Source organism: Leguminivora glycinivorella, chromosome Z, assembly GCF_023078275.1.
Source record: "Leguminivora glycinivorella isolate SPB_JAAS2020 chromosome Z, LegGlyc_1.1, whole genome shotgun sequence".
Classification (NCBI taxonomy): Eukaryota; Metazoa; Arthropoda; class Insecta; order Lepidoptera; family Tortricidae; genus Leguminivora; species Leguminivora glycinivorella.
In genome coordinates, this window is record NC_062998.1 from 11,330,473 (window position 1) to 11,612,251 (window position 281,779).

General features: G+C 36.8%; 4 protein-coding genes across 5 annotated transcripts in view; all 4 read right to left on the minus strand.

Moving 5' to 3' along the window:
• Window positions 1-24,631, minus strand: part of LOC125241853 (collagen alpha-1(I) chain-like) — a 74,981-nt gene extending 50,350 nt beyond the window's left edge. Inside the window, 5 exon segments of the mRNA XM_048150532.1 lie at window positions 4,600-4,930; window positions 7,464-7,626; window positions 10,113-10,272; window positions 21,291-21,503; window positions 24,430-24,631. Of these exon segments, the coding sequence (XP_048006489.1) occupies window positions 4,600-4,930; window positions 7,464-7,626; window positions 10,113-10,272; window positions 21,291-21,503; window positions 24,430-24,496 (934 nt within the window). The 5' untranslated portion in view covers window positions 24,497-24,631.
• A 52,912-nt stretch (window positions 24,632-77,543) lies between these two features.
• Window positions 77,544-119,508, minus strand: LOC125241218 (probable maleylacetoacetate isomerase 1). The gene is made up of 5 exons (XM_048149583.1): window positions 119,399-119,508; window positions 114,932-115,115; window positions 87,072-87,190; window positions 78,504-78,727; window positions 77,544-77,983 (listed from the first exon to the last, which is right to left on the minus strand). Exons 1-5 carry the CDS (start codon window positions 119,408-119,410, stop codon window positions 77,869-77,871), a joined length of 654 nt encoding a protein of 217 aa, XP_048005540.1. The 5' UTR covers window positions 119,411-119,508; the 3' UTR covers window positions 77,544-77,868.
• A 2,989-nt stretch (window positions 119,509-122,497) lies between these two features.
• Window positions 122,498-243,113, minus strand: LOC125241233. The gene is made up of 3 exons (XM_048149600.1): window positions 242,923-243,113; window positions 129,833-130,475; window positions 122,498-122,896 (listed from the first exon to the last, which is right to left on the minus strand). Exons 2-3 carry the CDS (start codon window positions 130,473-130,475, stop codon window positions 122,679-122,681), a joined length of 861 nt encoding a protein of 286 aa, XP_048005557.1. The 5' UTR covers window positions 242,923-243,113; the 3' UTR covers window positions 122,498-122,678.
• Window positions 243,114-253,569: 10,456 nt separating this feature from the next.
• On the minus strand, window positions 253,570-278,667 carry LOC125241247 (kynurenine formamidase). Of its 2 annotated transcripts, none has more exons than XM_048149620.1 (5): window positions 278,525-278,667; window positions 264,036-264,166; window positions 262,486-262,587; window positions 258,745-258,958; window positions 253,570-255,841 (listed from the first exon to the last, which is right to left on the minus strand). In XM_048149620.1, exons 2-5 carry the CDS (start codon window positions 264,151-264,153, stop codon window positions 255,382-255,384), a joined length of 894 nt encoding a protein of 297 aa, XP_048005577.1. In that variant the 5' UTR covers window positions 264,154-264,166; window positions 278,525-278,667; the 3' UTR covers window positions 253,570-255,381. The 2 variants fall into 2 exon arrangements, with proteins under 2 accessions (XP_048005577.1, XP_048005576.1); XM_048149619.1 differs by having other exon boundaries at window positions 264,036-264,169.
• Window positions 278,668-281,779: the final 3,112 nt, after the last annotated feature.

A 281,779-nucleotide genomic window follows, 5' to 3' on the forward strand; every position in this document is an offset into this window, starting at 1 on the left:
TATCATTTTCGTATAAAATAGGGACGAGTTAATCATTTCTGAAAAAATCGTTGCACGTTGTTCATTATGAAAGTTATGGCTTTTACAGTTACATCGCGGGAATTATCAACAAATAAAAAATAGGACAGATTAGCCAATAACCCAGTTCTGATGATGGAATCCTGAAGAAGTCGAGGGAACTCCTCAAATCTTAAAGCTATAGGTATAGTGATAGTTGTGTTTCTATAAGAACAGCATGCATTTACGTTCAAAACAATTTCGTGCAGTGGAACTGCTTATGATCATGAGAACCGAACTCCTCAAATCTGAACGGCACACTTATAATGACTTTGTTATTTTTATAAGAACATCAGGCATTTACGTTCAGAACAGTGACATTTTGTGCAGTTGAACTGCTGATGATGATCAGAACCGAACTCCTCCAATCTGAACGGCAGACTTATAATAACTTTGGTATTTTTATTTATTTATTTATTTATTTTATTTATTAGTAAAAACATGTTTACATGACATTACAGTAAAACCAATGCGTCACGAAACTTAGATAACATAAAAGAAAAAAACAGTTTGTAAGAACCTGAAAAAAAAAAAAAAACAATAAAGTTTAAAACTAAACAATTGATTTGGGCGATGACGTAACTGCGTGGCTCCGTTGCGTCGTTTGCCCCGGTGTAGGATTCGGCAAATTGCCCCGGAACCGCCGAAAAACCACACCTTTCGTGTGGAAGCGGAGGCAAACGGCGAACAAAAAATAAATATTAAAATGTCATATAGGTAAAAATAAGAATAATAACAGGTAATACTACATAGTACAAATCAAAAATAACCAATGTCAATAATACAATATAAAATAATGAAGAAAAAAAAAATATTTAGATTTGAGGAGTTCGGTTCTGATCATCATCAGCAGTTCAACTACACCAAATGTCACTGTTCTGAACGTAAATGCCTGATGTTCTTATATAAATACCAAAGTCATTATAAGTGTGCCGTTCAGATTTGAGGAGTTCCGTTCTCATGATCATAAGCAGTTCCACTGCACGAAACTGTTTTGAACGTAAATGCATGTTGTTCTTATAGAAACAGAAAAATTACTATACCTATGCCTTTAAGATTTGAGGAGTTCTCTCGACTTCTTCAGGATTCCATCATCAGCAAAATATGAGGACATGGGATGATGATGATGATGGTGATAGTTATTCGTGAATAGCGAACATTCGTACAAATCGTACTTATTTTAGAATTAATGTCGCCAATTAAGGCCGAATTAAGATTGTCTTTTAATTTTTTCCCAACTCTCTCGCTTCTTAAATTAGGATGGCCACCCAAAACTGAATAGGTATATGTGGTGTTCCTCATCTGAGAGGTACCATACTACGAGTACTATATTATCAGAATTTCTGTTGGGATTTCGAACAGAAAAGATCTAGGCCAGTAAAGCAAGGAACGTCATGTAATTGAGCCGAGGTCAACAAACATGTGATCTGAGGATTCTTATTTACCTACTAGCCAAGGTGTGTATACTATTTTTCTGTTCGAGGAAGCCGGAAAGCGGTAACTTCGTTTAGCGCAGCGGCCTGAAATTTGATGCTTTCCGGCCAGAGGACAGTAAAAGCATATATTCTCACTTTAAATTGCGTACAAAGAGCCCGCAGGCATGCGCTGAGCATGACAACAATTTGTTTTGCATGTACTTGGTTTATTTTTCGGTTCGTAAATGATTCTCGTACATTGTTTTGCCTTGGCTAAGGGGATTTAGTCACTAAGCGAATGCCCTAAGAAGTAATGGAAGGCGATAAATTACTAGGAAGAACATTAATCAAACTGCTATGTGAAAGGAATTGCAATTTTCTATGCTAGTAGAGTAAACAGCGATTGAAATGAGGGTACTTATTTTAGTACACACAAAAATCTTCAAACCATCTAAAAACAAAACTTCAAGCCAAGTTAATAGGTAAATTAATTATGTAACAACAACTTATCAAGTATTTCTAGAAAACATGTTTGTCGGAAAAACAATCAAATAATAACAGATCAAGTGTTTATTTATAAAAGAAGCTAAAGTATTATATAATTTTCAATCATGGCTGTAAGGTGAATGGATGTTTGTCCTTGTCGAAAATTAACATATTGTGTATTAAAATGGGCGCCAGGACAGGGACCTACCGACCCGAGACGCTATAAGTACATATTTTCGTCCATGGAACGTGACATTATAAACATTTTTTATTTTTATTTTTTTTTATTATAAATGGGCTTACTCTTGACCACAGACTAGCCAAAGGCAAAGACGTGGCCTACGATGGAGTGAGCTCGCCCAGAAGATGCCTGGGTGGCTAGCCGAATGGCACAATCGCTCACGAAACGCTCACGAAACGAAGCGCTAGTAGATATCTATCTCTATCGCGCTTGCGTATTGGCGCGACAGAGCCAGCGGCGTATCGCTTTCGTTTGGCGTCGGAGAAATGCCATTCGGCTACAGGGCCTGTTCACTCTTGATTTGAAGGTTGCCGGGTTATATGAGCTCGGAAATATAGCCGCCGGCAAGGAATTCCACTCCTTGGCAGTGCGCATAAGAAAAGAAGAAGCAAAGCGCTTCGTGCGGATTCGTGGAATATCCACCAAGTAAGTTTACACTATTTGAGGGATTTAAATACTAGCTGTGCCCGTACATATTGTAAAAGTTGGACGATAATAATTAAAAAATTCTAAAAAAATAAATACATAAAGTACATAGAATTGTGCGATAGTGCGTTACGATACAAATGCGGAAAAAAGATGTTCGAAACGAGTGGCGTTAAATTAAAACTCGACAGTAGGCACATGTGGCCGCGAGAGTATGTCGCCGCGAGATAGACTACCCGTCCTTATGTCATTAATACGGTTAGAAGAAGACGTGGCATCTATCTCGCGGCGACATACTCCCGCGGCACTTATTAGCTAAAACAATTGAGAGCAAAACCAGAAAGTGACAATGGTATAATATTAGCGGGTTAAAACTACACTATCTAACTAGCCCTAGAGCTGATATTAGGCCTACTGTAGGCACATGTCCGGCCGCGCGAGTATGTCGCCGCGAGACAGATTGACACGTCTTCTTCTAACTGTATTAATGACATAAGGACGGGTAGTCTATCTCGCGGCGACATACTCTCGCGGCAATCATGTGCTAACCCTGCAGAAGGGAGGCCCTACTTCTTTGCACACTAGAGCACTGTAGCTACTGATTTTTTTTCCTAACGGTCAATATAAGGGGAAAAATGAGGGTAATGTTTGGATGGCGAATCGATAATCCCATGTGCTTTTAAAATTGTTAAGTCTGCCATTTGATTCTCGTTAAACATTTTGTCACGTTGTGCCCCTGAATGTTACAAGTTCACTCGTTATATTAAATGCCTCTTTGATAGTGGAGCGACCGCCAGGTTAATGCTACTTATTAACCCCTGTGTCATTGACGAACCGCATCGCAGCCTCACAAGGCCATTGTTCCATTGCGAGCTAAATAGGTATATACATATAAACTTCGAAAATTGTTACAACAGTAAAGGCAACTTTTTTTAAATACTAAATCGGTGGTAAACAAGTATACGGTCCGCCTGATGGAAAGCGGTCCCGGTAACCTCAATGACTGTCACATGCGGGTTGCTAATCCATTAGACACTTGTACACTCCCTTTTGCTGTGTTAAGTAATATCCGCTATTATCAAGCCTCTATTCTAAATATTAGAGGGAAATAAGCGGAGCCTAGCGGTAAGAGCGTGCGACTTTCATTCCGAAGGTCGTGGGTTAAAACCCGGCTCGTACCAATAAGTTTTTTGGAACTTATGGTAAAGTGGTGAAGGAAAACATCGTGAGGATATCGAAATAATCCCAATAAGGCCCATGTACCCTTCGGGTCGACAGTCGCTTTCGTAAAAGCTACTGTCTACGCCAAGTCTTGGGATTAGTTATCAAAGCGGACCCGAAGCTCTCTTAAGCTGTGGAAAATGCCGGGATAGCGCAAGGAGGATGGGATGGTGATCAAACCTTTATCTAAATATTAGGGGGAGCTCGGAAAACTTCATTAGTGGGACGATTGAACCACCTTGAACCAACATATAAGTGTCAAAATTAAATAGATCAATAAAATTCACAAGAGCTGGCACGAATGGAACGAATGATTGAATGAAAATATGCATGCGGGTGACAGGTTAACTAATATGATGTAACTAATGTAAGCTCTTGACAGTTACGCCTTGTGTAATGAATGATACAGATGTCTCATACAATCAAAGTATTGTTTATTCGTGAATTGAACTGTATTTATTTGCATGCATGACTGCATGTGTCATGTTCAGGTCGAGATTATATCTCGTTCATAAAATAAATTATGTATTTGATTTTGGACAAATAATTGGTACATTTACCATTTCTATGTTAGTCGATTAGGCCCTTTGCACCAACCACTTAACTCAGGGATAACAGTGGGCTGTCATCTGTCAAATTCCATATAATCTGTTCGGAAAATAAGTCGTGGAATGTATTGGATCCCCTACATTTCACGACTGTTCTCTTTCGAGACAGGCTCTACCTAATATGTTTATTATAAATTGTACCAACCTGAATCCGTAGATGTCGGGTACGGCCTAGTGTAACCGTAAGAAGTCGACCAATGAGGTGTCGCTGTGCTGCCCCTCCACGGGTCCCCAGAACCATTCCTCTCATCTCTATCCCTCCCGAAGTGCCCATACACTCTAGGCCCATTCTCATCGACATCCAGTGTGTTCTCTGGGTTATTCACTTCATATACTTCATTGGCGTTGGCATTATTGATCACGGGCGCAGAGCCGTACGCGTATGGAGCATCGCTTTGGCAATTGGGTGCAGTGGATTGGCACAAATCGTACGCTGAGTCTGGCTTGTTGGTGAATTGCAATAACTCGATGTCACCCTGTGAGCGAAAAATTATTTTTGTGGATGGATAAACCATTTAAGTCTGGTACCTGTATTGAGTATACTGGGATAGATTGAAGGCCGTCCTCAAAGCAAAAATAGTACATTACGATACAAGTGCGTAAAAAAGGAAGTTCGAAACGAGTGGTGATAAATTTGTTTTAAATCGACACGAGTTACGAATTTCCTTTTCGCACGTGTATCGTACGACGTTTTTCAGTACAGATGAGCCTCTGAAGTTTTGAACTGGCATATAATGAACTGAAATAGTACATTACATTCTCGCACTAGTGCGTACGAGGCCGGGAAAAACACCATCTGTAAAAAATGCTCTGACAATATTTTATAAAAAAAAGTTACTTTGCAGGCCTAGGCCTGAAAAAAAAGAATTTTACAACAATATACGCTCTGTCAGTACCAACAATATACGCTCTGTCAGTACCAAAAGTGGCGTTTCTTAAACTAAAAACGCTATTGGTATATCGATGTCGTATTTTTTGGACACTATCCGAATAAATCTTAGGATATCAGCACAATAAAATAGCATTTATGTACTTAGAATAGATGTGGCGCAATCAGTACTTTTCATACGTTCCTGTTTTTAAACCCCGACGCAAAAACGACGGGGTGTTATAAGTTTGACGTGTCTGTCTGTCTGTCTGTTTGTCTGTCTGTCTGTGTGTGTATGTCTGTCTGTGGCATCGTAGCTCCCGAACGGATGAACCGATTTAGATTTAGATTTTTTTGTCTGAAAGCTGACTTAGTCGGGAGTGTTCTTAGCCATGTTTCATGAAAATCGGTCTACTCTGACGCAGTCGGGGAATTTTTCAAAATTTTAATTTTGTGGTTAGGTTATTATTTGGTAATCATTATTATTTGTGTCTCTTTTAAAATTAGTAAGTATTTTCCGACCGAATGTTTGTTACTGAAGATTCCCGTTTAATAGGTAATTGTTTATTATACACAGAGAGACCTTTGTCGTTTTTTAAATTTAATTTAGTATCTTCCCAACGAATGTATTTTTAAGTGAAAGTGTGTTGTTGGGCCCACAAACAAGACTAATACAAGATAGATTACTCCCCCAACAAAGGGAAATGAAAGCCTTAATGCCACGACACGCGTACGCAAAACCACTAAGTTAAATGGGTTTCGGCTGTAAAATATTAAGATGGAGTAAACAGACTAACAAGCTATTTTTACAGCCGAATGAAATAAAAACAGCATCCCTGCGGGAAGGAAATATTTTGTCAATTGAAAATTGCGCATATTTTTATTTCATTATCATCATAATTCATTTATTTAACTAGTATTCTTTTCTTACTAAATAAACCAAGAATAAAATTAAGCATAATAAAATGAGCCAAATATAGCTTGTCTATATTTGTGAGTATGCACGGGATAACGTCCCACTTTGTCGATTGCTATAAAGCCGCTTTGTCAGTTTATTCATATCAAGATACGAGTAAATCTCGCCTTAATGGTAACCGACAAAGTGGGACGTTTTACTAAACACACTCGTATTTCTTTTTACTTAGAACCACTAGAGACATGATTCATGGAAAAACTTAGCCGTAACAAAGCATTTCGGTACCATTTGTTAGTTATCGATTGCAGTTAACCACGGGTTAAACGTCGATCAATCAAATCAGTCCACCTTCATCCACCCACCGTAGTGAGCGTCGGTGCTTGCCCTTTGGCGCCATCTGGTGTTTCTACGATTAGTTACTTTCATAGAAAAAGTAATATCCTCAGTACAGAAACAGATATAATAATTAATTAAAGATATTCCATACACCGTGATATATTTTATTTCCGTTTAGTTTGATAAAATATTACTAGGTTCATTGACAGAAACATGAATGTCAGTGAGAAAACTTTATGATTTTATGAATAACAAAAAGTTAGTATCAAATAATATTCTTCGTCGTTAATAGAGCCGGAATCACTTATTTTGTATTACGTCATTGAAACATCCTGTATAACGGTGCTTTTTATTTCAAATAATTTCCGATAACGTTATCGCTATCGAGTAGCGAGTAGCGTACCTATTCCAAATCATCAAAAAGTCATGGTATCTAGTTTTTTTCTCTTAAGTCCCAGCGCAGCGTACCCGGGGGCCGATTTTTGAGTCTCACTGTCACTAAAATACCGGTTGAAAACGGTGAATTGCCTATTATTTTCAGTGACAATTTTCTGAATTTGAACGCCGTGAGACTCAAAAATCGGCCCCCTGCTCGTACAACTACCAATTTTATTCGACTTAAAAGGGGAATAAAAGAAAGTTCCAAATTAAAAATGGGGAGGCACACTGATAATTTATCCCGCCAGGCGGCGCCAGTGCATGTGTCTAGGCATGTCACTGTCATTCACATGTGTGAGAGAGAAAAAACATATATTTTCGCTGTCACGTATGAAATTATTTATCTGTGCAGTGGACTAATAGTGGCGCCATCTTTGTGTGCCTCCTCATTGGAAAATGTTGCCTGAGTTTACTTGATGTTTCGCTTTGCCTATTAAATATAAGTACTTACATCATAGTATTGATCTGTGGAGTACTGAGTTCCAACCACTAGTACGCCGGCCAGGTTAAAGGTGCTGCCAGGCTGACGTTGAAGGGCAATCGTGCCCCTTACTTCACAGTCCACGAGCAGCGTTACAGAGTTTCCCTTTACGCTTATACCTAGACGATGCCATCTGTGGAATCGAGAAAAACATTATAGTTATAGCATTTGAATATTTATGGTCCTTCGTCGATTTTAATTCTTGACAAGTTGTATGGTGGAGTGGCGCTGATTGTAACGTACCTAACTACCTAATCTTATGGAATGCCAAACAATAGTGCGAGCGGTAGCCGTTGGAACAAATTTTTTACTTCTAGCTGGAGTTGCTCGTCGCCCGCGTCGGAGTATAGCAGGAAGAGGGTGTTCTGATCTCTGTCTATGTACATCCTACAATATGTAGTACCTTCCATCCGCGACACCCGCATGGAACGTGAGCATCTCATGGTCCGGCGGGTCGCCCCTGGTGTCCTCGTAGTACAACTCCACCATAGGCCCGACTAGTAGCTGTAGTTGCTCGTCGCCCGCGTCGGAGTATAGCAGGAAGAGGGTGTTATGATGTCGGTCTATGTATATCCTACAATATGTACCTTCCATCCGCGACATCCGCATGGAACGTGAGCATCTCATGGTCCGGCGGGTCGCCCCTGGTGTCCTCGTAGTACAACTCCACCATAGGCCCGACTAGTAGCTGTAGTTGCTTGTCGCCCGCGTCGGAGTATAGCAAGAAGAGGGTGTTATGATGTCTGTCTATGTATATCCTACAATATGTACCTTCCATCCGCGACATCCGCATGGAACGTGAGCATCTCATGGTCCGGCGGGTCGCCCCTGGTGTCCTCGTAGTACAACTCCACCATAGGCCCGACTAGTAGCTGTAGTTGCTCGTCGCCCGCGTCGGAGTATAGCAAGAAGAGGGTGTTATGATGTCTGTCTATGTATATCCTACAATATGTACCTTCCATCCGCGACATCTGCATGGAACGTGAACATCTCATGGTCCGGCGGGTCGCCCCTGGTGTCCTCGTAGTACAACTCCACCATAGGCCCGACTAGTAGCTGTAGTTGCTCGTCGCCCGCGTCGGAGTATAGCAAGAAGAGGGTGTTATGATGTCTGTCTATGTATATCCTACAATATGTACCTTCCATCCGCGACATCCGCATGGAACGTGAGCATCTCATGGTCCGGCGGGTCGCCCCTGGTGTCCTCGTAGTACAACTCCACCATAGGCCCGACTAGTAGCTGTAGTTGCTCGTCGCCCGCGTCGGAGTATAGCAAGAAGAGGGTGTTATGATGTCTGTCTATGTATATCCTACAATATGTACCTTCCATCCGCGACATCTGCATGGAACGTGAACATCTCATGGTCCGGCGGGTCGCCCCTGGTGTCCTCGTAGTACAACTCCACCATAGGCCCGACTAGTAGCTGTAGTTGCTCGTCGCCCGCGTCGGAGTATAGCAAGAAGAGGGTGTTATGATGTCTGTCTATGTATATCCTACAATATGTACCTTCCATCCGCGACATCCGCATGGAACGTGAGCATCTCATGGTCCGGCGGGTCGCCCCTGGTGTCCTCGTAGTACAACTCCACCATAGGCCCGACTAGTAGCTGTAGTTGCTCGTCGCCCGCGTCGGAGTATAGCAAGAAGAGGGTGTTATGATGTCTATGTATTTGTATATCCTACAATATGTACCTTCCATCCGCGACATCCGCATGGAACGTGAGCATCTCATGGTCCGGCGGGTCGCCCCTGGTGTCCTCGTAGTACAACTCCACCATAGGCCCGACTAGTAGCTGTAGTTGCTCGTCGCCCGCGTCGGAGTATAGCAAGAAGAGGGTGTTATGATGTCTATGTATTTGTATATCCTACAATATGTACCTTCCATCCGCGACATCCGCATGGAACGTGAGCATCTCATGGTCCGGCGGGTCGCCCCTGGTGTCCTCGTAGTACAACTCCACCATAGGCCCGACTAGTAGCTGTAGTTGCTCGTCGCCCGCGTCGGAGTATAGCAAGAAGAGGGTGTTATGATGTCTGTCTATGTATATCCTACAATATGTACCTTCCATCCGCGACATCCGCATGGAACGTGAGCATCTCATGGTCCGGCGGGTCGCCCCTGGTGTCCTCGTAGTACAACTCCACCATAGGCCCGACTAGTAGCTGTAGTTGCTCGTCGCCCGCGTCGGAGTATAGCAAGAAGAGGGTGTTATGATGTCTATGTATTTGTATATCCTACAATATGTACCTTCCATCCGCGACATCCGCATGGAACGTGAGCATCTCATGGTCCGGCGGGTCGCCCCTGGTGTCCTCGTAGTACAACTCCACCATAGGCCCGACTAGTAGCTGTAGTTGCTCGTCGCCCGCGTCGGAGTATAGCAAGAAGAGGGTGTTATGATGTCTATGTATTTGTATATCCTACAATATGTACCTTCCATCCGCGACATCCGCATGGAACGTGAGCATCTCATGGTCCGGCGGGTCGCCCCTGGTGTCCTCGTAGTACAACTCCACCATAGGCCCGACTAGTAGCTGTAGTTGCTTGTCGCCCGCGTCGGAGTATAGCAAGAAGAGGGTGTTATGATGTCGGTCTATGTATATCCTACAATATGTACCTTCCATCCGCGACATCCGCATGGAACGTGAGCATCTCATGGTCCGGCGGGTCGCCCCTGGTGTCCTCGTAGTACAACTCCACCACAGGCCCGACTAGTAGCTGTAGTTGCTCGTCGCCCGCGTCGGAGTATAGCAGGAAGAGGGTGTTCTGATCTCGGTCTGTTAAAAAATAGGCAGTTTGTTATCGGTCGAAACAGAAAAACCTAAGGATTATTATAATAAATGGAAAAGTGTGTGTGTCTGTTTGTTTGTCCGTCTTTCACGGCATCACGGAGCGTCGAATTGACGTGATTTTTTAAGTGGAGATAGTTGAAGAGATGGAGAGTGACATAGGCTACTTTTTGTCTCTTTATAACGCAAGCGAAGCCGCGAGCAAAAGCTAGTTTTACCTAATTCACTAATTACGTAAGTTTTATGTTGTGACAGTAAAAATAAATGGCAATGTATGTATAAGAGCATCATCAGTGATGGATAATATTCATGAGACTTCTCAAAATAGTAGGTTTACTTACTTACTCACTACTTAAAGTAGCAAGCGGAGCTCGTTACGTCGTCGTCGACCTAAGTACGTTAAATCGCAACATTTCATAATATCGCCTATATATCTAATCCCTATGTCGAGGGCCATCATAAAAACAATTGGAATTTCCTCCTAATCTTACCTGCATAATGAGTGTCTGTGGATGTCATATATCCGTACTCACGACATCTTAATAGAAATAGTAGGGATTAAGATCTACTTATTGTACTTGAATCCCTGCAACTTAAGGGTCCTGACATGGATTGGATTAGTCATGAAGATTGAAAAAATACCTCCTCCATGCCAAATTTCATCTAAATTGGTTCACATACATACATAATAACATAGAAGAAATTCCGCATTCATAATATATAATCCCATTATGGTCGGATTTATATGAGTACAATTTGCGACCTTTAAATTTATTGTGGATACATTTCACGAATTGAATTCATATTTTCCTGCAAATTCATTATGTTGTAATTTGAAAATACGGGCTGCGATATTAGAGGCATAGGCAACATATTTGTGTTGATCTTCCATTTTGAATGGTGGCTGCCTGCCCAGGGACAAACTGTAAATTGTAAAATAGCGTAGGAGTGGAATGTAAATAAGTTAGAGCACTCGTTCTCTAGCATAATATTATCTAGTGTTGAAATGTTTTGTAGTTCTGAGCTTGTCTCCAGTATAATGAGCCCTCTGTTCAAGTGTTCATAAGTATGAATTTGTGGGAAAATTTTTACTTTTGGCGCATTTCATCTACCCTAACTACGCATTATTAAAGTTTTGTGACGGATAGCTTTGCCTGAATGTGTAGGTTCTAATCAAATGTTATTCCTGATTCTATACTCATACTCTACTTTGACACAAAATGACAGATACATTCTAGTGCTTGCTTCTGTAATTCTGTTAGACATAGTCGTACGTATCATATCCTGAGATTCCTGCGTGTGTAGGCGAATGCACAAACGCTCACGAAACGAAACCCTCGTAGATATCTATCTCTATCGCTCTTGCGTAGAGGCGTGACAGAGCCAGAAATGCCATTCGGCTACGGGGCATGAGGTATTTTTATACTGGTCCGCTTAGAGATGATTCTCTCAGAGTCGCGTGTGTACTGCCTACGGGCCTGCTACTCCTACCATGATCGCAAAATTTTATGATAATCCAGTAGAAATGAAAGTACTTATACCTACTACTTATACACTGAAATAAACTTATTTTAATTTTCATTAAATTTGTTTTCATTCATAATAAATGAATAAATACGTGTGAGAGGACCTTAAGAATAACATGTGTAATAGTTAATGTCAAATATCTGAATCAATATAAATAACATTGAGTACTAACTTCAGGAAGTACCTGTAGTAATGGTTGTGCAAACGAAATTCACTTTTTCAGTCATTAAATATGTTTTTGAACACTGATTTCTTACATAAATTATGTAATTGTATTTAATCTAAAAATTCTCACGTTACTTAAAGTGAACGGAAATCAATAAAAAGAGATTGTATATGCCTTCAATGCTTCAAGTTAAAGAAAGGCTTGTGAGATAAAGATGGGTATAGAAGACTAGCTTTTGCCCGCAGCTTCGTTGGTGTTAAATTCCAAAATTGCGGAATGCTCTATACAAACTTCCACCCCCCAGTTTAGGGAAATGGGGAGTTAGAAAGAGACAAAAAGTATCCTATGTCACTCTCCATCCTTCAACTACATATCTCCAATTAAAAAAAATCACATCAATTCATCGCTCCGTTTTGCCGTGAACGACGGACAAACAAAAAGACACATACTTTCCCATTTACATATAATATTAATATGGATTCATGATGTTCGCGATGGCCCTTCCCTTCGGGCACGCTTGCTGGCGAAATGAAAGTGTCACATACAGCCTTCGAATTTTACATGTTTATTTCCGTCTGTGTGGTCATTTGCTGCATTGTGACTGAATAGTCACAAAGGAGCTAATCTGGTCTGGGTCCGAGGGCGATTCGTTTTCAGTTATTGTTCTTAGTACGCGGAATGGATTGCTCTGAGCCATGTGTCGTGAATGTCGTGATTGACCGTTTTGATTAGAAATGGAAGTCGATTAGTTGCCTACTTTTGAGTAAGAGTGTGTTCTTATTAATTGGCCAAGTGTGTGCCGTGACGGACCACTCATAAAAAGTGTGTCATGACATTGTATATGGAGACATTAAAAAATATTGAGAATCTTAGGAGGTTTCGTCAAATTGTAACTTCTGACGCGACGATCTAAGATTTCAAATAATATTGTCAATCTTTGTGTATAATTTGCGCTTGTTAAGTAATTTTTCCCGGAGTTCATAATTCTTTATCTGCGATAGATATGGTTCTTTAATAACTCTTTGACAAAATCTGATCATGGAATCCCTTGACGTATTCAATCATTTGGCGATGATACCTTTAATTAAGAGCGTCATTGCATCCTGTGTCCACTCCGTCCATCCATAACACTGATGAAAACGTCGGCCTCCAAATTCACGAAATCTGCCAGATAGCTCTCTCCAGTGTAACTTGGTCTTAAAATCCTTACTACCGACATATTTTCGTCGATCGGGCTTTAAATGACTGAACAAAGCGAGCACCCGCTTGGCTATAGGAATGGCAACTCTAATGGGATGCTATTTCAATCGCATTCACGAGTCTCTTGATCAGTTGTGGGCATGTGGGCAAGGGTTTTCCATCGGGGGCGGTCAACATTTGATGAAATTTCAGAGGAGAGCCACATTTACATCAAAATTGACTCTTACTACAGTGCTGGGCATATCACGCACCACATTAAAGAACCGGTGGAGAGCCGGATAACATCCTTTTGGCGGGCTGGATTTGGCCCGCCATCCGTACTTTGCCAAATAAGGCAAGTCACGATAAAAACCTATAAAATTTCTTTCATTACAAATGGGACTAATTTGGTCTTGGTAAGCTAAACAGTTTCGAAGAGTACTCGAGTCGATGTAAAACATTCCCTTCGGACGTGTTTTAATTTATCGCCACTCCGGTCTTGTATCGTTATTTAGGCTGGTTTTAGTGTCACGCGGACCGTCTGCGTGGAGCGATCCTCGCAACCAAATTGTATGAAAGTTTATGTTGTCGTCCACGCGGTCGGTCCGCGTGACACTTAAACCAGCCTTATTTTAAGTTTGGTACCAGACAGCCATCCCTATTCGCCCCCGATGACAGTAATTTCATTTTTAAATTAGGCTCTCTGAAGTCACTACGACCGCGTAGGCCTTTAAGAATACGCGGCCCGGCCGCCGCATGCACTTAATCTGACGTTCCGAGTGATTAGACTTCTGACTGCGGGGCCGAATATTCGATTGCAAAACCATCTCCATCGGTCGGACGCTTAATCGAATTCGTTTTATGTTCGATACAATCGACAAATCGATGGCCAAGTGCCGTTGGGCCAGTAGGAGATACAGTTTGAAGCAGAATAAATGTGCGGCGAGTCCAATTTTGAAGTAACATTTTACAAAAAAAAAATGTAAAATCTGACAATATTATACCTAAATCCTAAAAATAAAATAAAAAGTTTTTTCTTACCTATATATGTTATGTTATTATATTGAACCGCAAAACGATAGAGTTTGACGTTTTACAGTTAATATTTCTCTCTAATAAATTACTATGACATGTAAATATATAGTATTTAGGTAAGAAAGATAAATTTGGACAATTTCACACCATAACCCCTATTCTCTTCTTTTTCCCCATTTGCCCTTTGATCTAAAGGTCGCCGAACTAATACATGTATATAATAGTTATTTGTTTTACAAGGGGGCAAAGTAGTTGTTTAACCGCACGTGCCAATATTGATACCCGAGCAAGCGAAAGATTCCAAGATTGAACCGCGAGCGTAGCGAGTGGTTCAAAAAGTGGAATCTTGAGCGTTGCGAGGGTATCAAGGCACGAAGGTTAAACAAACTTTACCACCGAGTGAAACACAAAATTTTTCACCACACCAACACGAATAAAATACTGACTGTAAAACATCAAAATAAATGAAATCCATCAATTTATTCAATATTTATGATTCAAAATCATCATTTATAGGTAAAATCTAGCAGCCAGATTAAGACATCGAGTTAAAATTTGTATGAAATTACTTTGCCCCCTTGTGGATAAAATGCAATTTTGCTATCTCGAATAGCAAAGAAAGCCTTTACCAGTTGGTGTGGTGAAAATCTATTTGTGGCATGCGTATTAGGGTTACCCTTTAGGGTTTGGTCTGGATTATTATTTAAACAAGTAGGTAATAAGAAGGATGTAATAGGGAATATACCTACGGTCATGATTTTCCGACAGAGTGCAGCACTATCGCATCACTATCATACACACTAAACTAAACCATACAGTGAGTACAGTCGAGTTCATAAATATGTGTACATTTTTTCACCTTATTGCATAGAGTTAAGGAGAAGAAATGTACACATATTTATGAACTCAACTGTACATAATTAGTTCGCGCAGATTTTTGTGTAATATCTGCTAAAAAATAATTGGTCTAGCCAAAACTCGAACCTAATGCTTTGGTTTGTAAATAACAGGCAATAACAATAACTTATAATATAAATGAATGCACTACTTAAATAATATTTTCTCTAATTATTAGTTGTATCCTAAAGGAAGTCTGTCTCCCGCTCAGAACACCTAATCAAAGAATGGGAGTGAACACTATTCATGGAAGCTAAACCTTTACTTATAATAACTGCATTTTTTAAATTAAAGGAAAAATGGAAAAATTCACACCTCCGGCAGGACTCGAACCTGCGACCTTTGACCTTGCCGGGGCCATCGCATTTCAACTGCGCCACGGAGGCCTGCTGGATGTGTGCGAATTTATCCATGCCTTCCCTCAATTCTCAACCGCCTTAGAGTGGCGTTATAGCAAACATCACCCGTAAGAATAGATCTTATCCCGTAAGAATAGGTCGCTCGCAGACGTTTCTGCATGATAAAAAAACAAATTTATAATAACTGATTAAAATACTTTCACAACGTAGGTAGTTAATACTATTAACAACGAACAAAAGAATATTGTTACCGCACATATGTTTGAGAAAATTACTTTTTCTCAAACATGCAATGAAATATTGTCTTTACGTTCCTTAAAATGGGCTGGGAAGTATCGCTTTTTGGGCGCAACAACTCGAGAGGACTGTAAAGGGATTTCATATTATTGTTTAGGCCTAGGCCTGCAAAGTAACCTTTTTTATAAAATATTGTCCTTTAGAGCATTTTTTTTTATTTCATTGTATGTTTGAGAAAAGCACTATACATGCCTCGGCGTGAAAACGGATTCCCGGCCTCGTATCCCTATCCGTTTCATAAAATATTGTCCTTTAGAGCATTTTTTTTTATTTCATTGTATGTTTGAGAAAAGCACTATACATGCCTCGGCGTGAAAACGGATTCCCGGCCTCGTATCCCTATCCGGCCTCGCTCGCACGCTCGCTCGACCGTATATACCCACTTGGCCGGAAATCCTCATTTTCCCGGCCTCTGATGTAATGTACTATTATTACAACGTAAACCAAGGAAAGAAAGGATAAAAATAAACATGGGAAACAATTTGTGCAAAACAAAATTATTTATAATAAGCTGTGCGAGTGAGTTGTTTTTCATTTTTACTTTGTCTGCTAAGTAGTTATTCCGAGCCTATTACGAGTGCACAAGATAATTGAGTGAGTCTGTATGGCTTGAAATGATTAGTTACGCTTTAAGGTGGGTCCACACTTGTGAAAATTTACCGAACATTATCCCCGTGACCGTATCACGAACACGTGTCAGTACCGTCACCTCGGAGCCTCGGACACTGCATGGCAATCAAATATATGAAAGAGGCGCGTTCCTAGCACATAGTCTAAGCTCGTGCAGGTGAACGCGTACTATGCCTGTATGAGTGATATATGACAGGTTGACTGTTCGCGTTTTTAACAGGAGGTAGCTGTGAGGTAACCGAGAGGGGGTGGGCGGAACTTTCAGCGGGGAGCGAGAGTGGCCATACTGTGCGATAGTACTCTTTATTATAGGTACTGTGGTACAGTGGGCCAAGGAAGTGGTCTACCAATTTTGACAAAAGTTTCTGTGAGCTCTAACGATCGCTAAGGTTAACTTGACACATGGCATGACGTAAATATCAAATATAAACAGAGCAATTGTCACTGAAATAATATTATTGCAAGCTGAAATCGCCCTTGTTGTCTCATGACGTTCAAACGAACTTCAAGCGTAGGGTGGTAAACCACATTTTTGGTCGACTGTACCGTAATATGGACGTCTTTTGTTACGCGAACAATTTGTTACAAGCTGCAGTACGGCACAATCCATTCCGAACACTGGAAGAAACTCCCGGACACAGGATAACTGTCAGGACAATGTATGAGGTTACGATCTACTAACCAGTCCCAATGTGGACGCTGACCTGTGTACTGTCACGCATTAATGTTACGTGTTTCAAGCCGATCCATCGGAAGTCGGTTTTTTTCAAAGGATGTTCGCTATTGTCCGCGTGACCAGGACACGTCCACACTTGCATTTTTGACACCTGTCGAATTACGCTACATGACACAGATACAGACATGGGACAGACACGAGTCAAGACGTGTCCTGGCGGTACGTACACTACGTCTCTCGCAATTATTACAAGGAAGAATAACAATCGCGCGAGCCACGCCACGCAGTCTAGTTCGCCACCATGCGTCTACACTTGTAACATTTCGTCGTACTCATGGATTGTGACCGTGTCAGCACAACCTACATCGTCCACATTTAGCATAACATGTTCTGTTCGATGCCACGCCATGTCACAACACAAGTGTGGACCCACCTTAATTTTGAACGTATATAAGGATTGGCAGGACGTTCAAACAAATAAATTAACTTTTTAACAAAAAAATAAAACCGCCTTCAAAAAAAGCGTGTTACAAAACCTGTTCGTCGCCTTGCTATTTCCTGTTTGCCCCACCCAACCATACGCAGGCTGGCCCCGACTCCAAAAATAATTGATTTGTTTATAATTTGGATGTTTAGATTATTGCAATCCGATAAGAAATCTGAATTCGAAGGTTTATTATTTTTGGCTTTTTAGTTTCTCCGTGTTTTGTAACACGCTTTTTTTGAAGGCGGTTTTATTTTTTTGTTAAAAAGTTAATTTATTTGTTGATTTTTAGTGGTTCCTAGTGATATTATATGTATCAGTCCGAATATATGTACAGTAGTGAAAGAATTGTCCTTTAACTCCTAACCGTTGAGGAGTTGACCTTCCATCATCAGCTCAGCCACATAAAATTATTACCATCAGGCGCAAATACTGGTGTACCTTTGAAAAATACACAAAAAACATTACATGTGCCTATAACATTTGAAGGGTTCCCTCGATTTCTCCAAGATCCCATCATCAGACCCCGACTTGGTGCCAATGGGACCATCTCGGGGTTATACCCGTTCGATCAAAAAAAAAAAATAATTGAAAATCGGTCCACGATTCTCGGAGATATCGAGTAACATACATACAAAAAAAAAAAAATCAGTCGAATTGAGAACCTCCTCCTTTTTTGAAGTCGGTTAAAAAGCGGAAACATTCTTGAGAATGTTCGCAGAACATTCCTGCAACATGAAATTTATTGTTTAAATGAGAGAATATACTTGAAATAAATCGGTTAAGGCATTCAGAAGTTATGGTGGAACAAAGAAACTCACATACATACATACAAACATGAACCCTGAAAACAATACACTCTTTTTTTGGGGCAGTCGTATAATAAAGTTTAAATGGGCATAATATAAAACTATATGTTATTATTATACATATAATATTGTCTATTACAGTTATCTATTTTTTGTTGATAAGTGATAAATTACCAATAAGTTGCTTAAATTCTCACTATACTTCAGGGAACATTTCGACTTTCAGACTTCACAGTTTTAGTCCTGACTTTTTTAAATTAGGTACCGAACGATTATTTCTTGATACCTACCTGTCTTTGGTTATGTCAAAATATAAAAAAAAACAAAAACAAAAAGATCGCTGTCAGGATCGAACCTGAGAACATCGGCATACGAAGCCAGCGCACTACCACGGGACTACGTCTTGACTTGCTGATTCCGACGAAATCATGGTATAAACTACGAAGTAACTAAGTATTCTAATAAATTCTCGTTCTCGAGAACATTCTCAGAAGTTACCGAAAATTCTCATGAGGAAAGTTCTGCAACTTTGGAAACTTCTCGTCCGTGCATTGCTACTCAGAACTCAGACGTCTGATCACAAGCCATTGTCGATGGAGGAGGCGAGATCAAGAAATATGTGATCTGAGGCGTTGTTATGGCCAAGGTATTTTTATGTTTCACGGAGCCGGGAAACGTTAATTAACTTCGTTTAGCGCAGCGGTCTAAAAGTTGATGAATTTCGGCCGGAGGACAGAAAATTCATTTCATTTCATTTATTTGCCATAAATTGTAAGTTTACATAAGATGGTACATGTACATGTTTAATAAGTTTCAATACAATTTTACCAGATTGGTGTAGCATTATTTAAACAATGTTTACAAAAGTAAAACTTCCCCTCACTAGCTCGGAAACACGTGTTTTGTCCTTTAATACCAGCGGGTAAAAACGCATTTTATCCACTAGTGGGTAAAGTAATTTGACCTTGAATAAAGTAAAATTAACTGCTTTGAAATTGATAAAGTAGGTGAAGGTAGTAATAAAGATGATTTACCACCTGTGGAACTACTGGAAGCAGTGATAAACGCATTTTTTGCGTTGTAGTTTCCTCGCTATAGTGAGAGGAAAAGTTTTGTGTTACACTCGGGTGCAAATGTATTTTACTTCTCGTGTGTTAAAAAACTCGCAAGTTCAGGATTCTATTCTCGAACCACTCGCTTCGCTCGTGGTTCAACTATAGAATCCTTTCACTTGCTCGTTTTTCAATTCCACACTCGGCGTTAAAATACAACTTTGCCCCCTTGTATAACAAATAACTATTACAAGCTGAAAGTACTCTTTAAGACTATATGGACACAGTTCGATAAGATATTTTTTTAGACGATTGAAGAATTTAGTGGATGAAAGAGACTTTATTTCTATCGGTAAGGCATTTATTTATTTATTTCTTTCTTTATTTATTTATTCCTTAAATTAACATGTAAACCCCTGCCGCTACCTGCCTGTGGCATCTCATGTGGATTTTTCTACCAAACATTTTGTAAATTGTATTTGTATTTGTAAATAAGTTCTAATATTTGTTTATTCTTGCAATTTAAACCGTAAGTATGAGGAGGTACGTCCTACGGTATAATAAGCTTATCCTATATATTTTTTATGAATAATTGAGTATTAATATATTTATTATTTTAATGTTTGTACATACTTACAACAATAAATGTCGTCAAGACCTTCGTCTTAGTGCGTTTTCACATTATCCGATCCGATATCGGATGTAGGACCGATATCCCATACATTTAAGCCGCCGTCTTTGATTTTTGCTGTTGAAATCCTTCCGACATCCGATTTCAGATCGGATAATGTGAAAATGCACTAAGGCGATTGCTCGTAGACGAATCGTCTATACAAGTAATCGTCATTTTTACAAACGTATAGCGCATAGTTCTCATTTTCTTTACTTACTGAAAATTAAAAGCATTGAAATAAAATTTACACTATTGTATTCATATTGATCATACTGTGACCCTATGTGTGATTTTAATCGGAGTTTTAAATATTTTACAACCAACAATGTCATTAGGAGTAGGAAAAGTAGTTGTATTAAGATAACAAGTTGTTATCTCAATAATATAATAAACAACATAGGTCTACTTATGATAATAAGGCTATAGGCTAATAATAGCGGTACTTTCTTTTTGTGTTGTTTTCCATCTCGCAAAAGCCGCCTTAATGTAGATACGATAATAGAGAGCCTAGAGTATTTTTCTGCGCTTAAATATAGTTTGAGCTTTAGTGAAAAAATAATCTCTTAATATTAAGAATTTTCCTCACTAATTGTTTTCGCAGACTTATTAAAATTTCAAGGTGATAACAAAAAAACTAACTGTTATAATATATTTTTCAAGACACAATATATTTAAAATAAATCTTAAAAAATTTTATATTTCACCTAATACGTAAATTATGACTGTAAAATGTTTAAATTGAAATATTCCTAGACTAGGTGATATTAACATTGATTATGAATCTGAACTCTCTGAGCAAATAGGTCGCGAGTAATTGAAACGACACGGTTCAATTTAGTTGCGATCGTTGAACTCAATAAAATTGATTTATTCTGATTATTTATCAAGTCTGTGATGTTGAAACAACTAATAAGTGGAATTAAAACGTTTAATAGATTTCGTGTGTACTTGTGTATACACGGTGTAACATAAAGAAACCGAATCATTTTAACAGCGTGATCCTCATCATATTAGAAGAGTAAAATGTCATATAAACTTTTCTGGATTTCGCCTACTTTCAGAGTTACAAGCATTTAAAAAGAAAATTTCAGAACAAAAAGCGTATTGTGGAACACACCATTGTCGGTATGTGGAATACGTATTTAAGCGTGCATTGCTGTGCCGCAAGGCTGAACTTAATATAAGGTTCTTATATTCATTTTAAATTTGTTATTCGTCTTACCTGGTAGCCGTGTCACGGCTAATATAGAGAAGTCCTCAGGAAAGGTATTGTAGAACATGCCAGTAGCCTGCTGCAGGATGGTAGCGTTCTCGTTCAGTCGATAGGCGGAATAGTGTGTCGCTCCGGCGCCCTGGCAGCGCCCGGGTACCCGGGACACCCCTGCTGGCAGCTCTTCGCGAAGCGTAGACAGCACATCGAATACTTCTACATTGTCTGTAAACAAAGTCACACATAAGGTAGGATGAGCTCTGTAGGTAGCCAAATGCACAAACGCGTACGATAATATCGTTATAGTTATCTCTATCACTTTTAACTACGTGACCGCATCATCACTTACCATCAGGCCCCGTAGCCAAATGGCACGAACGCTCACGAAACGCTCACGAAACGAAACGCTCGTAGATATGTATCTCTATCGCTCTTGCGTATTGGCGCGACAGAACCAGACTAACTTTCGCGGCGTTTCGTTTTCGTTTCGCGTCGCAGAAATGCCATTGCGCTACGGCACCAGGTGTGATCGTGGTCAAACGTCTACCTATTCATACTAAAAAAAACCTTTCGTCAACGACTAACGAAACTAAACGACAGACCAAAGAGGTCGATCGCCGAACCCCCGTAACCGAATTTTCATACAAACGTCAAATCCAAGAGAAAGTGAAGACTGAAGAGTAATTTTCAATTTTTTTCCCTTACACACACAAACATTATAATTATTATAACATAACATTATTATTATTAATTATTTTCAATTAATATCAAATTATTATAAGCAAGGACGATATAATACGGGACAGACAAAGCCCATACAAAAAAGCGTACCCCTGAAATGTATGGTCTTTTAGGCTTAAAACTAGATGACGCTTTTTCGCAGCCTGGAAGTGGTCAAAATCATATTTTCGACAAACATTTTTGGGTATTTTTATTTTTTATAAGAACAGATTACATGCTTCTTTATTTTAATATCATGATATCTCGTCAATTTATACACATTTTGAAAAATAAATAAATTTGTAGGCATCATCAGTGTAGTTATGATCGAGGTACGAATCTTAGTATGAAGATTGTAAATCCTATATATATTATCCTTGATTATAAGAAATAAAAATAAATAAGTACCTAATATAAGTTCAACCGGGATATTTATTATATATATATATATATATCTCTTGTAACGGCTAAAAATAAATAAATCTGCGGTGATTGAAATACAACGAATTATGTAAAATATATTCCGGTGTGTAAAAAATATGCGGAATAAAGAAGGAGCAGAATTAAAACTTAAGTACGAGGGGCGTTCAATAAGTAATGATAATGAGTATTAAAACATAAGAATGTAAGTATCCTTATATTTTTATAATTAAAAGTAACTCTTTTGTGATTTATTTACATATTTAATTTTTTCAATTATTATTTTTTTGCCCCCTTTAAAAATTAAAATCTTAACGATAGTCTAAATACCATGTCAGTAAGCACTTCACTTCATTATACTTCAGAGTAGCGATTATATTACAATTTTATTTAAAGCTCGGATATAAAATATTAATGATCCTTATATTGCCTTCAATATTAGGTATGTCACTTGTAGCTTTAAATTCACTAACTTGAGCAGCACCCTCGGCAATTTGAGGGTTCGGCCCTGTCGACTGTCATTTTGAAGGACAAAAACATTATTATTTGTTTGTTTAAAATGTTCTTATTGTAACTAATTATTTTTTTAATATTAAAATGATTGTATGTTCTTCTTTAATACTAACGTAATTTTGTTTCCAATCTATATTCTCAATTTTCGTGATAATCTGTAAAAATCGTGAACATGACCCAAAACAGCACCTATATTTTTTTTGGATACCATACCGTTTGAATATGTATCTATACGAACTTTTTTTATTGCTGTTACTAACAAAGGATAAACCCAGCTTTAATTTAAAGTATGATTATTTTAGATATTCATGTCAGAAATGAACTCACGACATGTCAAATATTCATGAAAACATGCTCTTATTTTAGTGAAAATTTTCATCCCCTACCTTGTGTCAATTATTTACATATCAAAGAAAAACAAATGAAAGTAGTAAAAATTTGAATTATGCAATTTCACTTTAATGAGTACTGCTACATGGACAAGTTAAGAAAAATTAAATCAAGCTACAGGAACATATTCATTCTCATTATTTTTTGAACGTCCCTCGTATGTATGGAAAATTAATCGTCCTCTACCCTCTTAAATTTCTATCAACACTGCCGTAGTTATGAGTACAGTGACATGCCGAGCGTTTTCATTTTCTCATGATTCACCTTTTTCTTGCCTGTTATTGCCATGGTTACGGTCTCCTGAGTCAGGCTGGTTTTATGCAAAATTATGCTACTTAAACTATGCAAACATGCATTTTTCTGGTGTTAACAAGCCCTTTCCTTAATTTGCCACCTACAAACATGGACTACATGCATGGTAGCATAATTTTGCATTAAACCAGCGTGACTCAGGGGACCGTAACCATGGCAATAATAACAGGCAAGAAAAAGTTGATTCACCCATGTGATAATTTACTCTAAAGTTCTAAGTAACATTATGGTAGAATGATCATAAATATTCCAAATTTCACATCGATAGCATAAGTAGTTCTCGAGATATTTCGGAATGTGACAGACAGACAGACAGATGGGCAGAGCGGCACCATGAGTGCGTTTTCACATTATACGATCCGACATCGGATGTCCGAAGGATTTCTATGGAAAAAATCCAAGATGGCGCCTGGGATTTCGGTACGACATCCGATATCGGATATCGGATCGGATAATGTGAAAACGCACTAAGGGTTCCTTTTGTACCTTTTTGGTACGGAACCTTAAAAAGGTTAAATAAACATAAATACAATAAGATAAGTATCAGTAATAATTATCGCATTGCTTGACAAGTAAGAGTGTCCTAGCTTCGCCAGAGACCAGTCCAAATAATTAATGCTACGGAACGTTCGCACTGGAACCGTTTAGGCAATCAAACAATACGATCGAGAGCTTTTTCACCAAACAAGATTAAAAATACCTATGCTTTTAAAACCTACTAATGTATGCCCAGACATGCGTCTACAAAAATAACGAAATAAAACAGTATTTCACAATACAAACAATATTTACTTACCATTCCCTTTTACCGCGAACGCGCAAAACAATAGAAAGAAGAGTCGTCCTCTCATCTGTAGAGCCATTTCGGCCCGAATAAATATGTTGGCAGGATGATGTTTACATTATGTCCCATCCCGCTTAACACATGGGAGGAATGTAGGTGGGCCCAGCGCCGACAGTGAGCTGCGGCGGGCTCGCTCAGCCACACTGCCTCTGGCGCTGCCCAGCTCGCCTTATCACTTCGCACGAGCCTGTTAAACGCATTTGTGTCAATATAATGAACATCACTTAGATTAATCAGGGGTACACAACCTACCTTTTCGCTTGTTCCCATACAAAGCGCCGAAACCGCAAAAATAATTTAGAACCCATATTTAGGAGTCGAATTTTTCGTACGCGTCTAGAATCTTTATATGGCTCATGGGAGCCTGGGGTCCGCTTTGACAACTAATCCCAAGATTTGGCTTTGGCACTAATTTTTACGAAAGCGACTGCCCTCTGACCTTCCAACCCGAAGGGTAACTAGGCCTTATTGGAATTAGTCCGGTTTCCTCACGATGTTTTCCTTCACCGAAAAGCGACTGACAAATATCAAATGACATTTCGCACATGTTTCGAAAAACTCATTAGTACGAGCCGGGGTTCGGACCCGCGACCTCCGGATTGTAAGTCGCACGCTCTTACCGCTAGCTTGACATAATATGATAGGTAAATGGGAGAAGGTATATGTTGTATGCAACACGGTTAAATTTTCTAAATGCCAGGCGCTTTTCCGAGCCTCGGTAATGATTTTCGGGACTCATCATATTTAAACTGAACAAAAGTAAGCAAGAAGTTCGTAAGCTGCCGTAACTGGCATGCGTGTTCCGGTACGTATCGTTGACAGTGATGTATCGTGTGTACCCTCCAAATATTGGGTGACGGGTGAGACTATTCGATTGTCGATTACCTGTGGGCCAATTTACAATAGTGACATTGACACTTAATAACTAAATACATAAAATAAATAAATAAATATTATAAGGACATTCTTACACAGATTGACTGATGCCCACGGTAAGCTCAAGAAGGCTTGTGTGTGGGTACTCAGACAACGATATATATAATATATAAATGCTTATATACATAGAAAACATCCATGATTCAGGAACAAATATCTGTGCTCATCTCATCACACAAATAAATGCCCTTACCGGGATTCGAACCCGGGACTGCGCAGCAGGCAGGGTCACTACCGACTGCGCCAGACCGGTCGTCACTTAACACTGACAATTCTGTGCCTATTTCTGGGTTGAAAAGTAACATTGATTCTCAGCGTCAATATTTCCTTGTTGAACAGGAAATGAACGTTGAAGTGTCACTGTCAGGCGACAATTGTCACTATTAGGGTGTGCAAACCGGTTAACCGAGACTTTTTGGCCTCTGTTAAAAACCGGTTTTTATAGTCGCTAACCGGTTAATAACCGAAACTGTACTTCTTTCTCAAAATTTGGAAAATTTGGCATTAAAAGGTTAAAAAATACGTAATTATTTAATGTTTTGTAATAATAAAGATTTATTCATTACTTTTCAACGACAACATTATTATCTGTAATGATTTTATTTTAAAAATTAGTCCCGAATCTACTCAATTATACATTTTATACAATACAGTAGAGTCCGGTTAGTATATTACGACTCCGCATAGACCTAACGTCCAACCTCTTACAACGACATAAGCACAGGTATTTATTTGGTTTTCGTATGTGATAGTATGAAAGTACATCTGTTTATTACGACCCCGATTTTAACGACCTGCCGCTTTTTACGACACATTTTACACAGAATCCGTCCGTCAAGTCCGGTTGCAACGACGAGCGACAACGTTTTTAGTTTTACTAGTAAATTGAGGAAACAAAGCTACTTCCACCCGAGCACGGCCCCCTGTCTTGCCTACAACAAGTAGCAAGATTACATTGTGGCCATGTAACTTTTTGAAGTATTGCTTATAAGCTAAATAGAACCCAATTTGTATTTTTCGATTGCGTATAAATAAACTAGCTTTACTTACAAATGATGAGCAAGCACGCATACTAAAAAGGAATTTTCTAACTAAACAAGTCACAATAAAATAAGGTATTAATACTATGATAATAATATTATAATACCCTTTAATAAACCTATTGATTGAAATGTTTTAGTAATAGAGATGAAGATATTACTTTTAATTAAAAGAAATTAAATTCGTTTTGTACGACATCCGGTTAGTACGACGTAATATCAGCGGTCCCTTGAGCGTCGTTGTAACTGGAGTCTACCGTATATTTCCAATATTTTAGAAAAGAAAGGTAAAATGGAGATCTTGGTTTTCTTACATCAATTGCTTGTATTACTAGGGGGTCTGGGAGCGGTAGACCTTCGCGACATGCCTAGAAAACGCAAAACTGATGAATCACATTCAAACCACACAAGCCTTTTTTAGTAATTTCCGCATTTACCAAATTTCCAAAAACTGGATAAAAATGATCTTCATCGTGCAAGTAATACCTCCTACGATATCATCAACATCAGAATTCTTACAGGTAATGGTAATTATTGCGTAGTACGGCCATTTACTAAAAATCCTCAAAACCGGTTAATAACCGGTTAACCGGTTTTGAAGGAAAAGTCTCGGTTATTAACCGGTTTTTTAAGTTAACCGGTTTTTGCATACCCTAGTCACTATTGTGAAATAGGCCGCAGCAGTTCAAATCGATAATATATTTGGATCAGTGTTTACTGTTTATAATTATGATTATTTCGTTTTTAACCCCCGACGCAAAAACGACGGGGTGTTATAAGTTTGACGTGACTGTCTGTGTGTGTGTCTGTCTGTCTCTTTGTCTGTGTGTGTGTCTGTCTGTGGCAAACTTATAATACCCCGCCCGACGCAAAAACGACGGGGTGTTATAAGTTTGACGTGACTGTCTGTGTGTGTGTCTGTCTATGGCAAACTTATAATACCCCGCCCGACGCAAAAACGACGGGGTGTTATAAGTTTGACGTGTCTGTCTGTGTGTGTGTGTCTGTCTGTTTGTCTGTTTGTCTGTGTGTGTGTCTGTCTGTGGCATCGTAGCTCCCGAACGGATGAACCGATTTAGATTTTGTTTTTTTTTTGTCTAAAAGCTGAGTTAATCGGGAGTGTTCTTAGCCATGTTTCATGAAAATCGGTCTACTATGACACGGTCGGGAGTTTTTCCAAATTTTAATTGATAAAGTATTTTAAACTTCCTTACTTTCTTGAGAAGGTTGACGACGCCTTCGTAGTTTGAATTGATTAAATCTAATTTGAGTTCGTCGCGATCCATTTCACCCGTCCGATGTAGGAAATAAGGACAATAGTGTCTGTAGCGGTTTGCTTGGAGTGTGTAGGTACAATAACTTTTTCTAAAGCGCTCCAACAAATTTAATTATAGTATGTACATTACGATACAAGTGGCAAAAAAAGGAACTTCGAAGCGAGTGGTGATAAATTAAAACACGACCGGAGGGAGTAACTCGTGTCGATTTAAAACACTCCCTTTGGTCGTGTTTTAATTTATCGCCACTCGTTTCGAGCTTCCTTTTTTACGCACTTGTATCGTAATGTACTATTTCAGTACAGATGGTGTTTTTTTTTACGAACTAGTGCGAGAAGTGGATATCATTATATGTAGGGTCGAAACTTCGGATGGCCATCTGTACTGAAAAACGTCGTACGATACACGTACGAAAAGGACATTCGTAACTCGTGTTGATTTGAAACACTCTCTTCGGTCGTGTTTTAATTTATCGCCACTCGTTTCGAACTTCCTTTTTTACGCATTTGTATCGTAATGTACTAATTTCGACTTGCTGAAATAAATCGAATAGTTTTTCTACCTGCCAGAAACTTCAGCAGTGGGAACACGAATGCTGATAGGCATACACTCTACATAATAGCCACTAGAAACTATTCCAAATTTCAAATCAATAGCATTAAGTAGTTCTCGAGATATTAAAAATGTGACAGACAGACAGATAGACGGACAGAGTCACACCATAAGTGCGTTTTCACATTATCCGATCCAATATCGGATGTCGGACCGATATCCCATACATTACGGATCTTTTCTATTCAAATCCTTCCGACATCCGATATCGGATCGGATAATGTGAAAACGGGCTAAGGGGAACCACTTTGTACCTTTTTGGTACGGAACCCGGTTTACTTGAAAGTTGGTGCTTGACATTTATTAAGTTTTGCATAAGCGTTCTCTAAGTACACGCGCACACACATTACACGTGCTAAAGCTAAAATACTCGTATATGTCACGTAATTTAAGTATTTGAATATAATCCCGAATGTTTATTTACCATATTTCCTTTAAATCAACGGTACTTAAATAAATACTAATCTTCCCGATTCTTGATAGTAAAAACTTGAAAGGTGAGTAATTACACTAATTACTATACATACTTACTTAATATTATAAATGGGAAAGTGTGTGTGTCTGTTTGTTTGTCCATCTTTCACGGCAAAACGGAGCGACGAACATGATTTTTGAAGTGGAGATAGTTAAAGGGATATAAAGTGACATAGGCTACTTTTTGTCTCTTTCTAACCCCCCACTACTCTAAAATGGGGGGTGGAAGTTTGTATGGAGCATTCCGTAGTTTTAGAATTTAATGCAGGCGAAGCAGCGGGCAAAAGCTAGTACCTTATAAACGAGAACCGTGTGTTTTACATTAATCTATACAGTGAAACCTGGTTAAGTGGGACCTGGATAAGTGAGAAACCTCTTTAGCTGGGACCCAAGGTGCGGTCCCGACACTTTCGCACCGATTTACCTCTGTTAGTGAGACAAAACAGACCTCTATAACTGAGATTAGCCTTTTCGATTTTTTAGTCACATTTCCCTCTGTTAGTGAGACAGAGTGTGTATTTTACCTCTATTACTGAGACTATATTTGAAATGTATATTCACTTAATTGTTTGTTAAGAATTTTATAGAAATTTACCTCTGTATCTGAGATACAGTCAATCTATGACCTCTGTAACTTGGACTTTAATCATATCATCAATTTAAAAATCTATTTCCATATTTTTAATAATTCTTAGCCCATTTGTAAATTATGCGATTGATTCTTTGTGTTTCGGTGAGTTTAAGGGCTTTCTTGGTTATTTTAAGTAATTAAAACTAAAATTTCGATTTGTAACATAAAACTTATAAAAAAATATAATAATATAAAATGTCTATGACACAATGACATTAAAAGTCTTATATTTTAGTTAAAGACAAGGCTTATTTACCTTTTCTTTTAGTATGCAACTAATAATAACTGTATGAAAAACACCTTATCACCTCTATAACTGACACATCAACCTATTCTGGCCTCTATTAGTGATACCCTCTATAAGTGAGACAAACATTGTATTATACCTATCTAACTGAGACCCTGAATAAGTGGAATACCTCTTTAAGTGAGATAAATTTTGTCGTCCCTTGAAGTCTCACTTATCCAGGTTTCACTGTATATACTATTAAAACATTTAAAACCATCTAATCAAATTTACTTACATCCCTAACTCTAAGCGCAAGCAGTAGGTGCTTGTCAAAGACGCCTAGTCTTACAAAGATGGCATATAGAAGAGAAATTTCGACGGCTTTCGCTGTGACGGAGTGGCATAGGGGTTCATGGCGTTAGCCCGGATTGCTAAAGACGCCGGTTCGAATCCGGCCTTCGCCGCTGGTGGTGTCCGTCTTTTTTTCTTTAATATATGACACCTTATTTCGATTTTTAAATTATATATTATATAATTTATATATAAGTAGTAGTGTGATGTGACTATTTACTTAAAAAACACAAATCAAAATATTTGTTAAAAAATATTTGATTTGTTTCCATAGTTGCGTTTCTTACATCCTGTTTTAACATGGAATTCGTTCTTTACTAGATCTAGAACCCTTATAGGTGAATCCATATTTACACCTGATATCAAAGCAATATTGAATTGGTATTGGAAACACATCAACTAGCTGTCTTTTGATGTCATGTGTACGGCCCAATTCACCTGTAAGGCACGTGTGTATCTATAAATACCTATTAAATATAATCAAACAATGCATAAGGTACAGCGAGGCAAATCTATAGGGGGGGGGGGGGGGCAATTGTAACTGATCCATTTGACCCCCATGACCCCCTGGATCCGTGCATGATTTAAGTGGTAGGTTTACGAGTATAATATCCGTGCGAAGTAGGGCTGGTCGATAGTGATCATCAGACATCGTTACGGTCCAGCATTTTCGGTGCTACATGGTAGAAATAAAGAGTTTCTAAGTAGATGATCAATTAAGAATCATTTTACTGTTAATTAATAACATTCCAGCTGGCTTCGGACATACATATCGTCACTACTTTGAAAAAATCTCGTATCTCACGCTGTTCCTCAAAGTTAAAACGCAGTAAGTCTATATGCATACTACAAATTTCTTTTCATTGACAGACGAAGATACAAGTTTTTTTCAAAGTAGTGACGATATATTGTTATATTCCGCAACAATGCTGCAACAAAATTGATGTTAAAATTAGTCCATTTTCACATTATCCGATCCGATATCGGATGTCGGAAGGACTTCAATATAAAAAATCCAAGATGGCGCCTGTAATGTATGGGATATCGGTCCGACATCCGATATCGGATTGGATAATGTCAAAACGCACTTACGGTGATCATTGTAATGGTAAATATTTTGAGAAATATGTGAAGTTAATAATTTGCGTAAGATTGTTGCTAGTGTATATCGATTAGCTCATCACACATAGCTAGTGTTACATTAATAAGTAAGTACTAACAGCAACACTCTTAACTAACCATCGGTAGATTTTGTGCCCTTGTAATAAGGATTACAAATGTACAGCTAACAGTGTTGGCGATGGTACCTATACTTACTTAACCTTATCACACAGAGTTCTCTAGCGAATCTCCCAAACGCTTCAGCGACGTAGAAAAATCGGGAATTTTCCGAGACAGTGGCCGCCCCGTGCGAAACGTCGCGTCTCCGGGGAAAAGTGCGTCAGATAGGATTTTGCGTGTGGCCGGTGAGGATCTAGCCTCTTAATTTGCAGTTAGTTCGAGCCCTCGTTTCCGATGCCCGATGGAGCGTCAAAGGTAGGACTAGGGATGGGATTTCTGCTATAAAAATAGATTGTGTTGCTTTACATTCGAATTAATGTACCTACATATCTTAAAAAGAAAAAAAAGAAAATAAATACCTAATAATTAATAGAAGTTGTTTATATTACTTTGTACTTTATTCAGTCGAAGCAGTTGTTGCTCTGTCAAGTAGCGGTAAATAGGTAAATATCTCATTTAGGATAGATTGTAATACAGAATCGACTAAAATCGATATATGTATTTAATTAGGCTAAATGGATGCTGGTACGCAATAATGTGTTATCACTATTATCCCACATGAATTTTGCAATAAGATGTCAACTTAAAAATTTGACGATTAAAGTTGACATTTTATTGCAAAATTCATGTGGAATGACACATTATTGCGTATTCACCATTCAAATTTTCTTTAATCTTTTACGATTGCAACACAGGACATAGGTAATTGCGTAACGCCGTGTCTTGCGTGGGCGACGGTCGCGCGACCGTCGCCGTCGCGTCTCATACTTCCATATCGATAAGGTTTGATTTCATATGCGTCGCATCGCCGTCGCGCGACCATCGCGCGACCGTCGCCCACGCAAGCCACGGCGTAAGTGCGTTTTCACATTATCCGATCCGATATCGGATGTCGGGCCGATATCCCATACATTACAGACGCCATCTTGGGTTCTATTGAAATCCTTCCGACATCCGATATCGGATCGGATAATGTGAAAACGGACTAATAACGTTTGAGAACTATCTTCTAACCAACCTGTTCCTGTACTTGACTGTTATCACTCCAAGAGTGCATCTGGCCGTTGTCAAATTACACCAGCTTGACAGCACTGGCTTCCTTCGAGTTTCGGAGTTAAGAGGATACGGTAGCGAAAATGCTAAAATGGAAAGGAGACCCCCTTTCAACTTGGGAATTTTAGTTAAATATACAAGTGTTATTAACTAGATTTATCGAAAAAAAATTGTCCATTAAGAACAACTCAGTCAAAAGATATTTCAAAAAAATCTTATAGTCGAGGTTCCGCTCTGGACTCTTTCCTCCTTCAAAACTCAATCGAAACGAAATTTGATAATCTGAATAACAATGAAATAATCTATGTCGGACCGATTAGCTTTTTTAGGGTTCCGTAGTCAACTAGGAACCCTTATAGTTTCGCCATGTCTGTCTGTCCGTCCGTCCGTCCGTCCGTCCGTCCGAAGATAATCTCAGTAACCATTAGCACTAGAAAGCTGAAATTTGGTACCAATATGTATATCAATCACGCCAACAAAGTGCAAAAATAAAAAATTGAAAAATGTTTTATTAGGGTACCCCCCCTACATGTAAAGTGGGGGCTGAAATTTTTTTTCATTCCAACCCCAACGTGTGATATATTGTTGGATAGGTATTAAAAAATGAATAAGGGTTTGCTAATATTGTTTTTTGATAATATTAATATTTTCGGAAATAATCGCTCCCTAAAGGAAAAAAAAGTGCGTCCCCCCCCCCTCTAACTTTTGAACCATATGTTTAAAAAATATGAAAAAAATTAAGAAAGTAGAACTTTATAAATACTTTCTAGAAAAATTATTTTGAATTTGATAGTTTCAGTAGTTTTTGAGAAAAATACGAAAAACTACGGAACCCTACACTGAGCGTGGCCCGACACGCTCTTGGCCGGTTTTTGGTTAATTGTTACCAATCTTGAGTATCACACCTTTTTTTGCGCCACAATGAAAAAGGTCGTTTTTGGAATTTTTTGATTGGCTCTAGAATCTTTAAAAAGCAGAATATCAAAAAAATCAAAACGGTCTGACACAGATAAAAATAATAACAATCTGTGTTGAAAAAATCATTGCTCTATCTTCAAAAACCAGGGAGGAAATAGTCGAGAGCGTTTGTATGGAGAATTGACCCCTACCGTATCGTCTTAATATCGATTTTACACGATTCTGTAGGTACAGTAGATTCTATCTGTAAACACTCACAGCTGCTCAGTCTATTACATTTTACATTTATATATTTTTTTATCGATTATAATCACAATCAATTATTTAGTCCCACCCCTAGTTAAGGGCTGGCCTTCGACTCTGTTTACCCTACCCGGGATAACCTATAAGACACAATGCAATTAAATTAGACGCGGTCCTGAGTGCCTTTGAATCCCATCTTAAGGTACGTATTTAGGTATATTCAATTCCTTTTAGTGGGTTTGGTCGCTTTGACCGCTATAAAGAGTGGTCATTTTGAATTCATTGATGTGCTGGATAGTTAGGCACGGTCGGTACTCTAGGCTAAGAGTGCCTTCAAGCATAGAATAAGCTGTAGTTACGTACAGAAAGGACATCTCCTACGAAACCGATATTTGACAGCAGTTAAGGGTCGAATCGTGTTGACCCTTGCTAATGCTTGGCACTATACCTTTTGACTATTTAGTATTGTCAAAAATCTGTTTTCGTCACTAAGAAAAACCCCAAAAACAGCATTTTTTTTACGTCTCAGAAAAAAAATGGAAATTCACGCTTTTTTCGTGTGGTTGAATCGGCTTATTCTAATATGTGATTCGAAGGGACGTCAAGTAACGCCAACCCTAATAGACGGAGAGCTGGCAGGATTTTGGAGTAGGTCCTTGAGGCAACCTGGAAAGGTGCTCAGATGCTTCTCTGATCATAGCCAACATCAGGTCTGCAAGTCTGGCAGCTGGGGAGCGGGGCTTTATCGAGCTATGAATTTTTAAAGATTTAATTTTTTGAGGCCCAAAAAAGGTGTTTGAGGCAACCTGGAATTATTAAAAAGTGAAAATAGAGTTCCTCAGAAGCCGCATAGTATTTATGCCAGATCATTTGGCCGGGTCCTTCACCGTGCCAGAACGGTACAAAGTGGTAAAAAAAAAAATTCCAAAAAAGGTTCTTGAGGCAGTCTGTCATTTTTACCAGTGAAAGATGAGGGTCTAAATAGCCATGGAAAAATAATGCCATGACATGAGGTGGGGTCCGTACCCTGCCATTCGATCTTGAAAGTCAATTTTTTAGTTTTTCGTAAATAACTCGTAAATGGTGGCCCACAGCAAAAAAATATGTTAAACAGAAAATATCTACATAAAATTTCCTACAAGAAAGGTTATGTATGTTTTTTCGATAGGATCAATATATAAATGGATAATTTAGTAAGAAATTTTTTTTAATCGATTACATGCTCCGTTTTTCGTCAATACCTCGTAAACGGTGGCCCACAGCAAAATATTATGTTAAACAAAAAATATCTACATAAAATTTCCTATAAGAAAGGTTATATAAGTTTTTTCGCTAGGATCAATTTTTTAGTTGGAAAGTATTTTTAAATAGATATTTGGGCCGTTTTTTGTTGATAACTCAAAAACGGTGGCTCACAGCCAAAAATAATGTTAGACAGAATTAATCTACATAATATTTCCTACAAGAAAGGTTCTATAAGATTTTTCGCTAGGATCAATATTTTAGTTGGAAAGTATTTTTAAATAGATTTCATGGGCAGTTTTTTGTTAATAACTCGAAATCGGTGGCTCACAGCCAAAAATAATGTTATACAGAATTAATCTACATAATATTTCCTACAAAAAAGGTTCTATAATATTTTTCGCTAGAATCAATATTTTAGTTAGAAAGTATTTTTGAATAGATTTCATGGGCCGTTTTTTGTTTATAACTCGAAATCGGTGGCTCACAGCCAAAACTAATGTTTCACAGAATTAATCTTCTTAATATTTCCTACAAGAAAGGTTCTATAATATTTTTCGCTAGGATCAATATTTTAGTTGGAAAGTATTTTTAAATAGATTTCATGGGCCGTTTTTTGTAAATACCTCGTAAACGGTGGCCCACAGCTAAATAAAATGTTCAGGAGAAAAAATCTACATAAGATTTCCTACAAGAAAGGTTCTATACGTTTTTTCGCTAGAATCAATATTTTAGTTGGAAAGTATTTTTAAATAGATTACATGGGCCGCTTTTTGTTGATAACTCAAAAACGGTGGCTCACAGCCAAAAGTAATGTGATACAGAAGTAATCTACATAATATTTCCTACAAGAATGGTTCTATAAGATTTTTCGCTAGGAGCAATATTTTAGTTAAAAAGTATTTTTAAATAGATTTCATGGGCCGTTTTTGTAAATACCTCGTAAACGGTGGACCACAGCTAAATAAAATGTCCACGACGAAAAATTTACACAAAATTTCCTATAAGAAAGGTTACTGCAGTTATAGGTTACTACAGTTTAAATCCACATCCACATCACTTTTGTCTGAACTCATTTTGAAATTTGAAAAGTATAGGTATTTGATAAATCCGAGCAAACATAGGTATATTTTTTTAAATTTCCGCGCTTAAACTTTTTTTGAAATCTTTTTGAGGCAAAGTTTTAACCGGTGACATTTACCGCATTAATAGTCTGGCAAAAAAGAGTAGAAATTAATAGGGGCGCCACAGTCTATGTAAACCGTTTTGCGAGGGGCGACCGTCGCGCGGCCGTCGCCGTCGCGTCTCATCGCATCGTCTACTTCCATATCGATAAGGTTTGATTTCGTATGCGTCGCATCTCCGTCGCGCGACCATCGCGCGACCGTCGCCCCGCAAGCCACGGCGTGAGCATTTCTTTTTTTGCCACTTTTATGAAGTGATATTTTTGAAAAAAAAATAATGCTATTTCTACTCAGAATTACTAGCTTTTTCAATCCTAGTAGTTAAAAAAATTGTCCCATACAATTTTTTCTTATTTTGTTACCATTTTCCGTACATGTTGTATGTAGACCAGGAAAAATAGCTTGACCTGGACATAATTCGATAACCGTAATTTTCTTTTTCTGTCGTATAAAGTATCATTAGTGATAGTTAAAATACAAATTATTAATCAAATTAGGGTTCTGATTCAAATTAAAAAAAAATAAAAACGAACTTTGAATATTTTTTGATTTTATAACTAAAGTATTAAATGTAATCCGGAAAAAGTGCTTGTATTATGTTGTGACACCTGCATTTCATATAAAAACATCTAATTTTTATAAATAATTCATACAGAACTATCATTTATAAAGAAGGTTTAGTAAGTTACACATTTTCAGGCGTATTTCACTAGAAAATATTGTTAACCGTAATCCTGCAATTTATTATGAATATAATATTACGTGTGTTGATAAATTATTAAAACTTATACCAATACTTTTGGCGCTTGTTCAAAATCTTAAATATTGATAATTTTAGGAAAGGAAAAATACCTAACTAAATTGAAAGATGGTAAATTTTGCCGTTAATATATTCTTAGTACTATACGAAATCAATTAAACAACAAATATGTAAGATTCATTACTTAATTGATATTTTCTTACTTGCGCTTTAATATGAACGTTATTACCTGCAGAATAAGGTCGTGCACAGAGTAGGTATAGCTAGTATAGTAGTAGCGGGAACGGGCGGCGAGTCGTCAACACGTGTTTCATATCAAGGGCGCCGCGTTTTCAAAACGCTTCGATAACAAATATTTCACCGTCCAGTATAAGAGAGCTCCCTTATTACAAGTGACAAAAGTCATACAAATCAATTAGTCCGATAGGTCACGTTAAACTGGTCAAGTCGTTAGCTCAATAATAGTACCTATCGAGCTTGACGAGATGCTTGGATCACAACAACGTAATATGTATGAAAGCTTGCGGCGCTTAAGACTGTATTCTTTCGAGTCGTGTGTAACGTATTTTGGCGAGGCAAATTTGAAGCACAGTGCGTGTCTGTCTCACTCACTCTTACGGTAAACCTAATGAACTGTTTCACTTTCAGAGGATTTTTGAAGTAATTTGGGTAATATGACATTGTCGCGGTGAGGTCTTTCCGGTACAAATTTATCGGTGGATCTTTTCGGATTTGTGGATGATGAGCCGATGCGATGTCGCTTCATTTTGAAGTGTCGACTCTCGCGAGGAGTTCTTAGAGGACCGCGAGGAGCGCGTGTGACTGTTGAGTTTTTGAATGATTTGAAGTTTGTGAATGATTTTATTTTGTGTGTATTTGTGTGGGCATGAGGTGTTTGTGTTGCGAGAGTCAAATCAATAATATGAGTGGTACAAATTTTATTAGGGGGCCTCATGTGTGAGAAACTCAACACTCGAATGCTGCGTAACAATGCGAGCCGAAATCGCCTAATCGGAAGTGTCCGACTTGGTATCGACTAATCTATACACGTTGTAACATGAGAAACCAGAAATCAAAACCTGGTTTCTGGTATCTAGTACCCGGTAACCGGTAACCGGTAACCGGTAACCGGTATCCGGTATCCTGTATCCTGTATCCGGTATCCGGTAACCGGTATCCGGTATCCGGTAACCGGTATCCGGTAACCGGATACCGGATACCGGTTACCGGATACCGGATACAGGATACAGGATACCGGATACCGGTTACCGGTTACCGGTTACCGGTTACCGGGGTACTAGATACCAGAAACCAGGTTTTGATTTCTGGTTTCTCATGTTACAACGTGTATAGATTAGTCGATACCAAGTCGGACACTTCCGATTAGGCGATTTCGGCTCGCATTGTTACGCAGCATTCGAGTGTTGAGTTTCTCACACATGAGGCCCCCTAATAAAATTTGTACCACTCATATTATTGATTTGACTCTCGCAACACAAACACCTCATGCCCACACAAATACACACAAAATAAAATCATTCACAAACTTCAAATCATTCAAAAACTCAACAGTCACACGCGCTCCTCGCGGTCCTCTAAGAACTCCCTCGCGAGAGTCGACACTTCAAAATGAAGCGACATCGCATCGGCTCATCATCCACAAATCCGAAAAGATCCACCGATAAATTTGTACCGGAAAGACCTCACCGCGACAATGTCATATTACCCAAATTACTTCAAAAATCCTCTGAAAGTGAAACAGTTCATTAGGTTTACCGTAAGAGTGAGTGAGACAGACACGCACTGTGCTTCAAATTTGCCTCGCCAAAATACGTTACACACGACTCGAAAGAATACAGTCTTAAGCGCCGCAAGCTTTCATACATATTACGTTGTTGTGATCCAAGCATCTCGTCAAGCTCGATAGGTACTATTATTGAGCTAACGACTTGACCAGTTTAACGTGACCTATCGGACTAATTGATTTGTATGACTTTTGTCACTTGTAATAAGGGAGCTCTCTTATACTGGACGGTGAAATATTTGTTATCGAAGCGTTTTGAAAACGCGGCGCCCTTGATATGAAACACGTGTTGACGACTCGCCGCCCGTTCCCGCTACTACTATACTAGCTATACCTACTCTGTGCACGACCTTATTCTGCAGGTAATAACGTTCATATTAAAGCGCAAGTAAGAAAAATATCAATTAAGTAATGAATCTTACATATTTGTTGTTTAATTGATTTCGTATAGTACTAAGAATATATTAACGGCAAAATTTACCATCTTTCAATTTAGTTAGGTATTTTTCCTTTCCTAAAATTATCAATATTTAAGATTTTGAACAAGCGCCAAAAGTATTGGTATAAGTTTTAATAATTTATCAACACACGTAATATTATATTCATAATAAATTGCAGGATTACGGTTAACAATATTTTCTAGTGAAATACGCCTGAAAATGTGTAACTTACTAAACCTTCTTTATAAATGATAGTTCTGTATGAATTATTTATAAAAATTAGATGTTTTTATATGAAATGCAGGTGTCACAACATAATACAAGCACTTTTTCCGGATTACATTTAATACTTTAGTTATAAAATCAAAAAATATTCAAAGTTCGTTTTTATTTTTTTTTAATTTGAATCAGAACCCTAATTTGATTAATAATTTGTATTTTAACTATCACTAATGATACTTTATACGACAGAAAAAGAAAATTACGGTTATCGAATTATGTCCAGGTCAAGCTATTTTTCCTGGTCTACATACAACATGTACGGAAAATGGTAACAAAATAAGAAAAAATTGTATGGGACAATTTTTTTAACTACTAGGATTGAAAAAGCTAGTAATTCTGAGTAGAAATAGCATTATTTTTTTTTCAAAAATATCACTTCATAAAAGTGGCAAAAAAAAGAAATGCTCACGCCGTGGCTTGCGGGGGCGACGGTCGCGCGATGGTCGCGCGACGGAGATGCGACGCATACGAAATCAAACCTTATCGATATGGAAGTAGACGATGCGATGAGACGCGACGGCGACGGCCGCGCGACGGTCGCCCCTCGCAAAACGGTTTACATAGACTGTGGCGCCCCTATTAATTTCTACTCTTTTTTGCCAGACTATTAATGCGGTAAATGTCACCGGTTAAAACTTTGCCTCAAAAAGATTTCAAAAAAGTTTAAGCGCGGAAATTTAAAAAATATACCTATGTTTGCTCGGATTTATCAAATACCTATACTTTTCAAATTTCAAAATGAGTTCAGACAAAAGTGATGTGGATGTGGATTTAAACTGTAGTAACCTATAACTGCAGTAACCTTTCTTATAGGAAATTTTGTGTAAATTTTTCGTCGTGGACATTTTATTTAGCTGTGGTCCACCGTTTACGAGGTATTTACAAAAACGGCCCATGAAATCTATTTAAAAATACTTTTTAACTAAAATATTGCTCCTAGCGAAAAATCTTATAGAACCATTCTTGTAGGAAATATTATGTAGATTACTTCTGTATCACATTACTTTTGGCTGTGAGCCACCGTTTTTGAGTTATCAACAAAAAGCGGCCCATGTAATCTATTTAAAAATACTTTCCAACTAAAATATTGATTCTAGCGAAAAAACGTATAGAACCTTTCTTGTAGGAAATCTTATGTAGATTTTTTCTCCTGAACATTTTATTTAGCTGTGGGCCACCGTTTACGAGGTATTTACAAAAAACGGCCCATGAAATCTATTTAAAAATACTTTCCAACTAAAATATTGATCCTAGCGAAAAATATTATAGAACCTTTCTTGTAGGAAATATTAAGAAGATTAATTCTGTGAAACATTAGTTTTGGCTGTGAGCCACCGATTTCGAGTTATAAACAAAAAACGGCCCATGAAATCTATTCAAAAATACTTTCTAACTAAAATATTGATTCTAGCGAAAAATATTATAGAACCTTTTTTGTAGGAAATATTATGTAGATTAATTCTGTATAACATTATTTTTGGCTGTGAGCCACCGATTTCGAGTTATTAACAAAAAACTGCCCATGAAATCTATTTAAAAATACTTTCCAACTAAAATATTGATCCTAGCGAAAAATCTTATAGAACCTTTCTTGTAGGAAATATTATGTAGATTAATTCTGTCTAACATTATTTTTGGCTGTGAGCCACCGTTTTTGAGTTATCAACAAAAAACGGCCCAAATATCTATTTAAAAATACTTTCCAACTAAAAAATTGATCCTAGCGAAAAAACTTATATAACCTTTCTTATAGGAAATTTTATGTAGATATTTTTTGTTTAACATAATATTTTGCTGTGGGCCACCGTTTACGAGGTATTGACGAAAAACGGAGCATGTAATCGATTAAAAAAAATTTCTTACTAAATTATCCATTTATATATTGATCCTATCGAAAAAACATACATAACCTTTCTTGTAGGAAATTTTATGTAGAGGTATTTTCTGTTTAACATATTTTTTTGCTGTGGGCCACCATTTACGAGTTATTTACGAAAAACTAAAAAATTGACTTTCAAGATCGAATGGCAGGGTACGGACCCCACCTCATGTCATGGCATTATTTTTCCATGGCTATTTAGACCCTCATCTTTCACTGGTAAAAATGACAGACTGCCTCAAGAACCTTTTTTGGAATTTTTTTTTTACCACTTTGTACCGTTCTGGCACGGTGAAGGACCCGGCCAAATGATCTGGCATAAATACTATGCGGCTTCTGAGGAACTCTATTTTCACTTTTTAATAATTCCAGGTTGCCTCAAACACCTTTTTTGGGCCTCAAAAAATTAAATCTTTAAAAATTCATAGCTCGATAAAGCCCCGCTCCCCAGCTGCCAGACTTGCAGACCTGATGTTGGCTATGATCAGAGAAGCATCTGAGCACCTTTCCAGGTTGCCTCAAGGACCTACTCCAAAATCCTGCCAGCTCTCCGTCTATTAGGGTTGGCGTTACTTGACGTCCCTTCGAATCACATATTAGAATAAGCCGATTCAACCACACGAAAAAAGCGTGAATTTCCATTTTTTTCTGAGACGTAAAAAAAATGCTGTTTTTAGGGTTTTTCTTAGTGACGAAAACAGATTTTTGACAATACTAAATAGTCAAAAGGTATAGTGCCAAGCATTAGCAAGGGTCAACACGATTCGACCCTTAACTGCTGTCAAATATCGGTTTCGTAGGAGATGTCCTTTCTGTACGTAACTACAGCTTATTCTATGCTTGAAGGCACTCTTAGCCTAGAGTACCGACCGTGCCTAACTATCCAGCACATCAATGAATTCAAAATGACCACTCTTTATAGCGGTCAAAGCGACCAAACCCACTAAAAGGAATTGAATATACCTAAATACGTACCTTAAGATGGGATTCAAAGGCACTCAGGACCGCGTCTAATTTAATTGCATTGTGTCTTATAGGTTATCCCGGGTAGGGTAAACAGAGTCGAAGGCCAGCCCTTAACTAGGGGTGGCCTTCGACTCTGTTTACCGCGGGGCGGTATCCGGTAACCGGTATCCGGTATCCGGTAACCGGTATCCGGTAACCGGTATCCGGTAACCGGTATCCGGTAACCGGTATCCGGTATCCGGTAACCGGTATCCAGTAACCGGTATCCGGTAACCGGTATCCGGTAACCGGTATCCGGTAACCGGTATCCGGTAACCGGTAACCGGTAACCGGTAACCGGTAACCGGTAACCGGTAACCGGTGACGGGTCTCCGGTATTCGGTGACCGGTAACCGGTAACCAGTAACCAATGACCGTTAACCGGTATCCGGTAAACGGTGACCGGTAACCGGTAGACGGTAACCGGTATCCGGTAAACGGTAGACAGTAACCGGTAACCAGCATCCGATATACGGTATCCGATATCCGGTTTCCCGTGTTCGGTTTCCCGTTTCTGGTTTGGTTTTGGTTTTAGTTTTAGTTCTGTTAGTTTAAACAAAAACAAAACTGAAAACGAAAACGGAAACCGAAACGGGAATGGAAACGAAAACCGAAATCGAAACCGAAACCGACACCGAAACCTACACCAAAACCGACACCGAAACCAAGACCAAAACCGAAACCGAAAAAAATATTTAAGTTCCTAGAAGTAAAGAGTGACAGAGATAGCACTATAATCATTTAAGTTCCTGGTAGTAAAGAGTGACAGAGATAGCACTGTAATAATAAAATTTATGTTCCTGGTAGTAAAGAGTGACAGAGATAGCACTATCATAATTAAAGTTCCTGGTAGTAAAGAGTGATAGAGATAGCACTCATGTTAGTCAAACTCGTGGTATGTGCACTTCCCGCACACAGTAAAGAGTGACAGAGATAGCACTATAATAATTTAAGGTCCTGGTAGTAAAGAGTGACAGAGATAGCACTATAACAATTTAAGTTCCTGATAGTAAAGAGTGACAGAGAATAGAGATAGTACTATAATAATTTAAGTTCCTGGTAGTAAAGAGTGACAGAGATAGCATTTTTGTTATTTAAATTTCTGTTAGTAAAGAGTGACAGAGATAGCACTATTGTTATTTAAATTTCTGTTAGTAAAGACGTAAAGAGTGACAGAGATATCACTCACGTTGGTCAAAGACGTGGTTTATGGACTACTATTTGGACCCCCCAATGTCACGCTTTTTTAATCCTTTAACATGGACTGTCACATTTAGTATGACGTAATATATGAATGACGCCTAAAGATTGAGAGAGACAGCAATATTGTTCTTCAAATTCGTGGTAGTGAGAACAGGATGCGTAGCCGAATGGCACAAACGCTCACGAAACGAAACGCTAGTAGATATCTATCTCTATCGCTCTTGCGTATTGGCGCGACAGAGCCAGACTGCGTTTCGTTTTCGTTTCGCGTCGGAGAAATAGCATTCGGCTACGGGGCCTGAACAGAGACAGCACTATGTATCGCGCGGCCGCCGACTACGCAAGTCGCCGCGTAATTATAATAACCGTTCGGCTCCTTTTTAGATCGTGTACAGTCAACAACACAGCTGGCAAGACAAAGTGCCAAAAATATGTATAGAGTATTTTATTTCCTGTACAAGTGTTGGTACTTGGTACATTAAGGTATGTGTATACATATATTTGGCACTTTATCTGTATTCACAGCTGAGTTGCTGACTGTACCAATAACGATCAACTATGAACTTTTGTGGTTTGTTTTAAATAGTTCTATGCAGATATAGATTAGAATACCTATTCTATCGGTACTTTTTGTATAGGTTATTATAATAACTGGACAAAATAATTATAATCAGTGCCGGCGCACTCCGCGATCACGATTCTTTCGCCGAGCTACAAGGCCTTGATATATAGGATGTATTATTTTATCAGCAACAAAAATATGTGATGATATTGAATTAAGGCAAAACAAGACATATAAACGCTCTCCATTATTTCCTCCCTGGTTTATGAAGCTAGAACAATGATTTTTAACACATACGAAATTCGTACACTGAAATAAAGTGATGATACTATAAATATACTCGACATTCAAAGTCGATAATCTAGTGACGTGAGAAGTTATTGATATAACAGAATTTTGCACAAAATAGGCTCACCCTTTGATGTTGAAAATGCCGCCACTCTATAAAACAAACAGACCGCACACGAGCAGCCGACATTAAATTCTATTGCACGGCGCGAAGGTCGAAAGCCGCGCCCGCACCTGGGCGTAGGTAGCGAGATCGGGTGCACGTGCGCTTACCTTTGAAATCGCCGACACACAGGTGTCGCTGTTCGCCCTCTCTTTTCATTTATGTTTCTGTTTCAATCGGTTAGCCGTTTGCCGGCCGGCAATAAAGGTTGTTTTTTTAACCGACTTCAAAAAAAGTAGGAGGTTCTCAATTCGACTGAATGTTTTTTAGGGTTCCGTAGTCAACTAGGAATCCTTATAGTTTCCCCCTGTCTGTCTGTCTGTCCGTCCGTCCGCGGATAATCTCAGTAACCGTAAGCACTAGAAAGCTGCCTTAATTCAATATCATCACATATTTTTGTTACTGATAAAATAATACATCCTATATATCAAGGCCTTGTAGCTCGGCGAAAGAATCGTGATCGCGGAGTGCGCCGGCACTGATTATAATTATTTTGTCCAGTTATTATAATAACCTATACAAAAAGTACCGATAGAATAGGTATTCTAATCTATATCTGCATAGAACTATTTAAAACAAACCACAAAAGTTCATAGTTGATCGTTATTGGTACAGTCAGCAACTCAGCTGTGAATACAGATAAAGTGCCAAATATATGTATACACACACCTTAATGTACCAAGTACCAACACTTGTACAGGAAATAAAATACTCTATACATATTTTTGGCACTTTGTCTTGCCAGCTGTGTTGTTGACTGTACACGATCTAAAAAGGAGCCGAACGGTTATTATAATTACGCGGTGACTTGCGTAGTCGGCGGCCGCGCGATACATAGTGCTGTCTCTGTTCAGGCCCCGTAGCCGAATGCCATTTCTCCGACGCGAAACGAAAACGAAACGCAGTCTAGCTCTGTTGCGCCAATACGCAAGAGCGATAGAGATAGATATCTACTAGTGGTCCAAGAGCTGGCAGGATTTTGGAGTAGGTCCTTGAGGCAACCTGGAAAGGTGCTCAGATGCTTCTCTGATCATAGCCAACATCAGGTCTGCAAGTCTGGCAGCTGGGGAGCGGGGCTTTATCGAGCTATGAATTTTTAAAGATTTAATTTTTTGAGGCCCAAAAAAGGTGTTTGAGGCAACCTGGAATTATTAAAAAGTGAAAATAGAGTTCCTCAGAAGTCGCATAGTATTTATGCCAGATCATTTGGCCAGGTCCTTCACCGTGCCAGAACGGTACAAAGTGGTAAAAACAAAATTCCAAAAAAGGTTCTTGAGGCAGTCTGTCATTTTTACCAGTGAAAGATGAGGGTCTAAATAGCCATGGAAAAATAATGCCATGACATGAGGTGGGGTCCGTACCCTGCCATTCGATCTTGAAAGTCAATTTTTTAGTTTTTCGTAAATAACTCGTAAACGGTGGCCCATAGCAAAAAAATATGTTAAACAGAAAATATCTACATAAAATTTCCTACAAGAAAGGTTATGTACATTTTTTCGATAGGATCAATATATAAATGGATAATTTAGTAAGAAATTTTTTTTAATCGATTACATGCTCCGTTTTTCGTCAATACCTCGTAAACGGTGGCCCACAGCAAAAAAATATGTTTAACAGAAAATATCTACATAAAATTTCCTATAAGAAAGGTTATATAACTTTTTTCGCTAGGATCAATTTTTTAGTTGGAAAGTATTTTTAAATAGATATTTGGGCCGTTTTTTGTTGATAACTCAAAAACGGTGGATCACAGCCAAAAATAATGTTAGACAGAATTAATCTACATAATATTTCCTACAAGAAAGGTTCTATACGTTTTTTCGCTAGAATCAATATTTTAGTTGAAAAGTATTTTTAAATACATTTCATGGGCAGTTTTTTGTTAATAACTCGAAATCGGTGGCCCACAGCCAAAAATATTGTTATACAGAATTAATCTACATAATATTTCTCACAAGAAACGTTCTATAACATTTTTCGCTAGAATCAATATTTTAGTTGGAAAGTATTTTTAAATAGATTACATGGGCCGTTTTTTGTTAATAACTCGAAATCGGTGGCTCACAGCCAAAACTAATGTTACACAAAATTAATCTACATAATATTTCATACAAGAAGGGTTCTATAACATTTTTCGCTAGAATCAATATTTTAGTTGGAAATTATTTTTAAATAAATTTCATGGGCCGTTTTTTGTTAATAACTCGAAATCGGTGGCTCACAGCCAAAACTAATGTTACACAGAATTAATCTTCATAATATTTCCTACAAGAAAGGTTCTATAATATTTTTCGCTAGGATCAATATTTTAGTTGGGAAGTATTTTTAAATAGATTTCATGGACCGTTTTTTGTAAATACCTCGTAAAAGGTGGCCTACAGCTAAATAAAATGTTCACGAGAAAAAAATCTACATAAGATTTCCTACAAGAAAGGTTCTAAGTATACGTTTTTTCGCTAGAATCAATATTTTAGTTGGAAAGTATTTTAAAATGGGCCGCTTTTTGTTGATAACTCAAAAACGGTGGCTCACAGCAAAAAATAACGATATACAGAATTAATCGTCATAATATTTCCTACAAGAAAGGTTCTATAAGATTTTTCGCTGGGATCAATATTTTAGTTGGAAAATATTTTTAAATAGATTTCATTAGCCGTTTTTTGTAAATACCTCGTAAACGGTGGCCCACAGCTAAATAAAATGTTCACGAGAATAAAATCTACATAAAATTTCCTTTAAGAAAGGTTCTATACGTTTTTTCGCTAGGATCAATATTTTAGTTGGAAAGTACATATTTTGAAATAGATTACATGGGCCGCTTTTTGTTAATAATATCAAAAACGGTGCCCCATTACCGGAAATAATATTAAACAGAAATAATCTATATAATATTTGCTACAAGAAACGTTATGTAAGAAACGTTAGGATCAATATTTTAGTAGGACAGTATTTTAAATAGATTACACGAGCCGTTTTTTGCAAATAACTCGAAAACGGTGGTCCACAGCTAAATCAATCTTCAACGGGAATAACAAACATAAAATTTTCTACAATAAAAGTTTTGTACGTTTTTTCGCTAGGATCAATAATATTTAAATAGATTTATTTATTTATTTACACAAAGAAAATTACACAGTATGACAGTATACAAAACTAAAGCACCGTGAATTTTAAATAAACATTACAACAAGTAACACAAAATTAAATATTAAATAAACAGCAAAATCAAAACATGACGCTCGTATAGCCCGGTCTACTGCCACGAACCATATCTGTTTTTTTGATTACATGTTGGAAAAGATGGACTCGCACCACCAAGTAGATGCAATATACTTCGATTTCAAAAAGGCATTCGACTTGGTCGACAATGACGTACTACTGCAGAAATTTGCAGCACTCGGTTTCACCCCAAAGCTCTTGTCGTTTTTTGCTAATTACTTGAAAGATCGTAGCCAATACGTGCAAATGTCGAACTTCCGGTCTAGAGAATATTATACGCGTTCGGGAGTTAGCCAGGGGAGCAACTTGGGTCCGACACAGTTTCTTATTATGGTAAACGACCTTTGCAGTAGTATTGTTGGGGCGCATTTTCTCCTCTTTGCTGACGATCTCAAGTTAATGTTGCCAATAGATAGTTCCTTGGACTGCGACTTTCTCCAGCAGATGGTGGATACAGTGTCACGGTGGAGCGCTAAGAACAAGCTGGAGCTTAACGCTAAGAAATGTAAAGCCATCACATTTACTAGGTCAAAAAACCCGATCACAGCGAGCTACCATCTTTCTGGCGTTCCGCTGGAGCACGTTTCCGCCATCCAAGATCTTGGTATTGGGTTGGATACTAAGCTCAACATGCACGATCACATCATAAGCATTTGCAAGAAGGCTAACAAGACGTTAGATTTTATCATGAGAACAGCCGCACAATTCAGTGACGTGAAAATTGCCCTACTATTGTATAATGCGTATGTCAGAAGCAAATTAGAGTATAATGCGATATAAACGCGTATAAACGCCCATCTGCTCGCAAGAATATCAACATTAGGTGCCACGTCTAAAAACTAATTCACTATTTGCAGTGCACGAACTAGCGGTTACTTGCGGCAAAACACGGTTCGAGCAGCCGGCACCGCCAGTAGGGGTGCCTACATTCACGAAAAGCATATTTCGTCACAGAGAGAACAAATAGACGGACCAGCTGGGATACTAAAACCGGGCAATCTGACTCCCCCTTCAAAATACCACATCACAGAGAACCAACTAGGGGTTGGTCTGTGTACCACATGCAACAGACATCAGCACGACATTACGCCTAACTTCTAACGAGAAGAAACCCAACGTCCCCAAAAGGAATTTTGTTGGGTACAAGAATCGGTAATACCCGTACATTTTTTTATAAAAGAAACGCAAAAATGTTTTTTGGACCTTTTCGACCAGCAGGATGTAGGGCGCTTCATGGGGATTCCAAACGGCTGAGGCTGTCTCAAGCTTACTTCTCACCAGGGCAGTATAAAGAAGCTTTATGTCCCTGGGATTGTCAAATTCTTTGGCGTTGCGGACAACAAACCCAAGCCTGCGGTAACAGTCTGCGCAAGCATTGTCATGTGCTCATGAAAGTTAAGGTGGGAATCTAAAACATAACCGCACAGTTGTCAACACTGAACTGAAGTTTCAGAAGTTTGTTTACAAGACTCAATTCATAAACCCGATCAATATCACTTTGTAAAGATTGTAAGTCAGAATCTTCCTGGACCCTGTAAATTAGTTTCAGGTCGTCAGCATAGAGTAGGCATTGCGCATGCTTAGGCACCAAGGCCAGATCATTGACCATAACACCAAAGAGCAGAGGACCCAGAATAGAGCCCTGACTGACCCCGGAACGGGTGGGGTAGGCACTCGACACAAAGCATCCGTGCTGCACATATTGCCGTCTATCACGTAGATAACTAGCAAAAAGGCAAAGCAGTTTAGGCGAGAAACCAATGCTGCATAATTTGCTTAAGAGTACGTCGTTATCTACGCGATCAGAGGCTTTTTTGAAATCAAAGTACAGCACGTCCACCTGCATCCCTCTATCTAAGTAGCGCGAAACGGAATCAACCAAGGTTAAGAGGCCTTATTCCTAAAAAAGAGCGTTTTTTGCAAAATGTAACATTTTTCATTCAAAACTATAATGAAACTATACTTAAGTGATTATTAAAAAACTGATAATGTTTCTAAAAGAACATATCTTAAGCTAGTTAATCATAATATAATATTTTAAAATATGTCTTTTTATACTTAAAACAAATCAGTTTTTTCGGTAGACGTTTTCAAATTTCGTAGTGGGATCACTCGTTTAGAATCGTGATTGTGCTGTTAAATATGTTATTTGGGGTAATCAATGATCACAAACCACAATCCTATTTGTTATATCCAGCACGGGAAGCATGGTCGCGCGATAGACGAAAAAATATCAGGCCGTCCGGATATCGCACTTACAAATAGTGCGATGGACGGCCTGCTATTTTATCGTCTATCGCGCGACCATGCTCCCGTGCTGTACGAGGTAATCATAGTTTGACATTTTAAGATTTATTTGAAATGGTGGATAAATAACCTTCCGTATCTTCCCCATTTTTTTCGATAAAAAGAGGTTTACATTATGTATTTTTCCTGCGATTCCTGCATTTATTGTAACTTAAATAATATTATCCTAAACTAGAACTTCTTGTTGACATATAAGAAAAAAATTATACATATAGGACATACCTTTCTGTCGACAGACATTTTTTTAAAGCACCTAAAATTCGAATAAAATACACTGTTGATGCGGGCCCGCTCAGTCTGCGCCGAGCGCTCGTAGACAACGGACTTGCGTTCGATCGTCCGGCGCTCCTTGCTTTCGTAAGTAGCTAGATAGTTCCGAGAAATGCTGTATACTGCGACTTAACAAATCTTGATCCCGTGGGTGGCAAACAGGCATACGGTCTTATATATAGCTGCAACCCCACTGATTTCTAACCTCTCCCTATATCTGGAGAACGGCTAAACCGATTTCGACGATCGAAGTGTCTTTGTATAGAGGAAGCGAGGAGACGTGTGGAAAAAATATGGAATCTGGTCTGCGACTCTTGGGTCAAAAAATGTTGGACGGCCTGGCTGAACGGGGGGAGATATTGGGGGGGGGGGTGCTCGACCAAATGTCATAGAGGACCCTGGGTAGTTTTTGAAGCTGCCATTTTTTTTTTCAAAATGGCCGACTTTTTTTTTGTTGATTTTTCAAGTTTATCCTAGAGTGCTCAGATTTTGGTCATAGAATCTCTCTAGGGTCTAGATTAAAATGATATAATTTTTTTTTTAAAATGCTACAAATGTGAAAAAAAATTCCACTTTTTTGTATGGCAACTTTTAAACCGTAAGAGATAGCCGGGGGGTGCTCGATCAAATGTCATACAGGAGCCCGAGTAGAAAAAAGTTGCATCAAAAAAATTCAAAATGGCCGACTTTTTTTTTTCAAGTTGGTCCGAGCGCGCTGAAATTTTGCATGCGGAGAGGTATGGGCCCCTAGAATACAAATGTCAAAAAAATTTTATCGAAAATCCAAGATGGCCACCGTTATGGCAAAATAATTTTTTCTAGTATTTTCGCGAGCCCGAAGGGCGAGCTTCAGGGTGGGAGGCCGAAGGCCGACCCTGCGGAGGGCCGCAAAAACGGAGCTCACCTTTAGGCTCCTCGGGCCAAATCCAAGTAATTTCACTGCGGGCATAAAGTGCTCCCATACAATTTCCTTACAAAAGTGTCTTAAACAAGCGTAACCGGCGGGCCGAAGGCCCGACGGTGGAACTTCGGAGCCGAGCGAAGGCCGAAGGCCGAGCTCCGCGTAGGGCCTAAGGCCCGGAGCGTCCCTGATCGACTCGCCGGCGGTCCGGGAAGTTGGAAAAATACTTTCCAACTAAAATATTGATCCTAGCGAAAAATATTATAGAATCTTTCTTGTAGGAAATATTATGAAGATTAATTCTGTGAAACATTAGTTTTGGCTGTAAGCCACCGATTTCGAGTTATTAACAAAAAACGGCCCATGAAATCTATTCAAAAATACTTTCCAACTAAAATATTGATCCTAGCGAAAAATCTTATAGAACCTTTCTTGTAGAAAATATTATGTAGATTAATTCTGTCTAACATTATTTTTGACTGTGAGCCAAAGTTTTTGAGTTATCAACAAAAAATGGCTTAAATATTTATTTAAAAATACTTTCCAACTAAAAAATTGATCCTAGCGAAAAAAGTTATATAACCTTTCTTATAGGAAATTTTATGTAGATATTTTCTGTTTAACATAATTTTTTGCTGTGGGCCACCTTTTACGAGGTATTGACGAAAAACGGAGCATGTAATCGATTAAAAAAAACTTTCTTACTAAATTATCCGTTTATATATTGATCCTATCGAAAAAACGTACATAACCTTTCTTGTAGGAAATTTTATGTAGATATTTTCTGTTTAACATATTTTTTTGCTGTGGGCCACCGTTTACGAGTTATTTACGAAAAACTAAAAAAATGACTTTCAAGATCGAATGGCAGGTACGGACCCCACCTCATGTCATGGCATTATTTTTCCATGGCTATTTAGACCCTCATCTTTCACTGGTAAAAATGACAGACTGCCTCAAGAACCTTTTTTGGATTTTTTTTTTACCACTTTGTACCGTTCTGGCACGGTGAAGGACCCGGCCAAATGATCTGGCATAAATACTATGCGACTTCTGAGGAACTCTATTTTCACTTTTTAATAATTCCAGGTTGCCTCAAACACCTTTTTTGGGCCTCAAAAATTAAATCTTTAAAAATTCATAGCTCGATAAAGCCCCGCTCCCCAGCTGCCAGACTTGCAGACCTGATGTTGGCTATGATCAGAGAAGCATCTGAGCACCTTTCCAGGTTGCCTCAAGGACCTACTCCAAAATCCTGCCAGCTCTCCGTCTATAGCGTTTCGTTTCGTGAGCGTTTGTGCCATTCGGCTACGCACCCTGTTCTCACTACCACGAATTTGAAGAACAATATTGCTGTCTCTCTCAATCTTTAGGCGTCATTCATATATTACGTCATACTAAATGTGACAATCCATGTTAAAGGATTAAAAAAGCGTGACATTGGGGGGTCCAAATAGTAGTCCATAAACCACGTCTTTGACCAACGTGAGTGATATCTCTGTCACTCTTTACGTCTTTACTAACAGAAATTTAAATAACAATAGTGCTATCTCTGTCACTCTTTACTAACAGAAATTTAAATAACAAAAATGCTATCTCTGTCACTCTTTACTACCAGGAACTTAAATTATTATAGTGCTATCTCTATTCTCTGTCACTCTTTACTATCAGGAACTTAAATTGTTATAGTGCTATCTCTGTCACTCTTTACTACCAGGACCTTAAATTATTATAGTGCTATCTCTGTCACTCTTTACTGTGTGCGGGAAGTGCACATACCACGAGTTTGACTAACATGAGTGCTATCTCTATCACTCTTTACTACCAGGAACTTTAATTATGATAGTGCTATCTCTGTCACTCTTTACTACCAGGAACATAAATTTTATTATTACAGTGCTATCTCTGTCACTCTTTACTACCAGGAACTTAAATGATTATAGTGCTATCTCTGTCACTCTTTACTGTGTGCGGGAAGTGCACATACCACGAGTTTGACTAACATGAGTGCTATCTCTGTCACTCTTTACTACCAGGAACTTAAATGATTATAGTGCTATCTCTGTCACTCTTTACTTCTAGGAACTTAAATATTTTTTTCGGTTTCGGTTTTGGTCTTGGTTTCGGTGTCGGTTTTGGTGTAGGTTTCGGTGTCGGTTTCGGTTTCGATTTCGGTTTTCGTTTCCATTCCCGTTTCGGTTTCCGTTTTCGTTTTCAGTTTTGTTTTTGTTTAAACTAACAGAACTAAAACTAAAACCAAAACCAAAACCAAACCAGAAACGGGAAACCGAACACGGGAAACCGGATATCGGATACCGTATATCGGATACTGGTTACCGGTTACTGTCTACCGTTTACCGGATACCGGTTACCGTCTACCGGTTACCGGTCACCGTTTACCGGATACCGGTTAACGGTCATTGGTTACTGGTTACCGGTTACCGGTCACCGAATACCGGAGACCTGTCACCGGTTACCGGTTAACGGTTACCGGATACCGGTTACCGGTTACCGGATACCGGTTACCGGATACCGGATACAGGATACAGGATACAGGATACAGGATACCGGATACCGGATACCGGTTACCGGGTACCAGATACCAGAAACCAGGTTTTGATTTAGAATAGAATAGAATATTCATTTATTTAACGTCACAACATGGTACACACAAAAAGAAGAAGGCATGCAAACAAAACATACAATGGACGCTAAATAGGACCCTCACTCAGCATGGTGCCACGGCAACACGGCAACGGCGGTGGTGGTGGCACGGCGGATTTCTGGTTTCTCATGTTACAACGTGTATAGATTAGTCGATACCAAGTCGGACACTTCCGATTAGGCGATTTCGGCTCGCATTGTTACGCAGCATTCGAGTGTTGAGTTTCTCACACATGAGGCCCCCTAATAAAATTTGTACCACTCATATTATTGATTTGACTCTCGCAACACAAACACCTCATGCCCACACAAATACACACAAAATAAAATCATTCACAAACTTCAAATCATTCAAAAACTCAACAGTCACACGCGCTCCTCGCGGTCCTCTAAGAACTCCCTCGCGAGAGTCGACACTTCAAAATGAAGCGACATCGCATCGGCTCATCATCCACAAATCCGAAAAGATCCACCGATAAATTTGTACCGGAAAGACCTCACCGCGACAATGTCATATTACCCAAATTACTTCAAAAATCCTCTGAAAGTGAAACAGTTCATTAGGTTTACCGTAAGAGTGAGTGAGACAGACACGCACTGTGCTTCAAATTTGCCTCGCCAAAATACGTTACACACGACTCGAAAGAATACAGTCTTAAGCGCCGCAAGCTTTCATACATATTACGTTGTTGTGATCCAAGCATCTCGTCAAGCTCGATAGGTACTATTATTGAGCTAACGACTTGACCAGTTTAACGTGACCTATCGGACTAATTGATTTGTATGACTTTTGTCACTTGTAATAAGGGAGCTCTCTTATACTGGACGGTGAAATATTTGTTATCGAAGCGTTTTGAAAACGCGGCGCCCTTGATATCGCTGAGCGAAACACGTGTTGACGACTCGCCGCCCGTTCCCGCTACTACTATACTAGCTATACCTACTCTGTGCACGACCTTATTCTGCAGGTAATAACGTTCATATTAAAGCGCAAGTAAGAAAAATATCAATTAAGTAATGAATCTTACATATTTGTTGTTTAATTGATTTCGTATAGTACTAAGAATATATTAACGGCAAAATTTACCATCTTTCAATTTAGTTAGGTATTTTTCCTTTCCTAAAATTATCAATATTTAAGATTTTGAACAAGCGCCAAAAGTATTGGTATAAGTTTTAATAATTTATCAACACACGTAATATTATATTCATAATAAATTGCAGGATTACGGTTAACAATATTTTCTAGTGAAATACGCCTGAAAATGTGTAACTTACTAAACCTTCTTTATAAATGATAGTTCTGTATGAATTATTTATAAAAATTAGATGTTTTTATATGAAATGCAGGTGTCACAACATAATACAAGCACTTTTTCCGGATTACATTTAATACTTTAGTTATAAAATCAAAAAATATTCAAAGTTCGTTTTTATTTTTTTTTAAATTGAATCAGAACCCTAATTTGATTAATAATTTGTATTTTAACTATCACTAATGATACTTTATACGACAGAAAAAGAAAATTACGGTTATCGAATTATGTCCAGGTCAAGCTATTTTTCCTGGTCTATATACAAAATGTACTGAGGAGACGATTTTTGAATTACACTCAGGTGGCGTGGCGCGGACGTCCGTCCGCGCCCCGAGACACGCGACGCTCTGGTGTGGCCGGTACCTTACGTCCCTAACCTATTAACCGATCCGCCGCGGTGACGCGGCCGGTGCGCGGCGCGCTCTCCCAGGCCCGCGCCCCGCGCGCTCCCCCCGCCCCGCGACAGCCGCTCTACGACAACTTTGCACCCTTTTAAATTACTGACATTTACAGTTTCTTAAGCGCGACCTTCACAGTATTAATTTTGATAAAATCATGATTATAGTACACAAAAACCTGGTCTTAAGCAAAAAAAATACAATGCAAATTGATATATATATCATGGTCACCATTTTTACCTACCTAGATATTCACATTAAATGAAAACGGTAAAAAAAAGTACACAATCAGATTTATTTTCTGTGTAATATCGCTAATAACTGATCGCATCTGAGTGCACCACAAAGTTAATCTAACAAAGTTTTCGGTTAACTATTTTGCTGTTAGCGAAAAGTGGGATAATGTACTTTATCTCATGATTTTTATAAGATATGAATACGATCGTCTTTTTTTTTATCTATGTACATAATTACTATTTGATGCTTAATAATAATACCCAATAAAATATCAAAAAGGACGAGTTATTGAATTATGTCCAGGGTACCTTACTTTTACTCCACTAATGGGGTAACAAAAGAAAGTAACAAAAATGTATGGAAATTCTGGGACACTTTTTGTCTCCCAGTGAGATTGAAAGTACTCGTGTTTCTGAGTACAATTGACCTAAAATTTCCTAAAACAATAAAAATTTTTTTGTTGTCAATAAAAAAAGAAATGCTCGCGTAAGGTCTGCAATGTACAGTCAACTACAAAGAGATGTGTCCATGTTAGTCTTACAAAATGAAGCAAATTTTCATTTGCATTAATGAATTACCCTTGGTTCGTGACATTTCTAGTAGCCATCAAACCTTACATTATCATCGACTCGTTTAATATGCAACAATGATATGTATCCCACTACGTTTCCTCTTAATTTACACATACAAAACTTTTATATTACCTATCTCTGTGTATTGACAAATAAAGGTAAACTCCTAATGTTACAAAGAAATTTATCCAATATCTTTAAATTCAGAACAGAATCCAAACAAAAGATCTTCAAATTTGAATATAAAAATTTCTTCTTTAAACTAAAATCCATAATCCTACGGACCAAATTGACAAGTAAGTGTGAACGAACAAACGTTTGACGGCCGGTATGGCTCAGTTGGTAGTGACCCTGCCTGGCTATGCCGCGGTCCCGGGTTCGAATCCCGGTAAGGGCATTTATTTGTGTGATGAGCACAGATATATTTTGTTCCAGAGTCATGGATGTTTTCTATGTATATAAGTATGTATTTATGTATTCAAGTACGTATATCGTCGCTCAGCACCCATAGTACAAGCTTTGCTTAGTTTGGGGCTAAGTTGATCTGTGTAAGATGTCCCCAATATTTATTTATTTTTTATTATTTATTTAAATGTTGCCACAGTTTGGCTAGTGTCGTTCTTTATCGATATTAAAATTATTTTTCTCAAACATGCAATGAAATATTGTCTTTACGTTCCTTAAAATGGGCTGGGAAGTATCGCTTTTTGGGCGCAACAACTCGAGAGGACTGTAAAGGGATTTCATATTATTTTTTAGGCCTAGGCCTGCAAAGTAACTTTTTTTTATAAAATATTGTCCTTTAGAGCTTTTTTTTTATTTCATTGTATGTTTGAGAAAAGCACTATACATGCTTCGGCGTGAAAACGGATTCCCGGCCTCGTATCCCTATCCGGCCTCGCTCGCACGCTCGCTCGGCCGTATATACCCACTTGGCCGGAAATCCTCATTTTCCCGGCCTCTGATGTAATGTACTAATTACACCGTAAATTTAAGGTGCACCCAGACGGTACAATCAAATTGGCAATTTGATCTTTTAATCAATATACCAACTTTTTCTGTGATTTCGACAGATCAAAAGGTCTGTAGACCCCTAATTAGATATAAAATGTTAATTTCAAACCAGCAATAATGTAAATGAAATTTATATATTTATTATGATAGTTTATTGAATCTTTACAAATGAATTATTACAATTATTGTGTTACAGCCGAAAGATGGAAAGATTGTGTAAATCACATAATAAAAACCGAGGACAAAGTGTTACAACTCGACCATTTAGTTGATTTAGTGGACAATGTCTCGGATCGTTTTATTATAAATGTAACTGATGATGATGATGATGATGAAGATGATGAAATAACGGAGCCTGGGAATGAATAATATTTTATAATAAAGACTAGTTCTGTTATCGTCGGACAACATATTTTTTTTTTACCTACTGGTTCGGATACCTTTTTATGCTATAAAACTAGTGGGTAAAAACGCATTTTATCCATCCACTACCTCGAAAACCGAACAAACCAAAATGTTTGACCTTTTATTTAAAAGTAACATACGTATTTTTGATTTGAACTAGTCTGTTATTTATACTTTACAACTTGTCGATATATTGTTATCGACATATACCCTTCACTATTTTTATTTCACTGTTCCTGGTAACATTTCATCTGTCAGTCGTTTGTCAATTTAGTCCGCAGGATTGTGAATTTTAGTTTACGTAGTTTGTTAAGAGACAACAGGAGCGAAAATGCTAAAATGGAAATGTCCCCCTTTCAAATAGGGAATATTTGTTAAATATACTCTTGTTATTTATTAACTAGGTTTATAGAAAACAATCGAGGTGCCACTCTCGACTATTTCGTCCTCTAAAACTTAATCAATCGGAACGAAATTTGAAAATCTGAATTTTTTTTATGCTTCCCGTGCTGGATATAACAAATAGGATTGTGATCATTTATTACCCCAAATAACATATTTAACAGCACAATCACGATTCTAAACGAGTTATCCCACTACGAAATTTAAAAACGTCTTCCGAAGAAACTGATTTGTTTTAAGTACTTATAAAAAGACATATTTTAAAATATTATCTTATGATAAACTAGCTTAAGATATGTTCTTTTAGGAACATTATCAGTTTTTTAATAATCACTTAAGTATAGTTTCTTTATAGTTTTGAATGAAAAATGTTACATTTTGCAAAAAACGCTCTTCTTTAGGAATAAGGCCTCTTAACCTTGGTTGATTCCGTTTCGCGCTACTTAGATAGAGGGATGCAGGTGGACGTACTTTGATTTCAAAAAAGCCTTTGATCGCGTAGATAACGACGTACTCTTAAGCAAATTATGCAGCATTGGTTTCTCGCCTGAACTGCTTTGCCTTTTTGCTAGTTATCTACGTGATAGACGGCAATATGTGCAGCACGGATGCTTTGGTGTTATGGTCAATGATCTGGCCTTGGTGCCTAAGCATGCGCAATGCCTACTCTATGCTGACGACCTGAAACTAATTTACAGGGTCCAGGAAGATTTTGACTTACAATCTTTACAAAGTGATATTGATCGGGTTTATGAATTGAGTCTTGTAAACAAACTTCTGAAACTTCAGTTCAATGTTGACAACTGTGCGGTTATTACTTTTTGTAAAGCGCGTAGTCCCCTGTGTAGGCAGTATCTCCTGGGGTGGAAACCCATCGCCCATGTCACATCGATACGGGACTTGGGGGTAGTTTTAGATTCCCACCTTAACTTTCATGAGCACATGACAATGCTTGCTGCAGACTGTTACCGCAGGCTTGGGTTTGTTGTCCGCAACGCCAAAGAATTAGACGATCCCAGGGACATAAAGCTTTTTTATACTGCCCTCGTGAGAAGTAAGCTTGAGACAGCCTCAGCCGTTTGGAATCCCCATGAAGCGCCCTACATCCTGCTGCTCGAAAAGGTCCAAAAAACATTTTTGCGTTTCTTTTATAAAAAAATGTACGGGTATTACCGATTCTTGTACCTAACAAAATTCCTTTTGGGGACGTTGGGTTTCTTCTCGTTAGAAGTTAGGCGTAATGTCGTGCATGTCTGTTGCATGTGGTATTTTGAAGGGGGAGTCAGATTTCCCGGTTTTATTAGTATCCCAGCTGGTACGTCTATTTGTTCCCCCTGTGACGAAATATGCTTTTCGTGAATGTAGGCACCCCCTACTGGCGGTGCCGGCCGCTCGAACCGTGTTTTGCCGCAAGTCACCGCTAGTTTGTGCACTGCAAATAGTGAATGAGTTTTTAGACGTGGCACCTAATGTTGATATTCTAGCGAGCAGATGGGCGTTTATACGTTACGAATGCATGAGGTTTTGTGTGTGATTGGATGCTAGGCCTTCATCTGTTATTTATTAGTTATGTTATGGTATGTAATGTTTTGATTTTGCTGTTTATTTAATATTTAATTTTGTGTTACTTGTTGTAATGTTTATTTAAAATTCACGGTGCTTTAGTTTTGTACACTGTCATACTGTGTAATTTTCTTTGTGTAAATAAATAAATAAATCTATTTCAATATTATTGATCCTAGCGAAAAAACGTACAAAACTTTTACTGTAGCAAATTTTATGTTTGAAGATTGATTTAGCTGTGGACCACCGTTTTCGAGTTATTTGCAAAAAACGGCTCGTGTAATCTATTTAAAATACTGTCCTACTAAAATATTGATCCTAACGAAAAATCTTACATAACGTTTCTTGTAGCAAATATTATATAGATTATTTCTGTTTAATATTATTTCCGGTAATGGGGCACCGTTTTTGATGTTATTAACAAAAAGCGGCCCATGTAATCTATTTCAAAACTTTTTCCAACTAAAATATTGATCCTAGCGAAAAAACGTATAGAACCTTGCTTACAGGAAATTTTATGTAGATTTTATTCTCGTGAACATTTTATTTAGCTGTGGGCCACCGTTTACGAGGTATTTACAAAAAACGGCCCATGAAATCTATTTAAAAATATTTTCCAACTAAAATATTGATCCTAGCGAAAAATCATATAGAACCTTTCTTGTAGGAAATATTATGAAGATTAATTCTGTGTAACATTAGTTTTGACTGTGAGCCACCGATTTCGAGTTATTAACAAAAAACGGCCCATGTAATCTATTTAAAAATACTTTCCAACTAAAATATTTATTCTAGCGAAAAATGTTATAGAACCTTTCTTGTGGGAAATATTATGTAGATTAATTCTGTGTAACATTAGTTTTGGCTGTGAGCCACCGATTTCGAGTTATTAACAAATCTATTTAAAAATACTTTCCAACTAAAATATTGATCCTAGCGAAAAATCTTATAGAACCTTTCTTGTAGGAAATATTATGTAGATTAATTCTGTCTAACATTATTTTTGGCTGTGAGCCACCGTTTTTGAGTTATCAACAAAAAACGGCCCAAATATCTATTTAAAAATACTTTCCAACTAAAAAATTGATCCTAGCGAAAAAACTTATTTAACCTTTCTTATAGGAAATTTTATGTAGATATTTTCTGTTTAACATAATTTTTTGCTGTGGGCCACCGTTTACGAGATATTGACGAAAAACGGAGCATGTAATCGATAAAAAAAAACTTTCTTACTAAATTATCCATTTATATATTGATCCTATCGAAAAAACATACATAACCTTTCTTGTAGGAAATTTTATGTAGATATTTTCTGTTTAACATATTTTTTTTTTCTGTGGGCCACCGTTTACGAGTTATTTACGAAAAACTAAAAAATTGACTTTCAAGATCGAATGGCAGGGTACGGACCCCACCTCATGTCATGGCATTATTTTTCCATGGCTATTTAGACCCTCATCTTTCACTGGTAAAAATGACAGACTGCCTCAAGAACCTTTTTTGGAATTTTTTTTTTTACCACTTTGTACCGTTCTGGCACGGTGAAGGACCCGGCCAAATGATCTGGCATAAATACTATGCGACTTCTGAGGAACTCTATTTTCACTTTTTAATAATTCCAGGTTGCCTCAAACACCTTTTTTGGGCCTCAAAAAATTTAATCTTTAAAAATTCATAGCTCGATAAAGCCCCGCTCCCCAGCTGCCAGACTTGCAGACCTGATGTTGGCTATGATCAGAGAAGCATCTGAGCACCTTTCCAGGTTGCCTCAAGGACCTACTCCAAAATCCTGCCAGCTCTTGGACCATAAGCCGGGTACTCACTAGCGAGCTGTAGGTAACTGTAACCGTTGCATGACCTGTTACCAAAAAACATAGTGTGTACGTGGTTCGCAAACCTCCTGCGAGCGGTACGCGTTGCTGCTCGCAGCGAGCCGATTTTACAACGTACTCATTTCCGAACCTGTAACGTTACAGGTAACCGTAACCGTTATTGTAACCAAAACCATAGTGTGTACATGGTTTGCGAACCTCCTGCGAGCGGTGCGCGTTGCTGCTCGCAGCGAACCAATGTTTACAACGTACTCATTTCAGAACCTGTAACATTGCATGTAACCGTAACCGTTACAGTAACCAAAAACATAGTGTGTACGTGGTTCACGAGCCTGCAACGAACGCAACGCCGATGCAGCGAGCCGATAATTGTCGGTTTTTGCCGCGAATCAAAGGGCGCTTGCAGTGCGCTCGTGGACGTCGAGAAGAGAGGTTGTAACAATCCGCTGCGAACGTCAAACTTTTCATCATGAGTGAATGGTCAGAGGAGAAATTTAATAGCTTCTATAGATAGACTCCTACAGGGAGAAATGGAGAATAGTGTCCTGTAGACTCCTAAATTTATTAAATATTCAAAATCGGTTGCACTCATTCGAGTGATTTTTTATAATGGTTACAATTTTTTTTATTTTTCATTATTTACAGTAGATCACTTCTTTTCCGGTACATTATCTGAATCCACCTTCTTCGTGGCCGATAGGTATCATAAAGTAATGCATCTATAAATATAAATATACATAAATATATGCTGCACAAGCGAGAGACACCTTCGTCCGACATTGTGGAGTTACAATCCAAAAATGCAGATACATCCGGCTCATTTTACAGTGATGTGGCCTTCTCGTACACACTAGAACCTGGTTACTGTATCTTTTTGGTTACAGTTACTGCTCACAAATGAGTACGCTCCAGGAAATGGATCCGGCGACGTCACGAGCCTGAACTGTAACACGCGTACACACTAGACCTCATTACTGTATCTGTTCGGTTACAGTTACGGCTCGCTAAATGAGTACGCTCGGGGTAATGGATCCGGCGACGTCGCGAGCCCGAACTGTAACATGCGTACACACTAGAACCTCGTTACAGTATCAGGCTCCGTAGCCGAATGGCATTTCTCCGACGCCAAACGAAAGCGATACGCCGCTGGCTCTGTCGCGCCAATACGCAAGCGCGATAGAGATAGATATCTACTAGCGCTTCGTTTCGTGAGCGTTTCGTGAGCGATTGTGCCATTCGGCTAGCCACCCTGTTCGGTAACAGTTACAGCTCGCTAGTGAGTACCCGGCTTAATAATTGCTTCGCAGCAATGCGAGCCGAACGTTGGCGGAATCTCCCGATCGGGGGAGTTCGAGCACTGCTTCAAGGGTTTTGTTCGAGCACGAGTAGTACTTAGTAGATTGAGAGCAAATCCGACTATTGAATTCATAACGGTATGTATTACCTGCGTTCGCAATAGTAAGGCTTTTGAAAGCTCAGTCAGCTTTCCTAAAGCTTAAATAGTTGTGCAGCCCACTTCAGAAACCTCTTTACAGACCAACATTCCAAATACATGTATACACGACTTTATTGCATTGTCTTAGAGACATGTATACATATATTTGGAATGTTGGTTTGTAAAGATGTTTGGGAACTCTACTGCAAGGAATTACGTAGGAAGTTTGAGGTTCCGAAGTGTAGAACGTTGAAATAATCATTTATTTAAATATCAATACTATACATATAAATAGTAATATAATTAGATAAAGGCTTCGTGTCTATGTCGCAGTTCAATACTGTCGCACAATCATGTGCTGGGGCCTCAGGTAAACGGTATGCATAGCTGGGCATTAACTCGTTAATCCGTTAATCGTTAATTAACGAAGTTAACATTTCGATTAACGGATTAACTTTTAAGTTAACTTTAAAAAATATTAACGGATTCGTTAACTTCCGTTAAATTTCATCGGGTCCGTTAATCGTTAATCCAGCACCCCAAGCGGCTCGCTGCGCCGCGAAAACCACGTTCTTACTGCTACTGTAAAAGCCCGTAGTACGGCAAAACCTAGAATTTATTGGTAAAAGCAGATCCGTCGGTTATAAACAGTCTAAAGACCAATTGGCGACTTTGGATCACTTGTTTGAGATCTTCTAAATCTTATTAGGCGTGCTAGATCGATCACTAACCTGGGAATAGGGTGCAATCATCAGGCATGACAGACAAATCGCGCAACCGACGCATCGAGTTAGAGTCCGGCGCGGGCCTTAGATTACTCTACTAAGTTATCGTGTCCCACAGTATCGAGTTGTCATCTCAAATCTCAATCTGAAGAACCGACGCATCACGATCGCGACCGCATGAATGACCCAATAATTACCAACCCGAAGTAAAACCTAGGATTTAGCCAACCAACGGCGGTAAAAATGGTTTTTGGTGGATACTTAGTAAATACAAATACATAACACTTACAGTGAAGTCCTACTTTTATGACGTGTTAACGGATTATCGATTAACTTTAACTTCCGTTAAATCTACCGAAATGTATCGCTTTAACGATTAACGAAGTTAACTTTTTAAGTAACGGATTAACGATTATCGAAGTTAACTATTTGATTAACGGTGCCCAGCTATGACGGTATGGTAGTATTAGGCACCTTACTTTTGTTCATGTTTGGTGTTGTTGCAATTGAGAGTTTCAATAAGTTTAATTTGTTATAACTAATACTCAGTGACTTACTATTGATAACCCTGTAAGTAGATAATTTCATGTTTTGGTCTCACAGACCGTATTTGAAATTGTTAATAATAAAAAAACATACATATATAACTTTAAGTAAAATGTTGAGTGTTTCAATAAAGCAAGATTTATAATTTTGTTTATGTTACCTGTGATTGTTTTTCACCGAATGGTTTTTAACCGGAAGATCAGCGCTGGAAGTCGCCAGCAATATGCTGAGGTTAAACCATTTCGTGGCACCTTCTCGTTTTTATGTGTTCCTATTTGTAATATTTTTTTCTTTTGTGTGTTTACGAATAAAATTTATTCTATTCCTATTCTATTCTATTCTATTCTATTCTATTCTATTCTATTCTATTCTATTCTATTCTATTCTATTCTATTCTATTCTATTCTATTCTATTCTATTCTATTCTATTCTATTCTATTCTATTCTATTCTATTCTATTCTATTCTATTCTATTCTATTCTATTCTATTCTATTCTATTCTATTCTATTCTATTCTATTCTATTCTATTCTATTCTATTCTATTCTATTCTATTCTATTCTATTCTATTCTATTCTATTCTATTCTATTCTATTCTATTCTATTCTATTCTATTCTATTCTATTCTATTCTATTCTATCTAAGAATACTGGTACGTGAGCCACAGTGGGTTTCATGCAAGGAGTTCTTTAACAAACTAGAAATTCTTACTGTGCCAAGTCTATACATTTTAATACTTTGTACTGATTTAGTCAAATCTCTGATAACCAGAGGGCGGAATTGCTCATGGCCAAAATCAAACGTCAATAGAGTTGGAACGTTAAATTCTATCGACTATCGATTACACTGAAATTATCAGTATATTGTTGAGTTGTTTTCGACGTAAGTACGACAAGGATACTTCTTTATCCATTTGTTGACTGTTTTTCGTTTTGGATTAACCATTTTTTTCAAACGTGAATTAGTTTCAAAAGGACTAGTGACAGAAATGGTAATTGTAATTATATGTCATACAATTTACTTTTAATCTAATCAAAGAGGTCAAAATCAAATGGTCGAATAGCTAATCAAAGAGGTTTAAAGTCAGAAATGTAAAAGGAGACTGAATTTATCGATAGCTGAAAATGTCGATAAAATTTAACATTCCAACTCTATTGACGTTTGATTTTTGCCATGAGCAATTCCGCCCTCTGCTGATAACAACTGAAACAGAGGATGATAGGATGCGCAGATTGGCAACAAGAACAAAGAACTTAAATCGCCCTTTTACACCCAAGATTAAGTTAGCTGAATACTGTGCTTGCTACCAAAGTGTTAAAGTTTATAATAAATTACCCGTTGAGCTCAAATCTATTTGTGATCCCGATGCCTTTAAAATTAAGTTGCGTTCATTTTTGCTTCAAAAATGTTATTATTCTATTGATGAATTCTTTTATTGTGACATTGGAAATTAATAATAATTCTTAATACATTGTAGATTACTTTTGTTTGTATTTGTTACGTAATGTCTTTGGCAATATCTGTCTATTAAATTGGTTTCTATCTTTATCTTTTCAATATTATTTTAACCTATTAATAACATAATGTTAATTACGAGTAGTAATTTTCTTGTGGACATTTATTTTACCTACATATATATATATTTTTAATGTATCTTTGAATGAATTATTATTCTTTAAATTCTGTTATGTAATTGTATTTTTTCTTCCTCCTCACTATTTTGACAAATGAATTATTGAATGTTATGTTTCTCTAAATATTATGTTTTGTTATTGCATGCATGTGAATATTATGTTTTGATCTTGTGTGCCTAGATTTAAGATTCAAACACAATGTAATATTGTTAATGAATAAATCACTATGAACTATGAACTATTCTATTCTATTCTATTCTACTCTACTCTACTCTACTCTACTCTACTCTACTCTACTCTACTCTACTCTACTCTACTCTACTCTACTCTACTCTACTCTACTACTCTACTCTACTCTACTCTACTACTACTCTACTCTACTCTACTCTACTCTACTCTACTCTACTCTACTCTACTCTACTCTCTCTACTCTACTCTACTCTACTTACTCTACTCTACTCTACTCTACTCTATCTCTATCTACTCTACTCTACTCTATTCTATTCTATTCTATTCTATTCTATTCTATTCTATTCTATTCTATTCTATTCTATTCTATTCTATTCTATAACTCTGGTGCCAAATTAATTATATTTTCTTCAAAGTGCACCGTGAACTAATAGGTACGTTAGTGTCAGGAAATTAATAAGTGTAGTAATTAACTGATCCCTAATTAAATATATGACCACTGTATGGTACTGACAACTTTTTTAGGGTTCCGTAGTCAACTAGGAACCCTTATAGTTTCGCCATGTCTGTCCGTCCGTCCGTCCGTCCGTCCGTCCGTCCGTCCGTCCGTCCGCGATAATCTCAGTAACTGTAAGCACTAGAAAGCTGAAATTTGGTACCAATATGTATATCAATCACGCGAACAAAGTGCAAAAATAAAAAATGGAAAAAAATGTTTTATTAGGGTAGCCGCCCTACATGTAAAGTGGGGGCTGATTTTTTTTTTCATTTCAACCCTAACGTGTGATATATTGTTGGATAGGTATTTAAAAATGAATTAGGGTTTACTAAGATCGTTTTTTGATAATACTAATATTTTCGAAAATAATCGCTCCTAAAGGAAAAAAAAGTGCGTCCCCCCCCTCTAACTTTTGAACCATATGTTTAAAAAATATGAAAAAAATCACAAAAGTAGAACTTTATAAAGACTTTCTAGGAAAATTGTTTTGAACTTGATAGGTTCAGTAGTTTTTGAGAAAAATACGGAAAACTACGGAACCCTACACTGAGCGTGGCCCGACACGCTCTTGCCCGGTTTTTTTAAATTTCGTTTTCTGGCTCAATATTGACCTTAAATTCTAGCTTTTATACACCTGTCCTCCCGAAACAGTCACATAGGTAAGAATCATTTACATATGAAACATACAACATTAATTTTCAAGTCGTTGGTATTATGAACATAAAATTAGTAGCACCATTGTGCCAGCTGCGACCTAAATATGACTTAATTCAACAATTTATGGGTTTGCCTCATTCCTCGTCGGGTTTCGACGCCATTTGCAACTGCATAATGTTTACGCCTAATAAATAACCAGGCAGTGGACTATTCATTTACCCATGGACGGAAAAAATATAGACGGATTTATGCTGAATCTAGATAACGCCGTGGCTCGCGTGGGCGACGGTCGCGCGATGGTCGCGCGACGGCGATGCAACCCATACGAAATCAAACCTTATCGATATGGAAGTAGACGATGCGATGAGACGCGACGGCGACAGTCACGCGATGGTCGCGTGACCGTCGCCCACGCAAGACACGGCGTTACTTTGCTTTGTCTACTGATGTGTTACACATTAAAGTTTCCAAAATTCTGAAATTACGTGAAAATGTAAATTTTCTTTTGGGAAATATCGTTCTTTAAACACAAATTTTCTTCAAAAACTTTCCATACCTTGTATGGACAATTGTATGGATGGGAACTTTCCACTTCATAAATTTCAATTCCTTTTAGTTTTCGTGAAAGTTTCGTGAATTTTTCAAGACATATAAGATTTTTTTGGAAAGTTTCCGCAATTTGCACATCACTAACTTTGTCATTCTGCGGGTCTGGTGTGATACGCTAGTGTGATATAAGTGATCATAACTGATGCCTATCGCGTCAGTGCGTCCTTACAGAAATGTAAAAAAGTCGCAGCGATGCGATAAGCTATATCAAGCTACCGTACTTGCTCGTCTCTCCATACCTTATATACTAAAAGAGACAAATATACGAGTGATACATACTCGTATATGTAGCGCACTCTCGATCTTTAGAGTACCTACTGTGGAACCGATTATTACTCCACTATTAAGTACCTCAATATTGTTATGTAAATTGATTTTTTGTTAATATAACCAGTTGGTCATCAGTAATATTGTCGTAATGGAAAAGCGGTGCCATGATGACGCCACATATCCGACATCTAAGAGTTTCTACAATCTATGTATTCACCTGATGCCAGTCGATTTCAAAATATGTACCTAATAGCGTCTGAGCCAATATCTGGAAGAAAGTCGCCTTGTAGTCCCCAGGGGTTTAGCCAAGGTGACAATCAAACATCGACAAACGCTACCTATACGAAATATAGTATATTAGATGTTAAGAAAAGTCACTTTTCATCAATTGTAACAACATACCGAAACTTGGCAGTCTTTCTAAAGAGTGGTTATGTGTGATTTTAAATTTGATACGATTTTCATTTTTAACCCCCGACGCAAAAACGACGGGGTGTTATAAGTTTGACGTGTCTGTCTGTCTGTCTGTCTGTCTGTTTGTCTGTGTGTGTGTGTCTGTCTGTGGCACCGTAGCTCCCGAACGGGTGAACCGATTTCGATTTAGTTTTTTTTGTTTGAAAGCTGAGTTAGTCGGGAGTGTTCTTAGCCATGTTTCATGAAAATCGGTCCACTATGTCGCGGTCGGGGGTTTTTTCAAAATTTTAATTTTGTGGTTAGGTTATTATGATTGAATATTAACTTTCATAGGTAAAATTTAAATTTAGTAAAAACCCCCGTCATAGTGGACCGATTTCCATCAAATATATAGCTTAGAACACTCTCGACTAATTCAGCTTTCAAACATGAACAACTAAATCTAAATCGGTTCGTCCGTTCGGGAGCTACGATGCCACAGACAGACAAACACACATACACATACAGATATATCACACAGACACGTCAAACTTATAACACCCCGTTGTTTTTGCGTCGGATGAACCGATTTAGATTTAGTTTTTTTTGTCTGAAAGCTGAGTTAGTCGGGAGTGCTTAGCCATGTTTCATGAAAATCGGTCTACTAGGTCGCGGTCGAGGGGTTTTTTCAAAATTTTAATTTTATGGTTAGGTTAGGTTATTATCCAGGAATCCGACTGGAATATACCGAACGAAAAGTAACGAACGAACCTTTTTAGCCTCGCTAAGAGCTCGCATGACACATTGTCATCTCACTGGGGACCATATTGGAATCTCTATTTATGCGGTAACGAAACTTTATTATGTGTTTATACTTCATTCAAATTATTCTCTACTAGTCAACCACTGGGACAAAAAGAAACATTTGTTAGGTGCAGGAATCATGATAGTAGGGTAAACTCGCCTCATTCGGCGACACGCCTAATTCGGTGAAACAACCAAAAATCGTCTTTCGGAATAGTGCTTCAAAGCTTGTATTACCGAATTAGGCGTGTCTCCGAATGAGGCGAGTTTACCCTAAACCATTATTATCAGTGGCCTATTTCACAATTTTTATTTATTTATGGACAATAGTGACAATTGTCGCCCGATAGTAACACTTCACCATTCATTGCCTGTTCAACAAGGAAATATTGACTGAGTAACTAATCAATCCAGAAATGAGAACAGAACTGACAGTGTCAAGTTTCAATGTCGCTTCTCTTTATTATGGAATCTCTTAAAAATAGTCAAATACTACTTCTGCCAAAGGTTTCAAGAAAGGCCGGCAACGCACCTCCAACACCTCTGGTGTTTCGGGTGTCCATGGGCGGCGGTTTGTTTAATCACTTTGACCCCTTGTTAAACGATTATTTTTTTCTGTTTGAATTTCCAGACGTTGCATAAAGTTAATGGATTATCCTGATGGTACTTTAAAGTCTTTAAACAGTTAATTTGAACGTCGCGTGAACTCCTATACGCCTGAAGAGGGGCCTCCGATTGGCCCGAAACATGTCGCAGCAATAGCGATATAATAACGTGAGTACAACTGTATCTCAATTAATTAGTTAATTTGAATTTGCATATGAAAAGATGTGGTTCAAAATGAAGCTAAAAGAACCAAATGTTTTATTTAAATACGCACTAAATTGCTACAATTACTAGATTATTCCAACTACGTATCTCGTTGAACGGGCTAGGTGGTGCTCATTGGGCATGATCTCATGCGTATGTCAACGCTTAGAATTTCACTCGACTTTGCTCAACGGCTGATACTGAAGCTCCTTACAGCACTGGTCCCACCGCGAGCTAGTAAGCTATGTGCTATCGGCTATAAAAAGGAACTAAAGATAAGCACTCCCGTGCAAATAAAAGAGACACGGCGATATTGATAGTTCACTGCTGGGCGAGTAACTTTAAACATCGCCGTGTCTCTTCTTTTTACACGGGAGTGATTATCTTTTGTTCGTTTTTATAGCCGATAACTCATAGTTTACTGGTGGGACCAGTACCTAAAACACGCTTATTTAGAGCGTTGTCACTGTAATTATAGAGATTCAGAAACAGTTTGTTTAATTCACATTTTGAAAGTTTAGCTTGTGAGAAATACATGTGTGCATTTATGCACAAGTTGGCAATGCATGTACAGTCAACCAATTAGAACCGTAGGCTACTGTAGAACTATGTCATTTTGACATGGTTGTAGAGTGGCCTAGGGTTCCAATAGGTTGACTGTACATAGTTGTTGTATTATGTACCTACCGGGTGTCCCTACTTAAAACCAGCGCTAAAACGAAAAAGGGGTGATAGAACATCTTTTTTTCTTTACGTTTAAATTATTCGGCCAGGCCAATATCTCAAGAACCATGACATTTTCGTTAAGGTCAAATTCGCTGTAATATAGGCAATATATCTAATGAGATGTCCGTTGCTTGCCAGACCCACGCCCGTTTTAGGGACAGCCTGGTACTGTAGCAGAAAGGTAAAGTCTGTCATTTCGATTCAAATGACATTTCAGTTAGTTGATAGAAATCGTATATTTGTTTAAACGCCTCCTTGTACATAGGGCCTAATCGATTCAACTAATTCGTAATTAATTGCTATTTGGCAAACGATACATCTTAGCCACATCGCAACATACTTCAAAACAAATGTGTCAAAAATGTGAACTAACAGATCTGGGACAATAGACAGCTTAACGATGTTACCTTTTTAACCCAACATTCAGTTTTTGGGCAACACCATCAACATTCACAGGCATACCTAGTGGAAATGATGAAAAAGGGCTGTGGATACAAAGGAAGGTTCTATTCGATTCAGGCTTGTTTTTCGGTTCAACTGTACTATTATATATTCTGTGGTTCAACTTACCTGTATTAAAAATTTCCTATAGATTTCGACATCGTTTAGGACTTGTAAATACTTGCTACAACTTCCTAAGAATCAGCATAGAACTTTTACGTTATGAAATTTAAAAGTATTTAATTGACTGGAGTTAGCCAAGTATTTTAACTGCGTCGCTGATTTGTCGCAATATGCCGTCCGAGGAAATTGATTCTTTAGCAGTTAACGATTCACTTTACATTTGATAGCTTTTAGCATAAATGTGATAACCAAATGTACTTGAACCGGTATTTGCTAGAGAATCAATTTTCTCGATCGTACCTTCCTCCACCTCAACTTATTTCAATCCTAGGCCATTCTTGAAACCTGTCTCATTGACACCGTGTTTTATTTGCCATAGAAGTCACTTTAACATTTACTGAGAAAAAGTTCTACAGCGCCAAACTGTCGCATTTTAATACCCCTTACCATAAAAATAAAGATGTGTTCCAGAACAGATGCGGTAGCCGCCGCAGTACAGCAGTGGCAGTATTTCTCAGACGTGTTGCAAATAATCATCTAAGTAAGTACATTTACTTGAGACTCACAAGTGTCTTAAACCTAAAATGTATGTAGTGAAGCACTGTCTAGATTCGGGCTTAACGCCCGGCAGCCAATCCTTGGACAGCAGAGATCACGTAGCTCCTCAAAGAGAACGTCCATTGTTGGAATACACTTGGCTTTATATGAACCGTCCGTATTCTACAATAGAATAAAATGGAAATGCAAAAATTTACGTACCTTTCTGCCGTCTAAATATAGCGATTCCTGTGAAAAGTGGGATGTGGACTTTAAGAGTTTTTTCTAAAATATATGTATATACCTGTATGTATAGAACCTGTATGTATTGAACCGCTCATTTGGAAGGGTTACGTAGCCATAGCCGAGCCCCGGATACTTAGTTACATACTACCTTAATTTTTTTAACCGCCGCCCCAAATCTCAAGCAAGGTGGTTCTCAAATCGTCCGGATGTTTTTTTTTAATGTTTGTTCCACGATATCTCCGTCGTTACTGGATCAATTTTGAATTGTTTTTTAAATTGAATGTATATGTATACGGATTGGTCCCATTTTTATCATTTATCAGAACCCAGTTATGATGATGAGATCCTGGAGAATTCAAGGGAACTCCTCAAATTTGAAAAGCATACATATGGTGACTTTTGTGTTTTTAAAAGAACAGCATGCATTTACGTACGGAACAGTGCCATTTGGTGCAGTGGAACAGCTGATGATGGTCAGAACGGAACTCCTCAAATCTGAACGGCACACTTATAGTGACTTTGGTATTTTTATAAGAACAGCATGCACTTACGTCCAGAACAGTGACATTTGATGCAGTGGAACTGCTGATGAAGATCAGAACGGAACTCCTTAAATCTGAACGGCACGCTTAACATGACTTTGGTATTTTTATGAGAACAGCTTTCGTTTACGTTCAGAACAGTGACATTTGGTGCAGTGGAATTTCTGATGATGATCAGAACGGAACTCCTCAAATATGAACGGCACACTTATAGTGACTTTCGTATTTTTATAGGAACAGCATGCATTTAAGTTCAGAACAGTCACATTTATTTTTTAGGAGATTTGTTCTCTTTGTGTTGCTGAGTTTTCAAACATATTGTTGAGTTTTCAAATTTTGTGAAGCTCGATTTCTTATAATCGGATTCATGAGGATTTGAGGAAACTCTTCAAACCTTAACGGTATACGTATATTCATTTGTGTTTCCATCAGATAATAAAAGATTTACATATATTAAAAGCAGTTTTAAAAAATACCTGCACATTTCTACATAATCCAACATTCGCAAGTACCTTTCACCAGGGTGCGTAGCCGAATGGCACTAACGATCACGAAACGCTCACGAAACGAAACGCTAGTAGATATCTATCTCTATCGCTCGTGCGTATTGGCGTGACAGAGCCAGACTAACTGGCGCGGCGTTTCGTTTTCGTTTGGCGTCGGAGAAATGCCATTCGGCTACGCACGCAGAACCCCTAAAGCCCGGTTTTTTTTCTTAAAAATTATTTATTTACTCATTAACAGCACCGGCGATTGTCTTTACAATAATTAAATATACCTTATAATTTTCGCGTAAAACGACTGCAGCATGCGGACGGACAGACAAATAGTCGGACGCGCTCAACGAAACTATTAAAGGGTTCCAGTTTTGCCACAGGGGCTTTTCTTTCTCATAGAAAAGTTTTACTTTGATCCGCATTAGAAAGAAGAAAAGTGTGTCACTTTGAACTCTCCTAGCAGAGAAGAATCGCTTTGATCTATCCTAGCAGGGAAAAATGCAACAAAATATGTAAATATGATAAAACAGATAAAAAAATGCCAATGCCCAGTGTGATATGATTTCCAAAATACACCCAACAATAATTTAGTTAGCTAACAGCTGGATGGGGTGTTTTTTTATGATTGAGTTTCTATAGTTTTTTTTAGTGTGTAAGTACTTTAAGTTAGTTTTAGTTTATTATTTATTATGTTTTAGTGTACTATCATTATCAAAACTATGAATATATTGACCTTCGTAGAGTAAAATATTATCAGAAGTACAAAGCTTTTATCGACTTGAGTTAGCTAAAAATATGCGGAAATAAAACTAAAACTGTGAGGCCTCATAAATACTGACCGCACAGCTAATGTGCGCGCTAAAATGGAGAAACGTCATAAAAAATAACTCTGACCTTTTCTCTTACACATTCAATACACAATATTATTATTATTACGATTTATTAAGACATCAAGAAAATACCAAGACATTAATATATTGCGAGCTTCATAGATGAATTCCTATACGAAATCAAAATTCATTATGCGTAGGTACTGGAATTGCGTAATGGGAAAACTTAGTCTGAAAGCATTGTACCACTAACGTAAGTTTAGTGGAATCGGGCCCAGTTTTTGATTTATTTGCGCAAACTGAGGTCGCTGGCTGCCTATTCCGTTCAGAATGTAGGGCAACCTTGACATGTATCAATACAATACATATTCGTTCGTATCGTACGTCCGTATAAGATCGTACTTATACCATTTAGTTGAACGTGGCCATATTGAAAATTGAACACTGTCATAGCGTAGCGTACAAGCACTTACTATGTAGGTAGGTATTATATTTTTTTATTAAGTATTTATGATGCTGAACCCTGGCTTTACCTACTTATATATAGGAGAAGGTGGGTTTGGTGCACCATGGGAAACAATTTCGTCATTAGACTCGTCTTGATTTTCAATAAGATGTAGAGAACAAACACTTTAATAATTATGTTTTTTTATTATTTACCTAACAGTTTTGACTACTGAAATTGCGCTTTCACCACAGTGTTAAGGAAAAGTAACTAAGGTGCATTAGGGTAATTTAGAAAGTCGCTTAAAAATCACCATTATTTCCATCATATCAAGATTCCCTTTCGAAATTACCCGAGCATTTCTGTCATTCGAAATTACCCTAATGCACTTTATTTAGTTTTGACAAGGGAAAATTGGTTTATACGGTAACACATATCGAAACAAAATTATCCGTTCATCTAGGAGATAAGTAGAAGTATTCCTTGTGGACCTTTATAGCCCTGAATTATATTTTACTTAAGTTAATAAGTTAAATGTCATGAACGTAGGCCTACATGTCATACTTAATATTTTGAGATATAAAGGAAATTAATAATGTATCCCGTTATAGTATCTGATCATACGAATCTTATGGGATAAGGTCAGTGCGGGCAAGACCGGCATAGTTTATTTGAAATAAAGTTTGAGTGGATAAAACTCTATAATTAATGTAGTCTGGCGTAATGCGCATGGTCCTATGAGATAGCAAATATTATATTTTACAAAGCTTTTATAATATTTTGGTGAAATAAGGTACTTTTAAGTCATAAAAATCACATTTTATAAGGCTCGGCGGGTTGACCGTCCTCCCGCGATGAGTACAGAAAGACCGTCTAGTGCTTGTTGTCGCGTAATTTCATATGAGACTAGTGTCAAAACCGTTTTAAAGGGTACCCATACGGTCCCTGTTGGGTAATGCTGATTATAAAAATAATAACCAACTTGAAACCCTACTCTCTTTTGAAATATTTGTCACCGCATCTTGCACAATCTAAATATACTTAAACAAAAATAATAAAAAACGGTTAGAGCTTACGATAATTCTACCAACTTAAATATGATGATGAATAATGCAGTGTAGGCTTACTTCTGTTCACCTCTTATCATTCTTCACAACCATGTCACATATATTTTATTTTTACTTAATACTTTCGAATGATTTTAGTAACACCATACGAATCATTATCAAAACTGTATTTCGAAGTTGAAATCAAAAACGGTACAACTATCATAAGCCAAAAACGTACCTATACACCGTGTTTCACTTAATACTAAAAACCTGAAAACAGTTTGTTCAGAATCGAGAGTAGAATCGATTGAGCTATATCTTGATGGGGGTAATATTTTTATTATTGGTTATTTAATTGGTAAATTAGTATTATTGGTTATTTTTTACGTGCCTATTCTATTGTACTCGTAAGACAACATTGTGTATATCGCATTGCTAGAGGTTGTTTACCTTTTTCAGTATTTAGGGGTATTAATACTGGCTGGTTACTTGGACGATTATTTTTCCGCTACGAGTTTGACGTTGTTTGTCAGTTTAATCTTAATGTTTATCATAAGTCATAACAAATTGAACTCGTACCTAATTACAACCTTGTCATTTTGAATATTGGGTTTAAATTTGCTTACTGCGATTACCTGTCCAATTTGAAGTTTACTGTGACAAAGCTTTAAAGTGTTTTACAGTGACATCTTAGCTGTCTATTAGTAAACCTTATGTCGTTGCAGTAACGTACACAAATAAATAGTTTTATGCTTTATGGTGGAAGTTAGCAATTATTTTATTGAGTGTAGAACTAAAAGTCAAGTAGAACTGTACAGAAAATTAAAAATTCAATTTAAAAAAAAGTAACCATCAGATTAAAAGATGAATTTGATTACAACTTTATTTATGCGGGTGACCAAAATCGGAACTAATTTTACTGTACTTAATTACGCGATTCTGGCGGCACCGCCACCCGTAAAGATAAATTTGTAATTTGTCGTCCTAACTCAGCGGTTAGTGCGATAGTTCGTACCTACCTACATACACTTCGCTCATTATCACTACTGTGGTGTTGAGTTTCTGAATTCTTTGTCCCATCTTTGATTCAGTGATATCGAAAATGAGAAGAAAAGCATTATCGCTCCTAGAAAAAGTAACCATATTAAAAGTTTACGATTAAAAATTACAATTTTGTCACGTTTAATACGATTTCCCGTATAATACGCTTTTTTGGCTGGGTCCCCTCAGAATCGCTTTAAGCGGGTTCTACTGTATTTTATTTTAATTTTTTGCGGAACCATGTTGAACTCGATGCTCGAGTTCGAAACACGAATCAAGTTTATTGTTAACTAGTGACTCGCGACCTGAATGCTGGAATGGAAATGGAAAATGCTGGAATGATATCCCTCCACCTGTAAGACAACTAAAAAGTAAGAAATCTTTCAAATTGCAATTTAAAAAGATATTACTGGAGAAACAAAAAACAGGGATACCATACGGATTTTTGGTCGCGGATTTTAGGATATAATTATTTTTACGGTACATTTTTAACGGCACGTTTGCGCACTTTATAACACTTCATAACACAAGTATTACTTACACATTTTCTATATTCTTGTTGGTCATTAATTGTATATGTATGTATTATTTCCACTTTAACTTGTATTTCATTTCACAGCAATGTATATAATTATATTTATAATCATAAATTGTTTTCTCACCTTACTTTAAAATTACCTTAACCTATTTCTTCATTTATACACATTTCTTTATTTATTTAACTGTAACGTGATCTGGGTGCCGGCAGAATATCAGTGCCTCGCTCGAAAGGGTGAAGCGTATAGCTGAGTCGGAACCCTTTTGTTTTTGCTGCAATGCACACAGTGTTGGTAAGCATTTTTTTTATGTTGTGTACGTAATTTTAAGTCAATTGTGTTTTTTTTCTCTCTTTTTGTTGTTCTGTGTTGCATTTGTAATTGTGTGTTATTGCAGCATTCAAATAAAGCTTTTATCTATCTATCTATCTATCTAGTGTTCGTCCTAGGGATATGTATTCAAGACCAATGGCTTAAGGATGAAAAACTGGTATACCTTCGGAGGTGTGAGAGGCGTAGATATATAAACACAAAAGTTATTGTCAATAGACGGTCTTTCCGGGTAGACGGTCTTCTCCACACTGACCTTATATAAGAAACTAAGGCAAAACTTAAAAGTTAGCTAATATATGACCACATTGACCCTTTTTTAAAAGTTACTACTTAGGTACATGTTTATAAGTTCCGATATACACTGATCATTAGTTTAAACAGCTAAGCTCAAATGTGCGGGCCAAACACACTTCTCCTTATGGCACACTTACCCGTATTGACCTTACCAAATTTAACTTTTTTATACATAAGAATTTCGTCATGTACATAATTATGTAAATGCAAAGAGTGCATCGGTTTTACTGGGTTCCGCCCTTTACTTTTTCGGGGTGCGTGGCCGCAAAGACGTTGTCTTTGAGAAGAGCTTCGTACAGCTTCGAGACCGTCGGAAATGTGTTGATGTTTATTTTGTGCCTGAAAACAATATCACCTTAACCATAGTATAAAATCAAGAGTACTATCGTACGGTATGGCCACTCTCGCTCCCCACTGAGAAGTGTCGCCCACCCGCTTTCGGTTACCTCACAGTTATCGCTTGTCAAAAACACGACCAGTCGACCTGGTCACACATACAAGCTTGGTACGCGTTCACTGACGCGAGCTGTGTGCGTAGGAACGCGCCTCTTTCATATACTTGATGGGTTTGATCGCCATTGTCCGAAGTATGCCTTAACACAAACCTCGCTAGCAGATGTTTTAATCCAGAGGGGAAAAGGCTATGTTCGGTTTCCTCACGTAGTACATGCGGTACCGCGCAGTTCTCGACAGCAAGTCTTCCAGCGTCTCGAGACTCGAGCTCGCGCATACTCCAGGACCGGGCGAACCTCGTATATTTGCTCTTCGTGCTCGAATGAACCGCGCAGACCGGCGTTTTGCAGCTGCTAGAATACCATTAGAGCTAACGTGGTTCTGCTGGAGAGCATGACATACTCACCTAGAGACGGCGTTGAAGACTTGCGGCACGAGACAAAGATCGGCGTAAGAGAGCTGATCACCGACGCAGTACATGCGGTCCCGCGCAGTTCTCGACAGCAGGTCTTCCAGCGTTTCCAGCCCGCGCACAGTCCAGGATCGGACAAACTTCGTGTATTCCTCCTCATGCTCGAACGAACCGCGCAGACCGACGTTTTGCAGCGGCTGAATGCCGGCAACTATTGTCTGTAAAGTAATCAATGATGTGATAACAAAGAGGATCAAGTTACCTTACTCTCAAAGTAAAACATGAAATCACAGTGCATAGACTGCCATATCTCGACACAGGCTTAAAACTTTTAAAAATCAGTTTTGACAATTTGGTCCATATTCTTAGCTTGATGTGTGTTAAAATGTCAAATATTAATATTAGCGCTATCTAGCCGAGCGTCCCCCAAAGGTGTCCATCTAGGCCACCGTACCTTTTTCTATATGGTTCTGAGGTACGTTTTTTTTCTTAGACTGTAGCTGTCTATACGGAGTTACATATGTCTTTGGAAATACATAATAAGTAGGTACTTTAGGTACCTATCGAACATAGTACAAAATACTTATGTGACATTCTCTGTAAATATGTCTGCAGTTCCGTCTAATAGACACGACTCTTTTCATAGTTATTATATTATGGGACTGATTTGAGAAAGAATTATAGATTGTTTCGTAAAAATACCATGTTTCATTTATTACATACAAATCAAGGCCAAAATAAGTAGAAAGTTGCTTTATTGCGTTTCAAAGTTGCTTTATTCTACCCGCAAACAATACAAGGGAAAGCTGATACGCACATAAGTTGGTACATGGACTAAGATGGAAACACAATAAAGGTACTTATAATGCTTTCTTAAGCCGTCTGAAAGAAAAGATTATTTTTGAGCCAATTAAAGAGATTAAACGAAATATTATAATCGTTCTGGAAAAAATGTGTTGTCTAATTACTTACAAAAAATATTTATACGGATTATTTAAAAAATCCATGATTTTCATTAAGGTCAGTGCGGGCAAGACCGGCATAGTTTATTTGAAATAAAGTTTGAGTGGATAAAACTCTATAATTAATGTAGTCTGGCGTAATGCGCATGGTCCTATGAGATAGCAAATATTATATTTTACAAAGCTTTTTTAATAATATTGGTGAAATAAGGTACTTTTAAGTCATAAAAATCACATTTTATAAGGCTCGGCGGGTTGACCGTCCTCCCGCGATGAGTACAGAAAGACCGTCTAGTGCTTGTTGTCGCGTAATTTCATATGAGACTAGGTTCCAAAATCATGATCATTGTTATTTTACGTAATAACAGGGCAGAATGTGCTAGATAATTAATAAAATAATGTTAAAATTTTGAACATATAAGCATTTTTCTATTTATAAGGCAAGACCGGCATAAGTCCCGTAGATGGGGTTCATAACCTTTTCTTTTCAGGTCCAGATATTGCATAATACTATATTTACAACGAACACCTGCGATACAATTTAGTCACGATATTACAGACTCATATAAATCCAACTACTTATCTGTTTTTGAAACTTTTTTATTAAGAAAAGGTAATAGGATATTAAGATGTCGTGAATTGGTTTGGTAACATTTCTTAGCAATGCTTGGTTTTTCTATAGTTACTACCAGAGTTACCAACTACCTGAGCTACCACCCCCGAAAACCTATTGACGACACCCATGACGCCTTTTTGTCAAAGTGACAGCCAGCAATGTCAATTAACGGTCGGGTAGCCATAAAATAGTCGGTCAAAAGTGTCAAAACCGTTTTAAAGGGTACCCATACGGTCCCTGTTGGGTAATGCTGATTATAAAAATAATAACCAACTTGAAACCCTACTCTCTTTTGAAATATTTGTCACCGCATCTTGCACAATCTAAATATACTTAAACAAAAATAATAAAAAACGGTTAGAGCTTACGATAATTCTACCAACTTAAATATGATGATGAATAATGCAGTGTAGGCTTACTTCTGTTCACCTCTTATCATTCTTCACAACCATGTCACATATATTTTATTTTTACTTAATACTTTCGAATGATTTTAGTAACACCATACGAATCATTATCAAAACTGTATTTCGAAGTTGAAATCAAAAACGGTACAACTATCATAAGCCAAAAACGTACCTATACACCGTGTTTCACTTAATACTAAAAACCTGAAAACAGTTTGTTCAGAATCGAGAGTAGAATCGATTGAGCTATATCTTGATGGGGGTAATATTTTTATTATTGGTTATTTAATTGGTAAATTAGTATTATTGGTTATTTTTTACGTGCCTATTCTATTGTACTCGTAAGACAACATTGTGTATATCGCATTGCTAGAGGTTGTTTACCTTTTTCAGTATTTAGGGGTATTAATACTGGCTGGTTACTTGGACGATTATTTTTTCCGCTACGAGTTTGACGTTGTTTGTCAGTTTAATCTTAATGTTTATCATAAGTCATAACAAATTGAACTCGTACCTAATTACAACCTTGTCATTTTGAATATTGGGTTTAAATTTGCTTACTGCGATTACCTGTCCAATTTGAAGTTTACTGTGACAAAGCTTTAAAGTGTTTTACAGTGACATCTTAGCAAACCTTATGTCGTTGCAGTAACGTACACAAATAAATAGTTTTATGCTTTATGGTGGAAGTTAGCAATTATTTTATTGAGTGTAGAACTAAAAGTCAAGTAGAACTGTACAGAAAATTAAAAATTCAATTTAAAAAAAAGTTACCATCAGATTAAAAGATGAATACTCTCGATGAGTTTAAAAAAATAAAAATCAGTTGGGGTGTCTGAGGTTTTGAGTGTTACCGGAAACACGTTGTATATTGATATTGTTTAGACTCGACTTATTTCCAATAAAGCCTAAAAAAGGTTGGCAACTCCTTGTTTATCATATGCCGGTCTTGCCTTTCTCTTTTATCGGACTTTCTGACTAGGCACAATTTCTAAGTTACATATTTCAGAACATAAAACTAGAAATTGAGCGCGTTTTGAGTAGAATAATAGTACTAGTCAGAAATAACGGTTATTAAATGACTGCGTTACATACATGATATACAAATATTCCGACTGCTTCTATTTTATTTTATTTTTTTGCGGAACCTTGCCGAACTTGATGTTCGAGTTCGAAACGAGAAACAAGTTTATTGTTAACTAGTGTTCGTCCTAGGAATATGTATTGAAGACCAATGGATTAAGGATGAAAAACTGCTATACCTCCAGAGGTGTGAGAGGCGTAGATATGTAAACAAAAAAGTTATAGTCAATAGACGGTCTTTCCGGGTAGACGGTCTTCCCCACACTGACCTTACTAGTATATTTGCAACATGTTTATTTAGTAAGTCTTTCCCGCGACGAAACAAAGGTGTTTAGTACCTTTAGTGCGTTTTCACATTATCCGATCCGATATCGGATGTCGGACCGATATCCCATACATTACAGGCGCCATCTTGAATTTTTTTCCATTGAAATCCTTATATATGATAATGTGAAAACTAGGGCTTGCATTCCGGAATCTCGAAATTCCGGAATTTCGGACAATTTTTCCGATATTACAGTTCCGGAATTGAGACACATAATCTCGAAAATTCCGGAATTGAAAAAAGATATATTTTTGGACGAAAACGTGTAATATCAGCCTGGTTATTTTACAAAACTACCACCGCGTCTATAAAAGATATGTAAATTCATTAAGTTAGACACTGCTCAGGTAGTGCCTATTTTATGACCAAAGGGTTGCATCCAGGGCTAGTTAGAGCGAGATAGTGTAGTTTTAACCCGCTAATATTATACCATTGTCACTTTATGGTTTTGCTCTCAATTGTTTTAGCTAATAAGTGAAATATATAATCACTTTAAAGTAAATATTTGTTGTAGAAAGTTGTGTTTTGTGATAATTTAAAATTACTAGCCGGGAGTTGAGTGTTATATGCTCGAATACTGAAGGACAATTAAATATAAATAAATAACATTAGGTGCATTATTATTTTATTAGCGTTATTTATGTTTATTAGATCGAACTTAAATTTCAGTAATAATCTAAATTAATAAAGCGGCATAAACTCAAAATTTTACTTCTTTTCTCATAGTACTGAACATTTTAGGCATAAAGTCTTAAGTTCAGACGCAAATCGTATTATTTGGTATTACATTCATTCACAAGCATAACGTCGTAGTTACTTTATACACTTTTCACAAAGACGTGTGCATATTTTACTAAACTCTATCTAAGTCTAAGTCTATTACCACTTACCACAAAATCAAAAGATATGATAAGCAAATGTATGGAAAATTATGAATATAAAAAGAATGATTTATTTTTTTACAAAAAAATTAAGGTGTACAATGTATATGTAGGTACCTAGGAATAAATCATAAAATCTGTCTCTTTGGGCTAGCTTGGATATCTTTTGTCCCTACTCGAGTCTGATAAAGGTAATTCAATATTTCTTTTATTACAGTTATGTGAACAAGACATTATGACATTCTTGTAAATTATTACTTTTATATTATTTCGATGGTCAATGGATAAAAAATGACTTTAACGTTGACCACTATCAGAAAACTGGCACTAAAACCTCGTTTGTATCGTTAACTGTAGTTCGAAATACCTTGCAAGACCGATTTTGACACAAAATGGGCTTTCCTGTAAAATTACTAAAATGAAAATTTCAGTGTTACATGCCTTTCAGGTACGGAGTTATTGTCTTAAACGTCGATTTATAATAAATTTCAATTTAAAATTGTATTATTTCATCAAAAACCCACCAGAAAACCAAACCAAAAAAAAATTGTTCAATTCCGGAACTAGTTCCGGAATTCCGGAATTGAAGTCCAATCTCGAAAACCAGTTCCGGAATTGAAAATCGTCCGATATTGCAAGCCCTAGTGAAAACGGACTTACGAAGCGTGCATGACGCCGAAGCCAACAAGTAGGTTGATGCTCTTCAACATCACTTGAATAAAATCACTTGAACACACCGAGCGACTGCTGCCCGGTCTTATTACCATAGGACCTGATAGCCCAATGGTTAGTCTATAATTTTCACCGAAGAACCTTGCTCATTTTTAGGGTTCCGCACCAAAAAGGTACAAAAGGAACCCTTATGGTGTCGCTCTGTCCGTCTGTCTGCCTATCTTTCTGTCACATTACTAAATATTGACGACCGGTCTGGCTCAGTCGGTAGTGACTCAGACGGTAGTGACCCTGCCTGCTAAGCCGCGGTCCTGGGTTCGAATCCCGGTAAAGGCATTTATTTGTGCGATGAGCACAGATATTTGTTCCTGAGTCATAGATGTTTTCTATGTATATAAGTATGTATTTATTTATTTAAGTATGTATATATTATCGTCGCTTAGCACCCATAGTACAAGCTTTGCTTAGTTTGGGGCTGAGTTGATCTGTGTAAGGTGTCCCCAATAATAAAAAAAAAATCTCAAGAACTACTTATGCTACCGCTTTGAAATTAGGAATAGGTACTTATGAGTATCGTTGATCTCTAGATTGAAAGTATTAATTTTTTAAATTTATTAATATTGGGGGCAAACTGTAAATGTCAAGTTACTAGTTAAAAGATAGATCCCGATACACTTCCAATAGCCAGTTTCCGCTCAAACTCTTAACATTTTATCAAAGTTTTAAAAAGCTACGTGTTGGATTCGGCACGTCTAACAAGTGTCCGGAACATTAAAATTGTTCTTTAATAGAAAATATCTTTCAAAATTATTAAAACAATTATACCTAAACCCAAAACCTCTTTCTTTTACAACTTACTTTCAGTCACTGATAAAACGTTTCACAAAGTCCATTTCCTAAAAATAGTTATTTGTTATACAAGGGGGCAAAGTTGTATTTTAACGCCGAGTGTGGAATTGAAAAACGAGCAAGTGAAAGGATTCTATAGTTGAACCACGAGCGAAGCGAGTCGGGTATCCGAGAATAGAATCCTGAACTTGCGCAAAGTATTTTCAATACACGAGAAGTAAAATAGAATCCTGAACTTGCGAGTTTTTTAACACGAGAAGTAAAATACATTTGCCTCCGAGAGTAACACAAAACTTTTCCCCTCGCTACAGCAAGGAAACTAAAACGCAAAAAATGCGTTTATCACTGTTTCCAGTAGTTCCACAGGTGGTAATTCATCTTAGATCTTACTGGATTTACCTACTTTTATCAATTTTAAAGCAGTTAATTTGACGTTATTCAAGGTCAAATTACTTTACCCACTAGTGCATAAAATGCGTTTTTACCCGCTGGTATTAAAGGACAAAACACGTGTTTCCGAGCTAGTGAGGGGAAAAAGTTTTTAATTCAAATCTTAACGCGCTGTGTTACATACCTCCTACAATTCGTGCCGAAATTTGAATTGATCCCCTAAATGGCGTAAGCGATCACTAAGAAGGGATTATTGGCAAATCGGTCCTTAGCCGGCCTAGCCAAAGTGACTATCGTTGACGCTACGCGGCGATCGAAACGCAGTCTGGCTCTGTCGGACCTCTATAGAGAGCGACAAGGAGGGCTAGCTACTAAACGCTTACGAAGCAAAAGCGGTTGTTATGTTGGCTGCATCCACGAGGGTCAGGGCCGTCAAGGGGATAAATGAATTACGATAAAAAATGTGAACTGGATTAATTTGAATCGTTCTTTATTAACCAGACGATTTCCTAAAGATATTGTGAACGAAGTCTCCTGATTTAAATTTAGGTTGCGACATAAGTATATTATATGAGATAGGTACGTATTGGTGTGATAGAAAGGGACAAACGAACTTTATCGGCTTGATAACTTTAGTGAACTTTTATGAATAAGGGCCACTTGCACCAACAAAAATGGAGGGTTAACCCGAGAGTTAACCAATCAATTTGTATAGAATTTGACAGATGACAGCCCACTAACCCCGAGTTAAATGTTTGGTGCAAGTGGGCCTAAGGGGGTTAATGTACATAGTTTAATACTTTACGAATGTATATGATTATGTATTAAAATTACATGATTAAATAATAACTTAATAATACAATTTACGCTGACGATTTAACCACAGAATATGTAATAGGGTGCATTGGGGTAAAAATTACTTGTATTTTGAGAAAGTTTTTTCTAAGAGGTAATGTATTGCGAATTCTGTTAAGTCTAAAGTGTGACAGACAACGTCAATGACAACAATAATGGCGTACATTGAAGCTAATATTTATTGTGTATGAAAAATTAAAAATTTTAAGACTTCATAATTTTTAAAAGTCACTGAACAAATGTTGATCAGTATAAGGAGAATAGCCTACAGTTCAATTCTTCGCCTTTGTTACATGCCCCACTCTGTATAGGAATGTCACAATCACCAGTGGTGACGGACCCACCGTCTTCTGACCTTTCTTTCCAGCGGGCCTAGCCGAAAAGATAATTTATGACGCTAGACGCCGCGCCGATCGCAACGTAGTCTGGCTGGACTGGCCCCGTAGCCGAAAGGCATTTCTGCGACGCGAAACGCCACCGAAACGCCGCAGAAATGAAGTCTGGCTTTGTCGCGCCAATACGCAAGAGCGATAGAGGTAGATAGCTACGAAAGAGATATTATACTGAGCGCAGCGCCAACAAACTGGTTATTCCCGTTTGGCGCATTAATTGTACAGCATAAGTGTAATTGTTTATTATGAATAAATAAATAATAATAATAATAATAATCGTGAGCGTTTGTGCATTCGGGTATGCACACTGGTCGGACAGTTTCAATAGTCCAGTGACTAGTCGGTCTCTATAGAGCCGCCAAGCTTCCGCATGATTAGCGCGACATGATGTCTTCGCGAGATCGACTACCCGTCCTTGCCCCGTAGCCAAATGGCATTTCTGCGACGCGAAACGCCAACGAAATGCCGCGAAAGGTAGTCTGGCTTTGTCGCGCCAATCCGCAAGAGCGATAGAGATAGATATCTTTTAGAGCGTTTCGTTTCGTGAGCGTTTGTGCATTCCGCTACGCACGCTTATGTGTTATGTATTTGTAAAGTAGGTATAAGGAGGGACGCGCCGACGCGATAGGCCATATCACACTAGTGTCACAGTATAATAAAGAGTACTATCTATTGTTAGTGTAAGTTATAATTTATTATTACCTAGAATCCGTTTCCTGCGCCGTTTGTACTGTATGCCTACCATCTCCAATTCTCCCTCAATTGCTCAAAGGTTAACTGGAAGAGATCCCTTAAAGGGATAAGTTCGCCTTTGTACTTATAATAAGCTCTTTTTCCTGTGTGTTGTATTATTTTCTGGTACAATAAAGTGTTTTACTACTACTACTACTATCGTACAGTATGGCCACTCTTGCTCCCCGCTGAAAGTGCCGCCCACCCCCTCTCGGTTACCTCACAGTTACCGCCTGTCAAAAACGTGAAGAGTCGACCTGTCATACTCATACAAGCATAATACGCGTTCACTTACTCGAGCTTAGACTGTGTGGTAGGAACGCGCCTCTTTCATATATTTGAGCGCCAGTGTCCGAGGTGTGCTATGTGCTGTGACCGCTGAATACTTAAGGGTTTACCTCGACAATCTCCCTCATCCGGGCTCTGAGCAGTGGAGTAGCAGGTGACAGGCTCGGCTGCGGCCGGGTCTCCTCCAAGTACTGAAGAATGGCCATGGATTCTACTAGCGTCTCACCATCTGAAAGGGATTCCAGCATTCAAGACACAGATGTTATATATACCATAGATCAAGCAAACGTATCTACTTAGCGTGTCAAGTGAACTCAGTGAAATCCACTGAGTTGTCCGTCTTTAATCGCAGCTTGCAGCTTTCGGGCGTCAATTTTTGTAAGTTGAAATCAATCAAAACATAAAAAATGCCTCGTTACGTGATATTCAATTGCAACAACACAAAAATTATGAACAATCAAGAGCCTGAGACATATATAAAATTACAGGCAAGAAACAACTTCAGTACAAAATTTGACACGCTCGGCCCCTATACAAATAGATGAACTTGTTTCTTCTATCTAAATTTAGTTCTGTGATTCAAGACTATCTCACTGATACAAATTTTAGATGATATGCCTTCGTGAGGCATATTCAAATATTTAAATACCTATTCGGATGTGCTTGTGGATGTCACCAATCCATACTTCCTTACAGATGTATTACGAAAAGATTTGCCTTCGTATTGTTACGGAAACGTATGAACGTGTCATGCTATTTCAATCAGTCTCAGTACAAGATGTACTGACATTGACTGAACTAGCATGACAAAAACGAACGTTTCCGGAGAACTACGAAGGAAACCCTTTTCGCACTACATCTGTACTATTATAAATGGGAAAGTGTGTGTGTGTCTGTTCGTTTGTCCCGTCTTTCACGGCAAAACGGAGCGACGAATTGACGTGATTTTTTTTAAAGGAGATAGTTGAAGGGATGGAGACTGACATAGACTACATTTTGTCTCTTTCTAACGCGAGCGAAGCAATTCATTTATTAAAACACGTTTAGGACTTAACCTTCTGGATCCTTCAGTACAATTTTATGTAGGTATGTGCCTGTACAATCCAAAGTCTATTTCGGTCCTTTATCGAATAATAAAGAGATTTAAACAACAAAACAATACTTCTGCGTCTCAGGAGGATCACAGTATCGACATTGACATGCATTAAAAATGAAATGTTTTGTGGCTCAGATATAAATCAAAAGCTTTCTATAACACTGTAAAAGCCATCACGAAACTAACTCCGTCATTTGTTTGGAAACTGTCAAACGTTTGCATAGATGGCGCCATTATAACTTACTCCTGTCTCAAGTTTTGTTCTATGAAATTGGACTTAACTCATTAGTTTCATTAGTACGTTCGTAGCACTACGTCGTAGTCGATAACATGGATTTCCCCTAGTGTAGAGAAAATGCGTCGTAGAGGTAAAACAAACTCCTCGTGTTTAGCGCAAAAGCCGGAGCACAGGAAGAAAATGACAAAAGAAAAAGTCCTAGTCCTAGAATTTTAGGTAAGAATAGCGCCGGGTCCTGCGGAAAATATTTCTATAGGACAACGCGATTACCACTTACTTCCGATTACAGTGCACTTGCGTGATCCATTTAGACATATGTCTGTGCCGTGGCGTTATTGCTGCCTGGCGTGTCAGCAGGTGTGTAATCGTAAATGCAAAGAGCAACTTTATTGGACGTTTCAGTACGCGACTCAATCGATCTCCTGATGTTTTATGTCATACGGTTCTTTTAACTTATTTACATGTGGCGAAGAAGGGTTCGGGGATATATGCAGACATTTTCTACTCACTTACCGTTTATTAGTTAACTAGCTTTTGCCCGCGGCTTTGCTCGCGTTAGAAAGAGACAAAAAGTAGCCTATGTCACTCTCCATCCCTTCAACTATCTCCACCTAAAAAATCACGTCGCTTCGTCGCTCCGTTTTGCCGTGAAAGACGGACAAACAAACACACACACTTTCCCATTTATAATATTAGTATAGATTAGTATGGACTAGAGAGACTAATAAAACATAAAATTCTGTAAGGTACGGGCAAATATCGACTGGGGTCTGAGAGACAATTATAATATAACTGATCCATTTAATATTACACTATTAAGTTGAGTTCCACATGTATCCACTAAACACGCGTGCCATATATGACCAGTGGACACACAATTTGATAATGCAAAAATTGTAAAAACATGGAAAAAGAAATGGATCAGTTGCATTTGTCCCCAGTCGAAATTAACCCGCTGTACCTTATGATGTCCTCCCAGACGTATCCGTCGACGGCGACATCCTGGCAAGCTTTATTTTTTTTTATTATTTACTATTATTTATGAAAAAATAAGCGCGTTACATTACAAAACACGGAGAAACTAAAAAGCAAAAAATAATAAACCTTTGAAATCAGATTTCTTATCGGATTGCAATAATCTAAACATCCAAATTATAAACAAATCAATTATTTTTGTAGTCGGTACCAGACCCCAGACCTGTTCGTCGCCTTGCTATTTCCTGTTTGCTCCACCCAACCATACGCAGGCTGTCCCCGACTCCAAAAATAATTGATTTGTTTATAATTTGGATGTTTAGATTATTGCAACCCGATAAGAAATCTGAATTCAAAGGTTTATTATTTTTTGCTTTTTAGTTTCTCCGTGTTTTGTAACGCGCTTATTTTTGAAGGCGGTTTTATTTTTTGTTAAAAAAGTTTATTTATTTGTTGATTTTTAGTGGTTCCTATTGATATTATATGTATCAGTCCGAATATATGTACAGTAGTGAAAGAATTATCCTTTAACTCCTAACCATTGATGAGTTGACCTTCCATCATCAGCTCAGCCACATAAAGTTATTACCATCAGGCGTAAATACTGGTTTACCTTTGAAAAATACACTAAAAACATTACATGTGCCTATAACATTTGAAGAGTTCCTGGATTTCTCCAAGATCCCATCATCAGACCCCGACTTGGTACCAATGGGACCATCTCGAGGTTATACCTGATCGATTGAAAAAAAAAATATTTGAAAATCGGTCCATGATTCTCGGAGATATCGAGTAACATACATACAAAAAAAAAAACTAACCGATTAAAAAAAAAAAATTTGAAAATCGGTCCATGATTCTCGGAGATATCGAGTAACATAAATACAAAAAAAAATTCGGTCGAATTGAGAACCTCCTCCTTTTTTTGAAGTCGGTTAAAAAAAACATTCAGTCGAATTGAGAACCTCCTCAAAAAAAAAAATAGAAAAAAATGTTTTATTAGGGTACCCCCTACATGTAAAGTGGGGGCTGATTTTTTTTTTTTTCATTCAAACCCCAACGTGTGATATATTTTTGAAGTCGGTTATTAAAAGTCCCTCCCCCTCTAACTTTTGAACCATAAGGAAAAAAATCACAAAAGTTGTTTAAACTAGGAAAATCGTTTTGCGATAGGTTCAGTAGTTTTTTCACTCACGCACTGAGCGTGGCCCGACACACTCTTGGCCGGTTTTTTTTTTGTTTAAACTAAATCGTTGCGTGCTTTTCAGTCACGCATTTTTTGTACAGAATTGGCCACACGAAAGCCGACGTAGGTGTCGTAGGTACTGTAGTCAATCATATCATTTAATTTTCATGATATTGTGTCTACAAATAAAATGATTGCTTAATTGACCCGTCTGCCGACCGCGCTCGACTGCGATAGCTGCTGTGTTTATCATCATTTCGAACATCTATAAGGTAAAATACCCCATAATGGACGGTGATGCCATTATGGACAAAAAAACACAAATCTTTAAAAATAAGTATCTAAAATTAGTTTCTAAAAACTGACGGCTATGTACCATAAACTAGAGTTTCATTTTGAAGTTTCAATTAATTCGGTTATTTCTGAAGGATTTGGCGACAAAATAAAATTCACCAGTTTACTGAAAAAAATATCAAGACGAATTCTTATTTTTTTTTTTACTTTTTTTTCCTTTAGGAGCGATTATTTCAGAAAATATTAATATTATCAAAAAACGATCGTAGTAAACCCTTATTTATTTTTAAATATCTATCCAACAATATATCACACGTTGGGGTTGGAATGAAAAAAAATATCAGCCCCACTTTACATGTGTCATGTGGCGTACCCTAATGAAACATTTTTTTCCATTTTTTTTATTTTTGCACTTTGTTGCGTGATTGATGTACATATTGGTACCAAATTTCAGCTTTCTAGTGCTAACGGTTACCGAGATTATCCGCGGACGGACGGACGGACAGACAGACAGACATGGCGAAACTATAAGGGTTCCTAGTTGACTATGGAACCCTAAAAATGGGCAAGTATTATGTCTATTTGTTTGTCCGTCCTTCACGGCAAAACGGAACGACAAATAAGATGTGATATTTTTAAGTGGAGATAGTTCAACGGACCGAGAGTAACATAGGCTACATCCTGTCTCTTTCTAACTCCCATTTCCCTTAAATGGGGGTGGGAGTTTGTATGGAGCATTTCGCAATTTTCGAAGTTAACGCGAGCGAAGCCGCGGGCAAAAGCTAATTAAAAAAAAAGTGTTACCTCCTTACTCGTGAAAAGCTTAGGTACGGTCCTGATTATTTCAATTGTTATTTACCCCTTTCTCACAAATACATAAAGTTATAAGACAGATAAAGACATACGATGAGTAGCTAATTCAGGTTTATTATGAATCGTTTATGATTAAGGCTATAAGTTTTTTACCAAAGCGTACTGAAAATATTGTGCGTAGACAACCTAAGGATAGGGTTGCCAGATGGTGGAGATTTGACGGGATTTTCCCTATTTTTCGCATGTCGATCCGACTTCCGACAAAATGAACCTAACCTAAATAACTGAATTCCATTTGGTTGATCATTATTAATTTATCATATTTAAAAATATAAGTAACTATTTCTATTTTGGGTACGCTTTAAGACATACAGTTGACAAGATCTTCATTTATTTTACATTTTCTGACATAGGTACAGTCTGCAAAAAAGTGGTTTACTTACCACTTTTCAACCTTATGTGTTTAGTAATAGAGTCGAAAAGTGGTAAACCACTTTCTTGGCTGACCGTACCTAAGTCTCAAAGTCCGGAAGAATTAATTATCTTTTGTCCCGATATTGGGGTCATTCGATCTGGCATCCTTATCCCTACCTAAGGTGGGTGGGTGTTTCATTCGATCTCACGAAACGAAGCGCTAGTAGATATCCTTATCGCGCTTGCGTATTGGCGCGACCCAAGGTATCGCTTTCGTTTGGCGTCGGAGAAATGCCATTCGGCTACAAGTTTTGCTTACACCGGCCGACAAGGTCACGTATATGAGTGCACGCGGCGCCCTTCCTTTGATCACCGTCCCGCCCGAGTGCGCATCGCCATACACACGCAACTTTGCTGCCAACTATTTGCGTCTTTCCGGACAGCTATCCTAGCTGACGAGACGAACTTTCACGCTTCGTAAATTTTATCTCTCTACCGCTCTTTCGTATTGGTGCGACAGGGTCAAATGCGTTTCGTCCGCTATTCGCCATGGAGCGTTGATGATTGTCACTTCGGCTAGGCCGTCAGACCTCCGGCTCCTGCGGACGAAAGCGAACCACGTTTGACTTGTTGAGTCGCTGTAGTGCTTATAAATTTCGTACGTAAGTATGTTCGACAGAGGCAAAACGCTAAACATGGTTCGCGGTAGACTCTCAGTTCTTGTTTACTTAATTATTGAACTTCGCATTAGCTAATTGTAAGTAATCCGTAGATTTAAAAAAAAACATCGCGTTTTCAAATCTTTTTGTTGAATATGTATAAGGTACAATCAATCTCGGGAAAAATACTAAAAATAAAGAGAGTCTAGTTAGAGTTATATTCTTGTTATATCACAAATCGGAGGTTCATAGAAGTTTATAAAATTAGGTACTTGTAGGTATTGTTTTCGTAATCGTATTTCTACAGCAAACCCTAAAGTAACCACACGTATGTTTTCCCGTACGTAGTGTGAAGCTTGGACACTGACACAGAAAGAAGAGAACAAGCTCTTAGTGGCGGAAAGGAAAATCTGGCGGAAGATTCTAGGGCCAATCAAAAGGGAGATGGAACCTGGAGGCGCAGGAGAAATAGAGAGCTGAAAGAGCTAATGGCGGTGCCTAATATAATTGGCGAGATTAAAGCCACACGACTCCGCTGGCTTGGCCACCTGGAAAGGATGGGAGAGGATCGTGGTGTGAGAAGAGCATATGTGGGACGCCCGGGTGGAAAACGTCCGCGTGGGCGTCCCAGATATCGCTGGTGCGAGAAAGCCCTGAAAGACCTGTCCGCACTCGGTGTACCCAACTGGCGTGAAGTGGCGCAGGATAGGGCAGAGTGGCGATCTCTTGTGTCGGAGACCAAGATCCTTTTTGGGTCGCTGAGCCAGTGAAGTAAGTGTTTTAGTACTAAAAAGTAATCGGTAGCTCCACTAATCACTTCCCATCAGGTGTGACTAGGGTCAATCGCCGATCAGTCCATAATAAAAAAAAAAAAAAAAAAAAAGCAACCACCATTTGTTTACAACCATGGGGCCCATTTCTCAAAACTGAAAGTTACAAGTTACAAGCGGAAGTCTCTTTTTCTCGAAGCTACAAGTTACAATTTACAAGTTGTTGTCAATGTTAATATGACAAGTTGGAAAGATACTTCCGCTTGTAACTTGTAACTTTCAGTTTTGAGAAATGGGCCCCAGCACCCGCGTACAATTTAAAAAAAATGTAAGTTCATTATGTCGGCTTCAAGTCAGTGACTGGCAAGAGGCTGCGCAGGATCGGGACAGGTGGCGATCTCTCCTTTCGGAGGCCAAGATTCACTTTGGATCACCGAGACAAAATAGTTAGTTATAGTTTTAGTTAAGTAGGTATATTAGTGTAATGGTGTAAGATGCTACTCAGATGGTTTGCCCAAATAGTGGTATTTTATCCGTAAAATTGTATACGGCTGGTTTTAGTGTCACGCGGACCGTCCGCGCGGAGTGAGCGTTTTAGAGTGGCGCGGACCGTCCGCGCAGGGCGAGCGTTTTGGAGTAGCGCGGACGAAAACATCACCTTCATAAAAATTGGTCCCGTGGATCGCTCCGCGCGGACGGTCCGCGTGACACTAAAACCAGCCTATATGTCTGGTTACCACGCGCTCTTTGTAATGTAGTTTTTGTATCTACTTTACCACGAATAATTTCACAACACTGGCGCAGAATCGTATTATAGCCAGGGTCAGGACCGTGGATATAATGCGCTTCGTTTCCGATAGAACAAGCAATTGTTCAATAAGTTCTAACTAGTTAATGCGAATGCAGAATCTCTCATACTCACTTTGACTGAACTAAGTGTAGCGTGCCATTTTCAGCTTTGTACTATCGGAAAAGTTTAAGCATTTCTCATTGCTAAATCTGTAAGTACCGTTAATAACCATGTAGGCAATTATGGTCACGCGATAAATGATAAAACATCTGGCCGCCCCTATCGCACTTACTAATAGTGCGATAGGGACGGCCTGATATTTTATCGTCTATCGCGCGACCATGCTACCCGTGCATATTTAGAAATGACTAAGGGCCGGATTTTCAGTCGCCAGATAATTATATCTACCAGATAAAGTTATTACTATCCTTTTCATTACACATATAAATGACAATGACAGCTAACATTTATCTGACAGATATTATTTATCTGGCGATTGAAAAACCAGCCCTTAGTATACTTATTAGTTAAACGGTAAAGTCTACAGTGATATTTTGTGATATTATTAATTACAATTTAAGCAATTTTAGCGTCATCTGGTACTTAAGCTTTGCGCTTCACCACAGCCAAAGACATATTATAACTATAGACAGATAAAGTCTAAGAAAAAAACGTACCTCAGTACCATACAGAAAAAGGTACGGTGGCCTAGATGGCATTACACCTTTGGGGTACGCTCAGCTAGATGGCGCTAATATTAATTTGACATTTTAACACATATCAAGCTAAGAATATGGGTCAATTTGTCAAAACTGAGGTTCAAAAGTTTTAAGCTTGTGTCAAGAAATGGCAGTCTATGCACTGCGATTACACATTTTACTTCGACAGTTTTAGTTCGACTCTCTATACTTAATACTCGATCCTCTTTGACCACAGCGAACGCCGCTAATTAAATTTGTAAATGTGCTAAAATTGTTAAGTAAACTAACCCGGTGATCGATATCTAATCAAAGTTTCTCGTACCTATTTACTTCCCGTATTGCATTACAACTTAAGCTGGATAGCTTCCAAACTCAAAGTTCAAAAAAATCATTTTGTGTTTACAAATGAGAATCCTTTTTTCGAAACTCATGAAATAATATGCCGTCAGGACACCAACGCAGATGACAGTTTTGTATTTTGTTCTAAGAATAAAACAATAATAAATCTCACTATCATCTAAGTGCCTAGCAAAATTTAAAAGAAAGACACTTACTCGTGACCAAATAGAATCTATTGCTTCTAATAAAACGATACAATGACCCAAATACCAATTCAGACATAGTTTTTCTATATGTACAGTTACACTAAGGCAATGGCTTCCATTGGTATAAATTGAGATGTTATTGACCGCTCAATTTATACACGGGCCCAATTTGACTCGAGAAAGAGATAAAATGTGACTGTCAAATCATTGCTTTCATAATTTGGGGATGAAAATAATTTATATTTTTCCAAAGAATGTTTACAGTGTGTCAAAGTCATTAACGGTACAGATTTGTGTAAGAAACACACAAATTTTCATTTGAAGTTTCTGGTAAATAGATGAAGCTTAAGGTCTCTTTAGATATAGAATGCCACAGATGGTGGTTTCCACTGACTTAATATCGAATTAGAGAATTCCCTAATGATCAATTGATCACCTATAAGGGCCGGTTGAACGTTCTTCAGCTAATATTTTAATATAGTAAAAGTATACCTAATTTTTTTTTTGGAAATTGGGAAAAAATCCAGCTAAACTTTAATGTACCCTAGGGTTTGATGCTTTGCGCACACTAGCGTCCCTAGCGCTAGTGAGCGCAAAACACCTTACCCTAAGGTATCGAACCGCATTTCTTTTTCATTTGGATTTAATTTGAATACCTTTCAAGAACGAATACCTTTCAAGAACGTAGGCTAATTAATGACGAATCAATTTATTTATTTTACTGTGACATTGAGAATTATGATTGGAATTTTGTATTTAATAATAACATTGACATTAGCAATAAGTTTAGCAAATTAATACGCGTATTAACATATTTTATAGATATTCATTTCCCCATAAAACGGATACGAATAAAAAGTAAACCAAGTATCCCATGGATGACTGACGAAATCTCAAAATATATGGAAAATTTAAATGACCTTTCGCATTTCCGACAACAATATCCAGATGACATTAGTATATCCACAAGTATTAAGTACTACTCAGACCTGATTAAACGAAAAGTTTTAGAAGCCAGGCAAACTTACACCACCAAAAGGATAACAGACAGTCAAAATCCTTCAAAAGAAATCTGGAAAATAATCAAGGACGAAACCTCTCAATCACAGGACAGGAAAGAGATTACTTTAAAAAAAGGTAATTCAATTCCTGTGAAAAAATTAGAAGTTCCTGACCACCTTAATAGTCATTTTTTGAGTGTCGCTTCAACTTACAACATAGGCGTAAATGAACAACTCGCGATAAATTATCTGCACGCCCACTTACAAACCGCTCAGATAAATGCCTATAGTTTTCCCACTGTCACACGTGCTGACCTCGATCGCACTCTCAGAACATTATTAAAAAGTCGAAACACACTTGATATATATGACATATCAGTCAACATTCTATTGTCAATTTGGCCATTAATTTCGGATAATCTGGTCTCCCTCATCAATGAGATGTTCAATAAAGACGTTTACCCCGATATACTTAAAAGCACACGAGTGTGTCCTGTTTACAAAAGTAAGGGTGATAAAACATCCGTTGATAATTACAGACCGATCTCAATAGTACCCAACATATCCAAAATCATAGAGTCCATCCTGTCCCAACACCTAATGAAACATTTCGAGAACGACCTACTGACTGACAGACAATTTGCTTACCGTAAGAACATGTCCACTACTACTGCAGCGTATAACATGATTGACAGCATCACCACCGCTATCGATGACAGGCAGAAAGTAGCTGGTATCTATTGTGACTTGTCGAAAGCATTCGACGTTATAAGTCACGACCTGCTTATAAAAAAACTCTCCTGTTATGGGCTGCATGGTAACCTACTGAAATCTTTTTTAGAAAACCGAACACAGACAGTAGAAGTGATGGCGGGAGGGAAAATAATACGATCAGAAACTGGCCACGTGACAGTGGGAATTCCTCAAGGTTCGGCTCTGGGAAATACTCTATTTCTCGCGTTCATAAATGACCTGCCCTCAGCTGTTAAAGACGGTCGAGTCATTTTGTTTGCCGATGACACAACTGTAGTTGTCAGCGCTGAAACATATGAGCATCTCAACTACAAAGTCACCACCGTGTGCGATCATCTTAATAAATGGTTTTCGGCGAACGGACTGATTCTAAACGTTAACAAATCGAACGTCATGCTGTTCGCAGGTAGGTGCGTCCCTAACGTGAATATTCAGTCTCCTATCCCGACAAGCGATTCATGTAGGTTTTTAGGATTCACAATAGATCCCACTTTGAGTTGGAAGCAGCACATAAACGTACTATGTGGAAGGCTGGGTGGTGCAATCTTCGCATTGCAAAAGGTGAAGCCAATGATTTCATGTGCTGCGTTGAGGCAGGCTTACTTCGCATACTTCCACTCGCTTATGACATACGGCGTGATCTTGTGGGGTAACTCGACCGATGCAAATAGGGTGTTACTCATGCAAAAAAGAGCGATAAGGACAATACTCAATTTAAAACCGAGGCAATCCTGTAAAGAATTGTTTGCTGAACATCAAATCATGACTCACTATTCGCAGTACGTTTTCGAGGTAGTTAACTAGTTATGTTGACGCGTAAACACTTGTCTCAATTTAAGCGAGTGGAGGTTGCGGGTAAATGCCTCCGGAGTTCGGGAAAACTACGAACCGTCCCGCGCCGTACAGCATTACACGCAAGAAACCCACGTGTAATAGGCCCGACTTTCTACGAGCACCTACCAACTGAAATAAAAAACGAGATGTGCGATGTGACATTCAGACGCAAACTAAGAATCTTTTTAGTAAATAAATCTCTTTACTCAGTACAGGAATATCTCTCAATGTGAACTGACGATGACCAAGATTTTTAGCATTTAATTTATTTTATTATGTAGTAACTAATTCATTTGACATATTTTTATTAGACACTTTCTGTCTTTATTTATTTAATTTGACATTATTTAATAGTACAATTATTTTTTATTCATTGTGAAACCATTTTATTTAAATAATTAATGATAAAACTGATTTATAACGTAACCAATGGTTCTTAAAATGTTTTATGAATTGAATTGTTTACATTATGTACATTACGACGATCGCTATACAATAAGTAATTGCTATTGTACTCTTTTACTTTAAATATGAAAATTGTATTGAGAGATCAATAAACTAAACTAAACTAAACTTTGTTTTTCAAAAATCACAATTTGACCGAATCAAAATGCAACAAACCACTCATCGAAAAAAAAGTAAGTACCTAACTAATACAATTAAGTTCCTTTTTTGTAAACATAGTTTTTTTTCGTCACATCCGCAACCTGTACGTCGTGTCATTGAAACCGTTCGAGGACACTATAATTTTATATTGATTTGTCAAATAATTTACATAATATCATGGGTCTTAATATAATACTTACATACGTCAAATACAATTTCTTAGTAAAAATCATAAAAAATGTATTTCTATTATTATTCCAGGCTTATTGGCATTGTTTACTTTAATGAGACAACGTTGCAGCTTTAGGCAAAGCAATGTTATTAGAGTAAGTAGTGACTTAATGTATGTTTTAGATACACACTAGAGATGGGCGAATACGGACTTTGCCGAATACGAATATTCGGCCGAACATTCGGTTCAGCTGGTACCGAACCGAACATTCGGCCGAATATTCGGTTTCACTATATTTTAAATCCTGGCTTAGAGTTAAAAACTTTTCAATGATTGGTAATGGGTACTAACTAAGGCTCTTAATGTTCCTATAATTTAGTGTATAAGAAAATTTAGATTTTTGTTTCTTAAGCTACGTTATTTTTACTTTTTTACATAATTATTGTAGATACTTATATTTAACGCATTTTTAACCCCCTTTGGTCCTTATAATCCTGAAAACGATGTCATTATCCCAAGAATTACGAAACAATTTACGCTATTTATTTACTTTGTTTATTCCCTAAATATTCGGCAATATAACCGAACTATTCGGCCAAATACGAAAATTGAAAAACTTGCCGAATATGCCGAATACCGAATATTTACCGAATATTCGGCCCATCTCTAATACACACAATAATATATTGCGAAATTCGTTTTTTGTATTTTATTCGTGCCTACTTATAATTCTTTTGTAGATTATGATTGAAATCCATTGTACATCACCGGCCTAAATAAGTGATGACTTCTGTACCTTGTCGCTTTTAATCATTTGACAACTTCGTATGACATTTCAAACAAAATGTTAATGTGACAAGGTACAGAAATCATCACTTATTTAGGCCAGTGACTGTACTCCATTAATACATTTTTAAAGCATTTTTATTGCTTAGGTAATGTTCAATAAGTAATTATCTAAGCGCCAGATTTTGATTCTTATTTTTGACCTTTGTGTTAATTTAATACCACATTGAATCAGGAAAATCAAGATATAAGTAAGTAAATTAAACGTTCATAAAATCTCGCCTACTGTATTCCCAAAAGTCAGACAGACCGCATAAAATGCCGAAGAAAAAGAATCGATTAAAATTATTTACAAATAACTGACAAGTAGCAAATGTAAAATGTCTTCCTCTGCATCTACTCGAGTGCTCGGGTACTCGAGTGAAGACTCGGGCTGCCGTGTTATCAACCTACTTGAATCTCTCCCAAATCGATTCAATCTAGTTACAATGGTTTCTCATTTTCATCCACACAGGTATCAATTTTCTTTAAAGGTATTTTTAGAGACCTTTACATATTCTGAGCGCTGCGACAGTTTTGTAAGTCTTACCTAATATTTTATCGTGCAGGTGCGTTATACACGGTGTAACATGAGGAAACCGAAAGATTTTAACTACACATTTCTGTAGGCCTAGCACATGATGAAAGTAAATGTTATTCGTAAACCTGGCACTTAAAATAAAAATTTCCATTTTATTTTTAAATACTTTTTTGCAATGAGTTACTAGTTATTTTTTGACATCTATCAACGAGGATAGATCATGTCCGATAACGGCATCGTCGCCATCAAAACAGCGTCATCAACTCGGAAAGTAGGCGAAACCAGAAAAGTTCATATGAGATTTTTAATCTTCGAATATGATGAGGAACACGCTGTTAAAATTATTCGGTTTCCTCATGTTACACCGTGTATAGATTGTAAAATAAATTAGGTACCCACTATAGATCTAATTATGAAAAATTAAACTGTTATTATTATTATTTGTATGTCCTTTCTAGTTCTCGGGACTATTATTGAGAGCCTGCGATGTCCCACTGCTGGGCAAAGGCCTCCCCCCGCTTTTTCCATTCCTCCCGGTTTTGTGCAGTCCTCGGCCATTCTTTCGTAAGACAGACTGTTATGACGCAAAAATGCCTTTGTGTGCAGGGTTGGCCAATTGGTTCGATTTTCTTCAATTTAAGGTTTTTTATGAGAGTCAAAATTGTTATTATCCTACTTTTCCTAAAACATGATAGGAACTTACCAAATAACTAAACGAATAATGTCCTAATTAGAACATCATACCTAATATCATAATATGGGTAACCAATGCCGAAATATTTTTAGACTTCATTTTTAAACAACGGACGAATAGGTACGATTAGGAAGCTGTTAGGAAGAGAATTGGTTGTAATTTTTCTCCTTTACTTTTTTATACATGACCTGCAGCTTTATGAAATGTCATTGATAGCTAAATTTTAAAAACCGGTTTCTAGTGAAATCACGTTTTTTCCAAGATAATAGTACATTACGATACAAGTGCGTAAAAAAGGAAGTTCGAAACGAGTGGCGATAAATTAAAACACGACCGAAGGGAGTGTTTTAAATCGACACGAGTTACGAATTTCCTTTTCGCACGTGTATCGTACGACGTGTATTCGTAACTCGTGTCGATTTAAAACACTCCCTTCGGTCGTGTTTTGATTTATCGCCACTCGTTTCGAACTTCCTTTTTTACGCTCTTGTATCGTAATGTACTATTTCCTTATCGCCTAATTATTAAAATTAAATTAAAATTAAAATCTTCTGCATAAAGGATTATCAGTTTTCTGTGAATTTGGAGGTAACCACCTCCAAATTCACTGAAAACTGTTAATTCTGATAACATTTTTAGTCTGAATTTTTAATTTAAACCAAGTACAGTGATGTATATTTGTGACTTTGCATAATGTACGAGTACCTATATACAATAGGTATGACAGTGTTACCTAATGCACAAGCTAGGTATTTGAATTATAGGCTGCTATTCAGGACGCCTACCGATCCCATCTTGACAAAGAAACATATTTTTCATCACACCAACTGGTAAAGATCAATTTTGCTATTCGAAAATAGATAGTAAAATTGCATTTTATCCACAAGAGTGCAAAGTAATTTCATACAAATTTTAACTTGATGCCTTGAGCTGGCTGGTAGAATTTACCTACAAATAATTATTTTGAATCATAAATATTGAATAGTTTGCTGGATTTGATTTAGTTTGATGCTTTGTAGTCAGCATTTTCTTCGTGTTGGTGTCATGAAAAATTATGTGTTTCACTCGGTGGCAAAGTTTGTTTAACCTACGTGCCTTGAAACCCTCGCAACGCTCAAGATTCCACTTTTTGCTAATATAGTAATCTTTCGCTTGTTCGGGTATCAATATTGGCACGTGCGGTTAAAAACGACTTTGCCCCCTTGTAAAACAAATAACTATTGTTTTTCGCAATAGGCCCTCAGATAATAGGCTATAGTTTCCTACTAGTCAAATCAGCTTCTTTTTAAGGACTGTCAAAACGATTTGATAATATAGAATTACTATGAAATACTAAGGAGTGACGTCACGGTCGTTTCATTTTCTTTCTCTTTGACTTATTAAGAGGATACGATACCGAAGCACGAATTCAAATTTGAGATTTTTAGGTCTTTATCGCCGTCGCGCTGACGGGGGTGGAACCCACAGAGAGGCCCTGTGTGCGTGCGCGTGGCGCACGCACACACCCGCGTCCGCCGCCGGCACAAGTACTTACTCGCGCTCAAGCGCTCACTAATCTCTCTATATTTGTCTAGTTTCGGACTTCTGATGCATAATGTTTTGGACTCCATGAAGATATTAAGTGTACTGATTTGCCTAAAATGCAAATTTGTAATGTTTTAAGGAATGGTAGAAACAATTCCTTATCTTATACATAATGTAATTATCTTAAAAGATGATTTCTTTTAAGATAGTCACATTGTTAGCGAAATAAAGTTATTCGGTATGTAAAAAGCTAAAACATTTTCGATTTCAAAGAGAAGTCATATTATAGGAGTAGGTACGTACAATCAACCAATTAATCTGAATTCTGAATCCTAGGTCATAGGCCAATCTAGACCCTTTCACAGTAAAAATAAAACTGATTTCTGTAGCAAATAAAGGACGGTGTCAATACGACAGGGTTCTAGAGTGGCCTAGGATTCTACATAATTGGTTGACAGTGTCTACCTACCAAAAATGTATGTAAATCTTATTCTTTTTTTTGCACATGTTTGACAGAAGTGACAGCGTAGGAAAATTTAACTAGGTAACAATTTGGTACCTATTATACTTACCAGACACCGGATTATGTTCCAAGGTAATTAGAACTTTTTAGCAGAATTCTAACAAAAAATCTGCCAAACAAAATCTTATTGCATATGAAGCATAAGGACCTTTTTCAGATGGAAAGCTACATATGCATCTTATATTTCAAATTTTCTAGGGTTGTGTATACATATTACCTACCTAGCATTAGAAATACAAGGCTTAGCACAGAACAAGACCAACCATAAAAATGCTTAACTAATTTGCCAGCTGAATTTAAACCTAGGTATCGGTACTTAAACGTATAGATACTTTTGATATTTTTATTATTTAAAACTTATTTATACTTACATATCAGCATTTCTGTTACCATAGAATTAAAACGTATATAACACTCACTTCATCTACCAACTAAGGGCATCTGTAATCTACATACAAATAAGGCCCGGTTAAAAGTCTCGAAATGTTATGTACATTTTATAATTAGATAAGTGTAAATGGGTCAAAAAATTGGGTCCATGTGCAATTGTGCATTAACTAGGTGCACTTTTCCCAAATTGCTGCATGTATGAAATAAGGCCCATCAGTAACTTAACAAAAAATAAGGTATTTCTTACATACCGAATTAAGCGTAATTGTGTCGCTTAACTTCAAACCTGGATAAATCCATTCTGCTACAAGGTTAATATATATTTTTTATATATTCAATCTTAAAGCAGAATGGATTTAAGTACCCAAGTTTGAAACTAAGCGACACAATTGATAGTATGTATCTAGGAGATAATTTATTTACAAAATCGTATTATTCAAGAGCGCTATGATAAACGCACGTCGAAATAAAGTAAAATTGATAATATTTACCGATGAGATTGTGCTCTGTGTGTAATGGTAAACATTAATAATATGAAAAGTAATTGTTTCAGTCAGATCATCTTCACTCGTCAATTTCGTCTTACTCTTTAGTTGTGAAACATGGGTGACAAAGGACGGTCGCCGGAAGGAAAAGAATAAAAATATATGGATACCTACCTATATATATTATAATATTTATCCCGTAGGACAGCAGGTTACTTCAAAGTACTTTAATTAACTACCTAATTTTAATGTTGTCTTCGGTTCCCGTCGTCGTTCGTCGTTAGTCGAATCCCAGTAAGGGTATTTATTTGTGTGATGAGCACAGATATTTGTTCCTGAGTCATGGATGTTTTCTATGTATATAAGTATGTATTTATCTATTTAAGTATGGTTTTGTATTTATCTATGGGATATGGGTTAAATTGTGGCGTAGGCGAGAGGCTGGCAACCTGTCACTGCAATGTCACAGTTTCGTTTTCTTTCAACCCCTTATTTGCCAAGAGTGGCACTGAAGCTTTAGTAGTTTCATGTGTTCTGCCTACCCCTTTATGGGATACAGGCGTGATTGTATGTATGTATGTATGTTATCTATTTAAGTATGTATTATTTATTTATTTATTAGTAAAACATGTTTACATGACATTACAGTAAAACCAATGCGTCACGAAACTTAGATAACAAAAAAAAAAAAAAAAAAACAGTAAGTAAGAAGGCGTCATCCATATATTACGTCACAGTGTAAGGGGGAGGGGGGGGTCATACTAAATGTGACAATCCCTGTTAAAGGGATACAAAAAAGCGTGACATAGGAGGGGGGGAGGGGTCCAAAAACCTGAAATTTGGTGTGACGTAATATGTGGATGATCCCGAACATGAAAAAAAAAAACAATAAAGTTTAAAACTAAACAATTTATTTGGGCGATGACGTAACAGCGTGGCTCCGTTGCGTCGTTTGCCCCGGTGTAGGATTCGGCAAGTTGCCCCGGAATCGCCGAAAAACCACACCTTTCGGCCAGAAGTCTGCGCTCGCGATGGTGTCCTGCGCTATATCGTCGCCTAGCACCCATAGTACAAGCTTTGCTTAGTTTGGGCTAAGTTGATCTGTGTAAGGTGTTCCCAATATTTATTTAATTATTTAATTACTTACCATAATCATAATGTAATAAAATGTGCATTTTTTCGTGGTTACCAACATGCATACCAACCATAAAAATGCTTAACTAATTTGCCAGCTAAATTTAAACCTAGGCTATTTAAACGTATAGATACTTTATATACTTTTATTATTTAGATCTTATTTATACTTTTCGGCAAAGCATTTTTGTTACCGCAGAATTAAAACGTTGGTAATACTCATTTTATCTACCTACTAAGGGCATATGTAATGTCAATGCAAACAAGGCCCGGCTATTAAGTTTCGAAATGTTATTTACATTTTATAACTTGATAAGTGTAAATGGTTCAAAAATTTCGTGCAGTAAGTAAAAAAGTAAAAAGTAAGTATTATTAAACAGAAAAACTATGGGTCTTATTTGATGCAGGTATGAAATAAGGCCCATGCCGCCCATGTGTCCACATGTTCACAACCTTCGATACCCAAGAAGTAGCGCTGCGGAAATAGAGATGGATCGGATATAATCTTCAAAGATGAGCTATCAACAGCGCCAGTATTTGAGTGGTGGCCTCAGAGTGGAAGGCGACCCCGCAAACGCCCAGTACTTATGATACACAATACACATAAACACAATACATTATAATATTTATTGCCCCGTAGGACAGCAGGCTACCGCACACTACTTTAATTAAGTACCTAATTTTGTCCGTTTAAACTTAATATGAAATAGAGTCTGCCTATCTTGACCACATTGACCTTGACGCACTGCTTGTTAAGACTTGAACCCCTCTAATTTAGAGTACCATATCCTAAATGCATAGATGTGTTTTAGACGACAGACCGTAGTATAAATACTTATCACAAAAATTGATGATTGAATTCATGAACACAATGTTTACACAAAGTTATAAAACTTAAGAAGCGAGCGATGGGCCTTATTTAGAGAAGTAACTATTTAGGGCATTTTTTGATTCTATGTCTGCGAAGAAAATATACAAAACGGCATGATTGATAAAACTTAGAAGAAATATAAGCACTGGGCCTTATTAAGGGCAGGTACTGGTACCAACCTGAACAAACTATGTATTACTAAATAAGGCCCATCGTTTTTTTTTATATTTTAAAACATGACTTAAATTATTAATATTATGTCTGTTTTTATTGTGTGTAAATAAGTACATATAATATGACTAATATAACTACTTACCTAATTGGTGTTCGGCAGAATAGTAATAAATAAACAATGATGACCGAATACCAAATTTTCGGCAAAATGGCTGAAAAGACCGAATACCAAATAGTTGCCTAATATTCGTGGAATCTATCGTAAAATACAGCATAACTTTATAATTGTTACTAGTAAACCAATGACGAGAAAAGTTATGCATGTATAAAATAAACCTATACCTGTATGCAATTGTTACGTACCTATACTTATAAAATATGGACTTAGTATTTCCACAGAATATTTTGTTTCAAGGACGGCATTGTCCCCGTGGTCTCGGAGCAGACTGGTCTTTTTTGGACCACCAATTTTAAATATGAACATATAATAGTACGTATTTCTAACTAAAAAGTTCGTCAAACACGGTATGTCGATATTTCGACGTAGTATATCGATAACTTTTCACATCACTAGATTATCGACATTAGATGTCGAGTATTTCCCATCACTTTATTTCAGTGTACGTATATAAAAACTTAGCCCCGCCCCTAAATTTGGTGCGATAGGGACAACTGCAGCTCAGGCGCGAAATCCCGCGTAAAAACTGCAAAAATCGAGGTTCCGCTCTCGACTGTTTCCTCCTCCAAAACTTAACCAATCGTTACGAAATTTGGAAATCAGAATGACAAGGAAATTATCTGTGTCGGACCGTTTCGTTTTTTTGGATAATTGATCTCAGTTTTGAATACCACGCCTTTCTTTCTGGCAAATTCAATTAAGCCGTTTTTGCCAACTTTGAGAGGCTCTAATTCCTTTTAAAACGAAAATATCAAAAAAAGCAAAACGGTCCGACACAGATATTGATAATAAAAGTCTGTGTTGAAAAAACCATTGATCTAGCTTCAAAAACCAGAGAGGAAACAGGCGAGAGCGTTTGTATGGAGAAATGAGGGGTATCGTAGCGTCTTAAATAGAAATTATGTTTAAACATAAATACTGTCCATATTTTTCTTCGAATTATGTGGTGCTTTATTTCGTGCACTGCATGAAATATATTTTATTTTAAGTAGGTATAGGAAACTCGCCTATTATTATGTTGCAACTAAAATATATCATGAAGGACAGAAGGCGGCGGTTTTTAGCGCCACCTATTAAAAACACTATCATAAAGTGAACTACACTGATGATGCCTATAAATTTCTTTATTTCAAAATGTGTATTGACGTGATATCATGATATTAAAATAAAGAAATATGTCAGTTGTGCTTATAAAAAAAACGCAAAAATATTTATTTTGAGGAAAATATGATTTTTCACTTACAGGCGGCGAAACAGCACCATCTAGTTTTATCCCTAAAGGGCCCATATATTTCAGAGGTACACTTTTTTGTATGGGCTTTGTTAGTCCCGGTATATATATCGTCTTTGATACTGAAATTCACGGCCCAAGCAGAATGTTCGCGAATATATATGTGCGTTTAGTATGGACTCACTCAGGCCTGGAGTATTGTAATGCGGAGAGCTATTGTGGTCGATGACACAATGACGCCATTGCGCCACCGATACCTAATTAAGGCAATGATTCGCGTGCCTCTATTATTGACTGTAGTATATTATGCACATGCAGTCCAGCCGTGCAGTATTAAGACAAGTGGGGCTCAAATGCAAATGTAATAATGTGTGTAATTGAACGGAAATCACTCACTTAAACTCAAATCGCGAAAAAATTGTATCTCTAAAGAGGCTACAGGATCGAAAATGCGAAAATGGAAAGGAGGCTTCTCAATTTGTAGGTTTTAATAACTAGATTTATCGAAAAAAATGGTCCCTTGACTGTTTCCTCCTTCAAAACTTAATCAATCGTAACTAAATTTGAGAATCTGAATAACAATGAAATAGTCTGTGTCGGACCGTTTAGTTTAGTTTTTTTGGCTAATTGTTACCAATATTGAATACCACACCTATTTTTTGCGCCATAACCAATAAAGCCGTTTTTGGGAATTTTTGATGGGCTCTAGCGTCTTTAAAAATAAGAATATCAAAAAAATCAAAACGGTCCGACATAGGCGACATAGGTAAAAATTATAGTAATCTGTGTCATTGCTCTATTGTCAAAAACCAGGGAGGAAATAGTCGAGAGCGTTTGTATGGATAATTGACCCCTCCCGTATCGTTTTAAAGACATATTTTTACTTAAAACTGAAATCTGCGGGGGCCCTTACGGATACACTTCGACCCATCGGGATCTTTTGTGCAATATATTGTTACTTAATTATAATTATAATCGTTTATTGCACATATATAAATAAATACAAGCTGTTATAAAAAAATAATACATAGGTCCTCATGGACCCTAGTAGGGTATGGCGAACATTTCCATAAATTAACTACATATTAAAGAATAAGAAATCTACTAATTACTAACTTTAATATTAAACTACGAATGTTGTTATTATTTACAAAAAACTATCTGTAAGAAATTCGGTTACGGAATATTATGCTTTTCCCCTCACTAGCTCGGAAACACGTGTTTTGTCCTTTAATACCAGCGGGTAAAAACGCATTTTATCCACTAGTGGATAAAGTAATTTGACCTTGAATAGAGGCAAATTTTCTGCTTTAAAATTGATAAAAATGGATTAATCTATTGATGAAGATGTTTTACCACCTGTGGATGAACTACTGGAAGGAGTGATAAACGCGTTTTTTGCGTTGTCCTCGCTATAGTGAGGGGAAAAGTTTTGTGTTACACACGAGTGCAAATGTATTTTACTTCTCGTGTATTGAAAAACTCCCAAGCTCAGGATTCTATTCTAGAACCACTCGCTTCGCTCGTGGTTCAACTATAGTATCCTTTCGCTTGCTCGTTTTTCAATTCCACACTCGGCGTTAAAATACAACTTTGCACTCTTGTATAACAAATAACTATTCTCGGCTTACCAGCCTAGGTACTGGCTGAACCTACCGCGCCTTCACTTATTATGAGCGGTTTATACTCATTATCTCTTTTTGAAATGTATTCCTTTGCAACTTCTGTCAGTGTACATACACTAAATACTCATAAAATTGGATATGCCACTTGATTATTATCCGCTACAGTGCATTTCTCACGCACTGACGCGCACCGCTGGAGACACTTGAAGTCATTACACTTGGTGTCCTTAGTGTAATGACTTCGAGTAGAAGGTACGCTTCAAATGAAGTCATAATTCTCAATCAGTGCAACCTTGTTGAAACCTATTGGACTAAGAGCCCAGATCCGCCAGACCTTCCTCAAATTCTCAAGGATGAAACTTTGGGATAATGTAGAGTTCGTATCGACGTTTAATGTCTGCATATTACCTACTAATAGTTCGTCCAGTGGGCTATTTTTTTGCTATAAGGTTTTTCTATACACTAATTTTCCTTAAATTCTCAAGGTAGATTTTTGTATATGTAATAGAAAAGACTAACGATTTGATAATCATCATTTCGAGAACATTTCCGCCGGCATAACTTTTACCAGACGCTTGAAAGTCTCTCTAACTTATTAATTTCTCAAGCTACGGCCGCCGGCGCAAATGGTCTGGAAATGATGATTATTAAATCCTTACAGTCTTTTCTATTACATATATAAAAATCAGTTTTGAGAATTTAAGGAAAGTTAGTATTTTGAAAAAAAAAAAAAAAAAACTTATAGCAAAAAAATGGCCGACGGGCCCAACTAGGTTATATGCAGACATTAAACGTCGATACGAACTCTATATTATCCCTAAGTTTTTCATCCTTGAGAATTTGAGGAAGGTCTGGCGGCTCTGGGCTCTTAGACAGACATGGCGAAACTATAAGGGTTCCTAGTTGACTACGGAACCCTAAAAATGTGCAAAAGCTACCCACATACAAGAAATATTAACGAACCATGACCACAAATAATATAGATTTCTAAGGCAGGTTCACACACTATAAATAATAAAGCTAGTTATACAATATTCAAAAAATTTACCATTAAGTACTATGTTAAAAATAATTAACCAATTAATCTACACAAAATTTACAAAGAACAAACTGCAAATGTCCAACACCATACAACACAAATGCCTCACAGCCTTCGTCGTGCTTGTTCCATTATCAGATGTACTACTGGATCCCAAGCCGGTGGTAAGTAAAGCCATCCTTTCTATTAAAGTTTGGATATTTTTTGATCTCAATGGCCTCTCGCAACATTCTGGGTTGTATGATGTTGGACATTTGCAGTTTGTTCTTTGTCAATTTTGTGTAAATGGTAAATTTTTTGAATATTGTATAACTAGCTTTATTAATAGTGTGTGAACCTGCCTTAGAAATCTATATTATTTGTGGTCATGGTTCGTTAATATTTCTTGTATGTGGGTAGCTTTTGCACATTTTAATTTTTCCTCAGTCACCCGTTGACCACGAACGCTGTAAAGAGTTCGAAACGTCGGGATGTATTTTAAATTCATTATACGCGATTTAATCCGTTTCCATAGTTTTATTTCATGAGTAACTATCGCGGTAACCGAAGACAATATTTTGTTTTCAACTTGATAGGTTTAGTAGTTTTTGAGAAAAATACGGAAAACTACGGAACCCTACACTGAGCGTGGCCCGACACGCTCTTGGCCGGTTTTTACTCATGTTCTAGGGTGGAGCGAAAAAACAAGTTTCTGGAATTAGCAAAACTTAATAGTTATTAATCAATGACCCTTAGTCTATGAAGCCTTTGTGCAAATTTTCAGCTTAACATAACAAATAAACATATATCAAATCAAAATAATAATAACAGTAGTTACATTTGGACAATTGACGAAAATGCGACATAAAGTTGGTTTGCTTTGATTACAAGTATGATCCTTGTTTTTTTGCGTGAATTTAGCTTCGCGTATAAGTAAAGTGTGGAATAAGTTAATTGAGTTCTTTATGCGTCAGGCGCGAACTGCACTGAAATTGCAGTTAAGGTAGGTACAGCGGGCCAAATCTTGACTGGGGGCAACTGTAACTAATCCATTTTTTCCATTATTACACTATGATATATGTTGAGTTTTACATGTATCCACTGAACACGCCTACCATATATATAACCGGTGGAAACTCTATTTAATAATGCAAACAATGTAAAACATGAAAAAAATGGACCAGTTACATTTGTCCCCCAGACCCCCCAGTTGAGATTTGCCCCGCTGTACCTTATATAAATATCTCTTCATCATTATTTTTCACTACGTGGTAAGTACATGCTCTAAGGAAAATTTCATTTTATCTTGCTACGGTGGATTTTAACATTTGCAATTCATACCTACTGACCGTTACTTAAGGTTTAAGGTTTATTCGGACGTTCCATAAAGGGAAACACGTACACATTTTCTCTTATCACGATACAGTAAAACTTTGTCAACCGCGCTATTGAAAAGTTAGGGTTAGAACGTTGTCTACATATTTCTCACGTACGCCTTACTCAATGAGTATAAGGATCAAAGCTAGCATGAGGTGTATTTTTTTTCGTATTTCCTTTCGTGCAAATTGAACGGATATTGGCGTTAGGTTCTTATCTCGAGAAGGTGTACATCGGTACAATAAGCAATTTCTTTTGCCACTGTAGGGACATGATATTGAAAAATATTCTTGACGTCATCTTAGGTAAAAAGTAATGTATCAAACATTACTTCAGAAGTAAATACAGGTAGTGCGAAAAATTTTGTGGGTTTCCTTCGTATTTTTCCGGAAACGTTCGTATTTGTCATGCTAGTTTAGTCAATGTCAGTACATCTTGTACTGAGACTGACTGAAATAGCATGACACGTTCGTACGTTTCCGCAACAATACGAAGGCAAATCTTTTCGCACTACATCTGCAGGTAGTTACCATTCTATAACCGTTAAATAATAAGAGATGTGTTTTACAAAAATAATATCTCAACTTTGACATTTTCTGAGCACGAACTGTACAAGTGTACCTACATCCATACTAATATTATAAATGGGAAAGTGTGCACTGAGAGAAAATACAACCGGTTTTCATGTTCGTTCAACAAGTTTTTTGGTTAAAATAGCGCCTACGTGCTCTTTGGTTCAAACAACAAGCTACTTGTCATTTGAATCGGCAATATATTTGAATCACCAAGTCGATTTTATAAAAACAACCTGACACATATTGTTTTAAACATACGTTTGGCTGATTCAAACGGATAAACCGCAACAAGTCGAACTTGTTAAATTCACAATGCAAATTTCTCTCAGTGTGTGTCTGTTTGTTTGTCTGTCTTTCACGGCAAAACGGAGCGATGAATTGACGTGATTTTGAAGTGGAGATAGTTGAAGGACCGGAGGGTGACATACTCTACTACTCATTTTAAATAATTCTAATGTGTTTTTTTTATAAAATCTGTAGAAATCAACAACTGACGGTGTACTGGAACTATCTTGACGTGAACTGTTGCAGCTGCTCCCCGTCCCCAGCAAAATTACACCCTGTATACAAACAAAGTGTGAACTATGAATATTGTTTACTAATCGGTTTAACGAACTCGTACATTTCGCAAGAATATAAGATCACTAATGGCTTCTAGTTCTTAGTTTATTTGATTACTAGCTTTTGCCCGCGGCTTCGCTCGCGTTAGAAAGAGACAAAAAGTAGCCTATAGCACACTTCATCCCTTCTACTATCTCCACTTAAAAAATCACGTCAATTCGTCGCTCCGTTTTGCCGTGAAAGACGGACAAACAAACAGACACACACACTTTCCCCTTTATAATATTAAGTATGGAGTATGGATTATCGTCTGAATGGTATTTGAACACATATGTCAAGCACTTTGTAGCTGTATACGTTGTGTAGATGTAGGTACCTGCTACAAAGGATACGATTAAAATTCATTTATTTATCTTTTCTCTTAGGCTAGGTTTTTTTCAATATGAGTATAAAAGTAAAATAAAAAAAACACTTACAAAACAATATAAAACATATAAACACACTAATCACATTATAAAAAACCTAACTTAGGTAAGCTACTCACGGGTCGAACGCGATACAATATCATTATTCATTTTACCTTTTTTCCGACGTTTCTGAATCTTGATTCAAATTGTTTACAATATTTACAATATAGGTACCTAAGGAAAAATGGACAACAATGAAAAAAAAAATACTTGCCTAAAATGCCATCAATGGATTCTTTTACAATTTTCCTTAAATGTATAATTAAGATGCAATTTTCTTCGGAGATATTGAATCCTTATCAACGGTGATATCTAATGCCGTCGTGAATATTGCGACTAAGTTTTGTGGGCGAGCATTCTCATACCTGGCAGGCAAGTATGGTCGCGCGATAAATGATAAAACATCAGGCCGTCCCTATCGCACTTACTAATAGTGCGATAGGGACGGCCTGATATTTTATCGTCTATTGCACGACCATGCTACCCGTGCTGGTGTAACAAATTATGAAGAATTCGAATATTTTCACTGGTTTTCCGTCTACTATCTAACTATTGGTTAAAATAGCCCTGGGATCGAAACTCTAGGTATAGCTGTTAAGGGTTGAGTAAATGTAATAATTATAAGGATTTTTTCCTGTTTCATCGGAATTATCTATGTACAGTCGACTACAAAGAGATGTATCCATCCACTTCCTCACCTCATTGCATTGTAATAAGGTGAAAAAGTGGATACATCTCTTTCTAGTCGACTGTACCCATATGTATAATTAAAATTAAATTTACTATATAAATAATTGGAAACGGAATATTTACCATTTAGGTACCATGTATGAAATCCATACTAATACTAACATGTCTGTTTGTTAGCCCGTCTTTCACGGCAAAACGGAGCGACAAATTGACGTATTTTTTTAGGCGGAGATAGTTGAAGGGATGGAGAGTGACATAGGCTACTTTGTCTCTTTCTAACGCGAGCGAAGCCGCGGGCATAAGCTAATCAATTATAATTATAAAGGTTCATCCGACGAAACAATTGCGTCGAAACTGGAATCCGATGAAACTGGAATACGACGAACCAGGAACAATTCCATAAAAGTTTAGCTTGGTATGACTTTACTAATTACTCATTATCAACACTCAGGCCGTGTTGCACGTTTATGCGTCCGTGGCACACAAATGGTCTCGCCGGAAGATCAGCGCTGACCCTGTGGTTAGCATTACGCTGAGGCGGGACCATTTCGTGGTAAACAATTATATGAATGTGTTTTATTTTTCTTTGTTTTTTAATTATTATTTTTTCTTTTAACTTTTGAATGTGCTTTTATTGTTTTATATGTGTTGTATGTTGTTTATCACGAATAAATGATTGATTTATGATTTATGATTCATTAGTTAAACTGCCGTTTCTCTTACTAATGCTCAAGGATTATTTATATAGGATTTACATACTTCATACTATAAGAATCGTACCTCGATTTTTTAGCGCCACCTACCTCTATTAAATACTATCATAAATACACTGATGATGTCTACAATTTTTTTTTTCAAAATGTGTATTGACGTGATATCATGATTTTAAAATAAATAAATATGTCATTTGTTCTTATAAAAATAAAAATATTTGGGGAAAATATGATTTTGGCAACTTTCAGGCTGCGAAACAGCGCTATCTAGTTTTAAGCCTAAAAGGCTCATACATTTCAGGGGTACGCTTTTTTGTAAGGGCTTTGTCAGTCCGGTATTAAATCGTCCTTGCTAATGCCTAACGGCCCAGCCACGACATCGGTCTAAGCGCGACAGCGGTGAGCGCCTGAGCGGCGACCATATATTGGAGCGAGACACCTCGATAGGACTTTTCATTCGCACGTATGGCTGCCGCTCACCGCTGTCGCGCTTAGACAAATGTCGTGGCCGGGCCGTAAAGACTTACCAATGACAAGGGCCGGCACCTTCTGTGACGGGCAGATGGCGCGGTAGCTCTCAGTCTTGTGGTGTTTCTTCTTCACGATGTCGATGGGCCGCTCCTCGAAGGCCAGCCGCTTGGCCACCAGCGCCGCGCGGACGCGCCACGAGCACGAGGATGCCCAGAACGCGTACAGTATCGCCTTCTCGCCCTTGGCAATCAGCAAATCGAGGGTTGTGAAACGCAAACACGTGTGGTTAACCTTTTGACCGCCATGAACGACTAAAGGCGTCGTGTGCTCTCGCGTTATTTACTAGTAGAGGCATTGGGGTGAAGGCCACATTTTGACGCGAAAGGCAAAACGTTCAAAAGGTTAAGACGATACAGGAGGGGTCAATTCTCCATACAAACGCTCTCGACTATTTCCTCCCTGGTTTTTGAAGATAGAGCAATGAAATTTTTCAACACAGATTATTATTATTTTTATCTGTGTCGGGCCGTTTTGATTTTTTTGATATTCTTATTTTTAAAGGCTCTAGGCTCATCAAAATATTCCAAAAACGGCCTTATTGATTACGGCGCAAAAAAAGGTGTGATATTAGAAATTGGTAACAATTAGCCAAAAAAAACTAAACGGTCCGACACAGATTATTCATATTGTTGTTTGTTGTTGTTCATTATTATTCAGATCCTCAAATTTCGTTCCGATTGATAGTTTTGAAGGAGGAAACAGTCGAGAGCGGAACCTCGATTTAAAAAAAAACGCAATATCTTTTAACTGTGTTGTTCTTAATGGACAATTTTTTTTCGATAAATCTATAACACTAGTATATTAAACTAGAGTTTCCAAATTGAAAGGGGGGCTCCTTTCCATTTTAACATTTTCGCTCCTGTAGCGTCTTAAAACCCTTTGACCGTCAAGAACGACTAAAGGCGTCGTGTGCTTCGCGTTATTTACTAGTAGAGGCATTGGCGTGTAGGCCACATTTTGACGCGAAAGGCAAGGCGTTCAAAAGGTTAAGTAAAAACGTATGACTCAACCCCGTTTTCCAGATCAATCTGCTCAACTTAAATATATTATTAAACGAGTTTGAGTGGTAGTGGTAGTGGTCAAACGTAATAGGTTGGTCTAAGGAAATAAAACCTATATTTGCATGGAGACACTTGAAGTAGAACAGTTGAGTGGACATAAATACCTACTTATCTAAAATTTGAAGTACATAAAACAGTTGAGTGGACATAATATCGATACCTCTGGGTTCAATTGGCGTAAAGGACATTTTGGCGAAAATGAGTTATATATACAGTTTTGTTCAGAATTTCAAGCGCTATCGATCTGTGTAGTTAAAATTTCGATATCTCTTAAAAAGTTGCCTTTACGACCAAGATTTTCTACTATGGACTTGCAAAAATAGCTTTTCTGAAGGGGCGTAAATATCAAGTCATTAATTATAAATTATTATTTGTGTCGTAAAGGAAATCTACAAATAAAAATATAGTCGTAAGTCACCTTGATATATATTGTTGCCCTTTAAGCCCTTACTTTTTAAGGATCACTTTCTATAGTAGTGTGGTAAAGTTGGGCGTAAAAGACAAGTTTTTTTGTTCTTCGTCCTTTACGACCAGCACTAAAAATATTTTATCCGCAACTGTAATCGATATCTTTGGGTTCAATTGTCGTAAAGGACATATAATGCAGGTTTCCAAGAGAAAGATAAACCCACTTGCTTTGTTTTTTTGACCTATATTTGTGACGTGTATAAGAAAAATATGCAGATTACGAGTATCTCTAACCTAGTGTAGCAACCGTAGTGATAAACTAAACGATTTAGAAGATAGATGGTTGTAAAGGACACGTCAAAATGCTATAACGTCCTTTACACCCATGATTTGATAGGGTCGTAAATGACAGTCTTAGATGATTTTTATACAAAGTCGGGGCGTAATTGTAACCGAAATGGTACAAATGTTGTGCTAAGTTTACAATTAAAAACTGGAAAAATGTATCAAAACGTACTTAATATGGCATAGAATAGCTACATTAGTTTAATGCAGTGTATTATTTATCTAAGCTATCTTAGCAACAAAAAAGAACAAGACTATTTTATATCCAGTTTTGTAACAAAGAAACAATATTTGCTTAAAAACTATACTTTGGCAACAAATTCAAAGTATTTTTTTTAGTATTCGCCGCTGTCTGAATAGTCAGTAGGTTACGCATTCAGCCTTTAATTCTAGCAGGGAAACGCTTTCGTAGTATTATTATACTGCGGCGAGATGTAGGTAATAAAAAAAACACTATGGTAATCAGGGTACGTACCCAAATGCACAAACGCTCACGATAATATCTATTTCGTAGCTATATATCTTTATCGCTCTTGCGTATTGCACCAAACTGCATTTTTGTCGGCGTCTGGCGTCGACGATTGCCATTCAGCTACGCCGGCAGTAAACTTTAACAGTAGACTATACTAACATTTAGTGCGACAATAACAGGTGCGTTTCGCTAGCGAATGAGCGTTAGCGTTTGGTGACTTGGCTATGTACCCAGGTACTTAAAGCATTGACTATAATATTTCTAGGATTGAACTCATAATTAAGATTATTCTTATTTAACAGGTTTTAGACTAAATAACAATCTTCTGTTTTAAAATTATCAAAAATATGAATCAACATAGTAGGTAGTCTTGACTACAGTTACTATTATTTATTAGTTGGTCACAGTTTGTATACGCGTCCTAACTTGCGTTTATAAATAGGTACTTAACTCTTTAGTTATTCTTAGAACTTCTTTCTACTTTAGACTTAAAATTACTGTCGTATTAATATAGTCTACTGTTCACAGTTGCTGATTAAAGTTTACGTGATTACCATTAGTGTTTTTATATTTACTTAAACTACGAAAGCGTTCCCTGGTAGAATTAAATACTGAATGCGTAACTTATTGAGACAGCGGCGAGTACTAAAATAATAACTTTCCAAAATATTAGATAGTTTTTAAGCAAATGTTGTTTCTTTATTGCAAAACTGGATATAAAATAGTTTTGTTCTTTGTCTTTGCTAAATATTTAGATAAATATACACTGTAACACTATTGTGGCTATTCTATGCCATATTAACTACGTTTTGATACATTTTTCAAGTTTCTCAATTGTAAACTTAGCTAAAAACAGTTGCCATTTGTACCATTCCGGTTACATTTACGCCCCGAATTTGTATAAAAATCATCTAAGACCGTCATTTACGACCCTATCGACTCTAATTGTTCAAAAAAATCGTGGGTGTAAAGGACGTTCATAGCATTTTGACGTGTCCTTTACAACCATCTAACTTCTAAACCGTTTAGATTATCACTACGGTTGCTACACTAGGTTAAGGATACTAAAAATCTACATATTTTTCTATATACGTCACAAATATAGGTCAAAAAACAAAAAAGATATAAACATTTTTCTAAAAAAAAAGTTGTTTTTTGCTTCTCCTGAAAACCTGCATTTTGTCCTTTACGCCAATTGAACCCAAAGGTATCGATATGATACATATAGGTATCTAATACTCTTCTCATCCCTGATTATCTTGATTTTGTTACTGTATGTAAGCCATGTAAGGTGTGGAAATTTCCAGTTTACTTTTCGCGGTGATTTCAAACCTATGTTTAGGTTCATTTGTAAATAACTACAGTAATTAGTAGAAGCATATCGACCTTAGAAATTACCTATCATATCACTTGTTAATTTGTCTGTAAATGGCTGCTTAACCCTTAAATGCATGGTGATGTATATATGCATCATATATTTGATGGCCTGTGGCTCAATATGTAGCTATCCAAAATCACATTTGTAGCTTAATTATTATTCAGTATTTATTATTATTTAATAAATAATTAAATAAATTAAATAATATTATGATTTACTATTTATTATTTAAGCATAAAGATGAAAAGGCGGAAAAGTGTGAAAAACAGGATGATGGCGATTTTTAGTATGTGATTTAGGCAGATTTTTTCGGAGTTAGTAATTAGTTTATGATTAAACATTTTATCATGGGGGTTTCACAAATAGTGTACCTTTCTAATAGTAGTCAAACTTTACAAATATAACTTACCAATAATTATATATTTATATAAATATGTTTTGGCCTATTTAACTTCTAACACTGATTTATATTAAAATCGGTATTAAATATTTTTTTTATTATTTTTCCCAGAGTCAGAAAACCATTGTCTATCACATATATTGATATCTCGTTAAAAGAAAAATTCATGCATTTAAGGGTTAAGAGCATAATTACTCTGCACTCGATATACCTAACCAATGCACAAAAATTATGTAGGTCTGCTACCTGTTTCTCATGTTACAAGCCTTAATTTCCTCAAGAAATATAGTTCTTTATCCTTTCAAAACAATATTAGTTTAACAAAATCTGAACGACCTTCATTTGATTCAAACACAAACTCCTCATAAAATTGTTGTTCTACGTTATTTATTTACTTACCGGTTTCGCCATGGTCGTCTCTGTATGTGCAACAATGCGTTATTAACTGATACAAGATTACATTGATATTGCACTGATTAAAAATTACAGTATTCGAATGATAAGTGAGGTTAGTTTGTTTTGTTTTATAATAGACATTCGGATACTCACCACAAATGTTGTCTGACTGCACCGAGATAACTCAGTAGTCTCAGTACTTGTTATGATAAGAAGTTCTACAATCGAAAACTCGAAACTACAAGCTGCATTGTATTTTATAAACTCTATTTTAGTTAGCCAGTTATTTGTAACTTTACGAATTTATTAAATTTAAAACTCACATTTGCTGGCATTTCGTTTCATGCTTTCACTTAGGGTGACGAAGTTAGTTAGGGTATTCACTACACGATAGGTGCTGGTGCTGCCTCATTACGTGTGTTCCATTATGAAACTGTATGGTGTCAAATTAGTTCCAAACTTTAATATTTCACAATTACAAATGTAGATTCGTTTCTATTATATGTTTAGAATGATGATATTTAATTATCAGACGGGCAAGCACGGTCGCGTGTCAAAGCCTATCACGTCATCGTCAGACCGTCCTTTTTGCACTATTTGTAAGTGCGATAGGGACGCACTGATGCGATAACGTTTATCACACGAGTGTGATACGCCCGCAGATACTGTATTAAATTACTATAGATGATTTGGAGGGCGACACATGGTGCTAAAAAAACATACATTACTGCTAATTTGGAATGTGTGTACTGTGTATTCAAACGCACCGTAGTATATCATATGTTCAGCTTAATCATCGTAGTTCTCGGTGGGCCAGAGAGATGGCGTTAAACACAAGAAAATCACAGTGGATGACGTTATCTTATCAATATTACTGCATTTATTTTATGCATTTATTTATATCTACCTATATCAAATACATATGTAATTCCGTATAGACGGATAAAGTCTAAAAAAAAGCGTACCTCAAAGCCCTAGAGAAAAAGGTACGGGGGCCTAGATGGCGTTACACCTTTGGGGAACGCTCGGCTAGATAGCGCTAATATTAATATTTGACATTTTAACACATATCGAGCCAACAATATGGGTCAAATTGACAAAATTGAGGTTCAAAAGTTTTAAGCTTCTGTCGAGAGATGGCAGTCAATGCACTGTCATTACACATTTTACTTTGACAGTATCTCTCTATAATACTCGATCCTCTTTAACCTATATACAGGCCCGTGCGAATACAAATAAGTCAGTAAAGTCAAGTGCGTCATTACAGTAGGAACTCAAACTCCTACTAAGGTAAAATACCCTATAATGGACGGTGATGCCATTATGGACAAAAAAACACAAATCCTTAAAAATAAGTATCTAAAATAAGTTTCTAAAAACTGACGGCTATGTACCATAAACTAGAGTTGTAGAGCTGTTTCATTTTGAAGTTTCAATTAATTCGGTTATTTCTGAAGGATTTGGCGACAAGATAAAATTCACCAGTTTACTGAAAAAAATATCAAGACGAATTCTTAGTAATGTTGCTAAGAGAGTTGAGTTCATGTATAAAATAATAAAAAAATAACGCACGGTTTAATCTTGAATGCGTTTTACTTACTGCATTAAGCATGAGATAAGGTATAAAACATACTAGTTTGTTGCTCCAAAGATATAAAGAAATGACGTTATTTTGCGAGTGTCCATTACTGGACCCGAAAAACTGCGTACCTCCTATGATGGACAAGGAACAATTTACAAAACCAAAATTTACAAGAAACAATCCTATGTTAAAATAACCCAAACTAATTGTATTTATGGTGTATAAAATTGACTCATTGCGTATCAGTTGGCTTTAAAAGTAAAATTTTAAACTTATTTCACTGTCCATAATGGGGGATCCATTACTGGAGAACTGCCGTCCATAATTGGAGAAAAAACACCTAGTTTTAATTTGTTAACTATGAAGAAACCAATAGGAGTATCTATTCTGCAATACGCTTGAAATGTAAAAGAAGGATAGGACATTCAAGATTTAACACGCTTAGCCGTAGAATTGTTACATTTATCAGTGAAATATCAAAAACAGGCGAATTTTTTTCTTAAACTGTCCATGATTGGGTCTGTCACCTTATTTACCATGGATTCTAATGTTTTAAATGAAACGCAAATACAAGCTGATTAACATGTTATTTATTGATTTTTCAAGGTCTGAAAAGTAACGTTTCACACTATTTTATTTAATGTTATCGATCAAGTGTAAATTCTGTTCAGTTAGTGTTGCAAAAGTCGTATTGGCATACTTAACAAGGAGGCTTAAAAACATGTACAATTTTAAAGTTTTCCTTATTCCTATATAATTTTTAATACCCTACACTAAGTAAACAAAAAAAGGAATATACTTATCTTCGAATTTCTACATACTAAACAATATTTTTTTGTATTTTTTATTTTAACATATTTTGGTATTAAAATACCTGGTATATAAAATTATTTGATTACATTTATTGTACTAATCGGCTCCAGAAACCGCTAACACAATGTAAAATAAATGTTTGTAAGTCAATGATGAGATCTTTGGCGTGATGCCCCTTAAATTGCTGCCCGTGTAAGTAGATGTAAGATAACCTGACCCATGTAAGGCCCGGAGCAAAGCCCATCATTTTTTTTACAAAAACCGTGTCAATTATGTACTCGTATCATTAAACATTGTTTTATAAGCCAAGTTGGTATATAGGTAATATACTATCGATGGTTTAAATAATTTTTCACCACCAACTGGTAAAGGCTGTCTTTGCTATTCGAAAACAGATAGCAAAATTGCATTTTATCCACAAGAGTGAAAAGTAATTACATATAAATTTTAACTTTATGTGTTAAGCTGGCTGGTAGATTTTACCTATAAATGATGATTTTGAATCATAGGTACATATTGAATAAATTGTTGGATTTTATTTAGTTTGATGTTTTATAGTCAGTAGGTACCTATTTTGTTCGTGTTGGTGTGGAGAACATTTTTGTGGTTCACTCGGCGGCAAAGTTTGTTTAACCTTCGTGCTTTAAAACCGCTCCAACTCGCTGCGCTCGCGGTTCAATATTTGAATCTTTTCGCTTGCTCGTGTATCAATATTGGCACGTACGGTTAAATAACAACTTTGCCCCCTTGTAAAAGAAATAAATATTGTTGTAGTTTTCTAAAAATACCTAGCTTTTTGTGTTTAAAATAAATAAGGTGGGCCTTATATGGGTCAGGTACTTTGTGTTGGTTGGCCGATGGATGTGAACACTGAATCGTTTGGGGTGTTTAGCCCCACCGGAGAGGCTGGCCGGGCGGGCGCAGGTGCGAGGCGCGCGTCTCGGCGGTGAGGGGCCCGTCCCGCGTGTCGTCGGGCCCGTAGAAGGCGAAGGTGTGCCGGCGAGTGGGCAGCTGCCGCCCCTTGTGCGACAGCGCCTGCAGCCGGCTCCAGAACGAGAACAACTTCTTTTGGACCTCCCCTGTTTCACCTGCGTTTAATACCATGTCTGTAACAAAGAGAATCGGATATATCGTCCCCTTACTGCAAATACCGACTATGTGCAAAAAAGTGATTTTGAGATATTGCGATTTTAATATTTGAAGGTACGATTTCATATGATAACATGAAAAAAAATACTATTTGTATACAGCATTCTACAGCCCGTATTGTCTTGTTTAATACTTAATCGTAAAAAATATCCAGGCTGTATTTGATTGCCGATAAAACAACGATTTAAAAAAAATAGTAGCAAACTTAGTTGGTTTTTCCTGTAGAAATAAAAATGTGTATATTTATCTTATTTATACATATAAAGCAGTGTTTCCCATTGATTAAGCTTTGCTTTTCATATATTTTACTTATGATTTGTAAAAAAATAAAAAATATACAAAAGTTTTGAACTTATTTCAAAATATATTAAATATTCTCACAAACATAGGCGGTTTTAGCTGCAGGAAATATAGCTGCTCTAATTTTATGTTACAAAACTTCACTTATCATTGTTAATTAAAGTGGTACATTTGTAATAAAAAGTTTTTTAACATTACTAACCATTAATAATACTTTATTTGAGGTTTTGAAGGGTTATTCTCAAAAAAAAATTTTTGAAAAAAATCCTCTTCAACCGGTTTTAGGAGATTTTTCACAAAATACTTTAACCGATTTCAGTAAAATTTAACAAAAAGTAACGCAATACCATTCTCTTGAAATCACAAAGAGAATTTTACAAATCGGTTAATGCGTTTTTGGGTAATAGCATAATATGCATAGGTACTTACTACATACTAGTTCACTGTCTCAGCAATCCGAAGTCCGCCATAATTTATGTTCAAAATTTCACTATCTACACTGTTACATTTAATATAGGTAAATAGTTTTTGTACGCTCAATAACCTGAAGTAATAGTTTATTTAAAGTTTTGTAGTAATCAAAGTCACTAAAATGTAGGCGTAGATGAGGTAATAAGTTAGAAAAAGTAATGTGTAACGGTAATTACATAGGTTTCTGGGGCGATTTAAAGCAATCAAGTTTGCAATATTCTTACGCCCCCAGTTACACGCAGTGTTTTTCATCACACTAGCAATAAAAAGAATAAAAAGTATTCACGGTAGTCCAAAATACAAATTTGAACACTCCCTTGGGAAAAATACGCCTCCTGATACGCCTGCGTGCGATTGCACACTTACTGCGCAAGAGTGATAAAGAGTTATTAAACGACATGTTCATCGCTGGTGGAATTAGATACAAACACATCTGTAACACGGCTGACAATGCTAGATAAACTATAACTGAACTTAAGCCTGGTGCCCACTAAGCTCGCCGAGTCGAATCTCATTAATTCGCCTTTTGCATTTCTTATGAAACTACGTCCATTAGCGACGCGTCGAATCGGTTTGATCGTTCATTGTAAATGTATGCAAGGCTAGATTCGACGCGGCTCGACTCCACCTAAGTGTCCTGAAGGCTTTATGCAGCCTTTGTGACAGAGATTTCATACCTAAAGAGTACCATGGGTGGTTTCAATCACTTAATACTGCAGTTGGTGAAGTGGTACACAGTTGTGACATCTGAAGTCTACTCGTACCGTAGGTATGCTAGTAAGTAAAGTAAAGTTTATTCTATGTTAACTGTGTACATAAGATGGTATGATATACAGAAAATACAGTATCAACAGTTGCCCATTTCATATCATCTACAATATCAATATCATCTAATTACGTCTACAATACAGTTACTTTGGCGCAGTGAATTTAGTTTCGTAGGCCAAAATATTCCACTTCGAGTTGTTAACAATGATACATGTTATGCGATTACTCACAGACGTCTGAACCGATTTGTATTATTTATCGTAATTCAAAGATTAATTTAAGGTTATTTGCCAACCAGCTTAGGTTACCAAATTTAAATTAGTATAAATTAACTTTGCACTAATGCAATCCACAAGATTTTGTGGATAAAATGCAACTCTCTCGTCCGTTTTTGAAGAACTAAGAGAGCCTTTACCAGTCGGTGAAGTGGCAAAAAAAGATTTGATTTAAATGTAACACTGTAATTAGTAACGGTCATCGAAGTTATGAAACATAAATTTAAACTAAATTCGATTCCTGTAGCTTAAACCGTTTGTGTTATTGTATTTTTAACCGACTTCAAAAAAAAGGAAGAGGTTCTGAGCGCACGCTAATCACGAGAACATCATGCGAAAAACGAAGCTTAATTTAATAAAGAAGAGAAATATACAAACATTTATTTCTACAGGAAAAACCAACTAAGTAGGTATTCGACTGTTTCATTAAATCGTATTTGATTGTCAACTAAATACATTCTGAATATATATACGACAAAGTAGTAAACAAAAAAATACAGGTTCTAAAATGCCATACACATAACGTACATTTCTTCATGTTTTCATATAAAACTTGCCTTCTAACTTTAAAACCGCATTATCTCAAAATCGCCTATTTACACATAGTCGGTATTTGCAGTAATAGACCGTTATCCTTTCCTTCGTCACATTACATGCAAAACCAATTATAGTCCCTATAGAACTTTTTGGTAGAATGATATTGCTGATGTTTGTAAACAAACATCTTCTGGAAAAACATCTTAAAGACATTTGGTGTGTTTAGCCTGGCTTAAAATAAAGAATTTTGTTGATAGTTTTATTTGCAAAAATCAAATATGTACATATTAAACTTTTTTGTAGAACATAATATGGCTACTTTAACAAAATGTTTAAATGCAAAAAAACACTATACACCATTAAAAGGTTCTACTTGGCGGATAAAGCATAAAAGTTTATATTAAATATTCATATCACATTCTGACAGTTTATAATGCAACAAATTGACCATTAAGTAACTTTATGCGACAGCTATCTTTTGAATGCAGCGTCGTATCAATACATGGGTTTTAACATATTGTAGCCCTTGAAAACCTTATTCTATAGGTGCTAAAAACTCGATTTCGTCAAAAAGTCACTTAGTCGGTATTTGCATTAATGGGACGATATACAAACCGTAAAGCAGCCTTCGCGGGCACTATGCCAAAGTGTCAAAATGTCCATGGGGACAAAATGCCCAAAGGTCAAATTGTCTATGTGGTCAATACGTCCAAGGGTCAACATGTCCAAAGGTCAAAACGTCCTAGGAGGCAATATGCCCAAAGAGACAAAATGTCCTCAGGGTAAATATGTCTAAGAGCCAAAATGTCCAATGAGTGAATGTGCCCAAGTGTCAGAATGTCCAAGTTTCAAAACGTCCAAGGAATCAAAACGTCAAAGGAGTCAATATGTCTAAGGGTCATAACGTCCAAGGAATCAAAATGTCAAGAGTCAATATGTCCAAGTGTCATAACGTCCAAGGAATCAAAATGTCAAAAGAGTCAATATGTCCAAGGGTCATAACGTCCAAGGAATCAAAACGTCAAAATAGTCAATATGTCCAAGGGTCAAAACTTTCAATTATCTACATGCCAAAGGAGTCAAAAAGTCTAATATGTCCAAGTTGTAATAAAAACTTACAAATCCGGGAATATAGTACTTATTTCTAACTAAAAAGTCGGTATCTTCATTACCTACTTCTTACATAATATGTTTATTTGGGTTTACTGAAGATTCGCCAAAAAACGTTTCTCAAAGTTTCACATCCCAAACTATTATTCCCAAATTATCATTTCCCAAATAAACGTTTGGCAAAACAACTTATTGCAAATTGACATTTAGCAAACTTTTTTTGGCAAGTATTTGTTTCCCAAATTATTTACTTGGTCAAATTTCATTTTACCAAATATTATTTAGCCAAAGGTATTGTTAGGCAAATTTCCATTTCTCAATATATTGTAATTAAATGGCGAACTAGAAATTTGTTAGTTGATTTTATACTTTGTGTGAAATAATGTGTATGTCGTACTTTCTTCCTCCTGTTGCAAATTTCATGTTTGTAATAAGGGAGCTCTCTTATACTGGACGGTGAAATATTTGTTATCGAAGCGTTTTGAATACCAAGTACGAGTAAGGCACGCCACAGACAGTTTAAAAAAATTATAATCTTAAAAAAGATTTGTATGTAATCTATCAGTTCAAACTGACAGAATTTTCAGATTGAACTGACAGGTTGCATACAAATCTTTATTTAGATTATGAATTTTTAAGACTGTCTATGGCATGCCTAAGATACAGTTAATTCGCAGCAATTATTAGAGCACAAACACACGACCTCACCGGACGAAGGACATCCACATACTTTAAAGTTTTTCTCGCTTTAACCCTTAATCAAATAACGGGAAATTATTTCCCACTTCATCATTCACCACAAAATGTTTTTTATCTTTTTAATGGCACCACTGAGCGATACCAATCATACAGATTTAAAATCTTAGTAACATTTTGAGTTTGAAAAAAGGCAAGACTTTTCTGAGGACAACCATTTGTGACCACACGTCAAAGTCAAAGTCAGTTGTCATGATTTTTCACGTAATAACAAGAGTTTTTTTAGTGTTTTGAGGCTAAGTACGAAAAAATCTGGTAAGTGCATATAGTGAACAGTCTCATTACCTAGACTTATTTCCCCTGCGTTCTGCTTAAACAGAATTGTCATAACGACATTATTTAGCCAAGATTTTAAGGTTTTAGTAAGTGGGAAATTATTTCCCAGTGTTCTGAACTCACGATTTTGGTAGGTTTTCATCAAGTGGGAATATATTTCCAAGTGTTGAAGACAAAATGAATAAGAAAACAATACGAACACAACTTACAAAAAAGTACCTACCTAGAAGAAACTCTTGAGAACTTAGCTGATTTGTCTGATTTATCCGATCATGAATATCATAAAAATGCTTAGAATCGTTAGCAGACGTTTCTGCGAGTTAAAAAAAATTAATGAATATCATGGTTCTGATAATGATCCTTGCTATGTTGACAGAATATATTCTCTAAGTTTCTAGATTTATAATCAACTAAAATTGACTAGTAAAAAGTTCGCTACCTTATCGAACAATGGGAAACTACAATATTTCCCACTTCATTCATAATTTGGTTATCCTGAACCGGATAGCGGGAAATTATTTCCCACCGCGAACCCCCCCCCCCCCCATATCAGTTAAGGAATGAAAAGTACATATTTGTTGCTTAATTGGTTTCGTATAGTACTAAGAATATATTAACGGCAAAATTTACCATCTTTCACTTTAGTTAAGTATTTGGCTTTTCCTAAAATTATCAATATTTATTTAGAAAAAGTATTGGTATAAGTTTTATAATTTATCAACTCACGTATTCATAATAAATTGAAATTATTTGCCAGGAGTGGTAGTGAAACTTGAGTTGTTTTATGTCCCCTTCATGGGATACAGGCGTGACTGTATGTATGTATGTATGTAATATATTGAAGGACTACGGTTATTAATATTTCCTAGTGAAATACGCCTGAAAATGTGTAACTTACTGAACCTTCTTTATAAATGATAGTTTCGTATGAATTATTTATATAAATTAGATGTTTTTGTATGAAATGCAGGTGTCACAAGATAATACAAGCACTTTTCCCGGACTATATTTAATTCTTTAGTAATAAAATCAAAAATGAATTAAATTTAGATTTTTTTTTAATTGAATCAGAACCCTAATTTGCTTAATAATTTGTATTTTAACTATCACTAATGATACTTTACACGACAGAAAAAGAAAATTACGGTTACCGAATTATGTCCAGGTCGAGCTACTTTTCTTGGTCTATATAGCGCGTTTACCATTCTTGATATTTTATCACGCGAACGATTACCAGGCGGTTTAGTAAAAATATCGACGACATCCTGCCGGCCGGACGCGGTGCTAGCGTACCGCACGTGTGACAGGGACTTCCTATTTTTCAATATTCACTCCTTGGACGTTTTGACCCTTGGACATAAAGACTCTTCGAGCATATTGTCTTCTTGGACGTTTCGACTCTTAGACATGTTGACTCTATGGACATATTGACTATTTGGACATTTTGACCTTTGGACATATTGACTCCCTGGGCATATTGACTTCTTGGACGTTTCGACCACTAGACATGTTGACTATATTAACATATTGACTTCTTGGTCATTTTGACCCTTGGACGTATTGACTACTTGGACGTTTTGACCGTTGGACATTTTGTCTCTTTGGGCACATTGACTCCTTGGACGTTTTGACCCTTGGACATATTGACCCTTTGGACGTATTGACTCCATAGACATTTTGACCATTGGGCATTTTGTCCCCATGGACATTTTGACACTTCGGCATAGTGCCCGCGAAGGTAAAGCAGTACCCCGGTAGCCTGACTCGAATCTCATAGTGTTTATTATTTGAGTTTGTAATATTTCTACCCTGCAAGATTCCCCACCAACTACTACAAAGAATAAAAAAATACTGAACTGAATAACTCTAAATTTAGTTCAACTAAGATCAATGTGGCTGAGGTGTGTAGACCACACCTCAGCCACATCACCACCATCGCTACTCTCGCCAGGCAGAGCAGACCACCCTTGCCGAGCCCTCGGACAGCCCTGAGTACCTACGGTCGGCTGCATTTCCAGAGGAGCGTCCCCAACCGACGGCACAAACCAGGCGAGAGTACCTAACCGCAGTGTAGACAGGATTTTGTGTGAATTTATAAAAACTAGAACCTACGACCTAAATTAGCTCAAAATTTAATCATTAAATTTCTCGTTTCCGAACTTCGTCTCCGTTTCCGACATTTAAATAAATTAATATTTTTTTTGCACGGATTTGGATTACTCATTTATCTCTTTTAGCTAGTAATTCAGACCCTAATCGTGACAATATAAACATTTAAATTTCAAAAATCGACCGCTAGTACTTAATAGGTTACTTATCAGTATATGTTATTCAAGTATTTAGGTACACTTAGGAAATTAAGGTCGATTATTAATAGTAGATAACATTAGGGAAACTTACCAGGGATTTCTTTTTCACCCGTTTCTTCTGAGTCGAATCTTTTACCCACTTGTTCTACTAAGGGCATAACTTCCTGCGTATTCAGTTTTTGTTCAGCTGGCCATTCTAAAATACTTGTATCTAGGTCATGTGATGAAGGCCTTGCCATAGCTTTATACAGGCAGTTCTGATGATTTTGGACATAATCAAAAGGACTCGTCGTTGCCATATACGTATCGTACATATAGTAAGCTTGATCGTCCCGTATGATTACGTCTTTGTTTCGCAAATACAACGTTTTTATAGTTGGTAGAGGTAATTCATAGTGGAGGGGTTCCTCATCAGGGTTTTGCTCGTGTAAATAGTTCTGATCCAAAGCTTGGGGTTGAAGTTGATATGTGTCTTTATAATTATCATGGTGGAGATTAGCCGCCCCCTTGGTGACATAGTCGTTGTACTGTTTATTGTCAGTGTCGAACATCCAGTTGGCCTCACTGTTGAATAGCCTCCTGAGGACGTCGCATTCGGTTAGTGTGCTATGTGTATCAATAGGGGAGTCGGCGGCGGGGTCGGGGCCCGGCTGCAGCGGCGGCAGTCGCGGCAGCAGCACGCCTGTCGACAGGGTCACGGCGGCAAGCAAGAGCATGGGGATCAGTCGCCACATCTGGAACAAAAGAACGTTATGAAAATAATGTTTGATGACGATGATGAAAGGGATAATCTGGAAAAAATGGGAAAATTTCGCACTAAAGCTACCATTTAGATCTATCCAACCTCCCCAGCAGTTCCAGAGAACACAGTCACAACACTTTTCGGTAAGAAAAATGTGATGTGCTGCTTGGTGCCGTAGCCGAATGGCATTTCTGCGACGTGAAATGAAAACGAAACGCCGCGAGAGGTTTGGCTCCTGTCGCGCCAATACGCAAGAGCGATAGAGATATATATTTATATCTACGAGCGTTTCGTTTCGTGAGCGTTTGTGCCATTCGGCTATGTACCCAGCTCGGCCTGCTGCTCAGCCTGAAGAGGCTGGAAAGGTAATAAATAAATTAAGGGATGATATCCAAAAACTTTGTCTTTCCTCAGGACGGAACTATCTCTGTAAGTGCTAAATTTTAACTAAATTACTTCTGCGATGTAACTGTATACTTAGAGCGTGAGCCTGCTCATAACTTGATTATTAAAAAAAAAAAATCAACAACATTAATTTGAAGCTATGTCGGAGTTAAAGGAAATGCATAATTTTCCTTCTTACTAGTTATCGCCCGACATCGCCAACTGACTAATTTAAATTCAAATGTCAGAAATTAATTTGCCCCTGACTTGGGAATATTCATAAACAGGTTGTCCTGTAGGCGAAGGGGTTAGTCATCAGCCGATAATTTGCATATCTATTCGCTTTGTTTGCACCAGATAAAACTTCAGGGTACCTAGCCAACAAGCGCTTACACTTCGTAAGGGTATATACTCTTGGGTCGACTCGACACGTTCGTTTTTCGTCAAGTTCTTAAATTTGTCCGATTCTGCTTTCGTTAGCCATTCTTTATTCGTATACATAGTCATTATCGTCTTTGACCATAATGAGTTGTTGGCCTTTTTCTTATTTCGACTCAATCGTTTTTCGTCATTTCGTATTTCGTCATATTCTAAGTTGGTACCGACCTAAGACTACGAAAAAACACGAAAATTAACAGCGAACATGCCGAAAGAAGGCAGAGCCTGGGGTCCGCTTTGAAAACGAATCCCAAGATTATTTAACTAAAATTCCCAAATTCCATTTTTAACCTCCGATGCAAAAACGACGCGGTACGTGTTATAAGTTTGACGTGTCTGTCTGGTTGTCTGTGTGTGTGTCTGTCAGTGGCATCATAGCTCTCAAACGGATGAGCCGATTTAGTTTTTTTTATGTTTGAAAGCTGAATAAAATTAGCCATGTTTGATTGCAATGCGTCCACTATATGTCAAAGGTTTTTTCAAAATTGAAATTTTGTGTCGTGCTTATAGTATTTTCGCTCCTGTTGCCTCTTAGCGATTGTCAGTTTTGCTAGGCCCGCTGGCCCATGGCTGAAGTGACTGAGACGTGATTAAACCCTTTGAGATGAGGTGCCTGCGGAAAAACGTTTTATATTAAACGTTCGCTGAGTCGATGGCGAAAGACGGTTGGACAAAAGAGACATCTGAAAGTAAAGACTCACTTGTGCCACTAATATACTGTAGTACTATAATATTTTGAAGAATGTATGATGTAGATTTTTAGTTGGCAAATACAGGAAAGTTGAACGGTGTTTGGCATATGTACGTTTACAAAGCGCGAGTAGTACCTAAGTATAAGTTACTCGTGTGAAGTAATTCCCAGTATTAAAAAAAGGAGTTTACAAAAATGGGAATACCATTTTGGAGAACAATCGCTGTCAAAGGGTGTAGGAATCTGGTACAGAACTATTCAAGCTAGACCCTTATGGATTCCCTGGTTTGACTCTGCCAATCTCGCTAGAAAAGTGTTAGTCTCAGCTTTCCGAGTCCGGTCTGGGCACATTCCTACAAACAAGTTTCTGTGTATGATGGGTGTTAAGCCATCCTCACTGTGTTTAGACTGCCAGAAGACTGATGACCTGTCTCATGTGTTGTTGGACTGTGTCCGGAACTTGGACTTGAGGAATAGAATTTTTGGTGGCTCGGGCTCCATGCACAATGGACAGATCAATTGCTGGTTGGCAGAGCCAATGTCAGACAAGGCAATCAGTGTATACCACTTTATAGATCTCTCCCTTTAGTAGGGAGATTTGTAAGCACCCATGAGGCTGACATGTTCACCCAGAGTGTCCAAAGCCTCGACAAAAATAAGATTAAAAAAAAAAAAAAAAAAAAAAAAAAAAAAAACACCTGCAACAAGGGGTAAAAACACCAGAACCTCAGCCGTTTTAACCTTAGGGATATTATTAGTGCTATTCACAATTATCATTCTATTACAAAAAATGTAAACGATAAAAATAAACGCCCGTCTGAACTTGGAAACTTCCAGTTTACCGAATGCTTCAGAAAACAAATCGGTAGCAATTGTTATCGCTTTCTTTAAATGTATATTTCACACGTACGATAAAAAGTACAACAGTCTAACCGTGCAATTTACAAATTCCTAGCGCGTCGATGACGAATTAATGCATTGAAGGTGATAAATGTGGCTATCTAATGATTCTCTGACAAGTTATTAGCCGATTATTGATTCGCCGAATGCCATTTAGCAGAATAATCAAATTATCGCTGTCACGTTTGGTCGAATAACGTTACGTAAAATCTTGGTTCGCATACAGTCCAGTTCGCTTCTGTGCAAATTATCCGAACTATTATTGGACATTTTTCATTTAGCAAAGTAATATTTTCGTTTAGGCCACGATTAGTCGAATAACGTTTCACATTTTATACATTGTTAAAATATGAATATCGAATGAATGAATTATCACTGTTGTAAAAAAATTACGCACTTAATAGACACTTTTTTTTCTTAAACAATGTATAATGTGAAATCCTTTTCGTTGCGGTAATAATTTACATATTCTGGCAATTAACATTAAGTTCTTGAACATAAAAGTGCCAATTTCCGAATGGGAGAACTAAAAATTTTAAAAGTAAAAAATTGGTGAGTTGAAAACAACAATACATAATTTACTAAAATGAATCCTTAGAAACAGAAAATTTTGACACGTTGTAATAAATGTGACTTTCTTATAAACGATCTAACAACTAGATTTTTGAATCCGCAGAACAGTTTGTACGCAAGTTCCAGCCAACTCACCAAAAAAAAAACTAAATGATCAGTCGACCTATTTGCTTCGAGTTTCGACCAATTTTTTGTCAGCCAATTTTTACAATTACTAAATGATTATTCGACGAAAAGTCAATCGGCGTATCAAATTTCTGCTTACCGACTCCGTTTACGAACGAATATTATGCGTTATATCCAATCGTTATTCGGCCAAAAAAAACGTCGGCGAATCGTTGTCGGCGTACCGAAAATCGGCGTATTTTGTTTCGGAATATCAATCGGGCACCGATAAATGTAGTCTGAGAGCATTCTGCACTAATGAGAATAGCTTTTGATATGTGAGAATACGTTGGTTACTTAGACTAAATATATACCTACTATGATACATCAATGGTTGGTTATAGTTTTATATGATGTTTATTATTCCATAAACATGGGTAGACACAAATACAGATCTCTAAAGAGTCTGCAACACGTAAGTGACACGCGACACAGACTACGGGGACTGCTTGCCATTAGGCGCGCCGCATGCTTGTTTGCCACCATGTGGTATAAAAAAATATGGTATAACGAAAACGAAACGCCGCGAAAGCTAGTCTGGCTCTGTCGCGCCAATACGCAAGAGCAATATAGAGATAGATATCTACTATAGCGTTTCGTTTCGTGAGCGTTTGTGCCATTCGGCTACGCACCCTGGCCCCGTAGCCGAATGGCATTTCTCCGACGCCAAACGAAAACGAAACGCCGCGCCAGTTAGTCCGGCTTTATCGCGCCAATATGCAAGAGCGATAGAGATAGATATCTACTAGCGTTTCGTTTCGTGAACGTTTGTGCCATTCGGCTACGCACCCTGATCACGTCAACACATAATTGATCAGGATAAGAAAAATTGTAAAGAGATGAAAGTATTTACCTAAAAGCTAAGTATCTATCTATATCGCTCCGCAATCCGCAAATACGCAAGTATTGGCGCGACAGAGCCAGACCGCATTTCTGTCGGCGTCGTACGTCGACGATTGTCATTCGGCTACGCCGGCAGGGTAGGTACCGCAAACGCCTCAATACGCTTCCTCATAGTATCATAACTAGCTTTCCTCGCTAGATTAGATAGCTATAGGGATCTATTGCTCTCCAGCGTGCGTAGCCGAATGCACAAACGCTCACGAAACGAAACGGTCGTAGATATCTATCTCTATCGCTCTTGGGTATTGGCGCGACAGAGCCAGACTACCTTTCGCGGCGTTTCGTGTTTGTATCGCGTCGTAGAAATGCCATTCGGCTACGGGACCTGGGTGGCTAGCCGAATGGCACAAACGCTCACGAAACGCTCACGAAACGAAGCGCTAGTAGATATCTATCTCTATCGCGCTTGCGTATTGGCGCGACAGAGCCAGCGGCGTATCGCTTTCGTTTGGCGTCGGAGAAATGCCATTCGGCTACGGGGCCTGTAGACGGCGCGACAGAGCCATACTGCGTTTCGTTCGCCATTTGCGTGAAAGATTGTCATTTCGGCTGGGCTGGCTGTGACTGATATTTTGCATTGCTGTGGGCTGGCTTTAACTAACGGCAAGGGCGGCTCACTCCGCGATTCTATCGCCGCGCTACAAGTACATCCTGGCGGCCGCGAGTTCGCGGCCTACTCAGGGGTTGCGCGCGTTCTCACGGAATGCACGTTCGCACTTTCTATTGTTACTTTACGTCGCGAGGTTTTTAAAGCGATTTCCGCGTGTGGAATGGCTAATAATACTTAGTTAAATAGACATATTGAATAAAATAAATACCATAAGACATTCTCACTCAGATCTACTACTGATTAAGTCCCACGGAAAAGTTCAATAAGGCTTGTGATGTTGGAACTTGAACAAAAATATATAAATACAGTATATATACCTAGAAAGTACACAAGACTTGAATGTAATAGTATTAATAGTATAACATTTTATGTGAGTATTAATTCGTTTGGATCCATTGGTAACCCTATCACCGGACGCCGCGCACGTGCGGCTCGTTTCTTTGTAAGAATTTTGTAGGTATTTAAAAAGGCGGCATTTCGTGAACATCAAAGCAGTGGGCCTTCTGTACTTGTACTATTATATATTCTGTGCTAACGGCCGTGTTCTAATTTGCTGCCATCGTGGTGAAAAAATAAATTATCTTTCGCCGAGTTTTCGCTCCTATCAAGTCCATCTACCGGTCTATACTAAATTAAGTCCCTTTCCTCCCACATAAGTAATAGTTTAGATATCACTTGATACGTCGCCGTCGTGGGAATTGGACGTAAGGTAAAAGGTAGACGCGGTTTACATAACAATTTGGCTCAAAAATTGCGAAACACTCCAAAGGGGTAGCCGATGAAACAGAATGAGGAGGCACACTGTCATTTTATCCCGCCAGGCGGCGCCTGTGCAAGTGTCTAGGCATGTTACTGCCATTCATATGTGAGAGAGAGAAAAATATATTTGTGGTCATGGTTCGTTAATATTTCTTGTAAGTGGGTAGCTTTTGCACATTTTAATTTTTCCTCAGTCACCCGTTGACCACGAACGTTGTAAAGAGTTCGAAACGTCGGGATGTATTTTAAATTCATTATACGCGATTTAATCCGTTTCCATAGTTTTATTTCATAAAAACTTAATAGTTAAATTCTATAATCATAATAATTAAAGATATAAAGTGTTAAATTTTTCAACAGAAATATCACAAAAATATATGAAGGTAGTCAAAAATGATGGAATCATTCGATTTCTAAATTTCATTAATTTTGCCTACTTTTTTAACCGCCGCCTCAAATCTCTCAAGGAAGGACGGTTCTCAATTCGTCTGTATGTTTTTTTTTTTATGTTTGTTCCACGATATCTCCGTCGTTACTGGACCGATTTTGAAATTTTTTATTTTGATTGAATGTATATGTATACAGATTGGTCCCATTTTTCTCAGGATCCAGTTCTGATGATGGGATCCCGGAGAAATCGAGGGAACTCCTCAAATCTGAAAGGCACACATATGGTGATATTTGTGTTTTTTAAGGAACAGCATGTATTTACGTACGGAACAGTGACATTTGGTGCAGTGGAACTGCTGATGATGGTCAGAACGGAACTCCTCAAATCTGAACGGCACGCTTATAGTGACTTTGGTATTTTTATAAGAACAGCATGCCCTTACGTCCAGAACAGTGACATTTGGTGCAGTGGAACTCCTGATGATGATCAGAACGGGACTCCTCAAATCTGAACGGCACGCCTATAGTGACTTCGGTATTTTTATAAGAACAGCATGCACTTACGTCCAGAACAGTGACATTTGGTGCAGTGGAAGTGCTGATGATGGTCAGAACCAAACTCCTCAAATCTGAACGGCACACTTATAGTGACTTTGGTATTTTTATAAGAACAGCGTGCACTTACGTCCAGAACAGTGACATTTGGTGCAGTGGAACTGCTGATGATGGTCAGAACCGAATCAGAACAGTAACATTTATTTAGTTATGTTTGTTAAGCATATTGAGTTATCAAGTCAAATTTTGTCAAGCTTCGATTTCTTATAATCGGATTCATGAGGAATTGAGGAAACTCCTCAAACCTTAACGGTATACGTATATTGATTTTTGTTGCCATCAAATAATTAAAGCATTAAAAGCAGTTACAAAAAATACCTACACATTTCTACATAATCCAACATTCGCAATTAGCTTTCACCAGAACCCCAAAGGCCGCGGTTTTTTTTCTTAAAAATTATGTTGTACAAAATCAAAATGCTTAATGCTTTAAAAATTGCTTTCAAGCCTTAATACGATACAGGAGGGGTAAATTCTCCATCCAAACGCTCTCGACTATTTCCTCCCTGGTTTTTGAAGATCGAGCAATGATTTTTTTCAAGACAGATTATTATTTTTATCTGTGTCGGAATGTTTTGATTTTTTTGATATTCTTATTTTTAAAAACGCTAAGAGCCCGTCAAAAAATTCCAAAATCGGCGTTATCGATAATGGCGCGCGTAAAAAAAGGTGTGGTAATTCGCCAAAAAAAAAACTAAACGGTCCGAAAGATTATTTCATTGTTATTCAGATTCTCAAATTTCGTTACCATTGGTTAAGTTTTGAAGGAGGAAACAGTCAAGAGTCTAACCTCAATTTTAAAGATTTTTTCGCAACATCTTTTAACTGAGTTGTTCTTAATGGACTTTTATTTTTCGATAAATCTAGTTGGTAACACTGGTATATTAAACTAGAATTCCCAAATTGAAAGGGGGGGCTCCTTTCCATTTTAGCTTTTTCTCTCCTATCGCGCAGCGTCTTAAATACCTTCACCTCAAAGATTTATTCAACATCATTTAACGCATAAACGTAAAAAGGTTTAAAGCAGGTGTAAACATTCTCAGGGCAATTAAGCTCGTATTCAGCGATCAAAAGAAAGCTCGAGAAGGACTCAGTTGGGAGTCGCACAATAGGGATGTTTAAAAATACACGTGTACGATTTTATTAAATGTTTTTGTGAAAACCGGATGAAAGAATTTTGACCTATGCTCAGTGTAGTTGTTTGTCAGTGTTCTTACCCTTCCGTCACTGCTAAAGAAAATAGTAAGAAGCAGCATGTAATTTTCTGCATTTTAAGTAGGTGTTTACAGTATTTTTAACCGACTTCAAAAAAGGAGGAGGTTCTCAATTCGACTGAATGTTTTTTTTTTTATTTTTTTTTATTATATGTCTCCGAGAATCCTGGATCGATTTTGAAAATTTTTTTTTGATCGAACGGGTATAACCCCGAAATGGTCCCATTGACACCAAGTCAGGGTCTGATGATGGCATCTTGGAGAAATCGAGGGAACTCTTCAAATGTTATAGGCACATGTAAGGTTTTTAGTGTATTTTTCAAAGGTACACCAGTATTTACGCCTGACGGTAGTAATTTTATGTGGCTGAGCTGATGATGGAAGGTCAACTCCTCAATGGTTAGGAGTTAAAGGATAATTCTTTCACTACAGTACATATATTCGGACTGATACATATAATATCACTAGGAACCACTAAAAATCAACAAATAAATTAACTTTTTAACAAAAAATAAAACCGCCTTCAAAAATAAGCGCGTTACAAAACACGGAGAAACTAGAAAAGCCAAAAATAACAAACCTTTGAATTCAGATTTCTTATCAGATTGCAATAATCTAAACATCCAAATTATAAACAAATCAATTATTTTTGAAGGCGGGGCCAGCCTGCGTATGGTTGGGAGGGGCAAACAGGTCTGGTTTGTTAAAAAGTTAATTTATTATTGATTATTACTATGGAGTGACATTAGTTATGTACCTCCCCGTGGCGGCTGGTGAAAATTTCTACTAGGCAACACTGAGCAAAAAGAAACCTACCTTAAGACGATATAGTAGGGGTCAATTTCAATTCTCCATAAAAACGCTCTCGACTATATCCTCCCTGGCCCCGTAGCCGAATGGCATTTCTCCGACGCCAAACGAAAGCGATACGCCGCTGGCTCTGTCGCGCCAATACGCAAGCGCGATAGAGATAGATATCTACTAGCGCTTCGTTTCGTGAGCGATTGTGCCATTCGGCTAGCCACCCTGGTTTTTGAAGATAGAGCAATGATTTTTTCAACACAGATTGTTATTATTTTTATCTGTGTGGGACCGTTTTGATTTTTTTGGATATTCTGCTTTTTGAAGACTCTAGAGCCAATCAAAAATGTCCAAAAACGGCCTTTTTCATTGTGGCGCAAAAACAGGTGTGATACTCAAGATTGGTAATAATTAATCAAAAACGCTAAACGGTCCGACATAGATTATTTCATTGTTATTCAGATTCTCAAATTTCGTTCCGAATGATTAAGTTTTGAAGGAGGAAAGAGTCGAGAGCGGAACCTCGATTTTAAAGATTTTTTGAAATATCTTTTGACTGAGTTGTTCTTAATGGACATTTTTTTTTTGATAAATCTAGATAATAGCACTTGTATATTTAACTAAAATTCCCAAGTTGAAAGGGGGCTCCTTTCCATTTTAGCATTTTCGCTACCGTATCCTCTTGACATTAAGGTACTAGTAATCAATTTTAGGCAAGCCGGTGGGAATCGGCTTGTATGGACCAGTACCTCCATATATTGCATGTGTTACTTTTTTCACGATGTATTCCATATTTATTAAACCTGTTTTTCAAAAGTTAGAAGAAGCTCGTATTTATTTTGAAAGATTTTTATTGAATATAATGATAATGAGATATTCGATAGAATCGAGTTGTGCCTAAGAGGCCACAGTACTGGCTGTAGAAGGAATACTGTCATATTTTGTATTTGGTATAGCAACCGATTCTTTGATGTTTGTTTTGTAAGTCAGTCGGTCAATAACAGTTCTCATATAAACATTGAATAAATTCCTGGTGCACACTTTCTTGGTTTCCTTGTGTCATAGATCTCTGCTATTTATATAGTGTTACGCCGTGGCTTGCGTGGGCGACGGTCGCGCGATGGTCGCGCGACGGCGATGCGACGCATACGAAATCAAACCTTATCGATATGGAAGTATGAGACGCGACGGCGACGGTCGCGCGACCGTCGCCCACGCAAGACACGGCGTTAGACCTGTGGGATATCCCCCACAATTTTTTGGATTCATATCTAGTTAAAAATCAAAAGTAAAATAGGTTGATGTACCTATAATTATGATTTCGTCAGTTAGAACATTTACGATATGCGTTATCTACTTTCGTAATGACACATTAAATAAAACAAACTAGAAAAATTTACTCTCACTAACACTTTTCGTATGACTATGATTTTGAACGGCACTAGAAGTTTTTCATTTAAATGTACGTGAAATAATTTTCCGAAGGTCTTTTCACAAAATCATGGGTAATTCCGTAAAGAAAAGTACATGGCGATCTAAGCTTTAAAGTCTCGTAAGTAGCGCCGGCACTTTGGGTCCACCGTTTCTTTATAATACGTAACAAAGGCTCCTTTTGAGATTGTTGTTCGATTGGGTTTGGACCTTACGCAATGGATATTCGGGGACTGAAATAACGTCTGACACCGACAAGGATATTAGTGATATTATTTTCTGACAGCGTGTTTTCTAAATGCCGTCTATTTCTGTTTTAATAAATTCTAACGCTGCAATGTAAACGCATGGCAAGTAACCTATGTAAGCCTTTCGAATAATCGAATTTACGTTAGGTTATTTGCAAAATTTTAATCTAATTAAGTAAGTACAGCATTTGTTAATTAGTTATTACGAGAACATGCATCTCAGGTACTAGCAGTTCTTAAGGATAAGTTTCTAAGGCGTATTATTAATATTCCTTAAAAAAATTATATATGTTATAACTTATAACTCGGATGTTCTGAAATTAGAAATCGATTGAAGACAACCCTATCCTATATAGGCTATATTGGGTTGTTTTCAATCGATTTCTAATTTTAGAACATCCGAGTTATAAATATTATAGTCCATTCTATTAATAATCTTGGAGGAATTAAATCATCCAGGCGTTATTTTCTTGTAGGTACCTAATGTAACAGGCATATGTACTCATAAAAGTAGAAACATCACATTCACACGCCGGCAACCATGTGAGCACGAATTCCAAGTCCTTGAAGAATCTCAGTTGAAACTTTTATAGACCTAGGTGCGTAATCAACGCTGTAAACAACTTTGTTTTGAATAAAGCTTTACAGATCTGTTACCTATTATTCGTATAAAAATCAGCCACGGGGCAACTGTGACACTGATGGTAACAATTTGAATTGTGTGTTTTAAAATGATATGCAGATCCCGGCAAATAAATTAAAATGTACACCATATAATCACTTTTTATATCTGAGCTCTCTTGTTGTTATAGGACGGACGGACAGTTTAATAGGGCCCCGTTTATACCCTTCGGGTACGGAACCCTAAAAATGACCAGATTATTTTTAGACGTAGTGACGTAGAGGTAGTTCCACATCAACATAAAAATCAAATTGGTTTATATTTTGTTTCTACGGTTAGCTAGGTATAAGATATCACTTGCAATGTGACAATTATCTAAGTTACATTTATTTATTAAAGTGATCGCACTCATGGCCATAATTTGTCAGTATTTGATCCCAAAATGATACTGTAAGTTTTCGCTATGACTAAAAAAAACCCCGATTCGTACCAATGAGTTTTTCGGAACTTATGTACGAAATATCATTTGATATTTGCCAGTCGCTTTTCGGTGAAGGAAAACATCGTGAGGAAACCGTACTAATTCCAATAAGGCCTAGTTACCCTTCGGGTTGGAAGGTCAGATGGCAGTCGCTTTCGTAAAACTAGTGCCTACGCGAAATCTTAGGATTAATTGTCGAAGCGGACCCCAGGCTCCCATGAGCCGTGGCAAATGCCGGGATAACGCAAGGATGATGATGATGATCTAATAAAATAAAATAGGTAAAAACTACGATAGCCCGTCAGTCCCTCGTGAGTAGTTATAAAATATAAAGCCAAAACGTGTTCACAGCAGACGCAAGTTTAATGAAAATTTCAGTTCCGTAATATGCAGGGTTTCAACTGAAGGTTTAGTATTGTTGCCACTACAACCTTTAGAATTACGAGTCTGTTCTTAATTAGCGCGCAGCTCAGCTAAATATTAATAACCTAGCGTAGGCCCTTTTCATAATCTGGAAGGGGATGGGCGGCTTCTTGCATCTACATATTTTTATAAGCTGACTTAGAAGGGAACGCATTTTTAACCGCCGCCCCGAATCTCAAGGAAGGAAGGTTCTTAATTCGTCTGAATGTTTTTTTTTAACGTTTGTTCACGATATCTCCGTCGTTACTGGACCGATTTTGAATTTTTTTTTATTGAATGTATATGCATACAGATTGGTTCTAGTTTTATCAGAACCCGATTCTGATGATGGGATCCTGGAGAAATCGAGGGATTCTGCATATATATGGTGATTTTTGTGGAACAGCTGCATTTACGAGAACAGTCATTTGGTGCAGTGGAACTCTGATGACGGTCAGAACGGAACTCTTCAAATCGGAACGGCACACTTATAGTGACTTTGGTATTTTTATAAGAACAGCATGCACTTACATCCAGAACGTTGACATTTGGTGCAGTAGAACTACTGATGATGATCAGAACGGAACTCCTCAAATATGAACGGCACACTTATAGTGACTTTGGTATTTTTATAAGAACAGCATACATTTACGCTTAGTACAGTGACATTTGGTGCAGTGGATCTTCTGATGATGATCGTGAAGGAACTCCTCCAATCTGAACGGCACACTTACACTTTGGTATTTTTTATTCTACATAATCCAACATTCGCAGGTTTTTTCATCAGAACCCCAAAAGCGGCAGTTATTTTTTCTTAAAAATTATTGTTGTTAGATAAGGTCAGGCGGGTACTAAAATATAAAGTACAACTTTCACTGCCTAAAACTAATATCTACGGTAATTTTACTGACAATTGATTACCTTGACACTGTAGATTAGTGATCTACACCGTGTCCAATAAGTCCGAATACTCACATTTTACCTCAGTTCTAAAGATATAGGGATCACAGGCCATCAAATTCTTATTTAAACTAAAGAGTATATTCTTCTTAATAAAATACAAGCACAAAGTACATGAAATTTCCGAAGTGTCTAAGAAAAACAAAGAGGTACAGTGCCAACAAAATACTTGCTCGGCACGCAGGTGACGAGTTATTTTTAGGGTTCCGTACCTCAAAGAGGAAAAACGGAACCCTTATAGGATCACTCGCGTGTCTGTCTGTCCCTCTGTCACAGCCGATTTCTCCGAAACTACTGCACCGATTTACTTGAAATTTGGCACACGTATGTAAACCTGTGGCCCAAAGACGGACATGTAATTTAATTAAATGAAATTTAATCACAGGGGTCACTTTTTGGGGGTAAAATTGAAAATTAAAAATCAAAGTTATTAAAACTATATTGTGTTACATATCAAATGAAAGAGCATTTTATCAGCATCTGAAATATATTTTTTTTATATTTTTTGTTTTGGTAATTTAGAAGTAATTTAAGAAAATAAGCAAAAAATTACCATTCCCCCCCTTATCTCCGAAACTACTTAGCGTAAAATTTTCAAAAAAATACACGAGATAGCCCTCTCCCTGTAGATTACAGGAAAACCTATTAGAAATCTACAGTCAAGCGTAAGTCGGACTTAAGAGAAAAAAACTCAGATTACGAATTTCACTCACTGCCGCTGCAAGTAGTTACTAAACGTCTTAAAATTGTGTAAGCGAGTTGGACAGGTATAAAGAAATTCATTTCTGTCTTTTTCTTTTTAGAACTTGTTCAATTTTTTTTTCATTTGTACAAAATGACTTAAGTTCCTACTAAAAAGGAGGCGCTTAAGACCGTTTATAAATTGACTGAGCAAAATTTTATTCAAATCGGTCCAAAAAAGGTGTCTGTTGACGAAAACATAGAATTTGTGCCACCGAAAGCCCAAATCTGAAGTCCATTTTGCTCTATCTCTTATCGTTTCCGAGATATATACGTAAAGTCTTGAAAGTGCGAAACGTTAACTTTGCCATTATAGTCGTTCAGGCGCTCATGAGTTCTTTGTATGGAAAAGTCGAAAACCGACTCGCACTTGACCAATGTTCATAGAACGTTGTGGTTTTTTTTTATTAGCATAAATGACTTAAGCGCCTTCAGAAGTGCAGGTGCTTAAGACCGTTTGTAAGTTAAAGTTAGCTGTGATGGCTCAAAACGAAGAAAGAAGATTTCAATATCCTACTTATACATATTTTATTAATTTAACTATACAGTTTTTATTACTCAAGCCAAGCGTTACGTTAGCTATTGCTATTGAAAGGAAAACTTGTGTATAAAGCTTGAAACAAATTATGGGACGCGTCTGACGACCGCGACTGATAAGCCGATGGCTTGCGTGGGCGACGGTCGCGCGACGGCGATGCGACGCATACTAAATCAAACCTTATCGATATGGAAGTAGACGATGCGATAAGACGTGACGGCGACGGTTGCGCGACCGTCGCCCACGCAAGACACGGCGTAAGTGTGCACGCCAATTGCTTGCATTTGAAATTGAACTTTAATTACTAAGAAATAACGTTGTTTTTGTAAAAAAATGAAAGTAGTTTTTACTACATTGCGAAGTTTTCGTTTGTCAACTAGACGCACACATTTGCAACTAAGCGATCGGACTGTAGGTGACAGTGTATCTACTCTAGCCTCGTGGCGCCGAATGTACTTTCTAAAGTACATAATGGTTTCAATGGAATTTTAACTCTCATGTAAACAAATAAAATATAATTTCTTTTGTTTCTAAAATTTTTCGAATAACTGAAATTGAATTCAATCTCAAGTACGTAAAAATTTTGTATGGTGGGCGCCATGAGGCTAGGGAAGTTTAAATCGATGTTATCGCATCGATCTACTGAGGGGGCGGTGCCTACAGCAGTTGTAGTTGTATGCATACCTAGCTCACGCACACAGACGCGTCCACTGGCGCCGCGCCGGTGTCCGCGTGCGCTCTCTGCAATGTCTCTGCAATATATGCAGAAACCACATGGTGGTCTGTGGCAGAAACTCAATAGACATTTTTAGGGTTTTTAAAATAACTAGGTACTTATTTAGTACGTGAAGTAACATGGTAAATTAAAAATTATCATTAGATACTTATTTGCGGAGGTGTAAACAATTTCCTTCGTTTTGCCATATATCAATAATTACTTATCTATATTAAATTCATTAATCCGTATACATTACATTTTAACAATTAAGTGTATTAATTATACTCATAGCTGGGCACCGTTAATCAAATAGTTAACTTCGATAATCGCTAATCCGTTACTATAAAAGTTAACTTCGTTAATCGTTAAAGCGATACATTTCAACAAATTTAACGGAAGTTAAAGTTAATCGATAATCCGTTAATCATGATAAAAAATAATTTTACTGTAGCTAGTTGCATCAGTTATCAACTATTAATTTTTTGGGTAAGTTTATTATGTTACTGTAAAAGACCGAAGTTCGCCAAAATCTCTTGAAAAATCCCAGCTGCCAATTGGTAATAGCGAAATGTTAATAAATATTGTTCTCTTTGGACTTACACCGACGTTGGTTCGGTAAATCCTAAATACAACAATAGATAATGTATTTACTAAATAATATTTATTTAGTAATTTCCCGCTAGAAACTTGCGTTATACTATTCTGTATACTTTTTCAGCTACCATAACCAAATTTGGATTAGATTAAAAAAACCTTTAAGTAACACTTAGAACCTTTCAGATTGTTTTACTCACCCTTTCTGATGTTTACCATACTTACTTACCCCGTTATTCGTAAACGTACACTAAAGTTATCAAGTCGATAAATTTCGTTTGTTCCTTTCCGACGTATTGGTGTGATAGAAAGGGACAAACGAACTTTATCGGCTGGATACTTTAGTGTACGTTTATGAATAAGGGTGTTGAAATTTATAGCTACGAAATTTTACATAAAACACCTACTTTAAAATAAAATAAAAATGTTGAATTTGGTTAACATTATAAAAGACCTCACGCAAGCTGTGCTAATTAGTTCGCGAATTCGTCGAGAGGTGGCGCTAAACACAATTATGCTCATTAGAGAACCTATACTTCTAGCCTAGCCCAGTCTTTAGAATTATGTGAGTAACGTAAAAGTTTTGTAGGCACGGAACCCTCGGTGGGCGAGTCCGACTCGCACTTGGCCGGTTTTTTATAAGGAGAATCTGTATGTGATAAAACAGACGCCACGTGTCCAAAATAAACTATTATGGGTACCGAGGATAGATAACGTTCCGGGCAACTAGAAAAATGTGCCTAGGTTCCAGAGCTCACCATCGGCCCAGGTGTGGGATGCAGTATGTAAGCGAGGTAAACTACCTTCAGTACTTAACAGATAAAAGCGTTAAAATCAACGTTTTTTTCTTTAAAACCAAGGTTTTGGAGAAAAAAATGCCTTAAAGTTAAAAAGGATGCTTGGGAATGAGTATCATGTGTCCCAACAAGACGCACCTCCAGCACATTCGGCAAATGGTATTCTAGCGTAGTTTCAGACTAATTTGGCAGTTTTTTTATCCGAAACATGAGTGGCCACCCAGGCCTCCAGGTTTAGGCGTATTAGACAATTTTGTATGGTCATACATGCTTTGAAGACTAAATTTTTATAAAATCATAAACCTAGATCATTTCAAAAAGGTTATCGAGAGTATTTGGGATGAAATGTGAAGAAAACGGTGCGTGCCGCGTGTGATCCGTTTGAGAAGCGTTTGAGGCTGGTAAACAAGTTAATGCTGGAGTTATTCCAAAACATTTGTTGTGTATGTAGTAAATAAGAGTGCCATTCATAAAATATAATAATAATGTAGTAACTATTTGTTCATTTTGTTTTATTGGCTATTTGTGCTGTATTCAAACTTATTGGACACGGTGTAGGTTAATTTTTTTCTGACACTTCTAGACTTTAAAATGCGATTTTTATATGAGATGCCTCAAATAGTTATAACTACCCTGCCGAAGGGAATGAATGAATTACTTTATTGCGATAAACATGGTATATTTACATCAGGTGATACATTATTATTATTGAGTAGCAATACATGTTTAGCCACAAATGGCATGCAAAATTATATCTTATACCTACTATTGATAATAAGTTTCGTTACGGTGAACCTACACTGGTAAACCGCATATCATGTGGTGTGTCAAAGCGTAAGAACCTAAATAAAACACTCATTATTACGTAGGTCTGTCCGTTTGTGTAAAAAAACACTTACAAGATGTCAACGTAGTAATTAAATCTGGTCTGCATACTAAGTAGTAATGGGACTCGTGCCTATTAGAAATCCGAGTACCCGCGCAGACCTTATTCTCTGCTCATAATCAGAACAATAGAGGGCTAAATAATAAAAATAATCGATAATACACAATGACGTTCAATAAAATAAAAGTATAGCCCTTTCCAGAGCTAGAGTCACTAAATGAGGTGTTAATATCGATAAAAAACCTCAAATAGAGTCATCACTAGTGTTGTTAATTTTCATCCATACTATACTATACTTACTATATAATATTATAAATGGGAAAGTGTGTGTGTCTGTTTGTTTGTCCGTCTTTCACGGCAAAACGGAGCTACGAATTGATGTGATTTTTTAAGTGGAGATAGTTGAAAGGATGGAGAGTGACATAGGCTACTTTTTATCTCTTTCTAACGCAAGCAAAGCCGCGGGCAAAAGCTAGTATAAAATATGGCGGGGCAATTAAAACTACCAAATAGTCGAAATTAGCCTCCATCGCAATTTAAGCGGGACAATTTAAACTATCGCTTAAATTCTATTAAAACATGAAATCAGAAGATTGAAGGACATACAAACTTTTTGTGTGAAAAGACATCCAAAAACACTAAAAAAAATGACACAAAAATTTTTTTGTCGAAATTTACATTTTATATTTATGTTGCCCTCAGAAATACGTAGTTAAAATCATTCGGTTTCCTCATTTTACACCGTGTATTATAACATTTATAACAGTCAGTTTGGGAGCACCATAGAGTGCTACGTCGTAGAGGCGTAGAAGCTAGGTGTTTAAGTGGCGTATTTACGTGCATGATTATTTGCCATTCTTGTCATACCTACATAGGTGTATTACTGGGTAATCTTATGTAACCAGCACGGGAAGCATGGTCGCGCGATAGACGATAAAATAGCAGTCCGTCCCTATCGCACTATTACGGCCCAGCCACGACATTGTCTTATCCACGCGGAGCGGTGAGCGACAGCCATACGTGCGAATGAAAAGTCCTATCGTTGTGTCTCGCTCGAATGTATGGCCGTCCCTATCGCACTATTAGTGTCGCGATATGGAGACCAATGTCGTTTGATCGTTATAAGCGCGACCATAATTGCCTGCCAGGACTTATTCTGCCTCTAGACTTATTATAAAGTTATATAAAAAATGTAGGTAACTATCTTATAATAATTCGATTACAAGTTCTGATATAAATTAGTAATAGTTGATAAGGGTACGAGTACCTAATAAATACATCCTATTACACGATTTCAAATATGACTTGATAAAGGTTTACCTTATCTGTCACTATTAGGTATATCACCTTATTATACTTACACACCGTAGATTACTTGTACCTACAGGCAAATGTGAATAGCTTCATTGTCCCGGTATTTCTGTGGCTATCTCCACCGAATAACAATATTGGCTGACCCTACAAGTCTTGTTATGACATTTCATCAGAGACCCCCAGATAAATCACCATTAAACGCATTATAATTGGGCTACGTAGAAGTGAAACGTGAAAATGTAATATGTTTCGTAAAATGCCGCGTAACCCCAGAGAACAGGGTACGGAACAAAATGTACGAAGTGGTTGCCAAAATTGATGAGAAGGAAGAAACTATTGTGGATGTTGTTTGCCAGAGCCGTGATTGTGCAGCAGCGGTAGGCGGTTGCAAACATGCTTTGTGTTTGTTGATGTGGCTCGTAAAAAGAACAGAAGTTTCTGGGAAAAATTCATTTTTAAGAAAGTTTATGAATGTGCTTATTAAAATATATATTAGTAAAAGATCTGTTTTTATTTGTTTAAAAATTATCTTCTTAACCGTAACCAAGCATTAAAATCAGACAAGACAATAATAGTGTCGCTTAACTACAAACTCTGGTAAATCCATTCTGCTTTAAGGTTGATTATATATGTGTAAAAATATATATAATCTGGAAAAGAATCAACCTTGCAGCAGAATGGATTTACCCGTGTTTTGAGTTAAGCGACACAATTTTGAATCATAGGTAGATTTATTTTGACATGTGTAGTATGCATTTTATTGAGAAGTTATGTTAAAATAAAATATATGTGAGTGTGCACGGGACAACGTCCCACTTTGTCGATTGCTATAAAGCCGCTTCGTCAGTTTATTAAATACAAATACATATATTGTCACTACTTTGGAAAAATCTCGTATCTCACGCTGCTCCTCAAACTTAAAACGCAGTAAGTCTATGTGCATTCCATACATACTTAATACTTACTACAATTTTCTTTTCATTGACAGACAAAGATACAAGTTTTTTTTAAAGTAGTGACGATATGTACAAGTAAATCTCGCCTTAATGGTAACTGACAAAGTGGGACGTCTTACTAAACACACTCACTTATGACATAGAAAAATAAAATTGCAGTTTTGTATAAACTTATTTAATCATAACTCAAAAAGACAGGTTCTTTGAATCAATTGAGTACCTTAAAACTAACATTTTTGTATGACCTAGTGCTTAGTGATAATTGTATAGCTCTGTGAGTTTTGTTCTATTTTACTGAGATGCACAATATTCCATTTTATTTTTTTGTATCGGACAAGAACGATTTAATACTGGACTAACAAAGCCCATACAAAATAGCGTATGGTCAGTGTCGGGAAGACCGTCTACCCAGAAAGACCGTCTACTGAATATAACTTTTGTATGTATATGTATATATCTACTTATCACTTCTTATACCCCCGAAGGTATACCAGTTTTTCATTCTCAATCCATTGGTCTTCAATAGATATCCCTAGGACGAACACTACCCCTGAAATGTGTGGGCCTTTTAGGCTTAAAACTAGATGGCGCTGTTCGCAGCCCGATGGTGGCCAAAATCATATTGTTCCCAAATATTTTTGCGGGTTCTCATGTTTTATAAGAACAAATGACATATTTCTTTTTTTTTAATCATGATATCACGTCAATACACATTTTGAAAAGTAAATAAATTTGTAGGCATCAATAGTAGGTAGGGGCGCTAAAAAATCGAGGTACGATTCTTAGTATGAAGTATGTAAATCCTAATGTCTAATCTAATCTAATCCTAATCTGAAGTATGGTAATCCTTGGTCAAATTGTCGCATTTGTCGCATGGTCAAATTGTAGGCCTCTGAGCCAGCCTTCAGTGGAAGGAGGCGTCACGGCCCCATGACCCTTGACCCTTCGCCCTTGTCTTTACAACAAACCAAACAAAACCAATCCAAAACTCCAAGACTATTGTTTACGATGAATACAATGTGCAAAACTCCAGAGTTATGAATCTCTGAAAATTATTCATTTCAAAATGGCAAATACAACAGCTTGATTTAACTTTATGGTAATCATCATAATTATGTTTTTTGTTAGATTAACAATTTTTATATTTCATAGTCCCATATTTGTTTAAATATTTCAACAATGAACCCTTGTATTTACTGTATTTATATTACGTACCGAAATGTATTGTTCAGAGCACAATGGATCGTGAAACATTTGAGTAATGTTCGGAAGTTAACGATTTGAATATGGGTATTTATTGAATTGATAAGCTTTCTGCTGTTACCGAAATTAACCGATACTTCAAAGATTAGAGAGTAAGGGCCAGTTGCATCAACCACATTTGACAGACACATCATCGTCACGCAGCAGACGTCTATGGAACTTCCTATACAATAAAATTTAACGAACGCTTTACCGATGACAGACGGTTTGATGCAACCGGCCCTTAAACGATGACTGTTATAATATGGATTGATTTATATTCATATAGATTTTAATATTTTTAACCGAGGGTGGATCCAGCTTTGTAGTCAGTGACGGTTCACGTCGTACAACTTTGCTATATTTACCGCACCTCAGGGATTGGTCAAGCTCTAAGCCCTCCTGGATCCGCCTTTGATTTGATTTATTATAATCCAGCTGTCCACCTGTGCGCAGGCCACAGACACACTTAAAATTTAGAGCATGCACGATGGCGTAATGTGGACTGTGGATTTAATAAAAATACTAAGTAGTTTATTTTTAGCACTATTGTACATTGTGTTATATTTAATTTCTACTCAGTGAAATAAAAATAAGTAATTGTTTTTTTCATAAATTTTAATTTCCTTTGAATAAAATTAGTTTTGTAAGTTTCTGTCGCTCAGAATAATAATCGCGCCATTCACCTTGTTTTACCTCCCTTAAACACCGGTTGCATTAAATACTTTAATACTATTTCAGTTTTGGTGTCAATATTTTTCGTCAATAATGAGAATTATAATTCAGAAATAATTCAAAATCATGCTTTTTGTATAATATTATCGACTAAAATTCGTATTAGAACCGTGTAATATTCAAAACTATAAATTGAAATAAATATTTTTATATTATATATTGAAAACAGAATATGATCACAATTATTATACCTTATTACCTACATGTCATGTCTGCGCGATTCATCTATGATTCCAGTTGTCAAAATGGCGGCCATAGTATCGCGTTTAAGGAGCCCGTCCCTTCATTCGCCGTGTCCTCTCTAGTACATTATACCTCAATGAATAAAACAAATATATTACTCAATAGTGTAAAACTTTATGGTAATTACTTACTAAACAATCTCTTACGAAGTTCAACATTTGAGTTGTAGAATATCTGTTTCTTACATATTTCATGAGTTTAACTAGCGTTAATGTCATAGGATAATGTGAAAAGGAGTGATAATCACGTCACAGGCGAAGGACCACATCTCACGTTTTTGCCCACAAGTCAGCGGCGCTAATAAGATTCCGAAAATCGTCATAGAAATCCCTAGAGCCTGGTGACCGTTGAAACAATGTGGAGTGGCGCGTTTGCCGAGTTATGGAAACTTATTTTTATATCCTTGACGTAGGGCATGCGCCCTTAGAGAAACAAAGTTATGAAGCCATTGCGAAGAGACTTAGTTGTAGACCGTGGTCATTGAATTGAGTAGCTTTAGACCTAATAAGACGTACTATACATACATACGTAGATGGGTAATATAAATAATAAATTTCAATAGTGAAGATAGTATAAAGCCATATATCAAATGTATGGAGCCCAGTAATTTGTATAAAAAAACCAGTGAAATCAGAGTTGAAAAACTTAGTGACACTGTGATGTGAGTATAGTTTGTTTGGACCAGTTTGGACAGACCAACGACTATGGATGAGATCAGTGCTAATGATTCGGTCAAGTTGTGTTCGAATGTATGGGAAATTAAAAAAAATTAAATCCAGCAAAATGTTATGTTGCTTTGCGCACACTAGCGTCCCCTACCGTCCCCCTAACGCAACACCCCCTTTTACCACGAAATAGGTCCCGGTTTACGGTTTTTCTTCATTTTTGAGAAAAGTATCAGATTATTAAATTAAATTAAAACGGGACTTAATCGCGTCAAAACTTACGTTTATATTTAATCCGACGATGACGATGACGTAATGTCATGTCCGAAACGTCGGGTTAAATATACTTAAACGTAAGTTTTTACGCGATTAAGTCCCGTTTTAATTTAATTTAATAATATGAGTGAAGATCGTGTTAGTTTAAATCAATATAAAAGTATCAGAGTTAGGAAAAAAGTGTCTAAGAATGAATTAATTCTTATTAAATTTTAAACAAAAAAGTTATATGCATTTTTTGTAGCATTACCATATTCGTGCATTAGCTTGTTGAAGTTCGATATAACACAGTATTTAATGAAATAGTAATATGTTTATTGGTGGTTTAATTCCAGAATTTTGTCAAAGTTTATCAAGCTACTAGTTTTTGCCCTTCTGAAGTACCTTTTTACCAAGTTTCAAGCCTGTAGCTTGAAATAAAACTTATTCCCCATACAAACTTCAGCCAGCTTCATTTTAACTCTCTTAAAGGATAAAAATCCAAAAACGCTGAAATTAGTTTCTTTCCATTTTAATTTTACCTTTATAGTCTTATACGAAGTTTGAAGCTCATATTCTCAAAATAAAGGTAGATCCTCATACGAATTTTGGACACCCATTTCACCCCCTTAGGGGATGAATTTTGAAAATTCCTTCCTTAGCGGGTTCGTAGACCTTATAAGTAACCTACGTACCAAATTTGGATTCTCTAGCATCAGCGGTTTGGGCTTTACCTTGATTTAAGTCAGTCAGTCACTCAAGACTTTGCCGTTTATATACAGGGTGGGGCCTGTAACAAAGGCGAAGAATTGAACTCTAGGCTATTCTCCTTATACTGATCAACATTTGTTCGGCGACTTTTAAAAATAACATGTATTTTGATTTTTATCACCCTTGAAAGTTTTTTCTAAGAGGTAATGTATTGCAAATTCTGTTAAGTCTAAAGTGTGACAGACAACGTCAATGACAACAATAATGGCGTACATTGAAGCTAATATTTATTTTGTATGAAAAATTAAAAATTTAAAGACTTCATAATTTTTAAAAGTCACTGAAAAAATGTTGATCAGTATAAGGAGAATAGCCTACAGTTCAATTCTTCGCCTTTGTTACAGGCCCCACTCTGTATATAGAAGATAACATGAAAATAGTGCACGATATCAAAAAATATTATATGACCTATATTATTGGGAATTTCATGAGCATTATTTCTTTCATTGACAACTTTTTTCTAAAATGTATACTTTCCCCAAAAATTAAAAAAAACTAAATTTTGGAACATATTTTAGGATAAAAGGGGGGGTTGCGTCAGGTGGGGGGAGGGGACGCTAGTGTGCGCAAAGCACCTTACCCTAAGGTATCAAACCGCATTTCTTTTTATTTGGATTTAATTTTTTTTTTCAAAAAACACAGTTTGACCGAATCATAAGACTAGTAACGTTGAAAGCGCACGCAACCATCGCACGCAAATGAGGGTAGATCGCGCGCTGTCTACCCAACTTTGACATCCACCCACCATTTTAAGTTATCTGTGATCGTGATGGATGTAACTGCGTCAAAATATCGGGAGCTGGACAAAAATAAAAACGTAATCACGGTCTTTATCCCGGTCATTACGATTATAAATAATGAAATTACCCCGTGAATCATTCGAAACTCAATAAGAAGTGGTATGGCAAATTCAGACTGCGACGCAAGTGAAACTTGTGTGAGTACTGCGTGCCGACCACGTTGCAGTTAGGCCGCGGTCCCTTTGCCCCGCCACTCTGACCCTTGATCATATTCGAATAAATATATTTTTGAAGCAACGACGTTTAATACGGGACTGACAAAGCCCATACAAAAAAGCGTACCCCTGAAATGTATGGGCCTTTTAGGCTTAAAACTAGATGGCGCTTTTTCGCAGCCTGGAAGTGGCCAAAATCATATTTTCCCAAAATATTTTTATGCGTTTTTATTTTTTATAAGAAGAAATTTATGAAATATTTCTTTATTTTAATATCATGATATCACGTCAATACACATTTTGAAAAAAATAAATTAGTAGGCATCATCAGTGTAGTTATGATAGTATTTCATAGATAGCGCAAAAAAATTGAGGTAGGTACGATTCTTAGTATGACGATTGTAAGTCCTAAAAAATCATCCTTGTTTTGAAGATATGTGCATTTCGCTTGCACTTGTATACCTAATAAATACTTGTATTGAGCAAACAAATTAAGGATACATTTATGAATTTTAAGACATATAATATTTTGCTTGCTTCACGTATTACATATAATATTTTGGGGTTAAAAACAACATCTGAATGGTGTAAGGTCAATTTTTTGCATGTTTTACAATGTTTGCATTATTAAATAGCGTGTCTACCGGTTATATATGGTAGGCGTGTTCAGTGGATACATGTAGAACTCAACATGTAAAAAGTGAATTAGTTACAATTGACCCCCAGTCGAGATTTGCCCCGCTATACCTTAATACGTATAGTCATTCAATCATTTTTATAATCGATATAAAATTTCTTTGATGATATTTTTCCACGCCAACGCTTTGATATGCTACAGGCTGATCGGTAAATAAAAAAACCGGCCAAGAGCGTGTCGGGCCACGCTCAGTGTAGGGTTCCGTAGTTTTTCGTATTTTTCTCAAAAACTACTGAACCTATCAAGTTCAAAACAATTTTCCTAGAAAGCCTTTATAAAGTTCTACTTTTGTGCTTTTTTTCATATTTTTTAAACATATGGTTCAAAAGTTAGGGGGGGGGGGGGGGGGGACGCACTTTTTTTTCCTTCAGGAGCGATTATTTTCGAAAATATTAGTATTATCAAAAAACGATCTCAGTAAACCCTTATTCATTTTTAAATACCTATCCAACAATATCACACGTTAGGGTTGGAATGAAAAAAAAATCAGCCCCCACTTTACATGTAGGGGGGCTACCCTAATAAAACATTTTTTTCCATTTTTTATTTTTGCACTTTGTTGGCGTGATTGATATACATATTGGTACCAAATTTCAGCTTTCTAATGCTTACAGGTACTGAGATTATCCGCGGACGGACGGACGGACGGACGGACGGACGGACGGACGGACGGACGGACGGACGGACGGACAGACAGACATGGCATTCCTAGTTGACTACGGAACCCTAAAAAGAGACTGCTAATGGAAAACGCTTCAATCCAAAACGTTGCACAAATATTTCAGTCGCTTCGGGCAAATGAAAACTTAATTGTGCTACCAATTATATTCTTAACATACATATTTCATGTTTATTGGGATACATATCTTATACTTTTAAACGAGCAATTCTTGTATATTTATTTATTTATTTATTTATTTATTTATTTATATATATATATATTTATTTACACTGACGATCTCGGAAACCGCTCTAACGATTTCGCAGAAATTTGTTATGTGGGGGTTTTTGGGGGTGAAAAATCGGTCTAACTTATCCTTAGGTCCCGGAAAACGCGAATTTTCGAGTTTTCATGCGTTTTTCTTCGCGCGCCATCTCGTGTGCAATAGTTGTACTGTTAAGACAGAATTATTTCGGTCGATGTATGTACTATTTATTGCAAACACAGATTCAAGGCTAAAACGAATAGAAAATACACTATTTGAGTTTTTGTGGCGAAATGCGCGCCATCTCGTGTGGAGTAGTTATGTTGTTAAGGCTGAGAATTCTTTCGCTAGGTACTATTCATTTTTGAACTAGATGGCGACACATGTCAAGGATATGAAACAGAACCGAGCGAAGCTCGGTTGCCCAGATATTGAATATTGTCGCCAGAAAGACAGTATGCATTAATTACGTTATTGATACATTATATGCCATAACTAAATAATCATCATCATCCTCCTTGCGTCATCCCGGCATTTGCCACGGCTCATGGGAGAGCCTGGGGTCCGCTTTGACAACTAATCCCAAGATTTGATCTAGGTACTAGTTTTTACGAAAGCCACTGCCATCTGACATTCCAACCCGAAGGTTAAACTAGACACCTTATTGGAATTATAGTCCGGCATCCTGACGATGTTTTCCTTCACCGAAAAGCGGCTGGCAAATATCAAATGATATTTCGCACATAAATTCCGAAAAACTCATTGGAGCGAGCCGGGGTTCGAACCCGCGACCTCCGGAACGAAAGTCGCACGTACTTACCGCTAGGCTACCAGCGCTTCGCCAGCCATGCCATAACTAAATATAATTATAATACTCCCGTGAGACTCAGTCATATCTAAAAATATTTTAAGCAGGTTAGGCCCACCGCGTGCTAGTAAACTATGAGCTATCGGCTATAAAAACGAACAATAGTTATTTGTTATAAAAGGGGGCAAAGTTGTATTTTAACGCCGAGTGTGGAATTGAAAAACGAGCAAGTGAAAGGAGTCTATAGTTGAACCACGAGCGAAGCGAGTGGTTCGAGAACAGAATCCTGAACTTGTGAGTTTTTTAACACGAGAAGTAAAATACATTTGCACCCGAGTGTAACACAAAACTTTTCCCCTTACTACAGCGAGGAAACTACAACGCAAAAAATGCGTTTTACACTGCTTCCAGGAGTTCCAAAAGTGGTAAATCATCTTTATTACTAGATTCTTTATTCAAGGTCAAATTACTTTACCCAATAGTGGATAAAATGCGCTTTTACCCGCTGGTATTAAAGGACAAAACACGTGTTTCTGAGCGAGTGAGGGGAAAAATAAATTACTTATAAGGTCCTACCTTCCAGGAAAAGTATATGGTTCAATTAGGTCCCTTTTAAAAATTTTAATAGTACATTGTGCAACAAGGGGCGGAAGTTGAATTGAATATTACCAACGAGAGTAAGTTAAATTTTTAGACGATTTAATGACTCGAGTTAGGAATATTCATACTCCCAGAGTTACACACAATGTTTTTCATCATACTCGCAATGTAAAAAAATATGTAAATAGATGTAAAAAAGTTAAGTACGGTACAAGAAATTTCATTATTCCCTTGGGAGAACGATTTTTCTATAACTCACGCTCCGCCTGCGTGCAATAGCACATTTAAAGTGCGGGTGTGATGAAAAAGTATTTTTACATTCCCATATCCATAAATCTGGGGGCATGCCCTTCTGCGTAAAATACGTAGGTACCTACGTACATATGTACATACCTAAAGTGTTTCTTGTCAATTAAAAGTTGGTTACACCTGAATTAATAATAATCACAACACAATAATTTGTGTTGAGTTGAGTCCGACCTCGACCTAATTACGCAACAAATGCTTGTATGTTTGTAGGTACGTAAATAAAAATCCCATTTAAATTCCTTTTCCTTGTTTTCTGTACACAAGGTACCATGTTTAAAATGAAAAAAAATAAAATATTTTTAACTCCGTTTAAACAAATATTAATAAGGTCCAAAAAACTAACTTAGAAATATCAATAAAAAATATGCTAGTTTAGAATGCGCGACACCTTTGGTTGATACTGTGTCAAGAGATATCATTTATAATACTACTCTAGCCGCAAATTGACTTTTACAATAGGCTACTTTCCTTTTAGTCACATCAGACCATTTAATCAAAACAAATTTGAACGATTTGCTAATATGAATTCGAGTGGAGTGACGTCATGTAACGGACCACACAGTCCTCGGTTCAAATCATAAGATATAACTATAATAATTATGCTTAGAAACAAATGCATACAGAGATAAAAACTTAAAAATTGCAAATAAATAAAACGAAAACAACTTACATACGAAATGGAATTCCAACAAATTAAAAATAGAAATTCTCGGAATTAAAACCGGCACAATAGGCGTTTTAGGCACAATAGGCAAAATCGGCACAATAGGCGTTTTAGGCACAATAGGCAAAACCGGCACAATAGGCGTTTTAGGCACAACTGGCACAATCAGGCACTATTTGCCATAAAACAACACAGCGCATGCGTTAAAATCGGGACAATAAAACTCAGAGCGCAGCGTCAGAGGGAATCAGTCGGCTAGGGAACGTTGAGGTGCTCACTTCAGAAGAATTGGTGAAGTCATTCGACTAGGGAGCATTGAAGGGAACACATCAGTAGTTTAAGAAGGAAGCGGACTTGAGGCACGAGCATTGAGAGGTTGGAGACTGGCGAGAAGGTATCTTGGTAAATTAGACTTGAAGACTACAAGTAAGTGTCCAGATTGTTTATTTTGAATGTGTTTATATTTGTAATTTTAGATTAATGCTATTATCTGAAGGTGATAAATTTTAATATTGGTACTTATTCATTTCATATGAACAAGATATTCATGAATGTTATATTTATGTGGTAATTATTTAAAGACGTACAAATTTCAATTTATTTATTACATACAATTAACTCTAACGGTTAATTTGGAATATTATTAATTAAAATTAGGATCTGAGTATCTCTAATACAACTACTACATGTAACAAAATAGATACATAAAATATTACACATATTTACTTTATGTACATACACATTCTATTAGCTAGAATCTCTTTGGGTGTTTAGAAGGATTTCCATACTATTGTCTCATTCCTAAGTAAGATAATTTTGCTATTTCAATGAAAGTAGGATTAATAACTTTATTTATTGTTCTTAACATGTAAACTTTATTAGAGTTAAAGGATAACTTGTGGGAATTAATACTAATACTAAATACTAGGGAGGCATAGGACATCTATGGATGTTAGGATCCTGTCGCTATCAAGGAGAATCATTGATATAAAAATAAGATTGTTCACTAAAGTTGAATCATTGACACTGGCCTCGAGATTGGCAGACTTTGGAATCATCATTCCATTTTCATAATATGGTTAACGATAACGTTGTCTGGGAGATCAAACAATTCTAGCATTGACTAGTGAAACACGATGTCAAGCAATGGACCACTATACTCGGAACGTGGGAAATTGCACGCATATAGAATTTATACTTTGGGATCTTGGACAACTTTCGATGGCTAAGGCCGAACCAAAATATATATATGGGATGGCGTGTGAGTCTGGGGATTTGTCGTTCGAAAGGCTAGATCAATGAAGTATTTGTCTTAGTATCAAAAGAAGGTCAATGAATAGGCCCAATAATGGGTATCAAAATAGATATTCTGTTTCCTTGATAGATCAGGGGTAGGCAGAGCAGTTTCTATCCTGACGGTAGAGGACTTGGTTGCAGAATCATCCCAAAACATATAAAATTATACCGGGATTAAAGGGTCCTTGACTAAATATTTGATATCTACTACTATGGTAGTACATTTTTAAGTAGTGCAAAGACACTTTACATCAGTTTACTTTTGTTCTAAGGATCCCATTTGTTCAATGTTTGATAAAACATAAATTGAATAGCAACCTGGTTTGTCCATATGCTCGAGCGAGGTCCTTATAATAGGCTATATTATATTATACACCTATTATTCCTACGTATAAGGGACTCGTGGGTCGGAAACAATTAACCCCATTTTAAATAATGTCTTGTATATATTTTTAATATATTTCCTGTATTTATATTCCTTACACAATTTTACCTATCTCGCACACTCTTATCTCAACGCACTAAATTCTTTTACAAATGTCGTTCACTCTGCTTATTATACCTCAAGTGAATATATTACTGCCTTAGTTTTATCAACTTAAATTTACCCTAATAGCAAGTTCCTAAAGGTAAAAAGAATCTGGATTGCTACGCACAACTACGGGGTCCTACCACTTACTAGACGATCACAGTATTTGTTTTAATGGCCAATTTTTAATAGTGTATTGTTTTAATTAGGGCTAACAATTTGGACTTAAGTTAGGTAGTGTTAGGTTAATAAAGGGTGAATTAATTAAGGGGTAGCGGGGTGTTATAAAGTGTTAGTCCGTGACCAGGATGTAATAGACCCTAAATATGTCCAATTGTTAGCATATTCAAGTGACATGTTGTCACAAAGTGTTGCTGTGAATGAGATATCCTTTTTGGGAACTTGCTATCCTTCATGCTGAAACTTTATTTTAATTTTGTATCATTCGTCTATTCTTATTAACCACTGCGTAATAGTCTAAGGGGCAATCAAGCTATTGATAGTTTTCTAAGATACGTTTCATTTTGAAGTATGTTTTGTAAGTTTAAGGTCACTAACCTGGATTTTTAAACAAAGTTATAATCCGATATTGAAACAGAAACATTGCACTTTGCACAACACATTTCACTCACTTTAGACATAGCTGTGTAATTTTAAAACCATTGTAGGCTTATCACTTATCTAATTAGATTTTTATTTCACTTTAATTCACTATTCAAAGAACTAATGACAGTTTGCGCTTCTAGCATAAACTAAACTTATAAACGTTACCCGTTACGAACTTAGGACGCGGCTTTATACGATAATTGGAATCGCGTGTGCACATGGTATTGTATGTAAACAATAACATAATTATCGATCAACAACGTGCGTACAGACTGATAAGAGATAACACGTGCAGAAAACTGTCATCGACTAGGGACACCGGGGATAGAAGAAAGTATTTGAGGCTATTGTAAAAATGTCAAACCAGCTGTCAATGAAACAATTCAATTGGAATGGCAAATTTAGAAAAGTTATTCGTTTTCTAGCTAATATTTATTCTGTTGCGATAATGAAGAGATTATAGCAAAAATAAAACCTCAATGGTATCGGTTATATTTATCTACTGGGAAAGTTTTGTACTAAAACAAATTAGTCGTTACTGAAAGCAATTACGCACAGATCGACTGTCTTGTGGTAATTTTGTGTCGAGGGTTCTTTAAAACGATATCATGGAAGATTATAAATACTTAGATACATCAAAATAATTTAATATTAAAACGTTGTACATGTTTTATGTTAAGGGAAACTTTTACTGTTTAGTGAATCAAGATTTTCCGTTCTGTTGGTTATAATATATCTGCCAGTCTCACTAAATTAAGTAGAAATAAGCAAGGAAATACTGCTAGTATTTTAGGTACTTTGCTCTATGGGCCTCTGTAGGAATTGATTTCTAACTAGATTTGGCATGTAGTATGTATGTATGTCATGTACAAGTTGCTAGTATTGGCATGTTCTTTTAAGAAACAGAATAAGCTAAATTAATGACAGTATGCGATACACAGACTTGATTAAGTACATTTTGTCAAAATCTATTCTTCATGTGTCAACAGTGTCGCATATCATGGTAGATGTCACTTTGACAGCAAGACAATATCATGTTCACTCTTACCTCACTATCTTCTCGCCCCTTTTTCGTGTTATCAACTGATTAGTGATAAGCTGTTATCAGCTACAGAAAAACTAGGAAATAAAATGATGATTGATCTAGACAAGCGTTAAGCTGTGAAATATCTATTTTAGCTGTGATTATACTGACAAATAGAGGCTATTTAATCTTAAGATGTCAATAGGGAGACTCATTGATCTGATTTTGATTTATTTTTAAATAAAATTAACAATAGAATAAGTAATGGTATTCATAATCATAGGGAAACGAGTAGCAATTAGCACGTCTCATACTTACTAACAACTAAGGATTAGTTGTCTTCCACTGAAGTGTGAACAAATTATAATTACTTGAAAGAGACAAACATTCAAGTAGCTTATTGACAAGAATGTCAAGAACATACAATCTAGAATTTAAGCATAGTTCTTAAGTACTCAAGTAAGGAGTTAGGCACACCATTCATTAACCTCAGGCAAGCTTATAGCTAGGAATATTTTTATTGACAGTCAGTCTGAGTCATTATTTAAGATAGTATTCAAAGCTGTGTTAACATGAAATGATTCCCATCAGTGAACAGATTGCAGTAGCTATTGCATTTAATAATTAGGGATATGGTGAATCACACACTAGCAAAATTATGAAGGAAGGTGGTAAATGAAACACCCACAAAATGCTTTATTAGTAATATTGAAAAGGTGCACAAAAACAAAAAAAACCCAGAGCATATTTATGTTCATTTCGTTTCCATTAGACGGAAAAGCGCCACTCCATGCAGGAAAAATAGAATAGAGAAGTAACTTTTAGTTAGGATTATTCAGGAAACCATGGGAAAAAAGATATTATGTTCCTCTTCTCGATGACTTTTGAAAAGTATCTTGATGTGAGACACGTTGAGTGATGATCATATTTGGTGTAGTCAGTGTAGGCGTTAGAAGTGATTGTACATGGAGAAGAATTTTCACTCTTTCATTGAAACCTGGAACAAAAATGAAGGGTAAATACATTTCAGTTAAAACATTTAGAATGCAATTCCACTATTGGATGTGCATTCCTTTTTTATACATACAGGACAACAAGTCATATAATGAATTGCATTGTTTGTCAGACATCTTCATGAAGTCGGCTTTTAATGATATTGTAATATTGTATTGTCATCCCACTTAATGAGTTTATAAAATTTCAGTTCTTTAGGTAGCATGTAGCTAGTAAATATATAACTATGGAGTAGTCTACAATATAACCTAAGGTTACAATAGGAAAGCATAATTGCCAAGAGCAAGCTTTTTAAAATATTTATCAATAGATTGTGATTAGAGTAATTCTAGTATACTATAAAATAGAGCGAGTAAGTTGATCATAGGTTTCCTATATTTATGACTTTGTCAGATTATCCGTCTGTCTGTGTTTTGATTTTTTGAACCAGTTATCAGTGGATGCAGCAGGTTAGCATAGATCAATTTGACTGAATTAGATAAATAAGCTAGACTTAAGATTTTAGACTTAGTAGTAGTGTTTGTGCCAAATATAGTGCACAGTATAATAGTTTGAATGAACAAATGGAGTCAGTCTGTAATAGACTTGCTATTATTAGAATCAGGAATAAGGGCAAACAATATTATTTACCCTAGAGTAAACCAAAGAATAATAAATAAATAAATAAAACATTTTACCATTGTCTATGTAGATCAGACATACAGGAGCTGAGCCAGGTCAGCCTGGGAGTCATTCTGTTGCAAGTGAATGTGTTTCGAGCACACACACACGTTGCTCAGTCAAAGGGGCATGCAAATGGAGTTCCAATTTGTACACAGCCGGGGAAGGGGCAGGACGTTGATCCTAGTATAATGGCAGTATTGTTCAGCATGCTCTGGAAAATTTAAGAAAATATTTATTAATTAAGTAGGAAATAAGTCCTAGTTATAAGCATAAGTTATAAGAATAAGATTGGTAGAGATTTTATAACTAAATAGGTATTTGATCATTTTATTAATTAGGGTCTATTTTAATTACGGGATAAATTTCAAATTTTATCATACTAAACTATTATCGAAATAAAGTTTAGCCAAATAGAATAAAAGAGAAATAATTGACTTAACAACAACATAAAAGTTAAATAAATAAATAAAAATTGAAGGGGCATTTTTGTACAGGCCTACTTGATTACAAACTAAGCATGATTCTTATTATTGACATTCGGTAATGCTTACATTCTTCATTTATACAATTTTTGCTTAAAACCAACATTGTTTGGTCAAACTTTAAAATTCATTCAACCTCCTTGCATTATTCCGGTGTTTGCCATGGCTCATGGAAACATGGAGTCTGCTTGACAGCTAATTCCAGGATTTGGCGTAGGCACTAATTTTCAATAGGTCTTATTGAAATTAGTCTGGTTTCCTCACGATGATTTCCTTCACTCAAAAGCAACTGGCAAATATCAGATGACAGTTCTCAAGGACAATGGGTCGCGGTTCGAACCCGTACCTTATAATTCAAGGCATACAAATAATTTTATTAACACTAGGTGAGATTAGTTAACAGATTACAGAATCATTAGACATTAAAAGTGTAACTTACATATTACATAGCAGTACAGGTGATGCAAGCCGTGATCGTCGGTGCCTTGTCTACTCATGGAAGCGGTCCGTCGAAAAATGAGCTGCGAGTGGCAGGTTTGAGCTGGTGGAGCGAGGTCACGAGGGTTGCTGAAGATAGGAAGGCGTGGCGTGAGCTTGTGAAGGCCCTTTGTACCTCCGGGGTGTCTTAGGACTACAACACCCACACATAACTGGTAAGGTAGTATAGTGGCACTGGGGCTTAACTCCAAGGGGCATCTAGCACCCAATACCTGAAACATGTAAATAGGCGGACATAAGAAATAGGAAGTTGTAGGCTTACTAAAATTCTCCATCTCTAAGACCAGAATTAGAATGTTATTGTAGTGCGCTATAGGAATTAGACAATCTCTCTATTGGAAAACATTTTACCATTTTAGCAAGTCAAGGTTTAAACTAAACTATGAACTGCTTTGTGATGGACAAGTTAAATACATTATTACTTACGGCGAAAACTTGGCTAATTCCATTATGGTATCATCAAATCATCATGAAAGAAAACCACGTAGTTCCACTGGCGTCATGGGGTCATTTTATTATTGTAGCTAAAGGTTCGGTTTGTTTCATTATTGTTCATGATGTTTTCCATAATCTAAAACCAAACAAGCATTTATTTATTACATTCGTTATACACATTTTGTGTTGTATTTACCACATTACTAACAACATATATCATTACTTAGTTAATGTATTACTCACTTTTTTATGATTTATAACAAATACAAGCCAGCAGGTCGATAAATTACGTAATTTTCAGTTCCAAATAATGCGTGTACGTCTGAACGGCATCCATTTTTCTTTTATTTCTGTCTGACTGACAGTAATGACGTGGCAATGACGTCAGCATAGCAAATGTTGCCATAGAAAAATCAAAAGGGCTCTATAGATCATAAGACATTTGACGGACCGGATGCGACTAAAATTTATCCAGTATGAATGGGGCTCTGCAGACTATGTGGAACGAATTGTAGAATAATAAAATAGAGACAGTGATTTGACGTTTACATTCAATCTTAATGCTTTTTTTTTTATATAAATATGAGATAAATAAATAAATATTGGGGACATCTTACACAGTTCAACTTAGCCCCAAACCTATCAAATTTTGTGCTATGGGTGCTAAGCGACGATATGCCTATTTGAATGGATAAAAACATGCTTGTATACAAGGGAAACATCCATGATAATAAATATATTCTGTGGAGTTTCATTGAGGAGAAAAATATTATTATAGTAAAACTTTGTTTAGACTGCTAGTATACTATGACAAATTAAAAGGTCAGTTGAAGAACACCAAATTTCAAACTTTCTATGTTTTGCTAAATAACGGATCGTAGAACCATATTAGTTAGTTATAAAATGAGATAAATAGGTAATGCGTAGTAGTACAGGATTTACTAGCTTTTGCCCGCGGTTTCGCTCGCATACTGTTCGAAACGTAATTCTTGTTCAATCGTTTACAAAACAAAGTAAGATTTCAGTTGGATCTGTAGATTTCGATGTACGGTACGGTAGCCATACTACCATCGTTGTGTAACAATGCAACAATCGTTGCAATCATTTATTTAGAAAAATAGTACGTACAATATTATGTGCAACCAAGTCTCATATTTCGTCATGTTTGGAAACTTTCACTCATGTGTCTTTCCATCTTTTTTATATATGGTGGCAAACAGGCGTGCGGCCCGTCTGATGTAAAGCGGTTACCGTAACCTATGGACGCCTGCAACTCAAACAGTGTCATATGCGCGTTCGATAGGTTTATTAAGCTAATGATAGTTCAGTATGTAGGTATGTGTGTATGTTTGTAACGATAATACTAGAAGATAGTTATGTCATAGAGTTAGAAGATGTTATCAGAGCAGCTAGGCGTAACAAGTTAGGTACTTGTATTATTTTTCCTACTTACAAAAGGAGAATTCTTAGCAGTATCATCTTCCATAATTTAACTTTGCGTCTTGAACTATAGGTTAACAAAATGTAAGTAATTAATACTTAACGGTAATTGGCATCACATACAATATTTTGCAGTTTTGCGTACAATTTTGCGTACGTTTGTATAGGGTTAATGCGAAAGTTAAATGTAAGACGTGATTGCATAAGGTGATTCATAAAGTAAAAAAAATAACATAGTCCCTGTACTTACGATATAAGTACCTATGTTTATTATTTTTAATTTCTGATCAATTTGAAAAATTGAAATAGCAACAAGAAAAAGGGAGAGCTTTTTAATTATGATATTATATATTATTTTTACTGTCATTATCTAAGTGGACTTGCAGGTATGTCAGAAACAGTAAAATTGAGCGCATGAGGAAGGATGAAATCTGAACGAGTAGTATAAATGAGATTCGCATAATAGAAAGAAGAGAGGAATTAGCTAGATGAATGGATGAAGTGTTATCTGAAGATATGAAGGGTTTCCTCATGTTTGCAAGTCTGAGAATAGTGACGGCAGTTATTGGAATTTCGAAATGGGGAAAGGGTTACACAAACTTGATACCAAAAGAGTTAGGTGTTAGGATAAATAATTTATACCTTTTACAGGTACATTCTTTTGGTAACAACATACTCTACATGCCGCTAACAAACGAACTAAACACACACCCTGTGTCTTTATGGGATAAATCAGATAATTTTGTCTGGCATATAAAAAAAAAAAATGTGACTTAACATGGAATCATATTTATAAAATTGTTGATTTGATTAAAACATTGATTGTCTGATTACTCTTATAATTATACATAGGACATTATGCCGAGAAAGGAGGAAAATTATTGATTAGTATTGAGTTGTGGACTGGTTCCTTGAACTATGGGGAGAACAGTTGTCAGTGGCTACCTGAGAATAGAAAGGCTTTTTCTTTCTAGTGAAGAGATCTTTGTAAGTTCATAATATCTGTACAATGGAGATAGCGGGTTACCTGTCGGACAATGTGACTAACTACCCATATGAGGATGCAAGGATTTTACCATTAGGGTACATTTGATTCACAACCAAATGCTTTTACTGGAATGAAAATTCTGGCTGGTGGCAATTTGACTCATGTGTCTGGGTAACTATTAAGTTCATAATTCGTGCTGGATCAGTGAGGTTCTTTTGAGTATTGGTCACTTTTATTCACCACAACTATGAAAATGGGAAATTGAAAATTTCAATAACTGAATTATTTTATTGGTTATTTTCGTTTAACACAAAATGTTATTTTGAATCAAACGAAAATAAAAGGGGCAGATGTAACGGACCACACAGTCCTCGGTTCAAATCATAAGATATAACTATAATAATTATGCTTAGAAACAAATGCATACAGAGATAAAAACTTAAAAATTGCAAATAAATAAAACGAAAACAACTTACATACGAAATGGAATTCCAACAAATTAAAAATAGAAATTCTCGGAATTAAAACCGGCACAATAGGCGTTTTAGGCACAATAGGCAAAATCGGCACAATAGGCGTTTTAGGCACAATAGGCAAAACCGGCACAATAGGCGTTTTAGGCACAACTGGCACAATCAGGCACTATTTGCCATAAAACAACACAGCGCATGCGTTAAAATCGGGACAATAAAACTCAGAGCGCAGCGTCAGAGGGAATCAGTCGGCTAGGGAACGTTGAGGTGCTCACTTCAGAAGAATTGGTGAAGTCATTCGACTAGGGAGCATTGAAGGGAACACATCAGTAGTTTAAGAAGGAAGCGGACTTGAGGCACGAGCATTGAGAGGTTGGAGACTGGCGAGAAGGTATCTTGGTAAATTAGACTTGAAGACTACAAGTAAGTGTCCAGATTGTTTATTTTGAATGTGTTTATATTTGTAATTTTAGATTAATGCTATTATCTGAAGGTGATAAATTTTAATATTGGTACTTATTCATTTCATATGAACAAGATATTCATGAATGTTATATTTATGTGGTAATTATTTAAAGACGTACAAATTTCAATTTATTTATTACATACAATTAACTCTAACGGTTAATTTGGAATATTATTAATTAAAATTAGGATCTGAGTATCTCTAATACAACTACTACATGTAACAAAATAGATACATAAAATATTACACATATTTACTTTATGTACATACACATTCTATTAGCTAGAATCTCTTTGGGTGTTTAGAAGGATTTCCATACTATTGTCTCATTCCTAAGTAAGATAATTTTGCTATTTCAATGAAAGTAGGATTAATAACTTTATTTATTGTTCTTAACATGTAAACTTTATTAGAGTTAAAGGATAACTTGTGGGAATTAATACTAATACTAAATACTAGGGAGGCATAGGACATCTATGGATGTTAGGATCCTGTCGCTATCAAGGAGAATCATTGATATAAAAATAAGATTGTTCACTAAAGTTGAATCATTGACACTGGCCTCGAGATTGGCAGACTTTGGAATCATCATTCCATTTTCATAATATGGTTAACGATAACGTTGTCTGGGAGATCAAACAATTCTAGCATTGACTAGTGAAACACGATGTCAAGCAATGGACCACTATACTCGGAACGTGGGAAATTGCACGCATATAGAATTTATACTTTGGGATCTTGGACAACTTTCGATGGCTAAGGCCGAACCAAAATATATATATGGGATGGCGTGTGAGTCTGGGGATTTGTCGTTCGAAAGGCTAGATCAATGAAGTATTTGTCTTAGTATCAAAAGAAGGTCAATGAATAGGCCCAATAATGGGTATCAAAATAGATATTCTGTTTCCTTGATAGATCAGGGGTAGGCAGAGCAGTTTCTATCCTGACGGTAGAGGACTTGGTTGCAGAATCATCCCAAAACATATAAAATTATACCGGGATTAAAGGGTCCTTGACTAAATATTTGATATCTACTACTATGGTAGTACATTTTTAAGTAGTGCAAAGACACTTTACATCAGCTTACTTTTGTTCTAAGGATCCCATTTGTTCAATGTTTGATAAAACATAAATTGAATCAGCAACCTGGTTTGTCCAAATGCTCGAGCGAGGTCCTTATAATAGGCTATGTTATATTATACACCTATTATTCCTACGTATAAGGGACTCGTGGGTCGGAAACAATTAACCCCATTTTAAATAATGTCTTGTATATATTTTTAATATATTTCCTGTATTTATATTCCTTACACAATTTTACCTATCTCGCACACTCTTATCTCAACGCACTAAATTCTTTCACAAATGTCGTTCACTCTGCTTATTATACCTCAAGTGAATATATTACTGCCTTAGTTTTATCAACTTAAATTTAACCCTAATAGCAAGTTCCTAAAGGTAAAAAGAATCTGGATTGCTACGCACAACTACGGGGTCCTACCACTTACTAGACGATCACAGTATTTGTTTTAATGGCCAATTTTTAATAGTGTATTGTTTTAATTAGGGCTAACAATTTGGACTTAAGTTAGGTAATTTAGGTTAATAAAGGGTGAATTAATTAAGGGGTAGCGGGGTGTTATATTTATTTTTGCGGTGGAAGGGTGGGAAAATTAATTGCATGTAAAATATACGCAAGTAAGTATAACGGGTTAACATTGATTAACTTGCACGTTATCAATTCAAAGTAATGTTCTAGTTAACGATTAGCAAAAAATATTTATAAAGTATACTTTTACGTAATCAGGCGAAAACAACACAGTCATGTTAATCTATAGATTATCTGTGCATCAGGTCATTCTATTCTAAACAACATTTTCTGACTTTTTAAGTATGAAGGCATAATAAAGTTCAATATGTCAGTGATTTATAAACTGAAATAGATACCATACACTAAAGAAAAAGCGATCAAGCCCACTGGTGGAGGTGGCGAAGCCGGGAATCGAACACGGGTCTCCAGCTAACGCGGCTGACGTGATAAACCGCTACACCACCTCGACCGCCGAGATACCCGTCGAAATTTCTCTAGTGTATGTTATCTCTGAAGGCTAGGCGCCTTTGACCAACTCTAAGGGCGAGCAATTTGTGCTTGCACCTCCTATATGAATCCTTTTGCAGGATTACGAACGTCACTTCATCGCTGACAGCGTTTTCGGTGGCTAAAATAAATAAAAAATACACAAAATGATTTAAATTTTAAATGGAAAATACGTAGTCAAAATACATTTTTATACCCAAAATCTATAAATATTGTTTTTTTATTTTATTTCAAATACTACAAAATACAATCATTTACTGTGCCAAACTCGATATGAGTCTAATAGCCTATAAAGTTCTGTACTTATACATATTCTTGACACATTGTCTGTATTCACAGCTGTGTCGTGTCGTTGACTGTACCAATATTCATACCCAAGCAAGCGAAGGTTCAGAATGTGGCATCTTGTGCATTGCGAGGGTTTCAAGGAAAACCCAGTGAAAAAATGTTTCACTGGGTGGCAAAATTTGTTTAACCTACGTGGGTTAAACAAATTTTGCCACCCAGTGAAACATTTTTTCACCACACCGACACGTGTAAAATATTAACTGCAAAACATCTAAATCAAATCCATCAATTTCTTTTAGTATTTTATGCAACAGGCGTTTAAAATAGTCAAAAAAGACGAGTGGCGTGGATAACAAATTGAGGCGAAGCCGAAAATTGTTATTAAGACGCCACGAGTATTTTTTTACTCAATTAAACACCGTTGCATACAATACTTTTTCTACGCATACATACCAGCTCCACATGGAAGCAAATCGTTATGACGTGCCAACATTTCAAACGCTATCGAAAAGATTGATGACACAAACAATGGTCGCTCGTGTGTATGAGGGCGGAAATTAGTTCCTAACCCCCGTACGGGATATCAGATGTCCTATAATCACGTGTTAACCCGTGCGACTACCACGAATTTTGCATAAATCGGCGGATTTGGACATTTTCGTTTCAGTAATATGCATCCTCAACATGTCCTCAACATCCTGAGCATCGAAAGTAGAGGCTCAAATAAGGTTTCAAAAGTAGCTGTCCATTCTGTAACCACTAAACAGAAATAGACGTCTGTCTAAGATACATAAGGTTGCTATCATTGGACCACTTAACTTCGCTGCTCTATAATTCATAGATATTATGTCAAAAATTAAAACTAGTTTCGAGAAGTTTTAATTCTTGACATCTATTTATGAATTACCTTATTCACAATAAAAAAAGTACAATAAATTTAGAGAAAAATCGTGAAAAGTTTTTCATTAGCTGCCTTCTTTGGGCCAGAGTCGCCTTCATTAGACATTTAAGCATTACGTCAACACACAAATTCAATTGCAAATGTATTTATACTTTCGTAATTTAACTTCAACAGCGCTCGAAACACATTTGGACGTGTCACTCTTTTGCGGGATGCGAGGCGCGACTTAGTTTACGGGATCGCCCAAGGTGAGGCCTAAGCTCACCTTGAACCTTACTGGATTCCGTCTAGCACAATCAGATTTTGAAATATTTAAGTGGTCCAATGATCGCAACCTTCCCCTACTCGTATTTATAAAAAATACGAGTAATTAAATCTTGATAATTCTGACCACAAACTGTAGGTACATGCTCATTGCCGGTGTGGTGACGGGTTAAGAATTTCACCACCCCCTTTCTTCCCGTGGGTGTCGTAAAAGTCGACTGTGTCTGTGTCGACCCGTATCGGGTTAAATTGTGGCATAGGCGAGAGGCTGGCAACCTGTCACTCCAGTGTCACAATTTTGTTTTCAATCAGCCCCTTATTTGCCAAGAGTGGCACTGAAACTTAAGTAATTTCATGTGTTCGGCCTACCCCTTCATGGCATACATAGGCGTGATTATATAATTATATATAGTATAGTAGTTTAATTTGAAAACTGATCGCACGATTTCGTCACTCAAAATTAGCGGCGAGTAAATATTATAACTACAAGTAAGTACCTACTCGCCGTTATACCTTTTGACTGCCTCATTGTATCACAGACTTCCTTTATTTACTTAGTTGTATCAACTTTCATCTCGTTAGGAGTTTGTTCCACATACTACACAGACAGGGCAAGGCAATACTAAAGTACACTGGCATTACACATCTGAAAGACATCATTCGGATGTCGTACATTTCACTCGTACTCGCCCGTGGCTGGATTGGCGAGAGCGAGACGTACTGTGCTGACTTACATATTTCGAATATCGTCCTGTTGTCGGTGTACTTAATGAATTGGACTGTGTAAGGCGTCTGTAGGGAAACTTTTGAATTTATTTAGTAGTATAGTGTTTTGATTAGCCCTTTTGTAATAGACGTGTTTTAGTCTTGTCTCGTTTTCTCCAGTTGTTTTAAAGAGTTGATTTGAAAACACAGAACACTTTGAAAAAAATCGAGGAGTGAGTGGACGAACCCAATGTCACCCATAACCTAACCACAAAATTAAAATTTTGAAAAAACCCCCGACTGCGACATAGTTGACCGATTTTCATGAAACATGGCTAAGAACACTCCCGACTAACTCAGCTTTCAGACAAAAAAACTAAACCTTTCTAAAAATCGGTTCATCCGTTCGGGAGCTACGATGCCACAGACAGACACACACACAGACAGACAGACAAACAGACAGACAGACAGACAGACAGACAGACGGACAGACAGACAGACAGACAGACAGACAGACAGACACGTCAAACTTATAACACCCCTTCGTTTAATAAAACAAAAGTCCACCGACTTCGCTGGTTCGGCCACCTAGTTACAACGGGAGGCCTTCGGATGGTCAAGAGAGCGTTCTTGAGTCAACTGATTGGTAACCGTCAGTCGTTACCATAAGTAAAGTTATCTCAGTTTAACGCTCATAAAATCCACTATAGACCTAAATGTACTATAATAGGTGGGCATTTTCGCGAAAAAAGATTCAAAAACTTATTTTTACAAATTAGGTAAATTTAATGTTTTTCCTACTCGAAATCACGAGCCCTTTTCGATCCTACTAGGCAGAAAAAAGCGTCCCAAATTTAATTTTTCCACTTCGTTACTATTTTTCAAATACTTTGTTCAGCGGTTACAAAGTTTTGGGACCATTTTTTGTCTCTCGTTTTTAGGGTTCCGTAGTCAGCTAGGAACCCTTATAGTTTCGCCATGTCTGTCTGTCCGTCCGTCCGTCCGTCCGTCCGCGGATAATCTCAGTAACCGTTAGCACTAGAAAGCTGAAATTTGGTACCAATATGTATATCAATCACGCCAACAAAGTGCAAAAATAAAAAAATGGAAAAAATGTTTTATTAGGTACCCCCCCTACATGTAAAGTGGGGGCTGATATTTTTTTTTCATTCCAACCCCAACGTGTGATACCTATATTGTTGGATAGGTATTAAAAAATGAATAAGGGTTTACTATGACCGTTTTTTGATAGTACTAATATTTTCGTAAATAATCGCTCCTAAAGGAAAAAAAAAGTGCGTCCCCCCCCTCTAACTTTTGAACCATATGTTTAAAAAATATGAAAAAATCACAGAAGTAGAACTTTATAAAGACTTTCTAGGAAAATTATTTTGAACTTGATAGGTTTAGTAGTTTTTGAGAAAAATACGGAAAAATACGGAACCCTACACTGAGCGTGGCCCGACATGCTCTTGGCCGGTTTTTTTTTATTTTAGATCGAAAGGGCGCGTAATTCTGCGTATGAAAAACATAAAATGTACCTACCTTAATAGTTACTTGTTTTACAAGTGGGCAAAGTTGTTGTTTAACCGCACGTGCTAATATTGATACCCAAGCAAGCGAAAGATTCCAATATTGAACCGCGAGCGTAGCGAGTGGTTCAAAAAGTGAAATCTTGAGCGTTGCGAGGGTTTCAAGGCACGTAGGTTAAACAAACTTTGCCAACGAGTGAAACACAAATTTTTTCGCCACACCAACACGAACAAAATACTGACTATAAAACATCAGACTAAATCAAATCTAGCAATCTATTAAATATTTATGATTCAAAATAATTATTTGTAGGTAAATTTTACCAACCAGATCTAGGCATCAAGTTAAAATTTGTATGAAATTACTTTGCACTCTTGTGGATAAAATGCAATTTTGCTATCTGTTTTCGAATAGCAAAGAGAGCCTTTAACAGTTGGGGTGGTGAAAAAACATTTTTTTAGGGTTCCGTACCTCAAAGAGGAAAAACGGAACCCTTATAGGATCACTCGCGTGTCTGTCTGTCCCTCTGTCACAGCCGATTTCTCCGAAACTACTGGACCGATTTACTTGAAATTTGGCACACGTATGTAAACCTGTGGCCCAAAGACGGACATGTAATTTAATTAAATGAAATTTAATCACAGGGGTCACTTTTGGGGGGTAAAATTGAAAATTAAAAATCAAAGTTATTAAAACTATATTGTGTTACATATCAAATGAAAGAGCATTTTATCAGCATCTGAAATATATTTTTTTTATATTTTTTGTTTTGGTAATTTAGAAATAATTTAAGAAAATAAGCAAAAAATGACCATTCCCCCCCTTATCTCCGAAACTACTTAGCGTAAAATTTTCAAAAAAATACACGAGATAGCCCTCTCCATGTAGATTACAGGAAAACCTATTAGAAATCTACAGTCAAGCGTAATTCGGACTTAAGAGAAAAAACTCAGATTACGAATTTCACTCACTGCCGCTGCAAGTAGTTACTAAACGTCTTAAAATTGTGTAATCGAGTTGGACAGGTATAAAGAAATTCATTTCTGTCTTTTTCTTTTTAGAACTTGTTCAATTTTTTTTTCATTTGTACAAAATGACTTAAGTTCCTACTAAAAAGGAGGCGCTTAAGACCGTTTATAAATTGACTGAGCTAAATTTTATTCAAATCGGTCCAAAAAAGGTGTCTGTTGACGAAAACATAGAATTTGTGCCACCGAAAGCCCAAATCTGAAGTCCATTTTGCTCTATCTCTTATCGTTTCCGAGATATATACGTAAAGTCTTGAAAGTTCGAAACGTTAACTTTGCCATCATAGTCGTTCAGGCGCTCATGAGGTCTTTGTATGGAAAAGTTGAAAACCGACTCGCACTTGACCAATGTTCATAGAACGTTGTGGTTTTTTTTTATTAGCAAAAATGACTTAAGCGCCTTCAGAAGTGTAGGTGCTTAAGACCGTTTGTAAGTTAAAGTTAGCTGTGATGGCTCAACGAAGAAAGAAGATTTCAGTATCCTACTTATCAGGGCGAGCGGTAGCGAAGCCCTCCTATAGTCGACAAAGTTCCGAACCTTGTGGTACATTTTTTGAAAAAACTATCACGCCTATGAAGTTGTGCTTAAACATAGTAATTTATATTCATATCTAGATTTCATATCTGTAAAAAAATATTATTTTATTGTCATTTAAAAAAAAATCAAATCTCAGTTTTGTGTTCAATATTGTACTACTAACGCCATCTGTTAGGACTCTAAGGAGTAAGAAAACATCGTTTACTATTTTGTATAACTAACGCCATCTGTTAGAAAACTAAAGAGGTAACGTTGTATTTTTGACGTCTGTCAACTATGACGATCAATCGAAACTTGGCACTGGAAATGGCGCGTAATTCAATTTTTCTATGGGAATCAAAACTTAGCCCCTACATTTTTAATATTATGTTATGGCTCGTCAAAGTTTAGGAAGCCAGCCAGAAGCCAAGGGAAGAAAGGGAGGGAGAGAGAGGTTATCAACACGGTGTTTTCAGTCAAAAGAAAAAGTGAATTTTATTTATTTATTTATTGTTGAGAAACCCAATGTACTTAGGATATGTTTAGGAAACTCAACGATAGAGTTGTTCGCTGTCGTTCGCTAGATGTCACTGTTACCCCGCAAACTGGGCAATGACTTGTTTTCGTAAAATGTATAAGTATTTTTTGATGTCCACATTTTTCGTTAGATGTCGCTGTACCACCTGCAAACTAGCGAACGGCATTCTATGGTTCAATAACATATATTTAAATTGTATTAATTTCGTCTTTTTTAGGGTTCTGTAGTCAACTAGAACCCTTATAGTTTCGCCATGTCTGTCTGTCCGTCCGTCCGTCCGTCCGTCCGTCCGTCCGTCCGTCCGTCCGTCCGTCCGTCCGTCCGTCCGTCCGTCCGCGGATAATCTCAGTAACCGTTAGCACTAGAATGCTGAAATTTGGTACCAATATGTATATCAATCACGCCAACAAAGTGCAAAAATAAAAAATGAAAAAAATGTTTTATTAGGGTACCCCCCCTACATGTAAAGTGGGGGCTGATATTTTTTTTTTCATTCCAACCCCAACATGTGATATATTGTTGGATAGGTATTTAAAAATGAATAAGGGTTTACTAAGATCGTTTTTTGATAATATTAATATTTTCGGAAATAATCGCTCCTAAAGGTAAAAAAAGTGCGTCCCCTCCCCCTCTAACTTTTGAACCATATGTTTAAAAAATATGAAAAAAATCACAAAAGTAGAACTTTATAAAGACTTTCTAGGAAAATTGTTTTGAACTTGATAGGTTCAGTAGTTTTTGAGAAATATACGAAAAACTACGGAACCCTACACTGAGCGTGGCCCGACACGCTCTTGGCCGGTTTTTGGTTATTCTTCTCGCGAAAATGCCCAGGTACAGGTAAAGATACCAAATTTCATGGTAACTGTTAATTCCGGAACCTGGAGGAGAAAAGATTAAGATTTTGTATGAAACGTCCGTACTCGTAAAGAAAGAAGCGGGCAACACGTTTTAATTCATTCCGCCATTTTACTCGTCACACAGAGCTTTTATTTAAACGAACATTTTCAAATACAAACAACGGATATACTGTCCTAATTGTATATTCGTCATTTTAATTAATGCTTATTATGAACAATCTACTGTTACCTTTAAATGCCTCTTGAAATGTAATCGGATTACTTAGGTTCTTAGTACGTAAAATGTAAACATAGTACCTATTACAATTATATCAAGTTAGAATGATCATCAAACGGGATCAAGCAAAACTTGGGAAAACAAGTAAGATGCTGCGGCTTACAAAGCTCTTTATGATTGTAGTTCAGTCTACGAGAAAGTTTAAATTGACTTTATTTATTTGTTAAGAGATAAACATTTCTACTTCTGGTACGTAACAAACAAGCATAGTAATATTTTATACATATGGCTCTACTCTGGGCATACTCGTACGGTGGAAATAATATCGTACAATAAGTTTTTTGCAAAAATTAAATTCTTGGCACAAGATTTTATCGCCGACTGTACCTTTCCTTCAACAGTCATCTACTGCTCTCCGAGACGTTTCTAAGAACCCCTTACTCGATGGGGATACGACGTTTCATAATAGAGTTCCTATGACCACCTTTCTGTTCCATCATCAGATCAGCTCCATGATACCATAATACTGCATTGTCACGTGATTTACATATGTGTGCAAAATTTCATCTTAATCGGAAACCGGGAAGTGGGTCAAATTTAGCTTCTACGTTTTGACGCACACTAACATACTATTTAACAAGGCAAGTTGAATAAAAGCTTGTAAAAAGGAGGCTGCATAAATATCTGACAAGCTCTGGCTTTAACATTGTGTCAGATACGATTGCGTGACTATTCTGCGAATCGTTGTGCATTGCGTGTAAGTAGGTATATCGTCTTTGTCGTACTAGTACCGCAAGCTATTACATTTAATCGAATAATTTTAACTAGCTACCCAATCACTCTAGACCTATCTTAACGTCAATATTGCTATAATTTGCACGAATCCACAGACTTACTTAGTCAATCAGTGTATGTTATACGTTTATTTATTTATGATTATGAACAACTCGAAACAATTTGTAGGTATTATAAAATTTATAAAGCTACTTTTCAAACATGGCAAGGAATTTATAGCAAACTAGCTTTTTCCCGCGGCTTCGCTCGCGTCAGAAAGAGACAAAAAGTCGCCTATGTCACTCTCCATCCCTTCAACTATCTCCACTTTAAAAATCACGTCAATTCGTCGCTCCGTTTTGCCGTGAAAGACGGACAAACAAACAGACACACAGTCTTTCCCATTTATAATATAATATATTAGTATGGATGATTGATACAATTTACAAGTCAAACGTAAAATAAACGATCTCTGAGACAAATTTCATTCCAATAGAAGAATAAAAATAAGCTTCTCTTCTAAACGTTGTCATCAATATTGTGTTTACTTTTATATTTTTAGAATATAATATTGCTATAAAACTTTCGGTAAACTTATATGTTAGAATTCTTGTCCAGCCTCAGGTTATGTTAATTATGGAGAAAGAAAATAAGAATGGTTGCAAAAATATTAAAAATATAACATGAATTTCAATAGACAAGGAGTAATAATATGTAGGTATGATATACAGAAACAAACTCATTAAAAACTAAGGAGTTTATGTATTTCAAATATTATTAGTTAAAATTGTAGACATTAATAATTTCAAGACTGTTTTCTCTTTGAAATAATGCTTAATTAAACTAAAGGTCTTCAACGCAAATTAACAAATAAGAAAACTCCTTCAATATTTCAGATTCGATAAACCTGAAGATGCCCTCCCCCCTCCCCCTTTCGGAAATAATTCTTTCTTCGGGTCTAAGGGCGTAACGTTACACCTGGGAAATCGATGGTGTGTAATTGAATTACCAATTTACTTTTTTATAAAATAATTTTTAAGAAAAAAAACCGCTGCTTTTGTGGTTCTGGTGAAGGGTACTTCCGAATGTTGGATTATGTAGAAATGTGTAGGTATTTTTTAAAACTGTTTTTAATGTAAATCTTTGATTATTTGATGGAAACACAAATGAATATATATATACATATACCGTTAAGGTTTGAAGAGTTTTCTCAATTCCTCATGAATCCCATATCCAATTATAAGAAATCCAGTTTGACAAAATTTTAAAACTCAATATGTTAGGCATAACAAAGAGAACAAATCTCCTAACAAATAAATGTGACTGTTCTGAACTTAAATGCATGCTGTTCCTATAAAAATACGAAAGTCACTATAAGTGTGCCATTCAGATTTGAGGAGTTCCGTTCTGATCATCGTCAGAAGTTCCACTGCACCTAATGTCACTGTTCTGAACGTAAATGTAAGCTGTTCTTATAAAAATACCAAAGTCATTATAAGCTTGCCGTACAGATTTAAGGAGTTCCGTTCTGATCTTCATCAGCAGTTCTACTGCACCAAATGTCACTGTTCCGTACGTAAATGCATGCTGTTCTTATAAAAACACAAAAATCACTTTATGCATGCCTTTCAGGTTTGAGGAATTCCCTCGATTTCTCCAGGATCCCAACATCAGAACTGGGTTATGATGAAAATGGGACCTCTGTATGCATATACAATTTCTATTCCGGGTCAGTAACGACGGAGATATCGTGGAACAAACATAAAAAAAACAGGTACCTACAGACGAATTGAGAACCACCTTGCTTGAGATTTGGGGCGGCGGTTAAAAAACTATTGCTGTTTTAGTATATTGACAATAAAATAACCTTAACCGTTTATACCAAACAGACGCATTTTAGATGCAGTATACAGATACTAAAATATCGGGAAAATGTTTACTACTATTACGGCAGCTTCAGACTAGCGTGTTATTTATATATTATGCGCGTATGTATAGATTAAAAGTATGAAAAATGTATGCACGTGGGTTGCCTTAGTGAAGATTATTATTTTTAAATCTCGACATTGCTTTAGTGGAGAATATTTGTGAACAATTTGTTGTAAAATTTAACTACAGATATTGTTTAAAGTAGGCTTATATAAGCCCTACATTTTTCAAAAGTTTTGATTATTGTAACAAACAAATTAACAATTAGGAGCGAAAAACAGACTATTTGGTAAATGCTAAAGACCGCCTACTGTAACGGCTAGTTATAAAAAAAAATATTCATAGAGGTTTATTTTTATCATCAACTGGCCAGTTGACCTTAGTCGCACCTGATGGAAAGTGACGACAAGGCCGAAGTTGTAGCTCACTGGTTCAGTTAATAGCCTATAGTTTGTATGATCTAAAAATTTCGTGTATTAAATTTTAGTCTTAAAAAACTCCAACCAACCATTTCGACCAATATGGTCGAGCGTGTCTCGTGAAAATCGTGAATACCACAGGCACTTACCAAGGTCCTTTAATCGTACCTACTTAAGTGATATTATAGGGTAGGGTCGAGAGGGTTGAGAGGCGTTTCGTGCCCGATATCCTATCGAGTCCAAGCCCCTCAGCGATACAGACCCGTCTCAATAATGTAAAAATGTAATGTTCTCCAGTACCTTTTGAAAACCTAATGGAAAATATTGTAGTGCCGAACGGCGGTTGGTTATTGTGTTTAGTGTCTTTTAAAAGGTCTTATTTCATAGAGAAATAAGCCCTTTTGAAAATATACTTGTCGTTTAATTTTATTGGTAACGCGCGACAATTTTTCAATTCTATCTCATTTTAGAAATTGAAGGAAATTATGTGTTTTAGAAAACACAAACAGCATAGGTACATTAGGTACTCTTATAATATTTATTTGTAACAGACAAATAATGTTTTGCAGGAAAGTAATATTCTGTGATTTAATACTCTTCATACGTTTTTACTTTGCAAGTAAGAACTGAAATTTGTGCACAAAATATATCAAAAAAAAAACTTTTGAAATTATTATGAATGTATGTATGTATTTTTAACCACCGCACCTAAATCTCAAGGAAGGTGGTTCTTAACGCATCTGTATTTTTTTTTAATGTTTGTTCCACGATATCTCCGTCGTTACTGGACCGATTTTGAATTTTTTGTTTGATCGAATGTATATGCATATTTCCCAGGTTTGATGATGGTATCCTGGAGAAATCGAGGGAACTCCTCAAATCTGAAAGGCATACATATATGGTGATTTTTGTGTTACATGTGATGCATTTACGTACGGAACAGTGACCTTTGGTGCAGTGGAACTGCTGATGATGGTCAGAACGGAACTCCTCAAATCTGAACGGCACACTTATAGTGACTTTGGTATTTTTATAAGAACAGCATGCACTTACGTATGTAACCGAATATCGGATTCATGAGGAATTGAGGAAAGTCCTCAAACCTTAACGGTATACGTATATTCATTAAATTTGTGTTTCCATCAAATAATTAAAGATTTATAAATATTAAAAGCAGTTTTAAAAATTATCTACACATTTCTAAATAATCCAACAGATCCACAGTTTAAAAAATTATCTACACATTTCTAAATAATCCAACACCCCTTTTGGGGTTCTGGTGAAGTACCTTTCACCAGAACCCCAAAAGCGGCGGTTTTTTTTTCTTAAAAATTATACATACAATAATGCACCTACATACCGGGATGCTTTATAGTTACTTGTCTATAAGCATTATTATTTTAGCTCATCGTATTAGTGTCTTATCGTTTTTATTAGAAACATGTCTCTAGGGTTGCTTCGGCTGCCACAAACTCTCGTAGTTATAATCTCTCGTACCCCAGGGTGCTTAGCCAACGTTACAATCTTACACTTCGTAAGCATATCGTAGCTAGCTTCCTTTCACTTCTCTGTAGTGGCGCGACAGAGCCCGACTGCATTTTATGGCCACGTGGCGTCAACGATTGTCACATCGGCTAGGCCGGCTGGCACTGAGCTCTAATCCTATTTAATTAGCGCCCAATTTCAGAGATGTAACCGACTTGCACAAAGTTCACAACCCTGAGACAACACTAGGGGTGAGATATTTCACAACCTTTGCACTCTTTGCAGTTACAATCGTGCGTAGCCGAATGGCATTTCTCTGACGCGAAACGAAAACGAAGCGACGCGAAAGGTAGTCTGGCTCTGTCACGCCAATACACACTAGCGATAGAGATAGATATCTACCAGCGTTTCGTTTCGTGAACGTTTCTGCCATTCGGCTACGTACCCAGTTTAGAATACATACATTAGGTAAGATCGATCGATTAGGAATTCAAGGGTCGATTCTAGCCACGACACAACAGCGGTGAGCGGCAGCCATACGTGCGAATGAAAAGTCCCATCGCTGTGTCTCGCTCCAATGTATGGCCGCCGCTCACCGCTGTCGCGCTTAGACCAATGTCGTGGCTGAGCCGTAAGGCGTCTTGCGGCAGCAGCAAGCGGTAAGTCACAAAAACAAAAACGCAGCGCGCGCGAGGCATGCCACGACTCTTGCCGCTGTTCGAAAACGCCCGCGGGTTTTACGGGCCTACCCGCGGGAGCGGCGCGCGGGGCGGCGCGCGGCTCGAAAAACTGTAGCGCGCCGCGCGGGCACCGCCACGACATTACAGCGGCGCGACCGGCCTAGGCGGCTAGATGGGTCTAGCGATTCCGCGCGAAACAAAATCTTTTGTATTTATTATGAGCGTCTTGAGCCCGAAACCGTTATTTACTGAAAATTGAAATGTACTTTCGCGTATGTAGTAATGTTTTCAACCCTATCTTTGTATAGTATTTATTCGTATTTATACTCATCATTTTTTCTGAGTGTTTATTTATATTAAGTATCATTTAACTAATGTCCTGTATTTAGTTACCACACATATTTTCTTTGTTAAGTCCGTCTATCTACTTTGTGGAAGAAATAAGGTAAGTATTCTATTTGTTTAGGGGCCAAGCGCGTCAATTTTGTTAATAGCTATGATAGGAAAGCAACGTAACGAGACATTTTTTAAGTCTTCGATGAATTTCATCCTCAAAAAATGACGCTCGGAAGCTGCAAACTGTCAGCAGGGATGGACTATTTATTAGTCTATGGTATGCAGTGTGCAAATCGAGGTACTACGAGTGAATTTCTTAATTACATACTAACCACAGTCAAAGAGGATCGAGTATCATAAAGAGTTACTGTCAAAGTAAAATGTGTAATCACACTGCATAGACTGCCATCTCTCGACACAAGCTTAAAACTTTTGAAACTCAGTTTTGACCATTTGGACCATATTGTTAGCTTTGTTGATACTTATGTGTTGAAATGTCAAGACCTATTAATATTAGCGCCATCTAGCCGAGAGTTCCCCAAAGGCGTAACGCCATCTAGGCCACCGTACCTTTTTCTCTAGGGCTTTAAGGTACGTTTTTTTTCTTAAACTTTATCAGTCTATACGGAGTTACATATGTCTAAAATATAGGTACTTAAATGTAACTCCTACTTAAAATGTATATTTAAATTTTATCCACACCTATTCCACACCAAATAACGCATTAAACGAACGGAACGTTTACTTTTAAAAGCGTATGTTATGTTTGTACCATTGCCATTAACTGTCATGTCAACCATGTTTACAGTACAGTCAGCCAAGAAAGTGGTTTACCATTACCACCAACTCAAATTCAAACACGTAAGGTCAAAAAGTGGTAAAAACTTTTTTGGCTGACTGTAGGTACATTGCTCCAAATAAAACATTCATAAAATTATGGGGTGAAGATTAAGAGTAGGTAACTTAAAAACACCTCTTAACTAATGATAACACTAATTAGCCCTGTCTGGTTTAATTGATCTCCCGTATGAGGCTTACACGCTGTATATGTATACATATTATGAAATCTGTGCTTTCTCGATAGGATCCAAAATTTTCAGTGGTATTTACGATGAGTATTTTATTAAGACGCTACAGGAGCGAAAATGCTAAAATGGAAAGGAGCCCTTTCAATTTGGGAATTATATTTAAATATACTAGTGTTATTAACTAGATTTATCAAAAAAACAATTGTCCATTTGCAAAAAATCTTTAAAATCGAGGTTTCGATCTCGACTGTTTCCTCCTCCAAAACTTTATCAATCGTAACGAAATTTGAGAATCTGAATAACAACAAAATAATCTGTGTCGGGCCGATTAGTTTTTTTAGCTAATAGTTACCAATTATGAAAACCACACCTTTTTCGCGCCATAATCAATAAGGCCGTTTTTGGAAAAAAAATTGTTGGGCTCTAGCGTCTTTGAAACTAAGAATATCAAAACAATCTAAACGGTCCGACACAGATAAAAATAATAATAATCTGTGTTGAAAAAAATCATTGCTCTATCTTCAAAAACCAGGGAGATATATAAAAGGAGATATATAAAACCAGGGAGAAATATTTGAAATCGTTTGTAAGGAGAATTGACCCCTACTGTATTGTCTTAAAGGCTCATGGTACCCAATAAAGGTGTCTACTTATCTATTAACTAACGTGGCAATGAAAATAACTATGTGTGAAGCCACGAGGGCGGATCGATAGCTTTGTGGCGCATTAAATTTTTACAGTTGGACGGACGGACAAGTGACTAGGGGTAACGCAGGCTTATTGATTTGGCATTAAATGCTCATGCACTGCCGGCGTATCATGTTGCCAATTTTATCACTTATCCACGTGGATAAGACATCTGTCACTCTCACGCTAACATACTTGCCCAAGCGTGACGGATACTTTATCCCGGTAAGGGCACTTATTTGTGTGATGAGCACAGATATTTGTTCCTGAGTCATGGATGTTTTCTATGTATATAAGTATGTATTTATCTATTTAAGTATGTATATCGTCGCTTAGCACCCATAGTACAAACTTTGCTTAGTTTGGGGCTTTGATCTGTGTAAGGTGTCTCCAATATTTATATTTATTTATTTTATAGGTAAGTGATAAAATTGGAAGCATGATACGCCGGCTGGACTACTTTCCTGTCCATTTACTATCGTGACTTGACGCATCACAGTGCTAAACCAGCGCCTTTTCTCCGCCACGACACGTCGTTTTATTATGTACAGTCAACAAATTGGAACCCTAGGCCACTGTAGAACTATGTCATAATGACGTTTTAAATCAGTTTGTAAGAAATCTCTTACTGCATGTCATTTTGACATGGTTGTAGAGTGGTTCCAATTGGTTGACTGTACCTAATTATGAGGGTTTTCAGTTCAGCCGGCGTATTATGCTTCCAATTTGATCACTTATCTATGTGGATAAATTATCTGCCTCGCTTTGGCAAGTATGTCAGTGTTAGAGTGACAAATGTCTTATCCACGTGGATAAGTGATAAAATTGGAAGCATGACACGCCGGCTGAATGACTATCACTTCTTAATTTAAATCAACTAATTATGATTAAGCCATGCATGTTGTTAGTATGAATAGGTCCTATTAGCTACCATAAGTTTTTATAGGTTACTCAATAACTTAAAAAGTAACGGAAAATGATATTCGTTGTATGGAGAAAGTGAACAGAGTCGAATTGTAACGCCATAAACTATTGGTAGAAGCTATATTGGAAATTGTTTCCTTTCTTAGTACTTAAATATATACTCCTTCGCGTATAATCATGCTACTGTTGCATTGTCGTCTGTGTGAGATAATAATGATTAATAAGAAATACATTGACGACCGGTCTGGCCTAGCGCGTAGTGACCCTGCCTGCTACGCCGCGGTCCCGGGTTCGAATCCCGGTAAGGGCATTTATTTGTGTTATGAGCACAGATATTTGTTCCTGAGTCATGGACGTTTTCTATGTATATAAGTATTTGTATACGAGTATTATATATATCGTTGTCTGATTACCCACAACACAAGCCTTCTTGAGCTTACCGTGGGACACTTGGCCAATCTGTGTAAGAATGTCCTATAATAATAATAATTTAAAAAAAATGTCTTCCCATGGGCCAAATATGTTTCACAACGATTTGTTATACCTATATATATACATATTGGTTAAGAGTTACAAAGTTACTTTCGCAATTGCAACTTTAGAATGATTAATAGTTATTTGTTTAACCGACTAACCGCTCGTACTAATATTGCAACCCGAGCGAGCAAGATTAAACGACTAAAAGGGAACTGGACTGTAGTTAAAAGAAATATTATATAAAAAGCATCAGATAATTACAACTAGGGAACAAATCAAATTATTTTATTAAATATTTTTTGATTTGTTTTTTTTTAAGTAGTCACACTACTATATATAAATTATAAATTGAAATAGATATCATACACGAAAGAAAAAACGGCAAGGCCCACTGGTGGCCGAGCCGGGAATCGAACCCGGGTCTTCTGCTTACGCGGCTAACGTCTTTACCACCCGCCCGCCGTGGTACCCGACGAAATATTTATATTTCAATTTACATCAGTTAATTATAAGAAGAACATGACCAGAAGTTATTTTTAAATCCAATTTCTATTAAATAAGTCAAGTAGAAATACTTATATAAAGTAACTGAGTTGACCGTGACGTCACTCAATTCGATTTTTTTTAGGGTTCCGTAGCCAAAATGGCAAAAACGGAACCCTTATAGTTTCGTCATGTCCGTCTGTCCGTCTGTCCGTCTGTCCGTCTGTCCGTCTGTCACAGCCGATTTACTCGGAAACTATAAGTACTACAGTGATGAAATTTGATGGGAATATGTGTTGTATGAACCGCTACAAAATTATGACACTAAATAGTAAAAAAGAATTGGGGGTGGGGCCCCCCATACATGTAACTGAGGGATGAAAATTTTTTTTCGATGTACATACCCGTGTGGGGTATCAATGGAAAGGTCTTTTAAAATGATATAAAGTTTTCTAAAAACATTTTTCTTAAAGTGAACGGTTTTTGAGATATCAGCTCTCAAAGTCGTAAAAGTATGTCCCCCCTCTATTTTTATAACTACGGGGTATAAAATTCTAAAAAAAATAGAGGTGATGCATGCTAATTAACTCTTTCAACGATTTTTGGTTTGATCAAAGTATCTCTTATAGTTTTTGAGATAGGTTGATTTAACTGTAATTTTGGTTAAGTTATTGGTTTATTATATTTGCTGCTACGGAACCCTTTGTGCGCGAGCCCGACTCGCACTTGGCCGGTTTTTTTTTTAGGGTTCCGTACCTCAAAGAGGAAAAACGGAACCCTTATAGGATCACTCGCGTGTCTGTCTGTCCCTCTGTCACAGCCGATTTCTCCGAAACTACTAGACCGATTTACTTGAAATTTGGCACACGTATGTAAACAAGTGGCCCAAAGACGGACATGTAATATAATTAAATGAAATTAAACGAAATTTAATCATAGGGGCCACTTTTGGGGGTAAAATTGAAAATTAAAAATCAAAGTTATTAGAACTATATTGTGCTACATATCAAATGAAAGAGCATTTTATAAGCATCTCAAATATATTTTTTTTATAGTTTTTATTTTGGTAATTTAGAAGTAATTTAAGAAAATAAGCAAAAAATGACCATTCCCCCCCTTATCTCCGAAACTACTTAGCGTAAAATTTTCAAAAAAATACACGAGATAGCCCTCTACCTGTAGATTACAGGAAAACCTATTAGAAATCTACAGTCAAGCGTAAGTCGGACTTAAGAGAAAAAAACTCAAATTGAGATTTTTCACTCACTGCCGCTGCAAGTACTTACTAAATGTTTTGAAATTTTGTGAGCGCCATGGACAGGTAGAAAGAAATTCATTTCTGTTTAGAAATTGTTAAAAATTTTAAGCATTTGCCAAAATGACTTAAGTTCCTACTAAAAAAGAGGCGCTTACGACTGTTTAGAACTGCACTGACCATAATATTGCCCTAATAGGTCCAAAAAATGGTGTATATATACGAAAACAAAAAAATTCTGCCACCGACAACCAAAATCTGAAGTCTATTTGCTCTATCTCTTATAGTTTCCAAAATATACGCAAAATCTTTAAAGTACAAATCTAGTGTACGTTGCCATCACATGTCGTCAGGCGCTCATGACCTTTTTGTATGGAAATGTCGAAATCCGACTCGCACTTTACCGATTTTCATAGAAAGTTGTGTTTTATTATAGTTTTGAAGGAGGTTTCTTGTTTTTAACCACCAACGCAAAAATATTATAATAATAATAGGTTTGACGCTTGACATGTCTGTCTGGCATCATAGCTCCCGAACGAATCAATCGATTTTGATTTAGTTTTTAATGTTTAAGGTGAATTCGTCGAGAGTTTTTTTTTGTACCACGTAGGTGGCAAACATGCATACGGTCCGCCTGATGGAAAGCGGTGACTTTTACATATGGACGCCTGCCACTCAAGGAGTGGCACATGTGCGTTGCCGACTCGACTCATTAGAAACTTGTACAAACCTGTACTTAGAAGGGGCCTGGGTGCCGACGACTCAAAGGACCGAAGGAAGGAGGGGGAAGGAAGGAAGGAGTACCGCACCCTCGTTGAGCTCTGGCTGCCTTACTCACCGGCAGGAACACAACAATGAGTAAAGTCTAGTGCTACTTGATTGCGGTCTTTTGTAAAGCGGAGGTATTAGACTCTGCTCTACCTTAGAGTATATTCAATTTAGTATTAGAGTTATCAGTCAAGAAATTTAAATGCAGCGCCATCTATTATTAGTTTCGACAACTTTTCATGTGACTTTCCATGCCTAAAGGTTCGCACAAGTCTCAAGTCGCGTAAATTACTTAGTAAATTTTGCCGAGAGACGGCGCTAAATACAATAATACTCATTAGAGTACCTATACTTCTAGTCAAAGACATATATAACTCCGTATAGACAGATAAAGTCTAAGAATAAAACGAACTTACCTCAGTACCACACAGAAGAAGGGCTCAGCTAGATGGCGCTAATATTAATATTAATACGCTTTTATTAGGTCGTCGTGTATGTAACTAACTATGTAATGGAATCTACGGAGGCTAATTTAACCATCTTCCAAGGATCGTAGCGTAATGATAATTGGCAGCTGTATGTAGTTCTGATGACAGTACAATAATATGGTACTGTTGAACTGATCTGATGATGGAGCCGGAAGATATGAACTGGAACTACATGATGGAACATCGTATCATAGCTGTTTTTGGGCTTCTTAGAAAAGTCTTGTAATGAACTTTGACATAGATTAGGTTTCAAGGTCTGATGATGGAGCCGGAAGATATGAACTGGAACTACATGATGGAACATCGTATCATAGCTGTTTTTGGGTTTCTTAGAAAAGTCTTGTAATGAACTTTGACTACGATTAGGTTTCAAGGTCTGATGATGGAGCCGGAAGATATGAACTGGAACTACATGATGGAACATCGTATCATAGCAGTTTTTGGGTTTCTTAGAAAAGTCTTGAAATGAACTTTGACTACGATAAGGTTTCAAGGTCTGATGATGAAGCCGGAAGATATGAACTGGAACTACATGATGTAACATCGTATCATAGCTGTTTTTGCGTTTCTTAGAAAAGTCTTGTAATGAACTTTGACTACGATTAGGTTTCAAGGTCTGATGATGGAGCCGGAAGATATGAACTGGAACTACATGATAGAACATCGTATCATAGTAGTTTTTGGGTTTCTTAGAAAAGTCTTGTAATGAACTTTGACTACGATTAGGTTTCAAGGTCTGATGATGGAGCCGGAAGATATGAACTGGAACTACTAAAAAGATCAACGTAGTATTTAAAATAAGTTGGGATAGGGTTTTCTTGAGACCCTTAAGAGCAAATAAAGGGGGCTCAGGGGCGATCGAAGCCCCCACAAAAAAGACAGATCAACGTAGTATTTAAAATAAGTTGGGTTAAGGTTTTCTTGTGACCCTCCAGAGGAAATAAAGGGGGGCTCGGGGGCGAAGCCCCGCAAAAAGAAAGATCAACGTAGTATTTAAAATAAGTTGGGATAGGGTTTTCTTGTGACCCTTAAGAGCAAGTAAAGAGGGGCTCGGGGGCGAAGCTTCCCACAAAAAAAAGATCAACATAGTATTTAAAATAAGTTGGGATAGGGTTTTCTTGAGACCCTTAAGAGGAAATAAAGGGGGGCTCGGGGGGCGAAGCCCTCCGCATAAAATAAACATCAACGTAGTATTTAAAGTAAGTTGGGATAGGGTTTTCTTGTGACCCTGAAGAGCATGAATAAGGGGGCTCGGGGCGAAGCCCCCGCATAAAAGAAAGATCAACGTAGTATTTAAAATAAGTTGGGATAGGGTTTTCTTGAGACCCTTAAGAGCATATAAAGGAGGGCTCGGGGGGCGAAGCCCCCCGCATAAAAGAAAGATCAACATAGTAGAGAATGCCTTAAAGCATAAGTCCGCCTTTTGTACTGCAAGATTTTCTTTTATCACTGCTTCCAGTAGTTTCACAGGTGGAAAATGATTTTTATTACTAGATTCACCTACTTTTATCAATTTTAAAGCACTAGTGGATAAAATGCGTTTTTACCCGCTGGTATTAAAGGACAAAACACGTGTTTCCGAGCTAGTGAGGGGAAAAATTCAATGTTAGCTGCTCGCGTGCGGTCCGTTTGTTAATGTAGGTAAGAATTTAGAATAGCGTCATTTTGTGAACATCAAAGGAGTGAGCCTTCTGTACCTACTTATACTATTATACATATATTCTGTGACAAAACTAACAACATGTGTTCCAAGTACAACATTCGAAATGCCCGAAAGTTAGTAGGTATCGACCGTAAATTGGCGAAATCCAATTTACGGTCAAATTAACACATGTGATGGACCCTGCCGTCTATAATAAATTGCCGCAATATGTGGTTGAAGCGCCTAGTGTGTCGAACTTTAAGTACCTATCGCTTAAAAAATTGGCTGGTCGAGCACCCGTTCTACACATATGACAATTTTTTTATTACCTAATTAGAAAAATATTTTTGTGCATTTTTTATGTGAATATTGCCTAACTTTTTGTAATTTCAATCTTCTGTCTATTTATTCTCTAAGTATTATTGTTGTATGAATATTATTTTTTTAAATCAAATCTTGACGTGTAAAATGGCGTTGAATGAATAAATGAATATGAGTATGAGTAGTATGATTATTTTAACCATTGAAAGTTTGTACGGAACCCTCGGTGGGCGAGTCCGACTCGCACTTGGCCGGTTTTAATATAAAACGTATATCGATGTAACGCTATTTTTTATAAATATGCATCATCGTGAACCAGATTTCCATCAAAAATGAGTAATTTTGCTTTAAGAGTAAAAGTAAAATCAATCGTAAAAAATATTTGATGTTTATTCAGGGGGTAAATAAGAAGATGAAAAAACCTCTGCAATCCATACTTCCATACTAATATTATAAATGGGAAAGTGTGTGTGTCTGTTTATTTGTCCGTCTTTCACGGCAAAACGGAGCGAGGAATTGACGTCATGTTTTAAGTGGAGATGGTTGAAGGGATGGAGAGTGACATAAGCTACTTTTAAAAAAGCTACGAGTAGTAAGTAATAACTTGACATGCACTTACATCAAAAGCTGAAGTCTCATAATAATGTGATATTATGTATGTATGTGTGTGTATGAATTATGAAATTTATGAATACCCCTAAAGCGTCAGTTAAATCATTTCCAAAATCAAACACCAATTACGAATTAAATCTAATTATCACTCTGCTTAGTGAATAAGGTCAATTACCCCTAAGTTTCTCATGCGGACGTTGTGTAAGGCCTTGACATTTAGCCTGATTAAACAATAATCAGTGTTTTCGTAGTTTCGAGTACCTAGGAAATGAATTACAAGTGTTATCCCCGTAAGGCACACATCCGTACTGACCTTAACCTACTCGCACTTTAGTACCATATTAAGCTTAGAGATAAAATTAAAAGTGGGATTTTTTTTTCTGTCTTCGGTTTGTATTGGTTGGTGTCTTGGTAGCTCAGATCAGATGCTTCTTATCAGTCCAAGTACGAGATTCTGCCCAAGACTGTATTTTCTATTTTTTATTAGCCTCTTTTAGTGTCCCACTGCTAGGCAAAGGCCTTCCCCCGTTTTTTTCCACTCGACCCTGTCGTCCGCGTTTTCCCACCATTTTGGGAAATGCTTTATTTTCTATTATATATCATATAAATCTTCACATCATGGTTTGCAGACAGAATTGAAATATTTTAAGCGGTTTACTTATGCTTAAATCATCATCAGCCCGCTGCAGTCCACTGCTGGACATAGGCCTCCCCCAAGGTACGCCACAGAGCCCGGTCTGCTGCTTTATGCATCCAGTTTCCGCCGGCCCCCCTATGCAAATCATCCCGCCATCTAGCCAGAGGATGTCCCACACTACGTTTACCAAGACGCGGTCTCCACTCCAGAACACGCTTGCTCCAGCGGTTATCGGTTCTGCGACATATAATAAATAATTAGGTAGGTTATGCTTAAATAATTAGGTCTAAATAACCGTCGACATTTTTCGATCCATATCAGAAGACTTTTTCAGATTTTTTGTGAGTAACGCTTATAATATTTTAAATATGTTTGAGTCTCATGGGAGTTTTATAGTAATTTATTCAAAGACCACATTCTTAAATCCGCAACGCATGCTTCGTCAGGTGAATACAGACTTCGTTATTAGCTACAAGTTTCGTCAAAAAGTAAGTTTTATAGTTCGCAGACGTTTGCTAGAGACAAAATGAATTTACTCCCATATATCCTAGACCTACATTTGAGGAGAAATGGCCCGGTATAATTAATGCCAAACAGCGGTAAAAGTGCCTATTGTAGAACAAAATTGAAACCGTTTATTTGATCAAAGGATGGTTGGTCTCCGACGGGATCTCTCTGATTCAATGATGGCTGGATAATATTGGTTCAGCGTCTCTTTAGGCCAAAGACATATGTAACTCCGTATAGACAGATAAAGTCTAAGAAAAAAAACGTACCTCGGAACCATAGAGAAAAAGGTACGGTGACCTAGATGGCGATACACCTTTGGGGAACTCGCGGCTAGATGGCGCTAATAATGATATTTGACATTTTAACACATATCAAGCTAAGAATATGGGCCAAATTGTCAAAACTGAGGTTCAAAAGTTTTAGGCCTGTGTCGAGAGATGGCAGTCTATGCACTGTGACTGGTACACATTTTTCTTTGGCAGTAACTCTCTAGAAACTCGATTCTCTTTGCTTTAGGCTCATGCCGAAGCCCTCTGTTGATAAATTTACTTCATTCGAGCCTTATTTTGTTGAAGCATCGGGAGTGAAATTGATTTTTGCAATCCAGTACAGTATTTTTAAAAGGTTTGAAGACGATGTGAACTATTCCCAGGTATCATTATGCAGTTATGTATTTTGTTTCATCAGTTCAATGTGTCTGTGCCTTATCAAATCATCTAAGTTAAAATGGACCTATTTCTCGGTTTTCGATGAAGATGAACATTTACTTGATGGCAGTATATATTATTTGGTAGACAGAAAGAGAAGAGAGAAGAATCAAAAATACATAGACATACATATTCCGTGACGTTCCCACCATTGAATGACGTGTAGGTAAATTGTAACCCTCTTATTCATAAACGTACTCTAAACTTATCAAGCCGATAAAGTTCGTTTGTCCTTTTCTATCACACCAATACGTTGGAAAGGGACAAACGAACTTTATCTGCTTGATAACTTTAGAGTACGTTTATGAATAAGGGGGTAAAGTCAATTTTATGGTAAAACGGTAACTAAACCGGACTGTAAACTGTAAAGGCTGGCCTGTAAAGGCTTAACACTTTCGAAACCGGGCTCTACGCGGCGCTACGACATTTTCGCTACATACGGGGAAACCCATGTAATCGGCTACGCTTATACGAGCGGTGTACCCGACAGTCGGGTTCTTGGTAGCGAAAGTGTTAAAATATGATGGACGGATATCGTTTTCTTTTTTCTGTATTTTTTTCGAAGATTCGGAAGGATTTGGGTGACGGTCAGGTGCCTAAATAATTGATTAGTTTGATTAGGTAAGGTACAGCGGGGCAAATCTCGACTGGGGGGCAAATGTAACTGGTCCATTTATTTCCGTTTTACAATGTTTGCATTATTAAATATTAAATAGAGTGTTCACTGGTTATATTACCTAGTGTAATGCATAAACCCCTACGATAATATCGTTATCGCAGCTATCTCTATCGCACTTCCGTATTGGCGTGACAGAGCCAGACTGCGTTTCGATCGGCTAGACGTCAACGATTGTCATTTCGGCTAGGCCGGTGTCTAAAGGCAGATAAAATAACGATCTGCGTACGGTCAACCAATTTGAATCAGGCCACTTTAGAACTCTGTCTTATTGACACCGTGCATTATTGGCCATACAAGCCACTTTTAACGTTGACTGTGAAAAGGTTCTACAGTGGCCTAGGATTCAAATTGGTGAACTGACGTCAGCCATTAAGCCCAGCGACCTGCATCAACGTCACTTTTGACAAGATGGCCAAGCTCATGATTTTTAAATGAGTGAATATTGCGAAAGACAACACAATTTTATTAAATATATTGTCGTCAAAATACAAAGAGGCTTAGAAAATTTACATCATTTGATTACAAACCAAAATGACGTAAGTATAATCTGAATTATATTTACTTAGCTTGCTCGTATAAAGTGTGCTTTTGGAGACGTTTGGCGCTAAATAGTCCGGACTGTCATCAAACAGTAGTAATAAAATACACTACCTATATTTTATTAGGTGTGTGATCGAGTATAGTCACGTCTATAAATACACGCAGCAACTTTATTACTGGGGAAGAAGGTTCAAAATTGAATACAGGTGTATAGATATTTATGTAGCCGACCGTACATTCTGATAAAAAGAGTACCTATTGTCCCGGATTTGTAAGTTCACATTTTTGACACATTTGTTTTGAAGTATGTTGCGATGTGGCTAAGACGTATCGTTTGCCAAATCTAACGATTAATTTCGAATTGGTTGAATCGATTAGGCCCTATGTACAAGGAGGCGCTTAAACAAATATACGATTTCTATCAACTTACTGAAATGTCATTTGAATCGAAATGACAGACTCTGCCACAGCACTAGTTTAAAAATAAAAATGAATGATAAATGACATAATAAGTAAATCCTGCGTGATAAATTAATATCGTAAAATACTCACTAACGAAGATCCGCAAAAATGTAACATGTGTTAGATTATGTTTAAAGTAAGCGAAATATTGTTTTTAGGTACTTGATTTTTTTAAATATTATTATAGGATTTTATTTAAAATTTCATTAGGTTGCGCGAGTTTACGTTTTGTGGACGCTGTCATGTGTCAAAAAGAGGTTCTTACAGCTCTGGGACAATAGTTAAAAAGTGTCACTATTGCAGTAGCGTACCGTTCAAACGAAGTAAGTGTGGGAAAACGGGACGGCAATACACATTAGGTTAGTGTTGTAAGTACCTATGCAAAACTGGATTCACGCTCAATGCAAGGTCCAAACCTACTAAACAATCTACTCTCAACATATCAAATCTCCGATTTTATTTTGATTTAATGATAAATCGGTTGTATGAGTCTATGGTTCAGGGAACATGTGCATTCAAAGAAAAAATGTGTGAACCCAATCAAAACCAGTGATCAGAATTTCATTTCTAATGAATCCGATATCCAATTATAAGAAATCGAGCTTGACAAAATTTGAAAACCTAACAAATAAATGTGACTGTTCTGAATTTAATTGCATGCTGTTCCTATAAAAATACGAAAGTCACTATAAAAGTGTGCCGTTCAGATTTGAAGAGTTCCGTTCTGATCATCATCAGAAGTTCCACTGCACCAAATGTCACTGTTCTGAACGTAAACGTAAGCTGTTCTTATAAAAATACCAAAGTCATTATAAGCGTGTCGTTCAGAAAGGAGTGTCGTTCTGACCATCATCAGCAGTTCCACTGCACCAAACGTCACTGGTCTGGATGTAAGTGCATGCTGTTCTTATAAAAATACCAAAGTCACTATAAGTGTGCCGTTCAGATTTGAGGAGTTCCGTTCTGACCATCATCAGCAGTTCCACTGCACCAAATATCATTGTCCCGTACGTAAATGCACGCTGTTCTTATAAAAACACAAAAACCGCTATATGTATGCCTTTCAGATTTGAGAAGTTTCCTCGATTTCTCCAGGATCACATCATCAGAACTGGGTTCTGATAAAAATGGGACCAATCTGTATGCATAGTATACATTCAATCAAAAAAAAAACAATATCGGTCCAGTAACGACGGAGATATCGTGGAACAAACATTTAAAAAAAACATATTGACGAATTGAGAACCACCTTGCTTGAGATTTGGGGCGGCGGTTAAAAAGAACGTTTTCATATTTTTTGTCTGGCAACACTATTAACCTAACCACAAAATTTAAATATTGAAGAAACCCCCGATATATGTAGTGGACCGATTTTCATGAAACATGGTTATGAACACTCCCGACTAATTCCGCTTTCAAACAAAAAAAAAACTAAATCTAAATCGGTTCATCCTTTCGGGAGCTACGAATAAACGTGATATTTTGTCACCGATAAGTTATTATCTGACTGAAAAAAACTTTTCCGAAAGGTTTTCGCTATTGAGTAACGTATTATAAATGCATGGTATTTACCATAAACACATCAATTCAACTGCAATATCCTTTGATTAAAGAATCAAAGGCAATATCTATTATTTTAGTAGGTATTTCATCATTGTTACGCAAGTTCGTCGAACTTCACAACAATTGAACACTGGGTTCATTTTCTATGTAAATGCACAATAAATATTTCCATTGACTTAATATTGTATTATGTTTACGCAGAAAATTGTTCATACTTAATTATATTGGATTACTTTTCAAAGCTTTTCATATTATTTTTCCTGTCTTCGCTTAGAGTATTTGTCAATTTTAATTACATACCGAGAAATATTCAAATACGCATTCAGTGAAATGGCACTTTAATAAGACTTGCCTTATTACAGATAGTAGGTTTTTCGAACTCCGAAAACTACCGCGCATTATCAGGCTTTAATTTCAATTTAATCAGACCTGGGTGTGTAGCCGAATGACACAAACGCTCACGAAACGAAACGCTCGCAGATATCTATCTCTATCGCTCTTGCGTATTGGCGCGACTGAACAAGACTGCCTTTCGCGACGTTTCGTTTTCGTTTCGCGTCGCAGAAATTTAATGCCATTCGGCTACGGGGCCTGCCCCGCAAGCATAGCATAAATGGCAAACACGTTGACACTAGACGCTGGTCAAAACTCAGTCTGACACGGAATACGGAAAGCGATAAAAATAGCAGGCTTCGATCCATACGTCCGTACACGTAACACGTAACCCATTAGAATCGAATGTAAGAACTTCGCTTTGCAATGCTGCCAGCCTAGCCGAAGTGACAATCCTTGACACGTGGCATTTGAAACACAGTCTGTTTCTGTTGCGCCACTCTACAAGAGCGTAAGAGGGAACTATGGGTAATTGTGGTCTAGTGTGGGCGATGGGCTAGCAACCTGTCCCTGTAATATCAAACTTAACTTCGTTTTCCTTAGACCTACTCATGCTAAGAGAGTTACAATAACTAAAAATTTGCGAAGTTTCATGGGCTTGCTAGATTTAAATAAATAAATAAACAAAGTTTATTTTATTTCAGGCTTTAACACGATTCACCTACTTTTATCAATTTTAAAGCAGTTGTAGGTACACCCTAGTGGATAAAATCAATACAAAAATTTAGATTAGTTGTGATGTACACCCATATCAATACGTTAAAATGCGTTAAAATAAAAAATAACCTGGGAACGTTTTATACTTTAAATTTGTTTTAGAATAATGATAGGTATGTTGTGTCTCGAAAATGTACATTCTTCACATTCACACCCTTCACGGTAGGAGTTATGCCATGTGTTGTTTTGTTTACACACGCACGTCTGAACTAAGAACTCCATGTTTACACTACAATTTCGTTTCAGCGAATAAACATGTCTAAGGTAATCAAATTAACCTTATAACAACACTTCTATTTTATTTATAATAGTATTTGCTATTCAAACCCACTATTCAACCGAAGGCCTTTTGAACAAACTGCAGATATTCAGACAACATTCAGATACAATTGTACAATGTTTAAATCGGAGCCAGAATCTATCAATTTATACATTTTCGCTATAACAATACATGAAATATATATATATATAATTCCGTATAGACAGATAAAATCTTAGAAAAAACTTACCTCGGAACCATCAAGAAAAATGTTCATCAAGATAGATATATGGCACTAATATTCATATTAGACCCATGTATTAGATAACACATGTCCAGTAGAATATGGGTTGACCAAGTTGTCAAAACTGACGATCGAAAGTTTGAATTTTGTGTTAAGACGATACGGTAGGGGTCAATTTTCCATACAAACGCTCTCGACTGTTTCCTCCCTGGTTTTTGAAGATAGAGCAATGATTTTTTCAACACAGATTGTTATTATTTTTATCTGTGTCGGACCGTTATGATTTTTTTGATATTCTGCTTTTTAAAGACTCTAGAGCCAATGAAAAATTTCCAAAAACGGCCTTTTTCATTGTGGCGCAAAAAAAGGTGTGATACTCAAGATTGGTAACAATTAACCAAAAAACCTAAACGGTCCGACATAGATTATTTCAATGTTATTCAGATTCTCAAATTTCGTTCCGATTGATTAAGTTTTGAAGGAGGAAATAGTCGAGAGCGGAACCTCGATTTAATTTTTTTTTTAATTATCTTTTGACTGAGTTGTTCTTAATGGACAATTTTTTTTCGATAAATCTAGTTAATAACACTTGTATATTTAACTAAAATTCCTAAGTTGAAAGGGGGCTCCTCGATTTTCCATTTTTTTGAAATATCTTTTGACTGAGTTCCTCTTAAGATGTTTACTAGTATACAGAGTGATTCAGAAGACATGAGCAATATCAATCCTAGTAAATTATAACTTATAGGGTATAAGTAATCGTTTCGTGTCAGTATTTGTGAGATAAACGTTACTTTATTTATGTGCTGTTTAAAAATGTTTTAATTTATTTACGCACCTACATTCACGGTCACCTTGCAATGGGGTTGGAAAAGGTAAAAAAGCGTGAGGTAGGTAAATTTTCACACTTCTTTTTTTATTATTATTCTTTTACCACAATTGCCATTATATTTAGTTTAAAATTCAATTCTGGTGACCGAAGAGCTGGCGACTTACTCGCACCGCGCGACATTTAAATCAGCATTGCGATACTGCGAAGAAATGTCGCTAGCGTCCTTAGTACAATCCCTCAAGCCTATTTTAGAAAATAAACTTCGTTAACATGTAAATAAATTGTTTTAGCAGTATTCAGGTAGTAGGTATTGGCCTACGAAATGTAAGGACCTAATTATGCTTTAAAATATCTCATTCGGATTTCCAAGTTGCTTTTAGCGCTCAATAAAGAGCAAGTAGGTAAAAAGTGATATTCTCTATTAGTCTGAAATAATGTAATAATTAAAGAACGAGGACTAATTTTTGAGCCGGTACTTGAGCGAAGGATAAGTGCTCGCAACTCGATTACGCAGCATATTTAATTTTCTAGAATATCCGTATTTTACGTTGCGTTTTCTCTTGGTGGCGCCATAATACTTTAAATACGACTCAACATTTTTTTTTCATACATGTAATGTTGCATTTTAGATAGAACTATAGAACAAGTAATTTTTGGTACCTATATTTTACATTATATAAAGTTTATATTGTTACAGTTAGTAATACGCAATACGCATAGTTTTTATTGCTTTTCTTGAGAGAAAATCTAAGTATGCCTATTACTTCTACATCTAGAATAAAATTGACATAAATGTAATACAATGTAAACATGTGGTATCAATATCCATGATCAGACATCGGATTCCGTGGGGCGAAACTTCTTGACAGCTAGGGACTTCCTATATCGATAAACTCATTTATCGATACTAGTTTTATATACTAGTGACCGCCCCCAACATTGCGTGTTTTTTGTAACTATTGTTCTGAAGAACAGTATGAAATTCATACATAGCGTGTAAAATAAATAGCGTCGAAATAAATTGTGACGAGTAAACTTTTAAAAACGTTTTCAAAAAGAAGAAGAAAATTGAGTTCTTATTTTATTATATAATGTTTTTTTATACTACGTCGGTGGCAACCAAGCATACGGTCCGGTGCGGTGGAAAGCGGTTACCGTAACCTATGGACGCCTGCAACTCAAACAGTGTCACATGCGCATACTCTTTTAATAAAAAAATATTTTATAGTATATGACACAATTTCAAATTTTCAAGTATATGACACAATTTCAAATTTCGACCCTTGCCACCGTGACCGAATGGCCGAGTGGTTTGAGGCATCCGTCGCGATAACGGAGGACGCTGGTTCGAATCCAGCTTTGGACACTTGGAGGCCTTGGTCATTTTTTCTTTGTATATGACATTTATTTCAGTTTATAGTTAAAATAGTAGTGTGTCTACTAAAAATACAAATTAAATTATTTTCTATGAGGATAATTTAATTTGTTCTAAGAATTAGCATGGCAGCGCCATCTCTCTTCGCTAACTCGTAATCACATGAGTTGATTCAGTTAGGAGATCGAACTAGTTTAGCCTTCGATAATTGTGTCATATACTTGAAAATTTCGACCCTTGCCACCGTGACCGAATGGCCGAGTGGTTTGAGGCATCCGTCGCGATAACGGAGGACGCTGGTTCGAATCCAGCTTTGGACACTTGGAGGCCTTGGTCATTTTTTCTTTGTATATGACATTTATTTCAGTTTATAGTTAAAATAGTAGTGTGTCTACTAAAAATACAAATTAAATTATTTTCTATGAGGATAATTTAATTTGTTCTAAGAATTAGTTACTTTTGCCCCCCAGTCGAGATTTGCCCCGCTATACCTTAGCATTTCTTACAAAAATCATATTTTTTCCATGGTTTTTTAAAAAGAATGGTGCTTAAGGTCCCATTTAGACGGTACGAGAACTCGTATGCGAGTTTTATTACATTGAGGTATTTGATGACTGTGCTGAATTGTATGTAAGCTCAACAGTCCGCAATGTAACTAAAATCGCATGCGAGTTCGCGCGCCGTCTAAATCAGGCCAAGGTATTAAAATCACGCGAATAAAGTGTCATCAATCGTTCAGTCAATAACTGCGTTTTATTTCTAGAAAGTAATTTACAATGTTTCATCCAATCGACCTAACATAAGAGCCACCATAAACACCTTTATAACGCCGAAGGTGTGTGCAATAAACTTGGGCTTCATTTTCAAATGTGGCACTTACGTAACAAAACAGTATCGCATTGTATTTGGTCGTATCCTTTCGCTCATTTCGAGTACTGTAAATACTGTTTTTAAATTACATTGGTATTGGATTTTCGAACTTGAATGCGATCTATGTTTCAGCTCAGTATCGTTATGAGAACATATGTTTTTCCTGTTAACGTTCAAACTGGGAATATTGAGGGACGGTCCCGTCAGTAAATTCGTTAACTTTACTTATTTGCCTTTATTTTGTAAGATTCTTGCTCTCTTTTTGCTCAGACATATATTTCTTTAAAGGGAATAATTTAGAGGTTCAGTACATATCTCATCTTGAGATCATTATTTGGCGTTGTTTAATAACTATCTAAATAATAGCAGATAATAGTTATACTTCAGTTTACCTTGGCTTGTGTCGCTTCTTAAGCATATAGTACACGGAGTATACGTCCTATTAAAAGGGGGAATACATTTAGAGCTTCCGCGGCTAAAAAAACATGTGTCATATTTGATATAATATAAATCTCCTTAAAAATGAATGCCTCCTTTTAAATTAAACTTGCATTTCATTAAATTATAACATGGTAATTGCTACTAAACTAACATGCAATAGGTACGTGAATCGAAAGTTGTTGTTATTTGTAAAATTAAGTAATTAGCAATAAAACACGATTCCTATTTCTAAATAAATACAAAATACATTTTGGAAAACCTCCGGCGGGACCGATTGATTTTCACCAAACATGGCTAAGAACACTTCCGACTAATTCAGCAAACAAACAAAAAAATGAAATCTTCACCTATTCGAAAGATATGTATGATGCCACAGACAAACATGTCAAACTTATTTTTGTCGTTTTTGCGTCGGGGGCTAAAAACCACTACAGACTGGTGTAAACAATTTGAAGAGCAATTCCGCCTAACACAACGGCATACAGTGTATACACTATACAGCTAAGTTCCTACAAGAGCGTCTAGACTCCATCATCGGTATCTCGCTCAAAAACGTTCACAGGACATTAATCACTTTAATGAGTTCGCAGGTTGCATTTGTCTCGAGAATTACAAACATTCCTCAACTCGTGACTTACTTTGTAATTACGTTTTAAATGCGCTTGTCACAAATTTACGAGTTGGGCCGAATGCTTTAGTATACGACCTTCATCATCATCATATCAGCCCTTTATCACCCGCTGCTGAGCATAGGCCTCTCTTCTAGTACGCCACTTGTCCCGGACCTGAGCTAGTCTCATCCATAGAGTATACATATTGAATAGTATGGTATATAGTTATCAGTCAAGGTTTTCGAATGCAGCGCCATCTATTATTAAGTTACGGCAACTTTTCATGTGACTTTCCATGCCTAAAGGTTCCTTATAGCACATAAAGCATGTGGACCCTTTAAACATGGAACGCCACATATTTATGGCGGGATTTCTAAATAGGTCATTCACCAACCAGTCACATTAATAACTATTACAACGTTAACTTATTTGCCAAAAAAGATAATAATAATAAATTTTACCATTTAATTACATCTTATACTTTTAAACGAGCAATTCTTGTATATTTATTTATTTATTTATATATATATTTATTTACACTGACGATCTCGGAAACCGCTCTAACGATTTCGCAGAAATTTGTTATGTGGAGGTTTTTGGGGGTGAAAAATCGGTCTAACTTATCCTTAGGTCCCGGAAAACGCGAATTTTCGAGTTTTCATGCGTTTTTCTTCGCGCGCCATCTCGTGTGCAGTAGTTGTACTGTTAAGACAGAATTCTTTCGGTCGATGTAAGTACTATTTATTGCAAAAACTAGATGGCGACACAGGTCAAGGCTAAAACGAATAGAAAATACACTATTTGAGTTTTTGTGGCGAAATGCGCGCCATCTCATGTGGAGTAGTTGTGTTGTTAAGGCTGAGAATTCTTTCGCTCGATGTAGGTACTATTCATTTTTGAACTAGATGGCGACACATGTCAAGGATACGAAACAGAACCGAGCGAAGCTCGGTTGCCCAGATATTAATTATAATTAACCGTAGAATGCCGTTCGCTAGTTTGCGGGTGGTACAGCGACATCTAACGAAAAATTTGGACGTCAAAAAATACTTATACATTTTACGACAACAAGTCATTACCCAGTTTGCGGGGGTAAACGTGACATCTAGCGAACAACTTGCACTACGGCATATAATTGTTTTTCACGCCCTCTATCGTTAATTTTTCTAAACATATCCTAAGTAATTACATCTGATTTACTATTTCCTTTGACTGAAAACACCGTGGTCTCATCCTTATACGACCTCGGTCTCTTTAAAGCAAAAGTGAATAGGCTATTATTACTGAATCGGCAAGCTCCATCTTAGACTCTGTCTTCACTTTCCATCAGGTGTGACTAGGGCCAATCGCCGATCAGTCCATAATAAAAAAAAAGTATAAACGATGGAGTCGGGGGCTGCGGGAAGGTTAGTTATACAAATATTTTTGCTTTTTTATCCTACAAAATTAGGCAAATATCGGTGTGGCCTGTAATTATCATCATTCTCCTTGTGTGATCCCGGCATTCGCCACGGCTCGTGAGAGCCTGGAGTCCGCTTTGACAACTAATTCCAAGATTTGGTGTAATTTCTGGGGTAATTTCGAAGCACAAAATGTTCGAATAATTTCAAGAGGGGAATCTTGATATGATGGAAAAGATGAATTTTAAGTGACTCGAAATTAGACGAGTTTCGAAATTACCCCAATGCACCTTAGACACTTACGCCGTGGCTTGCGTGGGCGACGGTCGCGTGACGGCGATGCGACGCATACGAAATCAAACCTTATCGATATAGAAGTAGACGATGCGATGAAACGCGACGGCGACGGTCGCGCGACCGCCGCGCGACCGTCGCCCACGCAAGACACGGCGTTAGTTTTACGAAAGCGACTGCCATCTGTGTACATAGCCGAATGCACAAACGCTCATGATAAACGATAGTATCTCTTTCGTAGCTCTATCTCTATCGCTCTTGCATATTGGCGGGACAGAGCCAGACTACATTTCTGCGGCGTTTCGGTGGCGTTTCGCGTCGCAGAAATGCCATTTGGCTACGGGGCCTGGTCTCCCAACCCGAAGGGTAAATAGGCCTCATTGGGATTAGTCCACTTTCCTCACGGTGTGGCCTGTCCTGTAATAGAGTCATTCGGGGTAACGGAACGCAGTGGGTAAACGTACGCAGTAGCCAGATCTCCGACAGCGGGGAAGGGGAGCGGGGCGTATGTTGGCAAAATTAGGTGGCGCTTGTGTCGCCGTTCAGGAGCCACGTGCCACTCCGGCGCAAAATCAGTACTCGGTGCGATAGGTCGCCGAACGTCTGTGGTGCAATAATTTCGTTCCATATTTGTTACCGGGAAAAGTGTGTTGTAGTTGAATGGATAATTATCTGGAAGTAAGTTTACTTTCTTTCTATTGCATATTTATTGTACTTATTATGAGATCATACAAATTTTCTTTAATGTAATTAACCCGTGTGTTGTGTCAGTTGATTTTCGAAATTTCCCGATTGGGGTAAGAGTGCGACTTTAAAAGTACGCACGCGTACTTTTACCCACGACGCGTACTCGTGCCCCAACGCGTAGGATAATAACAAAAAGTGGTTCAAAGGTTTTTTATTATTTCAGAAAAGAGGAGAGGTTAAGTTTGACCCTAAGCCTGGAGCATCAGGAACCAACAAAAAATGCAATACAACTATTAAAAAGAAACAAAATAAAAAGATTATGAACAAAAAGAGTACCTAAGTTAATAAAATGTCCCATTTGTGACGAAAATATTCAACTAAAGATAATAAATAATTCATGTCCAAAGTTAGTTATTAGTAGATGTTCTAGAGGCGTGAAATAAAAATTATTTTAAAATTTAATGAAGCTGTTGAATTAAAAATAATTATTTTGATCTCAGTTCTAGTACAGTTAAACTTCGACGAACATAGTAATTCTTCAATCAGCTTTCTTAATGCTATTAAGAGCGTTATAACATTTCGGCGTCGGGCGAAATTAGGTATTTTACCCGCCGCGCGAGCCCAATATGCCGACCCTTTCTAGCACGTCTTATCACTCGCTCGCACTACAATAATGGACAAAACAATCTTGATCCTTTCTATGGAATTTTGATAACAACCACAATCTACTATCTCGATATAAACTTTTGGTTTCTAATAAACATTATTTTGTACGAAAATACGAGAATATCAATTATGTTAAAATTTATTTAAAAAATTAAAGTAATAATTATAAAAGTAGATCCCATCCCAAATATTTGCTTTTGTTATATGATAAGTATTAGAGTAAAGTATATATTAATATGATGATAAAATAAGACAAATACAATTCTAATTACTTCAAGGTGGTGCTCAGGGTCTGATGATGGAGCCAGATGGTGGTCACCAATACCAATGAACAATATGACTATACAACTTCGTGGTTTACATGTCATTCTAGCATTTTCACTTTCACATTTCAAGTGCATATACCACGAGTATAGGTTTTCGGGTGTGCTGATTTAAAAATTAATGACCGATTTGGAATCTGACATTGCTGACTGTCACTTTGACACAAAAGTCATCATGGGTGTCGTAAAATAGGTTTTAGGGGGTGCTGATTCCAAAATTAATGACCAATGTGGAATCTGACATTGCTGACTGTCACTTTGACACAAAAGTCGTCATGGGTGTCGTCAAATAGGTTTGCGAGGGTGCTGATTCCAAAATTAATGAACAATGTGGAATCTGACATTGCTGACTGTCACTTTGACACAAAAGTCGTCATGGGTGTCGTAAAATTGGTTTTAGGGGGTGCTGATTCCAAAATTAATGACCAATGTGGAATCTGACATTGCTGACTGTCACTTTGACACAAAAGTCGTCATGGGTGTCGTCAAATAGGTTTGCGGGGGTGCTGATTCCAAAATTAATGAACAATGTGGAATCTGACATTGCTGACTGTCACTTTGACACAAAAGTCGTCATGGGTGTCGTAAAATTGGTTTTAGGGGGTGCTGATTCCAAAAATAATGACCAATGTGGAATCTAACATTGCTGACTGCCACTTTGACACAAAAGTCATCATGGTTGTCGTAAAATAGGTTTTAGGGGGTGCTGATTCCAAAAATAATGACTAATGTGGAATCTAACATTGCTGACTGTCACTTTGACACAAAAGTCATCATGGGTGTCGTCAAATAGGTTTCCGGAGGTGCTGATTTGAAAATTAATGACTGATTTGGAATCTTGACATTGCTGACTGTCACTTTGACACAAAAGTCGTCATGGGTGTCGTCAAAAAGGTTTCCGGGGGTGCTGATTTCAAAATTAACGACTATTTTGGAATCTCACAGTGCTAATTGTCATTTTGACACAAAAGGAATCATGGGTGTAATCAAATAGTTTTTAGGGGGTACTGATTCCAAAATTAATGAAATGATTTAAAAAGTAATGACCGATTTGGAACCTGACATTGCACAGTACCCCTGGAAACCTATTTGACGACACCCATAACGACTTTTATGTCAAAGTGACAGTCAGCAATGTCAGATTCCAAATTGATCATTAATATTGAGATCAGTACCCATGAAAACCTATTTGAAGACACCCATGATCACTTTTGTGTCAAAGTGACAGTCAACAGTGTCCGATTCCAAATTGGTCATTAGTTTTCAAACACCTCCGGATACCTATTTGACGACACCCATGACGACTTTTGTGTCAAAGTGACAGTCAGCAATGTCAGATTCCAAATCGGTCACTAATTTTGGAATCAGCACCCCCTAAAACCTATTTTACGACACCCATGACGACTTTTGTGTCAAAGTGACAGTCAGAAATGTCAGATTGAACATTGGTCATTAATTTTGGAATCAGCACCCCCTAAAACCTATTTTACGACACCCATGACGACTTTTGTGTCAGAGTGACAGTCAGCAATGAGATTGAACATTGGTCATTAATTTTGGAATCAGCACCCCCTAAAACCTATTTTACGACACCCATGACGACTTTTGTGTCAAAGTGACAGTCAGCAATGTCAGATTCCACATTGGTCATTAATTTTGGAATCAGCACCCCCTAAAACCTATTTTACGACACCCATGTCGACTTTTGTGTCAAAGTGACAGTCAGCAATGTCAGATTCCAAATTGGTCATTAATTTTGGAATCAGCACCCCCTAAAACCTATTTTACGACACCCATGACGACTTTTATGTCAGAGTGACAGTCAGCAATGTCAGATTGAACATTGGTCATTAATTTTGGAATCAGCACCTCCTAAAACCTATTTTACGACACCCATGACGACTTTTGTGTCAAAGTGACAGTCAGCAATGTCAGATTCCACATTGGTCATTAATTTTGGAATCAGCACCCCCTAAAACCTATTTTACGACACCCATGACGACTTTTGTGTCAAAGTGACAGTCAGTACTGTCAGATTCCAAATTGGTCATTCATTTTGTAATCAGCACCCCCTAAAACCTATTTTACGACACCCATGACGACTTTTGTGTCAGAGTGACAGTCAGCAATGTCAGATTGAACATTGGTCATTAATTTTGGAATCAGCACCCCCTAAAACCTATTTTACGACACCCATGACGACTTTTGTGTCAAAGTGACAGTCAGCAATGTCAGATTCCACATTGGTCATTAATTTTGGAATCAGCACCCCTAAAACCTATTTTACGACACCCATGATGACTTTTGTGTCAGAGTGACAGTCAGCAATGTCAGATTGAACATTGGTCATTAATTTTGGAATCAGCACCCCTAAAACCTATTTTACGACACCCATGACGACTTTTGTGTCAAAGTGACAGTCAGCAATGTCAGATTCCACATTGGTCATTAATTTTGGAATCAGCACCCCCTAAAACCTATTTTACGACACCCATGATGACTTTTGTGTCAAAGTGACAGTCAGCAATCTGAGGTACTACATATTCGTAATCTGAAAGTAATCGTCAATAATTTCAGTTATTTTGAATCGACTATGATTCCGAATTATTGGTAATAGTAATGATTGTATAGATGATTAGTGATTCCTTTACATGTAATGGTAATTTACCGTTTCACTTGATTACATTACAAGTAATCTGACACTGACACCCAGTAGTGTCAGATTACTAAGTAAAATCAAGTAATCGTGTAATCCGGAATCGATTACGATTTCCCCATCTCTGGGTTTAGTTATATGGTTCATTGGTACTGGTGACCACCATCTGGCTCCATCATCAGACCCTGAGTACCACCTCTTGTCAAAGGTCTTGTTGAGACGAACCCAACGAGCCTAAACACGAAGTAGTTTACTTACATGGTTCACTGGTACTGGTGACCACCTTCTGGCTCCATCATCAGATCCCGAGTACCATCTTGATGTGTCTTATCATCTTGACCGTATTGTAATTTTCACATTTTTATCATCACAACGTTGTAATACTTTAACATTCAAACATAACAAAGTATTACAAAAGCAAATATTTACGGATCTAGGATCAAATTCGTTGGTCGCTGTTTACACACACACAATGCGAGGATAGCCCGTGTAGAAACAAGGCGTCCGACCCACACAACAATAAATATTCTCGACGTTTGCGATGAAAACTCGGAGACCAAAGCGACATACGTCTTACCTGCTCGAGCTCCGGCGCGGCACTGAAATCGCAGGCGTCCGTCGCCGGTAAAATAGCGACAGGAAGGCTAGTTTTCAAAAAATTGGCAAAAAATCATGATAAAATATTATAAAGACAAATGGATAACAGCAGTTTAAGCCCATTGTGCAGATTATTTATATACTAAAATAACTTCGATAACATGTAGATTTTCGGAGAAATGATCACTTGTTTCGATGTATTTTCAAGACAAAATTGAGTTCGTTTTACTTTCAATTTCTCAATTTCAAAGGATTAAATGATAAATATTGTTTAATGGGCCTTAAGTACAAGATATGTGGAACTTAAATTTACCTCATTTATGAGAGTGATCTTATCAAATTGTACATAATAAGAGCTCCGAATTCTGTGCTTCACGCGGTTTTTCCTAAACGAGCATCAGAAAAACAATCATTACTAATTGAAACAGCTTTTTTTTTTCATATGTTTTTTATTTAACCGACAGTTAATAAGATGTTCTAACTGAAACAAGTACTTTCACTGTCTTTTAGTATGAGTAAAGTGTACAATTTTGTCGATAAATATTGTGCATTTTACAATATATCGCCTTTTTTTGTCATAGCGCTCTTAATGCGTAAGATGTTGAATAGTATGTTCAGTTGTTCACAACAAATGATAATAAATGTTGAGTATTGTCAACCTTTATTTTATTCGAGTACCCACCTCCCTAGAAACCTGAATGCGTACGTTTACCCCTTGCGCGTATTTTTACCCTAATGCGTGCGTAATTTTACCCACATATCGGGTCAAGAGGACGCATTGGGTCTTTTTTGCTTTAAACGTATGTACCGAGCAAGCTAATGAACATTGATGGTAAATTTGCCTAATTAATGAAAATGTACTTATATTCGACCAATTTTATACTTAAATAAGTCAAATATCTCATTTGGTATAGATTTTAGAGGCCATCAAAAATAAAGTGCGTGCTCTTGACCCGAATGACTCTACGACCAAATAATTTAAACAACCATATCCATACTAATATTATAAATGGGAAAGTGTGTGTGTCTGTTTGTTAGTCCGTCTTTCACGGCAAAACGGAGCGACGATTTGACGTGATTTTTTATGTGGAGATAGTTGAAGGGATGGAGAGTGACATAGGCTACTTTTTGTCTCTTTCTACTAACGCGAGCGAAGCCGCGGGTAAAAGCTAGTGGATTATAAATTGGCAAACGATGTTCAATAACTTTTAAAATTATGAGGATTTAAGATTTATATTTGTTCTTACAAGTTAAATATTACCATATGTCTTCACCCTCAGTTTATTTGACGTTTCTTATCGTGCTATGAACATCTTTTTATAGTATCCTAAAAAATTACCTTAGAGTTACCTATTTATAATATAAAAGTCGCTAAACTAAAGTTGGTCAGTTTGAAGAGTACAAGCTACAATATACAATAAAAACTACAATTTGCGTTAGCCTTCTCTTAAATAAAGTTCTTGATGACATTAGAGGGACATCGTTATTCGTTACGTGACGAGCTGAAAAGGACAATTTGTGACATACCTATAGTACCTATATATACATCTTTGCCTTTCATTACAAATTACGAGAAATCATCTAACTATGGAAATATTATAGACTCATCTCACTCGTACTCATCTGTACCTATTCGTTAGGATATGAAAATAAAAACACATTTAAATATGCTTTCGCTACGTATCATAAATGTGCGAAACATGAAAGCTTTGTCAGCGAAGTAACTTAATGATAGCATAAGGGCTGCCGCAATTTGGATGGATAATAGAGAGTGAACGTATTGTCTTGAGCCCGAGGCACTTTTGAGGCTCATTCGAGGCACTTCGAGGCGACTGCGCGGCATTACTCACGCTTGTAACAACACCCCTGTGATAAATGCTAATCGGTATGGTATCGTCTGAAGTACACTCTGGGAGGTGGTTCGATATGTATTTATAGAAAAATCGATTAATAGTTTTTAAGTCATCTATTACTGAGTAGGTAAATAAGAATGTTCTCGTTTATCTACCCACTTTCAGAGTTGTTTGCACTATATAAATAGAAAATGTTTACTTTGTAAAAATATCATCCGAAAAATATTATTTTCCCCTCACTAGCTCGGAAACACGTGTTTTGTCATTTAATACCAGCAGGTAAAAACGCATTTTGTCCACTAGTGGATAAAGTAATTTGACCTTGAATGTAGACAAATTTTCTGCTTTAAAACTGATAAAAGTGGGTTAATCTAGTGATGAAGATGATTTACCACCTGTGGAACTACTGGAAGCAGTGATAAACGCGTTTTTTACGTTGTACTTTCATCGCTACAGTGAGGGGAAAAGTTTTGTGTTTTTTTTTACATTTGCACACGGGTGCAAATGTATTTTACTTCTCGTGTGTTGAAAAACTCGCAAGTTCAGGATTATATTCTCGAACCACTCGCTTCGCTCGTGGTTCAATTATAGAATCCTTACACTTGCTCTTTTTTCAATTTCATACCCGACTAGGTTTTCTCATCTTATGTTTGGAAAGAAGTACCTACCTTAGCTCTTTAATAAATAATAAGAATAAATATTATAGGACATTCTTACACAGATTGACTGAGGCCCATGGTAAGCTCAAGAAGGCTTGTGTTGTGGGTACTCAGACAACGATATACATAATATACAAATACTTATATGCATGCCTGTGTGGTGACGGGTTAAGAATTTCACCACCCCTTTTCTTCCCGTGGGTGTCGTAGAAGGCGACTATGGGATATGGGTTAAATTGTGGCGTAGGCGAGAGGCTGGCAACCTGTCACTGCAATGTCACAGTTTCGTTTCCTTTCGACCCTTTATTTGCCAAGAGTGGCACTGAAGCTTTAGTGGTTTCATGTGCTCTGCCTACCCCTTTATGGGATACAGGCGTGATTGTATGTATGTATGTATGTATGTTATATACATAGAAAACGTCCATGACTCAGGAACAAATATCTGTGCTCATCACAAAAATAAATGCCCTTACCGGGATTCGAACCCAGGACCGCGGCTCAGCAGGCAGGGTCACTACCGACTGAGCCAAACCGGTCGTCTTTGGACAAAATATAGCACTAATACAATACGTTGTCTTAGGAGTACCTCCAACGATTTCGCTTTGGTGCACAGTGTGGAGAAAAGTAATCTGAATAATAAACACGTTCATCAAGTAACATGTTTCTATATGAAGAGCTTTGATGTACTATCAGCTGCAAAAGTGCATGGCGAATTAATCAATGAATTCATTTATAATTTTTCCATCCACTTTTGCAGCTGATAGTACCTTGTTATCGTCAAGTATGATCTGTCATTAATGTCAAAATTCCCTCTCATATTTGCAGCTTAATGCAGATTTCAAAGAGCAATCGAAATATGTACGACAGCGCAATATAAGGGCGTGTATACACCACTGAGAATACCAATTATAGTCATTTGCACTAATTAGAAACCATTCAGAAAACGTTCAAAGGGTGATTTTACTGCGTTACGTTACAGTTAAATAAACAGGCAGGTTGGTAGCTTTATGGTGCGATTACGAGCGCGAAGGTGATTACTATGTTCTTGACGATGTAAAACGTGGGTTGCGTTTATATATTCTACTGTACACCTGAGCTATTATTATATACTGGGTGATTTATGGTTCATGTGCATGACCAACTCTACATCCTACATAGGTACTGAGTACTCGTGTCAAACAAGCAAATCGGCTTTTATTATTTTTTATTTTTTGTAATGAACAATTCAATTTTCGACAATCAATCAATTATGATAAAATCATACATAATTACATACTAAGCATTTTAATGAAACTGATGATGTCAATCAATTTGAAAAGTATTATACTTATAATTGTAAGTGAGTTACATTATCCGATCCGATATGACGTAATAATGCATGTAGGACCGATAATTATATCCTTCCTACATCCGATATCGAATCGGATAATGTGAACATGCTCTAAACTGCATTATACCTAATGTTGCTAAGTATATTTTTTTATGTAAAAATGTTTTATGCAGAAGACTTCAAACAAATATACTATGTATCTGATACCAAGTCACAACAATGTGAACACAAACCACGTAAAAGTAAAGTTGCTCGTAGGTAATAGGAAAATGAAATGCCTTAGCGTTTACTTATAGCAAAAACAGTGTCCGAAGGCGTTAAAATATTAGGTTGCCGTACTGGGCAAAATTGAGGATCGATTTAACAAAAAAAAACCGCGACCACGTTTTTCCATTTCGCTTCCAAAAGAAAAAAGTTTTGAGTTGTATCAAATGCGTTACAATTAAAAATAGTTATTTGTTATACAAGGGGGCAAAGTTGTATTTTAACGCTGAGTGTGGAATTGAAAAACGAGCAAGTGAAAGGATTCTATAGTTGAACCACGAGTGAAGCGAGTGGTTCGAGAATAGAATCCTGAACTTGCGAGTTTTTTAACACACGAGAAGTAAAATACATTTGCACCCGAGTGTAACACAAAACTTTTCCCCTCACTATAGCGAGGAAACTACAACGCAAAAAATGCATTTATCACTGCTTCCAGTAGTTCCACAGGTGGTAAATCATCTTTATTACTAGATTCACCTACTTTTATCAATTTTAAAGCAGTTAATTTGACTTTATTCAAGGTCAAATTACTTTACCCACTAGTGGATAAAATGCGTTTTTACCCGCTGGTATTAAAGGACAAAACACGTGTTTCCGAGCTAGTGAGGGGAAAAAATTATTCCGACGCTCTTGAAGGTGGCTAAAAATAGCCACCTCAGATGTTTTTTTCCGTACGGATATGATGCTTACAAAAATAATCTATCTCGCTTCATGACCGATTTGTGTTAAACGTTTTGGAGAAATTGTTTTGTTTTTTTAAGCTTTTGTAATTTTCTCGATACGACTCAAAATATTTATTTAAGTAGGTGCTTCGTTTAGTCCTAGCACTTGGGGAGTTGTTTACGGGCATCGTACAGCTATATAACGATCAAAGTAATTTGTTGATTTACTTAAGTAAGTAATTAATTAATCATTTGTTCTTCATATAAATTATATTTGTACAACCTAAAGTCCGTGTATAATTTAGAAGAATTGAATAACACTAGTTTATTAACTTACTAGCGTTTGCCCGCGGCATCTCTCGCGTTAAATTCGGAAATTGCGGAATGCTATATACAAACTTCCACTCCCAATTATAGGGAAGTGAGGGGTCATAAAGAGACAAAAAGTAGCCTATGTCACTCTTCATCCCTTCAACTATCTCCACTTAAAATATCACGTCAATTCGTCGCTTCGTTTCGCCGTGAAAGACGGACAAACAAACAGACACACACACTTTCACATTTATAATATTAATATAGTATATAGTATAGAGATGGGCCGAATATTCGGTAAATATTCGGTATTCGGCATATTCGGCAACTTTTTCAATGTTCGTATTCGGCCGAATAATTCGGTTATATTGCCGAATATTTACCGAATAAACAAAGTAAATAACTAATGAAGATCTTACGTATTCCATTGGATACCTAATAAGCTCCTATTTAAGTAGCTTTCGAAGGAACTATTAGAAAGGGATAATTACCTATGAGTCAAAATATAAATACAATTGTTTTGTAAAAAAGTTAAAAAACCGTAGTTAAAAAAAAAAAAAGTTTTAGTTATCCACTAAATCTTAAAAACATCGTTGTAGTAACATATGCCGAACTATTATCAATCATTTAATAGTTTTAATGAACATGACCTTTAAAAATATGGCGTAACCGAATATTCGGCCGAATGTTCGGTTCGGTAAGAGCTGAACCGAATGTTCGGCCGAATATTCGTATTTGGCAAAGTCCATATTATAGTATATAGTATGGATTAAAATTGACAGATTATTTAAAATAATGTTGTAAGTACTTCCACATTCAGCTGATTATTGAATTGGGGTTATATGAGAACCATGAGATTATTTCAACAATTGAAAGTTTGCACGGAAGACTCGGTGGGTGAGTCCGACTAAGTGCGTTTTCACATTATCCGATCCGATATCGGATGTAAGACCGATATCCCATAAATTCAAGCCGACATCTTTGATTTTTGCCTTTGAAATCCTTCCGACATCCGATATCGGATCGGATAATGTGAAAACGTACTAAGACGACCGGTTTTTACAGTATAGGTGTAGGTATAGGCTAGGCCTACTGAGATTTGAGTGACCATATTATAGGTGACCTTTAAAGCAGGACGTCACGGGTTCTAAGTTAGTAGCCTGAATTCCCTGTACAGACACCTCTAATACTAGTACACTAATAAAAGTAAATTGTTCATTATTCAATCAAAATAAAACAGTAATCACTTGCCTGTCACAATTGGGGACACCTTACACGCCTTACACGGATCAACTTAGCCCCAAACTAAGCAAAGCTTGTACTATGGGTGCTAAGCGAATTGACTTCAATATATTGATTAGAAAGGGATAAAACGTAATTTAACTAAATCAGTTTCTATGAATAAGCGGGTTTAGTTTTTTGCATTACAATACTTCTAACATTTTACAACCTAATGAGACTCTGACTCACTTCGAACCCCTAATAAGTGCGTTTTCACATTATCCGATCCGATATCGGACGTAGGAAGGATTTCAAAGGCACAAATCAAAGATGGCGGCTTAAATGTATGGAATATCGGTCCTACATCCGATATCGCATCGGATAATGTGAAAATGCACTAATGAGGAGGCACACTCGAGGTTATGACTTATGACAGACGGCGCCACCTTATTAGTCCATTGCACAGATAAAAAATTTCATACGTGAGAGCGGGAAGAGTATATTATTTTTTTTTCTCACATATGAATGACAGTAACATGCCTATGCACTTGCACATGCGCCACCTGGCGGGATAAAATGTCAGTGTGCCTCTTCATTCTTTGACTTGTCGCAGGTTAGTTTTACCAAAGACATATGTAACTCCCTATAGAACGTACCTCAAAACCATACAGTAAAAGGTACGGTGACGTAGATGGCGATACACCTTTAGGGGAAGCTCGGCTAGATGACGCTAATATTAATATTTGACATTATAACACATATCAAGCTAAGATATGGGCCAAATTGTCAAAACTGAGGTTCAAAAGTTTTAAGCTCCTGTGTCAAGAGATGGCAGTCTATGCACTGTGATTACTTTACTTTGACAGTAACTCTCTAATACTCGATCATCTTTGGTTTTACGTAGGCGTTTGCAAGCTGACCTTCCAGCCTAGAGGTAAAACTAGGTCATATTCGGATGAGGTCGGTTTTCTCACGAAATTTCCGTTCGCCGAAAAGCGACTAAATACCTAGTATCAAACATTTCGTGAGTTCCAAGAAACAGGGGATCGATTTTTGAATTTCGAATGCACGAATTCGCCATTCGAAAGTCTGTGGAAAACGACGTAATGCTGTTTTTGAAAAACCTATTTTTAAAACTAGTGGTAATGACCACTCGTTTTTGATTCTGTTAGTTGAATTTAAATCGCTAGTAGTGCAATTATTGAACGAATTTCACGAAATCGAATGGCCGAGATTCAGAAATCGGCCCCCTGCACCTCTACCTACAAAATCACGGTGTTATCATGCGATTTCCTTGTTTAAAAGTCGCTTTTAGAAGTTCATAAATACTCCGAAAAACCTTAGCTTTAATTACTATTTACCATTTATGGGCCACTGATCACCATCCCCGGTAAACCACAGCTCTAGTTAAGGCACTTAAGGGTTTATAATTACCTTAGCTGTTGTACTAAATTACTCGCTTAAGAGGCATATATTTGTTCTAATTTAAGGCGGTCCTGGGTCTGGCACCCTCGCAATACTTAGAACCGGGTAGCACGTCCTGACCTTCCGCGTCGGCGCCGTTTTACGTGCTTAAGACCAAAATTGCACTTAATAAGGGCATCCATTCGAAAAAGTGATGATGTACGGCTCAAATCTCGTTTTAGGGTGGGTAAAGTGGGGATAAAAGTGCCATTAAGCTGTATGATAAAAATATCTATGCTTATGGTACATTGATTGACTTCACAGTTCATTTTATTCTTAACTAGTTTTTGCCCGCGGCTTCGCTCGCGTTAGAAAGACAAAAATACTTTTGTCTGTGCCTATGTCACTCTCCATCCCTTCAACTATCTATACTTAAAAAATCACGACAATTCGTTAAGGACGGACAAACAAACAGACACACACACTTTCCCATTTATAATATTCTGATAATATTGGTATGGATATTTGTTAAGAAGATACAAGAGCTAGAGCTCCTTACGGTTTAACAATTTTAGTAAGGTGAATTAGGGTAATTCCGAATCACAGAAATGCTCGGCTAATTTCGAAAGGACTATATATAAATTAAAACCGGCCAAGAGCGTGTCGGGCCACGCTCAGTGTAGGGTTCCGTAGTTTTCCGTATTTTTCTCAAAAACTACTAAACATATCAAGTTCAAAACAATTTTCCTAGAAAGTGTTTATAAAGTTCTACTTTTGTGATTTTTTTCGTATTTTTTAAACATATGGTTCAAAAGTTAGAGGGGGGGGACGCACTTTTTTTCCTTTAGGAGCGATTATTTCCGAAAATATTAAAATAATCAAAATACAATCTTAGTAAACTCTTATTCATTTTTAAATACCTATCCAACAATATATCACACGTTGGGGTTGAAATGAAAAAAAAAATCAGCCCCCACTTTACATGTAGGGGGGGTACCCTAATAAAACATTTTTTTCCATTTTTTTATTTTTGCACTTTGTTGGCGTGATTGATATACATACTTGTACCAAATTTCAGCTTTCTAGTGCTTACGGTTACTGAGATTATCCGCGGACGGACGGACGGACGGACGGACGGACGGACGGACGGACGGACAGACAGACAGACATGGCGAAACTATAAGGGTTCCTAGTTGACTACGGAACCCTAAAAATCGAAGTAAGATGTCATATATTAAAGAAAAAATGACGAGCACCACCAGTGGTGAAGGCCGGATTCGGGCCAAACCCCTTCCCCACTGCCTTAACCACTGTAGGCCTAGCACATGATTGCCGCGAGAGTATGTCGACGCGAGATAGATGACACGTCTTCTTCTAACTGTATTAGTGACATAAGGACGGGTAGTCTATTTCGCGGTGACATACTCTCGCGGCAATCACGTGCTAACCCTGCTGGTGGTGCTCGTCATTTTTTCTTTAATATATGACATCTTATTTCGATTTTTAATTTATATATAGTAGTGTGACTACATAAAAAACACAAATCAAAATATTTGTTAAAAGTAATTTGATTTGTTCCCATACCTAAATGTCGGGAAAACTTTAGCAAGAATATTTTATTGTCTGTATGTTGTATGTTTTATTTGTTTAGTAATATCGATTACTTGTAATTATTTATTAATAAGTAAGCACAGAAAAAGTTAGGTATGCGTATTATGTGTAACGGGATATAAACAATTAATAAAGAGTTAATGAATCTGAATTCAAAGGCTTCCTCTTATAATTTATAGCCGGTCATTAGTCTTCACTAATTGCTGGTTTCGGAATTTCTTAAATATTCTATAGGAGCATTCATTTGGCTCGGTGATCGATGCTGGCGGCCCATTTAATACCTTTAGCCCCGTTTAGACGCTTCGAGAACTAGCATGCAATTTTTCTTTATACATGTAAATCTAATACGGGCGAATCGCTTAACGGTGGTTCTTATAGCACAAAAGTAATGTAATTACAGATAAGTTTTACTTATTATCAGGGCCCGTAACTTTCATGCTGATGACATCAATTTGACGTCACGCTGATAGTTTTATTGTAATAATTAATCATTATTCATTAATCAATTTAGTCATGTACTGACTGTACTGTAAATGACTTCAAAAGTAAGTTCATACGTGGAATAATTAATACCTACTTGATACGTGAAACGAAAAGGAAACAATTTGTTTTGTTTTTATAATTTATTGAGATGTGGTAACAAACCTATTTAATAATATGTACGTATAAAAAAATAAACAAATAATTTAATTTACTTTTCACGTTTTTTATAGGTATTATTTATTTCACGTATGAATAGACTAGTTTTAAAGTCATGATTAAAATGATTGATGAATAATGATTAATTATTAAATAAAACTCTTGAATTGAATGCAGCGTGACGTCAAATTTATGTTATCGGCATGAAAGTTACGGGCCCTGCTTATTATTTTATCCATACAGAATAATTAGGCAACGTAATGCCAAAATACACGTGTTAAATCCTCATTGACAGTTGTCATTAACTGTCATCGTAACAACATTTGCAGTATTGCTGCTGAAAAAATGCTAAAATTAATTACGGGTTGAACATTAAGAGTAACATAAAACATCTCTTAGTTAATGATACTTAACAGTAATAAATTCTAAGTCTGGTTTGAACTATCGCCTTATCCATACTAATATTATAAGTGGGAAAGTGTGTGTGTCTGTTGGTTTGTCCGTCTTTCACGGCAAAACGGGGCGATGAATTGACGGGATTTTTTAAGTAGAGATAGTTGAAGGGATGGAAAGTGACATAGGTTACTTTTTGTCTCTTTTAACCCCCCACTTCCCTAAAACGGGAGGTGGAAGTTTGTATGGAGCATTCCGCAATTTTCGAATTTATCGCGAGCGAAGCCGCGGGCAAAAGCTAGTCACCTATAATTCTACACACTGTATTGCGAGTATTTCAGTTAAGGCTGCTTTCAAGAAAAACGTCAAAATAATGTAAAATTGATAATTTTAGTCGGTGAAATACTACACTTTCCGTTATCTAACAGATATATTTAATTCAAATTTCAATTAGAGCATCTTATTGTCTTGATACTTATCAGACTGGATTTTAGAAAAGTAACTCATTAAATTAATTATGAATTTTTCTCTGATGCACGTCTAGGAAAACCCGCGTATAGTGCTGGATTAGTCGATCTTATTTGTAAAATTTGGACAATTTGGAGTACTGAAACTGGTAAATTTATAATACGTATATCCTGTACTACAAACTTCTACAGACGATACACCCAGCAGGGTTAGCACGTGATTGCCGCGAGAGTATATGTCGCCGCGAGATAGACTACCCGTCCTTATGTCACTAATACAGTTAGAAGAAGACGTGTCATCTATCTCGCGTCGACATACTCTCGCGGCAATCATGTGCTAGGCCTACAGCGCTGTTAATGCTGCTGCCTATTGGGCATCTACTGTATAAGAGAGGAACCTCGACACGATAAGAAGAAGAAGAAGAACTTCTCAGACTACATTTTTATTATAAGGCTTTTAAAAAGAGTAAACAAGGCTAAGACGAATTCAATTCTTTTCAGAAATTACCTAAAATTATGTGACAATTTCTTTGAAAATATACATCACATCGGAGTTATTTTCATACAAAATTAATCTGCAACGTTTAATAAAATTTCTCTTATGCCTTAGTGACTATAAATTTCTATTATATAGTTTTGGCAATTTTTTGAAAACGAGCCCTCTCCGTCACAATTATTGCCACTTCTGGACATTTTCTCATATTTTGTTAGACCAAGTAGAAAAAGTCCTATAATATGTTACATATTTGTAAACTACTCGGAAAGTTCTTTAATATGATACCACACACGGTATGATTAAGCGCTCGGTTGCGATTTCACTATTTTTCACATGAAAGCCCTCTTAAGTCATGGGGTGATTTAATTTTCTTTGCTCGTTGCATTAGTTTCTAATATTCCGAGTTTTTTCATGGTAAGTTCTCAGTTTTTCTGTTTATCGAAAATCACTTTTATTGCTAACCTTTAGGGACAACTTCTTTGATGATGATAAATAACCACAAAATTAAAATTTTGAAAAAAAAAAACCCCGACCGCGACATAGTAGACCGATTTTCATGAAATAAGGCTAAGAACACTCCCGACTAGTTAGTCGCGTCGCAGCTGAGTTCAGCTTACAGAAAAAAAAAACTAAACCTAAATCGGTTCATCCGTTCGGGAGCTACGATGCCACAGGCAGACATACACACACAGACAGACAGACAGACAGACAGACAGACATACAGACAGACAGACAGACAGACAGACAGACAAACAGACAGACAGACAGACAGACAGACAGACAGACACGTCAAACTTATACACCCCGGGCGTTTTGCGTCGGGGTTTAAAAATAAGCGCCAGTGTGAAACTCAAACATCAAATGAAGCGATCGTCAACTGTTGAGAAGATTACATTTATGTATATAATGACCTCAAAGACAAATTACTCAATAGCAAATTGCATGAGAAAATTCTCATGGAAACTTCCAGTAATTTACGGAAATTTTGAGTATGTTCTGCAACATTTACATAGTTAAATAATTGAATGCTCAAAGGCTACCTAACCAAATTTTACTTCAAACTGTTGAACAACCCTGAAACTTTTTAGGTTTATTTTATAGGATGGAAACAAGCAGGCGACTAGTCTGATTCAACAACGGAGTTGGACTAAAAACTATGATTGTGCAACAAATATATTATAGTTATTTGTTATACAAGGGGACAAAGTTGTACTTTAACGCCGAGTGTGGAATTGAAAAACGTGCAAGTGAAAGGATTCTATAGTTGAACCACGAGCGAAGCGAGTGGTTCGAGAATAGAATCCTGAACTTGTGAGTTTTTTAAAACACGAGAAGTAAAATACATTTGCACCCGAGTGTAACACAAAACTTTTCCCCTCACTATAGCGAGGAAACTACAACGCAAAAAATGCGTTTATCACTGCTTCCAGTAGTTCCACAGGTGGTAAATCATCTTTATTACTAGATTCACCTACTTTTATCAACTTTAAAGTAGTTAATTTTACTTTATTCAAGGTGAAATTACTTTACCCACTAGTGAATAAAATGCGTTTTTACCCGCTGGTATTAAAGGACAAAACACGTGTTTCCGAGCTAGTGAGGGGAAAAATAAGTTACAGGGACAATTTGCATGTCAGGGGGTGAGGGGGGTTTAGTTTAGGTCGAGAGAAAGGGGCAGCTATACCAGTTATATACCTTCGTCCCTCTCTCTCAACCTAAACTGAACGGCTTTAGTACTTCATGAACCCCCTGGTGTAATTAAATGTGTGATACACATTATTACGGGCACCAATGAGCTTTTCGAAATTTATGTGCGAAATGTCATTTGATATTTGCCAGTCGCTTTTCGGTGAAGGAAAACATCGTATGAGCTATTATTATATACTGGGTGATTTATGATTCATGTGCATGACCAACTCTACATCCTACATAGGTACTGAGTACTCGTGTCAAACAAGCAAATCGGCTTTTATTATTTTTTATTTTTTGTAATGAACAATTCAATTTTCGACAATCAATCAATTATGATAAAATCATACATAATTACATACTAAGCATTTTAATGAAACTGATGATGTCAATCAATTTGAAAAGTATTATACTTATAATTGTAAGTGAGTTACATTATCCGATCCGATCTGACGTAATAATGCATGTAGGACCGATAATTATATCCTTCCTACATCCGATATCGAATCGGATAATGTGAACATGCTCTAAACTGCATTATACCTAATGTTGCTAAGTATATTTTTTTATGTAAAAATGTTTTATGCAGAAGACTTCAAACAAATATACTATGTATCTGATACCAAGTCTTGCAACAATGTGAACACAAACCACGTAAAAGTAAAGTTGCTCGTAGGTAATAGGAAAATGAAATGCCTTAGCGTTTACTTATAGCAAAAACAGTGTCCGAAGGCGTTAACATATTAGGTTGCCGTACTGGGCAAACTTGAGGGTTGATTTAACAAAAGATACCGCGACCACGTTTTTCCATTTCGCTTCCAAAAGAAAAAAGTTTTGAGTTGTATCAAATGCGTTACAATTAAAAAAAATCGGCCAAGAGCGTGTCGGGCCACGCTCAGTGTAGGGTTCCGTAGTTTTTCGTATTTTTCTCAAAAACTACTGAACCTATCAAGTTCAAAACATTTTTCCTAAAAAGTCTTTATAAAGTTCTACTTTTGTGATTTTTTCATATTTTTTAAACATATGGTTCAAAAGTTAGAGGGGGGGGACGCACTTTTTTTTCCTTTAAGAGCGATTATTTCCGAAACTATTAATATTATCAAAAAATGATTTTAGTAAACCCTTATTCATTTTTAAATACCTATCCAACAATATATCACACGTTGGGGTTGGAATGAAAAAAAATATCAGCCCCCACTTTGCATGTAGGGGGGGTACCCTAATAAAACATTTTTTCCCATTTTTTATTTTTGCACTTTGTTGGCGTGATTGATATACATATTGGTACCAAATTTCAGCTTTCTAGTGCTTATGGTTACTGAGATTATCCGCGGATGGACGGACGGACGGACGGACGGACGGACGGACGGACGGACGGACGGACGGACGGACAGACAGACATGGCGAAACTATAAGGGTTCCTAGTTGACTACGGAACCCTAAAAATGATTCCGACGCTCTTGAAGGTGGCTAAAAATAGCCACCTCAGATGTTTTTTTCCGTACGGATATGATGCTTACAAAAATAATCTATCTCGCTTCATGACCGATTTGTGTTAAACGTTTTGGAGAAATTGTTTTGTTTTTTTAAGCTTTTGTAATTTTCTCGATACGACTCAAAATATTTATTTAAGTAGGTGCTTCATTTAGTCCTAGCACTTGGGGAGTTGTTTACGGGCATCGTACAGCTATATAACGATCAAAGTAATTTGTTGATTTACTTAAGTAAGTAATTAATTAATCATTTGTTCTTCATATAAATTATATTTGTACAACCTAAAGTCCGTGTATAATTTAGAAGAATTGAATAACACTAGTTTATTAACTTACTAGCGTTTGCCCGCGGCATCTCTCGCGTTAAATTCGGAAATTGCGGAATGCTATATACAAACTTCCACTCCCAATTATAGGGAAGTGAGGGGTCATAAAGAGACAAAAAGTAGCCTATGTCACTCTTCATCCCTTTAACTATCTCCACTTAAAATATCACGTCAATTCGTCGCTTCGTTTCGCCGTGAAAGACGGACAAACAAACAGACACACACACTTTCACATTTATAATATTAATATAGTATATAGTATAGAGATGGGCCGAATATTCGGTAAATATTCGGTATTCGGCATATTCGGCAACTTTTTCAATGTTCGTATTCGGCCGAATAATTCGGTTACATTGCCGAATATTTACCGAATAAACAAAGTAAATAACTAATGAAGATCTTACGTATTCCATTGGATACCTAATAAGCTCCTATTTAAGTACTTTAAGTAGCTTTCGAAGGAACTATTAGAAAGGGATAATTACCTATGAGTCAAAATATATATACAATTGTTTTGTAAAAAAGTTAAAAAACCGTAGTTAAAAAAAAATAAAAAAGTTTTAGTTATCCACTAAATCTTAAAAACATCGTTGTAGTAACATAATATGCCGAACTATTATCAATCATTTAATAGTTTTAATGAACATGCCCTTTAAAAATATGGCGTAACCGAATATTCGGCCGAATGTTCGGTTCGGTAAGAGCTGAACCGAATGTTCGGCCGAATATTTGTATTTGGCAAAGTCCATATTATAGTATATAATATGGATTAAAATTGACAGATTATTTAAAATAATGTTGTAAGTACTTCCACATTCAGCTGATTATTGAATTGGGGTTATATGAGAACCATGAGATTATTTCAACAATTGAAAGTTTGCACGGAAGACTCGGTGGGTGAGTCCGACTAAGTGCGTTTTCACATTATCCGATCCGATATCGGATGTAAGACCGATATCCCATAAATTCAAGCCGACATCTTTGATTTTTGCCTTTGAAATCCTTCCGACATCCGATATCGGATCGGATAATGTGAAAACGTACTAAGACGACCGGTTTTTACAGTGTAGGTGTAGGTATAGGCTAGGCCTACTGAGATTTGAGTGACCATATTATAGGTGACCTTTATAGCAGGACGTCACGGGTCCCGGATTCTAAGTTAGTTCTAATATCTTTATACCCTTATTAATAACATTTTACAAGCCTGAATTCCCTGGGTGCGTAGCCGAATGGCACAAACGCTCACGAAACGAAACGCTAGTAGATATCTATCCCTATCGCTCTTGCATATTGGCGCGACAGAGCCGGACTACGTTTCGTTTTCGTTTGGCGTCGGAGAAATGCCATTCGGCTACGGGGCCTGTACAGACACCTCTAATACTAGTACACTAATAAAAGTAAATTGTTCATTATTCAATCAAAATAAAACAGTAATCACTTGCCTGTCACAATTGACTTCAATATATTGATTAGAAAGGGATAAAACGTAATTTAACTAAATTAGTTTCTATGAAAACTGGTTAGTTTTTTGCATTAGAATACTTCTAACATTTTACAACCTAATGAAACTCTGTCTCACTTCGAACCCCTAAGTGCGTTTTCACATTATCCGATCCGATATCGGACGTAGGAAGGATTTCAAAGGCACAAATCAAAGATGGCGGCTTAAATGTATGGAATATCGGTCCTACATCCGATATCGCATCGGATAATGTGAAAATACACTAATGAAGAGGCACACTCGAGGTTATGATTTATGACAGACGGCGCCACCTTATTAGTCCATTGCACAGATAAAAAAAATCATACGTGAGAGCGAGAAGAGGATATTATTTTTCTCTTTCTTGCATATGAATGACAGTGACAGGCCTATGCACTTGCACATGCGCCACCTGGCGGGATAAAATGTCAGTGTGCCTCTTCATTCTTTGACTTGTCGCAGGTTAGTTTTACCACAGTATAATAAAGAGTACTGTCGTACAGTATGGCCACTCCCGCTCCCCGCTGAAAGTGCCGCCCACCCCCTCTCGGTTACCTCACAGTTACCGCCTGTCAAAAACGCGAACAGTCGACCTGTCATATCTCACTCATACAAGCATGGTACGCGTTCACCTACACGAGGTTAGACTGTGTGCTAGGAACGCGCCTCTTTCATATATTTGATCGCCAGTGTCTGAGGTGTGGTTTTACCAAGTTTTACCAAAGACATACATAGATATGTAACTCCCAGATAAAGTCTAAGAAAATACGTAGGTACCACAAAACCATACAGTAAAAGGTACGGTGACCTAGATGGCGATACACCTTTAGGGGAAGCTCGGCTAGATGACGCTAATATTAATATTTGACATTATAACACATATCAAGCTAAGATATGGGCCAAATTGTCAAAACTGAGGTTCAAAAGTTTTAAGCTCCTGTGTCAAGAGATGGCAGTCTATGCACTGTGATTACTTTACTTTGACAGTAACTCTCTAATACTCAATAATACTTGATCATCTTTGGTTTTACGTAGGCGTTTGCAAGCTGACCTTCCAGCCTAGAGGTAAAACTAGGTCATATTCGGATGAGGTCGGTTTTCTCACGAAATTTCCGTTCGCCGAAAAGCGACTAAATACCTAGTATCAAACATTTCGTGAGTTCCAAGAAACAGGGGATCGATTTTTGAATTTCGAATGCACGAATTCGCCATTCGAAAGTCTGTGGAAAACGACGTAATGCTGTTTTTGAAAAACCTATTTTTAAAACTAGTGGTAATGACCACTCGTTTTTGATTCTGTTAGTTGAATTTAAATCGCTAGTAGTGCAATTATTGAACGAATTTCACGAAATCGAATGGCCGAGATTCAGAAATCGGCCCCCTGCACCTCTACCTACAAAATCACGGTGTTATCATGCGATTTCCTTGTTTAAAAGTCGCTTTTAGAAGTTCATAAATACTCCGAAAAACCTTAGCTTTAATTACTATTTACCATTTATGGGCCACTGATCACCATCCCCGGTAAACCACAGCTCTAGTTAAGGCACTTAAGGGTTTATAATTACCTTAGCTGTTGTACTAAATTACTCGCTTAAGAGGCATATATTTGTTCTAATTTAAGGCGGTCCTGGGTCTGGCACCCTCGCAATACTTAGAACCGGGTAGCACGTCCTGACCTTCCGCGTCGGCGCCGTTTTACGTGCTTAAGACCAAAATTGCACTTAATAAGGGCATCCATTCGAAAAAGTGATGATGTACGGCTCAAATCTCGTTTTAGGGTGGGTAAAGTGGGGATAAAAGTGCCATTAAGCTGTATGATAAAAATATCTATGCTTATGGTACATTGATTGACTTCACAGTTCATTTTATTCTTAACTAGTTTTTGCCCGCGGCTTCGCTCGCGTTAGAAAGACAAATACTTTTGTCTGTGCCTATGTCACTCTCCATCCCTTCAACTATCTATACTTAAAAAATCACGACAATTCGTTAAGGACGGACAAACAAACAGACACACACACTTTCCCATTTATAATATTCTGATAATATTGGTATGGATATTTGTTAAGAAGATACAAGAGCTAGAGCTCCTTACGGTTTAACAATTTTAGTAAGGTGAATTAGGGTAATTCCGAATCACAGAAATGCTCGGCTAATTTCGAAAGGACTATATATAAATTAAAACCGGCCAAGAGCGTGTCGGGCCACGCTCAGTGTAGGGTTCCGTAGTTTTCCGTATTTTTCTCAAAAACTACTAAACATATCAAGTTCAAAACAATTTTCCTAGAAAGTGTTTATAAAGTTCTACTTTTGTGATTTTTTTCGTATTTTTTAAACATATGGTTCAAAAGTTAGAGGGGGGACGCACTTTTTTCCTTTAGGAGCGATTATTTCCGAAAATATTAAAATAATCAAAATACAATCTTAGTAAACTCTTATTCATTTTTAAATACCTATCCAACAATATATCACACGTTGGGGTTGAAATGAAAAAAAAAATCAGCCCCCACTTTACATGTAGGGGGGGTACCCTAATAAAACATTTTTTTCCATTTTTTTATTTTTGCACTTTGTTGGCGTGATTGATATACATACTTGTACCAAATTTCAGCTTTCTAGTGCTTACGGTTACTGAGATTATCCGCGGACGGACGGACGGACGGACGGACGGACGGACGGACGGACGGACGGACGGACGGACGGACGGACGGACGGACGGACGGACGGACGGACGGACGGACAGACAGACAGACATGGCGAAACTATAAGGGTTCCTAGTTGACTACGGAACCCTAAAAATCGAAGTAAGATGTCATATATTAAAGAAAAAATGACGAGCACCACCAGTGGTGAAGGCCGGATTCGGGCCAAACCCCTTCCCCACTGCCTTAACCACTGTAGGCCTAGCACATGATTGCCGCGAGAGTATGTCGACGCGAGATAGATGACACGTCTTCTTCTAACTGTATTAGTGACATAAGGACGGGTAATCTATTTCGCGGTGACATACTCTCGCGGCAATCACGTGCTAACCCTGCTGGTGGTGCTCGTCATTTTTTCTTTAATATATGACATCTTATTTCGATTTTTAATTTATATATAGTAGTGTGACTACATAAAAAACACAAATCAAAATATTTGTTAAAAGTAATTTGATTTGTTCCCATAGTTGAGTATAGTAGTACCTAAATGTCGGGAAAACTTTAGCAAGAATATTTTATTGTCTGTATGTTGTATGTTTTATTTGTTTAGTAATATCGATTACTTGTAATTATTTATTAATAAGTAAGCACAGAAAAAGTTAGGTATGGGCGTATTATGTGTAACGGGATATAAACAATTAATAAAGAGTTAATGAATCTGAATTCAAAGGCTTCCTCTTATAATTTATAGCCGGTCATTAGTCTTCACTAATTGCTGGTTTCGGAATTTCTTAAATATTCTATAGGAGCATTCATTTGGCTCGGTGATCGATGCTGGCGGCCCATTTAATACCTTTAGCCCCGTTTAGACGCTTCGAGAACTAGCATGCAATTTTTCTTTATACATGTAAATCTAATACGGGCGAATCGCTTAACGGTGGTTCTTATAGCACAAAAGTAATGTAATTACAGATAAGTTTTACTTATTATCAGGGCCCGTAACTTTCATGCTGATGACATCAATTTGACGTCACGCTGATAGTTTTATTGTAATAATTAATCATTATTCATTAATCAATTTAGTCATGTACTGACTGTACTGTAAATGACTTCAAAAGTAAGTTCATACGTGGAATAATTAATATCTACTTGATACGTGAAACGAAAAGGAAACAATTTGTTTTGTTTTTATAATTTATTGAGATGTGGTAACAAACCTATTTAATAATATGTACGTATAAAAAAATAAACAAATAATTTAATTTACTTTTCACGTTTTTTATAGGTATTATTTATTTCACGTATGAATAGACTAGTTTTAAAGTCATGATTAAAATGATTGATGAATAATGATTAATTATTAAATAAAACTCTTGAATTGAATGCAGCGTGACGTCAAATTTATGTTATCGGCATGAAAGTTACGGGCCCTGCTTATTATTTTATCCATACAGAATAATTAGGCAACGTAATGCCAAAATACACGTGTTAAATCCTCATTGACAGTTGTCATTAACTGTCATCGTAACAACATTTGCAGTATTGCTGCTGAAAAAATGCTAAAATTAATTACGGGTTGAACATTAAGAGTAACATAAAACATCTCTTAGTTAATGATACTTAACAGTAATAAATTCTAAGTCTGGTTTGAACTATCGCCTTATCCATACTAATATTATAAGTGGGAAAGTGTGTGTGTCTGTTGGTTTGTCCGTCTTTCACGGCAAAACGGGGCGATGAATTGACGGGATTTTTTAAGTAGAGATAGTTGAAGGGATGGAAAGTGACATAGGTTACTTTTTGTCTCTTTTAACCCCCCACTTCCCTAAAACGGGAGGTGGAAGTTTGTATGGAGCATTCCGCAATTTTCGAATTTATCGCGAGCGAAGCCGCGGGCAAAAGCTAGTCACCTATAATTCTACACACTGTATTGCGAGTATTTCAGTTAAGGCTGCTTTCAAGAAAAACGTCAAAATAATGTAAAATTGATAATTTTAGTCGGTGAAATACTACACTTTCCGTTATCTAACAGATATATTTAATTCAAATTTCAATTAGAGCATCTTATTGTCTTGATACTTATCAGACTGGATTTTAGAAAAGTAACTCATTAAATTAATTATGAATTTTTCTCTGATGCACGTCTAGGAAAACCCGCGTATAGTGCTGGATTAGTCGATCTTATTTGTAAAATTTGGACAATTTGGAGTACTGAAACTGGTAAATTTATAATACGTATATCCTGTACTACAAACTTCTACAGACGATACACCCAGCAGGGTTAGCACGTGATTGCCGCGAGAGTATATGTCGCCGCGAGATAGACTACCCGTCCTTATGTCACTAATACAGTTAGAAGAAGACGTGTCATCTATCTCGCGTCGACATACTCTCGCGGCAATCATGTGCTAGGCCTACAGCGCTGTTAATGCTGCTGCCTATTGGGCATCTACTGTATAAGAGAGGAACCTCGACACGATAAGAAGAAGAAGAAGAACTTCTCAGACTACATTTTTATTATAAGGCTTTTAAAAAGAGTAAACAAGGCTAAGACGAATTCAATTCTTTTCAGAAATTACCTAAAATTATGTGACAATTTCTTTGAAAATATACATCACATCGGAGTTATTTTCATACAAAATTAATCTGCAACGTTTAATAAAATTTCTCTTATGCCTTAGTGACTATAAATTTCTATTATATAGTTTTGGCAATTTTTTGAAAACGAGCCCTCTCCGTCACAATTATTGCCACTTCTGGACATTTTCTCATATTTTGTTAGACCAAGTAGAAAAAGTCCTATAATATGTTACATATTTGTAAACTACTCGGAAAGTTCTTTAATATGATACCACACACGGTATGATTAAGCGCTCGGTTGCGATTTCACTATTTTTCACATGAAAGCCCTCTTAAGTCATGGGGTGATTTAATTTTCTTTGCTCGTTGCATTAGTTTCTAATATTCCGAGTTTTTTCATGGTAAGTTCTCAGTTTTTCTGTTTATCGAAAATCACTTTTATTGCTAACCTTTAGGGACAACTTCTTTGATGATGATAAATAACCACAAAATTAAAATTTTGAAAAAAAAAAACCCCGACCGCGACATAGTAGACCGATTTTCATGAAATAAGGCTAAGAACACTCCCGACTAGTTAGTCGCGTCGCAGCTGAGTTCAGCTTACAGAAAAAAAAACTAAACCTAAATCGGTTCATCCGTTCGGGAGCTACGATGCCACAGGCAGACATACACACACAGACAGACAGACAGACAGACAGACAGACATACAGACAGACAGACAGACAAACAGACAGACAGACAGACAGACAGACAGACAGACAGACACGTCAAACTTATACACCCCGGGCGTTTTGCGTCGGGGTTTAAAAATAAGCGCCAGTGTGAAACTCAAACATCAAATGAAGCGATCGTCAACTGTTGAGAAGATTACATTTATGTATATAATGACCTCAAAGACAAATTACTCAATAGCAAATTGCATGAGAAAATTCTCATGGAAACTTCCAGTAATTTACGGAAATTTTGAGTATGTTCTGCAACATTTACATAGTTAAATAATTGAATGCTCAAAGGCTACCTAACCAAATTTTACTTCAAACTGTTGAACAACCCTGAAACTTTTTAGGTTTATTTTATAGGATGGAAACAAGCAGGCGACTAGTCTGATTCAACAACGGAGTTGGACTAAAAACTATGATTGTGCAACAAATATATTATAGTTATTTGTTATACAAGGGGGCAAAGTTGTACTTTAACGCCGAGTGTGGAATTGAAAAACGTGCAAGTGAAAGGATTCTATAGTTGAACCACGAGCGAAGCGAGTGGTTCGAGAATAGAATCCTGAACTTGTGAGTTTTTTAAAACACGAGAAGTAAAATACATTTGCACCCGAGTGTAACACAAAACTTTTCCCCTCACTATAGCGAGGAAACTACAACGCAAAAAATGCGTTTATCACTGCTTCCAGTAGTTCCACAGGTGGTAAATCATCTTTATTACTAGATTCACCTACTTTTATCAACTTTAAAGTAGTTAATTTTACTTTATTCAAGGTGAAATTACTTTACCCACTAGTGAATAAAATGCGTTTTTACCCGCTGGTATTAAAGGACAAAACACGTGTTTCCGAGCTAGTGAGGGGAAAAATAAGTTACAGGGACAATTTGCATGTCAGGGGGTGAGGGGGGTTTAGTTTAGGTCGAGAGAAAGGGGCAGCTATACCAGTTATATACCTTCGTCCCTCTCTCTCAACCTAAACTGAACGGCTTTAGTACTTCATGAACCCCCTGGTGTAATTAAATGTGTGATACACATTATTACGGGCACCAATGAGCTTTTCGAAATTTATGTGCGAAATGTCATTTGATATTTGCCAGTCGCTTTTCGGTGAAGGAAAACATCGTAAGGAAACCGGACTAATTCCAATAAGGTCTAGTTTACGCTTCGGATTGGAAGGTCAGGTGGCGGTCGCTTTCGTAAAAACTAGTGCCTACGCCAAATCTTGGGATTAGGTGTCAAAGCAGACCCAAGGCTCCCATGAGCCGTGTCAAATGCCGGGATAACGCAAGGGGATGACACATTATTACAATTTCTGTCTCATGAGAGTCATGAAGAGTCATGACCTTATAGTTTTATATAGGGTTGCAAATAGAAAAAAAAACAAATGTTAGTTTTTCATAATTATGAAAAAAAAATGAAAAAAAAACCAAGCACCATGGTTTTTTTTCTAAATATGGTTTTTTTTCTGATGAACAAATAATACGACAATAAAGGTTTTTCGTGATTTGTAACATTTCAATAGAAATAAAGTATATTTTAATTCGATAAACATTCAGTAAGTATGCAAATATTGTTTGGGGAATCCCCGATGCGGCGTGGAGCGTGGAGAGGCGGTGGTGTTGCCAACAGTAAAAAGCGACAACTACTAACTACAGATTGTGTAAATGTTAGTTTTATAAAACCAGAAATTAAAGTTATTAAATTAAATTAGTTTAAAAGTTAACATAAAGTTTAAAAAACCGTATAAAAGTTTTACTATTTTGCAAATTTGAAAATTTCGTCCTTTAGAAAAAGAACATACAGAAAAAAAGCGGTTCACGGTTCTTTTTCATGTTTTTTTTTTCAAGGCAGAAAAAAAACCGTTTTTTTGCAACCCTAGTTTTATACGACGTAAATGTTACGAAGCACATTACGATACAAGTGCGGTAAACAGGAAATTTGAAACGAAGTTACGCCTCAACAAGAAATGTACTACTTTGCGCACTAGTGCAGAAAATAAACACCATACCTATTTATTGAAATAGTATAATACATTACGATACAAGTGCGTAAAATTCGGAACTCGTGTCGATTTAAAACACTCCCTTTGTAAATCCAAAAATTGCGTAATCCTCCATACAAACTTCCACCCCCCCTGTTAGGGAAGTGGGGGGTTAGAAAGAGACAAAAAATAGCCCATGTCACTCTCCAGCCCTTCAACCATCTCCACTTCAAAAATCACGTCAATTTGTCGCTCCGTTTTGCCGTGAAAGACGGACAAACAAACAGACACAGACACTGTCCCATTTGTATGGATTTACATTATACATTTACTATTACATTTAATAAGGTTACAAAAAAGTACCTAGTTGATTTCTAGGTTTTAGAAAATTATTTGCACGGAATACAGACTCAATTTTGGGTACGAGTACATCAGGGTATTGGATCATTTTCATAAATTTGTCCTCAAATAAATAAAGTAATAATCTAGAAGATTTCGGTCAGGACACTCAGGATTTAATGAAGACACTTAGGAACTAAAAATGTAAGGACAAAAATGTGAGTGTGTTTAGTAAAACGTCCCACTTTGTCGGTTACCATTAAGGCGAGATTTACTTATATCTTTATATGTATGCATAAACTGACAAAGCAGTTTTATAGCAATCGACAAAGTGTGCCGTTTTCCTGTGCACACTCACAAATACTGGCATACTTACTTAATGTAATATTACATACATACATACAATCACGCCTGTATCCCATAAAGGGGTAGGCAGAGCACATGAAACTACTAAAGCTTCAGGGCCACTCTTGGCAAATAAGGGGTTAAAAGAAAACGAAACTGTGGCATTGCAGTGACAGGTTGCCAGCCTCTCGCCTACACCACAATTTAACGTAATATTACCTATATAATATGCATATACATCTGGGAATATATATTGTTGTACCACGTGAACATAATTATGGTTGAACTATAAGAAAAGGGATTTTTGGGATATTATTATTTTGTTATTTAATCTCCAAATTAGTTATTTTGAAATTAAAGGAAAAAATGAAAAAAAAAAATGGAAAAATCCACACCTCCGGCAGACTCGAACCTGCGACCTTTGGCCTTGCCGGGGCCATCGCGCTTCCTACTGCGCCACGGAGGCCTGCTGGATGTGTGCGAATTTATCCATGCCTTCCCTCAATTCTTAACCGCCTTAGGGTGGCGTTATAGCAAACATCTACCCGTAAGAATAGATCTTAAAAATATGTAATATCGCTCGTAGACGTTTCTGCATGATAAAAAACAAAACTCCAAATTAGTTATTTAAATAAATCAGTTTGGCAGTGTTGTTTTAGAATTTTACTCTTTTCATACTAGGACAAAGAACTCCTATCAATTTTAATTCCATGTCTCAATAGTAAAATAAAATAAAAACAGGTAAGAAAATTAAATACCGATCTAGGAATAGAAGAGGCTCTATTTAGCTCCACTAGCGATACCAGTAAACATTACATTTTCGGTTTTATGACGGTACCCTTTAAATGCCTAATGTAGGTGTTAAACGAATATACCCCATGAATATAACAGTAGTGAGCCACCACTGGGGTAAGCACTTAGCCAACGTCATAATCGCCTACGCTTTTAAATAAGCGTATCGCTTCCTGTCGCTCTTCTTTACGGCCCGGCCACGACGTTGCGTGCGACTTAAAAGTCCCATCGCTGTGTCTCGCTGCAATGTATGGCCGCCGCTTACCGCTGTCGCGCTTAGACCGATGTACTACGGCTAGGCAGACATCGTTGCCTGACTGCCGACGTAGCTGAACGGCAATTGTCGCCGACAGAAATGCAGTCTGGCTCTGTCGCGCCAATACGGAAGAGAGATAGAGATAGATAGCTACGAAACAGATATACCCTGGAAATGCCTTATGGCATGAACTCTGGCTGGCATTTGTACTTTTTGATTGAACAATAAAGTTGAAATAAATAAATATTCTAAGTAAAGATACCATTAACATTTTGTTATTAATTATGGGGCTTTGAGCGTATAAAACAATTAGGAGGCAAATAATATCTAAGAAAATAGGTAGGTAAATAGCTTTATGATACTTAACTTACAACAGTGGCTGGTCCATACAAGCCGATTCCCACCGGCTTGCCTAAAATTGATTACTAGTAAAGTACCTTAATGTTAAGGTAGCTTTCTTTTTGCTCAGTGTTGCCTAGCAGAAATTTTCACCAGCCGCCACTGCTATTTAGTTACAGCATCTTATAAAACACTACAAATCTTATACCTATTCGTGAGTGTGTTTAGTAAAACGTCCCATTTTTGTCGGTTTCCAATTAGCATTAACGACTGATTAAGGCGAGATCCACTTGTATTTTTATATAAATAAACTGACAAGGCGGCTTTATAGCAATCGACTAAGTGGGACGTTTTTCCGTTCACACTCACATATGCGCAAAAGAGGAAATTCTAAACGAGTGGTGATAAATTAAAACACGGCCGAAAGGAGTGTTCTAAATCAACACGACTTACTAATTCGCTTTTCGCACGTATATTGTACGACGTTATTCAGTACAGTCAACCAATTGGAACCTTAGGTCACTGTAGAACTATGTTATAGTGACGTTTTAAATCAGACTGTAAGAAATCTCTTACTGCTTGTCATTTTGACATGGTTGCAGAGTGGCCTAGAGTTCCAATTGGTTAACTATACACATGGCCCATTGAAGTTTCGAGCTGACAAAAAATGTAGGTACTACTTTGAGAAAGAGTGCGGTTAAAGAACACCATATCACAGTATAATAAAGAGTACTATCGTACAGTATGGCCACTCCCGCTCCCCGCTGAAAGTGCCGCCCACCCCCTCTCGGTTACCTCACAGTTACCGCCTGTCAAAAGCCATACCGCCATCCGCCATACAAGCATGGTACGCGTTCACCTACACGAGCTTAAACTGTGTGCTAGGAACGCGCCTCTTTCATATATTTAATCGCCAGTGTCCGAGATGTGACCATATTATGTACTAGATCATTAGCTTCAAAAACCAAGGAGAAAACAGTAAGGTGCATTAGGGTAATTCCGAATGACAGAAATGCTCTGGTAATTCCGAAAGGGGAATCTTGATATTATGATGGAAATAATGTTAATTTTTATGCGACTTTCGTAATTAGACGACTTTCGGAATTACCCTAATGCACCTTACCATTGAAAATTATCTTTTAAAGATCAAAACATCATTTGCAACAACACATTTTACTGTTAGGTGAGTTACGAAGAAATAATATTTAGGTAATGAACTTAGCTGCTTCATAATTATGGTAATTATGATTGTTTTCGAGCCCGTGAGGAATCCGTTCGTGCGAATGCACACGCTCAGCAGATTACCCTCTTAAATAGATGTGTGCATTTCGATACAAAATATTTGAAAACGACGAAGTTTTGACAAATTTATTATTAATATACGGTCTACGTAGCCAATCATATTAGCAGACTTTTAGCGGCAATATTGACGTTTATATTGGAAGTACATAACATAAACAAAACAAAGCTTAGCGAAGCGCAAAGAACAAGACAGAGTTCCTTCTTGCACCTCAGAACCGCATCTCGTTCGTTTGAGGTTTGCAAAATAAGTAGTTTGATACTCTCTAAGGACCGCTTTATCTGATTACCTTTTCTTTGAAACCCTTACTCATTCAAATTATTAAGATACATCTTTGATGTGCCGTATACTGTGGTCGATAAAAGGCCACTAAAAGGGTTAAAAATAAACGTATAAATTATTAAGGTTTATGCTACACCTTTTACAGGGCAGCTTGCGCTCGTATTTAAAAGCTGTATTAAGTAATATGATTGAAAAATAGTGCAGATTTAAAGATACATTTCAACATTTTTACTTTAGCAAACGTTTTGGCGCAGTTTAGTTTAGAAAAAAAATATAGTTTTGCAAACTTTTTGCTTGCCTTAGGCAATATTAAATTGTCAAATCTTTTGACGCAGTTTACCATACAAAGTATCGATGTTAAGTACAATTTTTTGAGCGTATTGAGACAAACAACACATTTTGTACGTAATTATAGCGACGAAGATGCTCCAACCCCTATTTACAAAATGTGTTTCTCTTCCATGCAAATTTTTTGACTATTTTGCAATACATTTGCGAGACAAAACACTACATTATCAGATTGAAATAAGGTTGCTTGGGTAAAATGAACTGTAGACCATGAAAAAAGAATACAGGTTGGCGGCTAGGGTGTGACAAGACGCATGCAAAGTGTCTGAAGATAATATTCACTTCACTTGGAGTTAGCAAAGCAAAATATCGTAATGTCCTGTGGATATTGCAGACAGAGATATTTCACATTGGCTAAACGAAGTAGTATTACTGTGTATAATCGTGCTAAATATGATCTCTTAAAATTGTACTTAAAATGCTGCGAAATATTATAATTATTTAGACGCTTAAAACGCAAGCTTTTCTTGGAGTGGAATTAATTTGATTATAAGTACAATAGGGAACTTGATTGTAGTTAAAATAAAATATTTTATACCATGCACGAAATTAAAGCATCAGATAATTATAAGAAAAACATGGACAGCAGTTATTTTTAAATCCAACTTCTATTTAATAAGTCAAGTAGAAATATATAAAGTAACTGAGTTGACCGTGACGTCACTCAATTCGATTTCATATAAATTCCATATTAGCAAGTCGTTCAAATTCGTTTTGACAGTTCTTAAAAAGAAGCTGATTTGACTAGGAGGCAGGCTACCCATTATCCCAAATCTAATTATCTTTGTACCATATTTCTTCAACACCTATCCAAATTTCTGAAATATGGAAAAAGAGTCCCTTTTAATTCTTATCAGGGGGCCGATTTTTGAATCTCGGCCATTCGATTTCGTGAAATTCGTTCTATGATATCTCCACTGCTAGCGATTTATATTATACTACATACTACATTTCACTTCGTTTCAAGCCGTCCTTTTTCAAAAATAGCATTACGTCGTTTTCCACAGACTTTCGAACGGCAAATTCATGCGTTCGAAATTCAAAAATCGGTCCCCTGATTTGGTTTCAATGTAATTAAAACATGTATAATGTAAGTGTACTTTAGAATCAGTTTTTCATAAATTCTGTCCATGGTGTGAGTTCTTATTTTTAAGTAGTATCTGGAACATTCGGATTTATTCTATTTAATATTTAGTCTTACTATTAATTGAGTATCTTGATATTCCAGCCGGCGCATTATGCTTCCAATTTTATCACTTAGGTATCTATGTGGATAAAGTATCGTCACGCTTTTGGCAAGTAGGTATGTCAGTGTGAGAGTAACAGATGTCTTATCCAGCACGTAGATAAGTAGTAAAAACTGGAACGCTGGCCGTTCACCTATACTATATAATATAAATATTAGTTCACTTAAACATAAGCGAGTAGAATTCAAATGCACCACCTTTATCCAGTTTCTGACCAACAGGCCAACTCAAACCTACACTAACATTATAGCCTCTCTCGTCAACACAACTACGGGCAAACACGAGCGAAAAATGCTGTCGCGCTAATTATGTGATAGCCCTCCAGTGGCTTCAACATATGCACGTTGAAAAACAATGAAAAACCAGAGGAGTCGCTACTCTCGGGTTGTGCTTGTAAAATGATTTATAATACAAATGTATTTAACATGTGTATAGTGATATATAATGAATTACCTAATGATATGAAATTACTACAAGAAGAAATTGACTGACTGGCTTCTAGAAAACTCTTTCTATAGCGTTAAAAATATTTGAATCGAGAATACATACATTTTGTTTTCTTTATATTGTAATTATTTTATCAATTGTTAAATTGGAAATTTTACCTTATACACCCATGACATTGTTTAATTTATTTTTAGTTTAAGTTTAGTCTATAAGTTGACTCTCGATTTTTCAATTATTATTTTGACATGATTTTGTAAATATTAATTGCCTGTTTTCTAAATATTTGCACGCCTGCATGCAGACTGAATGCACGGATTTATTTATTTTGTAACACATAACTGTGTTCTATTCAAATAAATTATTTGAATCTTTGAAAAAGATCCTCGGAAATGGATCGAAACATGTCGAACATTATATCGACTTAACACGTGAGTAAACCGCTTTTTTTTTAATATTTCTTGAATATTTACTTAAATTACTGAATGGTTCGCTTAAAACACTTGAATTTGTATTATATTAGATTGACAAAGGTATAATCATTTATTAATCGAGTCGAGTGCAAATTGTAATCCTTTCACGAGGCCTATAATGTAAATTGTATTGTGAATTATCGACGAGTCGGCTTCTCGAGTCGGGCACACGAATAACTCTGTACATAATAGATGTGTGAGGTCTCATATCTCATCTCTTTCTGTGGATCGTCTTAGAGCGTTTTCACATTATTTATTTATTTTGTTATATATATTTAATTTTGTGTTAAAATAAACTTTTCACCACACCAACTGGTAAATGCTTACTTTGTTATTCGAAAACAGATAGCAAAATTGTATTTTATCCACAAGAGTGCAAAGTAATTTCATACAAATTGTAACTTGATGCCTTAAACTGGTTGGTAGAATTTACCTATAAATGATGATTTTGAATCATAAATATTGAATGAATTGGATTTGATTTAATTTGATTTTTTATAGTTAGTATTTTGATCGTGTTGGTGTGGTGATAAATGTTGTGTTTCACTCGGTGGCAAAGTTTGTTTAACCTTCGTGCCTTGATACCCTCGCAACGCTCAAGATTCCACTTTTTGAACCACTCGCTACGCTCGCGGTTCAATATTGGAATCTTTCGCTTGCTCGGGTATCAATATTGGCACGTGCTGTTAAACAACAACTTTGCCCCCTTGTAGAACAAATAACTACTGCAGTACTCTGAAAATTAAAATAAAAGTTATTTATAAAAGTCGCTGAACAAATGTTGTTCCGCTTGAAGATTACAAGCTACAGTTTAATTTTTAGCCATAACTCGTGTAATAATATATAAATATCGTATACATATCGGTCCCGCATCCGATGTCGGATCGGATAGTGTGAAAACTCTGTTAATGTTATCTTATAAAATATATTATTGTCACTGTAATCCGCTTAATTAACTTGGTGTCAATAAATCTTATTAGTTTTCGTGTCCAAATGTCTAAGTTCCAGAATCCAGACAGCGCCAAGTACTAAGAAGGCAATTACTTACATCCGTTGTAGGGTGAAGTTTTTATTAAGTTCTCAGTTTTTAGCCAAAATTGTTATTTGAGACAGGAGTACAAGAAGTAGAAAATTCGCAGCGAGTGGAGATAAATGAAAACATACAGTCGAGGTATTCCCGATGAACTACACTATGGGGTCCTTCAAAAAAGGAGTGTACAAGTTTCTAATGGGTCGGCAACGCGCACGTGACACCCCTTGAGTTGCGGGCGTCCATAGGTTGCGGTGACCGCTTTCCATCAGGCGGGCCGTATACCTGTTTGCCACCGACGTGGTATTAAAAAAAAACCAATTGGAACCCTAGGCCACTCTACAACCATGTCAAAATGACAAGCAGTAAGAGATTTCTTACAATCTGATTTATAACGTCACTATGACATAGTTCTACAGTAGCCTAGGGTTCCAATTGGTTGACTGTACGTTGCACACCGATGAGTGCACTAATAATGCATTGAAATCGTAGGTACAGTCGGCCTTGCATCAAATGAGGTAGCTGTAATTGGTGTTACATATTGTTGGATGGGCATTTTCAGAATTTGGGTCCCCCCTATTAGCAAAAGTTGTTACCAAAAATTAACTCGTTAGTTTTGTGACGACAATTAAGCATGAAATCTGTCTAAAGTTTATGTAATTAACACAAATTGCGATACAGCGAGGAAATGTCGCCAGTAGCCTTGGTACAATGCCTCAAGGGCCTATTTTAGACATTAGCTAGCTTTTAAGTTTAGTCTTAGTTTCTTATATAATTATGTAAATATGTTCATGTAAATAAAGGTATTGTCCTTTAAAAAAAATTAATACAAAAACAATATTATTATTGAAATTTCATTCTAAATTATCTTTACAAAACTGACAGTGAGTTCATTTTTGTTCACAACTTTGCTAATTGGGGGTCCCAAATTCTGAAAATTCCCGGATATGAAGTAGTAAGTAAGGGCTTTCGAGGTGGACAACTTGGATTTGACAGGACTATTTCATATCTAACAATATTGTAGGTACAAATAAAAAATAGATCTAAGTACCTCATTTGATGCAAGGCAACACCCCTTAATATGTAGATACAAATTTAATGGAATGGAATGGATTTCTTGTCAAAAACTGTAGGGTATTATGTAAAATATCGTCATAATTTCATAATGTTGTACCTATGTGTATATGCGAACAGGTGAGCCGTGTTTTAATACCTATGTCATCACTCATTCCTATTTTCTTCTTTTCTTTTTTACATATCCCGTAAATAAACTAAACTATTGACAACAACGGAAAGGTTTTTCTAATACAGTACAACAATAGGTTTTATAAGGAATCTACAAAAGTTCTAATAATTTACAATTAATCAATTTGTTAAAAATGCTTTGCATAGAATCCACGGTGTATGTGTAGTAGATTAATTTGCTAATGAGTCAAAATTACTTTTGGAACCGAACTATCAAGATTCGTCTATATTTAAGAAAAGTAAAAGGATGGGATAGCAGATTTTTTTAAGCAATAAGTCATTCTAAAATTGTCGTAAATAATTGTCGTAACCTGTTACGTATGAGAGTAGTATATGTAAAACTTAAATTTGATACGACTCTAAATTACTTATTTGGTTAATGAAAATATGTGTAGAAATTCGCTTTGCCTTTAACATAACTTAATATATAAAAGGTTCACAGAAAAGTATTAACTTACAAAAATATGCCTCAATTCAAAAGTATTTAAAAGTCGATAAACTCAAATTACTTATATTTTAAGTGGTAGCAAAAAACTTTTCTGAACTACTTGATAAAACAAATTATTAAGTTCACTGCGTTTCGCCGCCCGTCGGATTACGCGAAACTTCGTTTTAACGTGTTATAGCGAACCAAATTAAATTTCATTTTTTTGTTTTACCATATCATTTGTAAGAAGATTGCAAAACAATTTTATTGATAAAGTTAATTCCAAAAATGTATTAATTATTATTTTTTGCCAAGTGACAAATATACCTACCTAATGCATTTCTTTTTATTAAATATTTTTTTTAAATGATACATACTTTTGTTGATCTAAGTGATTAAATCTCGGTCGGGTTTTTTAATATTACAAAATTAGAATCTCTGAAGATTAATTCATCTTAAAAGATTATTAATGACAAATTAAGCCAAAGGAACTTTCTGATACTTACGAAATGACTTTGAAACTTTTTAATTTCTTATGATTAACAAGGTTACACAACTTCTTGACAAGTATTAGCTAAGTAATGATTAAAACAACTTTTTACAACAAAAGAAATTCATTATGACTAATTCATAAATAAATTAACAAACTTTAGAAATTTGTTTCGCGCTTAATTGTACAAATTCGCATGAGAGAAAAGCATATAATAAATAATCTTACCTTGAATCTCAAAAGCGCTTCCGAAAAAACTTCAGCAAACTAAGTCGCAACTTTTTAAAGTCGCGCGGTAGGGCGCGCGATAATTTTTCCAAGTGTCCGAGTGTTTATAGAAGGTGAAATCACGTATTTGTGTATCAACAAGTTGGGGTTGTGAGTGGACGCGGTGGAGGCTCACATGGTGTGCGGCCTGCTTGGCGTCCGGACGCGTAATGCAGCCTCCGCGGCCGCCCGCCCTTTATATACTTCACAACATCCCACGGGCTTCGCGAACCTCGCAAACGCATTCCTAGACGATGTTTTAATGGAAATTTATTAATATGTTGCAGTTTATAAATTGTATGATGTTCAGTAGGGGTACTAAAAATAATCTTTGATATTGAAGGCATAGTAAATTTACAAGTTATACCTAATTAAAATAAAAAAATAACTTGTAATTTTCAGGGTGACTATACAAGCAAGCGAATATCCCTCGCTTGCGTCTCGATATCGAAATGCTTTGTCCCTATCACTATTCCATATTAGCGCAATAATGACAACTGTGCTACGGTACGTAAGCTATTGCGAAGTTGGCTAGGCACCCTGGTGTACTGTGGAAAACACATGGGTTTTGGACGATTTATGAGCTTTCCTTTTTTACCAAAATAGATAGGTACGGATATTTGCTACGTGCACGACTCGTGCCACCTTCATTTTGTGGATTTTTCCGTGTTAAATTGTACCTATATACCATCAAATTTGTTCCTACGACCTGCGCGAACCACGAGTTTGCGAAAACAGGGCCTGGGACTTTGTCACGCACGCTGCCTATATGAGTATTTGGGTAAAACGATGCCCATACAGGATTAATTACCTACATCAGTAAGTGTTTTGAAAATATACTTATATATATATATTGATATTTGCCAGTCGCTTTTCGGTGAAGGAAAACATCGTGAGGAAACTGGACTATTTCCAATAAGGCCTAGTTACCCTCCGGGTTGGAAGGTCAGATCGCTTTCGTAAAACTGGTGCCTACGCTAAATCTTGGGAATCGAATACTTACTAGCAAAGTAGCAGACATATAAATGTACCTAGTGAGACGTTCTTTGTTTTTCAAAAATTAACTAGGTAATGTACTTTAATGTACGTGATGAAGCGTTGACCGCCACAAATACATGTAATCTTATGGATAAGTCCCATACATTAAGCGTAGCGGCAGCCATTGTAACTACGAGTAATATGAGTCGTTCAGATAGACAGACAAAAAGCTGCATAATGAGGGCAGCACCGGTTGTGCACCTATTTAAATAAGATAATTAGAACCAAAATATTTGAGTCTAAAATTATACTATTACAAAATAGTTGAACTTTCACCATAAATATGATTCAATGGTCATATTTATGGTGAAAGTTCAACTATTTTGTAATAGTATAATTTTAGACTCAAATATTTTGGTACCATAGTAAAGACAACTATGAGTGTAAACCGAAGTAAATAAAACCAATAGGTACATTGAATTCAACCAATTGGAACCCTAGGCCGCTGTAGAACTATGTCATAGTGACGTTATATATATAGATTGTAAGAAATCTCTTACTGCTTGTCATTTTGATATGGCTGTAGAGTATAGGGTTCCAATTGGTTGACTGTACGTGACAGTTACCGACATGAACAGTTATAGTCACACTTTATAGAATTTTTGAAGAATATTTGATTCAATAAGTTACAATACAGGAAAATAATTATGTTAGTTTGCATTAGGTACAGATTAATTTTCAGCATTCATGTCTTACTCTATTTTGAAATAGAAATATTTATTATTTTTATAAGGCCCTTTCACAGAAAAAGTCTAATAACTTTATTACCTGTGTGCTCTCTATAGTATGAACCGCGTAAGAGAGTTTTGACACTGCCCGACCTAGTATGAAATATCTGGAGACACTTGAAGAAAAAATGGCAATTCGACATTTTTATTTTTGTATTCACGACGCTATCATTGTAATATCAATGACTACATGAATAAATATTTACTGTTTCCAAATTTAAACTAAGATAAAACTACTCCTAGCTAGTATACCTAAGCCTTGTAACTTTCAGCTTCACAGCATGGTGCCCATCACAGCATTCATATGTTATATCGCGAAACTTTGCTCAGACCTTCCCTGTCATTTTAAAGTGTTACCTATAATTTTATTTTTGCAACACTACTTGTAAAAAAAATACAAATATGTTTCTAAACGACACCAAAATCTACTAAGTCTTAGTGGGCCTACACATAGTACAGAGTTGTATTCTGCACATTATTTTTTTTACTTTTAGGTCGTGTCCGGCACCCGATTCCGGACCGGACAATGTGAACAGCCTCCTAAGTTCAGGTCGCCGCCGCTGAAGCCGCCCGCATTCCATCCAGATAGGAATCTATCCTCGACAGTCGGGCTTACATTTATGCAGATTAATATTCACTGAGCTCATATTGTTTATGTTTTGCTCCACAGATATAATATTAATATACTTTATAAGTATACCATAGATCAACCAAACGGACCTACTTAGCGTGTCAAACGAACTTAGTACTAGGCGCCAGTTTCTCGAAGCTACAAGTTACAATTTACAAGCGGTGGTCAATATCTAATATGACAAGTTGGAAAGAGACTTCCATTTGTAACTTGTAAAGCTTTCAGTTTTGAGAAATGGGCCCTAGGTTGTCTGTCTTTCTTTCACGACTTGTGGCATTCGGGCGTCAATTTTTGAAGGTTGAAACCATGTTGAAACTAGGCTGTCCGATTTTACTCGCAGCTTGCAGCTTTCGGTCGTCAATGTTTAAGTCAATGAAAACATAAAAAAACTTTACGTGATATTTAATTGCAACAACACAAAAATTATGAACACGGAAGGGCCTGAGACGTATGTCCTATCACAGATAAGACACAACAACCGTACAAAATGTGACACGCTCGGCTCCTGTAGAAATATATGAATTTATTTCTTCTAAGTATAGTTCTGAGTATAGCTCTAATATTTACTTAAACTCGGCGAAATATTCCACCCTAACTTGTATTGTATATATAAACTGTACAGCCATTTTGTAATTGTATTTAATTTACTGCAAGAATATGGTAAATAATTCAATTAGTTTTCTCCAACGCGGCGTCATCCGTCACTCATTTTATAAGCAAATATATTTAGATACAATCTGTTATATGGAGATTTTCGGGGCTATATAGGTGTTATCCCTAGGAAAATGCACACGTTTGAGTGTCAGTATCATATTAATCGTAAAACGAGGAAAACTGATATTCATATAAGTACATAATATCATAGGTAAGTTCAATTCAGGTAAGTATCTAAGAAGTGTGTCACACTAAGTGTGGCTGGCCTTCGACATTTGACCTTGTAAACTTTGATGACTATGATGACTAAAAAAACGATTAACTCGCTATAACACATGTGACGATGAAAAAGTCGGGTTTATCCCCGTATGACGTTCCTATCCGTACTGGCATGACATTATGAATGTTGTACCTAATTAAAAAGTTATCAACTATGATACAATATATATTTAGAAACGGACACTTCGACCAAGAATATAATTAAATTCGCCCCTTATAAAATACGAGTGTCACCCTCTAAGCCCTCTTATCAATGGCCAACCGCTACACAGCTACGCGCTACGGCCTACGCCGTAGCACTGTCGTAGCAAAACAGAAGCTTTAAGCCTCCCATTCACGACAAGACATTCGATTAAACTGTTGCGACATCAGTTTAATCGAAACAACCGATCGACAGTGTATGATTACTAGATCGCATGCGGTATCTCAAATCGCAACAAATCCCGTGCAATCGTGAATATCGTAATGATGGATCGAAAGTGTGTGGCCCCTTGCGACCAACGATTCTATTTTTATCTCATACTTACCTACTGACTTTATTATTCCATGTCATTCAAGTAGATCGTTCATGGAAATCATGAATCAATCAATATCTTCGTGTATGACTGGCACTTTCGATGGGATCGTTCGCCACGATATCTGTCCGTTCGATCGAAACGATGGATCGTACCGTGAATGGCGGGCTTTAAGGAATTATTGTGACAAAATGTACAATTTAGAGCCCATCACGATGGATGACCATCCAATCCCTTCAGCTGCGCTGACAAGAAAAGGCAGTGTTATAAGTAGGGGTTTGCGTGGACTGAAGAGATACAAAAAGTGAAAATTACCTACGCGCCATGATTCATGCTCCGAACTTGAGTTTTTTTCGGACCTACCACCTAGTCGAGCCTATCTTTCACAAACACATGATCAGATTGGAGCGTAAGCGTAAATTTAAAAGGTTGTAAATATAATGTATTAAGGCTAATTAATGTGTAATACTGGCTTTAGCCCGCGGCTTTGCTCGCGTTTGAAAGAGACAAAAAGTAGCCTATGTCACTCTCCATCCTTTCAACTATCTCCACTTAAAAAATCACGTCAATTCGTCGCTCCGTTTTGCCGTGAAAGACGGACATCCAAACAGACACGCACACTCTCCCATTTATAATATTAGTAAGTGTGGACTAGCTTTTGTCCGCGGGTTCGCTTGCGTTAAATTCGAACGACGCAGAAACCACCAATTTTACGTTTTCCTACTATTTGACTTTGATGGACTCTTAAACGCTCGTTGACAGTTACTTTGAAACTCTCATGATGCTTATGTAATGTCATTTTACCTAAATCGTCTCAACAATGTTTACAGCACATTCCTTTTTTTTAATAAGTAATTATGGGATTAAATTCATAAGAACACCTGTCCAGTTAATTAATCACTAGTTTTCAATCTACTTTATACATTGCTAAAGTATACTTAGTTTATTTCAGAAAAAAAAATCAAAACAGATCATATCATAAGTTATTGTATCGGATCCGTATTGCCGAAAAGCAAGGTTCATATTTTATCCTTCCAAAGTAGCAGTCTTGACCCACAGCGGAATTAGAACAGCCCTGCATGTAAGACCGCGTGATTGACGCCGTATTGGTTTAGATCAGGGCTTTCAAAGCCCCGGCCCGCGCGCCAAATCCGGCCCGGCTAAACCGCGGCCTGCAGGCCATAATACGGCTAATGTAATGTGGCCCGCCCGCGCGACATTTTCTGAGGAATAATAATAAGGCTTTGAGCTAATAAGATTCCACATCACCTGTTCAGAAAGGGGACTATTCTTCTTGCTATGACGGATCAAAGTGTCACTTTGTGCGGTCAGCCAAGAAAGCTAGTGGTTTACCACTTTTCGACTCTATACTCATAAAGGTTGAAAAGTGGTAAACCACTTTTTTGGCTCACTGTGCATTGTCAATTAGATTTTAAATCGATTACTTACGTGCATACTAAAATAACTATGTCCTCATAGATGATGTGAAAAACAGTATGTGTCACGCAGTAGCAAAGTCAGTGAGGGATTACGCCCAGGATACGTAGCCAAGTACACAAACGCTTACGACAATATTGTTATCGCAGCTAGCTTTCTCTATTTCACTTCCGTATTTGCGCGACAGAGCCAGACTCCGAGCTTGTCAACGATTGTCATTTCGGCTAGACCGGCATGGATTCTATTTTAAATTCCCTCGCTACGCTCTGGTGCCGTAGCCGAATGGCATTTCTGCGACGCGAAACTAAAACGAAACGCCGTGAAAGGTGACTGGCTCTGTCGCGCCAATACGCAAGAGCGATAGAGATAGATATCTACGAGCGTTTCGTTTCGTGAGCGTTTGTGCCATTCGTCTAAGTACCCTGATTTCAATTTTAGAATATTTTGCTTCGTTCTTTGTTATTTTGCTCCCTTGTGACACAATCCATTGGAGACCCCTGGTTTATATCGATAAAGTCGAGTGCGTGACTTTTACTTTCCCACCCTTTTTATTTAATGATTTCTCCTTTGTCCCTGTTCCATGTGTTGCCTAATGTGAATTGTATTCGTATGACTTAAGGTAAGTTATAGAGTTGCAGGTTGGCTTTATGCTGCAGCGTTCGATATATAGTTACTTTATTGCAAATTGATGTTGGTGGTTTGAAAGCGAGTAACATTTGAAGTCAGCAAGAATATTTTAGCACCTCGAAATAATGGTAATACTAATATATTCCCTTTGTTCATGTGAAATGATTTTGCACTATATTTAGAATAGTAATATCAATTTTATACAAATAATTTATTTAAAAAAACATAACTGTACAGTAGGTACATTAACAGATTTTTGTTTTTGTACAGTACAGCAAGTACTTATAGGACCGTAAGAAACTCTCAGAGTTTAGCATATACAACAAAAAAGCCGGCCAAGAGCATGTCAGGCCACGCTCAGTGTAGGGTTCCGTAGTTTCCCGTATGTTTTTAGGTTTTTTTCAAAAACTGTTTTACCTATCAAGTTCAAAATAATTTTCCTAGAAAGTCTTTATAAAGTTCTGCTTTTCTGATTTTTTTTCATATTTTTTAAACTTATGGTTCAAAAGTTAGAGGGGGGGGACACATTTTGTTCTACTTTTAAAGCGATTATTTCCCAAAATATTAACAATATCAAAAAATACATACATATCATCACGCTTATATCCCATAAAGGGGTAGGCAGAGCACATGAACTGCTCAAGTTTCAGTGCCACTCTTGGCGAAAACGGGTTAAAAGAAATCTAAATTGTGACATTGCAGTGACAGGTTGCCAGCCTTTCGCCTACGCCACAACTTAACCCATATCCCACAGTCGACTTCTACGACACCCACGGGAAGAAAGGGGGTAGTGAAATTCTTAACCCTTCACCACACGGGGCATGATTTATGTAAACCCCTATTCATTTAAATACTTATCCAACAATATATCACACGTTAGGGTTGGAATAAAAAAACACAATCCCCACTTTACGTGTAGGGGGGGGTACCCTAATAAAACATTTTTTTTTACTTTTTATTTTACCACCTTGTTGGCGTGATTGATATACATGTTGGTTCCAAATTTCAGCTTTCTAGTGCTAACGGTGACTGAGATTATCCGCGGACGGACGGACAGACATGGCGAATCTATAAGGGTTCCTATTTGACTAAGGAACCCTAAAAATTAGTCGAGAATACAATGATTGTCGTTAAAACTTGCCAACGAGTATCTCAAAAAGCTTGCCATCCAACATTAAGAATTAATATTACCGATCTAGCGGTTTTTCTTACGTCAATGATAAAAAAACACACGCCTCATTTAATGTGTTTTGATTAAATCGACTGGCAAGAGCAATAGAAGCTGTAAGCCCACATGATTGCAGAAATAACCTTTGTTTCTTTTGCTTTAACAAAACAGATGAAAGCTACAATTATATTTTCTACTGATATCAGTAGCTTTGCTTTTGTTTTCATTTAACGAGTAGATATGTAGCACTACAGTCAATTAGAGACGGATAATGTGCCAAAATAATAAATATGTATAAGTATACAGTCAACCAATTGGAACCCTAGGCCACTCTACAACCATGTTAAATTGACAAGCAGCAAGAGATTTCTTACAATCTGATTTATAGCGTCACTATGACATAGTTCTACAGTGGCCTAGGGTTCCAATTGGTTGACTGTACACTACTTTATTGCTTATACGTTAAGTTAGTGGATACATACCTATTTCGGCACTTTGTCCTATATATTTTAATACCTTGCCTGTACAAGAGCCAACTGTCCTTATATCCTTTACTTTAAAAAAACAAAGTCCCCTACTGGGTCTGTCTGTTTAGCAGCTTATAAAATATGTTCGAGATAAACTCCAAAACTAGACTGATTCTTGAGTAAGGTTTAGAACGGTTGAGCTTAACCTATACATAACTACATCATTATTCATTATTTATTGTTTATTTATTGAGAAAATTTTCTTACATTATCACTAGTCTTGTAAATCCGATAGCATGATTACTTTTTTAATAAATAATGATTTATTTAAATTTGTTATCAATTAAGCATATGTAAAATAATAATTAAGTAGGCTCTACGAGTATGACTTGACAATACCTGTATATACTGTCCTCCTTATTCATAAACGTACTCTAAAGTTATCAAGCCGATAAAGTTCGTTTTCCCCTCACTAGCTCGGAAACACGTGTTTTGTCCTTCAATACCAGCGAGTAAAAACGCATTTTATCCACTAGTGGGTAAAGTAATTTGTTCTTGAATAAAGTCGAATTAACTGCTTTCAAATTGATAAAAGTAGGTGAATCTATTAGTAATAAAGATGATTTACCACCTGTGGAACTACTGGAAGCAGTGATATACGCTTTTTTTGCGTTGTAGTTTCCTCGCTATAATGAGGGGAAAAGTTTTGTGTTACACTCGGGTGCAAATGTATTTTACTTCTCGTGTGTTAAAAAACTCGCAAGTTCAGGATTCTATTCTCGAACCACTCGCTTCGCTCGTGGTTCAACTATAGATATCCTATTTTCTATCACACCAATACGTCGGAAAGGGACAATAGTTATTTGTTATACAAGGGGGCAAAGTTGTATTTTAACGCCGAGTGTGGAATTGAAAAACGAGCAAGTGAAAGGATTCTATAGTTGAACCACGAGCGAAGCGAGTGTTTCCAGAATAGAATCCTGAACTTGCGAGTTTTTTAACACACGAGAAGTAAAATACATTTGCACCCGAGTGTAACACAAAACTTTTCTCCTCATTATAGCGAGGAAACTACAACGCAAAAAATGCGTTTATCACTGCTTCCAGTACTTCCACAGGTGGTAAATCATCTTTATTACTAGATTCACCTACTTTTTATCAATTTTAAAGCAGTTAATTTGACTTTATTCAAGGTCAAATTACTTTACCCACTAGTGGATAAAATGCGTTTTTACCCGCTGGTATTTAAGGACAAAACACGTGTTTCCGAGCTAGTGAGGGGAAAACGAACTTTATCGGCTTGATAACTTTAGAGTACGTTTATGAATAAGGGGGTTTATGTATAATTTTGTAATATATGTATATTACGTCCGACGCATGCATTTACAGTGAGCTGAAAATTGCATGGAGAAATTGTGAATGATTTCATTGATAAATTCGCCATTAAATATTGCAGCTTACAAGTATATCGTCACTACTTTTAAAAAAACTTGTATCTTCGTCTGTCAATGAAAAGAAAATTGTAGTAAGTATGTATGGAATGCATATAGACTTACTTCGTTTTAACTTTGAGGAACAGGGTGAGATACGAGATTTTTTAAAAGTAGTGACGATATGTTGCCTTCGTGGCACTTGTAAATTCGCAAGTGGGTAGAAGAATGACTACATATTAAACTGACCTCCAACGTTTTAGGGACGGCGTTGTACCCGTGGTCTCGGAGAAGACTGGCTTGAAATGACATTAACACTTTCTGACAGCCGCGCGAGTTTTTCGAACTACCCGCACCTGGTTTCGATTATCAACTTTAACTGTTTGCGCACTAGGGATGTGACTCTGTCGACACACAACACTGACGATATTCGATTTAACAACTGTCATACAGACAGAGTAACATCCCTAGTGCGCAAAATATAACACTCAGCACTCAGGAATAAAATATAAATAAATGCCTTTACCAGGACTTGAACCCAAGACCATCGGCTTAGCAGGCAGGGTCATTACCGACTAAGCCGAACCGTTCGCTAATATTACTTTCTGAGTCATTGATGTTTTCTATGTATACCGTTGTCTTAGTACGTACCTACACCACAATCCTTCTGCAGCATACTTATACTTAGGGCCACGGCGACTCTGTGTGCTTATTTTTCTGCACTCTTGCGGCAAAATACTGTTGTAATATTCCTTATATTGAAGGAAACCTATTCTTCTGAAAACTCTAGCTATTAACAGTAAGCTTTCAGCCATAAACAACACAATTGACAATTGAATCGCTTCAGTGCCGGATCCACGCGGCATAAGGAAATGGCTGGTCCATTTGCCCCACTACATCAATAACTGTTATTGTTTTTTTCTGAGGCGAAACACTTCATTCTCACAAATACTGATATTTTTGGATTCGTTAAACTAAGAATCACTAGCTGGTCAAATCCTTATGATAAAAATCTCCCGAAAGTTGTATAGATACCCTGTTTCGACTAGGTACAGTCAACCAATTAGAATTCTAAGCCACTCTAGAACCCTGTCGTATTGACACCGTGCTTTATTTGCTTTAGAAGTCAGTTTGACTTTAACTGTGAAAGGGTTCTACAGTGGCCTAGGATTCAGATTGGTTGACTGTACGTCGCGCGCGTACAAAAAAGTGAGTGAACAAAAACGTGTAAGGTACAGCGGGGCAACTATGACTGGGCCTGCGGGTCAATTTTTGTATATATTGGAGCTCAAGTTAATTAAAACAAAAATATTTCGATCTCTTGAAAATTGCCCCCTAGTCGTAATTGTCCTGTTGTACCTTAACTGAAATTTCGGGATACTTTTTCAAAAGTTCTGTGGTCAGTTACCGAACATAAGTGCAAACTTGAACTAGTAAAAGGGGTACCTACTTATCGCTTTCAAGCGAGGTATGTCAATATGTGACGGCATCCATGGACGTTGCTCGCTTGAAAGGGTTATAAAGCTTACCCGCCTACTTTACTTAAACAGTTATTTATATTATAAAATTATGCTGGGTATACCCACTGCAGTAGAAACAAATAACGATCAAGGAGAAATGAAAATGCCACAATGTGTATTGTCATAACATATTCATTTAATTCCTATCAACGTTTTTATAGCTTACACTTACGCGATTGATATTTTAAATGGACTCAAGGTTATCTATTAATACATAATTAAGGCACTCGTACACGGATATCAAAATACATTAAAAATTTACACAAGTTAAATGAACACCGAAAAGCATTTAAAATGTAAGTTATTGTACTACCAATACGTATTCTATTTTCTGTAATATCAATAGTACTATATAATAATGTTATCTATAGTTTAATTATAAATTTATCAACTATTAATACATAAGGTATAGCGGAGCAAATCTCGACTGGGGGGCAAATGTAACTGGTCCATTTTTTCTATATTTTACAATGTTTGCTTTATTTAATACAGTATCCACCGGATACTTGGTAGGCGTGTTCAGTGGATACATGTAGAACTCAAAATCATAGTGTAATAATGGAAAAATGGATCAGTTACAATTGCCCTCCAGGCGAGATTTGCCCCGCTGTACCTTACATAAAAATTATAATTATTATAAATCTTAATTTTCTAAACGTACGTGTTCAATGTTGATAAACAGTCTTCTTCGAACCCATTAGTTGTTACAACTATTATTTATACCTATAACCTATGTTAATATGGGAAAGACTGAAACTATAAGACATACGAAGATCTGTTCTTGGGAACCATGTCGTCGATTTTAATAAAAATTAAAACTGCATTAATATGTTTGAAAAAAAAACTGTAGTACCCAGCTCGGGAATCGAACCTCGTTGTTTTGAAAAGGGCAGGAGTCGGAGGACGGTTTTGAGGAAGGAAGGTCTTAAGCAGTAAATGTCTCTATGAAACATGATGTATAAAATGAATAAAATGCAATGTTTTAATTTTCACATAATTTTATTTTATTTTTTCAAAACAACCGGGTTCGATTCCCCAGCTCAGCTTTTTTTCTCCAAAATCGATGACATGGTTCCTAAGAACAGATCTTCGTATGTCTTATAGTTTTAGACTTTCCCATACTGACCGATTTGAATGAGCCAGCCTGTATATTAGTTCCAGATTGTTTTTTTTTTAGTTTTGAAGCTATTAATTTTACAAACGTTGTGCAGATGTTTTAGTACATCAATAACATCATACCTACATGAAAATTTATTGTGATACAATTACTTAACTGGAAAAAGTTTCTTCCAAAAAACTATCACGAAAGGCGTATCTAATGATTCATACTTAAATATACTTCGAACCGAATACTATCAGCTGTACACATGTCTGCAACTAATAAATTAACACCTTAAATGAATCCGTAGGTAAATTTATTATAAAATAACTCTGAAATGCCATTTGAACACAATTCTTTTTATTCAAACAATACGAATTTTGATCGCATCTGACTTAAATGCTACTTATCTCAGAAACAAACCTGGGTACGTAGCCGAATGGCACAAACTATCACGAAACGCTCACGAAACGAAACGCTTGTAGATATCTATCTCTCTCGCTCTTGCGTATTGGCGCGACAGAGCCAGACTACCTTTTGCGGCGTTTCGTTTTCGTTTCGCGTCGCAGAAATGCCATTCGGCTACGGTACCTGTTATTGCAACAGTTGTCTTACCACTCGTAAGACACAAAAATTAGGCACCATATAATTGAGGAGAGAAACTGACATTATCACGCTAGGTGTCGCCATTATAACCGACCTTTTCCCTGTCATGTCCCATATTTTTAACGGCTTGGCAAAACATACTGTACTCGATACCTACAACGGTTGCAGTGGCTACGTCCTAACCTTTCAGCGTGCCTCCTCATTATGATATTGTCAACTCATCACAAATACTTTCTAATATCATGTACCAGTAGGTTTTTAAGATAATTGTCGTCATTAGCGAAACATTCTACAATATCGAAGTGGTCAACCTCATCCTTAATTTCCAGGTACATGTTGGAGGTCAGGCAAGAATTCAGCAAGAGCTCATAGAATTCTCTGGACTGTTTTTTGAAGACGGGGCTATCGTTTTGTCCGGCTAAGATGTAAAGTCGTACTCTCCTAAGTAGGAGATGCGTGTAGCAGTCAAACTGCGGGGAGAGGGGTACAGCCCACTCTGTGGGAAGTTGCACTGCGTCGTTGACGGAGGTGAGGACCAGTTCTCGAAGATCATAGATGCCGGAGACAAGAAAGGCGCCCTGCAGGCGGTTGGAGCCGGGTGTGTTCTCCAGGAAATCAGCGTCTGCGAGCAGCTTTGCCACTAAATGAGCGCCGGCTGAATGACCGGCGAAGTATACACCCCTGTAAAGATTAATTTTAAAGTGAAAAATGTATTACCTTGAGTGAGAGCTCATGGCGGCTTCAGGTTAGATACTCCTACATGATCCTTAGTGCGTTTTCACATTATCCGATCCGATATCGGATGTAGGACCGAAATCCCATACATTTAAGCCGCCATCTTCGATTTTTGCCTTTGAAATCCTTCCTACATCCGATATCGGATCGGATAATGTGAAAACGCACTTAGTCACTAAGAGTGACTAAGAGTACATATAATATTTATTTATTTAGACTGACTTCTTAAGTTGGGTGTGTTAGTTCAAGTCTCATCTCACCCAAGGCAGAAATATTTCTACCTTAAAATTTATTTTTAGTTTCATTTAGCATCGCTTGCAGATGCAGACGCTTCTGTTGAAAAATTTAACACATATTTTTCTTTAAAAGTAAGTAGGTAGGCAAATATTTTAACTGTAAAGTCTCTGCTTTAGGAACTTCGGGTACCTATTATGAAAGCAGCGTTAAAAATACAACCATAAAATTGTGGAAGGTAATTTTTACGCTGCTTTGCGTACTAATTTGCATTTCTATATTTAAGACGAAGGGGGACCCGCGCGAAGTCCCCTTTTGATAAACGTAGTCCCCTATGGTAGTCCCTACTTTTCTCTCTAGATATTTTGATACAATTCGTTCTATTACCTACCTACAGCCCGTTACGTTATGTTAGGTATTTTTTAATTGTATTATGTTTAATCAATATACATATACTTAGGCATGATATTGATAGATGATAGCATAAGGTTTTAAATTAAAATTAAATCAAATTAAGTGTCAATATTCAAAGTATAGAGGATAATGGGAGATACGTTTACATGGGACGGGTCACGGGCCTTTCCTCTTAATGCACAAGAAATAGTTGCGAAAATATCCACATTAAATAAATATTGATATTATATGATAGTGGGATCGGTTATCACTTAAATACGAGTAGTTGAAGTGACGCAACCACGATGGATATAATCTACGACGGCGAATCATTATTTCATCATGCTTACTGTGCTGATGTGTATTTGTCGTGATTAAAATATCACGACTAGGTAACGTAACTAATAATTTTCAACGAGACAATAATAAAAACAATACGAGGTCCTCAATATTCGTTACAAATCAAGATATACCTACCATCTACCATATCTGTTATCTATGCACTTTACTTTGCCTAGTCCTATAGACCTTTTACCACCAGTCAGACAGTTAAGACGATACGATACAGGTCAATTCTCCATACAAACGCTCTCGACTATTTCCTCCCTGAACCATCCGGTCTCTTGCCATCATCGCGGCACAATCCCGGAGGCTCCAGGACACAGGGTACATTAGCAGACACCAAAGCCCTGCGGATTATCTCATTTATCGCGTGTGGTGACGCAAAAACGCCCAGCGCACCTCTGGCAACTAAGGCCATGGTGACCGTCCTCCTGAACCATGGCCCCACACACACAACTGTGCACCTCGTAAACCTTTGACCCCAATCGTAAAGCAACTACAATGCAAGCTATTTGCAATTGAATTTGTGTGTTGACGTATAATGCTTAAACATTTGGACAGTGTTATGGAATAAGTGATCAAGCGACAGTTAGTTTAAATCGAGAAAATGAGCTAGAGAGATTTGAAATTTGAATCAGTTGTTGTAAGTTCATTTATGAAGCAAAAAAGTTAATTTTGACATTGAACCTATAAAAGTGTTCATAATTTAAATTGATAAAAAAAATAACACCATACCTATTTAAGTTTCGAAGTTATTAACGTTTTTCCGCTTGATTCTTTATTGAACTAATACTGCGATGACGTTAATTTATTTCGCCGTAGCGTACTATGAGACATATTTTGTCGTTTGATTCTTTAATGCAAATTGTTAGAGGTAAAGTGAATACTGGAATAAAATAAAATTCCATATATTTGAGTAAATAGTGCTATTGTAAATAAATTAACAACAATGTTTTCCTTCACAATGATTAGGACTAATCCGTCTAACAATTTAGTTTTGTTCTGCAATCAACTTTTTTTAATAAATATCATAAAAATCAGCATATATATGGCAAAATTGGCATTGTAACTAATAATAATTCATTAGTGCTAGCCAGGACACATAAGATATTACGATATAACAAAACCTCTTGGTACTTAGTTCTCATTAAGCGAAATATCCTGCAATTTCAAATATGTAACAACGAATTAAACATTTATTATTAGCAAATTTAAAACAACAGTTTCCAGCCGTTTTCTCTATTTTTAAATATTTTTGTTTGTGATATGATACCTAGTTGCCATCAATGGACCACCTGTGGTTCTATCATCGGACCGGTCCAATCACGGCAAGTTTTTTTTTCACCCGTGCGCAAATAGACAATATGTATATAAGAAAAAAAACTAGTAGTCCACAAATACGAACGATGGCACTTGAGACGGTCAATTATCGTTAACTAACAAAAGATACCGATTGCACCGACAAAAAGATTAACCGAAAAAGTGGGCCTAATTAGATAACAAAAGGCAAACATTATGAGTCCTATTGAAATGCCATGGCGTATTTGAAATGGACTATAACTGGAAAGGGACTAGCGTAAAAAAAAAAAGCGGAGAGAAAAGTTTTTTCAATTTATATACGTTTACTTTTTTAAATTAATGTGGGGAAAAGTGTAGCAGCAATAAATACTTCTTTTGATAAATATCTGTAATAGTTTATGGCCTATTTGACATTGTGTCAAAGTGTCATATATATGTCTAGTGTGCGAAATAAAGCTTTGGTGTTGTTCTCTAAAAATGGTGTATTAATTAATTACCCATGTGATTTAGTACAAATACAACAATTTGAAATGTGAAAAGAATATATGTATATATTTTTATTATAAAAGTTGTATACGTACCTCGATCCCATCTTGTCAGCGTACTCAAACACGAATCTCGCAGCGTTCTGTATCTGCTGCACTATCTCCGGCAGGGTACTAGCTGGGCACAGGTCGTACCCGACCACCATGGTCTTGACGCGCGCTCGGTGCAGCGGCCCCGCCGGGTAGCGCGAGATCTCCCGGTTCAGCTCCTGCCAGTAACCTCCGTGCACATACACGAGGATTGGGGAATCTGGAATATTACAACCAAGGTGACCGGTCTGGCCTAGAGCGTAGTGACCCTGCCTGCTACGCCGCGGTCCCGGATTCGAATCCCGGTAAGAGAATTTATTTGTGTGATGAGCAAAGATCTCTCCTGAAGCTCCTGAGTCATGGATGTTTTCTTTGTATATATATATATAAGTATTTTTATATTATATATATCGTTGTCTGAGTACCTGCAACACAAGCCATCTTGAGCTTACCGTGGGACTCAGTCAATCTGTGTAAGAATGTCCTATAATATTTATTTATTTGTTTTAGATAATAATAAAGCTGTTGAGGGACGACGCCACGGACCCGAGTGTTTCCGAGGGTCAGTCAGGGTCTCCGTTTACGCCGTGTCTTTGTCGACTGGAACCCAACGGCCCTAAATTGACGTAAAAACATCTTTCATAATATTGGGGTTCACATTGAAGTACAGTCGATGCCGCTTACATGTACTTAGGCCGCGTTACCGAATATATCGTACTAATATTCAATTATAGGAATTTCCGACTTTGCTGGCGTTGGGTGTATCTGTTAACTGTGCAACTGGCCCTTAGTCTACTTACACTTAACAAGAATATCTAAAAACACTTTCTAATTAGAGTTGTGTTCAGATATTTATGTTCACGTAAGTGTAAATTGACTCAGCTGTGCATAAATAGGTCATTGTGACTATTATGAGATAATGAGTTTGGATAATGTAGGACGATCGATCGTGTGTGGCCTGGTCAGGTAACAGAATGAGCTATTAATATGAATTTGAACCAAATAATTAAGCGCGTAAAGTAACTTTTTTGTTCCCATTCAGTCAGTAGCAGTAGCATTGGTAACCACCGCATAATAAAAACACAGGAAAATGGATGTAATGAAAAAAATACATTATAAAAAAAAAACCCCGACCCCGACACAGTGGACCAATTTTCCTGAACATGACTAAGAACACTCCCGACTAACTCAGCTTTCAGACAAAAAAATCTAAATCTAAATCGGTTCATCCGTTCGGGAGCTATGATGCCACAGACAGACACACAGACAGACACACACAGACAGACAGACAGACAGACAGACAGACAGACAGACAGACACATCAAACTTATAACACCCCTTCGTTTTTGCGTCGGGGGTTAAAAATGGATCCAAACTCCGAAAAAAGCCCAGCCTGTGCCAAGACGACAGACGTTTGCAGAAAACGAAATAAATTGCAAATAATACCACGGGGCCCATTTCTCCAAACTGAAAGTTACAAGTTACAAGCGGAAGTCTCTTTCTAACTTGTCATATTAAAGATTGACAACCACTTGTAAATTGTAACTTGTAGCAAAGAGGATCGAGTATTATAGAGAGTTACTATTAAAGTAAAATTTGTAATCACAGTTTGAACCTCAGTTTTGAGAATTTAGCCCATATTGTTAGCTTGATATGACTGTGTTAAAATGTCAAATATTATTAGCGCCATCTTGCCGAGCTTTCCCCAAAGGTGTAACGCCATCTAGGCCACCGTACCTTTTTAGGGTTCCGTACCAAAAAGGTACAACAGGAACCCTTATGGTGCGACTCTGTCCGTCTGTCTGTCCGTCTGGCACATTCCTGGCTTTGAGGCTTGGCATGGCTTTGAGGTACGTTTTTTTCATAGACCATCTGTCTATACGGAGTTACATAATATGTATTTGCTTGTAGATTCGAGAAATGGGCCCGTGCTAGCCGAAGTGACAATCGTTGACGTTACGTGGCGATCGACATGCAGTCTGGCTAGGGTTGCAAATAGAAAAAAAAAATTTATTTTTTTTTCAGAATTTTGAAAAAAAAAAACATGAAAAAAAAACCGAGCACCCTTGTTTTTTTTTCTAAATATGCTTTTTTTAGATGAATAAATAATTCGACAATAACGGTTTTTCGTGAGTTGTAACGTGCTTCAATAATAATAACGTACATTTTAATTCGATTAACATTCAGTATACAAACGTTTATTATGAAATCCCCGATGCGGCGTGCAACGCGGAGAGGTGGTGGTGTTGCCAACAGTAAATAGTGATAACTACCAACTACAGCACGGGAAACAGGCCGTCCCTATCGCACTTACAAATAGTGCGATAGGGACGGCCTGCTATTTTATCGTCTATCGCGCGACCATATGCTTCCCGTGTAGATTTCGTAAATGTTACTTTTATAAGACCAGAAATTAAAATTATTTGATTAAATGTGTTTAATAGTTAACGTTAAGTCTAAAAAACCGTATAAAAGTATTAACTGCTTTGCAAATTTTGAGATTTCGTACTTTAGAAAAAAACATGATCCAGAAAAAACCGGCCAAGAGCATGTCGGGCCACGCTGTGTAGGGTTCCGTAGTTTTCCGTATTTTTCTCAAAAACTGCTTAACCTATCAAGTTCAAAACAATTTTCTTAGAAATTCTGTATATAGTTCTACTTTTGTGATTTTTTTCATATTTTTTAAACATATGGTTCAAAAGTTAGAGGGGGGGGGACACACTTTTTTTCCTTTAGGAGCGATTATTTCCGAAAATATTAATATTATCAAAAAACTGTTTTAGTAAACCCTAATTCCTTTTTAAATACCTATCCAACAATATATCACACGTTGGGGTTGGAATGAAAAAAAATATCAGCCCCCAATTTACATGTAGGGGGGGGTACCCTAACAAAACATTTTTTTACACTTTTTATTTTACCACTTTTTTGGCGTGATTGGTATACATATTGGTACCAAATTTCAGCTTTCTAGTGTTAACGGTCACTGAGATTATCCGCGGACGGACGGACGGACGGACAGACAGACATGGCGAAACTATAAGGGTTCCTAGTTGACTACGGAACCCTAAAAAACTTTTTTTTTTCTTTTTTTTTTCAAGTCCAAAAAAAACCGTTTTTTGCAACCCTAAGTCTGGCTCTGTCGTGCCATTACAGAAGAGTAATAGGGAGAGCTAGCTACGATACGCTCACGAAGAGTAGGTAAGCGATTGAGATTTTGGGTATCCAAGTGCCCTAGCCGAATGGCATTTCTCCGACGCGAAACGAAAACGAAACGCTGCGCTGGCTCTGTCGCGCCAATACGCACGAGCGATAGAGATAGATATCTACGAGCGTTTCGTTTCGTGAACATTTGTGCCATTCGGGTACGCACCCTGGCCCTCTAGCCAAGCGTGCACTGCAATATTTAACGCTGGGTATCGTTTTGGATTCTTATCTATATCGATATCCAAAGGCTGTCTGGAAGAGATCTTTCTTAAGCGATAAAACCCTGTTGTTATGTCTTTGTGCGGTGTGCAATAAAGAATATTGTATTGTATTTCGCTCTCCCGCGCGCATTGGAGCAACAATTGTACGAACGATTGTAAGCACGTTTGGCTAGAGACCCAGGAAAATAATTCGTGTTTATCTGCAAACAAGTTTTACTTAGCTGGGTTGAGTATTCATTTAAAACCACTTAATTGTAGATAAATGTCGCAGCGTTCATGCGACCTTGATTGGTAGCAATAAATGTTATCGTTTACTCACCGTTTGGTAAGTCTGTACCAAATATATCGAGTTTTTGATTTAATGTTGATCCGTATTCGATCTCCAGTTTGTGGGGAATGTTGTTTGTTGCCTCTTCACTAGCTGAAAAATAGGATTATGACTTGATTACGATAATAATAGTTACATCTATACTTTGGAATAATTCGAGTTGACCGACGGTAATCCAGCTGCATCTTGTTTGTAAACTGCATAACAGACTGCTCGTCAACGTTGACATGCAAAATTCCATTACAATTCTATTACAACCAGCTTTTGCCTGCGGCTTCGCTCGCGTTAGAAAGAGACAAAAAGTAGCCAATGTCACTCTCCATCCCTTCAACTACCTCCACTTAAAAAATCACGTCAAATCGTCGCTCCGTTTTGCCGTTAAAGACGGACAAACAAACAGACATACACACTTTCGGATGAGGAGGCATACCCAAAGGTTATGATATATATATACATATGGCACCACCCTATTAGTCCATACGTGAGAGTGAGATGATATGTTTTTTCTCTCTCACACATAAATGACAGTGACATGCCTAGGATACTTGCACAGGCGCCGCCTGGCGGGATAAAATGTCATTGAAGTTGATTGCAGTCAGTCTGTAGTGCCAAAAGCTTACTTTACTAAATAAGTTATGCAAAATCAACTATAGTAATTAGTATTCAAAAAAATTGTCTAATGTCATCAAATTTGTCTCCCCGCGCCAATACAGCTAGGTCAAGCAAGAGCGAAATGTACAATGACCATAACATCCGTAATCCGTATGACATATGAAGGATATCCTTCAGATGACCTAATGAAAGGGCAAGACATCCAAAGGATATCCTCTAGTGTAGGCTAGAATGGCAAAGTTCGTGGGCTGACTTGTTTTTGCTACACATAGAAAAAGGATGTCAGTTAATGTTAGCTAAATGACATGTCCGTGGTTGTACAATGCTACAATGCTCATACAGCTCTTGTTCTAAGCAAGTATGAATGCAGATACGCTTCTTGACGCGGGCCGTGACGATCCTTTTAGGGGCTTAATTTAAGAAATAAGCAGCGATAAGCGATCACTGCCACCCATAGACACACGAAACACCAGAAATGTTGGAGGTGCGTTGCCGGTCTTTGACATTTGACAGATCATCATAGCCCGCGGTAAGTCTAAATATTCGCTACGTGCAGTGCAGGTCAGGCACAACTTGCGCTCTCGCCCGCCAGTCCATACTTGAAGTCGCGTTTGATGTATGGACTCGCGTGCGAGAACGCCCTTATTCTGTGCGCTTTTCCATTTTCAATTTAGTAGTATCAAATTAGTTCCAACTGCCGCCGCTAGTGCCACTCTGTCACGCACGTTACCAATATACCAATGCCGCCACTGGCCCCGAAGCCGAATGGTATATCTGCGAAACGAAACGCCATCGAAACGCCGCGAAAGGTAGACTGGCTCTGTCGCGCCAATATGCAAGAGCGATAGAGATAGATATCTACGAGCGTTTCATTTCGTCAGCATTGTTCCATTCGGCTACGTACGTACCCTGGTCTACTCTGTACATACCTGCCGTTACTACTTGCACGTGGTTCTGAAGCACCTCCTGCGAAGTGGCGAAGCGCGTTGACCACTGGCTAGGAGAGTACTCCCGCTCCAGGTCCGACGAGTCCATTATGACTGACATGGCGATCCGTCTGCTACTGAAATTATAGAATAGAATAAACTTTATTCAGGACTATTATAAACTAAAATACTTAGATACCATACAGCAAACAAAGTTATCAAGTCTATTGATGGGCGATATGGCGGAATTCCCAGTGTGCGTAGCCGAATCCACAAATGCTCACGAAACGAAACGCTCGTAGATATCTATCTCTATCGCCCTTGCGTATTGGCGCGACAGAGCCAGACTTTCGGAGTTTCGTTTTCGTTTCGCGTCGTAGAAATGCCATTCGGCTACGGGGCCTGGTGTATGTTATCCCCGAAGGTCATTAGCATTACGGCTTATTCAAAACGACTTTTCCAGTGTCCACTGAAAAAGTTTCCGCTCATCTTGATGTCGTCAAAGCGGTTAAAACGCTCGGAAAAATGGCCAAATACATCAATAAATCGTCCCATTAATGCAAATACCGACTAAGTGACTTTTTGACGAAATCGAGTTTTTAGCACCTATAGAATAAGGTTTTCAAGGGCTACAATATGTTAAAACCCATGTATTGATACGACGCTGCATTCAAAAGATAGCTTCCGCATAAAGTTACTTAATGGTCAATTTGTTGCATTATAAACTGCCAGAATGTAATATGAATATTTAATATAAACTTTTATGCTTTATCCGCCAAGTAGAACCTTTTAATGGTGTATAGTGTTTTTGCATTTAAACATTTTGTTAAAGTAGCCATCTTATGTTCTACAAAAAAGTTTAATGTGTACATATTTGATTTTTGCAAATAAAACTATCAACAAAATTCTTTATTTTAAGCCAGGCTAAATACACCAAATGTCTTTAAGATGTTTTTCCAGAAGATGTTTGTTTACAAACATCAGCAATTTCATTCTACCAAAAAGTTGTATAGGGACTATAATTGGTTTTGCATGTGGTGTGACGAAGGAAAGGATAACGGTCTATTACTGCAAATACCGACTATGTGTAAATAGGCGATTTTGAGATAATGCGGTTTGAAAGTTTGAAGGCACGTTTTATATGAAAACATTAAGGAATTTACGTTATGTGTATGGCATTTTAAACCCTATATTTTTTTGTTTACTACTTTGTCGTATATATATTCAGAATGTATTTAGTTGACGATCAAATACAATTTAATGAAACAGTCGAATACCTACTTAGTTGGTTTTTCCTGTAGAAATAAATGTTTGCATATTTCTCTTCTTTATACATAATTATAACCCATTGTTTGTCTTAAATAAAGCTTCGTTTTTCATACGATGTTCTACAACCTAAATGAGTTTTTTCTGAAATATACCGGGTAATAATTATAAGTTAGCCAGTAAGCTAATATAGTCAGTAGTTTTTAAGAATATTGTACGCTCGAAATGGGCACTGTTGATACTGTATTTCCTGTATATCATACCATCTTATGTACACAGTTAACAATGAATAAACTTTACTTTACTTACTAGCATACCTACGGTACGAGTAGACTTCAGATGTCACAACTGTGTACCACTTCACCAACTGCAGTATTAAGTGGTTGAAACCACTCATGGTACCCTTTAGGTATTAAATCTCTGCCACAAAGGCTGAATAAAGTCTTGAGGACACTTAGGTGGAGTCGAGGCACGTCGAATCGAGCCCTGCATACATTTACAATGAACGATGAATCCGATTCGACGCGTCGCTAATGGACGTAGTTTCATAAGAAATGCAGAAGGCGAATTAATGAGATTCGACTCGGCGAGCTTAGTGGGCACTAGGCTTAAGTTCATGTCGAGATCTGGACGTAGCACAAGGCAAGAAAATCAACGCCACAAATTAAACTCCAGTTCAGTAGAACCACCTCAAACCTCTTAATGTATCATATCATATTTCTATCTCGGTCTAAAGCTCGATAAACAACTAGCTATCTCTGCGTTCAAGAAAATGGACTTACGCAGACTTTTTGACAAAGGTATCGTAACTAAATAGTACCATGAGTGCTTACAATCACTTAATACCTAGTTAGTCTAGCATTGTCAGCCGTGTTACGGACGTGTTTGTATCCAATTCCACCAGCGATGAAGATGTTGTTTAATAACTTTTTATCACTCTTGCGCAGTAAGTGTGCAATCGCACGAAGGCGTATCAGGAGTAAAAGAAAAAACTTTTTCCCAAAAGAGTGTTTAAATTTGTATTTTGGACTACCATAAATACTTTTTTATCTTTTTATTGCAAGTGTGATGAAAAACACTGCGTGTAACTGGGGGCGTAAGAATATTGCAAACATGATTGCTTTAAATCGCCCCAGAAACCTATGTAATTACCGTTACACATTACTTTTTCTTACTTATTACCTCATCTACGCCTACATTTTAGTGACTTTGGCGAATAGTACAAAACTTTAAATAAACTATTCCTTCAGGTTATTGAGCGTACAAAAACTATTTACCTATACTAAATGTAACAGTGTAGATAGTGAAATTTCGAACATAAATTATGGCGGACTTCGGATTGCTGAGACAGTGAACTAGTATGTAGTAAGTACCTATGCATATTATGCTATTACCCAAAAACGCATTAACCGATTTGTAAAATTCTTTTTGTGATTTCAAGGGAATGCTATTGCGTTACTTCTTGTTAAATTTTACTGAAATCGGTTAAAGTATTTTGTGAAAAATCTCCTAAAACCGGTTGAAGAGGATTTTTTTCAAAATTTTTTTTTTGAGAATAACTCTTCAAAACCATAAATAAAGTATTATTAATGGTTAGTAATGTTAAAAAACTTTTAATTACAAATGTACCAGTTAAATTAACAATGATAAGTGAAGTTTTGTAACATAAAATTAGAGCAGCTATATTTCCTGCAACTAAAACCGCCTATGTCATTGAGAATATTTAATATATTTTGAAATAAGTTCAAAACTTTTGTATATTTTTTCTTTTTTTGCAAATCATAAGTAAAGTGTATTAAAAGCAAAGCTTAATCAAAGGGAAACACTGCTTTATATGTATTAATAAGAGAAATATACAAATTTTTATTTCTACAGGAAAAACCAACTAAGTTTGCTACTATTTTTTTTAAATCGTAGTTTTATCGGCAATCAAATCAAGCCTGGATATTGTTTATGATTAAGTATTAAACAACACAATACGGGCTGTAGAATGCTGTATACAAATAGTAATTTTTTTCATGTTTTCATATGAAATCGTACCTTCAAACATTAAAATCGCATTATCTCAAAATCACTTTTTTGCACATAGTCGGTATTTGCAGTAAGGGGACGAAATAGTTACATATAGAACACTTCTAGGTACAAAAATAGGTGGCCTTAACACATGAATGTGTGGTGATTGTGTCCCATTATAAACGCTTCATGACTCTGAAAGAGAGTATGTTCTTTCACTAACTAAAGTATGTTTGTAAGTAATTTTGGCAGAGACGCGTCGCGTTGCGGTTAATTATCTCGACTCCAAGCAGTAACAAACTAAATAAAATTACGTGAATGTGTCATATGTTGTATTTATTGTTCTTAAGTGAGGAGTTTTAAGAGTATGTACTGCATAATTAAAACAAGAAATTGTACAAATTCGCATTTCACGAGCGAGCAATGTTATACATACATAAGTGTAAAATACAGAGTCAATGGACTTTCACGCAAAGCGTCGTTAAAAACGCCGCGGGGAAATACGCGTTTTTATGAATATTTATTTATAATCTCCAAATATGTGTATTTTTCTTATCGGTACGATCGTAAAAAGGAGTGCTGAATCGCCCAATTTATACCGTCAGTCTTGAAATGAAACAAAGAAAGGGTACCGTATACCGACGAGAGCGTGGTGCAATCCGAAGGTCACAAACTCTAACAAACCTAGGCTTATAGGTACCAAATAGTTTTTTAATAAGCTTTTTCTACTCGTCGACTTTAATCTGTCAATTAGGACACCACAACCACAGTATAATAAAGAGTACTATCGTACAGTATGGCCACTCCCGCTCCCCGCTAAAAGCGCCGCCCACCCCCTCTCGGTTACCTCACAGTTACCGCCTGTCAAAAAGGCGAACAGTCGACCTGTCATATTTCACTCATATAAGCATGGTACGCGTTCACCTACACGAGCTTAGAATGTGTGCTAGGAACGCGCCTCTTTCATATATTTGATCGCTAGTGTCCGAGGTGTGCCACAAGTGCCACAACTGACTGCAGGTACACGCAACGTTAGTAAGAAACTTCAAAAAAATCGCTTCGGATTTGGTGATAGTTTTTTATTCGTTTTACTAAAATACAAAAGGGTAAAATTATAACCAACATTTTGTATGTCTGTATACTTAGTTATTATTATTCAAGAATAGACTAGACCTAATACTTATGTGATAATATATTTATTTAGTTAATAATTAAAATAACGATCTTCAACCTACCTTTCAAATCGTTTTATACTTCATACCAAACTCACTGCCGAATCTATATTTTGTGCACAAATAGAAATCTAATCAATTATGAATGCCCAATAATTACTTAAGCCAGACAACACACTAAAGTTATCTTTATATAGACCACAAGTCGTCCAAACCAGTATACCTACAAATATACTATGTATGCTAAAAGTAAACCAAAGAGGATCAAGTATTATAGAGAGTTACTGCCAAAGTAAAATGTGTAATCACAGTGCATAGACTGCCATCTCTCGACACAAGCTTAAAACTTTTAATCCTCAGTTTTGACAATTTGGCCCATATTCTTAGCTTGATACGTGTTAAAATGTCAAATATTAATATTAGCGCCATCTAGCTGAGCGTTCCCCAAAGGTGTATAGCCATCTAGGCCACCGTACCTATTTCTATATGCAAATATGGTTCTGAGTTACATGTCTTTGAAGTAAACTAAACTCTTCAAATGTTTTTATGAGAGATAACACGTATTAAGATAACATCTACATAGATAGACAACAAGGACAAAATAACGAATATTATCTCTATCAAGCAGAACTACCAATCAAATGATACAATTGTTGACACATTTCTAGAGCTAGCTAGGTAAATCCATACTTAATATTATAAATGGGAAAGTGTGTGTCTGTTTGTTTGTCCTTTCACGGCAAAACGGAGCGACGAAATGACGTGATTTTTTAAGTGGAGATAGTTGAAGGGATGGAGAGTGACATAGGCTACTTTTTGTCTCTTTCTAATGCGGGCTAAGCCGCGGTCGAAAGCTAGTAAATTATAAATTGGTTTGCAATGGTTAGTCTATATGTTATAATTTTAGCATAAACAAATATTAAAAAAGCTGTGGCTATTGGAACATGGATGACTTGTTTTTAAAAAAGCTGTGCGATCAAATATATTGATCCTAGAATTCTAATGGATGATGCTTGTATTTTAACAAGTTTAGTTATAGTGGCCATATACGATAGTACTCTTTATATAATAGATACTATATATATATATATTTACTATATATATTATTATATATTCTTTATATTTGATGTACCTTTTATTCCAATTTTATTTTATTATTTTTGTTTTAGTCTCTTTTATATTTTTATGGGCTTCCCTATAAACTGTTGTACTAAGTGCTATATTTGTCTACCATTCTTCATCACATTTCACCTACTCAAAGGTTAGCTGGAAGAAATCCCTTACAGGGATAAGTTCGCCTTTGTACTGTCTATCCTGTGTCATATTTGTGTTTTGTGTTTTGTACAATAAAGAGTTTATACATACATACATACATATTATTGGCACAAGCTTTTATCATATTATTACTGTAACAAGTACCTTGTTCCAAAAAAACTACCAGAGGCCGAATGTCACATTGATACATGTCAATGTCATTGTTTTAACACTACTCTTTCCTTTTTTCATACTTATGTTTGAGTTATGTTACATTTATGCAAACTTCAAGCTTTAAATATAGGTACTTAAACGCACGAAATTGATGACATGAAATTAAAAAAATGAACTTTGTATTTTTAGTGCCAAGATTTGACTTATGTATACCTAATTCAGATTTATAAAGCGTTTATGAATAGTTAACTTCATTAGACAGCTCATTGTAGCACCATAGATTGTTACCTTGGCTAGGCGTGAATAAACATTGCTACACCTACACAGGACTGCCTTCAGCAGAACGTCCTTAGGAAGTATGGTCTGATAAAGTACTTAGAAATATCTATTGAAACAACCTTACTATCCTTTAATGGACCCAATTAAGGTTTCCTTTGAACGCCAAAGTCACCTGATATAATTTCTACCGTTATTTGCACCCATCAATAACATTACTACCCATTATATAAAACTTCATGCGAATGTAATACAGATATTACTTAAATCATATTTACTTAATATGTATTTGGGAGATGGGGATTAAACAATCGCTTTTCGGCTCGTTTTATAAAGTGTTTTGATGCCTTATTAGGGACTATCCACACACAGGCGACGCATGTCTTAAGACGCGGAACGGACACCGGCGCCGCGCTGCCCGAGTGTAATTTAAAGGACGTCTCCTCAGTACATTTTGTATAGGAAGGACGCGCAAGGGACGCGGCGCGGCGCGTGCCTTAAGCGACGCGTCGCTTTGAGCGCATCGCTTGAGGCGCGTCTTACGTCCTTCCTATACAAAATGTACTGTGGAGACGTCTTTTAATTTACACTCGGGAGTCGAGTGGCGCGACGCTGACGTCCGTTCCGCGTCTTAAGACGTGCGTCACCTGAGTGTGGGTTGCCGCTTATGCACCATATATCTTTGACGAGCAAAGAGTCAAAGTTTAGTGAAAATATTCGAAAACGTAACGTTTCGTTTCCAAATTAAGGGCCCATTTAGACGGTACGAGAACTCGCATACGAGTTTTATTACATTGCGGTATTTGATGGCTACACAATTGTATGTAACCTCAACAGCCCGCAATGTAACTAAAATCGCATGCGAGCTCGCACGCCGTCTAAATCAGGCTTAATTTGTTCTGAATCTTGTGAAGGCTCACCAAACGTTTCTTTGAATGAAATTTACACTAATAGGATCAAAACAATCGTTTAGCCAAAACGAACCCCTCCATAATTCATGTGAAAAAGGACAGGTAAAGGTATCGTTTGCTTCGATTCTATAGGAACAATTAACATCTTGGCTAGGCCCACAATTTATCTTTCGGACAATTACTCGTCGGACAACCTTTTCCCACGTTAGTCCGAAGTTCAAAGTCACACTCCAATCGATTATTTGTCTTTTAATAACAAACACGATCTGAACCAAATTGTTCATTGAGCAAAGTAAATGTAAATTAGTTGTCTTTTGGTGACGAAAATACAATTAGAGAACCATTAATTGATTATGATGGCATTGATGGCGTCGTTACTTTATAAATAAATATTTATACTTAAAGGTAAACTATAACTGCTCTAGGTCCACCGAAGAGCTAGCTGGTGACCAGGAAATATCGCCAGCATCCTTGGTACAATGCCTCAATGGCCTGTTTTAGATATAAGCTAGCTACAGTAGCGGAAAATAATCTATCATATTTTTTCGGACACATTTGCATACTTATTTCATTAATTAAAAAAAAAAGTTTGTTGCGATGTCGATGAAATTTACAATAGTTATCAGTCAAGATTTTCGAATGCAGCGCCATCTATTATTAAGTTACGATAACTTTTCATGTGACTTTCCATGCCTAAAGGTTACTTTTAGAACATGAAGCATGTGGACCCTTTAAACATGGAACGCCACATTTTTATGACGGGAATTCTAATTAGGTCATTCATCAATCAGTCACATTAATACATTTTTGAACGCTAACCTTTTTGCCAAAAAAGAGGATATTAATAATATTTACAATTTAATACATGTAATTAGTCATAGAATGCCGTTCGCTAGTTTGCGGGTGGTACAGCGACATCTAGCGAAAATTTTGGACATCAAAAAATCCTTATACATTTTACAAAAACAAGTTATTACCCAGTTTGCGGACGTAACAGTGACATCTAGCGAACAACTTGCACTACGGCATATAATTGATTTTCACGCCCTCTATCGTTAATTTCCCTAAACATATCGAAAGTACATGGGATTTACTATTTCCTTTGACTGAAAACACCGTGATAGGTACGTATGAAAAAAACAATTTGGACAACTTACAGTTCATTTTTAAAACACTTCGTATGCCCGAGTTATGTAGGGTAGCCCTGTGGGCTTTCATACCATCCATCTACTATATTATATTGTTAGTAGGATTCGCCTATAAGTATGTGTTTTTATAATAAGAATTTCAATATAAGTAACATACACGATTGGTGTGTGGCTCTCGTGGCTTTCCACGGCTCACGTGCAGTGGGTCCTAACACTCGTAAGTATTCAAATACATATTTGTAATGATGATACAATAGTTATTTTCCCCTCACTAGCTCGGAAACACGTGTTTTGTCCTTTAGAACCAGCGGGTAAATACGCATTTTATCCACTAGTGGATAGAGTAATTTGACCTTGAAAATAGTCAATTTTTCTGCTTTAAAATTGATAAAACTAGGTGAATAGAGTTATTAAGATGATTTACCACCTATAGAATTACTGCCGGCGTATCATGCTTCCAATTTTATCACTTGTCCACGTGGATAAGACAACTGTCACTCTCACACTGACATACATGCCAAAGCGTGACAGATGCTTTATCCACGTGGATAAGTGATAAAATTGGAATCATAATACGCTGGCTGGAAGCCGTGATAAACGCGTTTTTAGGGTTCCGTAGTCAACTAAGGAACCCTTATAGTTTCGCCATGTCTGTCTGTCCGTCCGTCCGTCCGTCCGTCCGTCCGTCCGTCCGTCCGTCCGTCCGTCCGTCCGTCCGTCCGTCCGTCCGCGGATAATCTCAGTAACCGTAAGGTTTTTTTGTGTTGTAACTTCCTCGCTATAGTGAGGGGAAAAGTTTTGTTTTACACACGGATGCAAGTGTATTTTACTTCTCGTGTGTTGAAAAACTCGCCAAGCTCAGGATTCTATTCTCGAACCACTCGCTTCGTTCGTGGTTCAACTATAGAATCCTTTCGCTTGCTGGTTTTTTAATTCCACACTCGGCGTTAAAATACAACTTTGCACCCTTCTATAACAAATAACTATTACTTGATATAAAAGTCGAAATTTAAGAATTTTAGAAATATTGTTTTCTATATATAACCAGTATGATAGATTTAGTCTTAGTTCCTTTATGTAAAAAAGGATTAGGTAATTAAATAATAAGGAATAAAAAAGTACGGTAATGTTATGGCTACTTACGTAGATTCCATCGTGTGACGTGAGTATAGTTTTACAACGTCGTGGCGACACGACAGGCGGCCTAACTAACGCCGTGTTTATGTGGCCACTATGTAACCAGACACCGGTGGAACGCTGTTCTAAGGTATCTATCGGTGTTATATTACCATGCATTGCAACTGAACAAACAAAGCATATTTAGGCTATTGATTGATTAATACAGCTAGAGAATACTCTCGTGTATTCGATTAATTACGAGCGAGAGCGATTTAAACGGGACTGACAAAGCCCATATAAAACAGCGTACCCATGAAATGTATCGGCCTATTAGGCTTAAAAATAGATGGCGCGGTTTCGCAGCCTGGAAGTAGCCAAAATCGTATTTTCCACAAAGTTTTTTGCGTGTTTTTATTTTTTATAAGAACGAATGACATGCTTCTTTATTTTAATATCATGATAGAACGTATAATACACATTTAAAAAAGAAATATATTGTAGGCATCATCTACACTGATATTATGTTAAAATAAGAAGCATGTCATTAGTTCTCATAAAAAATAAAAACACGCGAAAATATTTGGGGAAAATATGATTTTGGCCACTTACTGGCTGCGAAACAGCGCCATCTACTTTTAAGCCTAAATGGCCCATACATTTCAGGGGTACGATTTTTTATATAGGTTTGTCTGTCCCGTATTATATCGTCCTTGGTCTAATATGCTGCAATAAAAAACTTATCTATGCACTTAAAACATATTTTAAAAGTTGGAATCGTTATTTATACTTACAGTTTTCTAAGCAAACAACGGAAAAAATAAATGTCGTCAGCCGAAATGATAATTGTTGACGCTAGACGCCAATCGAAATGCAGTGACTCTGTTGCGCCAATACGGATGAGTGATAATAGACATAGCTATTAGCTTAGGGTTGCAAAAGGAAAAAAAAACAAATGTTTTTTTTTCAGAATTATGAAAAAAAACATGAAAAAAACCGAGCACCATGGTTTTTTTTCTAAATATGTTTTTTTTTCAGATGAACAAATAATTCGACAATAACGGTTTTTCGTGACTTGTAACGTGTTTCAATAACAATAACGTACACACAATAACGTAACAAGTATACATGTAAACGTTTATTGGGGAATCCCCGATGCTGCGTGCAGCGTGGAGAGGCGGTCGTGTTGCCAACAGTAAATAGTGATAACTACCAACTACAGATTTCGTAAATGTTACTTTTATAAGACCAGAACTTAAAGTTATTTGATTAAATTCGTTTAATAGTTAACATTAAGTCTAAAAAACCGTATAAAAGTATTAACTGCTTTGCAAATTTTGAGATTTCGTACTTTAGAAAAAAAACATACTCCAGAAAAAAAACTGTTTTTTTCACGGTTTTTTTTCATGTTTTTTTTTCAAGCCAGAAAAAAAACCGTGTTCTTGCAACCCTAATCTAGCTACGATAACGATATTATTGTAAGCGTTTAGTACATTTGGCTACTTACCTAGTATCGGCAAGATTTTTCGTATATCCTGGTATAAAGAGAGGAGACCCAAAAACCCTGCCTGCTCTTTTAGTGCCACTTGCACCAACTATAATGGAGGGTTAACACGATGGTTTAACCCACCATTTTATATGGGTTTTGAGAGATGACAGCCCACTAACCCCGAGTTAAGAGATTGGTGCAAGTGGGCCTTAAACAGTTAATTAATATTTTTACACTCTTTTTATATTTTAAGTAACTTAGGGCATCCAGTAACATTTAGGTTTTAATTATGCAGACCTTAATGACTAAACCCTCTTGAATAACTAAGTGAAGGATTTCCAAAGAGTCATATCTTTGAAATATGTATTATTAGGTGCTTTGTTCGTTCTTTATTTTCTAGGTTACTAAATCTAAGGGCCAGTTAGTTGCATCAAGTCACGCGGCAGAGGTCTATGGAACTTCTCATACAATAAAATTTAGCGAACGTTTTGACGGTGACAGACGGTTTGGTGCAACGTGCAACCGACCCTAATTATATAATCTATATTATCTAGTTAGGTCTTTTCTTTACTAAATGTATAAAAGAATAAAATATAAAAACATATTGTTACATATGGAATGCAATTTTTTTATGACTCATATTTTGATTGTTTCATCAGCTTATGATAAGATATTAAACACTTATCATGTGTTTATCTTCTCCATACAATCAATGTTATTTGCCGTCCTGTTTACGCTATCGAGCAACAGAGGTATTATAAAAATGTCATAAACTCATAGTACAGACTACGAGGCAAATCTCGACTGGGGGCAATTGTAACTGATCCATTTTTTCCATTATTACACTATTGTGTTGAGTTTTACATGTATCCACTGAACACGCCTACCATATGTAACCGGTGGACACTCTATTTAGAGGTAATAATGCAAACATTGTAAACCATGGAAAAAATGGACCAGTTACAATTGGCCCCCCAGTCGAGATTTGCCCCGCTTTACCTTAAATCTTTTTGATGTTATTAAGTCATAATAAAATATGGTTACATTTTATTTCGGTTAATTGGACAGTACTTTATCATATGACAGACTTTAAAAGAGGGTCAAGTAGCCTATTCTACCAAACATGAAGTTAAAATTTGTATGAAATTACTTTACACTCTTGTGGATAAATTGCAACGTTGGTGTGGTGAAAACTAATTCACCTACATCCATATCCAATGTCCCAAAAAAATATAAAGAGCGGTTCAATAACTAAGACATAAGATAACAGATTCGTCGCCAAATACGAGTAGGTGCGCATCACTCGTTTTATTTTTAGGCAATTTTATCGTTCACTGTAAACACGGCCGGTATCAAAGACGAATACGTATACGTAATACTTATGCATAATGATATACATATGAAGATGTTTTTTAATTCAAGGGTAACAGGCTCAATAAGATCTACACTGAGCTAAATCACCTTGGCCGTAAAATAGTTAATTTGTGTCAAGTTACCCTTTATAAAATTTTGTTGTCAAAAGAAACATATTCAAATAAATATGTATAATTATTTGGTGTCATTTGAATAAAAGTATGACAAACTTAACATCTTTATTTAGGTTGATACAGAGATTTTCGATTTTTACATCGTTAGGTTAATTATTAATTATTATACCGTTTCGCTGGCTGTGTAATGCGGCAATGCTACTGCTAGCATTGTTGGCACTTTTGGATGGTGATAGCCGGAACATAATTCATTATTAAATTTGTCTCAATTTTAGTTTGGTTTAGCTTCGTATTCGTTTAGAATAGTTTTAATTTGATTTATTTATTATTTGTACAATTACATTCACATTATATATCTACATACGAGATATAAAATATTAGTTAGTCATACATAAATCATATTTACTATAGGTATGATATTTTTAAATATTTAAACGAAAAGTCCTTAAATAAAGAAAGGTACTCACTAACCACGATTAAGAGACTTTCAGATTATCCGTTAAAGGATCGGAAAATATGAGAAGGCCCTTACAGGCTGATTACCATTAGCAGTGACTGACTGAGTGCAACCGATCCTTGAAGTCATCGGATAAATTAAATAAAAAAAACTATGAAGTTTGTTGGAGGCATTCTTAAGATGGATTACGAATACCTACCTGTTGTAATAACAATTGATCAACTGACTTATAAGGTCTGATTCATTTCATGCACTCTAAAAGACCGGAAATTTAAATTGGAACAAATTGACTCCAAGGTGATATAGACAAAAAGGTACTGGACAGAATGTCGGAAAAGGTCTCTAATTCGATTTTAATTGGACGATACATTATTATTTATTACGGTATTTATGTAAAGATTCAAAGCTAATATGATGCAATATTATTGTGTATTCCTGACTATTATTTATTGTGTATTAAATATATTACGTATGTCAGTCAACACAAATGTATCAAATTACCCGTAGGTACTTATAAAATATATAAATATGTAGGTGACTCGGGTCGGGAAACTATAGGCTAGGGTCATGTTTGGCTCAAAAACGAAGTTGGTTTCTTCACTTCCAGTTCAAATCCAGAGGCTGGTACTTTTGGCGAGATTTTTTATTACCTATATTTAGTTTTAATACTAAAAATTATTACTAATTTGTTGTATAAATAAATAACCTCCTTATACAAATACGGCTTTCATTCAAATACAGAAGTAATATAGCGAAGTTTTATACTACATTTCACAGCTGATATTCTTGGAAGTAATCAGATTGCTTCTTATGTATTGGTCAATATTAAGTATATTACATACGAGTTCCTACTATTTTACAGAGGATCGAAGTGTTGAATGGATAGGTTACGTTACGTACCTGCTCTTTTCCAGATACATAGTTAAAAAATAGTACATTACATCAGAGGCCGGGAAAATGAGGATTTCCGGCCAAGTGGGTATATACGGATAGGGATACGAGGCTGGGAATCCGTTTTCACGCCGAGGCATGTATAATGCTTTTCTCAAACATACAATGAAATAAAATAAAAAATGCTCTAAAGGACAATATTTTATAAAAAAAAATTACTTTGCAGGCCTAGGCCTAAAAAATAATATGAAATCCCTTTACAGTCCTCTCGAGTTGTTGCGCCCAAAAAGCGATACTTCCCAGCCCATTTTAAGGAACGTAAAGACAATATTTCATTGCATGTTTGAGAAAAAAGTATTTTTTAAATAAACTCTACTTAAAATATTAGTTCTACTTAAATTACTCTACTTATATTATCGTTCATATTTTTGACGACATGCCGCTTTGTAAAATAAAATAAAAAATAATGAAATTATTTAGAAAAGGATTAAAGGACACTCTAGAACGGCCTGGGTCGTGTCGGGCCTTCCAACACTTTTCTGTGAAAAGCACCACGTGATCACAGATAAACCGTCCGTCATAATACTTCTAAATTGTATGTAAATTCCAGACCAATATGTAAATGACATGATTAATAAGGATAAGTAAAGTGTACTTATCCTTATTAATCATGTCATTTACATATTTTTATACGCAATTAGATGCTTAACTTTAAAATCGTTTAATATTACCTTAACGGCAACGCCGGTATTTTATTTTCCCGAGCAGTTGCTATATCACAAATTAAATTCGCACAAGCAACTATCCAGACAATATATTAACAACAATGCAAACTTACCTCAAGTTTCTCCAGTTCGAAGCTTATAAACGACGAACGTCAAAGCCGGTTTGGTTGTTTGTAAATAAATATTGCTGTAGCATGCGCGAGCGCCGAGCCGATGTTGCGCGACTGCGGCCGAGCGGTCCCGAGTGACGTGCTTCGCGTCATGCAGTCTTAATATAACTTGCACTAGTATTCTGACCGTGTCAATACATTAAGTAGTCGAGGGCTAGAAACAGTTTATGGCTTTTTTATCACCGATAAAATGGTTGGTAATAATTTTTGTCCCTGACTTCGTTGTTTTTAATAGCATACCTACAAATGGTTCTAAACGAGATCCATAGGTATGTATTATTCTTTATAATTTTTATTATACTTTTCGTTACTAGGGACGTAATAAAAAGTTGTATTTTTAATAACCACCATCTAAAACAAAAAGCGCAGGTTTTATTTTAAAAGATTCTGTGAGTTTTAGGGATTCACGTATTCCTTTCTATAAAGGATTATTTTATATTTTATTGTTTTTGAATGACTCTAGGTATATTATTTTACAGGCAGGTAGGTACATGGTAGTCAGTTGATCACCTGTCACAGTTGTGAATTAAAAATCAAAAGGTATGTAAGTACATACCTACTTAGTAGAAACTTCGTACCTGCTCATTTAATTAAAAATGTAAGCCGACTATCAAATAATGTTTAAAATCTATGTAATTACTAGACTAACTACAAATCTTTAAAAAATCCAATGATAAAATACATTAATACATGTGATATATAATGCTCGATACGCTAATGCCCAATAGATGACACCCTTCTGTCGATGACGAAAAGTGGCATCTACTGTCGAGCACTGGTAGGTACTTTTACCTTTATTATTATTATTATTATTTAGCTTTGTTCTCACACATCCCATATTTATTTTGTTATATTATTTTGTTTATTATACTTTTACCTTAGGCAGTTCCTATAAATGTAGGTAATACCAAAACATTTATTTTTAATTTGAAGGAGATATCTAGAGGTCAGTTCGTATTCAAATTAACATTCAACGGTGGAAAAAATACGCTTAGACTTATTATTCAGTAGGTATTACAATCATTTTATTCGTTTTATATATGATATGAGAACGAGAGATAATGTTAGCAACACATTAAATCCAATGTGAACTAATTTTTTTTTTTACTAAATAAAGATACTACTCTTGGTACATACAGATACAGTCAGTAGGAACTAATCGTCTTTTCTACGCTACAGGTTGGTTTGCGATAAATAGGTAGACTAGACATTGTAAACGGAGAAAGGAATCTAGGTATAATCCCATACTTATACTTATTCATTACTTATATATGCACACTTATATTATTTATTATTTCATATTATAAATGGGAAAGTGTGTGTGTCTGTTTGTTTGTCCGTCTTTCACGGCAAAACGCAGCGACGAATTGACGTGATTTTTTAGGTGGAGATAGTTGAAGAGGTGGAGATCGACATAGGCTACTTTTTGTAAAAACCGTAAAGTATTAACTGCTTGGCAAATTTTGAGATTTCCTACTTTAAAAAAAAAACATAGTCCAGAAAAAGAACTGTTTTTTATCATGTTTTTTTTGTTTTTTTTTTCAAGTCAGAAAAAATACCGTTTTTTTGCAACCCTATATTCAATAAAAAAAACACCTTGTTCTACCACAGATAAAATTAAGTATTTATATTCCGTGATAATAATTTTTATTTTTTATTTTTTAAGTTTTTGTATGGCAATATAACACAAAATTAATAAGTATTATATTATTATAATTGTTGGTAGCAATTATTCAAGAAGCTTGCTTTGGTGAAAAATCCAGATTTTTCACTAAAGTAAACTTCTTGAACAAGGTGGACAACTTTGAAAAAATGACCCAACTATCAAGCCCTATCGGGTCTTTATATTTGTGAAATAATATAATGGTAATGTGTGTAATGTACCTACATACTAATGTAGGTACTAATTCAACTCCTATTACATCATCTTTACTTCGTGCAGCCAATTTGAGGATGGTTGCAATAATGTAATTAAGTGCAATACAATTTCATGGTCGTAAGGAAAACTGAACATAATAAGTCATTACCTATCCCTACAAGGTGCAAGGTTCTCATTGTATTCAATTTCGTTATTACCAAGGATGATTTATATAGGATTTACAATCTTCATACTAAGAATCGTACCTTGAAAAAGAAAGGACAGCATGCATGGCTATAATGGGCGCGTTCAGAACAACGCCAACAGAACCATTGGAGGTACTATTTAGATCTCCCACCGCTACATCTAGTGACACAGTCTGAGGCACTGAAATCGCTACACCGGCTTGCTTTAACAGGCCTCTGAAGCGATAGCATGCCGAAGACTAAACACACAAGCATGGTATACAACAATTCTATGGGAAGGCTGATGAGTATGGGCTGCGACAAAATGCAACTCAAATTTATCTTCCACAGAAACTTCAAAACCAAAGTCCATACCAGAGCCGAGTGGAATGAGGGTCTAGAGACACCCACCCCTGATGACAACACCATCATCTGGTACACAGACGGGTCCAATATGGCATCTGGTACGGGCGCAGGCATTTATGCAAATGACTACAGTGGTAATACACTATACCCAGAATATGTAGGCAACATAACAAGTTGTATAAAGCCACCCAAGTAGATAATAATATATTGTCAGTAAACCAAATTACTTTTAAGAGATTCTTGTATAAAAACGCTAGCTACATATAAGCTAAGTAATATAAGCTCAAGAAAATGCATGTTATATTATCCAATAGTTTTATTAGGTCTTAGATGTATAGTACGAGTATAGTATATTGAAGTATTGTCGCATGTTGTGTTCGCCTGTAATTGGATAGACACTTATTCATGGATGTTTTTAGCTCTAATCTGTATTTGTTGTAGTGTTGTATCTGTTGGTGAACCTTAAATGAATAAAATAAAAATAAAATAAAATAATTGCCTGTGTACATTATGCAGAGGGTAGACTCTGGATGGAGCAAAAAGCTAAGGAAACTAGGCAAAAGACAACTCCAAATTATAACGGGAGTATTCACAGGTCATTACAGGGTCAAAGGAATTTTGGCCAAGATGGGACACGCTGACAACGCTGGTTGTCGCATGTGTGGTGAAAAGGAAGAGACCGTCATACATCTAATGTGTGAATGTCACGCCCTCGCCAGACAAAGAATGAAGAACTTTGGAGTAGGTTACATGGTGCCAAAGGACTTCAGAGAGCTACCCATGAGCCTC

Excerpts from the sequence above, each read along its gene's own strand:
- LOC125241218 (XM_048149583.1), bottom strand. Across the intron at positions 78,728-87,071 it reads GGATGAGGGAGATTGTCGAG|ACAATAGTTGCCGGCATTCA; the intron begins GTAAACCCTTAA and ends ATTACTTTACAG. Across the intron at positions 77,984-78,503 it reads GTCTTCAACGCCGTCTCTAG|GCACAAAATAAACATCAACA; the intron begins GTGAGTATGTCA and ends TATTGTTTTCAG.
- LOC125241233 (XM_048149600.1), bottom strand. The coding sequence starts at position 130,475 with ATGTGGCGACTGATCCCCATGCTCTTGCTTGCCGCCGTGACCCTGTCG. Across the intron at positions 122,897-129,832 it reads GGGTGAAAAAGAAATCCCTG|ACATGGTATTAAACGCAGGT; the intron begins GTAAGTTTCCCT and ends TCTTTGTTACAG.
- LOC125241247 (XM_048149620.1), bottom strand. The coding sequence starts at position 264,153 with ATGTCAGTCATAATGGACTCGTCGGACCTGGAGCGGGAGTACTCTCCT. Across the intron at positions 262,588-264,035 it reads CGTGCAAGTAGTAACGGCAG|CTAGTGAAGAGGCAACAAAC; the intron begins GTATGTACAGAG and ends CCTATTTTTCAG. Across the intron at positions 255,842-258,744 it reads GCTGACAAGATGGGATCGAG|GGGTGTATACTTCGCCGGTC; the intron begins GTACGTATACAA and ends TAATCTTTACAG.